At 44.5% G+C, this 288,358-nt stretch overlaps 1 protein-coding gene across 3 annotated transcripts; it reads right to left on the bottom strand.

Moving 5' to 3' along the window:
• Nucleotides 1–28,022: 28,022 nt before the first annotated feature.
• Nucleotides 28,023–159,921, bottom strand: LOC143783062 (CMP-N-acetylneuraminate-beta-galactosamide-alpha-2,3-sialyltransferase 1-like). Of its 3 annotated transcripts, none has more exons than XM_077271266.1 (11): nt 159,648–159,921; nt 136,767–136,829; nt 104,401–104,519; nt 91,122–91,206; nt 57,383–57,952; nt 50,578–50,771; nt 44,586–44,765; nt 36,432–36,477; nt 35,723–35,842; nt 33,066–34,357; nt 28,023–31,724 (listed from the first exon to the last, which is right to left on the bottom strand). In XM_077271266.1, exons 5-10 carry the CDS (start codon nt 57,695–57,697, stop codon nt 34,184–34,186), a joined length of 1,029 nt encoding a protein of 342 aa, XP_077127381.1. In that variant the 5' UTR covers nt 57,698–57,952; nt 91,122–91,206; nt 104,401–104,519; nt 136,767–136,829; nt 159,648–159,921; the 3' UTR covers nt 28,023–31,724; nt 33,066–34,183. The 3 variants fall into 3 exon arrangements, with proteins under 3 accessions (XP_077127381.1, XP_077127380.1, XP_077127382.1); XM_077271265.1 differs by lacking the exon at nt 104,401–104,519 and having other exon boundaries at nt 159,648–159,719; nt 159,765–159,790; XM_077271267.1 differs by lacking the exons at nt 104,401–104,519; nt 136,767–136,829 and having other exon boundaries at nt 159,648–159,719; nt 159,765–159,789.
• Nucleotides 159,922–288,358: the final 128,437 nt, after the last annotated feature.

Here is a 288,358-nt window from a genome sequence, read left to right on the forward strand (position 1 = left end):
TTCTGTCCGGCAAAAAAGCGCACAGCAACGGATCCTGCGAAAAACACATGAAACGTGAGGTGAAATGAGTGTATCCAGCTACCGTTTCCGTTTTTTTACATTCAGCATGCCCCGTAACTGCATTTTCCATTCTGGAGTCTCCCTCTCTCTAAATAAGATTCTCTGGTCTGATGAGACTAAGATAGACCTTTTTGGTGATAATTCTAAGCGGTATGTGTAGAGAAAACCAGGCACTGCTCATCACCTGCCCAATACAATCCCAACAGTGAAACATGGTGGGGGCAGCATCATGCTATGGGGGTGTTTTTCAGCTGCAGGGACAGGATGACTGGTTGCCATTGAAGGAAACATAAATGCGGCCTAGCACAGGGAGGTCCTGGATGACAACCTCTTCCAGAGTGCTCTGGACCTCAGACTTGGCCGAAGGTTCACCTTCCAACAAGACAATGACCCTAAGCACACAGCTAAAAGAACAAAGGAGCGGCTTCAGGACAACTCTGTGACCATTCTTGACTGGCCCAGTCAAAGCCCTGACCTAAATCCAACAGTGCATCTCTGGAGAGACCTGAAAATGGCGTCCACCAACGTTCACCATCCAACCTGAGGGAACTGGAGAGGATCTGCAAAGAAGAATGGCCGAGGATCCCCAAATCCAGGGGTGAAAAACTTGTTACATCATTCCCAAGAAGACTCATGGCTGTACTAGCTCAAAAGGTGCTTCTACTGAATACTGAGGAAAGAGTCTGAATACTTATGACCATGTGATATTTCAGTTTTCTTTCTTTTCATAAATTTGCAAAAAATTCTACATTTCTGTTTTATTCAGTCAAGATGGGGTGCAGAGTGTACATTAATGAGAAAAAAATGAACTTTTTTTGAAATTACCAAATGGCTGCAATGAAACAGAGAGTGAAAAATTTAAAGGGATCTGAATACTTTCCGTACCCACTGTAAGGGGTAAGCGCAACTCCAAATAGTAATTGCCAAAAAGGAAATGGGATCACTTATCAATAGTGTTGAGCGATACCGTCCGATACTTGAAAGTATCGGTATCGGAAAGTATCGGCCGATACCGGCAAAGTATCGGATCTAATCCGATACCGATACCCGATACCAATACAAGTCAATGGGACTCAAGTATCGGACGGTATCCTGATGGTTCCCAGGGTCTGAAGAAGAGGAAACTCTCCTTCAGGCCCTGGGAACCATATTAATGTGTAAAATAAAGAATTAAAATAAAAAATATTGCTACACTCACCTCTCCGACGCAGCCTGGACCTCACCGAGGGAACCGGCAGCGTTCTGTGCTTAAAATGCGCGCGTTTTCTTCCTTCCGTGACGTCACGGCTTCTGATTGGTCACGTGCCGCCCATGTGGCCGCGACGCGACCAATCACAGCAAGCCGTGACGTAATTTTGAGGTCCTGGAAGCCTAATTCTAGGCATTCAGGATTTTAAAATTACGTTCTGGCTTGTGATTGGTCGCGTCGTGGTCACATGGGCGGCACGCGACCAATCAGAAGCCGTGACGTCACGGAAGGAAGGAAACGCGTGCATTTTAAGCACAGAACGCTGCCGGTTCCCTCGGTGAGGTCCAGGCTGCGTCGGAGAGGTGAGTGTAGCAATATTTTTTATTTTAATTCTTTATTTTACACATTAATGTTGTATTTTACACATTAATGTTGTTTCGATACCGATACCCGATACCACAAAAGTATCGGATCTCGGTATCGGAATTCCGATACCTGCAAGTATCGGCCGATACCCGATACTTGCGGTATCGGAATGCTCAACACTACTTATCAAATAAAATGAGAAAACCTTTGATACGAATTAAGTTTTGCTAAGATAACTGGATTTATTGAGCTGATTCATGTTGCCCGTGGATTGAGAATCATGAACCATCTGGCAAATTCTCTTTCAGCAGGTTACACCCCATTTACCACCTCCTTCACGTGTGATTAGACACCTGGCTTCTGCTTGATGATGGAGCATCTCTGCGTTATGCACAGGGATGGAAGCGATCCTTTGCTGGAAGTTTCAGCAGCGCCCAGGAAATGTGTTTACTGTTCCAGGAGTCTGGGCAAATCTACTACCAACATTGGTTATATGGCATTGGCTTTTACGGTCTCTCATTTATTACCTTCATCGCACTGGCAAGTCTTATGGCAAGCTGCCATTGTAGGGTAAGTACAGTGGGGCCCAATAACACCACAATAAGAAGCCCGCCTTCTCATGTGACTGGAATCTTTCTCATTGCCTAGAATCTCTGACCGGTAATGGCAGAGCCGCCATTTGCAGCCGAGCAGCCGAGCCGCGGCAACGGACGATACAATACAAAACTTACATCATTCTAAATCACAGTATTAACAGTAGAGCGTGGGGCGTATAATCACACAATGTGCAACCTCTCATGGGGTAGCAAATGGGGAAACCTTAACTCAAACATTGTAAGTGAGGAGAAGTGAAGCCGACCTGTTACCTTGCCAAGGAGAGTTAGGTTCTCCGGTAAGGCTGCGTGCCCACAATAATAGATTCATGGAGTCCAAAACGCTGCGTTGTACAGTACAAGCACAGTGCATGGGATTAATAGAAATCTCATGCCCACTATGCGTCTTTTTTAAGCTGCATAAAATCACCTGCGGTGCAGATTTCCGAGCGGCAACATGTCAATTTCTCTTGCAGAGACACTTAGGGTATGTCTCCACGATACGGATGGGCGGCGGTATCGCCGCAGCGGCGAAGCCGCTCGGCGCTAAGCCCCGCCCCCTTAATGGGACGCGATCATGCCGGATGTGTTAACTCTTCACATCCGGGATCATCGCTCTCTCCCATAGGGCCCTGTGATATGCCTTGCGGGGACGCTGCGTCCCCGCAAGGTGTACGGACATGCTGCGATCTGAAAAGACGCGCAGCATGTCCGGAGTCGCAGGGCCGCCGCGTGCGGGTTTCCACGCATAGTGGAGACGGGATTTCATCAAATCCCCTCCACTATGCTGGAACATCTGGACGCTGCTTGTTTGACGCTGCAGCGCTGCGCAGCGTCAAACAAGCAGCGTTTCCTTACCGTGGAAACATACCCTTAGGGTATGTTCCCACGGTCAGGAACCAGCAGCGCATGGGACACAGCACATGTCCGCTCTGTCCAAAGCGCTGCCGGCTTTTCAATGCAGGTGTTTCCACATGTGTTCATTGAACCGTGCGGAATCACCACGCGCAATACATTGTACGGGGACATTTATCTTGCGGAAACTGAGCATCTCTGCAAGATAAATTTACATGCTGCGGTCTGGAAAAACGCTCCGCATGTGCGTCTTTGCAGGGAACCCGCGGGTGTCGGTGCACCCATAGTGGACATGGGATTTATTCAAATCCCATCCACTATGCTGTAACATCTGGCCGCTGCGTTTACTGACCGTGCTAACCCTTAGGCTATGTGCACACGTTGCGCATTTTGTTGCGTATCTGCAGCGTTTTTTCCGCGTGGAATTGCACCAAATCCGCAAAGGATAGCTCAAGCAATGTTAATCATTGGGAATCCAGAATTGCTGTGCACATGCTGCAGAAAATTCCACACTGCTTCGCAGCATTTTACTTTCCGCAGCATGTCAATTCTTTTTGCGAATCTGCAGCGTTTCTGCACCCTTTGACTTACATTGAGTCAGTCAAATCCGCATCTAAACCACAGGTGTAAAAAGGTTTGCGGAAACGAAGGAGGAAAAGTGTGTGGGTGGAGACTGTGTGTGGGTGGAGAATATGTGCGTGTCTGTCTGTGGGTGTGTGCGGGTGTCTGTGTGTGTAGCCAGGCATCATCTGATGGGACTACTACACCCATCGGGCTATGTCTGCTGTCACATATAACAGTGATAGCATGAGCTGATGATGGGATAGTAGTCCCATCACCGGCGACTGTGTTAAATTGTAAAACAAACAAAAAAACCCATTCATACTCACCAAACACCTAATAGCCGAAGCCCGCGTCTCCTGCAACAAAAATAAAATAATAAACTACCCTATACTCCCTGTCCGCCGTAGTCCATTTAATAACGAGTGTCCCACAACGATCTCACGTGTAGAACAGTCACATCGGGAGACGTGACCACTCTACCCGGCCTCCGGGGATACACTGACAGGAGGTGATCCATCCTGTAGTGTATCACTGCGCCGCAGTGAGAGTTCACCGGAGTTCGTGCTGTCACTTGCAGCACTGCTGCATGAGAAAATTCTATTAATAATTAGCAGAATTGTGAATGCAGCTCTGGAGGACGATGGAGGCTGTGACTCAGAATTGGTGGAAGGTGTACTGTATTTTCCAAGTTACTGAATTGTTTATGCCAAATATATAAAGTTTAACATGGTGTCCAAAGATGGCCAAGTTTGGTCTCGTTATTGTGCATAACCAAGATGAGCTCAGGATCGTAAATGTGGATTTAAAATATATTTAATGATTACAGGTGACCACAGACCGGCAAAGTAAATGAAAAATTAAGATCTGATTTGCACCTGCGCTACCATAACATAATGGAACAATAGCAGAAGTTGGGCTATATCCCCAAAGTTCATCGCTACTTTACAGAACACGTGGTCAACACAGATTAGCTGCTTCCTCCTCAAAATGGATATTTCTCAGTGCAGTTGTGGTGTAACCAAATAAATTGTACCCTAGGGATATTAAATAGCCATTGTGGTTGACGCAGAGAGTTCTCTACTACTATCCGAGAATGCTGAACTACGCAAACTCGTGGGACTTATGCAGGAGAATGTGGAGCTTCGAATAACTTTAAAAGACCATGGTAAAATCGCTCAAGCCATGATCCCTCCAGGACAAAATAAGAACCACCACAAGGGTAAGACTGAAGTTACACATATTGAATTTTCCCAAATCAAGCTGATATGAGACTTTTCTTAAAGTTATGAGTATAATTTTGGTTAATAATATCTAGACTACAGATTGTTGACCTAACTTTCAAAATTTTAAGGGAAACCTTTAAAATCAAGTTTGTGCAGTCTACTGGTGATGTGATACATTTTTTTCTCTTTTGCAAATTCTAGATAAAAGTGACAAGACACATCCAGAAGAATTGTAATGTAAATTTTATTGTTTTACAACTGTATTTTGCATTTGGTTTGGTACTAGTAACCTTTCTTACATTGTTGGGAGGCAGCGATCAGAAAGCCATGGAGATAAAAAAGGCTTTATAATGTAGACTTTCATATAGAACGTAGATCTTACAAGGTCAGGGTTTATCCCTAAGTTACTGTAACATTGCGCCCACCTTATATCTACCACCAACGGTGTCTTATTTCGTGGCAGAGGAACCTATAGGTGGTAGCTAATCACAGAGTAAGTTGTAGATATAATAGAATACATGAGGAACCAAGTGAGTAAATCTTCTATTGAGGCCAGTTGAGAATGTGGTACTCATTTTTTGTGTGCAAGATTTGTGGATTGTGGAATGTGAAAATCTACACCTATTCCATTTTTATATGATTATTCCAGTCAATAACGTAAGAAAACCAAAGATGGACACCTACCCTTCTTTAGTTGAGTGGTATTGCTACACTTTGTCGTGATCCATCTGTAGAACATCTCTATGTAGTCTTCCACCATATTGCCTTCTCCTCATATTTATATAATTGGTCAAGATAGAACAGTTGGTCTTCAAGAGGCAACGTTCTCAAGTTGCTCAGAAGTCAGTGGTGACAGAAGGCACCATGGTTGCATAAATCGCAGTTAGTGATGAGCGAGTATACTCGTTACTCAAGTTTCTCCGAGCATGCTTGGGTGGTCCCTGAGTATTTTGGCGTGCTTGGAGGTTTAGTTTTCGTCGCCGTAGCTGCATGATTTGCGACTGCTAGACACCATACTGTACGTGTGGTACGTACTCAGCAGTGGACATGCAGAGTGTGATCTCCTCCTCTCCAGCATGGATCTAAGACAGGGGAGTACATGGTAAGACAAACTGGAGCAGTCAGCGGACACACAGTACAATTCACCCTCTCTAGCATGGGTCTCCTAGGTAGAGAAGTAGGTAGCAAGAATCCAGCAGGATCCTAACGAGCAGTGGAAAAGCACCCAACACCACTGTGGCGATCCATGGGTAGGGCCCAGCGAGAGTCCAGTCACAGCCACCACCCGCCTGGACCCCCCTGCCAAACCATGGTCAGCGCCCTCACGGGCAGACTGTGTGAGGTAAATGGGAGGCTGGGGGCAAGCCAGAGGTTGCACAAAGGGAGCAGATGGCGGTATCTAACATGTCAGAAGCGGTTCACCTTGAAGACTTTCTGCATATATGGGTGTAGCCTGGGACGGAAATTTTCAACAATTCACTTGGATTTTCAAGGGCCAGCGATAGCGCACTGGACACTACAAGAACCTTAACAGTTTTCAAGACTAGGGCCACTCTTTTGGGGCCAACCTGTTCCAGGGCACTCTGTTTTTCACAAAGGAAGGAAAGAGGGCCTTCCTTTGTGAAAGGAACTTAAGGGAGATTCTGGTTTGGCTTTTTTCTTAAGTCATGTGACAAGGCTCGTTAAAGGGTCGATTTTGACTGTTAGGATTGCTACTCCAATAGGTGGCACTAGACTTCTAGTCCTCCTCCTCTCTGAACAGACAATTTACAGATTTACGAGAGGAGCATTGCGGCTTTAAGTCTCCTCACCTCGACATGCTTAACATGTCACTCTCCGCAAGGAAAAACGATACTTCTTGGATCCTAGAATTTTGGAGGAATTCTGGTCTATTTTGTTGGCCGCCCCTATACTTTTCAAGTCCCTTGGCAACAAACCCAGCGTCACATATCGAAGATCACCGAATCTGCATGATGAGTTCGTAAGAATTCCCTATATCAATTTATCAATTAACCTACCACATTCCTGACTAGTTCAAAATCAGCATGGGAGTGTAAACCTTGCGGCAATTGCATGACACATCAGAACATTATTCGAGCCAAAACATTTACAAATTCAGATGAGTTAAGGCTGTGTAATATCATGCACACAACAAAATGGTAGTGTATTACCCTGTGCACTCTAATCTACGTTGGCCTCATCACTCGCCAATTAAAAGTGTGTGTAAGAGAGCATGTTAAGGTCATCACCGCTGCAAAAGAGATTGATGATCTTTCTACACTAACAACAATCCCAAAGGATTTAAAATTACATCACAATCGTGATTCATCATTGCTGAAGGATAGACGTGATCATACCCAACATCAGGGCAGGTAACATCAGCACCTCTATGGCCACATTGGAGACCAGCACCTGTTTTGCCAAATGGATCAGGTCACTTAATACTGTCTTTACCCTAGGTCCTCAATAAGAATCTTTATAGTCCCATTTTTGTGAACCATTTTTTCTTGTCCTCTGGATTTTTATTGTTTTTAACTGTTTTTAATTTTTTACTTTATTCCCTTTCCTGACAGCAATAGGAGTTGAAATCGGACTGAGAACCATGTCATCTGGTTTCCTATTTGGTTAGGATGGTCCTGCCTCTGACATCTACAGCTCTGGCAAAAATTAAGAGACCACCACATCAAAACCCTGTCATGGGCAGCCCAATCTCCAGACCTGAACCCCACTGAAAACCTCTGGAATGTAATCAAGAGGATGATGGATAGTCGCAAGCCATCAAACAAAGAAGAACTGCTTACATTTTTGCACCATGAGCAGTGTGAAAGACTGGTGGAAAGCATGCCAAGACGCATGAAAGCTGTGATTAAAGATCATGGTTATTCCACAAAATATTGATTTCTGAACTCTTCCTGAGTAAAACATTAGTATTGTTGTTTCTAAATGACTATGAACTTGTTTTCTTTGCATTATTGAGGTCTGAAAGCACTGTTTGTTTGTTTTTTAATTTTGACCATTTCTCCTTTTCAAAAAAAAAAAATTATTGCTTGGAAATTCGGAGACATGTCAGAAGTTTGTAGACTAAAAGAATAATTTGCATTTTACTCAAAAATATACCTATAAAGAGAAAAATCAGACAAACTGAACGTTTTGTGGTCTCTTAATTTTTGCCAGAGCTGTATATTTCATGTTCATTCCCCACCTGTAAAGCACAGGGAATATATTATACACCTGTATATGTGGGATATGCGTTCAGTTCTCTATTTTCGACATATATTTCATGTTCATTACCCAACTATCAAGCCAAATAGCTTAACAGGAGCATACAGATGCAATTAATGCAAAGAGGCAAGCAGGTGATTTGCGAGGAGGATCTGATTGACAGACGAGGAGTAGAAATAGCTGGGGTTGCCAGGGGAGTGATAACCCTGATGAAGAAGGTAGCAGTTCCTTCGAAATGCGTCGAATGCTCTTTTGGTCCCAGCGCCGCTCCGCAGCCTCTGTGACGTCACACGCCTGGCACCTTCTCCGGCCATATTTCTCCTCGCTCGTGTCCAGAGACGTCACCGGCCGGGGCTTTCCTTGACTCAACGCAGCTCTTTCGCATCTCTGCTGTGCCGCGGCTGAAACAAGCCCACCTCTCTATCTACCACCCGAACGTCAGACCTACCACTACAGGACCTGACAGGCAGCATCCTCCACGCATCCAGACCCTGGTGAGCCTCCAGCCGGCCCTACCGGTGCATGTAATTATATACGCTGCACATTGTACACCCCACAGTTCACAGGGAGTGCTATTTGGGACACCTCCTGGGTGCAGTGCAGTGGACACACACCACCTGTGCACGTTACAGGTCCATTCAGGCACATCCAGTGGGAGCCTCAGTGCACGATTACCTAAAACAGACATCCACTCTTCCTCAGAAGTTGTCTGGCTTAGGGACCCCACTGAAGGGTATCAGTGGGAGGATCATTCTATGCTTGTCTTTTTACGGTTGTCATATCCTAAAGCTCATGCTTATATTGTATGACAGTGTTGGCACTTACCGGTCTTGATTCCAGCTGCTGAGGGTATTACTTATGAGTTAGCGCTTGTGGGTTCCACTTATATATAATATACACTAGTTTATATGGGGTGTGTTCATTTCTCTTTTTGACGTTTATTTCATGTTCATTCCCCACCTATCAAACAATGAATAAAATATACACCTGTTTATATGGGATATGTGTTCATTATATTATCTACATATATTTAATTCTGCATAGTCTAACTTCGTCCTATATTAACATTCCAGCATACCTAGAATGTTAGAGTTGGAAGGGACCTCCTGGGTCATCGTGTCCAACCCCCTGCTCAATGCAGGATTCACTAAATCATCCCAGACAGATGTCTGTCCAGCCTCTGTGTGAAGACTTCCATTGAAGGAGAACTCACCACCTCTCGTGGCAGCCTGTTCCACTCATTGATCACCCTCACTGTCAAAAAGTTTTTCCCTAATATCTAATCTGTGTCTCCTCCCATTCAGTTTCATCCCATTGTTTCTGGTCTCTCCTTGTGCAAATGAGAATAAAGATGATCCTTCTACAATGTGACAGCCCTTCAGATATTTGTAGACAGCTATTAAGTCTCCTCTCAGTCTTCTTTTTTGCAAGTTAAACATTCCCAGATCCTGTAACCGTTCCTCATAGGACATGGTTTACAGACCAGTCAACATTCTGGTCGCTCTTCTCTGAACTTGCTCCAGTTTGTTGATGTCTTTTTTAAAATGTGGTGCCCAGAACTGGACACAGTATTCCAGATGAGGTCTGACCAAAGAGGAGTAGAGGGGGGATAATTACTTCACGTGATCTAGAATCTATGCTTCTGTTAATACATCTCAGAATTGCATTTGCCTTTTTGCTGCTGCATCACACTGTAGACTCCTGTGCAGTGATCTATTAGTATACCCAAGTCTTTTTCACATGTGCTGTTGCTTAGCCCTTTTCCTCCCATTCTGTATATGCTTTTTTCATTTTTATTGCCTAGATGTAGTACTTTGCATTTTCCCTATTAAAAACCATTCTGTTAGCTGTTGCCCACTGCTCCAGTTTATATATTTTTTAATCCTCTCTCTTCTTTAGTATTAGCTATCTCTCCTAGCTTTGAGTCATCAGCAAATTTAATCAGTTCACCCTCAACACCTTCATCTAAATCATTGATAAAGATGTTGAACAATACAGGGCCCAGGACAGAGCCTTGTGGTACCCCACTTAAGACATTCTTCCAACTGGATGTTCAGCCATTTACGACCACTCAGTTATGAATACACCTAACAGATGCCTTGTCCATTCCATACTTAGTCATTTTTCCAATAAGGATTGCGTGAGATACTTTGTCAAATGCTTTGCTGAAGTCAAGATATACTATATCTAAACCATTTTCCTGATCCACCCAGTCAGTGATTCTGTTATAGAAGGAAATTAAGTTAGTCTGACATGACTTCTTAGGTACAAACCCATGCTGACTCTGGTTAATCACTTCATTCTTATCCAGGTACTTACATTCATGTTGTTTAAAAATTTGTTCAAAGATCTTTCCTGGTATAGAGGTCAGATTCCCCGGCCTATAGTTCCCTGGGTCCACCTTCTTCCCATTTTTGAAGATAGGAACAGCATTTGCTCTTCTCCAGTCTTCTGGGACTTCTGCTGTTCTCCAAGAATTTTCAAAGATTATGGAGAGTGGTTCAAAAATTTCTTCTGCTGTCTCCTTCAGTACTCTGGGGTGCAATTCATCTAAGCCTGGAGACTTGAATTCATTTGTGTTAGCTAAGTGTTTCCTCACTATTTTTCTGTTTATAGATATCCTGGATTCTTCTATTCCTTTGATAGGACAGTAAAGATCAGTTGATTTTACATTTCGTTTCAGATGAAAAGTAAGAATTTAAATGTTCGGCCTTCTCAACATCTTTTCTTACAATTTCATCATTTTCATCCTGTAAAAATCCTATAGCATCTTTGACTATTCTTTTACTTTTGACATATCAATATGCAATTCAACATGAACAACATTTCTTTTAAATATGCTTAAAGAGTAGCTGTTTTAATTTTTATTTCATAGATCAATAGTACACATGAAAATAAGCAATACAGTTGTGCTCAAAGGTTTACATACCCGGGCAGAATTTTGGCTTTCTTGGCCTTTTTTCAGAGAATATGAATGATAACACCAAACCTTTTTCTCTACTCATGGTTAGTGGTTGGGTGAAGCCGTTTATTGTCAAACTACTGTGATTTCTCTTTTGAAATCATAATGACAACACAAAACATCCAGATGACCCTGATCAAAAGTTCACATGCCCCATTTCTTAATACCGTGTATTGCCCCCTCTCACATCAAGGACAGCTTGAACTCTTTTGTGGTAGTTGTGGATGAGGTTCTTTATTTTTTCAGATGGTAAAACTGCCCACTCTTCTTGGCAAAAAGCCTCCAGTTTCTGTAAATTCCTGGGCTGTCTAGCATGAACTGTGCGCTTGACATCTCCCTAGAGTGACTCAATGATATTGAGGTCAGGAGACGGAGATGGCCACTCCAGAACCTTCACTTTGTTCTGCTGCAGCCAATGACAGGTTGACTTGGCCTTGTGTTTTGGATCATTGTCATGTTGGAACATCCAAGTACATCCCATGCGCAGCTTCCAGGCTGATGATTGCAAATTTGCCTCCAGAATTTGCTGATAACATGCTGCATTCATCTTTCCTTCAACTTTGACCAAGGTTCCTGTGCCTTTATAGCTCACATATCCCCAAAACATCAGCGCTCAACCTCCGTGCTTTACAGTAGGAATGGTGTTCCTTTCATCATAAGCCTTGTTGACCTCTCTCCAAATGTAACGTTTATGGTTGTGGCCAAAAAGTTAAATTTTGATCTCATCACTCCAAAATACCTAGTTCCAGAAGTTTTGAGGCTTGTCTCTGTGCTGTTTTGCGTATTGTAGGTGAGATACTTTGCGGCTTTTGCGCAGTAATGGCTTTCTTCTGGCAACTCGACCATGCAGCCCATTTTTCTTCAAGTGCCTCCTTATTGTGCATCCTGAAACATCCACACCGCTAGTTTTCAGAGAGTCCTGTGTTATGATCCTTAGTGGCTGAGGATCACAAAACGGACTAGCTAAGTTAATGATCATAGAACCGAGCTCTAGGGAGGTGGTAACTGGACTGACCGCAAACCTGATCCTAACCAAACACACTAAAGGTAGCCGGTGAACGTGCCTAAATTCCTGGACGTCTCGACGCAGCCTGAGAAACTATCTACTCCTAGAGGGAAAGTAAGACCTCACTTGCCTCAGAGAAATCACCCCAAAGATATAGGAAGCCCCCAACAAATAATAACGGTGAGGTAAGGGGAAAATACAAACGTAGAAATGAAAACAGATTCAGCAAATGAGGCCCGCTAATACTAGATAGCAGAAGACAGATAGGGAACTGTGCGGTCAGTAAAAAACCCTATGCAAAATATCCACGCTGAGAATACAAGAACCCCCACACCAACTAACGGTGTGAGGGGAGAAACTCAGCCCCCTAGAGCTACCAGCAAGCAAGGAAATCACATATTAGCAAGCTGGACAAGAAACAAAAATAAACCAAGAAACATATGAACACTGATGATCAAAAAATGAACAAACAAAACTTAGCTTCTCTTGAAGAGACTGATAACGAAGGAATGCAGGAGAGCTCAAAATAGCACTGAAGACATTGCCAGCAGGCAACCACTGAAAGTCCAGGTGAGCTAAATAGGAAACCAACTACCAGATAACGAGACAGCCACAAACCTGCAGAAAAACACAAAGAGCCACCAGAGGGAGTCCAAAGACAGCACTCACACAGTACCACTTGTGACCACCAGAGGGAGCCCAAAAATAGAGTTCACAACAGTCCTGTATTTCAGCTGATGTTATTTGTGGGTTTTTCTTTCCATCCTGAACAATTTTCCAGGGAGTTGTGGACGACATTTTTCTTGGTCTACCTGACCGTGGTTTTATTTTTACAGAGCCCCTGATTTCCATTTGTTAACCACAGTTTGAACGCTGCTGACTGGCATTATCAATTCCTTGGATATCTTTTTGTATTCCTTTCCTGTTTTGTACAGTTCAACTACCTTTTCCCATAGATCCGTTGACAATTCTTTTGCTTTCCCCATGACTTACAGTCCAGAAACATCAGTGGCTGGATGAAAGATGCAAGAGTCTGTCTGGATCCAAGAAACTCACTCAGCTTTTGTGCACACACTGATTACAAGCAAACAGGTCACAGGTGAGGATGTTACCTTTAGTAGGCATTCAAACCCATTTGTTTCAACTTCTGTGCATGTTATCAGGCCAAAATCACGTTCCAACATGACAACGATGCAAAACACAAGGCCAAGTCTACCTGCCATTGGCTACAGCAGAACAAAATGAAGGTTCTGGAGTGACCATCTCAGTCTCCTGACCTCAATATCATTGAGCCACTCTGGGAAGATCTCGAGCACTCAGTTCATGCTAGACAGCCCAGGAATTTACAGAAAATCGAGGCTTTTTGCCAAGAAGAGTGGGCAGCTTTACCATCTGAGAAAATAAAGAACCTCATCCACAACTACCACAAAAGACTTCAAGCTGTCATTGATGTTAGAGGGGGAAATACTAAGAAATGGGATATGTGAATTTTTGATCAGGGTAATTTGGATGTTTTGGGTTGTCATTATGATTTAAAAAGAGAAAACACAGTAGCTTGACAATAAATGGCTTCACCCAACCACTAACCATGAGTGGAGAAAAAGTTATGGTGTGATCATTCATATTCTTTGAAAAAAGGCCAAGAAAGCAACAATTCTGTCGGGGTATGTAAACTTTTGAGCACAATTGTATTCCAGTCAATCAGTCAATTGGAAAGGAATGAATAAATCTGCAGTAATAATGATCGGACTATGATTTGCCTTTACTATATACTGCAGATTAGTTCTCCAAACGAGGAGGAAAATAGTTATACAGTGGGAACATGCTGCCATCAAGTGGTGGAAACACAAACTATACATAAAATGTCTGAAGGAAATGTATTGCCATTAGTGTTGAGCGATACCGTCCGATATTTGAAAGTATCGGTATCGGAAAGTATCGGCCGATACCGGCAAAGTATCGGATCCAATCCGATACCGATACCCGATACCAATACAAGTCAATGGGACTCAAGTATCGGACGGTATCCCTGATGGTTCCCAGGGTCTGAAGGAGAGGAAACTCTCCTTCAGGCCCTGGGAACCATATTAATGTGTAAAATAAAGAATTAAAATAAAAAATATTGCTATACTCACCTCTCCGAGGGAACCGGCAGCGTTGTTTGCTTAAAATGCGCGCTTTTCCTTCCTTCCGTGACGTCACGGGAGGCAGGAGACGCGCGCATTTAAAATGCGCGTGTGTCCAGCCTCCCGTGACGTCACGGCTTGTGATTGGTCGCGTCGCCATGTTGGCCGCGACGCAACCAATCACAGAAAGCCGTGACGTAATTTCAGGTCCTTCAGTATTTTAAAATTACGTTCCGGCTTTGTGATTGGTTGCGTCGCGGCCAACATGGCGACGCGACCAATCACAAGCCGTGACGTCACGGGAGGCTGGACACACGCGCATTTTAAAATGCGCGCGTCTCCTGCCTCCCGTGACGTCACGGCTTGTGATTGGTCGCGTCGCCCATGTGACCGCGACGCGACCAATCACAAAGCCGGAACGTAATTTTAAAATACTGAATGCCTAGAAGGACCTGAAATTACGTCACGGCTTGCTGTGATTGGTCGCGTCGCGGCCACATGGGCGGCATGCGACCAATCAGAAGCCGTGACGTCACGGAAGGAAGGAAAAGCGCGCATTTTAAGCAAACAACGCTGCCGGTTCCCTCGGTGAGGTCCAGGCTGCGTCGGAGAGGTGAGTATAGCAATATTTTTTATTTTAATTCTTTATTTTACACATTAATGTTGTTTCGATACCGATACCCGATACCACAAAAGTATCGGATCTCGGTATCGGAATTCCGATACAGCAAATATCGGCCGATACCCGATACTTGCGGTATCGGAATGCTCAACACTAATTGCCATATTAAAAACAATGCTGAGATTTATCAATAGGGTCATGAAAGGAAACATTTGAATGGATCACACAGTGACTTAGTCTTAAATTACCTACAGTGGGGCACCCTTGGTCAAAATTACTGTTATTGTGAACAGTTGAGCAAGTTGAAGATGAAATTATCTCTAAAAGGTCTAAAGTTGATGATGACACCTATCCTTTGTATTTTAGGGGAAAAAAAAAATCATTTTTTACATTTGAAAAATTACTAAAAGAAAAATGGGCCAATACAAAGGTTTGGGAACCCTGCATGGTTAGTCCCTAGTAGCAACTCCTTTTGCAAGTAGCTCAGCTTGTAAACGCTTTTAGTAGCCAGACAAGAGTCTTTCAATTCTTGTTCGAGGGATTTTCATCCTTTCTTCCTTGGAGAATTCTTTCAGTTCTGTGAGATTCCTGGGGCGTCTTGCATCCTCTGGTATTTTGAGGACTAGCCACATATTTTCAATGACGTTCAGATCAGGGGACTGTGAGGGCCATTGTAAAACCTTCATCTTACACCTTTTGAGGTCGTCTATTGTTTGCATCAAGAATTTGTTGAATCCATTCTTCTCTATACCCATGAAATGTTCCCCGTGCCATTGGCTGCAACACAACCCCAAAGCATGATTGACCCTCCCCCATGCTTAATGGTTGGCAAGATGTTCTTCTCCTGAAATTCTGTGCCATTTTATCTCCCCCGGTACCTTTGATCATTGAGGCCAAAGAGTTCTATTTTAACCTCATTGGTACACAGGACTTGTTTTCCAAAATGCATCTTGTTTAGATGTTCTTTAGCATATTTCTGACGCTGAATTTTATGGTGTGAACGCAGGAGACATTTTCTTCTGATGACTCTTCCATGAAGGCCATATTTGTGCAGTTGTCTCTGAACAGTAGAACAATGTACCACAACTTCCAAGTGTGCTAAATCTTTCTGAAAGTTTTTTGCAGTCTACAGGGGTTCTGATTTACCTTTCTAGCAATCCTACAAGCAGCTCTCACTGGAATTTTGCTTGGTCTTGCAGACCTTATCTTGACCTTGACTGTTCCTTGTAACTGCAATTTCTTAATTACATTTCGAATTGAGGAAAGGACAACTTAAAAACACTTTGCTATCTTCTTATAGCCTTCTCCCACTTTGTGGCCTCCAACATTTTCATTTTCAGAGTGCTAGGCAGCTGCTTAGAAGAACCCACGGCTGCTGTTTTTTGACCCAAGGTTAGATGAGGCTGGGTTTTATAAAGCTGCGAAATTTGCATCACCTGGCCTTTCCTAACGGTGATAGTGAAGAAGCCATAACTCTAACAGGCTAATTAAAGTCTGAAACCTTGGTCAAAGGTATCTGAGCACACAATTCTCCAAGGGTGCCAAAACTTTTGCATCTGTCCATTTGCCTTTTAGTAATTTTAAAATGTAAAAAAAAATTTTTTTTTTGTTTGTTTTGCCTAAAATACAAAGTAAATGTGACACCTGCAACTTTAGGCCTGTTAGAGATCATTTCATCTTCAACTTGCTTCACTGTTCACAATAACAGTAATTTTGACCAGGGGTACCCAGACTTTTACATGCCACTGTATTAGTTGTCTTACTCTCTGCCAAAAAATAGAATTATTCCTACCGTTAATTCGGTTTCTAGGAACCTTCCACGACGGCATATGGAGGTTGTCTCTTTGCCCTAATGGGGAACAGGAAACACAGAGAGGTTAAAAGGACCTCCCACCTCCCACTTGCCAGTGACTTACAACTGAGACCATAGCACCGGTTTACCTTCTGAGTCCCAGAATTAATCCAGGAATATATAGAGGGAGGGAATTAGTGCCGTCGTGGAAGGTTCCTAGAAACCGAATTAACGGTAAGAATAATTCTATTTTCTCTAGTCACCTTCCACGACGGCATATGGAGGAATACCAACTAATTTGGCACTAGGGAGGGACAACGGCCTGAAGAACCTTGCGGCCGAAGACCAGATCCTTATTGGATAATACATCCAATCTATAATGTTTAGAGAAGGTATGGAGTGAGGACCACGTAGCTGCCCTGCAGATCTGCTCCGGAGATGCGCCTGCTCTTTCTGCCCAGGAAACTGACGTAGATCTAGTTGAGTGGGCCTTGATCCCTACCGGAGGTATTTTATTTTGAGCAAGGTAGGATTCTGTTATGGCTTTTTTAATCCATGTAGCAATGGTATTTTTAGCTACCTTCTTCCCTTTATTTTGCCCTGAAGTATGGACAAAAAGGTTATGATCAATTCTAAGATCTTGAGTTTGATCCAGGTAATGAAGCAGGATACGACGAACGTCCAGAGTGTTAAATCTCCTTTCCTCTGAGTTTGCAGGCTTGTTGCAAAAGGTAGGCAGAACGATCTCTTGAGAACGATGGAATTCAGAGACCACTTTTGGAAGGAAAGAAGGATCCAGACGGAGTACTATTGAGTCATCTCTAACCAGTAAATAAGGTTCTCTTATCGATAAGGCCTGTAATTCACCCACTCTTCTGGCTGAAGTTATAGCTACCAAAAAAACGGTTTTGTAAGCAAGATTTTGTGGGGAACAGGAGGACAAAGGTTCAAAGGGTGGACCTGTAAGACCTTGAAGTACGATGTTAAGATCCCATGGAGGAACTATGATTTGTTGCCTAGGGTTTATTCTGATTGCTGAGGTCATGAATCTTTTGATCCAGCGATGGCCTGCTAGATCTTGATCGAACATAGAACTGAGCGCAGAAATTTGGACCTTCAGAGTACTAGGTTTCAGGCCCATTTCCAAGCCTTTCTGTAGGAAATCTAATATCCTAGGTACATCCGGCCTGAGAGGGTCTGGAAGAATAGGTAGGCAAAAAGATGAAAACTTTTTCCAGATTTTATTGTAAATAGCGTTTGTTACTGGCTTCCTGGATTTTTGTAAGGTGGCTATGACAGGGATTGATAACCCTTTTGCTTTCAATACCTGGGCTTCAGAAACCACGCCGCTAAATTCCATTTCTGAGGGTCCGAGTGAAGAACTGGCCCCTGAGAGAGGAGATTGTCTTTTATAGGTAACATAACTGGCCCGTCTACTTGTAGTTGGATGATCAAGTTGAACCAACTTCTTTTGGGCCAAAAAGGAGCAATCAGGATAGTTGGAGTCCCTTCCATCCGAATTTTCCGCAGCACTTTTGCAAGGATTGGGATTGGTGGGAATGCGTAGGCTAGATGAAAATGCCAATCTTGAACTAGAGCATCCACTGCTCTGGGATTGCCTGTTGGATTCAGGGAAAATTTTTTTTCGACTTTTGCATTTTGATGGGAGGCAAAAAGGTCGACATCCGGGAGACCCCACCTGCTTACTAAAAGATTGAACGTTTGAGGATCCAGACTCCATTCGCCCGGGTGGATGTCTCGCCGGCTCAGATAATCTGCCTGAATATTGGCAGTACCTTGCAGGTGAGTTGCCGTCAGAGAAAGCAAGTGATTTTCGGCCCAGGCAAAAATTCGAGCAGAGACCCTCTTTAGGCTGGCGAATTTTGTACTGCCCTGGTGTTTGATGTGAGCCACCGTGGTCATGTTGTCTGAGTGTATCAGAACATGTTGGCCAGAAATCTGACGATCTGCTGCCAAGAGAGCTTCTTCCACCGCTTTGAGTTCCCGGAAATTCGAAGATCTCCCTCTGATTGTTTGGTCCCAAAGACCCTGATAAGGAACCTGATTTATCACGGCTCCCCAGCCCCTCTTGCTGGCATCTGTCTTGATTGTAGTTATCGGGGACTGAACCCAACTCACACCTCTGAGAAGATTTCTCGATCTCATCCACCATGTTAAGGATGCTTTCACCCGCCCTGGTGTGCGAATCCTTTTCGTCAGTGAGCTGGGACGACCATCCCAATTGTCTAAGACATGGGTTTGGAGAACTCTTGAGTGGGCTTGAGCCCAAGCCACCGACTGAATGCATGCTGTCATGGAGCCTAACAGCGACATTCCCTCTCGGAGCGTAGGGGATCTCATCTCCTTGTATTTCCTGATCTTTACTACTAATGGTAGTCTGTGATCGTCTGGAAGAAAGGACATTTGTTTTATCGAGTCCAGAACTACTCCTAAAAACTTCCTGGTTTTTGAGGGTTGAAGCTGAGATTTCTTCATGTTCGGAATCCAACCCAGAGACTTCAATATCTCTAATGTAGCTGACACATGGGATATTAGGGTTGCCTCGGTGGGAGCTACTATCAGCAGATCGTCCAAATAGGGCACCACAGAAACCCCTTGTCTCCGGATAAAGGACACTGCCTCTGCCATCACTTTGGAGAACACCCTCGGGGCTGATGAAATGCCGAATGGGAGGACTCTGAACTGATAGTGCTCCACCTGGTGATTTCCCTGTATCGCAAACCTGAGATATTTTCTGTGTCTCGGGTGGATAGGAATGTGGAAATATGCATCCTTTAGATCTATAGTCGCCATAAAGGAATGTTGACTTATTAAAGGGATGGCTGATTTTACAGACTCCATCTTGAATCTTCGATATTTCACGTATTGATTCAGACCCTTTAAATTTATAATAATCCGAACTTCCCCTGATGGTTTGGGTACCAGAAATAAACGGGAATAATGTCCTAGACCCTGTTCCGACTGAGGAACCGGGAAGATCACGTTTGATCTCAGAAGATTTTTGAGACCCAATGTTAACAAATTGTGATGTCTTGCCGGGAGGGAAGTAATTTTTAGACCCTGAGGGGGGGGGGGGAGAAATTAACTCGATCAAAAGGCCCTGTTTGATAACATTGAGGACCCAGTGGGATTTGGTGATGTTTTCCCACTGATCCACATATTTTGAGAGTCTTCCCCCCACCGGGTCGGAGTCATTGTTTATCCTGTTGGGATGACTGCTGCTGCTGCTGTTGTTGAGGGACGAAAATATTTTTCCCTCTTCCTTTTGCATAGCTCCACCTGCCGGTTTTGCCTTTACCTCTCGGTTGAGAGGGCTGCGACATTGGGGCACGAAAAAAACGTTTTTTCGGTTGTTTTTGCTCCGGGAGTGCTTTTTTCTTGTCTGTTGCTTTGTCAAGAATATCGTCTAATGCTGGGCCAAACACATAGTCTCCTTTAAATGGGATGGCGCACAATTTAGCTTTAGAGGTGATATCACCACTCCATAGCTTGAGCCAGAGAGCCCGTCTGGCAGAGTTGGAGAGTACTAGAGATCTGGCAGCGACTCTAACGGATTCCAGAGAGGCGTCCGCCAGGAACCCAGTAGCTCTAAGCAATATAGGAAGTGAATCCAACATTTCACCTCTAGGGGTACCCTGCGATATGTGAGACTCTAGTTTTTCTAGCCAGCAGGAGAGGGCCCTGGCTACGCAGGTAGAGGCGATATTAGCCTTAAGGACAGATGTAGAGGACTCCCAAGACTTCTTCAGGAGACTCTCAATCTTCCTGTCCATAGGATCTCTCAATTGCGAAGAGTCCTCAAAGGGGAGTGCCGTTTTTTTGGCGACTCTGGCCACTTGCACATCAACTTTGGGAATGTCGAGTTTGACAAATTCACCCTCTAGAGGAAATCTATGTTTCATCTCTGAAGACATGCTAAGGCGCTTTTCGGGGAGTTCCCATTCCTGCTCAATCATGTTAACCACATTAGCATGAACTGGGAACCCTGTCTTTTTCTCCGATCTAAGCCCACCAAACATATGATCTTGTATGGACTGCGGTACAGGTTCCTCTTCAAGTCCCATCGTGTTACGTACAGCAGAGACTAAGTCCTCGATATATTCTGAGGAAAAGAGGTATTTCCTGACCTCAGCCTTAGGGGATGCAGGATCTTCCCAGCCAGCAGATGAAGTTTGAGAGTGGTCTGAATCAGAGTCTGATTCAATGACCTGTATCTTTCTCTTCTTAGCTGGGGAGTGTGGTGGCGGAGGTGGAGGTGGAGGTGTGAAAGCTGCCAAGGAAGATTGTACCTCCTGTTTAACAAGAGAGCGAATCTCATCTAGTAGTGATGGTTGCTCCGCTTTAATTATCTTGTCAGTGCATGGCTGACAGAGCTTTTTATCCCAGTTAGGAGGGAATTTAGCAGCACAGACCGGGCACTTCTTCCTATAGTTAGCTTTGGGGGTAGACCTTTCTCCCTGAAATAAAGAGGGAGAGAGGAGTGAGGAGCTAAACCCCCTAAGGGAACTACCTCCCGGATCCCGTCCCTGCGTACTCACAGTAGCAGGGGCAGCGCTGGGCTCTGCAGACGCAGGGCATGAAGAACCGTCCATACTGAAGGATTTTTTGGTCTTACCTCAGTGGTGGTTCAGCAGGCTTTTATGGAGAGCACTCCCAGCACCTGCCTCCAGCGGCCGAATCTCCCCCTCCCCCTCCGGTATCCATGTGTGGGACGCCATTGCTCCGAACACGCCGGCCGGCGAAACCCAGAAGTACCGGCTTCAGGGAACATACAAAAAAACCGGAAGTGACGCGCGCGATCGCTGACGTCACTTCCGGATGCCGAGCCGAGCCGCATGGAGGGGAAGAAGCCGGGAAGCTCAAGGAGGATCCCGGCTGGGGATCCAGGCCTGCTTTACCCTCACGGGGGCGCAGGAAGGCCTGGAAGGGGTCCCGAGGAACCTGGCATCAGGACGACGGGAGCAGCAAAAAGGGGGAGGCACAGAGCGACACCAGCTGCCCGGCTAAGCAGGTAAAAACCCGCATAAGAAAACACACTGTAGCCGCCGGCCACTACAGCATACGGAAAAAAACTCTCCCTGTCCCAAAGGGGAACAGGAAAGACACTGGCAAGTGGGAGGTCCTTTTAACCTCTCTGTGTTTCCTGTTCCCCATTAGGGCAAAGAGACAACCTCCATATGCCGTCGTGGAAGGTGACTAGAGAAATTTGGACTACATTTTTGCACAGTATGTTGTACCCCTTTTTCTTGAGCCTGAATCCATTTTTCACAATGCAGTGACCCTAGAGTCAGAAATAAAGGTGTAAAACGTGTAATAAATGGGGCGAGAGGTGGCTTTTTGGCACAATTCTGGTGCATTAAATCTGCCCCATTGACTTCTATGGGGGATAATAATTACTGTGCGGTGAGAGGGAGGAGTGAGAAGGGGATGATAGGTTCCCATCTCTTATTGTCAGGAAAAAGCTTAATCCGACATCCAGTTTATTTTACTTTATCAGTGAGTTTTCAGATGTCATTGATTGTAATGATGGATTTAAAAAAAAATTATAAAAAAATCCGTCCATCCTTTTTATTGATTTTAATGTTAGAAATGATGGAAAATGTGGCGTTGCTGCTTTTTTATTCATCTTTTTCCCATTTCAAGGTATTATTTTCTACAAAAACACAGCGTGAAAATGAGACCGGTCCTTTGTTGTTAATTTTTATTACGAGTGAATTAATTAGCATCAATCACTCGCTGTCATAACCAAGAAGCCGTTCCTGTTGTATTTTTCATTATTACCATCTGTTCGGGCAATAAAAATGTCTGATTCATATCTATAAAATAAAATTATCTGCAGGAATAAAACTGATGTATAGCTTATGTGACAAATGGAGGGAGGAAGAAGAGAAAGAAGAAATAAACGTGAAATAAGAGAATTGGAAGAAAAATACATCTGACCTCACTGCACCAATCAGTGACATCAACACAGTTAAATAGACTGTGACATCACTGTGGCAATTAGTGACATCACTATCCAATCACAGACTTAGGTGTAAAGTGTCTACATCTTGCAATCCTCTCTGATAAAGCCCTGTTGGAAAATCAGGAAAAATGATTGTCTGGAGAAGAAAAAGTGATTGCTGCCACGAGTCCTGTGTCTGCCAACATTAAAGCCTCCTGAGATCACTCACGTCTGGGGGATTCTCATCCATGGAGGGGGCTCAGTCACAATTTTGCCTAAGAACATGGCCATGAATAAAGAATGGGATCTACACCTTCTTCAAGTGCAACTTCTCCCACCATGCAGGAGCAATGTGGTATCTTCGGCATGCTCGTGTGCTACCCAAGTTTCTTCAGTGTGCTCGTGTGCTAACCGAGAGTCTTCGGCGTCCTCGAGTGCTAAACGAGTGTCCTTGGCGTGCTCGTGTGTTAACCCAAGAGTCTTCGACATGCTCGTGTGGTACCCAAGTTTCTTCAGCATGCTCGTGTGCTAACCGAGTGTCTTCGGCGTGCTCGTGTGCTAACCGAGTGTCTTCGGCATGCTCGTGTGCTAACCGAGTCTTCGGCGTGCTCGAGTGCTAGAAGAGTGTTCTTGGCATGCTCGTGTGTTAACCAAGAGTCTTCGACATGCTCATGTGCTACCCAAGTTTCTTCAGCGTGCTCGTGTGCTGAGAGTCTTCGGCATGCTCGTGTGCTAACCGAGAGTCTTCGGCATGCTCGAGTGCTAACAGAGTGTCCTTGGCGTGCTTGAGTGTTAACCGAGAGTCTTCGACAGGCTCATGTGCTACCCAAGATTCTTCAGCATGCTCGTGTGCTAACGGAGTGTCTTCGGCATGCTCGTGTGTCTTCGTCATGCTTGTGTGCTAACCGAGTGTCTATGGCGTGCTCGTGTGCTAACCGAGTGTCTATGGCGTGCTCGTGTGCTAACCGAGTGTCTATGGCATGCTCGTGTGCTAACAGAGTGTCTTCGGCGTGCTCATATGCTAACCGAGTATCTTTGGCATGCTCGTGTGCGGAGTGTCTTCGGTATGCTGGAATGTGTTTGACTCCCAGTGGCTGCATGTCTCGCGGCTGTTCGACAGCCTGTTTGTCAGGCAATCCCTGCATGTGTTGCGGCTGCCGAACAGTCCGAGACATGCAGCTGCAGGGACTCATACATAATTTAACACTTTATCTGAGTGTAAGGACGTGGCAGGGACCCTCGTTTGCCTCCTCTCCTATATGCCAGGCATGAGTGCCCCGTGCGGTATCCTGCGGGTTTACCTGTATACTAATGCTATGCATTACTGTTGTATTAATGTAAAGTGCTGTGCACTGTGTATAATGTCTACTGTATGTTTTTAGGTTAGGGACAGAAAGGGTTAAGTAAAGGAAGGGGGTTGGCCCAGCAGGCTGCAAAAATCAGCCATTTCCTAGGCTTGCCCAAGGCAGGACGCCCCTCTCTGCCGGGAGCAGAGCATACACCCGGAGGGGAATAAGTCACTGTAAAAAATGGGCACCAGGACTGTGGAAGTGCCCACCGAAGGACTGTCAGTTCCCAGGAACCAGATGGGAGCTGATGCTGTGACAGAACTTGATAGGGAAAGCATAGGAAGTAATACCTCCTCTATTTCACCTGTATTAAAGTTTTCCACTGTTGGAGCTGAAGCGTGCAGTGTGGTGCATCTGGAGGACGCCGTTCCTGTGTGGAGAATAACCGTGTGCTGAAGGTAATTGACTGCTACAAGACCGGGACTTTATCGGTCTTTCTATGTGCAAGAGGCTGGGGTGCTTATATACTGTTGCTTTAATGGACTCGATCATGACTACTACCTTGTGCCACCTTGTTACATGAGCACATCCGCTCATCACTACTCCCTTCCAATCCAGACAGTGGGATAGTCGTAATTTTGAAGATCTGTCTTTTAAGATAGGAAGTATGTCCTTCAACTGAATCTATATCCTCAAGATGCAGATACAGTTGAGCATAATGGTGGAGCAGGAAGCTGACAGGTTAATGCTCCACCATTCCGTTTATGCAGAGATTGAAGCTTACAAGGACCTTCAGATGTGACTGGCAGCACAGACCAGTTCAGTCAGAGGAGCAATGATGCAGGCACCATAAGGCATGGGGGAAATATACTGTCGTGGCTTCATACTGTGAGCAGTGGGCACTTTGGGGGCATTATACTGTATAGTGAACACTGTGGAGGCCATAAACAGGATATCGTACTGTGTGGGAACATTAATGGGCTTCACTAGTAGAATGTTTCTGTGTGGGACATATAAAGGACCAGCCGAGGTTAGGGAAGTGCCTCTGCATAAAATAAAAACTGCTCTGATGTGCCACAGTATGTGTCCCTTTGCTACCTTTAGGGGGTACGCACCATCGTCTAATCAGTCTTCGGCAATTACATGATCTCATTGCATTATGGTGAAATTATCAATCACACGCCAAGCAGCTACACATGCTCTCATGGTGACATCAGCATCCGATCACATACAAAAGCTTTTCTTCAGGTTACCATCCTCCATATTAAATTATAGCCACCTACTGTACAACCTTCAGTGATTCCATGTCCTAGGAGATACGGAAACATTTTTTTCAGGTTATCATCCTCCTTATTAATTACTGCCCCTTATCGCATAATCTTCAGTAATTCCAATGGAAATACAGGAGATTTTCTTCAGGTTATCATCCTCCTTATTAATTACAGTCACTTAATGTACAAACGTAAGTGATACCAGAAGAGATACTGAAGCTTTTCTTCAGGTCATCATCCTCATTAGTTACTGCCCCCTACTGTATGACCTTCAGTGATGCCAGGGGAGATACAGGAGCGTTTCTTTAGGTAATCATCCTCCATATTAATTGCATTCAACCACTTTACAACCTTCAGTGATTCTAGGGGAGAAACAGAAGCTTTTCTTCAGGTTATCATCCTTATTAATTATTGCCACCTACTGTAGAACCACCAGTAATAATAGGAACTTTTCTTCATGGTATCCTCCCTCTTATGAATAATAGCTTAGTACTGTAATTTCAGTCTGAACACATGCAGGGATTGCCTGTTTTTTTAGGGAATCTCCACATGTATTCAGGCTGTCTAGCAGCCGCAAATCATGCAGCTGTGGGGACACAATCTACGAGCACGCCCAAGATACTCAAGGAGCACCCGAGCATGCTCAGAAATCTCAAGTAACGAGAACACTCGCTCATCACTCTTTTAGTAAAATAAAAAATGCATGTGACAATGAGGTCTCAGAGACTGTCCCATGCATTTTTTATTTTATTTTACTAAGAGTGAAAATATGAGTAGATGTGGCAAATTCATTTAGAGTAGAGATGGGCGAACCTAAACAGTAAAGTTCGTGATCCATACCGCTGACCGTGCACAGACCCCGAACACGGACTTCATTAGGAGTCCGTGTTACTGTTTGGGTTCGACACTCCAAAACACCAGGTGTTTCTCGCTGTGTTATTTGCATGACAGCGCAAGAAACACCGGTGGCTCCGATCGGCAGTAAGATTACCGCCGGTCACAGCACAGCGGCTTCCACGCTGTCAGATGACAGCGTGGGCCCGCAGCTGTGACAGAATGTAAAAAGTTTACCTCTGGTCACAGGAGTCGGCTGATGGGACTACTACTCCCATAAGCTTACGCCTGCTGCCGCTAATACGGGAGTGGGAGTATTCACCAGCTGCCACCGTCGCTATAAATAATTAAAAAAAATGGCGTGGGCTCCTCTGTATTTTTGATAACCAGTCAGGCAAAACTGACAGCTGTGGGCTGCAACTTTCAGCTGTCAGCTTCAGCAAGGTTGGTTATCAAGAAAAAAGGTGTCCCCACGCCATTTTTTAAAATTATTTAAATAAATAATTAAAAAAAAAAGCGTGGGGTCTCCCCTATTTTTGACAACCAGCCAAACTAAAGCAGACAGCTGGAGACTGGTATTCTCGGGCTGGTAAGGGGCCATGGATATTGACCCCCCAGCCTAAAAATAGCAGCCCAGAAATGGCGTATCTATTAGATGCACCAATTCTGGCACTTTGCCCAGCTATTCCCACTTGCCCTGTAGCGGTGGTAGGTGGGATTCATATTTGTGGGGTTGATGTCACCTTTGTATTGTCAGACGACATCGAGCCCATGGCTTAGTAATGGAGTGGCGTCTTCCTAAATGTTAAACTTATCTCAGAAAGAAAAAGGATAACAGAAGAGCGATAACACCCAATCAATTAATAAGTCCACAAAGAAAATCTCTTGCTTTAATTTCAGTCGTGATTTTATTTCAAGTAAAATAAATGTGTATAGTAATTTGGTATATAAAACCATGAAAAGTCAAATTTCACAGGCGACTTTGGTTGTTTTTTTGTACACAAAGAATTCTCAATTTTTATTCATTCATTTTTTTTTTTTAGAAAAACAGTTTAAATTTACAAAAACCTGTAAACCATCAAAAAGTATGAAAACCTTTTTCAACTACAAGCCAGAGATACCTATAAACCAAAAGTTTCATCTCTACTCACTGAATTCCATTTTGGCACCCCACAGTCTAATACTTTCCCATGAGTCAGACAGCCATAATAAAGGGAATCTGTCACCAGGTTTTTGCAACGTAATCGGAGAGCATCAAGATTTAGGGGTACAAACCCTGATTCCAGCGGTGTCACTTACTGGACTGTGCTTTGCTGTTTCAATACAATCAGTGTTTTATCAGCAGGAGAATATCACTACAGGACTAGGTGTCTTGTGCCTCCTGGTCCAACCACGTCCCTACCACTGATTGGCAGTTTGCTGTCAAGATACTTTGTACACAGGAAGCAGCCAATCAGTGGTGTGGGCGGAGTTATACAGAGCTCAGCATTCCGAGCTCTGCTAGATCTTCAACAGAGAAAACAGGGATTCCCCCACAACTGCTGCACCCAGTAATCTGAGTGATACATCGCTGGAATCAGGGTCTCTGTCTCTACATCATGCTGCAGTCAGATCACACAACAAAAACTGCTGACATATTACCTTTAAATCACAAGACTACCATGAAATAGGCCTTACAAATCGAAGATTTTTAGAACAGAATTTCTCATTTTCTTAGGAAACTAAAATTTATTATTTTGTGTTATAAGATAATATTTGAAAATTTTACATTTTTAATACTGATTTAAATGTTTACGCATATTCAAACACTTTGTTTTACAATACTTAGCAGTAATTTTTGATGTTTTACATCCATTCCTTGTCCACCGGCTAGGTGCCCATACTTCAACTTGGGGAATTCATTGTCGGTACGTAATTTTTGATCTTCGCTTACTTATCAGAACCCACAATACAGAGAGCATCACGGATAGTAATCCACCATCCTTGTGAGAACATCTTTGTCAAGAGTCTCATATTTGGAAATTATCACCTCATTACTCCCGACAACGGGACACCACATATACTTCCATGTTTTGTTTTAAAATAAAGGTGCTAGGCGTGATTGTGTCTTATGGGTCAGATTGGACTTTAATATATTTTTGGTGGCTTCCAGCTTCTAGATTCTCCAGCCTTTCTGATAAGAAATCATATTTTGGATTGGTATTCGCCCATCAAGCACTCACTTGAAACCCCAAAAAGGCTCCTCTATCTCTTCCTCATACATTTTGCAGTGTAGGCCTAGGTTGACATCTGTCTGGGATGATTTAGTGAATCCTGCTTTGAGTAGGGGGTTGGAGCAGATGACCCAGGAGGTCCCTTCCAACTCTAACATTCTATGATTTAAAAAAAAAAAAAAAACAGAATGTAGATCCCAAGAAAAATTAAGATTCGGACAATTACTAGAGTTCAACTTCTACATCAATGTGTAGGTATATCTATTGTCTGATCAAGTTCTCTTAGGTTTGGGCACCACAAAGACATTAGCTATCAGCACTTTTAGGACATAGCTACATATTGGGTCCAAGTTCTCAACCTACGGTCAGAGGGCATTGGGGCCCAGCTGTATCGACACCTAATTTTGGACTGGGAGAACCCAAGTGGATAATCCTCAGAGGGCTACAAAAGTATCTCATGATAGTTGTTGGACGTTAAGGGACACCATGTAGACATGGCTTCCATGATCTAAACCAGTTATTGGCCAAGAGTTGTCCAAAACTCACCCTTAAAAATTGCATCAAAAAGTTTGGAGACTCAGACTGTACGTAGCCAAGGAACTTCTTGGTTGGGTCATGGTTACACCTACAGGTTCTATAAAAGAACATCACTGATGACAAGTACAGCAACTTTTAATTTTTTGCTAATGGCCCATTCCAGGTGGCCAAAAGATCTAGATCCCGTGCTGTTCTGTTGGTGCTATCCCAGCCGTTATTTTTTTTGTCTGGACCTTAGATAAACTTTGAACCTCACGGTGATCCAAGCTTTGTCCAGTAGAACCATGCAGCGCTTGTGACTCAATACTGACTTATGGCCTGATTCATTATTGCATTTTGTCCCTTTTTTGTCTCATTTTGAGGTTTTTTTCCCTTGTGCTTTTCCATTTGTGCCCAATTCTTTTTTTGTTTCTATGTTCGACATTTTGGACAGCGTTTAAAGTTCCGAGATATTTTCGGCCGATTCATCAATTGCAACTTTTGAAAAGTCGCAAACTTTTTTACGTAAACGTACTCCACTCCCCAGAATGTTTTTATGTATGCCAGTTAGTTTTGCATCATTTTACAAAATGTTTGACTTTTTACTGCCGAATTGGTAAAGGACAAAAAATAAAGACTATTTTTGACTTCGCGCAAAATTCAGAATAGCCTCAATTTTGAAGAATTTAGCATAAAAAATTTGGCAATGAATACAACACAAAAAAAGAAAAATGGACAAATCATGAATCGGGGCCATAATGAGTCCATATTATGCCCTTTTGACAAGTGGCTTAAATGGTAGGACCACCGGCTCTGCTCTAAATCTACTGCATATTTTTGCCTTCCAGTGGTGGCCACTCTAGCAGCAAATATGTGACTACTTAAAAAAAATGGACATATATTTGGCACAAGTGTGAAACCTATAATTGAAGTAAATACTAAGTCTAAATAAAGTGGTATACGAAGTAAAAATAAATGTCAAAAAAGAAAAACTTAACAGAGGTAGATGATACAATCTAGGATCAATGAATGATCTGTCAGTTTCTGCAATGGAAGGTGCATAGATCTAAGTGAAAATAACAAAAAACAAGCTTTAAAGGGGTATTCCCACCTCCAAAATCCTATCCCCATACGTAGTAGGTGTAATAATAATAACATTAGCAAAGAACTCCAATAAGAAATGTAGTATAGTTTTTCTGATTCACTATGCCCCTTTCCTTATGTGCAGACATTGCAGGACCTTAGGTATCCATGGTTACGACCACTAACAACTAGCTAATGAACTGTCACTATATCAGTGGTCGTAACCATGGATACCTAAGGTCCTGCAATGTCTGCACATGAGGAAAAAAACAGTTTTTCTGATTTGTTATGTCTCTTTCGTCATGTGCAGGCATTCTAGGACCTCAGGTATCCATGGTTACAACCACTTATAAAGTGATAGTTAGTTGTTAGTGGTCGTAACCTTGGATACCTAAGGTCCTGCAATGCATGCACATGACGAAAGAGACATAGCAAATCAGAAAAACTGCCTGTTTCCTCATGTGCAGGCATTGCAGGACCTTAGGTATCCATGGTTACGACCACTGGTATAGTGACAGCTGGTTGTTAGTGGTCGTAACCATGGATACCTAAGGTCCTGCAATGCCTGCACAAGAGGAAAGAGACATAGCGAATCAGAAGAACCTTACTACATTTCTAATTGGAGGTATTTGCTAATAATATTATTATTACACCTACTACATATTGGGATAGGATCTAGAAGATGGGAATATCCCTTTATATATATATTTTATGTGGAAATAACAAATAAAAAGGAAAGAATAAAAAAATAATAAAACAAATAATGTTTAGGATCTAGAAATAGCATTGTCAAGAGTAAAATTTTAGTTTGCTTTAAAGTTATTTAAACGAACAATATAAAAACACATTTTTTTTTGCTTAAAATGGATATAGAAAAGTACGACAATACCATAAGTGTACACTGCATAGAATTTCTGATTTGCACAAAATCACATCAACTTTTGGACAAAATTTACAAAAGATAATATAACTTTCCAAAAACTTTTTAACTTTTGAAAAAAACAACAAACTTTTCAACATTAACTTTAAAAAAAAATCATAGTTTTAACTTTTGCAGATTTTATATTCTAGTTATGATATTGTCAAGAATTTATCTGCATGCAAACTTCTACAAAGATTAAATAAAAAAAAAAAAAAAAAAAAAAAATCACAGCATAAATGAATTATATTATTATTAACAAAAAGAGAATGCTGGAATAATAAGTAAATATTTCACAGAGGAAAATTTATCGAGGGTCAGAAAAAAAAAAAGTTTTCTAACTTTCTAGGCAAAGTTCTTGCAAATGACATGGTCATGTATTACAGGCACAAAAAGCTAAAAGACAGAAATTAGCCCTTGCTGATTAAAAAAAATTATACATTTTTTTTTGTAAATTTTGCCCTTGGACTTGACAAGCCAGATTACGTTTTTGCACCCTATTTGAACAATCTGGACACACAGATACGTAAAACTACAAATATTTCTTAACAACGGCACTAAATTAAATATTAAAAAAAAAAAAAACTTTTCAAACTTTTGAAATTTTAATTTTTTTGCACATTTTTTTTTACACAGGCACCTCTCTCTTGGTAGTAAATATTAGAGATAGCTCTAACCCCCAATCCAAGACAAAAAAAAATTATATTTCAATTTTTTTTATTATTTAAGGAAACAAATTCAAAGCCATAGATCAAGTAAAAAAATAATAAAAAAAAAATTAGATGGGAGGATATAATGTTCTATCCATTTCCCAACTAAAACCCCAATTTAAAATAAGGCCTTAAAAATAAATTATGTGTACCCTTCTCCATCCACCCGTTGGCATTTTGGCAAAAACAAAACAAAACCAAAAAAAAAGCACAAAAATACCTCCATGCTTTCCTTGAAAATTGACTGTAAGCAATAAATAACAATTTCGCTGAGGTATTTACACAAACAGAAAAGTTTTTAAATCAAAAAGACCAATTTCTTTCCCTAAATTTTGGGCAATTGCCTCATGACTAGTGTTGAGCATTCCGATGCTGCAAGTATCGGGTATCGGCCGATACTTGCTGTATCGGAATTCCGATACCGGGATTCCGATACTCTTGTGGTATCGGGTATCGGGTATCGGAACAACATTAATGTTAAAATGTGTAAAATAGAGAATTAAAATAAAAAATATCGCTATACTCACCTGTCCGACGCAGCCGGGACCTCAGCGCAGGAACCGGCAGCGTTGTTTGTTTAAAATTCCCGCTTTTACATGGTTACGCGAAGTCCCGGCTTGTGATTGGTCAGGGCGGCCATGTTGCCGGGCCGCGGACCAATCACAGCAAGCCGTGACGAAAATACGTCACGGCTTGCTGTGATTGGTCCGCGTCCCGGCAACATGGCCGCCATTAACCAATCACAAGCCGTGACGTCACGGGAGGCTGGAAACGCGCTCATTTTAAAAAGGGCGCGTGTCCAGCCTCCCGTGACGTCACGGCTTGTGATTGGTTGCGTCGCGGTCAACCAATCACAAGCCGGGAGGCTGGACACGCGCCCATTTCAAAATGAGCGCGTCCAGCCTCCCGGCTTGTGATTGGTTGATCACGGCGCAACCAATCACAAGCCGTGACGTCACGGGAGGCTGGACACGCGCCCATTTCAAAATGAGCGCGTCCAGCCTCCCGGCTTGTGATTGGTTGATCGCGGCGCAACCAATCACAAGCCGTGACGTCACGGGAGGCTGGACACGCGCCCATTTCAAAATGAGCGCGTCCAGCCTCCCGGCTTGTGATTGGTTGATCGCGGCGCAACCAATCACAAGCCGTGACGTCACGGGAGGCTGGACACGCGCCCATTTTAAAATGAGCGCGTGTCCAGCCTCCCGTGACGTCCCGGCTTGTGATTGGTCAGGGAGGCCATATTGCCGGGACGCGGACCAATCACAGCAAGCCGTGACGTAATTTCGTCACGGCTTGCTGTGATTGGTCCGCGTCCCGGCAACATGGCCGCCCTGACCAATCACAAGCCGGGAATTCACGTAACCAAGTAATAGCGCGATTTTTAAACAAACAACGCTGCCGGTTCCCTCGCTGAAGTCCCGGCTGCGTCGGACAGGTGAGTATAGCGATATTTTTTATTTTAATTCTTTCTTTTACACATTTATATGGTTCCCAGGGCCTGAAGGAGAGTTTCCTCTCCTTCAGACCCTGGGAACCATCAGGGATACCGTCCGATACATGAGTCCCATTGACTTGTATTGGTATCGGGTATCGGTATCGGATTGGATTCCGATACTGTGACGGTATCGGCCGATACTTTCCGATACCGATACTTTCAAGTATCGGACGGTATCGCTCAACACTACTCATGACTGTAAAATATTTTTTTTTAGCAATTTTCAACCTAAAAAAAAAGAAGAATTGAAAAACGTTTCATGATTAAAACATTTTTTTTTCTCAGCCACAACATGAAAAATAAAAGTTTATCAAAAATTAATAATATGAAACCATGTACAAATAGAAAAAAAGTACAAATATTTCAATATGGGAGTCTTTAACTAGACCACTGAAATTCACAGAGTACCCAATTTTAGTTGTAGACTTAAAAAAGAGTGAAGAGAAGATCCAGTTGGTCCTGGTTTTGGACTTAACACATACATTGCATTCGGATGGTCCTGATTTCGAGACCAAAAATGTTGGAAATCTTCTCGAACCTGACATTCTATGTATCTAGAACATGAGTGCCGGCGGCAGTGCCGGGTAGTGATGCGAGACACTCGCATCACACTCACAAGTGTGACGCCGGCCTTATGTGGTCTTCAGAAGAAGAAGGGATCTTTGGACTTTTAAGACCAGCTGTTGTGTCCACGGGACCTCTAATGGATCATTTCTCTCCGGTGGTCTTCAGAAGAGCAATGTGTGCTTGGACTTTTAAGACCAGCCATGATAGTTATAAAACTAGATTTGAATCCACGCAGGTTCCCAACGGATTATCTCCCTCCAGTGGTCTTCAGAAGAACAGTATGTCTTTAGACTTGTAATACCAGCCATGATTGTAACAAAACTAGATGAGTCCAGAGAGTTCCCAATGGATTATCTTGCTCCGGTGGTCTTCAGAAGAACAATGATATGTCCTTGGACTTTTAAGACCAGTCATAATAGTAATAAAACTAGATTTGAGTCCATGGAGTTCCCAATGGATCATCTCGCTATGGTGGTCTTCAGAAGAACAATGTGTCCTTGGACCTTTTGATCACCCGTGATAGGTCCAACTCTTCTAGAATAATCCTCCAACTATTCGGAGAGCCTCCATCCACCTGGTTTGCCCCATTTCCGTGTCCCCATAAGTTTTTATTTTCCATAATGAAAACTTTTCAATTAAAACTCATTGCACAAACACCGAATTCCCCACTGTCTTCAGAACATCATAAATATGGACACTGTATCCAGGCCAATCCGCCGTATATTGTCCTCAGCTGGGTCATCTGCCTCTGTAAACTTTGATTTTGTTAACAGAAGTAAGGTTTCCTATAATTTCGGCTTCGAAGTCTGCGTCATGGACGCCGGTTTGTCTGAAGGCTCCGGCCGATCCGTTGTTCTCCCAGTAATGATGCCAATTTCCTTTACTGTTGGCACCAAATCCGTACAAATCCACCTGCGAAAACAGGTTCAAAAATAAGAAACTAAATTCTAAAAATTACATTATTCTTCATTTAACTAAACCGACTCCCTCCTACTGCACCAATTCTGATTTTTGGTGTATTTTTGGCTTTTAACCCCTTTCTGACCTTGGACGGGATAGTACGTCCGAGGTCAGATCCCCTGCTTTGATGCGGGCTCCGGCGGTGAGCCCGCATCAAAGCCGAGACAGGTCAGCTGTTTTGTACAGCTGACATGTACTCGCAATAGCGGCGAGTGGAGTCGCGATCCACCCGCCGCTATTATCTAGTTAAATGCTGCTGTCAAACGCCGACAGAAGCATTTAACTAGCGCTTCCGGCCATCGAGCAGGAAATGACCTCCGTCACATGATCGGGGGTCAGCGATGTGTCGGCATGACAACCATTTAGTGAACATAGCAAAAAAGCCAAACAAAAAACCAGTGTGGGATTGCACTTTTTTTTGCAATTTCACCGCACTTGGATTTTTTTTTCCCAATTTGCCAGTGCACAACATGGTAAAACCAATGATGTCGTTCAAAAGTACAACTTGTCCCTCAAAAAATAAGCCCTCACATGGCCATATTGACGGAAAAATTAAAAAGTTATGGCTCTGGGGAGGAGGGGAGCGAAAAACGAAAAACCGAGAAAAGTTAGGGTCATGAAGGGGTTAAGAAAGTTACTGAAGTTCCAAAAGACAATCTGTCGACACAAAACGACTGTTCAAACCAAGCCCAGGTGCTCAGTGAACCCCTGACGTGACCGACCAGTTCAGTGCACCTCCCCACGTACTTGTTTTTCATCAACGTCTGCCCTTCTCTTGCTCCATAAAGCCAAAGCTTTCAATCGAGGAGGAGGTTGGAGATAGATGCAAAACAAGTAGGAGGGAGATTTGGCCTCGTGAAAGGTGGAACGAGCATCTGTGCTTGGTTTGAACAGTCATTTTGTGCTGACAGATCACATTTGATTAAAACGAAAATTTTCCAAAAAGATCACTGGGGCTAAATTTTGGTTAGGGTTTCACGATCTCTGGTTCCTAGACCATGTTGACCCAAAATTGCAGAAAGTCCTAGAAGTCCCTAGAGGTCGATCATGCGCAATACCACTCCATTCATTCTTAAAGAGACCGCCGGAGATTGCCAAGAGCTGCTCTCGGCTGATCATCAGGACTCCTACGAGAATGAATGGAGCAGCAACGGGCACGATCAGCCACTGCTCCTTCTCAAGAGCTCGGGGTCTCTCTAGAGGTCGGACCCCCAGTGACCAGGAAATTACCCTCCATCCTATGGATCTGGGAAAACTTCCAAAACTTGAGAATATCCCTTTAAGTTCGGCATAATATGCCAGGTATAAGAGTCCTACCTGATCGCAGACGTGAAGAGCAAATATGACGCTCAGGATTCCGGTAGACGGGTACCGGCCGTGGTGAAATAGCCACCTGTCATATATGTATTTCATAAATTCCGGGTGGTAGACAAGAATCTGTCCAAAAGAAAAAGGAAAAATAAATACACTTTCCATTCCCAGGTTGAACTTACGGTAATTATTGATTTTTTTTTAACTTTTTTTTTAATAAAACTTTATTACAAATAAAGTAACTAAGAATGACAAACTATAACAATTTATAGATAAGTCCCACAACTCAAGTACAAACTATGGGGAAGCTTGTAGGACTGGTCATCCTGGTCTTTCTGGTGCATGAATAGAATGCTAGAACGACAGTGAATACTGACACCGAGATGGAGCACGGGATGTAACTGCAAAACAGTGCAACTTTATATGCGGAGTCTCGCTGGGTACTATTATGCTTAGGGTAGTACCCAGCACTATATAAGTGCACCCCACAAGGAATAACATGTATTTCTTACATCTTTTTATTGCACATTTTATTATCTTTAGCAGGATCCTCGGGCCCTTTAGTGTTTTTGAGGGATAATGAGGATCCTGTCCATAAGGGGTGCACTTAAATAGTGCGCCACTAGAAATCAGGCACCGTGCACTACTAATTAGGGGCGCTCTAACCCCACCCATTCATCGCAATGGTACTCATAAATCCACATTCATGGCTCACCTTGTCTTTGCTGACTTTGATCTTCTGTGGCACTGGAGCATAAGTGCTGGAAAAAAAAAAAAAAAAAAAGAAAAGCAATATTAGTATCAGCCCATTATCAGAGTTCCCATGGAGGAGACGCATGCCGCACACGTGCACAATGACGGCACACACATGACATCCGCGTGAATCCGTCTAAGAATAGCATATACTAGATAAATAATTTTTAAAAACCAGCTGAGGGAAAGCAGACAGCTGAAGTTATTATTCTGGGAAGGGGCCAATATCCATAAAGGTTCCCAGCTTATTAATAACAGCTCACAGCTGTGTACCCTTTACTGATTCTTAAAAAGGAGACTAAACAGACAGCCCATTAGATGTGCCAATTAAGGTGCTTAGCCTCGGCTCTTCCCGACTGCCCTGCTACGTCCGGATGCTGTGGTGTAATTAAGGCTACTGCAGGTCACAGGTGGTGGTTCTTACGGTAACCTCTGTGTGAGCTGGCCTGTCAGTTGCCGTAACCTCGCTGACATCGTTACTAGCATCGTGATAAATATTTCTCAGTGTGTCCCGGATGCCATGGTGAGAAGTGATGACACTGATGTCGCCGCTCACCACAGCATCCGGATGTAGCAGAGTTGGGGGATCGTCGTATTACCTCCTTGTTATGGATTTACGGTGGACAGCTGAGGATTACTTTTATGGTAATAACTGGATAAATTAGAGTAATTATTGGGGAGAGATTTTTACAATAAAAGGCCTTTTCTCTGTGTGTGTCTATTACTTTTGACTACGGCGTTAGTAATGAGGGTGTCTAACAAATACCTCTCCATTACTAACCCCCGAGCTTGACATTATACATTACACAGCTGACATCAACCCCAAAACCATTTCCCTACTTGACAACGCACCAGTGCAATCTGGAAGAGCTGAGGCTAAGAATCAGAACTGGTACATCTAATGGATGCGCTATTTGTAGGGCGCCTGACGGCTGGTGCTTTTAGTCTGGGAGGGGGCCCATATCCATGGCCCTCTCCCAGCCTATTAAGATCAGCCAGCAACTGAAAAATAGGGGTGCCTCACGTCATTTTCTCAGGTCCCCCCTTTTTAAACAGGTAAGTCTAAACAGACAACTGTGAGTAGATATTAGTAGGCTGGGAACCTTTATGGATATTGGCCCCTTCCCAGAATAATAACACCAGCCCCCAGCTGTCTGCTTTCTCTCAGCTGGTTGTTAAAAATAAGCCATTTTTTTCATTTATTTTTGTGCTAAATACAAGTACACTATCTCTATCTTTGAACATCTTTAATACGTAAACACTATTTAATTTCTATGATGCATTTCATTCCATATGTGTCACATGGACAGCACACTGACAGCACACGGACCCACGGCTGGCACCCAGACACCAAACCTTCCCCCCCCCCACCCGGCACATGCAATTTCTTTAAAAAAAAAAAAAAAAAAACTTTACAAAAAAGCAAAGAATAGAACATAAATTATACTATATATTTTTGTCTGAATGGATCCACAAAAAGTCATAGATAAAACAGCAAATTTTCTAAAAATATTTCAAAAAGAATATTAATGTTGTAATGTTTTTATGACCACTAGGGGGAGACAAAACATGTACATTTGGCTATAAGTATAGATGAAGTTGGACAGCGCTCCTCATCCTAAATAAAGGGGAATCATGAAAGGGTTGTACAGCCTTTTGGGAGATCTATAGAGCATAGGGATGTGTCCGTAAGGCACAGGAAAGTGCCCAGCTAAGGGAGTATATATGGTTTCATCCACTCACTCACTGAATTACACAGGGTGCATGACACTGAGAAGCTGCCATTTTTGGTTACAGTCAAGAAGAAGAAATGTGAATCAATGGGAAAGTTGTCCTACCGCAATTAGCATCTGGGACACGGATCACAAAAAAAAGTTTCAAGTTTTTGCGTTCGGGCTTAAAAATCATTTTTTTGCAATTGAGTTTCATATAAAATGTTCCACGGTTTACAGGCTCATTGTTTTCCCAGGAAATTGCTGGCTGCAGAATCAATTAAACAAAAATCTGTCAGTGAGCTCCTTCTGACATTTTCTGAGCCATTGTCCATGGCCGGCATTAGGGGCAGGCAGACCAGGCAGCTGCCTAGGGCCCCCACTCCTCTAGGGGTCACCAGCCAGTAGCTTGCCGCTAAAGGGCTCCTGAGTACGAAGGGCCTGGCGCCACCCTCCTGCATCGCGCATTTAACTTATCGGCATCATAGACAAGAAATCCCATGCCCACTATACGTGCACAGACGAACGCGGTTCACCTATGGAGACGAACATGCGGCGTGTCTTTCCAGACTGCAGCATGTCTATTTATCTTGCGGAGAAGCGAGACTCTGCAACATAAATCTCATCCATACAATGTATTGGGTGCGGTGATTCCACACGGTTTAGTGAACACGTGGATTCACCTGCATAAAATAGAAGCGAATGGACACGTGATGGGACCCCAAGTTATTCCGTCATGTCAGAAAGTACCGGAATCTTCCAATATTGCCCGAATTGTAACACTAAAACGATACCTGCTTGTTCTTAAAAGTTTTGGTTCCAGAACATAAAACAAAAAACTCTAATGTGACAAGTAGCCGCCGATGGGACCTGCAAACGAAAGTCCACCCTTCACGTGGCCGGCCTGAGGGGCACAATGGTTTCCTATTTGAGGACCCCCCATCCCCGGCTGATGCCCGAAGTCACAGGGGGATTTACAAAACTAAATAAAAATCGGATCATTGTGGCAGAATCCGCTAATCCCTCGTGTCACCCAACGGAGGCGGCAGCTGCGTGCCCGGGAACCTGTAACTCAATCATGCAGGAATCCCGGAGCTTCACGTCTCAACGCGGCCACTTCAAGCCAATAAATCCGACCAAACAGAGGCCGTTGTCTCACCTGGAGGGCAGACAATGGGACAATTGAGCCGTCCGTAATGAATCCTAATCCAACCTCTTAATTACATAAAGTATCAATGATGCATGTGAGGGCTGCGCTGCTCCGGGAAACGGGGGCTCTGGAGAGAAGAAAGACGAATATTCTAACTTGATCTTCAATGGCACTCACCCCTCTCCCCACAAAAAAAAAAAAAAGTTGAAGGTCTCATATTGTCAATACTTTGGATATTCACCTCTATATGGGACCTCGAAAAGTCAAGACGAGTGCCCGGATATTAATTATACGAAAGTCTACGAAGAACTACATGACCGGTTATGGATCTGGTTAAGCCTGCTGCTTAAAAAAAAGTTTTGTTTTTTTTATTCTCAGCGCTGATTTGTGACCACATCAAAGTTGAGCTCAACTTTGAAGTGGTCTGCGGTTTAAAATCAGCACAGAGGAGTTCATAAAGTGGTTTATTAGTCAACGCGTTTCAGAGTCCATCTGACTTCTTCATCAGGACGAGCATCTGTGACAGACAGCGGCCAGGGCATCACCGCCTGACCCAGAGCTAGCCGCCTCTGGCGTAAGATATATGAAGTACAAAGGTCCACTGCAGTCTGGAAATGCTTCCGATGTCCATGGAGAGACCACAAAGTGAGGGACAATCAGGACATTTGGACCCCAACTATTCGGCCTTTGTTGGGTTCCCCACCACTAGTCCGCCTCCTCCACAGGAATCTGGTAACTTTCTCTATTTCTGAAGAACAACATGAACAGGATCTATGTAGCAACGAACCTCATTAGTCCCTCTAGGACCACAGAGGTGATAGGGTCAAGGTTCTGCCCCAACTTCCCAAGATGACCTAGTGGGAGCTCCATACAGATCTATGGACAGTAGACAACTATCTGTCCATAGAAATTGACATTGGCCCCACTGGGCAGTTGTCGGTGGCCATTGTTTTGGCTTCTTTTAGGTACTTTTAAATAGAAATGCAACAACCTAGCACAGAACTTATGGTGCCCTTGAGGCAAGAAATGACTTCCAGTGAGATACCACATTGCATTAGACGTCATGGCAGACATAGCTGTCAAAGGTCGGTGGTCTCCAGCCTGCGGCTCCTCAACAATTGTGTAACCATGGACGCACCGAAGCATGGATGCACCGAGGCATGGACGCACCGAGGCGCAGGCCTGGACGCACAAAGGCACAGGCATAGACGCACATAAGCATGGACGCACCGAGGCACAGGCATGCACACACTGAGGCATGGACCTACCGAGGCACAGACGCACTGAGGAACAGACGCACCGAGGCACAGGCATGAACGCACCAAGGCATGGAGGCTCCGAAGCATGGACGCATTGAGGCATGGACGCACTAAGGCATGGACGCACAGAGGCATGGACACACCGAGGCACATGCATGGTAGCACCGAAGCATTGAGGCGCTGAGGCATAAAAGCACCGAGGCACCATCATGTTCACACTGAGGCATGGACGCACCGAACAATGGATGTTCCGAAACATGGATTCAGCTAGGCATGGACGCACCGAGGAATGAACACACCGAGGCATGGACCCCCCAAAGTACAAGCATGGATGCACCGAAGCATGGATGCGCCAAGGCATGGAAGCACTGAGGCACGGGCATGGACGCGCCAAGACAAAAGAGCGGAAGCACTGAGTCACAGGTGCGGTCACACCAAGACATGGGGGGGTCGCACTGATGCAAACACGTGGACGCACAGGCGCAGACGCAACTAGACACAAGCCTGAATACACCAAATCAGAGGCAGGAACCACCAAGTCACAGGTGTGGACACACCGAGGGACAAGATTGGATACACCAAGACAAAAACAGGTACACCAAGACAGGATGCACCAAGACACAGGCACGGATGCACCGAGACACAGGAATGAACACCACGACACCAGATTGATGCACCAAACACTGGCAGGAACGCACCAAGACGCAGGCTTGAATGCACTAATACACCGGCTGAATGTACCAAAACACCGTATCCCTATAACCAACTAGCACCCATAAAAGTAACAACCCAAGTAGGAAAAAGGAGCAGTGAAAAAGAGACACAAACCCAAGAACCCAACTGCTTCGTTCTAGGAAGTATTTTTATCTCACCCCGGAGCTGGATTCACAGCTACACTGCTCAGTACGGCTATATAATGTTTTCTATGCTGTTGGTGCTTCTGAACTTGTGCTACATAGTGACAGGAGAACAGGAATCCCTCATGTCTGTGTGTGCTGTGTATGGGAGACATTGTATCAGCTAGTCTTCACCCACTAACTCAGAGAAAACTGGAAATTAGAGATAGGAGTATGCAGAGGGGAAAATGTTGAAAAATCAAGGATACAAGTCATATAATGGTCAGAAATAGTGGTATTCGTCGTGCACACATGACAGCTTGTCATTGTCAAACGGTCACCAGAAATGAGAGTAAACTGTAAGAAACATGTGCCAAACTGCAATCATGGGCCCCAATGACCGCGTACCATTATCTCATCATCAGATGAATCCTCATTCCACATCCGGACTGATCCAACACGAACACAAGACCCCATTACACAATCATTGCATTTATGTCTACAGTTGACATTTTGTATTAAATCTGAAAACATTCCTTGATCTTATGAGATAAACTACTGCAGCTGATGTCTGGTACAGTTATTCTAAAACCGCTATCAGCAATCCACATTGCACTCGTGGATAATCCCGGGTAATCTGCCCAGCTGCTGGGACTATGAGACTGACCGAGATCAGAAAGGCTGAGGCTGGAGAACAGGGACAAAAAGAGAAATGCCACCTGCTAACAAAACTGCACACCGATACCAGCTCCATCCATCAACTCTGCATGAACCAGATCAGCCAGTTATGGCCCATCCCGATGCCACTGGTAATGCCACAAAGCCGCAGGGACGACGTCTGCACAAGCCGACCATTAGAGAAGATCACAGACACAAAACTAACACGAGGCCAGAGATAATGATACCGATATACTTGTACATAGGAGCAGTATTATAGTAGTTATATTCTTGTACATAGGAGCAGTATTATAGTAGTTATATTCTTGTACATAGGAGCAGTATTATAGTAGTTATATTCTTGTACATAGGGGCAGTATTATAGTAGTTATATTCTTGTACATAGGAGCAGTATTATAGTAGTTATATTCTTGTACATAGGAGCAGTATTATAGTAGTTATATTCCTGTACATAGGAGCAGTATTATAGTAGTTATATTCTTGTACATAGGAGCAGTATTATAGTAGTTATATTCTTGTACATAGGAGCAGTATTATAGTAGTTATATTCTTGTACATAGGAGCAGTATTATAGTAGTTATATTCTTGTACATAGGAGCAGTATTATAGTAGTTATATTCTTGTACATAGGAGCAGTATTATAGTAGTTATATTCTTGTACATAGGAGCAGTATTATAGTAGTTATATTCTTGTACATAGGAGCAGTATTATAGTAGTTATATTCTTGTACATAGGAGCAGTATTATAGTAGTTATATTCTTGTACATAGGGGCAGTATTATAGTAGTTATATTCTTGTATATAGGAGCAGTATTATTGTAGTTATAATCTTGTACATAGGGGCAGTATTATAGTAGTTATGTTCTTGTACATAGGAGCAGTGTTATAGTAGTTATATTCTTGTACATAGGGGTAGTATTATAGTAGTTATATTCTTGTACATAGGGGCAGTATTATAGTAGTTACATTCTTGTACATAGGGGCAGTATTATAGTAGTTATATTCTTGTACATAGGAGCAGTGTTATAGTAGTTATATTCTTGTACATAGGGGTAGTATTATAGTAGTTATATTCTTGTATATAGGAGCAGTATTATAGTAGTTACATTCTTGTACATAGGGGCAGTATTATAGTAGTTATATTCTTGTACATAGGAGCAGTATTATAGTAGTTATATTCCTGTACATAGGAGCAGTATTATAGTAGTTATATTCTTGTACATAGAAGTATTATAGTAGTTATATTCTTGTACATAGGGGCAGTATTATAGTAGTAATATTCTTGTATATAGGAGCAGTATTATTGTAGTTATATTCTTGTACATAGGGGCAGTATTATAGTAGTTATATTCTTGTACATAGGAGCAGTGTTATAGTAGTTATATTCTTGTACATAGGAGCAGTATTATAGTAGTTATATTCTTGTACATAGGGGCAGTATTATTGTAGTTATAATCTTGTATATAGGAGCAGTATTATAGTATTTATATTCTTATACATAGGAGCAGTATTATAGTAGTTATTTTCTTGTACATAGGGGCAGTATTATAGTAGTTATATTCTTGTACATAGGAGCAGTATTATAGTAGTTATATTCTTGTACATAGAGGCAGTATTATAGTAGTTATATTCTTGTACATAGGGGGCTGTATTATAGTAGTTATATTCTTGTACATATGAGCAATATTATAGTAGTTATATTCTTGTACATTGGGGCAGTATTATAGTAGTTATATTCTTATACATAGGAGCAGTATTATAGTAGTTATTTTCTTGTACATAGGGGCAGTATTATAGTAGTTATATTCTTGTACATAGGGGGCAGTATTGTAGTAGTTATATTCTTGTACATAGAGGCAGTATTATAGTAGTTATATTCTTGTACATAGGGGGCAGTATTACAGTAGTTATATTCTTGTACATATGAGCAATATTATAGTAGTTATATTCTTGTACATTGGGGCAGTATTATAGTAGTTATATTCTTGTACATAGGGGCAGTATTATAGTAGTTATATTCTTGTACATGGGGGCAGTATTATAGTAGTTATATTCTTGTACATAGGAGCAGTATTATAGTAGTTATATTCTTGTACATGGTGCAGTATTATATTAGTTATATTCTTGTACATAGGGGCAGTATTATAGTAGTTATATTCTTGTACATAGGAGCAGTATTATAGTAGTTATATTCTTGTACATAGGGAGCAGTATTATAGTAGTTATATTCTTGTACATGGGGGCAGTATTATAGTAGTTATATTCTTGTACATAGGAGCAGTATTATAGTAGTTATATTCTTGTACATAGGGGGCAGTATTATAGTGGTTATATTTCTGTACATAGGGTCAGTATTATAGCATGTTAAATGTTTCGGTTCTAATCTCCCCGTCTCCTGTGTGTCACACTCCCAGACGATCTCACGGCCGTTTGGCGGTAAGACAGCGGCGTGTAGATGCCTGATGACGCAATGTGACTTACAAGCTTATGTTCCCATTGGTCAGAGCGCTGACGATCCACTGTAGATCGAGGGTCTTGAAAGGAATGAGGACCATGCTGATGTCATCCTGCAGGTCTCGCATGCTCTCCGGGTACACAAAGTGGTGAGTGGTCTTATTCCCAACGTCCTTCTCAAATTTTGCAGTGGGAGCACGGTTCATCCTGAAGGAAAAACAGATTTTGGTCAGACTCAGAGACATTGTATTAAAAGAATGAAGCTGGAGGAGTTTTCTATAAATGAAACTTCATTCTGTCAAAACTTTACAAGTTCTTGATTTACTTTGCAGTACAGTATGGATGAGACATTTTGCTGCTGTCAGTAAATGCGAATATTCTTCACCTCCGGAGGCTGAAAATATTACAGACATAATATTTCTCATAACTGAAGGTTTGATTCAGAAGACAAACCATCGGTGAGCAAAACCTGGATACAAAGTGTCAGAGGAGGTAAATTGTGTCCGTCTGCACCTAGTCTGGCCTGAAAATGCTCATATTTAGAAAGGTTGTCAGAAGGAGCACAGCTGGAACATCTGAGTTGTCAGCAATATCAAAGCTGGAACACAGAAGTTGTCAGAAGTAGCAAAGCAGGAACAGATGAGTTGTCAAACGATGTAAAGCTGGAACATTTGAGTTTTCAGAAATATTTACGTTATAACTCTGAGTTGTCAGAAATAATGAACCAGGAACAGATGAGTTGTCAGAAATATAAAAGCTGGAACATAGAAGTTGTCAGAAGTTGGATCTGATTTGTGAACAGTCATAAAGCTGGAACATGAGTTGTCAGAAATAGCAGAAGTAGAACATCTGACTCAAATGTTCCAGTTAGACAATATCTGACAACTTATTTCCCATCGTTGCTATTTCTGACAACTCGTATGATTTGATGTGCAACACTGAAAAATATGAGTTGTCAGAAGCAGCAAAGATTGAATAACCACGAGTTGTCGGATGCAGCGTTTCACATTTAGGTCCTCGTTGGGTCTCTGCAGCTCTGTGAGTTATGCTAAAGAATCGCACGACAAACTCAGCTCTGCTACACCGGTCTATTCACATGAAATTAACAGTCAGAGCTCAGCAATATGTTTCCATCAGAAAGATCAATCCTCAGACCGCCGTCCCTGCAGAACGTGACCTTACTCGCACAGACGCTGCAGACAGTCACCCGTCAGGCTGTTTATTAGTTGTGAGGACGGCAGAGCAGAAGAACCAAAGCGTCGCAGATTCCACCCCGCCATATACTTCATAAGCCAAAACACATCATCTAATGCAATCTGCATCAAGGGCAATTATGGAAAGTGATTTTTATTAAAAGAACATTCGACTCTGAAGAAAACACCTTCATTATAACAGAAGCCGAGAAGAACAAAAACAGCCCTAAAGCCCAGAGAAATAACTGGATTTGGGAAAGGATAGCTCTCAATTGTAAATGACTGTTTGACATTTCATTTCCCATCTGCAGAATGACAATATAATGTAGATAATTCCTGAACAAGATTCTCACCCCAGTGACACGGATTAGGAACACGAGTCACGGGGCTGCGAAAACCGATTACAATGACAAATTATCAATCAATTATATACAGAACCAAACAAACAGAATACGTAAACTGCAATAAACACAAAACAAAGTGTAATACCGCCACCTTGTACAAGAATATAACTACTATAATACTGCCCCTATGTACAAGAATATAACTACTATAATACTGCACCTATGTACAAGAATATAACTACTATAATACTGCTAATATGTACAAGAATATAACTACTATAATACTGCTCCTATGTACAAGAATATAACTAGTATAATACTGCCCCGATGTACAAGGATATAACAACTAATATTCTTGTACATAGGGGCAGTATTATAGTAGTTATATTCTTGTACATAGGAGCAGTATTATAGTAGTTATATTCTTGCACATAGGGAGCAGTATTAAACTACTATAATACTTCCCCTATGTACAAGAATATAGCTACTATAATACTGCCCCTATGTACAAGAATATAACTACTATAATACTTCCCCTATGTACAAGAATATAGCTACTATAATACTGCCCCTATGTAAAAGAATATAACTACTATAATACTGCTCCCTATGTACAAGATTATAACTACTATAATACTGCTCCTATGTACAAGAATATAACTTCTATAATACTGCTCCCAATGTACAAGAATATAACTTCTATAATACTGCTCCTATGTACAAGAATATAACTATTATAATACTGCTCCTATGTACAAGAATATAACTATTATAATACTGCCCCTATGTGCAACAATATAACTACTATAATACTGCCCCCTATGTACAAGAATATAACTACTATAATAGTGATCCTATGTACAAGAATATAACTACTATAATACTGCTCCTATGTACAAGAATATAACTATTATAATACTGCCCCTATATACAAGAATATAACTACTATAATACTGCTCCTATGTACAAGAATATAACTACTATAATACTGCTCCTATGTACAAGAATATAACTATTATAATACTGCCCCTATATACAAGAATATAACTATTATAATACTGCCCCTATATACAAGAATATAACTACTATAATACTGCCCCATGTACAAGAATATAACTACTATAATACTGCTCCTATGTACAAGAATATAACTATTATAATACTGCTCCTATGTACAAGAATATAACTACTATAATAGTGACCCAAGTACAAGAATATAACTACTATAATACTGCTCCCTATGTACAACACAAAACTGTTCAGCACATTTAACTCTCACCTCCGCCCACCACTGTCTCCTCCCCTCATCCCTTCCGAGGACTTTGCCACCTACTTCAAAAACAAGATCGACCAAACAAGGCAAACCTTTACTGTTCCATCACCCCAACCACTCCATATACCAGACCTCTGCCCTTCCGGAATAACCTCCCTCTCCAACATCACCGAAGGAGAGCTTACTCACCTCCTTTCCAAGTCACACCTCACCACCTGTGCACTTGACCCCATCTCTTCTCACCTGCTCCCCAACCTCACAAACACGCTCATTCCAGCCCTAACCCATCTCTTCAACCTATCGCTATCTTCTGGTACCTTCCCCTCTGCCTTCAAACATGCCACCATCACACCCATCCTCAAAAAAAACTAATCTTGACCCAACTGCTATGCCCAGCTATCGGCCCATATCACTGCACCCGTTTGCTTCAAAACTCCTTGAGCAGCATGTCCATGGTCAACTTTCCTCCCACCTCTCATTTAACTCTCTCCTTGACAACTTCCAATCTGGCTTCAGCCTCCACCACTCCACCAAAACTGCCTTGACCAAAATTACTAATGACTTAAGGTACCTTCACACTAAACGATATCGCTAGCGATCAGTGACGTTGCAGCGTCCTGGCTAGCGATATCGTTTAGTTTGACACGCAGCAGCGATCAGGATCCTGCTGTGATGTCGCTGGTCGTTGAACAAAGTTCAGAACTTTATTTGGTCGTCAGATCGGCGTGTATCGTCGTGTTTGACACCAAAAGCAACGATACCAGCGATGTTTTACACTGGTAACCAGGGTAAACATCGGGTTACTAAGCGCAGGGCCGCGCTTAGTAACCCGATGTTTACCCTGATTACCAGTGTAAAATGTAAAAAAACCAAACTACATACTCACCTTCGCGTCCCCCGGCGTCCGCTTCCCACACTGACTGAGCGCCGTAAAGTGAAAGTGAAAGTACAGCACAGCGGTGACGTCACCGCTCTGCTGTTAGGGCCGGCGGTCAGTCAGTGCAGGAAGCGGATGCCGGGGGACGCGAATGTAAGTATGTAGTGTTTGTTTTTTTTACATTTTACGCTGGTAACCAGGGTAAACATCAGGTTACTAAGCGCTTAGTAACCCGATGTTTACCCTGGTTACCCGGGGACCTCGGCATCGTTGGTCGCTGGAGAGTGGTCTGTGTGACAGCTCTCCAGCGATCAAACAGCGACGCTGCAGCGATCTGCATCGTTGTCGCTATCGCTGCAGCGTCGCTTAATGTGAAGGTACCTTTACTCACAGCCAAAACTAACAGACAGTTCTCCATCCTCCTTCTTGACCTGTCCTCTGCCCTCGACACAGTCGAACTCTGCCTACTGCTACAGATTCTTTCTTCCTTTGGCATCAAGGACCTTGCCCTGTCCTGGATTGCCCCATACCTTTCCGACCGCACATTTAGCGTTTCCCACTCCCACACTACCTCCTCATTCCGCCCTCTCTATGTTGGAGTCCCTCAAGGCTCTGTGCTACGGCCCCTACTTATTTCCATCTATACCCTTGGCCTAGGACAACTCAAAGTACTATGGCTTCTAGTACCACCTGTATACGGACAACACTCAGATCTACCTCTCTGGCCCAGATGTGACATTTCTGCTGTCCAGAATCCCAGAGTACTTATAAGCCATATCCTTCTTCACCTCTCGCTTCCTAAAACTCAATGTAGACAAAACCGAGCTCATCATCTTTCCCCCATATCGCGTATCCCCCCTACCTGATCTATCTATTATGGTAAACGTCATCACGCTCTCTCCCGCACCTGTAATCCGCTAAGTAAGGGTACCGTCTCACAGTGGCACTTTGGTCGCTACGACGGCACGATCCGTGACGCTCCAGCGTCGCTCCAATATCGCTCCAGCGTCGTAGACGGCGGTCACACTTTGCAATGCACGACGCTGGAGCGATAATTTCATGACGTATTTGCGATGTAGAAGCCTTGGTTACTGTGCGCATATCGTATACAACCTTTGTTACACGATGCGATCATGCCGCCACAGCGGGACACTTGACGACGAAAGAAAGTTTCAAACGATCTGCTACGACGTACGATTCTCAGCGGGGTCCCTGATCGCAGTAGCGTGTCAGACACAGCGATATCGTATGGATATCGCTGGAACGTCACGGATCGTGCCGTCATAGCGACCAAAGTGCCACTGTGAGACAGTACCCTCTCGACTGTGCCCTGTCCTTTAAACTGCACGTCCAAACTCTTGCCACCTCCTGTTGCCTCCAACTCAAAAATATTGCCAGAATCCGTCCATTCCTCAGCCCACAATCTACTAAAACTCTTGTGCATGCCCTCATCATCTCGCGCCTCGATTACTGCAACACCCTCCTCTGTGGCCTCCCCGCTAATTCTCTTGCACCACTCCAGTCTGTTCTCAACTCTGCTGCTCGGCTAATCCACCTCTCTCCTCGCTACTCCCCTGTTTCTCCCCTCTGCAAATCCCTCCACTGAATCCAGTTCAAACTACAAACACTGATCTGCAAAGCCATCCACAACCTGTCCCCTCCTTATATCTCTGAACTAATCTCCCACTATCTTCCATCACGTAATCTTCGATCCTCCCAAGACCTTCTACTCTCCTCCACACTTATTCATTCTTCACACAACCGCCTCCAAGATTTCTCCCAAATATCCCCCATCCTCTGGAATTCCACGCCTCAACAAGTCCGATTATCCACCACCCTCGGATCCTTCAGACGGAACCTGAAAACCCATCTCTTCAGGAAAGCCTACAGCCTGTAATAACCATTCTGCCGCCTCACCAACCACCCAAGCTGCCGCCTCATCACCACCCGAGCTGCCGCCTCACCACCACCCGAGCTGCCGCCTCACCAACCACCCGAGCTGCCGCACCCCCGACCTTTTGTCTCTTCCCCATTACCCTGTAGAATGTAATTCCGCAAGGATAGAGTCCTCTCCCCTCTGTATCAGTCTGTCATTGTAAACGATATCTACAACTCTGTACGTAACCCCTTCTCATGTACAGCACCATGGAATTAATGGTGCTATATAAATAAATAATAATAATAAATAATAATAATGTACAAGAATATAACTACTATAATACTGCTCCCTATTTTTGTATATAAAATCACTAGACACCCGTTTCCGCTTCTTACATATGAGAAGTTTCGCTCGGGCCTTTTTTCCTTGACAAGCTCTAGTCGCCAGTCTCACCTGAACACAAAGTTGTGGCTGTCAATTTCCTGCCCATATTCGGAGCCTTTGAGGTTTCCGGAGTTGCCCACTACGGCACATGTTCGGCACCGGTCTGGGTTATGATTCTGCAAATTGTTGTGATCTGGGATAACTTTAAACATTTCTTCGATGGCTTTGTTGATTTCCATTGGTTTCTTTTCACCTTGTAACCTCTGTGTGTAAAAAGAAAAAATTGATTGATACTTGAAGGAAAACGTTTGCAGACGTCATCAAGAGACGTCTGGGGATCTAACGTAAGGCGATCTAACTGCTGGGAACTACTGTAACATCCAGAATCAGGGGGTCACAGACTCTATAGCTTGACTTTGCTTGTGAAGCTGGCCATATTTCAGGTCCTTCATGCTGCCAATCTGTCACTGACAACACATCCTATCCATCATTAAAGCCATGGCACACTTGGATGTTTTTTTTTACTTTTTGAATGGGTTTTCAAATAGCCAAATTTCTGACGTAGAATAGACCCCTATTAATGACTCATTCATGACTCCATGCAGAAAGTACTTAGAAGTCTTCACTTTGGAGGACTCAGCATGAATGAGATCTTTGTAATACTTTCTTCCACCTGTGGAGGCACTGTAGGAAAACTAACCACTTACTTACAACTTATTCCGAAGTTTAAAGACAATGTGTTGGGACCTTTTAAAGAGGCAGATGCCGCTTGTAGGTAATTAAAAAAAAAAAAAACTAAGGGGTTTACACGGGGGGCTCTTTTTAATTAATTCAACAGTTCCTTTTATTTTAGGAATTTTGGTTAATACAGGTAAATTCCAATCCGTAGCGATTAATGGTCCAGTGGGCATCTTTCTTTGCTTCTCTAGCCTAGGATGGGATAGACCAGAGGGTCCATCTCGAGTCTGAGTCATCGAGGGCCGATACACAGCAAGTTGGTCTGATTAGTGTAAACAGGCTGCAGTATGAGCCGCGAATCAATCAACCATTGTACTATCTATACATATATAAAGTTGAGTGTGTGTGTATGTATCAGCCATGCCCACTCCGCATAGCAGGCACAGGCCACATCTAGCTCCGTCGTGTCTAGAATGGAGCTGCTCCTGTGAGGCATGACGTCAATGGAAAGGGAGGACCCTCATGGATAGAGATGTGAGGGGAAAATGAGAGATGTCAGGGGGAAATGAGAGACGTGAGGAGCTGCTGCTGTATGAGGCTGTATATAGATAAGGCCGAGGGGTTGCAGGTGGAGGCTGTGTATAAGGCCACATTCACATGTTCAGTATTTGGTCAGTATTTTACCTCAGTATTTATAAGCCAAAACCACGAGTGGGAGAAAAATACAGAAGTGGTGACGTGTTTCTAATAAACTTTCCTGTGATTGTTTTACTTCAAGTTTTAGCTTACAAATACTGAGGTAAAAATACTGACCAAATAACATGTGGACGAGGTCTAATACAGGAGATGACACACAGATATATACTATATACAGGAGGAGATGACACACAGGTATATACTATATACAGGAGGAGATGACACACAGGTATATACTATATACAGAGGAGATGACACACAGGTATATACTATATACAGGAGGAGATGACATACAGGTACATACTATATACAGGGGAGATGACATACAGGTATATACTATATACAGGAGGAGATGACATACAGGTATATACTATATACAGGAGGAGATGACACACAGGTATATACTATATACAGGAGGAGATGACACACACATATACTATATAAAGGGGAGATGACATACAGGTATATACTATATACAGGGAAGATGACACACATGTATATACTATATACAGGAGATGACATACAGGTATATACTATATACAGGAGGAGATGACATACAGGTATATACTATATACAGGAGATGACATACAGGTATATACTATATACAGGAGGAGATGACAAAGGTATATACTATATACAGGGGAGATGACACACGTATATACTATATACAGGAGGAGATGACATACAGGTATATACTATATACAGGAGATGACATACAGGTATATATTATATACAGGGGAAAGGACATACAAGTGTATATAGGAGGAGATGACATACAGGTATATACTATATACAGGAGGAGATGACAAAGGTATATACTATATACAGGGGAGATGACACACGTATATACTATATACAGGAGGAGATGACATACAGGTATATACTATATACAGGGGAGAGGACATACAGGTATATACTATATACAGGGGAGAGGACATACAGGTACATACTATATACAGCAGAGATGACATACAGGTATCTACTATATACAGGTGGAGATAACACAGCTATATACTATATACAGGGGAGATGACAAACAGGTATATACTATATACAGGGGAGATGACAGAGGTATATACTGAGGGGAAAATGACAGGTGTTATGGGGGAAAATGAGAGAAGTGAGGCGCTATAACTAATCACAGTTAGTTACTATGCCAGGGCAACGCCAGGCTCTTCAGCTAGTCTTTACATATTCATCGCCTCGTTTACATATACCTAGACCTAAAAAAACACAATTACTGAGTTTGTGTCTGCTACTTCATTTAGCCTAACAAGCAAAAATCTGCCTCTGCCGGCTCCATATGTTGGCATCAGACGAAATGCTGCAAGAAGTGAAGCTACACCTGCACCTCGTATCCTCCCTCCATGGTGCCATCGATGGCCAATTACCGAAATAAAAAGACATATAGTCTGATTCTGCAGGTGTTAAGGGCAAAGTCACAGCGTAGGGGGAAAACAAGCGTTATACTAGATACATTCATATGCAGAGTGACTACATCTTCTCACATCCTAAATCACAGAGCAGAGGACGCTAAATAACAAACTGAAAAAATAACCTAATAGGGGAAGAGAGAGCGGCCACATAACGGAGGTGTAAAAGTACAGGAAAAAAATGAAAAACAAGAAATGGGCTGTTAAAAAGGTCCATACTAAATGGGCAATATATACAGAGCACAAGTCAAAGAAAGAAACATCTACAATCACAGAAATAACTTGAAATTAACAAGTTATTTGTGATTTAAATTTACCCTTATACAAGAATATAACTACTATAATACTGCTCCTATGTACAAGAATATAACTACTATAATACTGCTCCTATGTACAAGAATATAACTATAATACTGCCCCTATATACAAGAATATAACTACTATAATACTGCTCCTATGTACAAGAATATACCGTATATACTCGAGTATAAGCCGACCCGAGTATAAGCCGACCCCCCTAATTTTGCCACAAAAAACTGGGAAAACTTATTGACTCGAGTATAAGCCTAGGGTGGAAAATGCAACAGCTACCGGTGAATTTCAAAAATAAAAATAGATGCTCCATACTGTTCATTATGGCCCCATAGCTGTGCCATATAGTGCTCTGCACCATTATTGCCCCATAGCTGTGCCATATAGTGCTCTGCACCATTATTGCCCCATAGCTGTGCCATACAGTGCTCTGCACCATTACTGCCCCATAGCTGTGCCATATAGTGCTCTGCACCATTACTGCCCCATAGCTGTGCCATACAGTGCTCTGCACCATTACTGCCCCATAGCTGTGCCATATAGTGCTCTGCACCATTACTGCCCCATAGCTGTGCCATATAGTGCTCTGCACCATTACTGCCCCATAGCTGTGCCATATAGTGCTCTGCACCATTATTGCCCCATAGCTGTGCCATACAGTGCTCTGCACCATTACTGCCCCATAGCTGTGCCATATAGTGCTCTGCACCATTACTGCCCCATAGCTGTGCCATACAGTGCTCTGCACCATTACTGCCCCATAGCTGTGCCATATAGTGCTCTGCACCATTACTGCCCCATAGCTGTGCCATATAGTGCTCTGCACCATTACTGCCCCATAGCTGTGCCATACAGTGCTCTGCACCATTGCCCCATAGCTCTGCCATATAGTGCTCTGCACCGTCCATTATTGCCCCATAGCTGTGCTGCTGCTGCTGCAATAAAAATAATAAAACACATACTCACCTCTCTTGCAGCTCCTCGGCGCCATCTTCCCGGCGTCTCTCCGCACTGACTGATCAGGCAGAGGGCGGCGCGCACACTATATGCGTCATCGCGCCCTCTGACCTGCACAGTCAGTGAGGAGAGAGAGACGCCAGGAAGATGGAGACAGCGCCCGGCGTGTGGAACCAGGACAGGTGAATATGACATACTTACCTGCTCCCGGCGTCCCGCTCCTTCCCCCTGCCTGTGTTCGGTGCCGCAGCCTCTTCCTCTGTCAGCGGTCACCGGCACCGCTTCATTAGAGAAATGAATAGGCGGCTCCGCCCCTATGGGGGGTGGAGCAGCCTATTCATTTCTCTAATGAGCGGTCCCACGTGACCGCTCAGGGGAAGAGGCTGCTGCACCCGGAGACCGTGGGACGGGCAGGGGGAGTGACAGGATCGCCGGGACTAGGTAAGTATGCCTCAGCGCCCTCTCCCCCTCACCCGCCGACCCTGCCACAGACCGTGACTCGAGTATAAGCCGAGGGGGCACTTTCAGCCCAAAAATTTGGGCTGAAAATCTCGGCTTATACTCGAGTATATACGGTAACTACTATAATACTACTCCTATGTACAAGAATATAACTACTATAATACTGCTCCCTATGTACAAGAATATAACTACTATAATACTGCTCCTATGTACAAGAATATAACTACTATAATACTGCTCCTATATACAAGAATATAACTACTATAATACTGTCCCTATGTACAAGAATATAACTACTATAATACTGCTCCTATGTACAAGAATATAACTACTATAATACTGCTCCCTATGTACAAGAATATAACTACTATAATGCTGCTCCTATGTACAAGAATATAACTACTATAATACTGCCCCTATGTACAAGAATATAACTACTATAATACTGCCTCCTATGTACAAGAATATACCTACTATAATACTGCTCCCTATGTACAAGAATATAACTACTATAATACTGCTCCTATGTACAAGAATTTAACTACTATAATACTGCCCCTATGTACAAGAATTTAACTACTATAATACTGCCCCTATGTGCAAGAATATAACTGCTATAATACTGCTCCTATGTACAAGAATATAACTACTATAATACTGTCCCCTATGTACAAGAATACAACTACTATAATACTGCCCCTATGTGCAAGAATATAACTACTATAATACTGCTCCTATGTACAAGAATATAACTACTATAATACTGCACCTATGTACAAGAATATAACTACTATAATACTGCCCCTATGTGCAAGAATATAACTACTATAATACTGCTCCTGTGTACAAGAATATAACTACTATAATACTGCTCCTATGTACAAGAATATAACTACTATAATACTGCCCCTATGTGCAAGAATATAACTACTATAATACTGCTCCTATGTACAAGAATATAACTATTATAATACTGCCCCTATGTGCAAGAATATAACTACTATAATACTGCTCCTATGTACAAGAATATAACTACTATAATACTGCTCCTATGTACAAGAATATAACTGCTATAATACTGCTCCTATGTACAAGAATATAGCTACTATAATACTACCCCTATATACATGAATATCTATTTATATAATTGCCTTGCAATGTTTTCATTTCCTGTTCTGTCCAGATGTCACCGTATCCAAGAATTCCAAGCGGAGTAAGTTCACTGACCGCAATATTGGGAGACCCAAGTGATGGGTGTCTCAATATGGAAACTGTTGCTGATACCAACCTATTGCGCGGTACCAACAGTGGAACACCGTCGCACCACACACACTCTATACGCACCACACTCACACGCGGTACCACCAGCGGAACACCGTCACGAAAATGCCACTAACGGGATCAGCCAAATGATTCACTGACTGCCACCAACTTTGTACAGGAGAAGCGCATGCGCAGTTTTAATGTGATCGCCGCTATCAGTCTGCACAAAGATGGCGGCGGTCTGATTTACTGCGCCTTCACGAATTACGCGCAGGTGCAGTGAACCATTCGGCTGATCCTGGTTGCAGATGCGGACGTGTCTACAGGCAGAGGAAGCCGGTCACATTAAAGGGGTTTTCCCACAAACGAAAGTTCATTTAAAAAATTGTCTGTGTCTGACCTAGTACAGAACATACCACATCTCCTGGGCAGGGGAGGAAGCAAAAGACAATACAGTACTGACACTACAGCAGGAGATCACAGTGGATTAATTTTGTGAGGTAAAATATATTTCACTGACTGTTTTTAAAAAATATTTTACCTCACAAAATGTATCCTCTGCGGTCTCCTGCTGAAATGTCAGTTTTGTCTTTTGCTTCCTCCCCGGCCCAGGAGCTGACGTATGTTCTGTACACGGTCAGACACAGCCAATTTTTAAAATGAACTTTTGTTCGTAGGAAAACCCCTTTATAAAGCAAATATCTACGCCAACATGGCTCCTTCTAATAAGTACGCCAATGACAATGAAAGGAAAGCAGCAAAGGCACAACGTCGAAGACAACAACGGGCAAATGAGACTCTTGAAGAGCAACAGCATCGCTGGGACAAAAACAATGCATATAAGCGTAGGCGTCAAGCACATGAGTCCCCTGATGCAAAAGAGATTAGATTATCACAGGATGCCATTAGGCAACAACATCGCCGCATGCCTGCCCCCATCGTGACATTACCGCCCTCCCAATGCGATGGCATCGGGCCTCCATCTAGTAACTAGTGTAATACTGCCTGCATTGCCAAGTAATGTCATTATACTGCCCCCTAGCTTGCATCTTTATATTAGCACGGTCACTCACCATCCACCACTTGTACGTACTCTCGGACACCATATTGTTCTGTTTCGTCATTACTGGAGGGAACGTGAAATTAAATCTCTCATCAAACCAAATGGAATTGTCTGTTTCGGACACACAGCTCTCACAGCTGCACGGCCTCCGCACGGACGTCATGAATCGAAAAAATGGCCCCGAGAACCTGAAGTATGTTTCTGGGTTCCAGAGGACGAGCCCCGAGTTCTGGGTGTAGTTAAGAAGGAACGACATGATGGTGACTGCAAAAACTGCCAAGGCGATGGTAAACAGCTTCAGATTTCTGTTCCTTAAGGCAACCATGATTTACGCTGGCCAAGATCCAAAGGGGGTTCGGTAACAGGAAGCGTTCCCACAGTCCTTATGTATGTTCCACGCTGTCACAGACTATGGCGCTCGATCATTGGCGACTCTCCAGGTAAGATGTCCTCAATGTCTTCAGCAGCTGGATCAGTTTTGCCTCTTGAAGATTGATAAAGTTGTGTACAACGCCTTGTGTCCAGGATTGTTCTAGGAGGTCCTGGTTATATGTCCTACAGGGTTCCAGGATGGGTTCTCCTGTAGAGATAGAAGATTGTTACTAAATGGACAGGATTAGAAGAAGAAAAATTTCGAAAACAGCGCCCTCCTTTTCATAGGTTGTCTCTGGTATTGCAACTCAACATGTCATGATAGATAGTTTTGACGACACATTCGCACGTCCCATTTTTGCGTACAAGTGCAATCCGTGTTTTTCATGGATAAAACTTGCACCTGTAATAGTGAATGGAGCCGTTCACTTCTCCGTTATTTTTCGCGAACGAACGTTCTGCACAAAATCGCAGAGGCATGTCTGATGTTGATCAAATCGGCAATGCAAGTCAATGAGTGCGTAAAACAAAAAAATGGTAAAGCTAGAATAGGAAAAGGTAGGGAAACTTTTTCAGTTTTGTTTCTCATCTGAGAAAAACTTTAACTAAACCCTGTTAGCACAAACTGAAACTGACCACAGTGATAAAAAAAAATCACACAACTTGGACTGATTTTATAGCACGAGAAAATCACTTACGTCTGAATGAGGCCGAAGACAGATACAGAACTGGCAGGACTTTACTTTTGGCAAAGATTAGTAGTGTGATCTGAGCCAAACTCTCCTTATCAAGTAATTTTGCTATACAAAAAAAAACAAAAAACCTGCAGCTGCATCTCCCTCCTTTGCCCCTACCATTCTTACAGGTTTACAATTGGAGGATTTAAAACCTGCAGCTGCATCCCCCTCCTCTGCCCCTTACCCTCCTTAAAGGTTTACAATTGGAGGATTTTGAGGGCAGAATATTTCCAAACTTTTCCACAGAATCTGCAGACAATGAACCCAGGTTTTTGGAAGGAGAGCAAGGGTTGATAGTCACTGGAAATTATGGATGGGGCTACCCGGTGGAGGACCCTCCGTACACATTTATATCAATTACTGGGTGTTATTAGGAGGGGATGTTATTAAATGCAAAACCCCTTTAATGCTGCTGAGTGACGTGGCACAATGATGTGATGATCTGCACCAAACAAACATTTTCCTACACTTGTAGACGTTTTCCTATGAAACCAATGACCAGAAATAAAATGGGATGGAAGAACTCTTCAGGACCCGGTCATCATTTTTCCATTACTACATGGAAGGAAATCATTAGTGATGTCTGGAGGATAAAACACAACTCATGCTCAGAATTCACAGGCACCTAGAAAACACTCGATGCAGCGGCCGCCCTAAATAAAGCTTAGGAGCAGCCCCACTATACACTACTGTACTTATCCTGAGTTATTACAGCATGTTCTAGTCTCCTCCAGAGCTGCATTCACGACTCTGCGGACACAAAAACTAGTAATTGTTCATCAGTTTCCCTGGTGATTTCTTCTCTAGAACCACCATTTCCTTAAAATGCAGAATAGTACAAAACATTACACTGTGGAGATTAATTTAAGCTTTAAGGGGGTTCTCAGCTGTGGAAGATTTCTAAAAGAGTCCCTTGAGTAGAAGCAGATCACAAAGTGACAGCAAGCGGCTATCATTTACGGAAAACCAAATATCTCTACAGCACTCCCGCAGGCGAAATTAGGCATTACACAGTATCAATGGGTTGTGTGTGTACCGCAGAACAGGACGGGTCCTCCAGAGAGAGACTCTTTATATACCGCTCCTCACTGGGGTCAGGAGATGAGGATCCTGCACATGAGACCCCCTTCTATTATTCCGGGGTACTGTATATTAAAATGGGTTTTCTAAACTGTATGTCCTATGTTGAGTGTTGGTGTATGGAGTGGCTTAGTAGCAGAGCGCCCTCTGTACATGGCCGATATCCAGCTGTTTAATACAGCAGCGACCGATGGCTGCCATGTTGGTCCTCTTGTGAAGTCAGACAACAATAATAAATAAAAATATCTAAAAACTAAATATCACCCCCCTCCCCTTTAAAACTAAATAAATAAAAAAATAAATATAATAAAAAAATATCTGGTATCGCCAAACTTGTAAAAGTCCGATCTATCAAAATAAAATAAAATTCAACCTGCGCGCTAAAGAAAATAAAAAAAAAATTGAAAAGCAATTGGTACCTCTCCAAAATGGAAAAAATAAAAACCATAGTTCACCAGGCATAAAACAAGGACTTCAGAGAAACAAAAATTGAGAATTTGTGATTAATTTTTTTTTCGCCATCATTTCACTGCCGCACATTTTATGGTAAAATGAATGGATCAGTTCAAAACTACAACTCAGCCTGCAGGAAACATTGCTAAAATTTCTTAATCTGGAAAATTGCTAGAACCTCGCAGGTATCCTCAAAAGCAGTTATGAAAACCACAAAACTGGCTCTCATGAGGTCCAGCCCAGGAAAGGAAGACCAAAAATGACCTTTGCTGTGGAGGATAAGTTCATCAGAGTGGAGGATAAGTTCATCAGAGTTGCCAATATAACAAGGTATATATAAATTATAAGCGGAATAAATAAATAATGGGAATACCAACAAATGAGGTAAACAGAGGTGTATGCAGTGTTTAAAATATATAGTGAGCAGAGAAAAAAAAATATATATTAAAAGTAGCATGGTGTTACCTGAGAGTTGCTGTGCCACGTTCTGGCTGGTCACTGTCATCACCCTACCTCCTCAGTTTTGCGTGACTTTTATATTTTACTTTAATAAAGCTTTACTTTTTTACAAATTTATCCATTGGTTCTTTGGTGCTTATTTATTCTCTATATGTTTTTCATGGTTTTTGCATGGAACCTGCTTAACCTATCCTTCTACCCTCCCATAGTGGTGACTAGGCTTGTTCTTATATCTATTGTGGGTTATTGCCTCTATTGGATTTAAGTTATCAACATCAGCTGTCTCTTCAGAAGCAGGTCTTTATGGTCGAATTGCAGCAAAGAAGCCCCTACTGAGGACCACAAACGGGAAGACACTTTTGGGCCAAGACACACAAGAAATAAACATTAGATCGTGCGGTATCTGTACTGAGGTCTGTTGAGTCAAAATTTCAGATTTTTGCCAGCAAGTACCAGGTCTTTGAGGGAAAAAGAAAAAGTGATTGGATACTTTCTACTTATGTGGTGCCCACCATGAAGCCTGGAGGGAGAGGTGTTATGGTGTGGGGGCGCTTTGTTGGTGACTCCGTTAATAATTTATAACAAATTCATGGTACACTTACCACAGCGTTCTGAAGTGACCGCCATCCCATCTGGTCTGCACAGTGTGACCATTATTGGTGTTTGAGCAGGACAATCACCAAAAACACATCTCCATTCTACGTAAGGGCTACGTGACCAAGAAGGTGAGAGGCAGAGGCTGTGCCAGGTGACATGGCCTCCACAATCACTCAACCTCAACCCAATAGATTTGGATTCACAACAAAGGCAAAGCAGCCAAACAAGTGCTCAGCACCTCTGGTAACTCCTCCAAGACAGTTGAAAGCCATTCCTGGTGACGACCTGATGAAGCTGCCGAAGAGAAGGCCAGGAGGGAGTAAAGCTATCATCTCAATAAGTGGGGGAGGGCACCAGGAGAAATCTAAGGTTTAAAACATATTTTGGTTTGGTTCACTAATTTTTCTATATTCCTTGTTTCCATACATGTTACTTTGTGGTTTTGCTGCCTTCAGTCTGAATCTATAATGTGCACATAGCAATAAGAACCAGAAAAACAACTGCCAAACTTTTGCCTGAAACTGTATACCAATGGAAAAAAATGCAGGAAAGTTATGGTCCTTGAAAGGGGAGAAAAAATATTAAAATGGTCTGGTCAAGAATGAAATAAGGACCGCATTAAAGAGTCACATGATGCCTCCAATAAAAAAACAGAACATTGGAACAAAACTTCTCAAATTTAGCCTACAATGGCACATGTCATACCATACAAAGTTCAAGGCTAGCATCATGTGCCCACTGCGGGAAATTGGCACGAATCTGGCCATGTGTATGACCCCCACATTACCAAATAAACTGGAAATGAGCCAATTGTGTGGACCTGCTTCTGCATTCTAGTGAAATAAGAAAAAAAAATTGCAAAGAGAAGAATTATGAAAGCAGCTCCTGAGGTGTCTAGAATACAGGATTCCAGTAAATTCTTATAGAGATGAGTGACATTATCTAATTGGTTTTCAAGTGGGCAGGGTTTTCGGTGGCTATGCTCTAAGGACAGGGGGTGGTGGTATATGTTGGTGCTACATCGGTAATAGTAAATACATGAAATCTAAAATCCACTGTGAAAATTCTTGATTTTCCTTCCTCCTGTGAAACCATTAAACACGATAATTCACCCCCGAGTGACCTTCATTTTTTTTGGCAGCGGCGGCATTTTTCTGATCCAGTTGGAGCTGAGCGGCTGCTTTGTTCTGCGCATATTAATCAGTGCCCTGACAGCGCCGCTGCCTAATTACTGTTTGTGTGTTTTGGTTTGGCGTCAGGCGTGGGATGGATTGTTTTCTACACTGTGGGGACAACAAGATCCTGCGATGTGTTTATGGCCGGGACTATTGTCACATCTAGGGCATGATATGTGGTCCCCACGACGAGCGTCAGCAAGACCACAACTGCTGCGCCAGCGGTAACGGCCGCCATGTCCTTTGCCTTTGCCTTACTGAAGCACAACGATTTTGAAAGTTAGAAAAGTCTTTAAAAAAAATATCTGTAACTTTGTAATGGACTTTGATTTTCTTAACATTTTTCTAAATTGCTGCTTGCTGTCAGTGAATGGCGGCGCTCAGAGGCTAATAACTCAGCACAGACCTCGTCCTGCTTCAAGCCGAGTCGTGGACACAATTGTATCCAGTGTAATTAATCCCCTGCAAGCTGAAACTATCAGCGCAATATTTCTTCTAAACGGAGTTTGTTACAATGTATCAGTGCGGGTAAATAAAAAAAAAAAAGAATCAGCAGCGGTGATTGATTCCAGACTGTTAAGTTCACAGAGGACTGGAAACAACTGTAACAAACTCTCAGCTGTGACACATTAAGTCTCTGCTGGTTCCATTCCTTTACAGTTTGCAGAGATCTTGGAAAATGTGAGGAATAAAAAGTGCAGAGGACCTAGAGGTTTTTACTATACAATCAACACTGGACTAAAAAAAGCAAGTGGTTAACAACTGGCTGTAACTTGTCCTGTTTATTCAGAGGATTCCGGTTGAAAAGATCTCGTCATCCCCCTATAAGTTGTTTTACACGGCTACAAGGCGGCGGCGTTATCCCCATGAAGTCATGTCTGGCTCCGATTAAAGAGGTGCTGGAATCTGCTGATGTCACAAGGGCAGCATTGGACGACACAGGGGAAAGGTCCACAGCCAGAATAATGGCTCATGAATAGAATGCCAGACCTTCAGTAAAGACTGACACATACACACGTGGTCAGAATTGTTGGTATACCTCGTTTAATGACAGAAAAACCCACAATGGTCACAGAAATAACTTGAATCTGACAAAAGTCATAATAAATTAAAAATCTATGAAAATGAACAGATGAAAGTCAGACATTGCTTTTCAGCCATGCTTCCACAGAATTAAAAAAAAAAAATAAAACTTATGAAATCGGCCTGGACAGAAATGATGGGACCCCTGGAAATAATGTGACAAAAGGGCCATGATATATCGCGGTGTGTCCACTAACTAGCGTCACCGTTGTCTACACTCCTGGAATCAGTGTTGGCCGGTATATAGGGCTACAGATCCTCCCTGTGCTGTGTGGTGACATGGTGTATCACACTCAGCATGGACCAGAGGAAGCCAAGGAAAGAGTCGTCTCAGGAGATTAGAGAGAACATTATAGACAAACATGATAAAGGTAAAAGTTATAAGACCATCTCCAAGCAGCGTGATGTTCCTGTGACTACAGCTGCACATATTATTCAGAAATGTAAGATCCATGGGACTGTAGCCGACCTCCCTGGATGTGGCCGCAGGAGGAACATTGATGGCAAATCAGAGAGACGGATAATACGAATGGTAACAAAAGAGCCCAGAAAAACGTCTAAAGAGATTAAAGGTGAACTTCAACCTCAAGGAACATCAGTGTCAGATCGCACCATCCGTCCCTGTATGAGCCAAAGTGGACTTCATGGGAGATGACCAAGGAGGACACCATTGTTGGAAATAAATCATAAAAAAGCCAGACTGGAATTTGCCAAACTACATGTTGAGAAGCCACAAAGTTTCTGGGAGAATGTCCTATGGACAGATGAGACATAAATGGAACTTTTTGGCAAGGCACATCAGCTCTATGTTCACAGACGGAAAAATGAAGCATAACAAGAAAAGAACACTGTCCCTACTGTGAAACATGGAGGAGGCTGTTATGTTCTGGGGCTGCTTTGCTGCATCTGGCACAGGGTGTCTAGAATCTGTGCAGGGTACAATGAAATCTCAAGACTATCAAGGGATTCTAGAGAGAAATGTGCTGCCCAGTGTCAGAAAGATTGGTCTTAGTCCTGTGTCTTGCAACAAGATAATGACCCAAATCACACAGCTAAAAACACCCAAGAATGGCGAAGAGGAAAACACTGGACTATTCTGAAGTGGCCTTCTATGAGCCCTGACCTAAATCCTATTGAACATCTTTGGAAAGAGCTGAAACATGGAAAAGGCGACCTTCATACACGAGACAACTGGAGCAGTTTGCTCTTGAGGAGCGGCCAAAATACCTGTCGAGAGGAGCAGAAGTCTCATTGTCAGATACATTTTTTTGTGCTACAAAATATTAAGTTCAGGGTCCCATCATTTCTGTCCAGGCCGATTTCATGAGTTTTATTTTTTTTTAAATTCTGTGGAACAATGGATAAAAAGCAATGTCTGACTTCCATTTGTTCATTTTCATAGATCTTTTATTTATTATGACTTTTGTCAGATTCAAGTTATTTCTGTGACCATTGTGGGTTTTTCTGTCAATAAACGAGGGGGACCAACAATTCTGACCACGTGTGTATATAGAATGCTCAGAGAGAATAGTGCAGATTTATCTTATTCGGGGTCTAACAAAAGAAAGTTGTAGTGCGCTGCTACGATCACAATGATTGGGTCAGTAGTGTGGTCAGTGCATCTGTTTATTAACTTGCAGGAGGCAATTTTTTCTCGTGCTGACTTCTATGAAGTAAATTTTTAACAAAAACGACATAGTCATGACCAGAGATGAGGCTCAAGGAAGTCGGTAACTCAAGGGGGCAGCAATTTTTTTATACATAACTTTTTCATTTTTTGTTAATGTAACCCATTTGATGGAAATGCCTGTAAATGGTTAGATGCTAGGACGCCATTGACTAAGGCATCTAAGGGGGTGAAACGGCCAGAATCGGAGGTGTCAGATGTGCACCTATAACGGAGGGCGTGCTCAGCTCCCAAAACCCGCTCCATCCCAGTGATGTTCTGATGCGCTTAGTTTGTCTAATTCCTCTTTCCCAAGTATATCCGAATGGCGCCCGTCCGTGGTATGGACAGCTTTCTGGTGCATTGTCAAAAATGATTAACGCCCCCTTTAAGAGCTTTCTGCACAGATCTGGGGTCAGCTGACGCTCCCTCTTCCATCATTCCCTCTTTACGTTAGATGTCTCAGCGCCGCAGGCAAGATGATGTCATTACAAAGCGCCTGCTGTGCCAAGGAGTGCCGAGGAACAGAAGACACCAGGAAGTGATCGGAACAGTGGGAGAACGGGCAGAGGGGAGTATTTTTTTTTTTTTTTTTTTAAGGAGGAGCCCATTATACAGTATGAAGAACTTTTTGTGGCCATCATACTGAATGGAACAGTATGTGGGGCCATTATCCTATGTGTAGCACTATGTGGGGCCCATTATACTGTATGAAGCACTATGTGGGGCTCTTTATACTATGTGAGGCTCATTATACTTTATGGAGCACTATGTGGGGCCCATAATACTGTAAGGAGGACTATGTGGGGCCCCTTATACTGTATGGAGCACTACGTGGGGCCCCTGCATGGATCAGCATGTGGGGCTATTATACTGTATGGAACACTATGTGGGGCCCATTATACTGCATGTATCAGTATGTGGGGCCATTATACTGTATGGAGCATTACATGGGGCCCATTATACTGCATGGAGCACTATGTGAGGTCAATTATACTGTATGGCGCACTATGTGGGGCTCATTATAATGTATAGACCACTATGTGGGGCCATTATATTGTATGGAGCACTATGTTGGGCCCAATATACTGTATGGAGCACAATGTGGGGGACCATTACACTGTAGGGATTATACTGTATGCTATGTGGGGCTTATTATACTGTAGGGAGGACTATGTGGGGTCCATTATAGTGTGTAGAGGGCTGTGTGGGGATTGGGGAAATATACTGTTATGGGGTCACCATACTCTTCTGGGGAGGGGTACAGTAGAGTCATCATACCGAGTGTATAGAAGAATTCCCTGAGGGGGTATCATACTGTGTTTGGGGACACAATTGTTTGCATCATACTTGATTATTTGTGCTATTCAAGGTTTTTATCCGCTGTTATTAAATATTTAAATTGAGTCATTGGGCCATTTGCTTTTTACTGCTATAACATAACATATTATATTATTCCAATATTTTATTCTAAGATCTATTCATTAAAATGCACTTTGTTGGGGGGACAAGCCCTGGAAGATTGTTTCCACATGAAAACGTTCATCGTTATATTAGATAAGAAAACATTTCCTCGATCGTAGACATTTCTTTAATAAATATCAAGGTTTCTGCGACTTTGTCCAAGCTTTTCATTTTGTCCCTTTGTGTATGTGAGTGACATCCCTGGTGTACTTGCTGTGCACAGGTTTCATCTTCAAGGATTTTTTTTTTTTTTTTTTAACTCCTTCAGGTTTCCAAAGACTTTTAAAGAAGTTCACTGACCGTTCTTCAGACGGCTTCAAGTAAATATTGGAAAAGGCGCCAGCCGGAAAGACACAAAACAATAACAAGACAAAATATATCAATAGTGTCTTCGCCCCGAGGTTTTCAAGAGTTTTTTTGAGCACATCCTCACCAAAAATTTTTGCAGTAAGTGCTCACATTGAGTTTTTGGAGCAGAAACTCTGGAAACTTTCCCAAGTATAGCTCAAAAGCTCACTCACTGGCTTGGTGCACAAGGAGTCTCTTCGACGAGATTCCAGAGCGGAGGCTCAAAGTGTTGAGATCAGGAATGTTTTCGTCCAGTTTCTGCTCCAAAAACTCCTTGAAAAACCCTGTGTGCTAATTTCCACTCCAAAAACTCAGCTTTTTTTTAATTTTTTTTATAAAGGTGCAGACTTTTTGGACCAGATCCTCCAAGTTGTTAAAGAGTTTAGGGCTTGTAAAAAAAGGGAAGATTTGGTGACTTTCTGCTCCAGAACAAATAACTCAAATCTCGGTGTATGTGCATGCCGTCTTATTTAATGCGATTCCACATGGCACCCGCCTGATGAAGTGCGGAAAAAAATGCCAGGAACTATGAACATATGCAACGACATATTCAGTCTTTGGAAGCCGTGAAACGCCAAAAGAAGCGATCGGTCCATTCTTCTGGAGGCTTCTGCTTGGAAGAAGACACTTTGTCATATTTGGAGTGTTATATAAATATAAATATATATATATATATATATATATATATATATATATATATATATATATATATATATATATATATATATATATATATATATATATATATATACACTCACTGGCCACTTTATTAGGTACACCTGTCCAACTTCTTGTTAACACTTAATTTCTAATCAGCCAATCACATGGCGGCAACTCAGTGCATTTAGGCATGTAGACATGGTCAAGACAATCTCCTGCAGTTCAAACCGAGCATCAGTATGGGGAAGAAAGGTGATTTGAGTGCCTTTGAACGTGGCATGGTTGTTGGTGCCAGAAGGGCTGGTCTGAGTATTTCAGAAACTGCTGATCTACTGGGATTTTCACGCACAACCATCTCTAGGGTTTACAGAGAATGGTCCGAAAAAGAAAAAAAATCCAGTGAGCGGCAGTTCTGTGGGCGGAAATGCCTTGTTGATGCCAGAGGTCAGAGGAGAATGGGCAGACTGGTTCGAGCTGATAGAAAGGCAACAGTGACTCAAATCGCCACCCGTTACAACCAAGGTAGGCCTAAGAGCATCTCTGAACGCACAGTGCCTCGAACTTTGAGGCAGATGGGCTACAGCAGCAGAAGACCACACCGGGTACCACTCCTTTCAGCTAAGAACAGGAAACTGAGGCTACAATTTGTACAAGCTCATCGAAATTGGACAGTAGAAGATTGGAAAAACGTTGCTTGGTCTGATGAGTCTCGATTTCTGCTGCGACATTCGGATGGTAGGGTCAGAATTTGGCGTAAACAACATGAAAGCATGGATCCATCCTGCCTTGTATGGAGCATCTTTGGGATGTGCAGCCGACAAATCTGCGGCAACTCTGTGTGATGCCATCATGTCAATATGGACCAAAATCTCTGAGGAATGCTTCCAGCACCTTGTTGAATCTATGCCACGAAGAATTGAGGCAGTTCTGAAGGCAAAAAGGGGTCCAACCCGTTACTAGCATGGTGTACCTAATAAAGTGGCCGGTGAGTGTATATATACACACACACACACACATACATATACACACACACACACACACACACACATACATACATACATACATACATATATATATATATATATATATATATATACACACACACACCGTATATACTCGAGTATAAGGCGAGATTTTCAGCCCAAATTTTTGGGCTGAAAGTGCCCCTCTCGGCTTATACTCGAGTCATGATCGGTGGTGGGGTCGGCGGGTGAGGGGGAGAGAGCATACTCACCTAGTCCCGGCGCTCCCCCTGCCCGTCCCACGGTCTTCGGTACCACAGCTCTTCCCCTGTTCAGCGGTCACATGGTACCGCTCATTAAAGTTATGAATATGGACTCCACTCCCATAGGGGTGGAGCCGCATATTCATTTCTCAAATCAGCAGTAACGGTGACCGCTGACAGAGGAAGAGGCTGCGGCACCCGGAGACCAGCTGTCCGGGATAAGGAGCCAGGGACGCCGGGAGCAGGTGAGTATGTCATAGTTACCTGTCCGCGTTCCACACGCCGGGCGCCGCTCTGTCTTCGCGTCCTCTTGCTCTGACTGTTCAGGTCAGAGGGCGCGATGACGTACTAGTGTGCGCGCCGCCCTCTGCCTGATCAGTCAGTGCGGAGAGACGCCGAGACGGGACGCTGAGGAGCTGCGGGCAGCAAGAGAGGTGAGCATGTCGTTTTTTTGTTTTTTTTTTATTGCAGCAGCAGCATTATATATTGCACAGATTTATGTGGAGCATCTATGGGGCAATAATCAATGGTGCAGAGCATTGTATATAGCACAGCTTTCTATGGGGCAATAATCAACGGTGCAGAGCATTATATATGGCACAGCTTTATAAGGAGCATCTATGGGGCTATAATGAACGGTATGGAGCATCTATTTTTAATTTTGAAATTCACCGGTAGCTGCTGCATTTTCCACCCTAGGCTTATACTCGAGTCAATAAGTTTTCCCAGTTTTTTGTTGCAAAATTAGGGGGGTCAGCTTATACTCGAGTATATACGGTATATATATATCTATCTATATATATATATATATATCTCTATATAATATATATATTGTTATATATATATATATATATATATATTATATACACACACACACACACACACACACACACACACACACACACACACACACACACACACACACACACACACACAATCTATCTATCTATCTATCTATCTATACACATACAGTCATGGCCAAAAGTATTGACACCCCTGCAACTCTGTCAGATAATACTCAGTTTCTTCCTGAAAATGATTGCAAACACAAATTCTTTGGTATTATTATCTTCATTTAATTTGTCTTAAATGAAAAAACACAAAAAGAATTGTCCTAAAGCCAAATTGGATATAATTCCACACCAAACATAAAAAGGGGGTGGACAAAAGTATTGGCACCGTCTGAAAAATCATGTGATGCTTCTCTAATTTGTGTAATTAACAGCACCTGTAACTTACCTGTGGCACCTAACAGGTGTTGGCAATAACTAAATCACACTTGCAGCCAGTTGACATGGATTAAAGCTGACTCAACTGTTATGTTGGGCTGGTGGTTAGGAACACTAGAAATGACCAGATGAGCAAACTAGCGACACAGGACGAGCTCTGGGAAGTGGGAGCTCTGCTGACCGCAATTCCTAATCCTATCACAACAACTAGAAATAGCCGTGGAGCGTTCCTGACTCTGCCTAGACGCCTCTTCACAGCCTAAGAGCTAACTACCCCTAAGATAGAAAATACAGCCTAGCTTGCCTCAGAGAAATTCCCCAAAGAAATAGGCAGCCCCCACATATATTGACTGTGAGTTAAGATGGAAGTCACAAACACAGGAATGAAATAGGTTTCAGCATAGGAGGCCAGACTTGACTAAACAGACTGAGGATAGAAAAGGTATCTTTGCGGTCAGCATAAAAAACTAACAAAAAAAACACGCAGAGTGTGCAAAAGAAACCACCGCACCGACTCATGGCGCGGTGGTGTCACTCTGCATCCCAGAGCTTCCAGCTAACAAGATAAATTCATTAAAGCAAGCTGGACAAAAACACAGTGGTAACAAATAAGCTAGCAGGGACTTAGCTTTTGCTGAAGTAGACAGGTCATCTGAAAGATCCAAGTGAACTGAACCAGTACTAGGACACTGACAGCTGGCATCAAGTAACGATCTGAGTGGAGTTAAATAGAGCAGCCAGCCAAGACCTGAATGAGATCAGCTGGAGAAGGAATCTCAGAACCAGCAGCTCCACTCACAGCCACCAGAGGGAGTCCATGAACAGAACTCGCCGAAGTACCATTCATAACCACAGGAGGGAGCTCGAGAACAGAATTCACAACACTCAACCTCTGTCCTGTGTCCTTGTGTGTACTACATTGAGCATGGAGAAAAGAAAGAAGACCAAAGAACTGTCTGAGGACTTGAGAAACCAAATTGTGAGGAAGCATGAGCAATCTCAAGGCTACAAGTCCATCTCCAAAGACCTGAATGTTCCTGTGTCTACCGTGCGCAGTGTCATCAAGAAGTTTAAAGCCCATGGCACTGTGGCTAACCTCCATAGATGTGGACGGAAAAGAAACATTGCCAAGAGATTTCAACGCAAGATTGTGCCGATGTTGGATAAAGAACCTCGACTAACATCCAAACAAGTTCAAGCTGCCCTGCAGTCCGAGGGTACAACAGTGTCAACCCGTACTATCCGTCGGTGTCTGAATGAAAAGGGACTGTATGTTAGGAAACCCAGGAAGACCCCACTTCTTACCCCGAGACATAAAAAAGCCAGGCTGGAGTTTGCCAAAACTTAACTGAAAAAGCCTAAAACGTTTTGGAAGAATGTTCTCTGGTCAGAAGAGACAAAAGTAGAGCTTTTTGGGCAAAGGCATCAACATAGAGTTTACAGGGGAGAAAAAAGAGGCATTCAAAGAAAAGAACACGGTCCCTACAGTCAAACATGGTGGAGGTTCCCTGATGTTTTGTAGTTGCTTTGCTGCTTCTGGCACTGGACTGCTTGACCGTGTGCATGGCATTATGAAGTCTGAAGACTACCAACAAATTTTGCAGCATAATGCAGGGCCCAGTGTGAGAAAGCTGGGTCTCCCTCAGAGGTCATGGGTCTTCCAGCAGGACAAAGACCCAAAACACACTTCAAAAAGCACTAGAAAATGGTTTGAGAGAAAGCACTGGAGACTTCTAAGGTGGCCAGCAATGAGTCCAGACCTGAATCCCATAGAACACCTGTGGAGAGATCTAAAAATGGCAGTTTGGAGAAGGCACCCTTCAAATATCAGGGACCTGGAGCAGTTTGCCAAAGAAGAATGGTCTAAAATTCCAGCAGAGCATTGTAAGAAACTCATTGATGGTTACCGGAAGCGGATGGTCGCAGTTATTTTGGCTAAAGGTCGTGCAACCAAGTATTAGGCTGAGGGTGCCAATACTTTTGTCTGGCCCATTTTTGGAGTTTTGTGTGAAATGATCAATGTTTTGCTTTTTGCTTCATTCTCTTGTGTGGTTTTTCATTTAAGACAAATTAAATGAAGATAATAATACCAAAGAATTTGTGTTTGCAATCATTTTCAGGAAGAAACTGAGCATTATCTGACAGAAATGCAGGGGTGTCAATACTTTTGGCCATGACTGTATATATATATATATATATATATATATATATATATACACACTCACCGGCCACTTTATTAGGTACACCATGCTAGTAACGGGTTGGACCCCTTTTGCCTTCAGAACTGCCTCAATTCTTCGTGGCATAGATTCAACAAGGTGCTGGAAGCATTCCTCAGAGATTTTGGTCCATATTGACATGATGGCATCACACAGTTGCCGCAGATTTGTCGGCTGCACATCCCAAAGATGCTCCATACAAGGCAGGATGGATCCATGCTTTCATGTGGTTTACGCCAAATTCTGACCCTACCATCCGAATGTCGCAGCAGAAATCGAGACTCATCAGACCAAGCAACGTTTTTCCAATCTTCTACTGTCCAATTTCGATGAGCTTGTACAAATTGTAGCCTCAGTTTCCTGTTCTTAGCTGAAAGGAGTGGTACCCGGTGTGGTCTTCTGCTGCTGTAGCCCATCTGCCTCAAAGTTCGACGCACTGTGCGTTCAGAGATGCTCTTAGGCCTACCTTGGTTGTAACGGGTGGCGATTTGAGTCACTGTTGCCTTTCTATCAGCTCGAACCAGTCTGCCCATTCTCCTCTGACCTCTGGCATCAACAAGGCATTTCCGCCCACAGAACTGCCGCTCACTGGATTTTTTTTCTTTTTCGGACCATTCTCTGTAAACCCTAGAGATGGTTGTGCGTGAAAATCCCAGTAGATCAGCAGTTTCTGAAATACTCAGACCAGCCCTTCTGGCACCAACAACCATGCCACGTTCAAAGGCACTCAAATCACCTTTCTTCCCCATACTGATGCTCGGTTTGAACTGCAGGAGATTGTCTTGACCATGTCTACATGCCTAAATGCACTGAGTTGCCGCCATGTGATTGGCTGATTAGAAATTAAGTGTTAACAAGAAGTTGGACAGGTGTACCTAATAAAGTGGCCGGTGAGTGTATATAATGAAGGCAAGGGGGTCTGAGAAGACGTCAGAAAAGAAGCTTCAGGGGAAACAATGATGACATTTTCCTGGAATGTCTTCTGCTTAAAGAAGAGGATGGGTGCACAAAACTTTAAAAGCTTTTCCAATTCATTTCTATGGGAAATCCACTTTGCAGTTCATATGTGGATTTTTTTTTTCCTGGTGGGAAGTGCATGTCCAAACTATGCACTGCTCAATCAAAAGGCTGCAAGAAAAAAAAAAAAGTTCCAAAACTTTTTCAAAAACTTTACAACGCAGCAAAGAAAAAAAAACACAAACCTCCAAAAACAGAAGCATTTCCTAATGCAGTTTCCATTTGCAAAACTCATGGATTTTAAACTTTAAAAAAATAACAAAAACCCGAGTGTGAACACAGGCCGAGGGGAGCAATACTACTTTCTAAAAGGGGCATTATTTGGTTTAAGCTGGCGTTAAAAGGGAAACTTTATAGGGCACAATACTCTCCTGGTCCCTATATATTGGCAGATATACACGGCTGAAGCTTCTAAGGGGTTAAAAGTCATAAGAACGTCAGGCGCAGGTACACACAGCCTCCGGCACAGGCTGACATGAGCAATCCCCTGCAGGCTGATATATCAGGACATAACACCCCCCCATCATCTACGTGTCAGCAGCAAATACCTGGAGCTTTAGAAATCAGAATCTTCCTAGAAAAGGAAAAATATTTCTTATCAGTTCAAAAACATTTCCCGAATTCCTGCTCCCATGTGTCCCATGGAGCAGCCGGGGAGAGGCGAGGATAGTGCTTGGCGTTCACCACGAACAACATCAGACCAAGAGCCCCTGTGGTTTTTTCCCCCTTGAAGGTTATATTCATCTTCACATTTTATTTTCACGTTCGGCTTCTACATTTTGCAATCGTTTTTGTTATATAAATAATGACACAATGCGATCGGTCAGGTATTGCTGTTACTCTGAGGTCGGATTCTGCTAAGGACCTGATATATTTCACAGAATAATTAGATACAAGCGTCCTACTTTAAATTATTCACCGGCAAAAGACACTATTTTTTACAATACAGTAAATGACACAATAAAACTTAACATTTACTTAATATCGCTAAAATTCAAAACAACATACACAACCTAAAAAACATGTATGGCTTCAGACAAAGATACAGGGTGCTCAGTCTCCCTAGAGGGCTTGCTATCTGTTCCCTACCTCGCAGCAGAGGTTGGCACCCTAAAAAATACTTCGCAATGGCGCCCCTGCTCAGCGTAGGCTAGCCCTAACTGTCCCTAATAGGCCCGATCGTGCAGAAGATAGTCAAAACAACATGCGGCAGTCCATACACTACAAACAGATCATTTGATAAGCTGAGCAAGACAGTGCAGTGTGATGTACCTATAATATATTGCACAATTAAACGGTATATTTAGTCTAATGCCACATTGGGGTATATATACTAAAAAGAAGGGCCTGTGCAAACAGTGTCTCTATAGTTAACACAGACTCTGGATGGACACTGTTCCCCACCGCGCTTGAGGGTGGATTACCCTTGTGAATCATCCCCTGATAGCATACAGATACGTTTCTATGTCTTACTATAATATGAGTATGTCTCCTGATGAACCTACATAGGGGAAACGCGTCGAGCTGAACATACTTGTTTATATGAATTGTTTATATATTGGTCTATGAGAGCTGCTACTGAGCATTTTTTTGTGTATTTGTATTGCACTATTTTCTGCACTTTACCTATTTTCTGACTTTACTTAACTTTGATTTTTTTTGCACCTTTCTTACTATTTATAGGGTGTATTAGGGACAGTTGACTGGATCGGGGGCGCCAACTGCGCAGGAATATAGGGTGCCAACCCCCGCAGATAGGCTGTTCGTTTCTAGGTTCAGGGCAGGGATATAGGCTATTTAGCCGCAGAACAGGCCAGAATTAAAGTGCAATTTTTTGAAGTGTTAACTATAGAGACACTGTTTGCACAGGCCCTTCTTTTTAGTATATATACCCCAATGTGGCATTAGACTAAATATACCGTTTAATTGTGCAATATATTATAGGTACATCACACTGCACTGTCTTGCTCAGCTTATCAAATCATCTGTTTGTAGTGTATGGACTGCCGCATGTTGTTTTGACTATCTTCTGCACGATCGGGCCTATTAGGGACAGTTAGGGCTAGCCTACGCTGAGCAGGGGCGCCATTGCGAAGTATTTTTTAGGGTGCCAACCTCTGCTGCGAGGTAGGGAACAGATAGCAAGCCCTCTAGGGAGACTGAGCACCCTGAATCTTTGTCTGAAGCCATACATGTTTTTTAGGTTGTGTATGTTGTTTTGAATTTTATCGATATTAAGTAAATGTTAAGTTTTATTGTGTTATTTACTGTATTGTAAAAAATAGTGTCTTTTGCCGGTGAATAAGGACCTGATATAACAGGATATATAAAACCATAGAATTCAGAGGGTGTACGAAGTATATTCATAACTGTATGTTTGTTGTTACCTTAATATTAATTGCAGAAGGTTTCAGTCTGCAGTCACCATTCCTGCATTCACGTTATTGATGCAGTTTGCAACCTGATTCAAGTTCCAGATGTTTCTTTTGTAGGAGTGTCTCTGTCAGTAATATAGGCTGGATGTGAGGTCTGTATGTCTCTCCCAGTAATATAGGCTGGATGTGAGGTCTGTGTGTCTCTGTCAGTAATATAGGCTGGATGTGAGGTCTGTGTGTCTCTCCCAGTAATACAGGCTGGATGTGAGGTCTGTGTGTCTCTCCCAGTAATACAGGCTGGATGTGAGGTCTGTGTGTCTCTCCCAGTAATACAGGCTGGATGTGAGCTCTGTGTGTCTCTCCCAGTAATATAGCCTGGATGTGAGGTCTGTGTGTCTCTGTCAGTAATATAGGCTGGATGTGAGGTCTGTGTGTCTCTCCCAGTAATATAGGCTGGATGTGAGCTCTGTGTCTCTCCCAGTAATATAGGCTGGATGTGAGCTATGTGTCTCTCCCAGTAATATAGGCTGGATGTGAGCTCTGTGTGTCTCCCAGTAATATAGGCTGGATGTGAGCTCTGTGTGTCTCCCAGTAATATAGGCTGGATGTTAGGTCTGTGTGTCTCTCCCAGTAATGTAGGCTGGATGTGAGGTCTGTGTGTCTCTCCGAGTAATACAGGCTAGATATGGTCTCTGTGTGTCTCTCCCAGTAATACAGGCTGGATGAGAGCTCTGTGTCTCTCCCAGTAATATAGGCTGGATGTGAGCTCTGTGTGTCTCCCAGTAATATAGGCTGGATGTGAGCTCTGTGTGTCTCCCAGTAATATAGGCTGGATGTGAGGCCTGTGTGTCTCTCCCAGTTATATAGGCTGGAGATGAGGTCTGTGTGTCTCTCCCAGTAATACAGTATAGGCTGGATGTGAGCTCTGTGTGTCTCTCCCAGTAATATAGGCTGGATGTGAGGTCTGTGTGTCTCTCCCAGTAATATAGGCTGGATGTGAGGCCTGTGTGTCTCTCCCAGTTATATAGGCTGGAGATGAGGTCTGTGTGTCTCTCCCAGTAATACAGTATAGGCTGGATGTGAGCTCTGTGTGTCTCTCCCAGTAATATAGGCTGGATGTGAGGTCTGTGTGTCTCTCCCAGTAATACAGTATAGGCTGGATGTGAGCGCTGTGTGTATCCAGGGTGCTGCTGTCTTCATTAGCTCATATGTCAGAACAGCTTCTATCCTTATTTCATTTTCTTGTTCTTTCCTTGTTATTTGCAGCCTGTTTCCTCTGCCATCCCTGAGGCTGTACATGCTTTCTCTCATATCCACACTACAGATCTCTGTGCTATCCCCTGATTTCTTCTGCTATCTCTAACACTGAAAGAAGGGAGGGGACAGCAAAGAGATGTCAGAAACAGTGAGCTAGATAAAAGACTTAGACACCAAGCAGCTTCAAATTTGTAGAAAATGTTTAATGAAGACTATTAAGAAAGTTGCTAAATTTAGCATTTAGGAAGCAAATGGACAATATCAAGAGCAGGCATGTTCCCTAGATGAATGCTGCTGACTGTGAACCAGCTGACACCGACCTGTGCTGGTGCCTCGCGTGTGTCAGGTGGTGCACAGATGTCGAAATATATGAAGTCTATATATCAATGAATTCTATACTTGCAAGTTTGTCTCAAGGTCAGCACCATTATTAAGTGATTCCAGCTTAATTGGGGTCAGTGGTAGATTGAAACCAACGTACTGAAATACCACCTACAACCCATGAACAAGGGTGACACTGTTAGTATAAGTAGTAAAATATAAAATATTAAAATATATAATTTTTAATTTGGCACAATCCCTTTAAATTCAGAATGCAACTTTAATAAATAAGTAGCACTCCTATCCTATCAGTGATCTGGGCTGTGCAGATGATGGACAGACATCAGCATAGATAATAGAGATCAAATATATATATATAAAAAAAAAAATCAGAAATCACCACTAGGGGGAGCCAAGCACTTAACGACTTACTGGTAATAGATCTTATCAGTAATAATACAGTATGCAACATACTCCTCAGCTCCCCCTAGTGGTGGCAGTGGGCAGCAGAATATCATCATTTTACACTAAGTTTATTGGGGAATTTCCAGCTCTGTAAGATAAATATGGAACTAAATTCACAGTACAGATAAATAAAGAAAATAATTGACAACTAATTTGGACTATGACATGGTATTTGACAGAAAATGCATTCACTGTCAGCAGGGAGTGTGACACACAGTCTCTAGCCCAAGACTCCTCCATGGCCACAGAAAAGTTAAAAATAAATAGAGCAAAAAAATAAATAAAATAAACCTTTCCATCTGCATAACAACTTGTTAGAATTTTCTCAGAAAATTAGACCATTACAGTTGGGTGGTACTGAAAGACCGGATAGGACGCAATCAGATGTACTCCACCCTTGTACTGGGTGCTGCCCGCCTGATGGCACAACAACTAATAAAAAAGCTACAGAATTAGACTTAAGGTACCGTCACACTAGGCGATATCGCCAGCAATCCGTGACGTTGCAGCGACCTGGATAGCGATATCGCTGTATTTGACACGCAGCAGCGATCTGGATCCCGCTGTGAAATTGCTGGTCGCTGCTAGAAGGTCTGCACATTATTTGGTCGCTAGGTCGCCGTGTATCGCCGTGTTTGACAGCAAAAGCGACGATACCAGCGATATTTTACACTGGTAACCAGGGTAAACATCGGGTTACTAAGCGCAGGGCCGCGCTTAGTAACCCGATGTTTACCCTGGTTACCAGCGTAAAAGTTAAAAAAACAAACAGTACATACTCACCTGCGCGTCCCCCAGCCTCTGCTTCCTGACACTAAAGCGCCGGCCCTAAACTGAAAGTGAAAGCAACAGCGGTGACGTCACCGCTCTGCTGTTAGGGCCGGAGCTCAGTCAGCGTCAGGATGCAGAGGCTGGGGGACGCGCAGGTGAGCATGTACTGTTTGTTTTTTTAACTTTTACGCTGGTAACCAGGGTAAACATCGGGTTACTAAGCGCGGCCCTGCGCTTAGCAACCCGATGTTTACCCTGGTTACCGGGGGCCTCGGCATCGTTGGTCGCTGGAGAGCGGTCTGTGTGACAGCTCTCCAGCGACCAAACAGCGACGCTGCAGCGATCGGCATCGTTGTCGCTATCGCTGCAGCGTCGCTTAGTGTGACGGTACCTTTAGAAACATAAAAAAAAGTTTTACACAAATCCATGTACTGAGGTTCATGGCAGAGATCAAAATGTCCCATCAAACACATGATGCAGAAATATAATAGTTATATTCCTGAACATAGGGGGCAGTATTATAGTAGTTATATTCTTGTACATAGGGGCAGTATTATAGTAGTTATATTCTCGTACATAGGAGCAGTATTATAGTAGTTATATTCTTGTACATAGGAGCAGTATTATAGTAGTTATATTCTTGTACATAGGGGCAGTATTATATTAGTTATATTCCTCTACATAGGAGCAGTATTATAGTAGTTATATTCTTGTACATAGGGGCAGTATTATAGTAGTTATATTCCTCTACATAGGAGCAGTATTATAGTAGTTATATTCTTGTACATAGGAGCAGTATTATAGTAGTTATATTCTTGTACATAGGGAGCAGTATTATAGTAGTTATATTCTTGTACATAGGGGCAGTATTATAGTAGTTATATTCTCGTACATAGGAGCAGTATTATAGTAGTTATATTCATGTACATAGGAGCAGTATTATAGTAGTTATATTCTTGTACATAGGAGCAGTATTATAGTACTTATATTCTTGTACATAGGGAGCGGTATTATAGTAGTTATATTCTTGTACATAGGGGCAGTATTATAGTAGTTATATTCTCGTACATAGGAGCAGTATTATAGTAGTTATATTCTTGTACATAGGAGCGGTATTATAGTAGTTATATTCTTGTACATAGGAGCAGTATTATAGTATTTATATTCTTGTACATAGGGAGCGGTATTATAGTAGTTATATTCTTGTACATAGGAGCAGTATTATAGTAGTTATATTCTTATACATAGGGGCAGTATTATAGTAGTTATATTCTTGTACATAGGAGACAGTATTATAGTAGTTATATTCTTGTACATAGGAGGAGTATTATAGTAGTTATATTCTTGTATATAGGGGCAGTATTATAGTAGTTATATTCTTGTACATAGGGGCAGTATTATAGTAGTTATATTCTTGTACATAGGAGCAGTATTATAGTAGTTATATTCTTGTACATAGGAGCAGTATTATAGTAGTTATATTCTTGTACATAGGAGCAGTATTATAGTAGTTAGATTCTTGTACATAGGAGCAATATTATAGTAGTTATATTCTTGTACATAGGGGGAGTATTATAGTAGTTATATTCTTGTACATAGGAGGAGTATTATAGTAGTTATATTCTTGTACATAGGGGCAGTATTATAGTAGTTATATTCTTGTACATAGGAGCAGTATTATAGTAGTTATAGTCTTGTACATAGGGGCAGTATTATAGTAGTTATATTCTTGTACATAGGGGCAGTATTATAGTAGTTATATTCTTGTACATAGGAGCAGTATTATAGTAGTTATATTCTTGTACATAGGAGCAGTATTATAGTAGTTATATTCTTGTACATAGGAGGAGTATTATAGCAGTTATATTCTTGTACATAGGGGCAGTATTATAGTAGTTATATTCTTGTACATAGGAGCAGTATTATAGTAGTTATAGTCTTGTACATAGGGGCAGTATTATAGTAGTTATATTCTTGTACATAGGGGCAGTATTATAGTAGTTATATTCTTGTACATAGGAGCAGTATTATAGTAGTTATATTCTTGTACATAGGAGCAGTATTATAGTAGTTATATTCTTGTACATAGGAGGAGTATTATAGTAGTTATATTCTTGTACATAGGGGCAGTATTATAGTAGTTATATTCTTGTACATAGGAGCAGTATTATAGCAGTTATATTCTTGTACATAGGAGCAGTATTATAGCAGTTATATTCTTGTACATAGGAGCAGTATTATAGCAGTTAGATTCTTGTACATAGGAGGAGTATTATAGTAGTTAGATTCTTGTACATAGGAGGAGTATTATAGTAGTTATATTCTTGTACATAGGAGGAGTATTATAGTAGTTATATTCTTGTACATAGGGAGCAGTATTATAGTAGTTATATTCTTGTACATAGGAGACAGTATTATAGTAGTTATATTCTTGTACATAGGAGCAGTATTATAGTAGTTATATTCTTGTACATAGGAGCAGTATTATAGTAGTTAGATTCTTGTACATAGGAGGAGTATTATAGTAGTTATATTCTTGTACATAGGAGCAGTAATATAGTAGTTATATTCTTGTACATAGGGGCAGTATTATAGTAGTTATATTCCTGTACATAGGAGGAGTATTACAGTAGTTTTATTCTTGTACATAGGAGGAGTATTATAGTAGTTATATTCTTGTACATAGGAGCAGTAATATAGTAGTTATATTCTTGTACATAGGGGCAGTATTATAGTAGTTATATTCCTGTACATAGGAGGAGTATTATAGTAGTTATATTCTTGTACATAGGAGCAGTAATATAGTAGTTATATTCTTGTACATAGGGGCAGTATTATAGTAGATATATTATTGTACATAGGGGCAGTATTATAGTAGTTATATTCTTGTACATAGGAGCAGTATTATAGTAGTTATATTCTTGTACATATGGGCAGTATTATAGTAGTTATATTATTGTACATATGGGCAGTATTATAGTAGTTATATTCTTGTACATAGGGGCAGTATTATAGTAGTTATATTCTTGTACATAGGAGCAGTATGATAGTAGTTATATTCTTGTACATAGGGGCAGTATTATAGTAGTTATATTCTTGTACATAGGAGCAGTATTATAGTAGTTATATTCTTGTACACAGGGGCAGTATTATAGTAGTTATATTCTTGTACATGGGGGCAGTATTATTGTAGTTATATTCTTGTAAATAGGAGCAGTATTATAGTAGTTATATTCTTGTACATAGGAGCAGTATTATAGTAGTTATATTCTTGTACATAAGAGCAGTATTATAGTAGATATATTATTGTACATAGGAGCAGTATTATAGTAGTTATATTCTTGTACATAGGGGCAGTATTATAGTAGTTATATTCTTGTACATAGGAGCAGTATTATAGTAGTTATATTCTTGTACATAGGAGCAGTATTATAGTAGTTATATTCTTGTACATAGGAGCAGTATTATAGTAGTTATATTCTTGTACATTGGGGCAGTATTATAGTAGTTATAATCTTGTACATAGGGGCAGTATTATAGTAGTTATATTCTTGTACATAGGAGCAGTATTATAGTAGTTATATTCTTGTACATAAGAGCAGTATTATAGTAGATATATTATTGTACATAGGAGCAGTATTATAGTAGTTATATTCTTGTACATAGGGGCAGTATTATAGTAGTTATATTCTTGTACATAGGAGCAGTATTATAGTAGTTATATTCTTGTACACAGGGGCAGTATTATAGTAGTTATATTCTTGTACATGGGGGCAGTATTATTGTAGTTATATTCTTGTAAATAGGAGCAGTATTATAGTAGTTATATTCTTGTACATAAGAGCAGTATTATAGTAGTTATATTTTTGAACATAGGGGCAGTATTATAGTAGTTTTATTCTTATGAAACTGAGAAAAAACAGCTCACCGTCATCTATGTCCCAAGTGTTCCTGAGAACGGCTAGACTTCGTTGCCTTGATGCAATAGATACAATTTAAAGGAGGACTCTGCTTCATGGAATGAAATCTTTATTAATGAGTTGTTTCAGTGTTATATTTAACATCATATGACAATGACGACATAGCGCACTCCATGACTGGGCGATCAGAGACCAACCCAGCTGCCGTTGCGTTTCTGATGTTTCCACCCTGAAGCCATGGTGAGTTTATATAATGGAGTTTAGGGTGTGCACAGCGAGTGCATAATTTAATTATTACTAAATACATGCATAATGGCTTTAAAAGAAGAGAGAGAGTTGTAAGACTATAAGGTAAAGCCTCGCGGTGTGCACAATAAATAAGATATACAATAGAATAATCATTAGAATAAACAGATACTTATTAAGGGAAATTAACTTTTTTTTTCAAACTGTAGAACAAATTTGTTCCTCCAAATTTTGGGGGATAATGGAGGGTACGTCTTACAATCTAAATGTAGTTTTCGGATGGGGACGGCTGTGGTGGGACGGGGTCCCAGGAGGCAGGGTCTCTGCTGCAGCAAGCTGGCGACCGCTGAAGTTGGGCAATGCTGCGGGCCCCGAGCTGGGAGGAGGGGATGATCAGTAGCAGAGGGCCCAGAACTTTCAGAAAATGTTGGCGGAGTCCGCGCACTTCCATCGTTTTAAATGTGGTGGTCTTTGGGAAAATGGCCGCTGGAGGCGGGGCGTGCGAATGTTGAGATTTCAGTTCTCAAGATCTCAATCTGCACATGTGCTGCCTCCGGCGGTCATTTTCCTAAAGTTAACTGCATTGAAAATGATGGTAGTGCGGGGACTTCGCCAACATTTTCTGAAAGATAGGGACCCCCAGCAGCCTCGCACAACAGACCACCCATTCCCCCCAGCCTGGGGTCTGCAGCACTGCCCCACTCCTGCAGCTTCCTGCAGCAGTGACCTTGCTTCCTGGGACCCCGTTTCAGAGCAGCTACTCCACCCAGCAAGCTACCGTAACAGCAGTCTATAAGATGTACCACCATTTTATTAAAAATAAAAAACAAAAAAACATTGTTCCCATTTTCCTCCCAAACATTTGGGGTGCGTCTTATGGTCCAGCGCGTCTTATGGTCCGCAAAGTACCTTACTTATGTTGCGGAACCAACAAACATTCGTGTCATGATTGGCAGGCGAGAAAAGCAAATTACTATAAAATATATTCCTATTTCTTTGGAGCGTCGAAAAAACTATTTTATTAATTAGTGGAAAAAGGAAAACATGAACAAATAAGTACATAGAGATATAAGAATGTATGGAAATATGAAAACAAATATTAAGATATGAAGCAGATATGATGAGAAAATATTTCCAATGTATCAGTGAGGCAGGTTTAGACCTGATGGTGCTGTAGGTTTACGCTTACATGTCCACCGTGCTTCTCTTCTCGGTCTCCGCTTTCTTCTTATGTGATTTTGTCCTATAACATATATTTTACAGATGACCTAGTTCCTTTATGGTGATTGATGAAATGCTTGGAGGCTTTTATTTGCATGTTTATTTTCATTATCATATAGATGTTCTTTATGGCGGATATTTAATTGTAGGGTTGTACAATCTAGATACATTAAATTGCGTATGACACATTCAATAATACGTAATAAATACCTTGAATTACAATAGAAAAAGGATTTCATTCGAGAAGGAAATAAACGGGTGAAATCGCAACAGTTTTCAGGGAGAAATACTTCATGTTCAGTAAGAATTTCCAGGGTGCCAACACTTTCGGCCATGACAGTATATCTTATCCATTGTACACACCGTGGTATCTAATAGTATCACAATTAGCTTTCCTTTCTTAGATCAATTATTCATTTAAATAGTTTTAATTAAATTACGCACCCGCTGTGCACACCCGAACCCAGAGTCTAACCTCCCCATGGCTTAAGGGTGGAAACACCAGAAATGCGTAAACCAAGGAGATGGCATCTGATTCCCCAGTCATGGAATGTGCATATATCGTCATTTTCACATGATTTTAACTTCTCCACCTTCCTGAAAAAAATTCACTAACAAAGGAGATGTTATTCCGTTATATTCTTGTACATAGGGAGCAGTATTATAGCAGTTATATTCTTGTACATTGGGGCAGTATTATAGTAGTTATAATCTTGTACATAGGGGCAGTATTATAGTAGTTATATTCTTGTACATAGGAGCAGTATTATAGTAGTTATATTCTTGTACATAAGAGCAGTATTATAGTAGTTATATTCTTGTACATAAGAGCAGTATTATAGTAGATATATTATTGTACATAGGAGCAGTATTATAGTAGTTATATTCTTGTACATAGGGGCAGTATTATAGTAGTTATATTCTTGTACATAGGAGCAGTATTATAGTAGTTATATTCTTGTACACAGGGGCAGTATTATAGTAGTTATATTCTTGTACATGGGGGCAGTATTATTGTAGTTATATTCTTGTAAATAGGAGCAGTATTATAGTAGTTATATTCTTGTACATAAGAGCAGTATTATAGTAGTTATATTTTTGAACATAGGGGCAGTATTATAGTAGTTTTATTCTTATGAAACTGAGAAAAAACAGCTCACCGTCATCTATGTCCCAAGTGTTCCTGAGAACGGCTAGACTTCGTTGCCTTGATGCAATAGATACAATTTAAAGGAGGACTCTGCTTCATGGAATGAAATCTTTATTAATGAGTTGTTTCAGTGTTATATTTAACATCATATGACAATGACGACATAGCGCACTCCATGACTGGGCGATCAGAGACCAACCCAGCTGCCGTTGCGTTTCTGATGTTTCCACCCTGAAGCCATGGTGAGTTTATATAATGGAGTTTAGGGTGTGCACAGCGAGTGCATAATTTAATTATTACTAAATACATGCATAATGGCTTTAAAAGAAGAGAGAGAGTTGTAAGACTATAAGGTAAAGCCTCGCGGTGTGCACAATAAATAAGATATACAATAGAATAATCATTAGAATAAACAGATACTTATTAAGGGAAATTAACTTTTTTTTTCAAACTGTAGAACAAATTTGTTCCTCCAAATTTTGGGGGATAATGGAGGGTACGTCTTACAATCTAAATGTAGTTTTCGGATGGGGACGGCTGTGGTGGGACGGGGTCCCAGGAGGCAGGGTCTCTGCTGCAGCAAGCTGGCGACCGCTGAAGTTGGGCAATGCTGCGGGCCCCGAGCTGGGAGGAGGGGATGATCAGTAGCAGAGGGCCCAGAACTTTCAGAAAATGTTGGCGGAGTCCGCGCACTTCCATCGTTTTAAATGTGGTGGTCTTTGGGAAAATGGCCGCTGGAGGCGGGGCGTGCGAATGTTGAGATTTCAGTTCTCAAGATCTCAATCTGCACATGTGCTGCCTCCGGCGGTCATTTTCCTAAAGTTAACTGCATTGAAAATGATGGTAGTGCGGGGACTTCGCCAACATTTTCTGAAAGATAGGGACCCCCAGCAGCCTCGCACAACAGACCACCCATTCCCCCCAGCCTGGGGTCTGCAGCACTGCCCCACTCCTGCAGCTTCCTGCAGCAGTGACCTTGCTTCCTGGGACCCCGTTTCAGAGCAGCTACTCCACCCAGCAAGCTACCGTAACAGCAGTCTATAAGATGTACCACCATTTTATTAAAAATAAAAAACAAAAAAACATTGTTCCCATTTTCCTCCCAAACATTTGGGGTGCGTCTTATGGTCCAGCGCGTCTTATGGTCCGCAAAGTACCTTACTTATGTTGCGGAACCAACAAACATTCGTGTCATGATTGGCAGGCGAGAAAAGCAAATTACTATAAAATATATTCCTATTTCTTTGGAGCGTCGAAAAAACTATTTTATTAATTAGTGGAAAAAGGAAAACATGAACAAATAAGTACATAGAGATATAAGAATGTATGGAAATATGAAAACAAATATTAAGATATGAAGCAGATATGATGAGAAAATATTTCCAATGTATCAGTGAGGCAGGTTTAGACCTGATGGTGCTGTAGGTTTACGCTTACATGTCCACCGTGCTTCTCTTCTCGGTCTCCGCTTTCTTCTTATGTGATTTTGTCCTATAACATATATTTTACAGATGACCTAGTTCCTTTATGGTGATTGATGAAATGCTTGGAGGCTTTTATTTGCATGTTTATTTTCATTATCATATAGATGTTCTTTATGGCGGATATTTAATTGTAGGGTTGTACAATCTAGATACATTAAATTGCGTATGACACATTCAATAATACGTAATAAATACCTTGAATTACAATAGAAAAAGGATTTCATTCGAGAAGGAAATAAACGGGTGAAATCGCAACAGTTTTCAGGGAGAAATACTTCATGTTCAGTAAGAATTTCCAGGGTGCCAACACTTTCGGCCATGACAGTATATCTTATCCATTGTACACACCGTGGTATCTAATAGTATCACAATTAGCTTTCCTTTCTTAGATCAATTATTCATTTAAATAGTTTTAATTAAATTACGCACCCGCTGTGCACACCCGAACCCAGAGTCTAACCTCCCCATGGCTTAAGGGTGGAAACACCAGAAATGCGTAAACCAAGGAGATGGCATCTGATTCCCCAGTCATGGAATGTGCATATATCGTCATTTTCACATGATTTTAACTTCTCCACCTTCCTGAAAAAAATTCACTAACAAAGGAGATGTTATTCCGTTATATTCTTGTACATAGGGAGCAGTATTATAGCAGTTATATTCTTGTACATAGGGGCAGTATTATAGTAGTTATATTCTTGTACATAGGAGCAGTATTATACTAGTTATATTCTTGTACATAGGAGCAGTATTATACTAGTTATATTCTTGTACATAGGGACAGTATTATAGTAGTTATATTCTTGTACATAGGGGCAGTATTATACTAGTTATATTCTTGTACATAGGGGCCAGTATTATAGTAGATATATTCTTGTACATAGGGGCAGTATTATACTAGTTATATTCTGGTACATAGGAGCAGTATTATAATAGTTATATTCTTGTACATAGGGGCAGTATTATAGTAGTTATATTCGTGTACATAGGAGCAGTATTATAGTAGTTATATTCTTGTACATAGGGGCAGTATTATACTAGTTATATTCTTGTACATAGGAGCAGTATTATAGTAGTTATATTCTTGTACATAGGAGCAGTATTATACTAGTTATATTCTTGTACATAGGAGCAGTATTATACTAGTTATATTCTTGTACATAGGGACAGTATTATAGTAGTTATATTCTTGTACATAGGGGCAGTATTATACTAGTTATATTCTTGTACATAGGGGCCAGTATTATAGTAGATATATTCTTGTACATAGGGGCAGTATTATACTAGTTATATTCTGGTACATAGGAGCAGTATTATAATAGTTATATTCTTGTACATAGGGGCAGTATTATAGTAGTTATATTCTTGTACATAGGAGCAGTATTATACTAGTTATATTCTTGTACACAGGAGCAGTATTATAGTAGTTATATTCTTGTACACAGGGGCAGTATTATAGTAGTTATATTCTTGTACATAGGGGCAGTATTATACTAGTTATATTCTTGTACATAGGAGCAGTATTATAATAGTTATATTCTTGTACATAGGGGCAGTATTATAGTAGTTATATTCTTGTACATAGGAGCAGTATTATACTAGTTATATTCTTGTACATAGGGACAGTATTATAGTAGTTATATTCTTGTACATAGGGGCAGCATTATAGTAGTTATATTCTTGTAAATAGGGGCAGTATTATAGTAGTTATATTCTTGTATATAGGGGGCAGTATTATAGTAGTTATATTCTTGTACATAGGGGCAGTATTATAGTAGTTATATTCTTGTAAATAGGGGCAGTATTATAGTAGTTATATTCTTGTACATAGGGGCAGTATTATAGTAGTTATATTCTTGTACATAGGAGCAGTATTATAGTAGTTATATTCTTGTACATAGGGGCAGTATTATAGTAGTTATATTCTTGTACATAAGGGCAGTATTATAATAGTTATATTCTGGTACATAGGGGGAGTATTATAGTAGTTATATTCTTGTACATAGGGGCAGTATTATAGTAGTTATATTCTGGTACATAGGGGGAGTATTATAGTAGTTATATTCTTGTACATAGGGGCAGTATTATAGTAGTTATATTCTTGTACATAGGAGCAGTATTATAGTAGTTATATTCTTGTACATAGGGGCAGTATTATAGTAGTTATATTCTTGTACATAGGGGCAGTATTATAGCAGTTATATTCTTGTACATAGAGGCAGTATTATAGTAGTTATATTCTTGTACATAGGGGAAGTTTAATTTTTTCCAGACACTGTATATTGGTGATTTTTTTGTATCTTTATATAGCGGATCGTGCTCCTGTATATTTCACTCCATGATATTAAAACTGTCCATCAAGTATTACTCTGTTTTTTGAGTCAATTAGTCTCCTCGCAGCGGAACATCTTAATCCGCGGTGTTGAACATGTAACTGTACACACGGCTCTGTAGCACCTGACACACAGTATAACATTACACCTTCAATATTTTATAGGGCGGTATTACGGTAAGAGCTCAGTCAGGCATACGCCGACATCCCCGTAAACTGATATTACTGTTCTTTCGAAGAGCCGTGCTTCCCAAACTGTAGCTATAAACCCTTAATGTAATGAGGTTCCGATCCTGGAGATATAATGTTCCGCATCTACGTGGCCTGATTAGATTTATATTCCTTTAAAACCAGCGTTGGATTATCCAGATTTTTAGATTTTGCAGAACAAATATTCTAAAAATTTTAGCAGCAAAAGAGAAGTGAGGGTCTCTCGTTATAAGTAATAGAGTTATATCTTTAATCTTATAACCAAATCACACCGTAAACCAAAGAACTAATGATGACTTCATGTAGACATGAAAGTGATATTGCCCGTGCGTCCGTGCGCAGGTTGCCCGTGCGTCCTGAAGCAGCAGGTTGCCCGTGCGTCCTGAAGCAGCAGGTTGCCTGTGCGCCCTACAGCAGCAGACTGACCGTGCGTCCTACAGCAGCAGAGTGCCCGTGCGTCCTACAGCAGCAGACTGACCGTGCGTCCTACAGCAGCAGACTGACCGTGCGTCCTACAGCAGCAGACTGACCGTGCGTCCTACAGCAGCAGACTGCCCGTGCGTCCTACAGCAGCAGACTGCCCGTGCGTCCTACAGCAGCAGACTGCCCGTGCGACCTACAGCAGCAGACTGCCCGTGCGACCTACAGCAGCAGGTTGCCGTGCGTCCTGAAGCAGCAGCAGGTTGCCGTGCGTCCTGAAGCAGCAGCAGGTTGCCCGTGTGTCCTGAAGCAGCAGCAGGTTGCCCGTGTGTCCTGAAGCAGCAGCAGGTTGCCCGTGTGTCCTGAAGCAGCAGCAGGTTGCCCGTGTGTCCTGAAGCAGCAGCAGGTTGCCCGTGTTTCCTGAAGCAGCAGCAGACTGCCCGTGCGACCTACAGCAGCAGGTTGCCGTGCGTCCTGAAGCAGCAGCAGGTTGCCGTGCGTCCTGAAGCAGCAGCAGGTTGCCCGTGTGTCCTGAAGCAGCAGCAGGTTGCCCGTGTGTCCTGAAGCAGCAGCAGGTTGCCCGTGTGTCCTGAAGCAGCAGCAGGTTGCCCGTGTGTCCTGAAGCAGCAGCAGGTTGCCCGTGTTTCCTGAAGCAGCAGCAGACTGCCCGTGCGACCTACAGCAGCAGGTTGCCGTGCGTCCTGAAGCAGCAGCAGGTTGCCGTGCGTCCTGAAGCAGCAGCAGGTTGCCCGTGTGTCCTGAAGCAGCAGCAGGTTGCCCGTGTGTCCTGAAGCAGCAGCAGGTTGCCCGTGTGTCCTGAAGCAGCAGCAGGTTGCCCGTGTGTCCTGAAGCAGCAGCAGGTTGCCCGTGTTTCCTGAAGCAGCAGCAGACTGCCCGTGCGACCTACAGCAGCAGGTTGCCGTGCGTCCTGAAGCAGCAGCAGGTTGCCCGTGCGTCCTGAAGCAGCAGCAGGTTGCCCGTGCGTCCTGAAGCAGCAGCAGGTTGCCCGTGCGTCCTGAAGCAGCAGGTTGCTCGTGCGTCCTGCAGCACCATCCAAATCTATGAAACTGAACGTACTCAGATAACTGAGTGCGACTTGTGCCGTATACGTGGGTGAGGATTGCCTACTGCACTGGGTCTTGTCCTTCAGTATCTGAAGACGTCTTTGGGCTGATGTGATAACATCAGTCAGTACCTGATGGGCCACATCAGTCCTTTAAGGTCTATACTGTCTTTTCTATATGTGCCTTGCTTTTTGCACGGGAGCTTTCCCCATGGCTCCTAGTTGCATTTTGGTAAAAATTTCTACAACATAATTTTTCGAGATGATTTGAAAAAAATAATCTGACTTGTTTGGAATTCTGGCCCCTTGCTGAAGTTATGGTCACCACCAAAGGGGCAAGAAAATATCAACCACAAAGACTTTATCTTAGGAGTCTATGGAAAGAGGAAACATTCCAAAAACAATGTAAGATGAAGGGAGGAGGTGGGAGGCGGCGATGGGTTTTCATAAGAACTTTTCTCTTTTGGAATTCAGCCACGTGCACAGAAACAGCTGAAGTCTGGATTTCATCAATGCTTCCCCTGGGTCCTGGGCCCCTCCAGCAAAGCAGAGAAACGTGCTAAGAACTGAAGAAGCAAAGACTCGTTCTGAGAGAGCAGGAAAGTCACGGACACGATGCAGATACATCGCCACAAACGCCGATCCTGCCCGACATAACCCGAATATACAATTGTGTGTCCTAAATATTCCTGTCCTCTGCCATGCTCTCAACGACAAAGGCAGTACATACCGGCACGGATTTACAGAAATCTCCAAGGTCGCTCCCAAAATGAGTCCGACTGATAGAAGAACATATTCAAGGCAGAACGTCACATCTGAAATAAAAAATGAGAACATTGGTAAAGACTGACAGATAATCACATCTATATCAGCTCCATAAGGCCTCTGTCCATACACCAAGTACATGTAGTATTAATATAGGAAAAAACAAAATACTCAAAATACTCATCCCGAGTTACATCCTGTATTATACTCCAGAGCTGCACTCACTATTCTGCTGGTGCAGTCACTGTGTACATACATTACATTACTGATCCTGAGTTACATCATGTATTATACTCCAGAGCTGCACTCACTATTCTGCTGGTGCAGTCACTGTGTACATACATTACATTACTGATCCTGAGTTACATCATGTATTATACTCCAGAGCTGCACTCACTATTCTGCTGGTGCAGTCACTGTGTACATACATTACATTACTGATCCTGAGTTACATCATGTATTATACTCCAGAGCTGCACTCACTATTCTGCTGGTGCAGTCACTGTATACATATATTACATTACTGATCCTGAGTTACATCCTGTATTATACCCCAGAGCTGCACTCACTATTCTGCTGGTGCAGTCACTGTGTACATACATTACATTACTGATCCAGAGTTACATCCTGTATTATACCCCAGAGCTGCACTCACTATTCTGCTGGTGCAGTCACTGTGTACATACATTACATTACTGATCCTGAGTTACATCATGTATTATACTCCAGAGCTGCACTCACTATTCTGCTGGTGCAGTCACTGTGTACATACATTACATTACTGATCCTGAGTTACATCCTGTGTTATACTCCAGAGCTGCACTCACTATTCTGCTGGTGCAGTCACTGTGTACATACATTACTGATCCTGAGCTACATCCTGTATTATACTCCAGAGCTGCACTCACTATTCTGCTGGTGCAGTCACTGTGTACATACATTACATTACTGATCCTGAGCTACATCCTGTATTATACCCCAGAGCTGCACTCACTATTCTGCTGGTGCAGTCACTGTGTACATACATTACATTACTGATCCTGAGTTACATCCTGTATTATACCCCAGAGCTGCACTCACTATTCTGCTGGTGCAGTCACTGTGTACATACATTACATTACTGATCCTGAGTTACATCCTGTATTATACCCCAGAGCTGCACTCACTATTCTGCTGGTGCAGTCACTGTGTACATACATTACATTACTGATCCTGAGCTACATCCTGTATTATACTCCAGAGCTGCACTCACTATTCTGCTGGTGGTACAGTCACTGTGTACATACATTACATTACTGATCCTGAGTTACATCCTGTATTATACTCCAGAGCTGCACTCACTATTCTAGACCTCAAACATTATAAACCCGGAGGTGCACACTGTAGAGAACAGTATTCTGATTTGGAGCTAGCAGTTATGTATGGAGTCGCTCCATCTTTCTGTCCAAGGATTTGTACAACTTCCATTGAACTTTATTATTAAGCTCCCCCTAGTGGTGACTTCAGGCAGCCCGGATTTTACGGTTACACTTTTTATAAGTTTCTCCATGTGCCCTCTCCTTCTCCTCCTCCACCTCCTTCTCCTCCTCCTCCTCCTTCTCTTCGCTCCTAGACTTGTTAGCGGAGTAACATCTCTCGCTTCTTAATATAAGTGTGGCTATGAATTTCCCCATCTGATAAATATTCCCCGCACCTGCAGACGTCTTTATGTTGACTTCAGAGATGAGTTGCGAGTCCTTGGCAGTCGCAGCAGATGCTAACTCTCAGACTTTCCACTCACTTGCCAATTAGAAGCACCTAATTAGCCGCTAATTGCAGGGAATAGTGGATATGAATTAGAGATAGGAAATGGTCTGTGCGTTATAATCAGGCGCTTGTACGGATTTTTTGCATTGCCTCTTCTGGCTGTCGCTGCTGATTTTATGCATAAGTATTGGGGACGGCGGTGGGGATTGAATTATGGCTGTAGGATTCTGATTATGGTACAGCTTTTTTATGAAACGGAGGGAGCATCATTATTAGTATTTTTTTTTTTTTTGGACACCGTTTTACGGTTTGTGATTTTCGGTACAGTTAGGGGGTCAGTAATTTCTTGGTTTGCCCATTAAAGGCTATAGGTTGGCGCATGTGTCGGATTTTCCAGGCGCAATTAAAGGAACTCTCCAAAAATTTGTTGGGCATAGTACGCATCCTACAGCCAGTGATCCATAACAAAGACATCCCAAAGTCATGCAGCTCAAACTAAAAATAAAAGGAACATAAAGCAGAAAGTGTTTATTATGCCCCGCCCATTTATTTAGAACACGCCCCCATCTTACAGCATTTCACTCAAATTATAAAAGTTTTATCTTCTTAATTTTTAAATTGAAGGCAGAATTCGTGGGTTGAACTGAGACTTCATGTGCATTCTGGTCCTAATTTCCAAGGGAGAAAGCGGTGGACAAGCGGTGGACACCGCGTCCAGGATTGAGACACGTTAGTGCCGGACTCATGCACAGACCATAGTCACCACTAACAGACGTACAGAGGGGATTGTTTTTCCCCAAAAATCCGCTCACCAGATAGACTCTCTGAGAGAGGTACATTGAAGAAGGTCTATGACCGAAACGTCTGTATGTACTCTCTTTATTAAACCACATAAGCATTTGATCACGTGTGTGCCAAGTTACTTTACAATATTATAAGGTTTGGGCACCTACTTGAGCACCACCCTTAATAGTAGTGCCTACGGTTACTTCTCATATACTATAACCCTAGTTATACCTGCACCCCAGATTACTTCTAAATGTGAAGACGTCGGGGCCACATACTTTGCTGAGCTCCTGAATCCTCCCTAAGGCCTCTTTCACATTTCCGTTTTTTGCCATCCGTTGCAATCCATCATTTTGGCAAAAAAATACGGATCCTGTAAATGTGCCCGCAAGATGCGTTTTTTTGCCATTGACTTTTATTGACGACAGATTACGACGGATGGCCACACGTCGCATCCGTCGTGCAACGGATGCGTCGTGTTTTTGCGGGCCGTCGTGACAAAAAAAGTTCAAGGGAATGTTTTTTTGTCCCGTCAGATCCGCCATTTCCGACCGAGCATGCGCAGCTGGAACTCCGCCCCCTCCTCCCCGGACTACATAATGGGCAGCGGATGCGTCGGGAAACTGCATTCGCTGCCCACGTTGTGCACTATTTTGCACAACGTCCGTCGGTACATCGGGCCGATGGTTTGCGACAGCCCCGTACCGACGGAAATGTGAAAGAGGCTTTAGACTGTTCCCTCCCCCCACTCAGGGAAAAGGAGAGTAGTAGTGTATGGAAACACACCCGACTAATAAAGGAATACAAACAAGGATAAAGGAAAATAGCAATCATACAAAAATGCACACAAACAACAGTGTGAATGAAGGCAAAAAACAAAGTAGGAGAAGAAGAGGATTAGCATACAATCAAAACCAAGCAACAATATTTACATAAATCCACCAAACGCCTCTTCAGGCTCAAACAACAAAACTCCTCCAGCTCCCAAACCATGCAGCATGAAGCTAACTCTGGCAATGCCTGCTTGCCAGAGGCCAGTATATATAGGAGGGGGGAATGGCAAACACTGAACAGCTGAGAACTCACCCAGCTGTGCAGGGGGTGGCCAGGATGCTGAGAAAATTTAGAAAGGGATCCAACAATAGTATCCAACAATAAACCAGCACTGAATTCCTTTTATTCTCAGGTTTGGTGGCGGTCCTAGGTGTCAGACTCCCACTGATCATAAAGTGATAGAATATCCTGCAACCCACCTAAAGGAAATGTGTCATCAGAAAATAACCTATTGCTTAAATCTTTTCTTAAACTTTGCAATGTTTTTTTTTCCCCTCTATATCACAATCTTACTTAAAAATATAAATTTGGAATTCTCATTCCGGCCACTGGGGCGTTTTTAGAATCTAACTTCCTGTTGCTTCATGAAATACACAAGTACATTAGCCGCAATGAACAGACTATTGTGTTGAAGCATCTAATGAGCGTGTGCAAAAGTCACTGAGAAGGGAAGAGGAACAGGGGATGCTCCCGTTTTATTAGCTGCGTATAGCGGCAGGGCTGTGGACTGACTCCTGATTTATATAATAAATTGGGTACGTAGTACAATGCAGGATTTGTTGTACATTTTTTTATAAAAATTTGGGAAATGTTATGAAATGTCCTATAAATGTTTGTTCTTCCTGATCTGAGTACCTCGGCTTTTAGTTTGGATGAATCTGTGCTGCACTTTATGCACATGCTCAGTAGTGACCAGTGCTGTGGAGTCGTAGATGAGATGAATCTGTGCTGCACTTTATGCACATGCTCAGTAGTGACCAGTGCTGTGGAGTCACAGATGAGATGAATCTGTGCTGCACTTTATGCACATGCTCAGTAGTGACCAGTGCTGTGGAGTAGTAGAGGAGATGAATCTGTGCTGCACTTTATGCACATGCTCAGTAGTGACCAGTGCTGTGGAGTAGTAGATGAGATGAATCTGTGCTGCACTTTATGCACATGCTCAGTAGTGACCAGTAGGGTTGAGCGAAACGGATCGGTCATTTTCATAAGTCGCCGACTTTTGGCAAAGTCGGCGTCTCATGAAACCCGACCCGATCCCAGCGTAGGGTCGGCCATGCGGTACGCGATCTTGGCGCCAAAGTCGCGTTTTGAATGACGCCTTCCCCGCCATTTTTTCAGCCAATTAATTGTGGGCAGCGTGATGACATAGGTTCCGGCCCGGTTTCTGCAGCGTCATAGAGCCATATTACCGTTTGGGCTGCAGTGATTTCCGGAGTCAAATACAATATATGCACGGAGAGACAATATATGCACGGAGAGAGGGAGAGGGAGGGAGAGAGAGGGAGAGGGAGAGGGAGAGGGAGAGAGAGAGAGAGAGATGGATGCACATTGACTTGCATTGGGTTTCGTGTTCCGGGACCGGAACCCGACTTTACAGTAGAATCGGCCGATTTCACACGATCCGACTTTTGAGAAGGTCGGGTTTCACAAAACCCAACTCGATCCTAAAAAAGCAAAAGTCGCTCAACCCTAGTGACCAGTGCTGTGGAGTCGTAGATTAGATGAATCTGTGCTGCGCTTTATGCACATGCTCAGTAGTGACCAGTGCTGTGGAGTCAGAGTTGGAAGTCAGGAATATTGAGTAGTCGGAGGTGTGCCTTACCAACTCCACAGCCCTGTATGGAGGTGTCACCTGTCACTATAATCCTGTCTGTGATGATAATGAAACTACTGAAAAAAAGGAGAGTCTTAAAAAAAAAAAAAAAAACCTTTGTGATCACTGTGACAATTACATCATTATTATTACTATTGATTTGTGATTTGAAAGGTGTAAAAAAAATTGGCATTTTTTTAAATACATGCAACACAAAAAAACCCTGATTTAAATTGGTCAGTTTTTGATGAAACATTCCCTTTAACAATTCCTTTTTTTATTGACCACCCCTTTTACCAATTTGATTCTAAAGGCAAAATTTTCAGGTTTTCTTTTTTGCGTGATCTCAAAATCTTGGAAAACAGGGATATTAAACTTCTCGGAGAAATGTACAGAGTTTTTCCCAATTTGCTTGGAATGACCCCCCAAAAGAAATTGTAATGGAAAAAGAAAAAAAACACCCCGTCAAAATTCCCTGCGGTGACCTCATTCGCCGTGGAGTGATTTGCTCCGTACACCATCATGATTAGAAGAGCCGAGGACATGATCTGCACTCACCGCGGCTTTCGACACTGGAGCGTGTGAAGATTGGCAGAACATAGCGGAATATAAAGCTGGGAATTGGGGATTTGTTCTTACGAGGACGGAGGATTTGCTGCGGGTCAGACGGGGAAACTGAGACAAGCGACTGATACAAGAAAGTTAGACAGTCTGTATCTCTCTGGGAACCTAATATGAATCCTCTCTGGACTAAAGGTTATAACTCAATGGAGGGGTAGAATCCTACTGCAATTAACAATGCCTGGGGCTAAGGGGCGGAGTGCTCAGTCAGAACATGAACATTAAAAAACTGACCATCACATCCAAACATAAATCAGTTCTGAACAGGTGCCTAGAGTCGCCAGCTCATATACAATAAAACCAAATGAGAGGAGTGAGGGGAAACAGAGGAGTGAGGGGAAAATGAGAGAAGTGAGGGGAAAATGAGAGGAGTGAGGGGAAAAATGAGAGGAGTGAGGGGAAAAATGAGAGGAGTGAGGGGAAAAATGAGAGGAGTGAGGGGAAAAATGAGAGGAGTGAGGGGAAAAATGAGAGGAGTGAGGGGAAAAATGAGAGGAGTGAGGGGGAAAATGAGAAGAGTGAGGGGGAAAATGAGAAGAGTGAGGGGAAAAAGAGTCAGGGGAAAATGAGAGGAGGGGAAAATGAGAGGAGTGAGGGGAAAATGAGAGGAGTGAGGGGAAAATGAGAGGAGTGAGGGGGAAAATGAGAGATGTGAGGGGGGAAAAGATGTGAGGGGGGAAAAGATGTGAGGGGGAAAATGAGAGGCGTGATGGGAAAATGAGAGAAGTGAGGGGAAAATGAGAGGTGTGAGGGGAAATGAGAGATGTGAGGAGGAAAATGAGAGATGTGAGGAGGAAAATGAGAGATGTGAGGAGGAAAAAGATGTGAGGAGGAAAATGAGAGATGTGAGGAGTAACAGGAGAGGCGACAAGGGAAAATGAGAGGAGTGAGGGATAAAGTGAGAAATATGAGGGGGAAAATGAGAGCAGTGAGGGGCTGTTGCAGTATGAGGCTGTGTATAGAGATGTCATGTCGGACGCTGTTCAGACCAGGTCGTTCGACAGACAGCGGTAATTCCGCTTTTGACCACTATTTGCTCATTGGCGTCGGCTAGTTTTTATCTAGCTGTTCCGGGGTTAATTTACCTGATCCTCGGATTGGAAGCTGGGCCATGCCCATTGCCTTTAAATAGTTCTCCTGATCATTGGGCGTCGACGATTATAGCTTCTGTCTTGTGCGTTGTTATCTCGGTCTGGTGAGGAGAGCTGGTTGTTGGAGATTCGTTGCTGGTGGTGTATTTTCCTTAGTCTTATTTACTCCTTCCTATATTTGTATTTGTTTTGCCCTTCACATTTATAGTGTATTCCTGAGTGACTGCGGCGTGGTGTATATTTTCCGTTATCCTTGTCTGTGCTAAGGCCGGCGTCACACTTGGCGTAAGACAATACGCCACGTATTATACGTCCGTACTACGGCCGTAATACGGAGAAATGTTCCCAAAATATTGATCCGTAGTCAGGGTGTGTCAGCGTATTTTGCGCATGGCATCCTCCGTATGTAATCCGTATGGCATCCGTACTGCGAGATTTTCACGCAGGCTTGCAAAACCGACATCTAATGGATTTATGTGCTCAAATGTTCGGGAAAACATATATACAATATATATATATATATATATATATATATATATATATATATATATATATATCATTGAGACACATATATATATATATTCTGTATTTAGATATCATTCAGCGCGATATCTGTGAACAGCCGGTAATTCAATTGCCGGCTTTTCATTTCTCCTGCACAAACCCGACAGGATATGAGACATGGTTTACATACAGTAAACCATCTCATATCCCCTTTTTTTTTTTGCATATTCCACACTACTAATGTTAGTAGTGTGTATGTGCAAAATTTCAGCGCTGTAGCTGCTAAAATAAAGGGTTAAATGGCGGAAAAAATTGGCGTGGGCTCCCGCGCAATTTTCTCTGCCAGAATGGTAAAGCCAGTGACTGAGGGCAGATATTAATAGCCAGGAGAGGGTCCATGGTTATTGGCCCCCCCGTGGCTACAAACATCTGCCCCCAGCCACCCCAGAAAAGGCACATCTGGAAGATGCGCCAATTCTGGCACTTGGCCACTCTCTTCCCACTCCCTGTAGTGGTGGGATATGGGGTAATGAAGGGTTAATGCCACCTTGCTATTGTAAGGTGACATTAAGCCAGATTAATAATGGAGAGGCGTCAATTATGTCACCTATCCATTATTAATCCAATTGTTTGAAAGGGTTAAAAAACACACACACACATGATTTAAAAGTATTTTAATGAAATAAACACAGCGGTTGTTGTAATAATTTATTGCTCTCTCAATCCATCAGCAACACCCTCGCTTGGAAAAATAATAAACGCACAAGATACATACCTTCTGATGTCAGATCACGTCCCACGAAGTAATCCATCTGAAGGGGTTAACTAATATTACAGGCACGAGCTGCGATAAACCACTCGCTCGTGCCTGTAATCCCCGGGTGCTGAAAGGAAAGCTGGATCTGTACTTACATTGAGTCGCGGTGATGCGCCCCTGCTGGATGTTCTCATGAACTGCAGCCTGGGAACTTTTTCCCACGCTCCAGGTCATATGAGGACATCCACCAGGGGGCGCATCACCGCGACTGTAGGAAATGTAGGTCAATGACCTACATTTCATTCATTCGCCGGGGATTACAGGCACGGAGCACAGCTGCATTTAGCAGGGCTCCTGCCTGTAATATTAGTTAACCCCTTCAGATGCATTACTTCGTGGGACGTGATCTGACATCAGAAGGTATGTATCTTTTGCGTTTATTATTTTGCCAAGCGAGGGCCTGGAAATGGATTGAGAGAGCAATAAATTATTACAACAACCGCTGTGTTTATTTCATTAAAATACTTTTAAATCATGTGTGTTTTTTAACCCTTTCAAACAATTGGATTAATAATGGATAGGTGTCATAATTGACGCCTCTCCATTATTAATCTGGCTTAATGTCACCTTACAATAGCAAGGTGGCATTAACCCTTCATTACCCCATATCCCACCGCTACAGGGAGTGGGAAGAGAGTGGCCAAGTGCCAGAATAGGCGCATCTTCCAGATGTGCCCTTTCTGGGGTGGCTGGGGGCAGATGTTTGTAGCCAGGGGGGGCCAATAACCATGGACCCTCTCCTGGCTACTAATATCTGCCCTCAGTCACTGGCTTTACCATTCTGGCGGAGAAAATTGCGCGGGAGCCCACGCCAATTTTTTCCGCCATTTTACCCTTTATTTCAGCAGCTACAGCGCTGAAATTTTGCACATACACACTACTAACATTAGTAGTGTGGAATATGCAAAAAAAAAGGGGATATGAGATGGTTTACTGTATGTAATCATGTCTCATATCCTGTCGGGTTTGTGCAGGAGAAATGAAAAGCCGGCAATTGAATTACCGACTTTTCACTAACACCGCTGCGTATTTCTCGCAAGTCACACTGCTGGTCCGTGTGGAATCCGTATTTTTCTCGCCCCCATAGACTTTCATTGGCGATTTTTTTGCGCAATACGCTGACAAACGCAGCATGCTGCGATTTTGTACGGCCGTAGAAAGCCGTATAATACTGAACCGTAATATACGGCTAATAGGAGCAGCCCCATTGAGAATAATTGTGCCGTATGTAATGCGAGTTTTACGGACGTATTTTCTGCGCTCTTACGTCCGTAAAACTCGCTAGTGTGACGCTGGCCTAACTGTGGGTATTGGTGTATTACCTCTTCACTGGGTGGTGGGTGAAGGTTTCAGCCTAGGGTTGAAACAGGAGACAGGGTGAGGTTCGAGGCCTGGACGTGCACACCATCAGTGTAAACTCCAGGTAGAGGGTCAGTCAGGATTTCCCTAGTTTGAGGGAAATTGCAGGGGCCCGGGTTATTAGCTCTTGCTCACCTAGTCTCCCCGTGACAAGAGAAGAGTGAGGCGCTGCAGGTGGAGGCTGTGTATGAGGCCACATTCACACGTTCAGTATTTGGTCAGTATTTTACCTCATTATTTATAAGCCAAAACCACGAGTGGGAGAAAAATACAGAAGTGGTGACGTGTTTCTAATAAACTTTTCCTCTGATTGTTTTGCTCCAAGTTTTAGCTTACAAATACTGAGGTAAAAATACTGACCACATACCGTGTGAACGAGGTCAAAGGAAGAAAAGTGCGGTGCTGCAGAAGAAGTAGGCTGTGTGTACGATACGCTTTACTGCAATTAGTGCAATTTCTCTCGGGATCAACTGTTTCCAATTGTATAGGGAAGAGAAGTGTGAGGTGCAGGAGGAGGCTGTGTATAAAGGAGGAGCGTGAGGTGCAGGAGGAGGCTGTGTATAAAGGAGAAAAGCTGTGCTGCAGAAAAATGCTGTGTATAAAGGAGGAGCGTGAGGTGCAGGAGGAATAAGGCCCCATAACTGCCGCCGTTAAAAGTCGTATCGACAGTCATTAAGGGGTTAATATCGTGCCCAAAGAAAACTTTTGCTTCAACAAAATGGCGCCGGTTGTGTTCCGTGTACCAGTGCGGGAGCGTTGCTATGCTCAACAGCGACATGTTCAAGAGTTGGAACTGCCAAAAAATCTGTTCATCTTTGCATATCGTTTACCAAAAGGCATTTCGAGGAGTTGAAAATGAACTACTATCAATACTTGGGCAATCATTTAGCTAATTTGTTTTGCAAATCTGTAGTGTTGAGTATATGATGTGCAATATAATCATTATAATTGCTTAGTTACTATGCCCGGGCAACGCCGGCTCTTCAGCTAGTTTTACTATAAAACTAAACTTTCAATAGTTCGGGAAAAAAAGTGATCCATTTTAGGAAATAACCAAGAATCTCAATTTTCATAATCTCCATCCCACGGCACAGTCGTCCCTTCATCTTAAGACTCTCCTCCTCCTTTTCTTACACTCAGACCTCGCAGATTCCAGATTACCAGACGGCCATTGTCCACGCCGTCCACGTCCTACAGCAGTAAGCACTGTGCTAAATTACAAAGCAGCTCGTGTAATTACCATCCGCACATCCCCGCGGCGGAGGCGTGCTTTGTCTCTGCCTCGTATCGCCAGATGGAATATTTTTCACTTAAAATTAACAGATCAATTAAGTGAGTGCTCCGCTGCATAATCGGAGGAAGTATTAACGGATCAGACAAATATACGGAGAGTGGAAATCCTACAGGAGGCCAGAGGGACACGAACGACCAGGGAGAAAAAAAAAGTATGTGTCTTTCAGGGGACCTATAAAATAGGAGTATAACGAAAGGTGAAGGATAATGAAAAACACAGAAACACGACCCGGAAATAAGGAGACAGATTCTCATGTCAGAAATAAACTCCCATCATGTTCTAGAAAGAGGCAAAGATTTCATATCCTCAGCCATGGTCAGTACTCACTGGTACAAAACCAGTAATAGAGCACTGGGGAAAGCTAAGAGCGGGGGAAGGAAGGAAGGAAGGAAAAGGGGCAACAACAGATACAATTACAAGATCAATTTCCCTTATGTCCACTAAATAACTACTACTATAATACTGCCCCTATGTACAATAATATAACTACTATAATACTGCTCCTATGTACAAGAATATAACTACTATAATACTGCTCCCTATGTACAAGAATATAACTGCTATAATACTGCCCCTATGTACAAGAATATAGCTACTATAATACTGCCCCTATGTACAAGAATATACCTACTATAATACTGCTCCATATGTACAAGAATATAACTACTATAATACTGCCCCTATGTACAAGAATATAACTACTATAATACTGCCCCTATGTACAAGAATATAACTACTATAATACTGCCCCTATGTACAAGAATATAACTACTATAATACTGCCCCTATGTACAAGAATATAACTACTATAATACTGACCCTATGTACAAGAATATAACTACTATAATACTGCCCCTATGTACAAGAATATAACTACTATAATACTGCTCCTATGTACAAGAATATAACTACTATAATACTGCTCCTATGTACAAGAATATAACTACTATAATACTGCTCCTATGTACAAGAATATAACTACTATAATACTGCTCCTATGTACAAGAATATAACTACTATAATACTGCTCATATGTACAAGAATATAACTACTATAATACTGCCCCTCTGTACAAGAATATAACTACTATAATACTGCTCCTCTGTACAAGAATATAACTACTATAATACTGCCCCTATGTACAAGAATATAAATACTATAATACTGCCCCTATGTACAAGAATATAACTACTATAATACTGCCCCTATGTACAAGAATATAACTACTATAATACTGCTCCTATGTACAAGAATATAACTACTATAATACTGCTCCTATGTATAAGAATATAACTACTATAATACTGACCCTATGTACAAGAATATAACTACTATAATACTGCTCCTATGTACAAGAATATAACTACTATAATACTACTCCTATGTATAAGAATATAACTACTATAATACTGACCCTATGTACAAGAATATAACTACTATAATACTGCTCCTATGTACAAGAATATAACTACTATAATACTGCCCCTATGTACAAGAATATAACTACTATAATACTGCTCCTATGTACAAGAATATAACTACTATAATACTGCTCCTATGTATAAGAATATAACTACTATAATACTGCCCCTATGTACAAGAATATAACTACTATAATACTGCTCCTATGTACAAGAATATAACTACTATAATACTGCTCCTATGTATAAGAATATAACTACTATAATACTGACCCTATGTACAAGAATATAACTACTATAATACTGCTCCTATGTACAAGAATATAACTACTATAATACTGCTCCTATGTACAAGAATATAACTACTATAATACTGCTCCTATGTACAAGAATATAACTACTATAATACTGCTCCTATGTACAAGAATATAACTACTATAATACTGCTCCTATGTACAAGAATATAACTACTATAATACTGCTCATATGTACAAGAATATAACTACTATAATACTGCCCCTCTGTACAAGAATATAACTACTATAATACTGCTCCTCTGTACAAGAATATAACTACTATAATACTGCCCCTATGTACAAGAATATAACTACTATAATACTGCCCCTATGTACAAGAATATAACTACTATAATACTGCCCCTATGTACAAGAATATAACTACTATAATACTGCCCCTATGTACAAGAATATAACTACTATAATACTGCCCCTATGTACAAGAATATAACTACTATAATACTGCCCCTATGTACAAGAATATAACTACTATAATACTGCTCCTATGTACAAGAATATAACTACTATAATACTGCTCCCTATGTACAAGAATATAAGTAGTATAATACTGCTTCCATCTAGAATATATCTACAGTACAGCCTCATACTGTATGCACGATGTAGCGATTGCTCTTCTCTATCTTCTTTGATCTACTTACTTTTGTCACTGAAGAAAATATTCATCAAAGCCTTTTACTTTTTCTCTGTAGATGAAGCTCCGATCACCTGTGATTCATTAGCCGGGTGCACAGCGGCAAAACCTTCCTGTTTACAAAGCCTTGTATGGGGGCAGAAGAGGAGTGAACAGTAGCTCGTTAACTTCTCATTTGTCACTTCAAAGAGGAGGATGTTAGATCAGCGGTTAATAAGAATAATTTTTATGAAGCTCAGCAAGAAAATGAAATGAATATGTATTTAATGTTCTAAGAGAGTACTAAAGCCAAGAGAAGAAGGAAGCATAGATCCTAATACACAACACATCTAATAAGAAAGCAATTCCTGCAAAGTATGATAATTTCTGCGTGTTCAGACCTATATACTTTTATATAGGAGCAGTATTATAGTAGTTATATTCTTGTACATAGGGGGCAGTATAATAGTACGGTAGTTATATTCTTGTACATAGGAGCAGTATTATAGTAGTTATATTATTGTACATAGGGGTAGTATAATAGTAGCTATATTCTTGTACATAGGGGCAGTATTATAGTAGTTATATTATTGTACATAGGGGTAGTATTATAGTAGTTATATTCTTGTACATATGGGCAGTATTATAGTAGTTATATTCTTGTACATATGGGCAGTATTATAGTAGTTATATTCTTGTACATAGGAGCAGTATTATAGTAGTTATATTCTTGTACATAGGGGCAGTATTATAGTAGTTATATTCTTGTACATAGGAGCAGTATTATAGTAGTTATATTCTTGTACATAGGGGCAGTATTATAGTAGTTATATTCTTGTACATAGGGGTAGTATTATAGTAGTTATATTCTTGTACATAGGAGCAGTATTATAGTAGTTATATTCTTGTATATAGGAGCAGTATTATAGTAGTTATATTCTTGTACATAGGAGCAGTATTATAGTAGTTATATTCTTGTACATAGGGACAGTATTATAGTAGTTATATTCTTGTACATAGGGGGCAGTATTATAGTAGTTATATTATTGTACATAGGGGCAGTATTATAGTAGTTATATTCTTGTACATAGGGACAGTATTATAGTAGTTATATTCCTGTACATAGGTGGCAGTATTATAGTAGTTATATTCTTGTACATAGGAGCAGTATTATAGTAGTTATATTCTTATAGATAGAAGTATTATAGTATTTCTTATGTAAGTGATGGCCACATTTATCTTTACTGAATACATCATTTACCTCATGAATTGAGAAGGAGCGATCAGTCCAGGAGGAGAAAGAAGCAGATTTCTCTGATGAGATTTATTACAAAGTTGCTTATTTTCATGTTAACTATTGATTTATCCCAGGGATTCCTTGTCTGCATTTACACATCTTTCTACCGGCGGTCTATATTAGTACAGTACATTTACAGCTATATCGAGCACATCTCATGGTAATAATGTGATGTGTTACACTGTATCTACGTGTCAGTACACTGGATGGCAGGTATACACTCATTGTTGTCAGCCATTCATTAGGCATTGCTGAAAAGTGGGCAAACAATCTGCACGTTCTTCCTTTGTATATATGTACACAGGCGCATACGGTTTATTTATCCGCAGATGTGACCCTGGCCCTTATGACTCGCATTATGGGTACGTTTGCCTTTCTTGCCCGCAGCGATGTGCTTTTATGAGCCTTACGTACAGGTTATTAGCGCACAATAGTGTGGGATTACCAGTGCACTTCAGTAAGCGTGCAGAGACAAGCAGCACAACAATGACGAGTTAAGTGACTCACATCCGAGTGCCGCGTGCCCGGCTCGCCCCACCGATACCCTACTGCCATGGAGGCCGCTGCCATAGTCAGGACTCAATCCTAGTAATCCGTCAATCTTCAACCTTTTACTTAGAAGAAAATAAGTTGTTTCTTTGCTATAAACTGGCAGTAAGAAAGTGAGAAAATATCCAGTATGGTCGAGATTGTGGTGCCTACATGCAGCAGGGGGTGGTCGATGGGCAATCTGCGGAAAAGGTGGGGGGAATGTACTGGTGGCCAGATCCGTACCGGAGTCTCGACTTGGTTGTTTTAGATTACGGTGGTCCCATAAGTCGGACCCTTAAGTTACCACTATAAGTGCTATTCATACGGCACAAGCGTACACACTACGTCGGTTTTGACAAAGCATCATGACAATATCATTAATTTAAAAGGTGCTTTGTTAAATGACATTTCCCCTTTAAATCCTACATCAGTAGATGCATATATTAGAAGTGATCTGGCTCCATAAAGCGCCCATCCCCCACACCGACGCCTCAAACACAGGCGGAAAATAATAAGCTAAAGCGTCCTGTACAAAGACATAACAGAAGTCGCCCTCAGGCAAATGTTCCTGCTGGGAAGACTTGGAGTATATCCTGGAGATGAGTCCATTACATGGCACTTCTGGGTTAACCCTTTGTTGTGTCTTACACTTTTTTGTGAACCTTAAAAGTTTCAAGAAAGTTTCTAACTTTTTTTTGTGTAACATGTAAAAATGGATGATACACTACGAGAGCGGCAGAAGAGAAGATAGTTCTGACTCCCGTTAGCTCGCTCCTTTCTTCAGCTAAAAATGGAGTTTTGAGACTCCTGTTTTCAAAAGGAAAAAGTCTGAACATCTTGACCAGGATAGAACGGGGCCCCCACTGCTACAAGATTGGGGGTTCTCTGTGTGTGAAGCAACTTCTCCACTGAATTCTAAAAGAACTGCTGCTAGGAATCAGTGAAAAGAACATAGTTAAGAAGAACCTGTAATTTACCACGAATATCTAAATTTGTTACCTGGTATGGACGCCGCTGTTCTCCTGATTTCGGAGATGTTTTTCTTTTGATCCTGCGACACTCCGTTCCCGAGATATGCTCCATTTTCCCCTGTGTATAAATCTAGTCTTGCTAGCCAAGTGGGTGTGGTACTTAAGAACACTCCCACAAGGAGCAGTTGAGGGTCACGCCCACTCAGTAAAAAAATAAAAATTAGAGGAGGCCATATCTCAGGAATAGAGAGGCGCAGGAACAAACGAAAAACAGCGCCGGATTCAGGAGAACAGCGGCATTTACGTCAGGTTAAAACAAATATATGTATTTAAGGCAGGTTCTTTTTAAAGGGGTTGTGCAGCATCATCAATTTCAGATCACTTGGGATCAAACACCTGGCATCCCCCCAGGTCTGGTGTACTGAGCAGGAGGACCTCATCTTCGTACAGTGTAGTGGTTGTTCTCAGGTACTGCAACTCAGCCCGCATTGAAGTGATTAGGAGCTGAGCTGCAGTACCTGACAACAGCCACTATGCAGTGAACGGAGCTCTGGTCATCAATATCCACTATAGAAAGGTTCCATAGGGAAGTCCTGTGTATATGCCATAGCCAAGGACAATACCATGCATGACAAATCCATCACTGCTCCCTCTAGTCAGACACAGCAGAGACTAATTCATCATGGAACTTTCATTTACGCAATATACAGTATAATTGCAAAAGATACAAAAGCATCTCTTTCTCCTAAAATCCTACCACTGTCCATAATCTTGTAGTCCCTACACCCCATCACACTGTGCTGACTCTAGAGTAAAGCCCTCAGCCACGCCTAACATTAACCCCTCCAACCCCCCTCCCGCATTGTGTCCCCTTAAGGGTCATTTCTATGCATAATTCAGAAGTCTCTTTGCATCTCTATCACTTGGCTCCGAAGCTTCAAAACTAATTAAATTTGTTAGAGCCGTTTACTCTTGGAACTGAACGCGCTTGTGTCGCGGCCATCTGATATCTGACCAAGAACCAGCGGCAAATTATATACGCTGCGGAATAAAAGCTGTCAATCTGTATAACTTACAAATGAACGTCTTATATTGTCCAGATCCACAAAATCGTCCATGACAGATTCTGTTGAAAGATTGGGCATGTCGGATTTCGACATGCCCAATCCCTTCTTCTAACAGATAGAAGGCGGAGGTGTCTAGTAGAGGTTTACGCTCCTCTTCCTATTAAGCTAAGAGCGTATGTGTATGGAAAGGGGAGAAATTTGTTGAACGATGATATCAGCAATCTAATAATGTATGGCCAATTTAAAGGGGTTGTCCAGGATTAAAAACAAAGACATATTTTTTTTTTAGACCCCTTTAAAAAGAGGGAAACAGTTGAGATGTAGCAAGTTTTCAACCAGGGTAAGGGTGTAATATGTATAAAATACAGGACAAGGACATGTTACTTTAATTTTGCTGCTCATCTTCAGGCCCCATGGGTTGACCATCGTAAGTGGACATGGCCGAACAGAGAGTCCTGGGGACCACCGGTGGATGATGGAAGAGGAAGCAGGAGCCATGAAGAGGCTGATTCATAATTCTAATGATTTTCATTAAAGAGCAAAATGGACCCGAGTACCGGAAAGGAAAGGGGCCGAAGATCACAAGAAGAAAAGATGAGAAGATCTTTCTTGTAACTTCAAGGTCGGACAATTAAGAACATTCTTGGTTCTTCCCTCACTTTCCCATATTAAAACGTTCACTCCCAAGGAGTCAGCGATCTGTCACTAAACCACAGGAATGACATCTGTTCCCAAGAAAGTCAGAGGAGATGTCACTGAACCAACCGGTCGAGTCATAATGTCTGCTCTTAAAGGGGCCATACAGCCTGACCACCCTCACCTGATGCGAAAACACCATCCTTGTACCAAAATGGGGCCTTAATCTACTGCCGGTTTGTTCTCAAGACCCACCAAACACAGAGCTTGAGACCCCCAGATAGTAAGATGCATGGACCACTGTGTGTGGGACCAAGGTGGACAATGGGAGAAGCCAAAAGTAGCCCGAGTCCAAGTGACACTGACCAATATTCCCGCAGCTCCGGCTGAAGGAGCCATCGGCAGGTCAGGATCTGGAGTCCGGTGGGTTTATAGACTCCCACCAATGTGATAATGTGACACATGGAGCGTACCTTTAAGATGGTCATGAATTGGGTCATATACACCATAAACCTTTTATCTGGGGACCTTGCAGTCAGCGACATGGCACCAATCAGAAGAATAAAGACTAAGGAGTTTGCCTGGGATTGGGTAGATGTCCAAAATCACCTATTGTGTATGGTGGATCCTGTGTTATCTACTATATATAGAGGAGTTATCAGTCATTGTACAGCAGGAGGAGGTGAGCTGTGACATCACCTATTGTGAATGGTGGATCCTGTGTTATCTACTGTATATAGAGCTGTTATCAGTCATTGTACAGGAGGAGGAGGTGAGCTGTGACATCACCTATTGTGAATGGTGGATCCTGTGTTATCTACTGTATATAGAGCTGTTATCAGTCATTGTACAGGAGAAGGAGGTGAGCTGTGACATCACCTATTGTGAATGGTGGATCCGGTGTTATCTACTGTATATAGAGGTGTTATCAGTCATTGTACAGGAGGAGGAGGTGAGCTGTGACATCACCTATTGTGAATGGTGGATCCGGTGTTATCTACTGTATATAGAGGTGTTATCTGTCATTGTACAAGAGGAGGAGGTGAGCTGTGACATCACCTATTGTGAATGGTGCATCCTGTGTTATCTACTGTATATAGAGGTGTTATCAGTCATTGTACAGGAGGAGGAGGTGAGCTGTGACATCACCTATTGTGAATGGTGGATCCTGTGTTATCTACTGTATATAGAGCTGTTATCAGTCATTGTACAGGAGAAGGAGGTGAGCTGTGACATCACCTATTGTGAATGGTGGATCCGGTGTTATCTACTGTATATAGAGGTGTTATCAGTCATTGTACAGGAGGAGGAGGTGAGCTGTGACATCACCTATTGTGAATGGTGGATCCGGTGTTATCTACTGTATATAGAGGTGTTATCTGTCATTGTACAAGAGGAGGAGGTGAGCTGTGACATCACCTATTGTGAATGGTGCATCCTGTGTTATCTACTGTATATAGAGGTGTTATCAGTCATTGTACAGGAGGAGGAGGTGAGCTGTGACATCACCTATTGTGAATGGTGGATCCGGTGTTATCTACTGTATATAGAGGTGTTATCTGTCATTGTACAAGAGGAGGAGGTGAGCTGTGACATCACCTATTGTGAATGGTGGATCCGGTGTTATCTACTGTATATAGAGGTGTTATCAGTCATTGTACAGGTGGAGGAGGTGAGCTGTGATATCACCTATTGTGAATGGTGGATCCGGTGTTATCTACTGTATATAGAGGTGTTATCAGTCATTGTACAGGAGGAGGAGGTGAGCTGTGACATCACCTATTGTGAATGGTGGATCCGGTGTTATCTACTGTATATAGAGGTGTTATCAGTCATTGTACAGGAGGAGGAGGTGAGCTGTGACATCACCTATTGTGAATGGTGGATCCGGTGTTATCTTCTGTATATAGAGGTGTTATCAGTCATTGTACAGGAGGAGGAGGTGAGCTGTGACATCACCTATTGTGAATGGTGGATCCGGTGTTATCTTCTGTATATAGAGGTGTTATCAGTCATTGTACAGGAGGAGGAGGTGAGCTGTGATATCACCTATTGTGAATGGTGGATCCTGTGTTATCTTCTGTATATAGAGGTGTTATCAGTCATTGTACAGGAGGAGGAGGTGAGCTGTGACAAATGCTGAAAACTCTGAGAACACAGGAACTAGAAGTCTAAAAAAGCCCCAGTGGCTAGTGTGACAATTACAAGTTTAAAATTTTTCTATTTTTTATTTTTATTTTTTAAACTATAGATCGTGATATATGAAAATTGCTAAAAAAAAAAAAAAGTGAAATAAAAAATATAATTTCACACTGGAGGAAGAAGAACAGCAGCTAACATCTGTACTGAGCTTCTCTCACTATGGCGGCGTATATTACAAGATCTAGCTCCTGTTGTTCCAGGAAACCTCGGCCCCGGAACCTTTGGACTATTGATCAATTCTCCGGTAACATTACTGTTGTGTACCGTGGCCTCAGCGTTCCTCTGAATTCTCCTCTCAGTTTAGGCTTCACTGTTATTCTTAGTATTTTACTTCCTTGTAACCAATCGATGACCAAGTAGACGGCAAGGTCCACGTCCTGAGCCGATATCAGCAGATCTGGGTCACGGCCAGAGACTGAGCTCTGCTGCAATCACGGTGTGTTTATGGGCAGAGCTGCCAATGCCATCAAAACAATAAATCCCATAAAAAAGCTGAATTGTCACTTTCACACTGACTTTTGGAGCCAATTTTGCTCCATAAACGACATCAAAAGTTGCCTGAAATACTAATTGAAGTTTCCTACTCATTTCAACGTTTTTTCCCCACAGGTCAATTCTTGAGGCATTTGTGTTGAAAAAAAAAATTCATAAATTGCAGTAAAACTCAAGTTTTGGGCACTTTTTTTTTTTTAAAATTATGGATTGTTTAATTATTTGGAGAGGAAAAGAAAAAATCAGAACCTTTTGGTACAACTCAAAAAAAAAAAAAAAGTACGTTGAAAATTAAACAGTCTAAAACTACATCAAAATACAGTAAAAAAAAAAAAAAGTATGTTCTTCAAAAATGTTTTTTGGCATTGCTTTTGGTGTAGCTTTGGACTTATTTTTTTAGTGGATAGGTTTTTTTTAATTATTTTAGTCTAATTATTAACAATTTTAGTAGAAAATCCTATGAAAATCTGTTCCAAAATCTGCATATAAAAAAACCCATCATACAGGTTAGACAACGCCTAGCATCCTGTCGATGCTGACAGGTTTGGAGGAGAGTATAATGTGTATGGTGGCCCAAGACAGAAGATTGGAATTAAATATCCAGCATGTCAGATTTCGGACTACCGATCCTTTTGCCGCCTCTCGTCTTCCGCCGCCTTAGGCACATGCCATGTCAAAGACGACCTTGCCTGTAATGGGCACTCAGATATGTCCTTCATTTCCTTTCGACACATAGGGAGGTGACTGGCATAAAACAAATTCGCTTTAAAAACAAAATATGATTTTTTGATACTCTGTCATAGGAGGTGTATGCTATATATTCCTATATGTGGCCACCCAGAGGTGGGGATGTGAATTACAGCCGGTCGAGGATTTTGTTTGCGTGTCAGGGTAATTTATATTTTGAGAAATTAAAGTGATTTACTAAAGTTCTTGCAAATATTAGTACAGAAATATCTGTATCAATAATGTGAGGTTGTCTGGAAAATTATAGAAAAAAAAAAAATGAAATCGCCCTTGTTTTGATACATTAATTTTATTTTTATATATTTTTTTCATTTCCAGGATGAGATACTCTGGAAACATGGGGGAAGAAGCCTTCCCAGCCGAGCGATCCCAGTCCAGGAATGTGAGAAGTCATCCACACCACTGCTCGCGGCTGCCAAGTGTAGTGAATAAGGTCTGTTCAGAGCCCCGGAGACCTGAGCCGGGCCGAGAGGGGCCCGGACAATGGGACCAGAATTGGAGTTTGGACAAAAAGTGAAATGAGCTCATGAGAGAAAGGTGGATCGTCACCCTGGCCAAGATGTTCTAGATTACAGCGAGTTATTAGGGGATGGGAAAATCTGCACACAGGTTCTCAGGACACGTCCACGCTCAGCAACTCATCATTTCACTTATTTGTATTCCATTTTTACCTCCCACAGTAGAATATCGCATCATTTCTCTCCTATAGCTCTGTCTGCCCACGTCAGGCTTCACGGCACCTCGGTCATTCTAGTCATAAAGGTCTAGCTTCTCATCAGTAAAGAGAGGTTTTATCCAGCTATGATGGTCTGTTCACGGCATTCCACAACTTTTAGAATATTCTAACAGCTGTTTTCTAGTATTTTATCTAGAGCTGGATTCACAGCTCAGTACTACTGCATAGCGTCATCCACGCTGCTGTTGCTTTCTAACAAGTGTTTTTCTCTCCCAGAGCTGGATTCACAGCTACACAGCTCAGAGTCAACAGTAATGGAGCACATTATATAGCACTGCTGAGCTGTGTAGCTGTGAATCCAGCTCTGGGAGAGAAAAACACTTATTAGAAAGCAACAGTAATGAAGGACATGTAGGATTATGTAGCAGTGCTGAGTATTGTAGATGTGAATGCAGCTGTGGGAGAGATTAACAGTTCTTAGAAAGCAGCAGCAGCAGTATGGTGGACATTATATAACAGTGCCGAGCAGTGTAGCTGTGAATCTAGCTCTGGGAAAGAGAAACGCTTATTAGAATCAACAGTAATGGAGCACATTATATAGCTCTGCTAATAAGTGCTTCTCTTTCCCAGAGCTAGATTCACAGCTATACTGCTCAGCACTGTTATATAATGTTATATAATGTCCACCATACTGCTGCTGCTTTCTAAGAACTGTTAATCTCTCCCACAGCTGGATTCACAGCTACACTACTTAGCACTGCTACATAATCCTACATGTCCTTCATTACTGTTGCTTTCTAATAAGAGTTTCTCTCTCCCAGGACTGGAATCACAGCTACACTGCTCAGCACTGTTATATAATGTCTGCCATACTGCTGCTGCTTTCAATTAAATGTTTATCTCTCCCAGAGCAGGATTCACAGATACACTGATCTGTACTGCTGTATAATGTACTCCATACTGCTGCTGCTTTCTATTAAGTGTTTATCTCAGAGCTGAATTCACAGCTACAATCCTCAGTACTGCTGTATAATGTCTTCCATGCTGTGCTTCTGGATATGTGCTACATAGAGACAGGGTAGCAAGAATCCCTCATGTCTGTGTGCTGTGTATGGAAGACCTCACAACAGCTGGTGTCCACCCACCAGCTCAGAGACAACTGAAATTTTGAGATGGAAAAAACAGTGTAAAAAAAAGAAGCTGGATACAAGTCATAAAATGGCAAAAAAAATAGCGCTATTCCTCATGTACGCACAGGACAGTCACTTAAAGCTACAGACACACCTTAATCTATTAATGCTCACAGTGGAGAGTTTGCTACAATGTTCCAGTCAATGTAAAATATCTGACAAATATATCAGTGGCAGTCCGAGCTCTCTATTCCACGAAGGATCAAGAAGTCTTGATGAAACTGTAGCAACCTGCTGGTTGGGAAAAGTATTAGACTAGGTTAGATTCATTAACAGCAAGCAGAGATCTTGAAAAACTTGACAAATTAACAATGGCAGGAAACTGGGAAATTGTGCAATAGTAATAGTCCTTATATCAGAATAGTATGGGAGATGGCGTCTCCGTGCACAGGACGAGGCGCGAGACGTATAAAGTTTCTCGCCTTTGTCTGCCGTACAGCATTCAAAATCTACCCCCATAAACCACCATTAATGTCCGCCACCTCCAACTTCCTCTAAAATGGATTTTAATTTATTTGATTTACACCAGAACTTTATAAAGGAGACCTCGGGGTAGGATTATATGGCACAGATCGGACGAGATTCCACTAGATAGAAGCCAGGGGACAGGACTGGAAGAGCGGAGGATTCATGGAAGGGATGGGAAAGTCACAAATAAGATATAAAGCAGATAAATTCAATAAGATGTGTGACCGGTCATTATAATCACCAAAAAGAGGACGAGGGGACTAAACGGTTATCACAAAAAAGGACTAATAGTAACAGTCTATATAGTTCTTCCATGGAATGTTTGCCTTGGAAAGGTGTCAGAATGATTACATTCACCGACAGCAAACAGAAATCTTGGAAAAAAGTTGAATTAAAGCACAAAGCAAATTGGGATGTATCCCTTACAGATGTCAAATTCTATGCTATCATATCTGTATAGTGGTTATAGTTCTGCAAATGATACAATTATAGACACCGACATCCACCACTAGAGGGAGCTTCAGCATGTTTATTATTGAGTTCAATGGAAACTGTATAAATGACTTTGTACTGCGCTCCCCCTAGTGGTGGCTGTATCATAGAATAAGTTGAGCTCTTCCAAGTGGTGGCAGCATAAATTCATATGCACCGAGTTCCCCCTAGTGGTGGCTGTATAAATACATATGTACTGAGCTCCTCCTAGTGGTGGCTGTATATATTCATACGCACTGAGCTCCTCCTAGTGGTGACTGTATATATTCATACATACTGAGCTCCTCATAGTGGTGGCTGTATATATTCATACGCACTGAGCTCCTCCTAGTGGTGACTGTATATATTCATACGCACTGAGCTCCTCCTAGTGGTGGCTGTATACATTTATATGTACTGAGCTCCCCCTAGTGGAGGCTGTATACATTTATATGTACTGAGCTCCCCCTAGTGGAGGCTGTATAAATTCATATGTACTGAGCTCCCCCTAGTGGAGGCTGTATAAATTCATATGCACTGAGCTCCTCCTAGTGGTGGCTGTATAAATTCATATGCACTGAGCTCCTCCTAGTGGTGGCTGTATATATTCATATGCACTAAGCTCCTCCTAGTGGTGTCTGTATATAATCATACGCACTAAGCTCCTCCTAGTGGTGGCTGTATATAATCATACGCACTAAGCTCCTCCTAGTGGTGACTGTATACATTCATACGCACTAAGCTCCTCCTAGTGGTGTCTGTATATATTCATATGCACTGAGCTCCTCCTAGTGGTGGCTGTATAAATTCATATGTACTGAGCTCCTCCTAGTGGTGGCTGTATATATTCATACGCACTGAGCTCCTCCTAGTGGTGACTGTATATATTCATATGCACTGAGCTCCTCCTAGTGGTGGCTGTATAAATTCATATGTACTGAGCTCCTCTGTTATGATCTGGTGGCCTAGGAGCAGCATGGACGAGCTCTGGAGTAGGTGGCCTCTATACTGACCGCAGACCCTGAACTTAACACCGCAACTATAAGTAGCCGTGGGATGTTCCTGTCACTCCCTCGACACTTCGTCACAGCCGGAGGACTAATTACCCCTAAAGAAAGAAACAGGAAAACTATCTTGCCTCAGAGAAAATCCCCAAAGACAGCCCCCCACAAATTTTGACTGTGAGAGGAGAGGGAAATTACAAACGCAGACTGAAAACAGAATTTAGCAAAGGAGGCCACGCTACCTAGAAAGAAAAGACAGGACAGAGTACTGTGCGGTCAGTATTAAATTACTACAAAAATCCACCACAGAGATTACAAAAATCTCCACACCTAACTAAAGGCATGGAGGGTAACTCTGCGACACCAGAGCTTCCAACTTGGCTGAATAAATCCTTACACAGACAAAGCTGGACAAGAAAAAACAGCAATTCACTGAACTATAAAGTCCACCGCATGTGGACTGCAAAAACAAAGCCAGGACTTATCTTTGATGATTTGGACAATCCAGCAGGAGAAACCAAGCAGAGATGTGAATCCTCCAGAAAAACAATGGACAACTGGCACTCACTAAAGGGTGAAGCCAGACTAAATAGCCCCGTCCAAAGTGGAAGCACCTGATGACTGCTGTGAAGGACAAACAGCAGCACTACCACTTATAACCACCGGAGGGAGCCCAAGAGCAGAACCCACAACAGAATTCACAACACTCCTCCTAGTGGTGGCTGTATATATTCATACGCACTGAGCTCCTCCTAGTGGTGGCTGTATAAATTCATATGCACTGAGCTCCTCCTAGTGGTGGCTGTATTTATTCATATGCACTGAGCTCCTCCTAGTGGTGACTGTATATATTCATATGCACTGAGCTCCTCCTAGTGGTGGCTGTATAAATTCATATGTACTGAGCTCCTCCTAGTGGTGGCTGTATATATTAATACGCACCGAGTTCCTCCTAGTGGTGGCTGTATAAATTTATACATATTCACTCCCCCTAGTGGTGGCTGCATATTCTAATACTTGTTGCGCTTCTCTTAGTTGGGGCTGTATAAATTTACTAGCTGTTTCCAGCCAGCTAACGCTCGGCATGCTCATTGCTATTTAATTTACGCTGCTAATGATTAAACTAAAGAAAATAATGACAACATTCAATAGCGCTTACGCAGGTGGTAAATTAATTTAAAATGAAGTTAATAACAATAATAATTAAAAATCAGAATACTACTAATACGATTTATTCACAGTGTAAAATCAAAAGCAAACTGGATTCGTGTGGTAATGTGTGGGGACAGAGCCTCGTGTGGTAATGCGGTGGGGGGCGGGATTATGTGTGGTAATGTGGTAGGGGGCGGGATTATGTGTGGTAATGTGGTGGAAGGGAGGGATTGTGTGTGATAATGTGGTGGGGGGCGGGATTATGTGTGGTAATGTGGTGGAAGGCAGGGATTGTGTGTGGTAATGTGGTGGGGGGCGGGATTATGTGTGGTAATGTGGTGGAAGGGAGGGATTGTGTGTGGTAATGTGGTGGGGGGCGGGATTATGTGTGGTAATGTGGTGGGGGCGGGATTATGTGTGGTAATGTGGTGGAAGGCAGGGATTGTGTGTGGTAATGTGGTGGGGGGGCGGGATTGTGTGTGGTAATGTGGTGGGGGGCGGGATTATGTGTGGTAATGTGGTGGGGGGCGGGATCATGTGTGGTAATGTGGTGGAAGGGAGGGATTGTGTGTGGTAATGTGGTGGGGGGGCGGGATTGTGTGTGGTAATGTGGTGGGGGGGCGGGATTATGTGTGGTAATGTGGTGGGGGGCGGGATCATGTGTGGTAATGTGGTGGAAGGCAGGGATTGTGTGTGGTAATGTGGTGGGGGGGCGGGATTGTGTGTGGTAATGTGGTGGGGGGGCGGGATTGTGTGTGGTAATGTGGTGGGGGGGCGGGATTGTGTGTGGTAATGTGGTGGGGGGCGGGATTATGTGTGGTAATGTGGTGGGGGGGCGGGATTGTGTGTGGTAATGTGGTGGCGGGCAGGATTATGTGTGGTGATGTGGTGGGGGGCGGGATTATGTGTGGTAATGTGGTGGGGGCGGGATTATGTGTGGTGATGTGTGGGGGCGGAGCTACTGTGCAGGGGGCGGTATTAGCGAGTATTCACGATACTATTATATATATATACACACACACACACACACACACACACACACACACAGATACATGTTCACTCCCCCTAGTGGTGGCTGCGGGCAGATGGCGTTTTATGATGTAACTATGGCTGTGTGAAGGAAAGCGGTGAATATGTAGCTCTGACTACAACATGGTTGTGAGACGGGCCCAGTACTCAGAATGTGGGAAGTTACTGGAATCATTGGGGGCACAGCGGCTGGCACTGTTATGGGGGCAGAGCCGTAGTGCTGTCAGAAAAACAGTTGCTACACTGCTAAAGAGGCTTGGTGGCGGGCACCTTGGGTGGGGGATGACAATGGCTGGCAGTGTTAAAGGGCTACATTGTGGGGTGTTGTGGAAACATTTGTGTTTGGGTGAGCAGAGTCGCTGGCACTGTTATTGCGCAGACTGGCTGGCACTTTGACGGAGGACATAATGGATGAAACTTTTAAGGGGCCATTGATTGCATTGTTGTGAAAACATCATTATTTTGCTTTTGTGTGGGCACAGTGGTTGGCACTTGTACAGGACGGAGCGGCTGGCACTGATACCGGGCACAGCAGTAAGGATATCATGGGAATACAGTTGCTGCTGTAATATTGAGGTTTAGTGGCCGGTACTGTTAACGGGGCCCATTGGGGTGGTCTACTGGTTTTGTCATTACGTGGGTCCTGTTACTGGGCAGAACAGAGCAGCAGTAGTGCTGTAACGGCTGGCACTGTGCATATGGCACTGTTATAGGGGAACAGCAGTGCTGTAATGGCTATAGAGGTTTGGCGGTGGGACCTTTTAGATCCCGAGAGTTCCATGGTTGGCACGTTTAGTGGGGACACAAATGGCGGGCACTGATACTGGGGCACACTGTGTATTTGGCTCCAGTGTCTGGCACTGTTACAGGGGGTACAGCAGTCATTTAATAGTAATACGACTATTATGGGGGATTTTTAGTTGGCACCTTTCTTGGGCGGAGGGACACACCGTGGCCGGCGGCACTGTTGGGGGGCCATATAGTCTTAGGCATTATTAGAAGGGACATTTCTCGCCCTCGTTAACCCTGGAGGCCACTTCATTCTTGAGTTCTCGCTCAGCCAGCAAGTCTTTATAAACGTCACGTAAAGTTTGTGCCCCCCCCCCCCCATAGGCTCTGCTTCTGCAATGTGTCCAAGTCTCCCGTGACGGCCAGGACTGAGGAGCAGGAATTCAGACCATTTGAGGTTGCAGAAGGATGAAGGATTAAACTTTCCGCTAATATTATAATTCGCTGAGGAATTTTTGTATTTACACCAGGCTGATAAGAAGGAACTAATGAGGAGCTGCCAGGAAGGTCAAAGGACCAAACAAAGGACTACTTCATCGTCCTCTCAGGGGGTCAGGTCTTTTCTATAGGATCACACCTGAGATGTGGCCATCAGAACCCAGAGAAGCCAATGATCTGCCACTTACTAAAGATGGTGAAGAACTGGAAGACAAAAAATACTCTCGGGGACGGGAACTTGTGTGGCCAGAAATCGTGAACGTCTCCAGTACACAGGGACGCGAGTCTGCTACATCATCATGTAGATGATCCGCTGCCGCAAAGCCTCAGCCCGGACTCCAGAGAGATACAGGCCCCTGCACTGATACAACGGAGCAAACTACGTCATAACAAAAGCCGGGAGCACATCCGGGGCAAAAGATCCATCTCAGATCCCACAAAAAAATACAGGAAAAATAGACCAAGATTGAAAACCCCGGAAAGGAACCCATGACAGAAAACAGGATCCATCAGGTGCAGTTGATGGATGGATGTGCCATCATCACTGACCAAACACAGAAGAACAACGTGAATTAGGAATGCGGGTGTGAACAGAGATCTGTCTCCTCTACAACTGACTGTCTAGTAGGGATCTAATAATCTAAAAAATAAAAAAGGTTTGGCAAAGGCTCAACTCACCATCAAAAGTTGCTCATGGGCAAACTTTTTTTTTTCCTGGATCGATCGATCATCCATCCATCCGCCCACCTATCCATCCATCTTCTTCCCTCCTTACTCTCAAGTATCTCGTTATCCATCCATCCTCCTCTCTCCTTACTCTCCGGTATCTCTTCATCCATCCTCCTCCTTCCTTACTCTCCGGTATCTCTTGATCCATCCTCCTCCCTCCTTACTCTCCGGTATCTCTTCATCCATCCTCCTCCCTCCTTACTCTCCGGTATCTCTTCATCCATCCTCCTCCCTCCTTACTCTCCGGTATCTCTTCATCTATCCTCCTCCCTCCTTACTCTCCGGTATCTCTTTATCCATCCTCCTCCTTCCTTACTCTCCGGTATCTCTTCATCTATCCTCCTCCCTCCTTACTCTCCGGTATCTCTTCATCCATCCTCCTCCCTCCTTACTCTCCGGTATCTCTTCATCCATCCTCCTCCTCTCTCCTTACTCTCCGGTATCTCTTCATCTATCCTCCTCCCTCCTTACTCTCCGGTATCTCTTTATCCATCCTCCTCCTTCCTTACTCTCCGGTATCTCTTCATCTATCCTCCTCCCTCCTTACTCTCCGGTATCTCTTCATCTATCCTCCTCCCTCCTTACTCTCCGGTATCTCTTCATCCATCCTCCTCCCTCCTTACTCTCCGGTATCTCTTCATCCATCCTCCTCCTTCCTTACTCTCCGGTATCTCTTCATCTATCCTCCTCCCTCCTTAATCTCCGGTATCTCTTTATCCATCCTCCTCCTTCCTTACTCTCCGGTATCTCTTCATCCATCCTCCTCCTTCCTTACTCTCCGGTATCTCTTCATCCATCCTCCTCCTTCCTTACTCTCCGGTATCTCTTCATCCATCCTCCTCCTTCCTTACTCTCCGGTATCTCTTCATCTATCCTCCTCCCTCCTTACTCTCCGGTATCTCTTTATCCATCCTCCTCCTTCCTTACTCTCCGGTATCTCTTCATCCATCCTCCTCCTTCCTTACTCTCCGGTATCTCTTCATCCATCCTCCTCCTTCCTTACTCTCCGGTATCTCTTCATCCATCCTCCTCCTTCCTTACTCTCCGGTATCTCTTCATCCATCCTCCTCCTTCCTTACTCTCCGGTATCTCTTTATCCATCCTCCTCTCTCCTTTCTCTCCGGTATCTCTTCATCCATCCTCCTCCTTCCTTACTCTCCGGTATCTCTTCATCTATCCTCCTCTCTCCTTTCTCTCCGGTATCTCTTCATCCATCCTCCTCCTTCCTTACTCTCCGGTATCTCTTCATCCATCCTCCTCCTTCCTTACTCTCCGGTATTTCATTATCCATCCTCCTCCTCCTTCCTTACTCTCCGGTATCTCATTATCCATCCTCCTCCTCCCTCCTTACTCTCCGGTATCTCTTCATCCATCCTCCTCCTTCCTTACTCTCCGGTATCTCTTCATCTATCCTCCTCCCTCCTTACTCTCCGGTATCTCTTCATCTATCCTCCTCTCTCCTTTCTCTCCGGTATCTCTTCATCCATCCTCCTCCTTCCTTACTCACCGGTATCTCTTCATCCATCCTCCTCCTTCCTTACTCTCCGGTATTTCATTATCCATCCTCCTCCTCCTTCCTTTCTCTCTGGTATCTCTTCATCCATCCTCCTCCTTCCTTTCTCTCTGGTATCTCTTTATCCATCCTCCTCCTCCTTCCTTTCTCTCTGGTATCTCTTTATCCATCCTCCTCCTTCCTTACTCTCCGGTATCTCATTATCCATCCTCCTCCTCCTTCCTTTCTCTCCGGTATCTCTTCATCCATCCTCCTCCTTCCTTACTCTCTGGTATCTCTTTATCCATCCTCCTCCTTCCTTACTCTCTGGTATCTCTTTATCCATCCTCCTCCTCCTTCCTTACTCTCTGGTATCTCTTTATCCATCCTCCTCCTCCTTCCTTTCTCTCTGGTATCTCTTTATCCATCCTCCTCCTTCCTTACTCTCCGGTATCTCATTATCCATCCTCCTCCTCCTTCCTTACTCTCCGGTATCTCATTATCCATCCTCCTCCTCCTTCCTTACTCTCTGGTATCTCTTTATCCATCCTCCTCCTTCCTTACTCTCCGGTATCTCTTTATCCATCCTCCTCCCTCCTTTCTCTCTGGTATCTCTTTATCCATCCTCCTCCTCCTTCCTTTCTCTCTGGTATCTCTTTATCCATCCTCCTCCTCCTTCCTTTCTCTCTGGTATCTCTTTATCCATCCTCCTCTCTCCTTTCTCTCCGGTATCTCATTATCCATCCTCCTCCTCCTTCCTTTCTCTCCGGTATCTCTTCATCCATCCTCCTCCTTCCTTACTCTCCGGTATCTCTTCATCCATCCTCCTCCTTCCTTACTCTCTGGTATCTCTTTATCCATCCTCCTCCTCCTTCCTTTCTCTCTGGTATCTCTTTATCCATCCTCCTCCTTCCTTACTCTCTGGTATTTCTTTATCCATCCTCCTACTTCCTTACTCTCTGGTATCTCTTTATCCATCCTCCCCCTCCTTCCTTTCTCTCTGGTATCTCTTTATCCATCCTCCCCCTCCTTCCTTTCTCTCTGGTATCTCTTTATCCATCCTCCCCCTCCTTCCTTACTCTCCGGTATCTCTTTATCCATCCTCCTCCTTCCTTACTCTCCGGTATCTCTTTATCCATCCTCCCCCTCCTTCCTTACTCTCCGGTATCTCTTTATCCATCCTCCTCCTTCCTTACTCTCCGGTATCTCTTTATCCATCCTCCTCCTTCCTTTCTCTCCGGTATCTCATTATCCATCCTCCTTACTCTCTGGTATCTCTTTATCCATCCTCCTCCTCCTTCCTTTCTCTCTGGTATCTCTTTATCCATCCTCCTCCTTCCTTTCTCTCCGGTATCTCATTATCCATCCTCCTTACTCTCCGGTATCTCATTATCCATCCTCCTTACTCTCCGGTATCTCATTATCCATCCTCCTCCTTCCTTACTCTCCGGTATCTCATTATCCATCCTCCTTACTCTCTGGTATCTCTTTATCCATCCTCCTCCTCCTTCCTTTCTCTCTGGTATCTCTTCATCCATCCTCCTCCCTCCTTACTCTCCGGTATCTCATTATCCATCCTCCTCCTCCTTCCTTTCTCTCTGGTATCTCTTTATCCATCCTCCTCCTCCTTCCTTTCTCTCTGGTATCTCTTTATCCATCCTCCTCCTTCCTTTCTCTCCGGTATCTCATTATCCATCCTCCTTACTCTCCGGTATCTCATTATCCATCCTCCTTACTCTCCGGTATCTCTTTATCCATCCTCCTCCTCCTTCCTTTCTCTCTGGTATCTCTTTATCCATCCTCCTCCTCCTTCCTTTCTCTCTGGTATCTCTTTATCCATCCTCCTCTCTCCTTTCTCTCTGGTATCTCATTATCCATCCTCCTTACTCTCCGGTATCTCATTATCCATCCTCCTTACTCTCCGGTATCTCTTTATCCATCCATCCTCCTCCATTTTTCTTTTGGGGCTTTCATACCAGCGCACGGCGAGACTTTCCTTCTCAGTGTCCACATCTCTCACTATGGGGTTAATACTCATCATGGCCTCCAGCCCTTTAGCCTTGCAGCCCGATGACGTTTAACCCCGTTGGCCCTGAGGCTTGCAGGGAGCCTTCGTTAATCACAAGGTATTTATAATTAGCAGATGTCGGGGGAGGGGGGAGCATTACATTGTATTATGCCATTTTAATCCGCTAACTCTATAGTTTTTTTACTTTTTCTCGCTAGGACGTCAGGTCACCGGAGCGCACAGCTGGCACCGCAGATAAACACACAAAGAATTCTTTAGCTCTTATTAGGGACATCATCCGACGCGTTTTTGCCATTTTCATTCTGCGTTTCCATTTATCGGACAGGACACATCAGTCTCTTTATACTTGGTGACATTTGAAAACCATTTTGACGCAAAGAAAATAAATAAATAAATAAGCTTTACGTATCGGCACCTGCCCAGCGCCTGGATCACAATTTCACTGCAGAAAACCAGGACGACACGGACAACAGGATCAGAAAAATTACTTCACACAACCAATGGTGAAATGAGCGAAGAACCCGCATCCCAAATATAGGCTGTACCCCCAGAATCCCCCGCACTAGAGATATCATATGACAAGGGAGGACTTAGGAGGTACCTGTGATGTCAGAACCAGCTGAGAAATAATACTATGATGGCCAGAAATAGAATTTTTCACTCTTTATCTCTAACTTTCAGCTGTTGCTGAGCTGGTGGGTGGACACTAGCTGTTGTGATGTCTGTCAGGCACAGCACACACAGACGAGGGATTCCTGCTCGGTACTGAGCAGTGTAGCTGTGAATCCAGCTCTGGGAGAAACAAACACTTATTAGAAAGCAGCAGCATGGAATACATTAGAAGTATAAGGAAGGAAACATCCAGCTACCACCAAAGGATTGAATTATTTCTAAAAAAAAACAAAAAAAACAATTGTCTCTGGGAGCGAAAAAGCAGCATTAGTATGGAGGACATCATACAGCAATACTGAGCAGTGTGGCTGTGAATCCAACTTTGGAAGAGATAAACACTTATTAGAAAGCAGGAGAAAAGGACCTGATCCATGGAACAAAGTTTCGACAGGATTCCATTGTAAGTTTCAAAAAAAATTTGGCACAGTTCTCGTCCTTTTCCGTCAGTTTCTCCCATCTTTGCCAGGGAGAGTCGGCAAAGGAGTGACACCGTAGCTTGTCCAATTCATGACAAGCTGTGGCAGTCCCTGAGCTAGATTCATAAACCAGGAGCGTCTGACTCCAACACGACCCTGCTGGTTTTGATGAATTGGGGGCCACCGTATTTGTGCATGTCTGTGCTTCAGTCTCCTCCTCCTCAGCTGTAATGTGACCCCTCAGTGCGCTAGCAGCCAGTCTAGGCTTAGGCAAAAGATTTTTTTTTCCCATTTTTTCCAAAAGTGAACAGAAAGGCAGAGGAGAAAGTGGCTCCTAAGTGGAGAAAGAAACATTGATTTGATAAGATACACAAATTAGTGTCTTCTATTCACTAGTACAATTGATTTATGCAAATATTGATGAATCGACAATGACATTCACAACGATCTACTAATGAATGAAGGTAATGCAACTGTGACAGTGAAGACTGACACGCAGGCAGAACGGTGTGAAAAAAGGAGAAGGTGCAATCAGTGGAGACGGAGGGTCTCCTGGAGTCGGTTTTGCTTAATTTTCGTCCATTCTCGTCAGGTATTTTTAAACTGAATGCGACCGTTCCAGAAATGAGTCATTATTGGGGGGCAGGGAGAGAATTAATGCATCTCAGGGCTGAAAAACTGAGATGACGGAAGCGCCAAACACTTTCTCGTTCTGGCTCACATTCCTGCACAAGTGGTTTTTTTTTCCCTTCCAGAAAGTAATTGCTTGCCTGTGGGATGAATGCGGGGGGCTCGTTAGTCTAGCTCTGAAACTGCTAAGTGTTTATGCCAAGGCTTATGGCCGATCGATGATCGCAGTCACATGGCGGACTGTAGGTTTTTTCTCATTTAAATGGGGCAGCTGATGTGAAATTCGACAGCGGCCTCATCGCTGGAGATAAAGTGAAATGGCTGATAACAGAGAACAAGAGTTTTGGTTCCAGGAGTGTCAGGCAAATAAATAGACAACTTGCAAATCAGTTTATCACATTATCTATTATTATTTATTTTACTCACTTATATAGCGCCATTAATTCTGCAGCACTTTACAGACATTATCACTGTCCCCATCGGGGCTCACAATCTAGATTCCCTATCAGTATGTCTTTGGAGTCTAGGAGGAAACCGGAGTACCCGGAGGAAACCCACACAAACAAACACTTTGCAGATGTTGTCCTTCAGGGAATTTGAACTCAAGACCCCAGCGTTGCAAGGCTGCAGCGCTAACCACAGAGCCACCGTGTGCTGCCTGCTAGGTGTAATGCCTCAGTAGCAGCAGTGAGGGATTACAGGAAGGGGGAGCGGGTATTTGTTTAAATGAGAAGGTGTGTCCAAACTTTTGGTCTGTACTGTGTATAAAGATTTTTCTGTATTTTCATGACTATGAGAATTGTACATTCACACTGAAGGCATCAAAACTATGAATTATCACATGTGGAATTATATACTTAACAAAAAAGTGTGAAACAACTGAAATTATGTCTTATATTCTAGGTTCTTCAAAGTAGCCACCTTTTGCTTTGATGACTGCTTTGCACACTCTTGGGATTCTCTTGATGACCCTCAAGAGGTAGTCACTGGGAATGGTCTTCACTTCACAGGTGTGCCCTGTCAGGTTTAATAAGTGGGATTTCTTGCCTTATAAATGGGGTTGGGACCATCAGTTGTGTTGAGCAGAAGTCTGGTGAATACACATCTGATAGTCCTACTGAATAGACTGTTAAAATTTGTATTATGGCAAGAAAAAAGCAGCTTCGTAAAGAAAAACGAGTGGCCATCATTACTTTAAGAAATGAAGATCAGTCAGTCCGAAAAATTGGGAAAAGTTTGAAAGTGTCCCCAAGTGCAGTTGCAAGAACTATCAAACCCTACAAAGAAACTGGCTCACATGAGGACCGCCCCAGGAAAGGAAGACCAAGAGTCACCTCTGCTTCTGAGGATAAGGTTATCCGAGTCACCAGCCTCAGAAATCGCAGGTTAACAGCAGCTCAGATTAGAGACCAGGTCAATGCCACACAGAGTTCTAGCAGCAGACTCATCTCTACAACAACTGTTAAGAGGAGACTTTGTGCAGCAGGCCTTCATGGTAAAATAGCTGCTAGGAAACCACTGCTAAGGACAGGCAACAAGCAGAAGAGACTTGTTTGGGCTAAAGAACACAAGGAATGGACATTAGACCAGTGGAAATCTGTGCTTTGGTCTGAGTCCAAATTTGAGATCTTTGGTTCCAACCACCGTGTCTTTGTGCGACGCAGAAAAGGTGAACGAATGGACTCTACATGCCTGGTTCCCACTGTGAAGCATGGAGGAGGAGGTGTGATGGTGTGGGGGGGCTTTGCTGGTGACACTGTTGGGGATTTATTCAAAATAGAAAGAAGGCATACTGAACCAGCATGGCTACCACAGTATCTTGCAGCGGCATGCTATTCCATCCGGTTTGCGTTTAGTTGGACCATCATTTATTTTTCAACAGGACAATGACCCCAAACACACCTCCAGGCTGTGTAAGGGCTATTTGACCAAGAAGGAGAGTGATGGGGTGCTATGCCAGATGACCTGGCCTCCACAGTCACCAGATCTGAACCCAATCGAGATGGTTTGGGGTGAGCTGGACAGCAGAGTGAAGACAAAAGGGCCAACAAGTGCTAAGCATCTCTGGGAACTCCTTCAAGATTGTTGGAAGACCATTCCCGGTGACTACCTCTTGAAGCTCATCAAGAGAATGCCAAGAGTGAGCAAAGCAGTCATCAAAGCAAAACGTGGCTACTTTGAAGAACCCAGAATATAAGACATAATTTCAGTTGTTTCACACTTTTTTGTTAAGTATATAATTCCACATGTGTTAATTCATAGTTTTGATGCCTTCAGTGTGAATGTACAATTTTCATAGTCATGAAATTACAGAAAAATCTTTAAATGAGAAGGTGTGTCCAAACTTTTGGTCTGCACTGTACAGGAAGTGGGAGAGGGTATTCGTCTGTCTACAGGAAGTGGGATCGGTTCTTTGTTTCTCCAAACGAATTGGAGTCAGGGCTTTTCCTCCTCTAAAGTAAGTGGGATTGGGGTTTTTTCTCTCTACAGAAGTGGGGTTGGGTCTTTGTCCCGCTATAGGAAGTGGAGTTGCTTTTTTTTTCCTCCACAGGAAGTGGGGTCTGGTTTTTGTTCCTACACAGAAAAGGGAGACAGGGCTTTGTCCTGTTACAGGAAGTGGAGAAGGACTTTGTCCCTCTAGGGCAAGTGGGGGCAGTTTGTTTTCTCTCTACAGGAAGTCAGGAGTTGGGTTTTTGCTTCTCTACAGGAAGTGGCGTGCATCACTGTGTCTCAAACAGGAAGTTGGGTCAGTTGTCTCCCCGCAGGAAGTTGGGTTAGGGCTTTTTCCCCTATAAAGGAAGTGTGTTTGGGTTTTTACTCTCTACAGGAAGTAGGGTTGAGTCATTGTCCCTCTACAGGAAGTTTGTTCAGAGAGTTTTCTATCCACAGGAAGTGAGGTGTGTCTTTGTCTCTGTACAGGAAGTTAACTTGGGGTTTTGTCTTGCTACAGGAAGTGGAGTCAGATTATTGTCTTCCCACAGGAAGTTGGGTTAGGACTTTTCCAAATCTAAAAGAAGTGTGGTTGGGTTGTGTCTCTCTATAGGCAGAAGGCTTCAGTCTTTGTTCATCTACAGGAAACTGGTTCAGAGTTTTTTCTCTCCACAGGAAGTGAGCTTGGATTTTTGTCTTTCTACAGGAAGTGAGGTCATAGCTTATCTCCATACAGGAGTTAGGGTCCAGCCTTTTTTTCTCTCCCTGCTCCCGCTTTCTGATGCATCAAACAATAAACAGGCAGAACAGTTCGGTGAATGCAAGTCAGAGGACAGCTGGAGCAGTGCATGCTGGGATGTGAGAAAAAGAAAGTTTCAGCACTTGTAGTGCTGGCAGAATGCTGATGAAAATAACTATCAACTAAAAAGGAGGGTGTGGCAAGTTACAGAAGAGGAGAATTGTGGGAAATGAGGGCAGTAAGTCCATGCTTTTTAACAGGTTTTGGTCAAATGATAAGTACATGTATATAATTACTATAAATATATTAAATATAAAAAAAATAATCCGCCATAAGGACACAAGTAAAACTCCTGCACCTCGTACAGCATATTCTCAACAGAAAATTTCTAAAAAAAATATATATATATTTAATTGTATGTAGATTTAACAGCGCAATTTGAGGTCAGATCTGACAAAACAGTAACTGTCAGCGCAAGACGGCGGCGCTCGCCTGTTACCTGGAGGAACGAGGTACAAAGGATCAGAAAACAGAAGAGCTGCTGAAAAGCAAAGGTAACAGCGGCCGGGAGACAAGTGTCAGACAATGCCGGGACACAACTGACAAAAGGCAAAAAGGAAAACTAAAATGCTCCATTATTAATTGGTGGAAGGTTAAAATGATGAGACGGGGCGACGTAGAATGGGATTTAGAAATCCGAAAAAGGAAACAAAAAAATTGTGAATTTTTATTTTGAATTCTGCTATTAAATATTGTTATAAATCCGTCAGCAGCAGAAGGGAGGTGAGATCCTGAGAGGAGCCGAGAGCAAACAGTCCAGAATAAGAAGGAGCAGGAACAGCCGCCGCCATCTCTGCACCCCGAGCATCATTCTGCGGAAGGGAACTATTAACCTCAAAAGATTCTCTGCTGATCTACGGAAAATGGGGGCGCTCCAGAGTCACTACTATGTAGGAAAATAGTCCTATATATGTCCAATCTGTGCGACAATCTGTGGGGACCTTGCAGTCAGTAACATGGCACCAATCAGAATAAAGACTAAGGAGATTGCCTGGGATTGGGTAGATGTCCAAAATCACCTATTGTGAATGGTGGATCCTGTGTTATCTACTGTATATAGAAGTATTATCAGTCATTGTACAGGAGGAGGAGGTGAGCTGTGACATCACCTATTGTGAATGGTGGATCCTGTGTTATCTATTGTATATAGAGGTGTTATCAGTCATTGTACAGGAGGGGGAGGTGAGCTGTGACATCACCTATTGTGAATGGTGGATCCTGTGTTATCTACTGTATATAGAAGTGTTATCAGTCATTGTACAGGAGGAGGAGGTGAGCTGTGACATCACCTATTGTGAATGGTGGATCCTGTGTTATCTATTGTATATAGAGGTGTTATCAGTCATTGTACAGGAGGGGGAGGTGAGCTGTGACATCACCTATTGTGAATGGAGGGTTCTGTGTTATCTACTGTATATAGAGGTGTTATCAGTCATTGTACAGGAGGAGGAGGTGAGCTGTGACATCACCTATTGTGAATGGAGGGTTCTGTGTTATCTACTGTATATAGAGGTGTTATCAGTCATTGTACAGGAGGAGGAGGTGAGCTGTGACATCACCTATTGTGAATGGTGGATCCTGTGTTATCTACTGTATATAGAGGTGTTATCAGTCATTGTACAAGAGGAGGAGGTGAGCTGTGACATCACCTATTGTGAATGGTGGATCCTGTGTTATCTACTGTATATAGAGGAATTATCAGTCACTGTACAGGAGGAGGAGGTGAGCTGTGACATCATCTATTGTGAATGGTGGATCCTGTGTTATCTACTGTATATAGAGGTATTATCAGTCATTGTACAGGAGGAGGAGGTGAGCTGTGACATCACCTATTGTGAATGGTGGATCCTGTGTTATCTACTGTATATAGAGGAATTATCAGTCACTGTACAGGAGGAGGAGGTGAGCTGTGACATCATCTATTGTGAATGGTGGATCCTGTGTTATCTACTGTATATAGAGGTATTATCAGTCATTGTACAGGAGGAGGAGGTGAGCTGTGACATCACCTATTGTGAATGGTGGATCCTGTGTTATCTACTGTATATAGAGGTGTTATCAGTCATTGTACAGGAGGAGGAGGTGAGCTGTGACATCACCTATAGTGAATGGTGGATCCTGTGTTATCTACTGTATATAGAGGTATTATCAGTCATTGTACAGGAGGAGGAGGTGAGCTGTGACATCACCTATTGTGAATGGTGGATCCTGTGTTATCTACTGTATATAGAGGTATTATCAGTCATTGTATTCCTTTCTGAGATGATAATGAGACTGCAGTAAAGTGATCTGCACCTGACGGGAAGTAAGAGTCTTGTTATTACAATAAGGCTATTTTCATACTCAGAAGTTTCGTGCTGTGGTTTTGTTTTATGCAAATTAAAATCTGCTTTTTACAGCACCAGTAAAAGCTCTGAGTTTTCAGACATCTCCCGCACACACTTCTTTGAGCACTGCAGCATTTTTTTTTTCACCCATAGAAAGCAGTGAAAGACTGCAAAAAACCCACAAGTGTTTTCACTGAATTTTTTAACCTTTATAGGTGAATAAATCTAACATTACTAACTGTATACTATACATAGGGCACACATAATCCGCTGCAAAAAACAGCAGGAAAAAAAAAGATGAAAAACCGGCGTTATTAAGGCTACATATTTACTGCTAAGACAGCAGGATTTGGCTGCAGAATAAAAACGCTGCGTGTGAACACAGCCCTATACTTTCTCTACCAATACGGAGTCTCCACTGCTTTCTTTCGGATTGTTCTTTACTTCGCCATCGTCTTCTCCAGAGACATAAAACAGACGATGATTGAGTACAAAATACAGTAAAAATATCATTGCTTCACTGGCTGTTACACTCGGATCGGGGACAGAGATTTATTTATACCCACAGAATCGTCCTTTATCCTTTGTGTCAGTTTATAGGACATCAGGAATGAACTCCGGCAACAAATGGCGGCAACTAAGAACAGCAGCAAAGAAACCCGCGCATTCTAGGAGAAGAATCCGACCATCTGCTAAACACTGGAGGGTAATAACATATCACACAGATATTAGAATAAATGAATAAACCATTGTCCTACCCCAAACATTGCTCCACAGTCCAAGAACAAGTCACAGACCATATTCTGTAAATTACCGAGAGGCAGCAGTGACTACTCATCTCACCGAACGCAAAACACATGGTCAGGGTAAAAAAAAAAACAGAACTACTATAATACTGCTCCCTATGTACAAGAATATAACTACTATACTACTGCTCCTATATACAAGGATACTGCCCCTATGTACAAGAATACTGCCCCTATGTACAAGAATATAACTACTATAATACTGCCCCTATGTACAGGAATATAACTACTATAATACTGCCCCTATGTACAAGAATATAACTACTATAATACTGCTCCTATGTACAAGAATATAACTACTATAATACTGCCCCTATGTACAAGAATATAACTACTATAATACTGCTCCTATGTACAAGAATATAACTACTATAATACTGCTCCTATGTACAAGAATATAACTACTATAATACTGCTCCCTATGTACAAGAATGTAACTACTATAATACTGCCCCTATGTATAAGAATATAACTACTATACTACTGCTCCTATATACAAGGATACTGCCCCTATGTACAAGAATACTGCCCCTATGTACAAGAATATAACTACTATAATACTGTCCCTATGTACAAGAATATAACTACTATAATACTGCCCTTATGTACAAGAATATAACTACTATAATACTGCTCCCTATGTACAAGAATATAACTACTATAATACTGCTCCTATGTACAAGAATATAACTACTATAATACTGCCCCTATATACAGGAATATAACTACTATAATACTGCTCCTATGTACAAGAATATAACTACTATAATACTGCCTCTATGTACAAGAATATAACTACTATAATACTGCCCTTATGTACAAGAATATAACTACTATAATACTGCTCCTATGTACAAGAATATAACTACTATAATACTGTCCCTATGTACAGGAATATAACTACTATAATACTGCCCCTATGTATAAGAATATAACTACTATAATACTGCTCCTATGTACAAGAATATAACTACTATAATACTGCCCCTATGTACAAGAATATAACTACTATAATACTGCTCCTATGTACAAGAATATAACTACTATAATACTGCTCCTATGTACAAGAATATAACTACTATAATACTGCCCCTATGTACAAGAATATAACTACTATAATACTGCTCCTCTGTACAAGAATATAACTACTATAATACTGCCCCTATGTACAAGAATATAACTACTATAATACTGCCGCTATGTACAAGAATATAACTACTATAACACTGCCCCCTATGTACAAGAATATAACTACTATAATACTGCTCCTATGTACAAGAATATAACTACTATAATACTGCTCCTATGTACAAGAATATAACTACTATAATACTGCCCCTATGTACAAGAATATAACTACTATAATACTGCCGCTATGTACAAGAATATAACTACTATAACACTGCCCCCTATGTACAAGAATATAACTACTATAATACTGCTCCTATGTACAAGAATATAACTACTATAATACTGCTCCTATGTACAAGAATATAACTACTATAATACTGCTCCTATGTACAAGAATATAACTACTATAATACTGCCCCTATGTACAAGAATATAACTACTATAATACTGCCAATATATACAAGAATATACCTACTATAATACTGCTCACTATATACAAGAATATAACTACTATAATACTGCCCCTATGTACAAGAATATAACTACTATAATACTGCCGCTATGTACAAGAATATAACTACTATAACACTGCCCCCTATGTACAAGAATATAACTACTATAATACTGCTCCTATGTACAAGAATATAACTACTATAATACTGCCCCTATGTACAAGAATATAACTACTATAATACTGCCAATATATACAAGAATATACCTACTATAATACTGCTCACTATATACAAGAATATAACTACTATAATACTGCCCCTATGTACAAGAATATAACTACTATAATACTGCCTCTATGTACAAGAATATAACTACTATAATACTGCTCCTATGTACAAGAATATAACTACTATAATACTGCTCCCTAAGTACAAGAATATAACTACTATAATACTGCTCCTATGTACAAGAATATAACTACTATAATACTGCCCCTATGTACAAGAATATAACTACTATAATACTGCCCTTATGTACAAGAATATAACTACTATAATACTGTCCCTATGTATAAGAATATAACTACTATAATACTGCTCCTATGTACAAGAATATAACTACTATAATACTGCTCCTATGTACAAGAATATAACTACTATAATACTGCCCCTATGTACAAGAATATAACTACTATAACACTGCCCCCTATGTACAAGAATATAACTACTATAATACTGCTCCTATGTACAAGAATATAACTACTATAATACTGCCCCTATGTACAAGAATATAACTACTATAATACTGCCAATATATACAAGAATATACCTACTATAATACTGCTCACTATATACAAGAATATAACTACTATAATACTGCCCCTATGTACAAGAATATAACTACTATAATACTGCCTCTATGTACAAGAATATAACTACTATAATACTGCTCCTATGTACAAGAATATAACTACTATAATACTGCTCCCTAAGTACAAGAATATAACTACTATAATACTGCTCCTATGTACAAGAATATAACTACTATAATACTGCCCCTATGTACAAGAATATAACTACTATAATACTGCCCTTATGTACAAGAATATAACTACTATAATACTGCCCCTATGTATAAGAATATAACTACTATAATACTGCTCCTATGTACAAGAATATAACTACTATAATACTGCCGCTATGTACAAGAATATAACTACTATAACACTGCCCCCTATGTACAAGAATATAACTACTATAACACTGCCCCCTATGTACAAGAATATAACTACTATAATACTGCTCCTATGTACAAGAATATAACTACTATAATACTGCTCCTATGTACAAGAATATAACTACTATAATACTGCCCCTATGTACAAGAATATAACTACTATAATACTGCCAATATATACAAGAATATAACTACTTTAAGAAACAGAGATAACTTTTTCTAATTTTAAAAAGTAATAATAATCCCCTGACTCTTTTCTTCTCCATTGGTATTAGATATTTTTATGGGCGAGAACAGGAAATTAAACAGATAATATCACGGTGAAGATAAATTACTGCGTTATTATTACCAGGAGTTGAAGTCACTGACAATATAGACAGATTTATTAATTCCTGAGATAGATAGATAATTGATAGATAATAGATAGATAGATATTGCAGCTTGTGACATGTGGCCTATTAATATCAGCGCATTTGTTGCCCCCGCCGCCATATATCCGCACACACCACTGACACCAGTGCGGTATATAGAGAATTCCTCACATTCTCTTGGCCAGAAATAGATCTGCTTGGTCATTCGAGGTAAATGGAAAAAAAGTCACAGCGAGGTGCGAAATGCGTCCTGAAAGCCGAGAAATGTAGCAGAAGGACAATAATTGCATTTTAAATGACGGGAATCCCAAGAAAAAAAAAAGAAAGGCTTTTCCAGCAGAAATAATAATATCCGGATAATTCCGACAATATGATACAATTGTAGCAACGTTCACATTGGCTGAGAACAAGCAGAGATCCCGAAAATCGTGCAATTGTCCGTTCAGATCTCTGGGGCCCCAAGGAAAGATCTAACAGAGATTTCTGGAAAGTGGATACTTGCGCCCAGGTTTTTGGGGAGGACTATGGCGGATATATGGGACTTTGTAGGACGGCGTCAGATTTGCTTCTCGCATGTAACAACCTCCATTTTCCCTATGATAAAGCCGAGCAAAAGCTTAAGAGATTGAGCAGCCAATTATAGAAGGACGCGGCGCCTCCTAATCCCCCCGAAACGAGCTAATATGGTCTTTAGGCCTAATCGCCAATCACTGATTTTCGAGGCTTTTAATTATCATCCAATTTATCATTAGCGCTGATGATTTTTAGACTTGGATTTCAGCTTCAAAATCAACGTCAATAAATTCTGCAATGAAATAAGATTAAATCACGCACGGTTTTTTTTTTATATATTATTATTATTATTTTTACATGGATTTTTCTTTTTGAAAATTCCATGTAGAAGAAAATACTACTGAAAAAAAAAAAAAAAGTGTTCACAATCAAATCTGCTTCAAAATCCCCACAAAAAAAATTCTGAACATGCCCAATGTTTTTTTTTTTTCCGGCTTCATTTGATTCAGATGTCAAAAATGTGGAGCCTTTTTTTGAAGCAGAAAAACTTCAAGAATTTAAATTTTGATTCTATTTTTATCCCAGTGGTGAAATAACAGCATCGTGAGCACAACTGGCGGGTTTTTTTTATTGAATCGAGACACTAGAAAGAGTCTTTGAAGCAGTTTTTCCATGTGGATTTTGGAGCAGAATTTGCTGCAAAATCCATATAAAAAAAAAAGTTCAGTGTGAACATATTGTTGGGTCTTGAACCTCCAGCATTAAACACAAAGGTCCATATTGTTGGGTCAAGAACCTCGAAAAAGGTCCTTAATCATCAAATTTGGCATTTTTTCATGACAGTCTTCATCCAGGAAGCCCCAAATTTATGAAGACGCTTCCAGCTATAGTGCACCACCACCAATAAAGTCATCAGCTGACAGTTTGGTCACAATTTTCACCACCAAGTTCAGGTCATACCCTATCTTGACCATTTTTCAAAACCTTGGCCAAAAGTGGCATTGAGAAAAAAAAAAAAAAAGCACACACACCTGCAACATTTTAAACAATTTTACACCAGAAAACTGATGAAAATTGAGTAAGGAATTGGGACCCGCAATGAACCATCACCGGAATCATTTCGTAAGTGGCTCGTTCTGTTCGGATCTCGGTACTGGATTATCAGGTGTATTGAGAGATACAACAGGGAGGTGTACTCACATTCGGAGGTTTGACATGTCCCGTCCGTGTGGCTGCGTTACATCTGCGCTCGCCCACTGGATCCTACAAGGAGGAGAAGGGAATTAGTGGATGATGCTAGAACCTTACGAATGTGAACAGTGAAAGTACCAAAACATTCCGCTCGACGTGTTGTTAAGTACTGCAGGGTTCAGCGACAACCCACGTGGTAGAGAGGTGTAATGTCACACTGGTTGTCACCCACCTCTGATGTAACAATACAAGTCATGACTGGTACAGGAGGAGAGAGGACCCTGCCCGCGAGGGCTCACAATCTACAAGGGATGGGTGAGAATACAGTAGGTGAGGGCAGAGCTGGTCGTGCAGTGGTTTGGTCGATCGGTGGTTACTGCAGGTTGTAGGCTTGTAGAGTTGTACACAGATCTAAAGAGTGCAGAAGGGAAAAAGCATGTACAGTCTCAGGAAGGGCAGAGAAAACCAGCTGGAGATAAGGTAAGCATATAGGAACAAAACAAGTGAAGGATAGAAGATGTGTTGATATATCAGCTAATAGATATCGCAGAGTCCTGGATAACTGGATACAACAGACCTCACAACCAGTCTATATTACTGACAGAGACACACAGACCTCACATCCAGCCTATATTACTGACAGAGACACACAGACCTCACATCCCGCCTATATTACTGAGAGAGACACACAGTCCTCACATCCAGCCTATATTACTGTGAGAGACACACAGAACTCACATCCAGCCTATATTACTAGGAGAGACACACAGAGCTCACATCCAGCCTATATTACTGGGAGACACACAGAGCTCACATCCAGCCTATATTACTGGGAGAGACACACAGAGCTCACATCCAGCCTATATTTCTGGGAGAGACACACAGACCTCACATCCAGCCTATGTTACTGAGAGAGGCACACAGACCTCACATCCAGCCTATGTTACTGAGAGAGGCACACAGACCTCACATCCAGCCTGTATTACTGGGAGAGACACAGAGCTCACATCCAGCCTATATTACTGGGAGAGACACACAGAGCTCACATCCAGCCTATATTACTGGGAGAGACACACAGACCTCACATCCAACCTATATTACTGGGAGAGACACACAGAGCTCACATCCAGCCTATATTACTGGGAGAGACACACAGAGCTCACATCCAGCCTATATTACTGGGAGAGACACACAGACCTCACATCCAACCTATATTACTGGGAGAGACACACAGAGCTCACATCCAGCCTATATTACTAGGAGAGAAACACAGACCTCACATCCAGCCTATATTACTGGGAGAGACACACAGACCTCACATCCAGCCTATATTACTGAGAGAGACACACAGTCCTCACATCCAGCCTATATTACTGGGAGAGACACACAGACCTCTCATCCAGCCTATATTACTGGGAGAGGCACTCACACATCATACACAGCCTACATTACTAGGAGAGATAAATAGGGTGCAAACTCAGCCTATATTACTGAAAAAGGTACTCCGAGCTCACATCCAGCCTATATTACTGAGAGAGACAAGTAGATCTTACACCCAGCCAAGGGGGGTATGGACCTCAAGTCTTCTCTGTGGACGTCTTCTTGAGAACCACACCCATTTGGCAAAAAATTACTAGATTTATATACAGGGAAGAGGGAGGGCATATCTCAGGATTGGAGAGGAGCAGGAAGAAAAGTAAATCAGCGTCCGATTCAGGAGTACAGCGGCATTCACACCGGGTTAAAAAATAAATTATGAAAAGTAAAATTTACGGTAATTATAGGAGTGGAGGGTTAATCTCTGTACATTAAGCCATTCAAAACCTGTAATAGTGGCCAAATTGGCTAGGTCAGTGACCATAAAGGCAATGATTACAATCACCTTCCACAGTGGGGGGCCGCTGATATTTTCTAGGGTCCCGATCGCATTAGCAATTGTGTCATTCAGGAGTGTGGGAATACAGAGGGATTCTCAATATATATATATATATTTTTATTATGGCGAGGGGATCCTTTGGTACATGGATGGTTTATTGTGAAGCCCCCCTAAAGTGTCACCATAAGCGGCGCCCTGCGGCGGTGACAGCTCTATTTCACAGGAGCAGAAATTGCCTCATTGTTCTTCATTTCCAGAGCAGAGGACTGTAATGACAGGAGGATGGCGGGAGGGAAGCGACAAGCGCATGCATTACGCCGTGGCCTGATTTATGACTATTGCTCTATAAATGGAGCTGATGGATTGGCTTTTTCTGGATGTAAATTCATTTCCAGACTGGACGACAAGAAACTGGGAACAAGTACACGACGCAGAAGACGGAGCCGCCACGTGAGAGCGACATTACAGAGTGCACATGGCTCATTGCGAGTCCGGATCGCTTTAGGATAAAAGATAAACCAGCAGTCCTAGGTTAAAAAATAAAATAAAAAAAAAAAAAAAATATATATATATATATATATATATATATATATATATATATATCACAGATAGTACTGTACAATATCATCAATTCGACTCCGCTCTGGGATTAGGAGTTCTGTTTTTCCAGCGATCGGACCCCCAGCAATCATCAATCCTAGGGATACAATTTTGGGAATAAAAATTTACAATTTTTCTCTCCCACCTTTTCCCCATCATTGGAAACCTCAATGAAAACCCTTCGACCATAAAAAAGGGGGGGGGGGGTCAATGAAGGAAAACCCTTCGACCATAAAAAAAAAAAAAAAAAAAAAAAAAAAGGGGATCACAAGTCTGTTAAATGCTGGTTATCCTACAAAGTGCAGCCAATCTAGTGCCAGTAATCCATCACACCCCTACAACAAATGTCTCCACCAGGATGAATTTAGGGGGTGACAAACTGGGCAATTGCCCAGTGCCCTATTTCCTCTCTGCCAGCCCCTGAGGAACGGTACATTGCAGCATTCAAAAGCTGTATATGTTTTGGGCTTTATTGCACTTTTTCCATCGCCCTCGACAATTTTCTAGAAAAAAAACAAAGTGCCTGATGGATTGAGGATTTACTATAATGTAAGCCAGAAACTTGTAGTGTAAGTCTGCAGAAACTCATGGCTGGAAAAGATTTTGCCTTGCGGCGGACGGGCGATCCAAGATATGACAAATTTTTTTGGCTCCAGCACATTTTTTTTTTTTTAAAGCTCAGAAAATAAAGTGACAGTTTAAGGGGTTTGTTCACATGTTGCATTTTTTGCCGAGTGTTTTTGACATGCACACGGTTTTGGCAGGGTAAATGCTGCATAAAATAAGAGCTTTTTTAGTGCATTTTTTCCCCCATTCACGCCAAAACAATTGACGCTGCAGATTAAAAAAAGGGTTTTTTCAAAAATGCAGCATGTGAACAAGACTTAATTTTGGTGACTTAATTCGCACTAACTCAGGAAAATAGCGGGCGAGCTGTTACCGATGGCTGTTGCCCTCTGAAACGACCGCGTGGGCCTCGAAATTAAAAAGGCCCTTGGAGCTGTGGAAGGAGCGGTGTAAGAAGAGGCCTGGGACAGGTGAGCGCAATGGGCTAGTTTTCTCAGTTTTTTAACCCCTTCTCTACCCTCGGGGGTCGAACCTCTTAGCACTTTTTCGATCGCTTTAGAACGTGACGGATAATTAATTTTGGGAGATTCGTTTATCTCTAATCCCCGGCGCTTTTTTTCTCCAGATGTTGCATGCTCAATGTTTGGCGCGGGGTTTTTTTTCTGCATTTTTCCCCCATAGACTTCTCTACAGAAAAAAAATAAATAAAACACAATAAAACCCCAATCTCAGACATATTTCTCGCCGAGCGTTTTCAGCTTTATAAATAGCGGCGGCCGCGTGCGTAAAATCTGGAACAAATGTCGACAAGAAAATACCGGATTATTAGCCCTCCTAGCGATCCGTCCGCAGGAGCCGTGTCGCAGAGTGGCGCTCAAGTGTCTTCTACACCCAAGTCAGATGTCAAAGCAGCCAGTCCTAAAATAGGACGAGAGGAGGAAGTCATGTGCACGGCGGCCCCCCATGCTCCGGAGCATAACCCCCACCCTCCATCTATGTACACACATTGTATGCAGCAGGGTTTATAGAATGGGGGTGGGGGGCACCACAACAAAAACAGCTGCTGAGGTCAGAGGTAGCAGAGCTGCCAGAGCTCACACAGCATTATCTGGGATTAGCAGAGCTGGATTTGCTCCCTGCAACCACATCACTGGTATCCATCCTAAAATAACAAAGTCCTGATCTGTTACACTGTGACAAAGGACAAAGCTCAGCGCCGACCACCCCCAACAAAGCGGGATTACAGAGCCGACAACCTCGACTGCTTGCCTCTTCTATTCCTAGCAAAGTCAGCTCTGCTACAGCTGGACAAGACGAGCTCTGCTACCTCAGACAGATCAAGCCTATAACCTTCTATAAAATCATCCTGACAAATTCAGCTCTGCTACCCCCTCCAGTAAGCTACACAACTAAATCTGCTCCAAACAACAAGCTCAGCTCTGCCCCGTCCGACAAGCTCAGCTCTGCCCCGTCCGACAAGCTCAGCTCTGCCCCGTCCGACAAGCTCAGCTCTGCCCCGTCCGACAAGCTCAGCTCTGCCCCGTCCGACAAGCTCAGCTCTGCCCCGTCCGACAAGCTCAGCTCTGCCCCGTCCGACAAGCTCAGCTCTGCCCCGTCCGACAAGCTCAGCTCTGCCCCGTCCGACAAGCTCAGCTCTGCCCCGTCCGACAAGCTCAGCTCTGCCCCATCCGACAAGCTCAGCTCTGCCCCATCCGACAAGCTCAGCTCTGCCCCATCCGACAAGCTCAGCTCTGCCCCATCCGACAAGCTCAGCTCTGCTAAGAAAACTGTCTCATAATATACTACTAACAAATTCAACTCCATTACCACCGACCTCTCCAGTAGCAAACTAAGTCAACTACACCCAACATGATCCGCTACATCTGAAAAGCTTGGCTCAGCTACACCTCAGGGGCCTGGCTCGGCTACAACTCACGGGCCTGACTCGGCTACAACTCACGGGCCTGACTCGGCTACACCTCAGGGGCCCGGCTCGGCTACACCTCAGGGGCCCGACTCGGCTACAACTCACGGGCCTGACTCGGCTACAACTCACGGGCCCGACTCGGCTACAACTCAGGGGCCCGGCTCGGCTACACCTCAGGGGCCCGGCTCGGCTACACCTCAGGGGCCCGGCTCGGCTACACCTCAGGGGCCCGGCTCGGCTACACCTCAGGGGCCCGGCTACACCTCAGGGGCCCGGCTCGGCTACACCTCAGGGGCCTGGCTCGGCTACAACTCAGGGGTCTGGCTCAGCTACACCTCGCGGGCCCGGCTCTGCTGCATGGGTGTATTATAAAATTGTAACTGTAGTTAAAGATTCCATATTCCGCTTCCATACTAACAGCGTCATCTGGAGTAACGGGGGCTACAAATAAGAGTTCCGATAGTCTGGAAAATTAAAGGATGGCTCCAGGGTTAATAGACTGCAGCTCCTGATGCAGGAAACCCCTGGACTCTTCCATTCTAGGCAGTATATCCAGCACTGCAGGACGTGCAACAGTTGGTAAAAATGCTCCAATGTGTCACTGGTGGCGGCAGCTAGGGAATGTTCAACCAATGATACAATGCAGCAAGTTTCAGAAGTTGCAGGAATAGATTAGGGAGACCCTCAGAGATGGAGCCGCCGCATATCCATCATATGTTCCTTATAAAGCGGACTTCTCGCTTCCTGGAGGATGTCGCGTACGACCATAGGAAGGGGAATATTCCTACACACAAAGCTAGCTCAGCAAAATGACAATAAATGCCAGAAGAAGCTGACTCCGGAACTAGAACATGTTCAGACGCAGCAGAAACTCACTACCCGGTGAACACCCCATAAAAACAGTAATCACAAGGTACAATACACAAGGTGATTAAAAAGTGCACCGCTATACAGTATTCAGAGGTTAAAGGGATATTCTCATGTTATGAAATTGCTTTAGTTACATAAACAACATGAAAATAACCAAGTTTGTAAATAGATTGCTTTTTGTATCTTCTGTCATTCTCAGCTGTGAGATCTTTTATCTTACATAGTGTACAGCTGGTTTCCATGGAACCACCAGAGGAAGTGGGCACAGTAGTTACATTCCAAGAGAGGAGTTAACTCTCAACATACCAGTCAGCTCTCTGCAGCCCATTGATTTTTATACATCAGTTAGCGGCTTGTCATGAGCTGAGAAGGAAGAAGGGGTAGGGAGAGGAACAGCTGATATAAATCTTGAAAAATCACCAACCTCCCTGCCCCACCATGGGCTACTTCCAGAGCAGTTTTCTTAATGAATGATCTCACTGTCCGGAGAAGTGTGCTTCTTTAAATGGCCTTTTGAGACAGTATTGAGACTGCAGAGCTGCTCAAGATAAAACTTAAGTATACCCCTTTAAACAATAAGCACAGTGGAGATATCGGTATAATGTCACTGCAAACGTTAACATACACTGTAAATAACAACATTGGGCAGAAATAATACTGCCATACAGTGCAAATAACAGTATCCCACAATGGAAAAGTAGTAGTACAATATAGTGGCCAAATAATGTCAGTGCAGTGCACAAATAATACCACAATACAGTGTCAAAATAATAACAAACTTGTGTCCTATTAATACTAAATAACAGTGCACACAAAAAATGGCAAAATACAGTGCCCAAACACCACAAAACATTACACAAAAAAACCCTCAATAAAATGTCCAAATAATATCAATCACGGTACTCAGTATCTGATTAATACTGCATAAAAGTGCACAAAAATAAAGAATAGCACAGTACAGTGTCCAAATAATACCGTATCATAGTACACACAATGTCTGTTTTTTGTGCATTTTATGCGGTTTTAATCAAACACATTACACAAAAACCACAATACAGTGCCCAAATATAATCAAAATAGAGTACATGAATAATAGCACAATACGGTGTCCAAATAATACCGTATTACAGTGCACAAATAATAAGTGTCTGATTAATACCGCATAACGGTGCACAAAAACAATGAATAATAGCACAGTACAGTGTCCAAATAATACCGTATTACAGTACACACAATGTCTGATTAATACCGTATAACAGTGTGCAAGTGATGTCACTACAGCGGCTGATGATTTGTCTCCGCCAGAGGCGTCTGGTAGCAGTTTACTCCCCCGTCCCCATTCAGAATACATGCACGCTCACCCAGGCCGAGCGCTCATCTCTATGGAGGATGGAGAGACGGTTTTATACAGTTTTGATAAGTGAGGACAGTATAGAGGGGATTTACACATCATGAAGGAGGTTCTCTTTAAACCCCTCTACTACAATCATTTCCTTAACCCCAAGACCATGGAGTCCATACACCGTGAATAAAGCGCAGAATCCTCCGCAGGACGCAGTGTCTGATGAGAGTTGTCGTTTCTGCCGCCTGCCGGTAACTCGCTGAGCATTTCCCCGCCAGATCAAATCCCTTGTGATCCTTCGCTCACACATTTCGGAAGGAATCTCCAGGGAATAAAACGCGCTAATCTCGTTTTGCAGATTTTAAAGAGTCTCCGCGATGCGATCTCTCATCTTCCTCTACACCGACAGATGGTCGTCATAAAAACGTGCCGCAGGACAGATCCACGAGGAATATGGACACAAAGCCAGCGGAGAGAAAAAAAACCCTTCTACTGCTCTGGGCATGTGCACTTCAATGATCCAGCAACAGAGAACATAGAGGATGATGGACCAGTACCATTTGTTTCACTTTTTTTTTTTTTATTAAAAAGCAGGAGAAAAAAAAAGTTGTGCAGCCTATGTTGATTCGTTAACAATTATGGAACCGAAAATATAAAATAAGGTGTTATCTGAGCATGCTCCTGTGCTAACCGAGTGACTTCGGCATGCTCAAATAGGTTCATGTCTCGCGGCTGTTTGACATCATGCAGGGATTGCCTAACAAACAGGCTGTGCAACAGTCGCCAGACATGGAGCCGCGGGGACTCAAACCTATTCTTCCAGCACACCGCAGACACTCTGTTAACACCAGAGCATGCTCAGATAACACCTTATCCCAGCACACTTGCTCATCACTAGTTAAAACCTTATATCTGGGCAATATCAGCCTCCTGACCTCGAACGCATCACTCATCATACCGGCCCCATCACATCTGCCCTATCACATCTGCCCTCACTTTAGAAAAGTCATGCACCCCAACAGGAGGTAATATTTGTCCAGCAGACTGTAATTTGTACTCGGCTCAAAAGTCAATGTCCAACAATGATCAGGGACAGTGTGCAAATACATCCAGCGATCCACGGACACTAATAAATACACTTACTGACACTGGGGGTAGAGGATAACGCACCGACACTGGGGCTACAAGATAGTAATACCACAACCAAGCCTTCTCCCGTGCTTCCCCCATACTCTGGAACCCTCTACCCCAACACATCAGACTCTCGCCTACCACAGAAACCTTCAAAAGGAACCTGAAGACTCACCTCTTCCGACAAGCCTGCAGTGATCCTCAACCTACTGAACCGCCGCACAACCAGCTCTACCCTCTCCTAGTGTATCCTCACCCATCCCCTGCAGACTGTGAGCCCTCGCGGGCAGGGTCCTCCCTCCTTCTGTACCTGTGTGCCATGGAATAAATGGCGCTATAAAAATGTATAATAATAAGTTTTATACAAGTCATTACTAAGAATATTAATGGTCCAAAAGATCGATGGGTCTGGAAATTCAGTTTTTCTATTGGAGGTTAAACAGTAAAGAATTACTGCGATTGTGCAGTCATGTGGAGAGTACTCCTGTAGAGGGGCCTCGCGCCCCCATGTCTCCTGTAGAGGGGCCTCGCGCCCCCATGTCTCCTGTAGAGGGGCCTCGTGCCCCCATGTCTCCTGTAGAGGGGCCTCGCGCCCCCATGTCTCCTGTAGAGGGGCCTCGCGCCCCCATGTCTCCTGTAGAGGGGCCTCGCGCCCCCATGTCTCCTGTAGAGGGGCCTCGCGCCCCCATGTCTCCTGTAGAGGGGCCTCGCGCCCAGATGTCTCCTGTAGAGGGGCCTCGTGCCCCCATGTCTCCTGTAGAGGGGCCTCGCGCCCCCATGTCTCCTGTAGAGGGGCCTCGCGCCCCCATGTCTCCTGTAGAGGGGCCTCGCGCCCCCATGTCTCCTGTAGAGGGGCCTCGCGCCCCCATGTCTCCTGTAGAGGGGCCTCGCGCCCCCATGTCTCCTGTAGAGGGGCCTCGCGCCCCCATGTCTCCTGTAGAGGGGCCTCGCGCCCCCATGTCTCCTGTAGAGGGGCCTCGCGCCCACATGTCTCCTGTAGAGGGGCCTCGCGCCCACATGTCTCCTGTAGAGGGGCCTCGCGCCCCCATGTCTCCTGTAGAGGGGCCTCGCGCCCCCATGTCTCCTGTAGAGGGGCCTCGCGCCCCCATGTTTCCTGTAGAGGGGCCTCGCGCCCCCATGTCTCCTGTAGAGGGGCCTCGCGCCCCCATGTCTCCTGTAGAGGGGCCTCACGCCCCCATGTCTCCTGTAGAGGGGCCTCGCGCCCCCATGTCTCCTGTAGAGGGGCCTCGCGCCCCCATGTTTCCTGTAGAGGGGCCTCGCGCCCCCATGTCTCCTGTAGAGGGGCCTCGCGCCCCCATGTCTCCTGTAGAGGGGCCTCGCGCCCCCATGTCTCCTGTAGAGGGGCCTCGCGCCCCCATGTCTCCTGTAGAGGGGCCTCGCGCCCCCATGTCTCCTGTAGAGGGGCCTCGCGCCCCCATGTCTCCTGTAGAGGGGCCTCGCGCCCCCATGTCTCCTGTAGAGGGGCCTCGCGCCCCCATGTCTCCTGTAGAGGGGCCTCGCGCCCCCATGTTTCCTGTAGAGGGGCCTCGCGCCCCCATGTCTCCTGTAGAGGGGCCTCGCGCCCCCATGTCTCCTGTAGAGGGGCCTCGCGCCCACATGTCTCCTGTAGAGGGGCCTCGCGCCCACATGTCTCCTGTAGAGGGGCCTCGCGCCCACATGTCTCCTGTAGAGGGGCCTCGCGCCCCCATGTCTCCTGTAGAGGGGCCTCGCGCCCCCGTGTCTCCTGTAGAGGGGCCTCGCGCCCACATGTCTCCTGTAGAGGGGCCTCGCGCCCACATGTCTCCTGTAGAGGGGCCTCGCGCCCCCATGTCTCCTGTAGAGGGGCCTCGCGCCCCCATGTCTCCTGTAGAGGGGCCTCGCGCCCCCATGTTTCCTGTAGAGGGGCCTCGCGCCCCCATGTCTCCTGTAGAGGGGCCTCGCGCCCCCATGTCTCCTGTAGAGGGGCCTCTCGCACCCAGATGTCTCCTGTAGAGGGGTCTCGCACCCAGATGTCTCCTGTAGAGGGGTCTCGTGCCCAGATGTTTTTGCACAACACTGTCTCTTGGACCATTGTCTCATGGACTGATGTGTTGTGCCCTGATGGCTCACGGTCTGATGTCTCATGTAGTGGTGCCTCAGACCCTGGTACATTGGACCCTTGTGCCTCGAACCCTGGTGCCTCGTGCTCCAGTCCTCACCAGTCATGGACGGACCTTCCAGCTCTGCACCTTTGAGCGCTGTGTGATCTCCTTTGTCCACGCTGCGCTATCTGCACAGGGGCACATGGACCCGGACCCACATTGATCCTTTCTGTAGACTCGTCAGCGCCGGTGCCCTCTCTCCGCAGACATTTCTCCTGTCCATGCTGCTTCCTGACACCAGAGCTTACAATTACCTCCGGACACCTTTAGAACATGCAGTCGAATTGTTATAGTTTGTACCAAAAAAAAAAAAAAAAAAAAGCAGCAGTTTCGCAAAACTATCAAAAACCGTTATTTGCATGGATACATGGTTGTCTAGTTTGGAAAATCCAATTGAAATACCCAATTAAGTCAATTAATAGAAAGAAAATCCTTTATTTCGGGACCATCAAGTATCTATAGAAGAACTCACCCCATTCTCTGGAGGATCCGTCCATGCATTACTCCGACAACCTATTAGCATAAATGGTGCAATACCCTGCTTCTCCTGTGGGGGAGCTGTGGGAAACCTGGTTCCCAGCTGATTGCCAAGTGGATCTGATTATTTCCAGGATTCTTGAGTCCTGACCTCTAACCTCTCCATGTCGTTACCTGGCTTCACCCGTGAAGGAGAAAAATGATAAATAATTTGTGTCCTTTAAATTATTTTATGCGGAACGATAAGAGAACGTTTCGCCCCCTCCCGACGCTCCCGGGCCATTTATGTTCAGAACGTCGCCCGAGGTGCAGCCACAAGACGCAGGAGTTTGGCTTAGAAGACGCAGCAGAGATAAAGGGATCCTTCACATCACAGGGGGTCACATGGCGGCTTCAAACACGCGGCTCCCGTCGTCCGCCAATCACGGCCGCGCTTTGAAGCCGGATCCACAGACACTTCGTATGTTCCCTGCAGTCATAATAAAGAGACGGCCGACATGGTTATTCCTCATAACGGCAAGGACATCAGCCAGGAAGACAAATCGCACACAGCCAGCTCTGCTACATCCACAGCCAGAACAGGGGAGACTCCAGAAGCCTCCGATTCCTGAATAATCGGTTATCAGAAGTGGCTAGAAAAGGTTTTCGCCACTCCTGACACCTGACAGGTGTCTCTACAGCACCCATGAAATTTGAAAACTTTTCTCAGGATCCACAAGATCACCCCTTTTCCCGGGAGCCTGCCAAGCATTCAGTATATCTGGATGACATCTTCAGCACCAGGAAAATCAATAAGGATTTTTCAAGACTGGAGGAAATTCAGAAGTCATTGTGTGCAAATTATAAGAAAATAATTTTAACCATTTCCTGGCAGGATTTCCTGATAACACCCCCACCCCAAACCACCCTGCAGAATGTGCCAGTCACATCAGAGCTCTGGAATGTTTACACTCACTGATACAATGTTGCAAGCACAATCTCTAATCATTAAAGGGACAGTACACTTTTTTTTTTTCCACTGCATTTTTCTCCAATTTTCAGGGCAAATAAACATCCCTTTTGGCTCCCTGTTATCAGCCATTTCAGAATAGGGAATAGGGTGACTGTAATGTACTACAGGATACAGTTTTCAGAATTTCGGAATTAGTATATCCATTATTAGCATTTACTAAGATCCCCAAGTGAGAGGTGCTGAAAAGAAAATGTGCAGCCGGACGCATCATTTTTACTTTTTCATACTTTTAATGCATTTTCTTACAGAAAGGTCAGTATCCAACCATCTGAGGGTTATCCCATAAATCACATATAAATGGTCAGCTAAAGAACAGACGTATTTATGGCCTCAAGGAAGAAGATTAACATCCTACAGGATTCCAGAAATGCCTCCAATATCCACTATTTTACAATAAAATAAACATAACAGCGCCCCCTTCAGGCACCCGCTAAAACTATGTTTCCAATTACCCCAAAGAATGGTAAAAAAAACATCCTTTCTGCCCCCACTGGAGACCCCTTAGAGGTTATTACAGCCTCATTCCATGGGACATCTTCAAAAAGCACAAAGATCTGAGCTAAGAACCAAAGGGCCATAATACACGAAAGCCCGCGGGGGTCTTATCCCTTCCCAGCAGCAGGAACGTAAAAGACCCTCTAATATCAATGATTCACCTTTTCTCCCCCAGAAACACAAATATATGTTGTTGTTTTTTGTTCGTTTTTTTTTTTTTTTTTTTACAAACTTGTGATTAGCTGTCAGACAACTGTCTGCAGCAGGAGCCTCTCCCACTGATCCTTCTGTAGCAGAATGTTAGAAAAGTTAAGTTTCAATGCCAACACTTTATTGTGTGCAGTTTTCCTGTAAATTGTCTGTTTACTTCGATTGTTTCCTCTTTGTGTACCGTCCCTTTAACACCTGGTCCTCCTTTTCAGGGTCATCCTTTGATCTGATCTGTGGGACCACCTGGAGGATGATGGTTTTACATCAGTGTCATCATCTTTTCAAGAGCTGCAGTTCCCCCAAACCAGGACACTAATGAATCTGAACACAGACCCCCCCCAAGGGTCCTCTAGGTTTCCTCATCCCAAGAACATCTCAGCATTTACTGCAGGAAATTCCTAGAAAACACAAGGTCAATACAGAGAAATAAGAAGAAATCATCTGCGCTATCTACTGTACCGCACATCACCCCAACAACAGGAAAAGCTGAGTGTTACTAAGACACATTGTAAAATCTGCCAAGTATAATCTTGTAAATGGGGGCAGTATTATAGTAGTTATATTCTTGTACATAAGAGCAGTATTATAGTAGTTATATTCTTGTACATAGAGGAAGTATTATAGTAGTTATATTCTTGCACATAGGAGCAGTATTATAGTAGTTATATTCTTGCACATAGGAGCAGTATTATAGTAGTTATATTCTTGTACATAGAGGAAGTATTATAGTAGTTATATTCTTGTACATAGGAGCAGTATTATAGTAGTTATATTCTTGTACATAGGGGCAGTATTATAGTAGTTATATTCTTGCACATAGGAGCAGTATTATAGTAGTTATATTCTTGTACATAGAGGAAGTATTATAGTAGTTATATTCTTGTACATAGGAGCAGTATTATAGTAGTTATATTCTTGTACATAGGGGCAGTATTATAGTAGTTATATTCTTGCACATAGGAGCAGTATTATAGTAGTTATATTCTTGTACATAGAGGAAGTATTATAGTAGTTATATTCTTGTACATAGGAGCAGTATTATAGTAGTTATATTCTTGTACATAGGAGCAGTATTATAGTAGTTATATTCTGGTACATAGGGGCAGTATTATAGTAGTTATATTCTTGTACATAGGAGCAGTATTATAGTAGTTATATTCTGGTACATAGGGGCAGTATTATAGTAGTTATATTCTTGTACATAGGAGCAGTATTATAGTAGTTATGTTCTTGTACATAGGGAGCAGTATTATAGTAGTTATATTCTTGTACATAGGAGCAGTATTATAGTAGTTATATTCTTGTACATAGGAGCAGTATTATAGTAGTTATGTTCTTGTACATAGGAGGCAGTATTATAGTAGTTATATTCTTGTATATAGGTGTGGCGCCCCCACTGCCGCAGGGCCGAGGGGTACCCGGTACCGGGCCTGTGTGAGTCTCTGCTCTGGGATTGTCACGGCGGCTAGGCCCCGGTCCGTGACCCTGCCGTGGGGCGCACAATGAATAACAGGTGTGGATGGTAATGGTGATGCTGTGGTGGTGCGGTGCAGTAAATAACGAGGACACCAGGTTGCAGTCTCTTTACCTCTTTACTGAAGATCTCTGGGTCCTCAGTCCGGAACACGGTTCACCAGGCTGCGCAAGTCCGGCCGGTCCAATGGCACCTCCAGAGTTCTCTTCACAGGTGGAAATCTGTGCCTTCCCTCTAGCGCTATATGTTGCGGTCCTCCCCTGCTGTGCTTACGGAAAGTCCCCACAACTGTTGTGTCTGTTTCTTAAGTTCCCTCACAACTCGATTAGATGATGTTCTGCTAATCCTCCGTCCCTCCCTGGTGTTCTGGTTGGGACGGCACCCGTTTGACGGGTAGGCTCGGAGCTCTTCCGGGACTCTAGAGTCGCCCCTCTCCACAAGTTGCCCCCCAAGACTGCATAGGTGATTTGAGTTAGACAGCCCGCCTTAGACTGACTGTCCTGCCGCTGTTTGGAGTATTGCTTGAAGCTGAATGTTATTCTACTCCCTCGGCGTTCCGGCCACCGGTAGTGCGCCTCAGTAGGATGTTGCTTCGGTCTTACAGCACGACTCCTACTGGTATTTCTCCTTTGCGTGATCTCGTTTCTCACTCAGCACAATCTATCTCGCTTCTAATCCTTTCTTGGGGTCTGCCGCTACCCGGAGCAGGCACGGTCCCGTTACGTTCGTTCTCGTTGCCAAGCCTCTGTCAGGATCCCACCCCTGACAGAGACCCTACTGTATCTTCCCCCACAACACCCTCTGCCACAAGGTGTTGCCTGGTTCCAACCCAGTCAGCTTTCTGATCTAACTTCCTGCCTGACCCCCAGTTTACCCACTATGGTGGGGAGTGGCCTAATGAATAGCACCCTTAGCTCCCCCCGGAGGCCCAGCTGTGAAATGTATTGGTGTCTGTGATACCTGATCAGATGAACTCCTTCAGTGCCATCAGACGCACCATAGCTCCCCATAGTGGCGGAGCCACAGTACTGCAACGACCAGGACTCTGGGGCGCTGCATAGGGGCAGTATTATAGTAGTTATATTCTTGTACATAGGAGCAGTATTATAGTAGTTATATTCTTGTACATAGGAGCAGTATTATAGTAGTTATATTCTGGTACATAGGAGCAGTATTATAGTAGTTATATTCTTGTATATAGTTGCAGTATTATAGTAGTTGTATTCTTGTACATAGGAGCAGTATTATAGTAGTAATATTCTTGTACATAGGTGCAGTATTATAGTAGTTATATTCTTGTACATAGGGGCAGTATTATGGTAGTTATATTCTTGTACATAGGGGCAGTATTATAGTCGTTATATTCTTGTACATGGGAGCAGTATTATAGCAGTTATATTCTTGTATATAGGAGCAGTATTATAGTAGTAATATTCTTGTACATAGGTGCAGTATTATACATTTTTTCATCATTCTGTTCTGCTTTCTCCCATGTAGAAGGCATATTTCCTGGCTGATGGTTACATGTGCAGTGATTGGGGTTGTTCGGTGTCTTTTGGCTTTGGACATGAGCCTGGAGCAGCGTCTTCAGATCCATTGCACAAGTTGAGACGAGCAGTGAAGTTATTATCTCCTGGAATCTGGGGCTCATTTTGGCTTTAGGTTCCTCAGTATATACCGCAGTCCTCGCCAATGTATTACGCATCTCTTAATGGCAGATGTTCCCACTCCTGTGTAGTAAAAGTAAGGGGGGGGGGGGTCTCCAGTACAGAACGCCTGTAGACTTCTTCTCTGATACTGTTTGCTTCTTTTTGCTCATCTTTTTACAACCCCACACCCAGTCTAATTTCTTTATGACCCTGCACCACACTAACAATAAAAAAAAATAAATAAATTTATACTACATAATAAAAATTCTAATGGCTGTGTAACCGCTGCAACCATTTATTATTTTATGGTCCCAATACATGTAAAATGAAGAAACTTTATAAAACGTCATAATTAAAAAGTTCTTCAGCCGAACATGCAGCGAACATGTGTCGTGCCTTACCCCAGTCAGGCATTCCCGCAGTCGCACATTCTCGCAGTCGGGCATTCCCGCAGTCGCACAGGCTCTTTTTTCCCTACATTTGTTCTCTGCTGGATGATAGCACACGTTTGGAAGGATGTGAAGAAGTAAAGGAAAGATAAAAGTGTCTGTGGCAGCAGGATCAGACTACACATAGTGTTTCTTGTAGTCTGTTTCCATGGAGATGCATTACTTGCATAGAAGCTGCAGGCATCAAACGGATGGACATTTTTAATAAAAAAACAAAACAAAAAACTATAGCAGAGTGGTTTCATTCTTCATTTTAGAGGCATGAAGAGAGTAAAAATCGGTAGACGAGGCCATGAAAGAGGAGCCATCATCAGAAAATTACCTATTGTTTGAATCGGGTTGTTCTGTTACATATATATTTTATTAATTTTGGCAATGTTTTATTCCGGACGTCTTCAAGCCCCAGATGCTTTCGAGCCCTGGCGCTAGCTATTTTTACTGACTGGTAGTAGAAGCTTAAGAAAAATCAGGTCGGTCTGAATAAGCCCTAACATTAGGAAATCCATTCATGGGAATCACACAACTCCCAAGTATCTGATTTCACTGGCATATACAGAGTTAATAGAGACCACCAGACCAGCCCCCACACAGATTCCATTGTGCCAGCCCCCAGACCCCCACCCCAGGATGTTTGAGCTACAATCCATGTCCTGTGCCAAGGACCTCAACAAGGGGAAGTTCCACCTAAAAGTTACACTTCCTGGCAGACTTTTTACAGCTCCAGGGATGACATCACCCTCCCTCATAAAATTCCATTATTAACCTCTTCATTGCTCAGGGCTAATTTCAGCCCCCTGGATGGAGGCAGCAGATGTGCTGTAATAGGATCCTATGTGACAGGGGAAAAAGTGGTTGTTGGTGGAGGGGGAGAAGAAGTGAACTCCTGACACAGATGAACATCCAGATTACGCTCAGAGGAGACTGTCAGCGAGCGATAAGCCGGTTACTACAAGGAGTTTATCCCAGAGGTCACAGCCAGACTGAGCAGAAGGCAAACTGTCAGGGCATGCTGGGAGATGTAGTGTCCCCACAGCTGGAGATATATGGAAGCCAATAAGAAACTTTCGGGGGTCACACTGACTCCCAGGACATTGGCATGTTGACATACAGTAGCGTGGGGTCTACAAAAGTCACCCTGCACTTTCCGGGGGTCTCGTGTCCACAACACACACATTCCCTGGACGATGGCAGACAAACGCGTTCTGGGGGTCCAACATACGACAAATTACACACCGCTCCTTTGGCCCTAAATCAATGAGGCTCCTCGTACACGGAGACATCGTGCTACAAATGACACCAATATTTATACTTTACTGGGATCAGGAAACAAAGACATTATGGGGGGCTCAGAAGACCACTGATCCATAGGATTAATATCGGGGGCCCGCAGGACAATGATGCATTGACCCTTGGAGTCCCAGTGACTATAGTATACTAAGATTTTTTTCAGGGGGGGGGGCAGATTATCAGGGATTCACATGGAACAATCCCGGGGTCCGAATAATGAGGGGTCCACAGATTACTGAGATTCGGGGTTCCAGTACTGAGACCTGGAGACCCTGAGCCATCAGACAAGTATCTGTACAGCTCAGACCCCGTGCACACAGCTGTCCTCCGTCTACTCACACATCACTCACAGCTAAGAGGTCACATAAGTTTGGAAACGGAGATTTTCCTTGGAGCCAAAATTTGTCTCATACAGTGGAGAACCGAGCCAGAGAAATCCTCGCTGCTGTGAGGGATGTATCCCATTACATGGCCTCCAGATCCAGCCACAGAGCTGCCCGTCCTGCAGCCACAGACCTGCCCGTCCCAGCATCCCGCAGCCACAGACCTGCCCGTCCCAGCATCCCGCAGCCACAGACCTGCCCGTCCCAGCATCCCGCAGCCACAGACCTGCCCGTCCCAGCATCCCGCAGCCACAGACCTGCCCGTCCCAGCATCCCGCAGCCACAGACCTACCCGTCCCGGCATCCCGCAGCCACAGACCTACCCGTCCCGGCATCCCGCAGCAACAGACCTGCCCATCCCAGCATTCCGCAGCCACAAACCTGCCCATCCCAGCATCCCACAGCAACAGACCTGCCCGTCCCAGCATCCCGCAGCCACAGACCTGCCCGTCCCAGCATCCCGCAGCAACAGACCTGCCCGTCCCAGCATCCCGCAGCAACAGACCTGCCCGTCCCAGCATCCCACAGCAACAGACCTGCCCGTCCTGACATCCCGCAGCAACAGACCTGCCCGTCCTGGCGTCCCGCAGCCACAAACCTGCCCGTCTCAGCATCCCGCAGCAACAGACCTGCCCGTCCCAGCATCCCGCAGCCACAGACCTGCCCATCCCAGCATCCCGCAGCAACAGACCTGCCCATCCCAGCATCCCGCAGCAACAGACCTGCCCGTCCCAGCATCCCGCAGCAACAGACCTGCCCGTCCCAGCATCCTGCAGCAACAGACCTGCCCGTCCCAGCATCCCGCAGCAACAGACCTGCCCGTCCCAGCATCCCGCAGCAACAGACCTGCCCGTCCCAGCATCCCGCAGCCACAGACCTGCCCGTCCTGGCATCCCGCAGCAACAGACATGCCCGTCCCAGCATCCCGAAGCCACAAACCAGCCCGTCCCAGCATCCCGCAGCCACAGACCTGCCCGTCCTGGACTCCTGCACCCATAGACCTGCCCGTCCTGACATCCCACAGCAACAGACCTGCCCGTCCTGGCATCCCGCAGCAACAGACCTGCCCGTCCTGGACTCCTGCACCCATAGACCTGCTTGTCCCGCAGCCACAGACCTGCCCGTCCCAGCATCCCGCAGCCACAGACCTGCCCGTCCCAGCATCCCGCAGCCACAGACCTGCCCATCCTGGACTCCTGCACCCATAGACCTGCCCGTCCTGGACTCCTGCACCCATAGACCTGCTTGTCCCGCGCCCACAGACCTGCCCATCCCGGATCACGCATATTTTATACATAAGATATTATTTAGGAATTTGCTAAACAAGACAAAACAAATGACAAAGAAATGAGACCACAGCGCTCTGCAGCAACAATGAATCCACAATGAATACAATGTATCCCAGCACTATGCACTGCACCCCGGCACTATGAAATGGATCCAGGTACAATACACCGTATCCCAGCAGGATACACCGTATCACCATTGTTTCCATCCACTGCACACACGGCTTGTTCTCTTACCAAGCCCCTTTCCTGCCTATAGGACACTTTCTGGATCCTACCAACATGCAGGACCCCAGCAGTTACCCCGACAGCTGTGAGCGATGCCCACTTGTATCCCCTCCCCGCTGCTGACCTCCTGTCTGCACAAGCGGCTACAGAAGACGACCACAATAGATCATTTATGGATGGAAAATTGGGAGAAAGGACCAGAAGGGAGAGAAGGCTGCGACCAAATCCCTAGAAAGTACAACTGATCCCAGGAAGAGACTGCAGACTGATGGCCGGAGAAGAGGCTGCAACCTCAGTCCTGTCTGCACAACCACAATAAGACAAGTGTGAACAGGGGCAAGACATCAGGACTATTCATTATAACCAAGAACACGCCGCTGCTCTCTGACATGCTGCAATATGAGAACACTGAATACATCGGAGCCGCATTACTGCTATAGACTCCATGTGAGCCCACCAGCCACGACAAGGCGTACCCCTATGATGGGACCCCAACAGTGTCTGCCTCAAGGGGGCTGGAAGCCAGAGTAAGAGCAGGAGCAAGGTCTAATGAAAAACCACCATACGCTGGGAGAGAAGAGGAGGAGGATACCCCCTGTATCCAAGCGCTGCATCCACTACTACCCCCTGTATCCAAGCGCAGCATCCACTACTACCCCCTGTATCAGAGCACTGCATCCACTACTACCCCCTGTATCCAAGAACTGCATCCACTACTACCCCCTGTATCCAAGAACTGCATCCACTACTACCCCCTGTATCCAAGCACTGCATCCACTAATACCCCCTTTATCCAAGCGCTGCATCCACTACTCCCCTTGTATCCGAGCGCTGCATCCACTACTCCCCCTGTATCCGAGCACTGCATCCACTACTCCCCCCTCTATCCGAGCACTGCATCCACTACTACCCCCTGTATCCGAGCACTGCATCCACTACTACCCCTGTATCCAAGAACTGCATCCACTACTACCCCCTGTATCCAAGAACTGCATCCACTACTACCCCCTGTAACATCCAAGCGCTGCATCCACTACTACCCCCTGTATCCGAGCACTGCATCCACTACTACCCCTTGTATCCAAGAACTGCATCCACTACTCCCCCTGTATCCAAGCGCTGCATCCACTACCACCCCTTGTATCCGAACTACAGCCCTATGGAGCTCCCAGCTAACATTAGAACATAGAAACCACCAGTAGATAAATTCATTAACAAGGTTTTGTTAATGACAAACTAGTTGATAATAAACGATACAAAACATCGCAAACATGATCATCAATAACAGAGAAGGTCAAAGTGGCACGAACAAATGTGGTGTCCCCCCCACAGGCAGGAATAGGGGGAAACAAGAGAACCGCCACATCCGATATCTATAGAAAGTGACCAAATTGTTTATAGTAAAGATAATTAACAGACGAGCGACTCATCACCTAACGAGGAGCATGTGAGATCACACACGGGTCAGTGACCATCCAGCTATTAGAGGTGGAACAAGCTGTGTCATTGCTGGCTCATACTCATGGCAGAACACGCGCGTTTCGCATCAGCTTCCTCAGGGGGCCAAGAGGAAAGACGACGATTACCCCCAATACCCCCTCTGCACTGGATACTGCACCCCCCCCCGGACTCTTATCTATCCTCTATATCCGGGCTACAAAAACTTCTCTCGTGGACAGCCAACATCCATTCTGCACCAACCCCTTCGCCGCGCATCCCCTACTACCTACCCAGCTCCTCTACTACGTGCCCATGCCTGCCCGGCTCCTCCAGTAGGCACTCTCCCTGCCCGGCTCCCCCAGTAGGCGCTCTCTCTGCCCGGCTCCTCCAGTAGGCGCTCACCCTGCCCGACTCCTCTACTACGTGCCCATGCCTGCCCGGCTCCTCCAGTAGGTGCTCTCCCTGCCCAGCTCCTCTAGTAGGCGCTCTCCCTGCCCGGCTCCCCCAGTAGGCGTTCCCCCTGCCCGGCTCCCCCAGTAAGCTCTCACCCTGCCCGGCTCCCCCACTAGGTGCTCACCCTGCCCGGCTCCTCCAGTAGGCGCTCTCCCTGCCCGGGTCCCCAGTAGGCGCTCTCCCTGCCCGGCTCCTCTACTACGTGCCTATGCCTGCCCAGCTCCCCCACTAGGCGCTCTCCCTGCCCGACTCCCCCAGTAGGCGCTCTCCCTGCCCAGCTCCCCCACTAGGCGCTCTCCCTGCCCGGCTCCCCCAGTAGGGGCTCTCCCTGCCCGGCTCCCCCAGTAGGGGCTCTCCCTGCCCGGCTCCCCCAGTAGGGGCTCTCCCTGCCCGGCTCCCCCAGTAGGGGCTCTCCCTGCCCGGCTCCCCCACTAGGGGCTCTCCCTGCCCGGCTCCCCCACTAGGGGCTCTCCCTGCCCGGCTCCCCCACTAGGGGCTCTCCCTGCCCGGCTCCCCCACTAGGGGCTCTCCCTGCCCGGCTCCCCCACTAGGGGCTCTCCCTGCCCGGCTCCCCCACTAGGGGCTCTCCCTGCCCGGCTCCCCCACTAGGGGCTCTCCCTGCCCGGCTCCCCCAGTAGGTGCTCACCCTGCCCGGCTCCCCCACTAGGGGCTCACCCTGCCCGGCTCCCCCAGTAGGTGCTCTCCCTGCCCGGCTCCCCCACTAGGGGCTCTCCCTGCCCGGCTCCCCCACTAGGGGCTCTCCCTGCCCGGCTCCCCCAGTAGGGGCTCACCCTGCCCGGCTCCCCCAGTAGGCGCTCTCCCTGCCCGGCTCCCCCACTAGGCGCTCTCCCTGCCCGGCTCCCCCACTAGGCGCTCTCCCTGCCCGGCTCCCCCAGTAGGCGCTCTCCCTGCCCGGCTCCCCCAGTAGGCGCTCTCCCTGCCCGGCTCCTCCACCAGGCGCTCTCCCTGCCCGGCTCCCCCCAGTAGGGGCTCTCCCTGCCCGGCTCCTCCACTAGGCGCTCTCCCTGCCCGGCTCCTCCACCAGGCGCTCTCCCTGCCCGGCTCCTCCACTAGGCGCTCTCCCTGCCCGGCTCCCCCCAGTAGGGGCTCTCCCTGCCCGGCTCCTCCACTAGGCGCTCTCCCTGCCCGGCTCCTCCACCAGGCGCTCTCCCTGCCCGGCTCCTCCACTAGGCGCTCTCCCTGCCCGGCTCCTCCACCAGGCGCTCTCCCTGCCCGGCTCCCCCCAGTAGGGGCTCTCCCTGCCCGGCTCCTCCACTAGGCGCTCTCCCTGCCCGGCTCCTCCACCAGGCGCTCTCCCTGCCCGGCTCCCCCAGTAGGGGCTCTCCCTGCCCGGCTCCCCCAGTAGGGGCTCTCCCTGCCTGGCTCCCCCACTAGGGGCTCTCCCTGCCCGGCTTCCCCAGTAGGCGCTCTCCCTGCCCGGCTCCCCCACTAGGGGCTCTCCCTGCCCGGCTCCCATCCTGTCCGCACACGTCTGGCCGGCTGTGCCCCCTCTCCCCTCTGTCTGATCCAGCAGGAACAATAATCCGATACAATACAGCAAACAAAGGAGGGGAATCCACGGGCGCCGCTTACCCCACGCACGGTCCCCAGTGCGGTGTCCCCAGTGCTGCGCCTCCTCCCCGCTGCTCCTCTCCGTCCTCCCGGCTGCTCCTCTCCGTCCTCCCGGCTGCTCCTCTCCGTCCTCCCCGCTGCTCCTCTCCGTCCTCCCGCAGCGCCTTCTCCCACCGTCTCCTCACACTCTGATATTATAGTAACTCAGGAGCCACGTGGATTGGAGAAAAAAGCCAAACACGGAGCCCAGACCCCGCCCCGACTCCGGAGCACAGCGGCCGAATGCTGCAGGCGGAGCCCGGGCTGCGGAGCTGGAGCCTGTGTGCTCCGGGTCCCCGGGTCAGACGTGTGGGGGCGACCCCCGGAGACGGCGCTGCCCCCCGGCACAGCATCCTGCAGAGCAGCGGCCTCACTGCGACCACATCCAGGAAGGAAGAGACAGAAGGGATGAGCAGAGGAAGAAGAGCAGAGGAAGAAGAACAGAGGAAGAAGAACAGAGGAGGAAGAGAGACAAAGGCAGAAACCGAGGACCCCGGTCATAAGAGGAGCAGAGGAGAGGACGACACGGAGAGAACACTGATAATAAGCAGAATGTAACAACACTGTTCACACTCACATAAACGCGTTAGTAAATCACCTCACAAAGCCAAATGTCTCAGGATAGTGCCCCATAATTCACAAAGAGGAAAAAGCATCAAAAAAACAGAATAGCTGCAATTCTCAACTGTTCCAAACTTTAGTGATGAGCGAATATACTTGTTACTCGAGATTTCTCGAGCACGCTCGGGTGACCTCTGAGTATTTTTTAGTGCTCGGAGATTTAGTTTTTCTTGCCGCAGCTGAATGATGATACATCCTGTATTATACCCCAGAGCTGCACTCACTATTCTGCTGGTGCAGTCACTGTGTACATACATTACATTACTGATCCTGAGTTACATCCTGTATTATACCCCAGAGCTGCACTCACTATTCTGCCTGTGCAGTCACTGTGTACATACATTACATTACTGATCCTGAGTTACATCCTGTATTATACTCCAGAGCTGCCCTCACTATTCTGCTGGTGCAGTCACTGTGTACATACATTACATTACTGATCCTGAGTTACATCCAGTATTATACCCCAGAGCTGCACTCACTATTCTGCTGGTGCAGTCACTGTGTACATACATTACATTACTGATCCTGAGTTACATCCTGTATTATACCCCAGAGCTGCACTCACTATTCTGCTGGTGCAGTCACTGTGTACATAACATTACATTACTGATCCTGAGTTACATCCAGTATTATACCCCAGAGCTGCACTCACTATTCTGCTGGTGCAGTCACTGTGTACATACATTACATTACTGATCCTGAGTTGCATCCTGTATTATACCCCAGAGCTGCACTCACTATTCTGCTGGTGCAGTCACTGTGTACATACATTACATTACTGATCCTGAGTTACATCCAGTATTATACCCCAGAGCTGCACTCACTATTCTGCTGGTGCAGTCACTGTGTACATACATTACATTACTGATCCTGAGTTACATCCTGTATTATACCCCAGAGCTGCACTCACTATTCTGCTGGTGCAGTCACTGTGTACATACATTACATTACTGATCCTGAGTTGCATCCTGTATTATACCCCAGAGCTGCACTCACTATTCTGCTGGTGCAGTCACTGTGTACATACATTACATTACTGATCCTGAGTTGCATCCTGTATTATACCCCAGAGCTGCACTCACTATTCTGCTGGTGCAGTCACTGTGTACATACATTACATTACTGATCCTGAGTTGCATCCTGTATTATACTCCAGAGCTGCACTCACTATTCTGCTGGTGCAGTCACTGTGTACATACATTACATTACTGATCCTGAGTTACATCCAGTATTATACCCCAGAGCTGCACTCACTATTCTGCTGGTGCAGTCACTGTGTACATACATTACATTACTGATCCTGAGTTACATCCAGTATTATACCCCAGAGCTGCACTCACTATTCTGCTGGTGCAGTCACTGTGTACATACATTACATTACTGATCCTGAGTTACATCCTGTATTATACCCCAGAGCTGCACTCACTATTCTGCTGGTGCAGTCACTGTGTACATACATTACATTACTGATCCTGAGTTGCATCCTGTATTATACCCCAGAGCTGCACTCACTATTCTGCTGGTGCAGTCACTGTGTACATACATTACATTACTGATCCTGAGTTGCATCCTGTATTATACCCCAGAGCTGCACTCACTATTCTGCTGGTGCAGTCACTGTGTACATACATTACATTACTGATCCTGAGTTACATCCAGTATTATACCCCAGAGCTGCACTCACTATTCTGCTGGTGCAGTCACTGTGTACATACATTACATTACTGATCCTGAGTTACATCCAGTATTATACCCCAGAGCTGCACTCACTATTCTGCTGGTGCAGTCACTGTGTACATACATTACATTACTGATCCTGAGTTGCATCCTGTATTATACTCCAGAGCTGCACTCACTATTCTGCTGGTGCAGTCACTGTGTACATACATTACATTACTGATCCTGAGTTACATCCAGTATTATACCCCAGAGCTGCACTCACTATTCTGCTGGTGCAGTCACTGTGTACATACATTACATTACTGATCCTGAGTTACATCCAGTATTATACCCCAGAGCTGCACTCACTATTCTGCTAGTGCAGTCACTGTGTACATACATTACATTACTGATCCTGAGTTGCATCCTGTATTATACTCCAGAGCTGCACTCACTATTCTGCTGGTGCAGTCACTGTGTACATACATTACATTACTGATCCTGAGTTACATCCAGTATTATACCCCAGAGCTGCACTCACTATTCTGCTGGTGCAGTCACTGTGTACATACATTACATTACTGATCCTGAGTTACATCCAGTATTATACCCCAGAGCTGCACTCACTATTCTGCTGGTGCAGTCACTGTGTACATACATTACATTACTGATCCTGAGTTACATCCAGTATTATACCCCAGAGCTGCACTCACTATTCTGCTGGTGCAGTCACTGTGTACATACATTACATTACTGATCCTGAGTTGCATCCTGTATTATACTCCAGAGCTGCACTCACTATTCTGCTGGTGCAGTCACTGTGTACATACATTACATTACTGATCCTGAGTTACATCCTGTATTATACTCCAGAGCTGCACTCACTATTCTGCGGGTGCAGTCACTGTGTACATACATTACATTACTGATCCTGAGTTACATCCTGTATTATACTCCAGAGCTGCACTCACTATTCTGCTGGTGCAGTCACTGTGTACTTACATTACTGATCCTGAGTTACATCCTGTATTATACTCCAGAGCTGCACTCACTATTCTGCTGGTGCAATCACTGTGTACATACATTACATTACTGATCCTGAGTTACATCCTGTATTATACTCCAGAGCTGCACTCACTATTCTGCTGGTGCAGTCACTGTGTACTTACATTACTGATCCTGAGTTACATCCTGTATTATACTCCAGAGCTGCACTCACTATTCTGCTGGTGCAATCACTGTGTACATACATTACATTACTGATCCTGAGTTACATCCTGTATTATACTCCAGAGCTGCACTCACTATTCTGCTGGTGCAGTCACTGTGTACATACATTACATTACTGATCCTGAGTTACATCCTGTATTATACTCCAGAGCTGCACTCACTATTCTGCTGGAGCAGTCACTGTGTACATACATTACATTACTCATCCTGAGTTACATCCTGTATTATACCCCAGAGCTGCACTCACTATTCGGCTGGTGCAGTCACTGTGTACATACATTACATTACTCATCCTGAGTTACATCCTGTATTATACCCCAGAGCTGCACTCACTATTCGGCTGGTGCAGTCACTGTGTACATACATTACATTACTGATCCTGAGTTACCTCCTGTATTATACCCAGAGCTGCACTCACTATTCTGCTGGTGCAGTCACTGTGTACATACATTACATTACTGATCCTGAGTTACATCCTGTATTATACCCCAGAGCTGCACTCACTATTCTGCTGGTGCAGTCACTGTGTACATACATTACATTACTGATCCTGAGTTGCATCCTGTATTATACCCCAGAGCTGCACTCACTATTCTGCTGGTGCAGTCACTGTGTACATACATTACATTACTGATCCTGAGTTACATCCAGTATTATACCCCAGAGCTGCACTCACTATTCTGCTGGTGCAGTCACTGTGTACATACATTACATTACTGATCCTGAGTTACATCCTGTATTATACCCCAGAGCTGCACTCACTATTCTGCTGGTGCAGTCACTGTGTACATACATTACATTACTGATCCTGAGTTACATCCTGTATTATACTCCAGAGCTGCCCTCACTATTCTGCTGGTGCAGTCACTGTGTACATACATTACATTACTGATCCTGAGTTACATCCAGTATTATACCCCAGAGCTGCACTCACTATTCTGCTGGTGCAGTCACTGTGTACATACATTACTGATCCTGAGTTGCATCCTGTATTATACCCCAGAGCTGCACTCACTATTCTGCTGGTGCAGTCACTGTGTACATACATTACATTACTGATCCTGAGTTACATCCAGTATTATACCCCAGAGCTGCACTCACTATTCTGCTGGTGCAGTCACTGTGTACATACATTACATTACTGATCCTGAGTTACATCCTGTATTATACCCCAGAGCTGCACTCACTATTCTGCTGGTGCAGTCACTGTGTACATACATTACATTACTGATCCTGAGTTGCATCCTGTATTATACCCCAGAGCTGCACTCACTATTCTGCTGGTGCAGTCACTGTGTACATACATTACATTACTGATCCTGAGTTGCATCCTGTATTATACCCCAGAGCTGCACTCACTATTCTGCTGGTGCAGTCACTGTGTACATACATTACATTACTGATCCTGAGTTGCATCCTGTATTATACTCCAGAGCTGCACTCACTATTCTGCTGGTGCAGTCACTGTGTACATACATTACATTACTGATCCTGAGTTACATCCAGTATTATACCCCAGAGCTGCACTCACTATTCTGCTGGTGCAGTCACTGTGTACATACATTACATTACTGATCCTGAGTTACATCCAGTATTATACCCCAGAGCTGCACTCACTATTCTGCTGGTGCAGTCACTGTGTACATACATTACATTACTGATCCTGAGTTACATCCTGTATTATACCCCAGAGCTGCACTCACTATTCTGCTGGTGCAGTCACTGTGTACATACATTACATTACTGATCCTGAGTTGCATCCTGTATTATACCCCAGAGCTGCACTCACTATTCTGCTGGTGCAGTCACTGTGTACATACATTACATTATTGATCCTGAGTTGCATCCTGTATTATACCCCAGAGCTGCACTCACTATTCTGCTGGTGCAGTCACTGTGTACATACATTACATTACTGATCCTGAGTTACATCCAGTATTATACCCCAGAGCTGCACTCACTATTCTGCTGGTGCAGTCACTGTGTACATACATTACATTACTGATCCTGAGTTACATCCAGTATTATACCCCAGAACTGCACTCACTATTCTGCTGGTGCAGTCACTGTGTACATACATTACATTACTGATCCTGAGTTGCATCCTGTATTATACTCCAGAGCTGCACTCACTATTCTGCTGGTGCAGTCACTGTGTACATACATTACATTACTGATCCTGAGTTACATCCAGTATTATACCCCAGAGCTGCACTCACTATTCTGCTGGTGCAGTCACTGTGTACATACATTACATTACTGATCCTGAGTTACATCCAGTATTATACCCCAGAGCTGCACTCACTATTCTGCTAGTGCAGTCACTGTGTACATACATTACATTACTGATCCTGAGTTGCATCCTGTATTATACTCCGAGCTGCACTCACTATTCTGCTGGTGCAGTCACTGTGTACATACATTACATTACTGATCCTGAGTTACATCCAGTATTATACCCCAGAGCTGCACTCACTATTCTGCTGGTGCAGTCACTGTGTACATACATTACATTACTGATCCTGAGTTACATCCAGTATTATACCCCAGAGCTGCACTCACTATTCTGCTGGTGCAGTCACTGTGTACATACATTACATTACTGATCCTGAGTTACATCCAGTATTATACCCCAGAGCTGCACTCACTATTCTGCTGGTGCAGTCACTGTGTACATACATTACATTACTGATCCTGAGTTGCATCCTGTATTATACTCCAGAGCTGCACTCACTATTCTGCTGGTGCAGTCACTGTGTACATACATTACATTACTGATCCTGAGTTACATCCTGTATTATACTCCAGAGCTGCACTCACTATTCTGCGGGTGCAGTCACTGTGTACATACATTACATTACTGATCCTGAGTTACATCCTGTATTATACTCCAGAGCTGCACTCACTATTCTGCTGGTGCAGTCACTGTGTACTTACATTACTGATCCTGAGTTACATCCTGTATTATACTCCAGAGCTGCACTCACTATTCTGCTGGTGCAATCACTGTGTACATACATTACATTACTGATCCTGAGTTACATCCTGTATTATACTCCAGAGCTGCACTCACTATTCTGCTGGTGCAGTCACTGTGTACTTACATTACTGATCCTGAGTTACATCCTGTATTATACTCCAGAGCTGCACTCACTATTCTGCTGGTGCAATCACTGTGTACATACATTACATTACTGATCCTGAGTTACATCCTGTATTATACTCCAGAGCTGCACTCACTATTCTGCTGGTGCAGTCACTGTGTACATACATTACATTACTGATCCTGAGTTACATCCTGTATTATACTCCAGAGCTGCACTCACTATTCTGCTGGAGCAGTCACTGTGTACATACATTACATTACTCATCCTGAGTTACATCCTGTATCTCTTTTTTATTATAAAAGTACAAAACAAAACTTACAGGCAAAGCTTACAGACAAACTCAATAACAAAACAAATTATTCACAGTCCCCAAAAGTCCAATGTCCAGCATATTTATACAAACAAAATGTTCCTCCATTTCATTAATACCCCCAGCAAGGGAAGAGACCTCAACCTATATCCTTTTTCCTCTCCCCTTGTACCTTTTTCCCTCATACACACATACCCATGCATTCATCCCTAGAAAAATAAACAAAAGTCGGCCAACTGCCCTAAAGAAAGCAAATAGGCCACCTGGCCAAAACTTAATCATATATTATTTTTTTTTATTATTTTTTTTTATTTTTTTTTTATTTTTATTTTTTTTAATTTTTTTTTTTTACCTCCTAAACTAAACCACCACCATTCCCCCAAAGGTCCCACGAAAGTTTGTGGCCTATCACACCAGGTCCCACGAGAGTTTGTGGCCTATCACACAAGGTCCCACGAGAGTTTGTGGCCTATCACACAAGGTCCCACGAAAGTTTGTGGCCTTCACTATACAACAAGGTCCACAGAAGTTTATGGCCCTTTTTTCCTCTTCTTGGCATCCCGCCGGACGTCCATTCTCCAAAACCCATCCCCCCACCCCCCAAGAAACCCCCCACCCCACCTAAACTAAATCCCCCCTACACGCATCATAGTACACATGTAACATATATACAACCTTATAATAACATATAATCAATAATAACATAATAATAACCAATACACACCTTAACCATGACCAAAGAACAGGCCCAAGTTCAATGCTTGCAAGCCCTATACCCGGGTTACCAATTACAAAACAAAAATCTATAAGTGAGGGTTACAGCCCACCACCAGGAACTGGAGACCATAGAGGCTCTCACCCTAATCTACCGCACATCACCCTGACCCTCCCTAACAACACAAAAGAAAAAATCCTGTCCCTATAGCCCTACTAATCTCTCCCTACCTGCCCCTACCTGTCCCTCACTGACCCTCACTACCAACCTAATACTAACTACCTGTCCCTAAAGACTGTCCCTATCTGTCCCTCCCTGTCCCTACACATCTATCTGACCCTACAAAATAAAGATAAAAAGATAAAAAAGACTAACTCAACCCTATCACAGGCACACAGAACCTAACTCTCCCTAGGGCACATTAAAGGAGAAACCCCTCCAAAGAAGAGAGGCCCTCCCTGCACCCAGCCTCTCAAACTCCAGCAAGCGCACTTTTGCCAGGTCACCCAGGATGTTCCTAATCACCTCTTCCCTGGGGAGGACTTTCCGCTGAGTAGACACTAGACACCGTGCATTCCACGTGTGGAACCTAGTTACTAAACTAACTAAGAAAACAGTGCCCCGATCTCGGCCACCAAGGGACCTGAATGCCCCATAGGCCCACTCCGCATAGGAAAGGCCTGCCAGCCTAGGCCAGCCAATGGAAGCACCCACCCTGCTGTAGACCTCTGTATTAAAGGGACACCGAAGCAGGAAATGCTCCATGCTTTCAAGCATACCGCCACACTCTTCGCGGGGACAATCCCGGTCATCAGAGCATCTGCACTTCAGGTTGTCCCTCACATACAGCTTCCCATGGAAGCAGCGCCAAGCCAAGTCCCAAAACTTCAAGGGGATCCGCTTAGAGTTCAATAACCCGAGCCCTACCTCCAGATCCCAGCTTGGGCAATCCCTGAGCGCCAGGGGCTTCTGAAAGTGGGTCAACAGGACCCTATTGTCAAGTAACCTTCTCGACATGGTCCTGATCTCCCACACTCCCAGACCCCACCGACGGATCACCTTCAGAACCGGGGTAGCATAAGCCGGAAGATGCCCATGAGGTGTTCGAAGGTCCTTTACCTGCCCTCCTGTCTCCCATTCCTGGAAGAAAGGCCGAAACCACCCCCTACAGGAGAATACCCACAGAGGAGCCCTCTCTGACCAGAGGTTGGCGATGTTTGCCTTAAGAAAGGTGTTTACTAGAAACACCACTGGGTTGACCATACCCAACCCTCCTAGTCTCCTCGTGCGGTACGTGACCTCCCTCTTGATTAGGTTCAGCCTATTTCCCCATAACAATTGGAAAAACAGGCTGTAGACCCGTGTCCAAAGAGGCTCTGGCAAGATGCAGACGCTGCCCAAATATATTAGCAAAGGAAGCAAATAGCCCTTGGCAAGACTAACCCTTTCCCTTAGGGTCAAAGACCAACCCTTCCACTGATCCACCTTCTGGGCGGCAATCTTAAGTCTGCCCTCCCAGTTTTGCTGGGGATAGTCCCCCGGGCCGAAACTGATGCCTAATATTTTTGCTGTGGCCTGAGGCCCTGGAAGGGTGTCCGGGAGATCAAAACTTGGATCTCCCCCTCCCAGCCAGAGACTCTCACACTTGTCCCGGTTGATCATGGAACCGGATGCCACCGAGTAGCGTTCAACCTCAGACATCACCCAATCTGCCTCCTCTCTCGAGGATACAAAAAGGGAAACATCATCAGCGTACGCCACTACCCTCAAGGCGGCCTCTGGCTCCGCCTGGTCCATCCTGACTCCCACCAACGGTCCACGCTCCACCCTCCTTAAAAGGGGGTCGATCGCAAACACGTATAACAGCGGGCTCAGAGGACAGCCCTGGCGGACACCAGACCTCACCTCAAAAGGGTGTCCGACCCAACCGTTCACGAGCGGAAAAGTCTCTGCCCCATTGTATAAAACTCTCAACCAATCAACAAACCTCCCAGGCAGACCATACCTCAGAAGGACGGACCAGAGGTACTCATGGTTAACCCGGTCAAAGGCCTTCGCCTGGTCTAAGGACAGCAAGTACCCCTTCCAGTGACCTGCCCTGCCCTGCTCCACTGCCTCCCGGACACCGAGCACAGCACTAAATGTACTGCGGCCTGGAACAGAGCAGTGCTGGGCCCCCGAAAGGAGCCGGGGCGCAAACTGCACCAGCCGATTAAAAAGCACCTTTGCCAGAACCTTTCGGTCCGTATTGAGAAGCGCTATGGGACGCCAATTCTCAATACGGGACGAGTCTTTACCCTTTGACAGGATAATCAGGGCTGACTTCCTCATTGAACTGGGTAGAATGCCCGAGGAGAGGCACTCATTAAAAACCTCAGTCAAGAGGGGGACCAAAGAGTCCCTAAAAGTCTTGTAGAACTCGGATGTTAAGCCATCCGGACCGGGCGACTTTTTGGGCCGGAGCCCATCAATCGCCCGTCTCACTTCCTCTTCCCTGATTGCTTCTGCCAAAGCATGAAGAGAGGGGTCATCCCCTGGCTCAGGGATGGTTTCAGTCAGGAAAGCCGACATCTCATCCCGATCAGGATCCCTCCTCCCCAAGAGGTGCAAGTAGAAGGATCTGACCACCTCCAGGATCCCTGATTTGGATCTGTTCAGGGACCCCGTACTGTCAATCAGTCCTCTCACCATCTTACAATTCACTGACAACCTGCAGTTTCTGTAAGGGTCGGGCGAGCGGTACCTCCCGAAATCCCTCTCAAAAACCAAGGATGTGTGCCTATCATACTGGCACCCCTTGAGCAAGGTCTTCACCCTGGAGATTTCCTCTCGGTCCCCTCCAGTCGAGACGAGCTGCTCGAGTTTCCTCCCCAGCTCCCGATACAGGCGGTACCTGTTCAGGCCTCTGAGGCTCGAGAGCTGACGGAAGAACCCTGCGACCCTTCTTTTGAAGATCTCCCACCACTCAGACTTACTGCTACAAAGACCCAAGAGAGGTACCTGGCTCTGAAGAAATTCCTCAAAGGACTGTCTTACTTCCGCCTCTTCCAGAAGGGACGAATTCAGCTTCCATAGGCCTCTCCCCATCCGGGGGGTCTCTGTAACATTCAAAGTAAAGAAAATGAAACAGTGATCGGAGAACTCCACCTCAACAGCGGACACTGCAGAAGAGACGGCTTCCTCCTTTAAAAAAAACCTATCTATCCTAGACCTACTGCTTCCCCTAAAAAAGGTGAAACCCTCGTGACCTGGGGTGTGCCGGATGTGGACATCCACCAGGCGAGCTTCGCTTACTATGCTATTCAAGGCTACGCTATCATAAGCCAGCCGGTCTCCGGGGCCTCCCCTATCACGGAGTCTGGTTACAGTATTAAAATCCCCACCGAAGACCACCTGCCGGCTCGTAAAAAGATAGGGCTTGATCCTCAGGAAGAGACATTTACGGTCCCACTTGGATTGTGGGCCATAGATATTGATGAGCCGAAGCTCCTGTCCCCTCATGAAGACGTCAAGGACCAAACATCTCCCCATTTCTACCTCGATCACCCGTCTGCATTCCACCTCCACGGTCTTAAAAAGGACCGCTACCCCGCTATACGGCTCGGCCGCAAGAGACCAGTATGAGGGCCCACTCCTCCATTCCCTCTTTGCTTTGTAGATGGACCCCAGGTCCGTTAGTCTGGTCTCCTGCAAAAATAAAATATCAGCCTCAACCCGGGTGAAAAAATCAAAGGCCGTAAATCTAGCCGTATCTGACTTTATGCTGGCGACATTAATCGACGCCAGAGTCAACGGGGTAGGTTCCGCCATCATGGGTGATTGAGTTAGATGGCCTGTTTTTTAACCGTACCCCCTGTTTTCCTCTCCCCTTCTGAGGAAGAGCCCGACTCACCCCTCCTCTTTAAAGATACCGAGGTGTCCATATCCTCCTTTATAGCACTGGATTTCCCAGAAATAGATTCCTTGCCCCTGGACCCCGAGGTAGTCCCCCCTCCAGAGGAGTGTGAATCCCCCGGAGGACAGACCTCACCACTCCCCGAAGGCACCCCAGATGTTGCGACCGGCCCCTCACCCCCGACCTCCGACACAGCAGAGTCATCGAGGGCTTGGAACCGATTGGAGAGGGGGATCAGAGGGGAGTCAGCGAGCCCTTCCGTAGGCACCCCAGTGGCCAGGGGGGGGGGGCTTAGATTTTTTAGCCTTGTTCTTCCTCTTCTTCCGACTCTTACTGGTACGATTGTCACCCGTTTTTTTAGGCTGCTCCACCACCTCTTCATCCAGACTTTCATACTGGGAAGAGTTATCAGAAGCAGCCAACTCCTCCCTCTCCATCCTCCGGATCTCCTCGCTCACCGCCTTCTCCCCCAGGGCCTCAGAGGCTTCGGCTGCCGTCTCCAGGGTGGGGGCAGTCATCACCCCAGTTGCCTGAGGCTTATCCTGCCCCCTGCCCTTACGGCTCCTCACCTGTTGCCACTGGTGGGCAGATGTACCAGCCTCGCCTTTCCTCACCGACCCCTCAGCTCCCCTCATGCCTCCACCCTCAGCCACAACAGAAGTTGCACCACCGGGGACCCCCCCTTGGCTCCCCCCTGCCGGGCCAGAGATGGTGCTGGAAAAGGAACGGGGGCAGCGGCTATACGGGTGACCAAGGTCACCACACAGGTGACACCTAATGTCACCACAGGCCGCGGCAAGATGGCCTACCCCGCCACACAAGGCACATTTCTGTACCTTGCAGCCTGCGCTGAAGTGGCGGGGATCACCGCACCTGTGGCAGACCTTCGGTTGCCCCTGGTAGAAGATCTGGATTCTGTCCCTCCCCAGAAATGCTGAGGAAGGGATGTGGGTGACCGTACCTCCTGAAACCTTCAACTTTACCATGAAGGTCCAGCCCCCTGACCAAATGCCAAACTCGTCCCTATTTTTTTTAGGGACCTCGGTGACTTCCCCATAACGGGAAAGCCACGTCATTATGTCGACCCCAGAGAGTGACTCGTTACTTGTCAGAACGGTCACCCTCTTTACACTATTTTGGCGAGACACCGCCTGCACGGCAAAGTCTCGCCAGCCGGGCTCCCCCTTTGCCAGTTCGAAATTCGACCAGAAAAGCTCCAAGCCCTCTGGCCGAACAAAACTGACATCGAAGAAGGAGGTGCCAAACGGATGAATCAGGGCAAAGATGTCCGTCGCCCTGAAGTCCATCTTCAGAAGGAGCTCCACAACCCTCGCCCTTGGCGGGCACGCTTCACTGCCCCTCCACCGAAGACGGACCACATTCCGCCTGGCCACCCCCTGCCCGGCTGTCGGGAGGGACCAAACCGTTTCCCCTTCCCTTTTATCTTGGAAGGCAGCCTGGCCGTGTCTATCCAGCCAAAAGGCCAAGTCCACCACTCTTCCCTCTACTTCGATCGTCCGTTCTCCCTTTTTGAGGGCCTCCAGGAAGCGGCGCCGCAAAACGCTATCCCTGAGATCCAGAGGCGAGGAAACCCCCTGACTAGACCCCGGGGCTCCAGCTACCACCCCCGAATAACTCCGAGAACCTGTGGCTGGGGGGGCAGATGGACCGGCCCCCTCCCCCCTTCTCCCACTACCATCAGACACCGTACTCACACTTGCCACCTTAGACGCACTGCCACTCGCATCCTCAACCATAGACACTTCCATACCCGCACCCTCCTCATCCACTCCATCAGTCACCCCACTCTCACTCACATGCACACTGGGGTCAGTTTTATTTTGCCTCACCTTTTGGGTATTTCCAGGTTCACTGCTACCGCCACCTACTGGTGGCATCTTCCCTGCTGGGGGGTTTGGCACACACAGCGCTGCTGTCCCTTTAAGAGTCCTGCTGCCATGGGACTTAAGCAGCACAGCCTGACTGTCCACCATAGCAGGCACAGAGTCTCCTCCCTCACTGGCAGGTAGGAAGCCAGGTGCAGACCCACCTCCAGCTCCATCCTGCCTTGTCACCGGAGCCCCCACCACAGGTAAGCCCCCAGACTCAGGGGACCCCGCCAGGCAGGCGCCCTTGCTGCTGTCTGCTGCAGTCCCTGCTCCATTGCTGGCTAAGACCATTTTTTTTTCTTTTCCTTGGGAAGCCACGCCCCCAGCCTTCAGCCGCACAGCAGAGCTTTCCAAAGCTGCTCCTACATGGGCAGCGGGTGCCGAGGAGGCCACGCCCCCTGAGACCGGCCGCAGCGGGACCCCCAGAGCCGACCCAGAGCTGGATCCACCCCCAGGAATCCCCCCAGCGGTACCAGTCCCCTGAGGCACAGCACCCCCCACCACCACACCCTGGGCCACAAACAGCCTGGCCACAGCAACTCCAGCGGCTGGCCCCAGGCTAGGCCACTCCCCCTCATCATCCACCAGCGGCGGTGCCCCCAATGCAGGAGACCCCGACTTCACCGCAGACCCCGCCAGGGGAGGCCCCACCATTTTCTTTTTATGAGCCTGTAATGCCGAAGCCACAGGCCCCTCCCCCTTTACTTTACTAGGTGCCTGGGTCCCCAGAAGCGATCCAGATTTAGCGGATCCGTAAGTGGGGGACCCGGACACCCCAGCGCTCACCGCCGGAGATGCGGTCCCGGCTGCCACTCTCTTGCCCACCTCTGGGCCACCTTCCACACCATGCTCCATATCAGACACATCACTACCCCCTCCGTTACCACAAACAGAGGCAGCGCCCTGCGTGTCATGGCCTGTAATCTCCCCGCTCCCTCGCTGCGGACCCACAACAGAGTCCGAGCCGGGGTGGGTAGCGGGTGCCGCACAGCGGGATCGGGGGGCCCCAGAGAGGGGGACATACACATATTTCTCCACAGTAGATGTTTTCTTCTTACTTTTCTTTGCCTTTCTCTTCATCCCCCTCCTGGTTGCCTCGTCCTCACAGATCTCATCCCCAAACCTCAGCTGGTTAAAACGGACCGGGGACTCGATCTGCCGGATCTGCTGCATGACGAGGCAGCCCCCCTCGCTGCTACTACCACCATCCTCATCCTCCCCCTCGCTCCCGCTGTCCCCTGAAGGGCCAGAATCTGACGGGAGAGCCACCTGCTCGGGGGCTATCCCGCTATGCGACGCCTGGAGATCTCTTACCAGGCCACCAGGCGGTGGGTAGGGCGCGACCTCCTCCTCGCATTCCTCATCATCCTCCTCCACCACCTGGCCGGAGCTCCGTGACCCCTCCGGAGCCCCACCGGTCATGGCTCTGAACCGGTCGTCGTTCTCCAGCTTTTCACGGAAGGGCCCGCTGCCATCCAGGATCTCACACCTCCGGCTTTCCAGGTCTTGTATGGATTGTTTGATCTTCTTGACCGCGGCGGATAGCTCGGCCTTCCTATTGCCGGAGGCCCTGTCAGACCTGTCCTTAGCTACCCTCAACTCCCCCCAGAGGGATTTTAGCTTCCTTGAGGCGTCCTCATACTCGCAGAGGTGCGCATGGATGCGTGAACCATAGCCCACGGCGGATTCTCTAGCCGCCTTAGTACCCCAACCAAGGGGCACCGCTGCAGCACCCCTGCTCGTACTCGGCCTACCTCCGGGGGAAGGAGCCGCCGCGGCCTCAGGGGTCCTACGGGTCTTCATGCTGGATCCCTTGCCTGATCCTTGGCCAGATCTTGTGGCCCTAGCCGGAGTTGGAGTCCTCCCACCCCCCGCCGGCTTGGACCGGGAGGCGGGAGCCGGGGGCCCAGCCCCGGAGGCCAGTCCCAAAATGAGCCTTCTTTCCTGGGAAGGGGGCAGACAAAAAGTCCTGGATGAAAAAGTTTACCTCCCTTCCCAGGAGCTCTCTCTATGCAGCACACAGAGCACACGGCAAGCAGGCTCCACCTCTTCCTGCTGGTGCAGTCACTGTGTACATACATTACATTACTGATCCTGAGTTACATCCAGTATTATACCCCAGAGCTGCACTCACTATTCTGCTGGTGCAGTCACTGTGTACATACATTACATTACTGATCCTGAGTTACATCCTGTATTATACCCCAGAGCTGCACTCACTATTCTGCTGGTGCAGTCACTGTGTACATACATTACATTACTGATCCTGAGTTACATCCTGTATTATACTCCAGAGCTGCCCTCACTATTCTGCTGGTGCAGTCACTGTGTACATACATTACATTACTGATCCTGAGTTACATCCAGTATTATACCCCAGAGCTGCACTCACTATTCTGCTGGTGCAGTCACTGTGTACATACATTACTGATCCTGAGTTGCATCCTGTATTATACCCCAGAGCTGCACTCACTATTCTGCTGGTGCAGTCACTGTGTACATACATTACATTACTGATCCTGAGTTACATCCAGTATTATACCCCAGAGCTGCACTCACTATTCTGCTGGTGCAGTCACTGTGTACATACATTACATTACTGATCCTGAGTTACATCCTGTATTATACCCCAGAGCTGCACTCACTATTCTGCTGGTGCAGTCACTGTGTACATACATTACATTACTGATCCTGAGTTGCATCCTGTATTATACCCCAGAGCTGCACTCACTATTCTGCTGGTGCAGTCACTGTGTACATACATTACATTACTGATCCTGAGTTGCATCCTGTATTATACCCCAGAGCTGCACTCACTATTCTGCTGGTGCAGTCACTGTGTACATACATTACATTACTGATCCTGAGTTGCATCCTGTATTATACTCCAGAGCTGCACTCACTATTCTGCTGGTGCAGTCACTGTGTACATACATTACATTACTGATCCTGAGTTACATCCAGTATTATACCCCAGAGCTGCACTCACTATTCTGCTGGTGCAGTCACTGTGTACATACATTACATTACTGATCCTGAGTTACATCCAGTATTATACCCCAGAGCTGCACTCACTATTCTGCTGGTGCAGTCACTGTGTACATACATTACATTACTGATCCTGAGTTACATCCTGTATTATACCCCAGAGCTGCACTCACTATTCTGCTGGTGCAGTCACTGTGTACATACATTACATTACTGATCCTGAGTTGCATCCTGTATTATACCCCAGAGCTGCACTCACTATTCTGCTGGTGCAGTCACTGTGTACATACATTACATTATTGATCCTGAGTTGCATCCTGTATTATACCCCAGAGCTGCACTCACTATTCTGCTGGTGCAGTCACTGTGTACATACATTACATTACTGATCCTGAGTTACATCCAGTATTATACCCCAGAGCTGCACTCACTATTCTGCTGGTGCAGTCACTGTGTACATACATTACATTACTGATCCTGAGTTACATCCAGTATTATACCCCAGAACTGCACTCACTATTCTGCTGGTGCAGTCACTGTGTACATACATTACATTACTGATCCTGAGTTGCATCCTGTATTATACTCCAGAGCTGCACTCACTATTCTGCTGGTGCAGTCACTGTGTACATACATTACATTACTGATCCTGAGTTACATCCAGTATTATACCCCAGAGCTGCACTCACTATTCTGCTGGTGCAGTCACTGTGTACATACATTACATTACTGATCCTGAGTTACATCCAGTATTATACCCCAGAGCTGCACTCACTATTCTGCTAGTGCAGTCACTGTGTACATACATTACATTACTGATCCTGAGTTGCATCCTGTATTATACTCCGAGCTGCACTCACTATTCTGCTGGTGCAGTCACTGTGTACATACATTACATTACTGATCCTGAGTTACATCCAGTATTATACCCCAGAGCTGCACTCACTATTCTGCTGGTGCAGTCACTGTGTACATACATTACATTACTGATCCTGAGTTACATCCAGTATTATACCCCAGAGCTGCACTCACTATTCTGCTGGTGCAGTCACTGTGTACATACATTACATTACTGATCCTGAGTTACATCCAGTATTATACCCCAGAGCTGCACTCACTATTCTGCTGGTGCAGTCACTGTGTACATACATTACATTACTGATCCTGAGTTGCATCCTGTATTATACTCCAGAGCTGCACTCACTATTCTGCTGGTGCAGTCACTGTGTACATACATTACATTACTGATCCTGAGTTACATCCTGTATTATACTCCAGAGCTGCACTCACTATTCTGCGGGTGCAGTCACTGTGTACATACATTACATTACTGATCCTGAGTTACATCCTGTATTATACTCCAGAGCTGCACTCACTATTCTGCTGGTGCAGTCACTGTGTACTTACATTACTGATCCTGAGTTACATCCTGTATTATACTCCAGAGCTGCACTCACTATTCTGCTGGTGCAATCACTGTGTACATACATTACATTACTGATCCTGAGTTACATCCTGTATTATACTCCAGAGCTGCACTCACTATTCTGCTGGTGCAGTCACTGTGTACTTACATTACTGATCCTGAGTTACATCCTGTATTATACTCCAGAGCTGCACTCACTATTCTGCTGGTGCAATCACTGTGTACATACATTACATTACTGATCCTGAGTTACATCCTGTATTATACTCCAGAGCTGCACTCACTATTCTGCTGGTGCAGTCACTGTGTACATACATTACATTACTGATCCTGAGTTACATCCTGTATTATACTCCAGAGCTGCACTCACTATTCTGCTGGAGCAGTCACTGTGTACATACATTACATTACTCATCCTGAGTTACATCCTGTATTATACCCCAGAGCTGCACTCACTATTCGGCTGGTGCAGTCACTGTGTACATACATTACATTACTCATCCTGAGTTACATCCTGTATTATACCCCAGAGCTGCACTCACTATTCGGCTGGTGCAGTCACTGTGTACATACATTACATTACTGATCCTGAGTTACCTCCTGTATTATACCCAGAGCTGCACTCACTATTCTGCTGGTGCAGTCACTGTGTACATACATTACATTACTGATCCTGAGTTACATCCTGTATTATACCCCAGAGCTGCGCTCACTATTCTGCTGGTGCAGTCACTGTGTACATACATTACATTACTGATCCTGAGTTACATCGTGTATTATACCCCAGAGCTGCACTCACTATTCGGCTGGTGCAGTCACTGTGTACATACATTACATTACTCATCCTGAGTTACATCCTGTATTATACCCCAGAGCTGCACTCACTATTCGGCTGGTGCAGTCACTGTGTACATACATTACATTACTGATCCTGAGTTACATCCTGTATTATACCCCAGAGCTGCACTCACTATTCGGCTGGTGCAGTCACTGTGTACATACATTACATTACTCATCCTGAGTTGCATCCTGTATTATACTCCAGAGCTGCACTCACTATTCTGCTGGTGCAGTCACTGTGTACATACATTACATTACTGATCCTGAGTTACATCCAGTATTATACCCCAGAGCTGCACTCACTATTCTGCTGGTGCAGTCACTGTGTACATACATTACATTACTGATCCTGAGTTACATCCAGTATTATACCCCAGAGCTGCACTCACTATTCTGCTGGTGCAGTCACTGTGTACATACATTACATTACTGATCCTGAGTTACATCCAGTATTATACCCCAGAGCTGCACTCACTATTCTGCTGGTGCAGTCACTGTGTACATACATTACATTACTGATCCTGAGTTACATCCTGTATTATACCCCAGAGCTGCACTCACTATTCTGCTAGTGCAGTCACTGTGTACATACATTACATTACTGATCCTGAGTTGCATCCTGTATTATACTCCAGAGCTGCACTCACTATTCTGCTGGTGCAGTCACTGTGTACATACATTACATTACTGATCCTGAGTTACATCCTGTATTATACTCCAGAGCTGCACTCACTATTCTGCGGGTGCAGTCACTGTGTACATACATTACATTACTGATCCTGAGTTACATCCTGTATTATACTCCAGAGCTGCACTCACTATTCTGCTGGTGCAGTCACTGTGTACTTACATTACTGATCCTGAGTTACATCCTGTATTATACTCCAGAGCTGCACTCACTATTCTGCTGGTGCAATCACTGTGTACATACATTACATTACTGATCCTGAGTTACATCCTGTATTATACTCCAGAGCTGCACTCACTATTCTGCTGGTGCAGTCACTGTGTACTTACATTACTGATCCTGAGTTACATCCTGTATTATACTCCAGAGCTGCACTCACTATTCTGCTGGTGCAATCACTGTGTACATACATTACATTACTGATCCTGAGTTACATCCTGTATTATACTCCAGAGCTGCACTCACTATTCTGCTGGTGCAGTCACTGTGTACATACATTACATTACTGATCCTGAGTTACATCCTGTATTATACTCCAGAGCTGCACTCACTATTCTGCTGGAGCAGTCACTGTGTACATACATTACATTACTCATCCTGAGTTACATCCTGTATTATACCCCAGAGCTGCACTCACTATTCGGCTGGTGCAGTCACTGTGTACATACATTACATTACTCATCCTGAGTTACATCCTGTATTATACCCCAGAGCTGCACTCACTATTCGGCTGGTGCAGTCACTGTGTACATACATTACATTACTCATCCTGAGTTACATCCTATATTATACCCCAGAGCTGCACTCACTATTCGGCTGGTGCAGTCACTGTGTACATACATTACATTACTGATCCTGAGTTACATCCTGTATTATACCCCAGAGCTGCACTCACTATTCGGCTGGTGCAGTCACTGTGTACATACATTACATTACTCATCCTGAGTTACATCCTGTATTATACCCCAGAGCTGCACTCACTATTCGGCTGGTGCAGTCACTGTGTACATACATTACATTACTGATCCTGAGTTACCTCCTGTATTATACCCAGAGCTGCACTCACTATTCTGCTGGTGCAGTCACTGTGTACATACATTACATTACTGATCCTGAGTTACATCCTGTATTATACTCCAGAGCTGCGCTCACTATTCTGCTGGTGCAGTCACTGTGTACATACATTACATTACTGATCCTGAGTTACCTCCTGTATTATACTCCAGAGCGGCACTCACTATTCGGCTGGTGCAGTCACTGTGTACATACATTACATTACTGATCCTGAGTTACCTCCTGTATTATACCCAGAGCTGCACTCACTATTCTGCTGGTGCAGTCACTGTGTACATACATTATATTACTGATCCTGAGTTACATCCTGTATTATACCCCAGAGCTGCGCTCACTAGTCTGCTGGTGCAGTCACTGTGTACATACATTACATTACTGATCCTGAGTTACATCCTGTATTATACCCCAGAGCTGCACTCACTATTCTGCTGGTGCAGTCACTGTGTACATACATTACATTACTGATCCTGAGTTACATCCTGTATTATCCTCCAGAGCTGCACTCACTATTCGGCTGGTGCAGTCACTGTGTACATACATTACATTACTGATCCTGAGTTACATCCTGTATTATACCCCAGAGCTGCACTCACTATTCTGCTGGTGTAGTCACTGTGTACATACATTACATTACTGATCCTGAGTTACATCCTGTATTATACTCCAGAGCTGCACTCACTATTCTGCTGGTGCAGTCACTGTGTACATACATTACATTACTGATCCTGAGTTACATCCTGTATTATACCCCAGAGCTGCACTCACTATTCTGCTGGTGCAGTTACTGTGTACATACATTACATTACTGATCCTGAGTTACATCCTGTATTATACTCCAGAGCTGCACTCACTATTCTGCTGGTGCAGTCACTGTGTTAATAGGAGGGGTGAACGTTTTATTTGACACCTGGATATTATATAAATTGATCCTAACTCGAATTCCTTTGTGTATTTGAAACTTTTATTTGCAGAATGATTACGGCTGAGTTCACACGTTGTGGTCGCGGTGCAGTTTTTGTGTAATGCAATACCTGCTAATGAGAGTTTATGCCTCAATAATCTTAGTGATTTGTTGCTGTGTAAGAAAACAAACAATATTCATCACTTGATTGATACTTTCTCTTTTTTTAGTAATGAGCAATATTTTTTTCTAAGCTATCAGGCCTAGAGAGGACAGGGGCTGCCGCTGCCATGAGGGATCTGCACCAACAATGTTGTTCACGACTTTTATTCTGGATGCAGAAGTGGAAGAGAGAACAAAGATGATTATTTTGAGAAAGGAAGGTAATCTTAAAACCTCAGCTCGACCCATTCTGGATGGAATAGAAGATTCTTAATAACCCAAAGCAGGAAGCTTGTTCTTCAAAGGTTTCTCTATGGAGATTTCCCTCAAGGGCTCAGTGAGGACCAGGCACTTGCAGAATTGTAGGCCTCAGAAATTAACTCTTGTTTGTGGAGGTAACTTTATATTAGTGCGATGCCTACAAAATTTTAGTAATGTATTAGGATGGGACAGTTCCTTGGACATCAGTTGAGTAGTAGGAACTTTCCCAGGAGGTTGATGAGTTTGGCTCCCTTGAGAGAGTAGAGTTTTACATAATTTATGTGCATGAAAATTTTACAAAATACCCACTTTACTCCGAAAGTACAGAATTATCACTATGAGAGATGTGACCACATCACATCCATCAGAAGGTTCAGGAGCAGATGTTGATATTCAACTCCTTCAAGCCCAAGTCCGAAATCAATGGGATAAGAAGGTGGAAAGTTTGGCAAAATTCCTTTATGATATTCTGGCTGAATGACATTGCATGTTCTTCGGATGACCTTAGAACACTAATGGGGTCCAGATGTGCTCTTCTGTTGAGCTCGGAGTTATCTTTTGGGACATACTTCCATGTAATCATAGGAATGAGATCCTTTTGGGTGGATGTCTCCTCCAAGTGACCAACTTGCCCATTTATGCTTTTAGTGGTCTTATTGAACTTATATATGATTCTATCGTAATGTGGGCCAGGAATTTTTCTTCTGGCAAAACTGATAAGCCCCTGTATCCAGCATTCTGAGCTTAGGGACGCTATGCTGGAGGACTTCTGGATATGAATCACTCTGAATGTAGAGTTTATCCCCGATATAAGATACTTGTGGATAACATATAAGCCAGCCTGGTTCTCTGAGGAGATTGGTGTAAGAGATTTTGGAGGACAATTTCTGACTTGCCTAACACCTTCTCTGAAGCCCCTACAGTTGGAATATCTTTTGGCCGGTAGGTATCTCACCTGACTCTCCCATAGACAGGAGCGCGCACTCTTCCATGCACTTATGTATTCTCTGTGAGAAACTCGCCAACAGACATCACTGGTGGTGGTCTATCTCCGGGAAAACAAATGGATCGGGAGTCAAACATTGCACTTGCCAGATCTTTATCTCCCCATAGATGTTAGACTGTTGGACAAACTTGTCGATATTGGTTGGATTGGTCGACTCTACTCTAAAGTATAGGAAGGCAAATTGGACAATTATATATAATTTATAGTGGACCTCTGAATAGAACAAAGACCCCCAATAAACTCTGACATTGCTCACACTGTGGTTCACGTGTGTGTGAGCCAATCCAAAAGTCAAATCCCTCATCAGTCTACACTGGAGAATGATACGTCTACGATAATTTGATTGAATTTTTGCATAGCCAAGCTCATCCCATCCTGTCCTCTCTTGGGAGACAGGCATTAACCTGCCCCGGGAACATGTTCGCAGAGCTTTAGTGGTAGGTGGTCACAAACCAAGCTAAATGCAATGTTTGGGTCAACGATGTTGCCAAATTAAATGTGAGGCCACACTCTACAGGAGACTAAAGATGTGTTTGCACTGGCCGATAATCCTTTCGATTCTAATGTTTTCATTTCTAATGTTAGTTGTTCATGTCTTGAAGGTCCTTGACCCCATTTACAATGTTCTTGACCCATCGTTCACACAGTTGTATAATGAGAATGGACTTAGTGACTGAACAATATATCCAAAATATCGCTCTTCCATTGTGCATGACATTCTTTTCTTTAGGGGTAAGGACAAATTCTCGCTCATCTTTCAAAAATTGTGTAGTGTAAATGGAGATTGCTCGCTTGTTCTACGAGTAGACCAACAAAAAGCAGGAGTGGAGAATGAAGTCCTAAATATGTACATCTCACTGACTGATTGACCGTGTTCCGAGATGATTGTTCAGTAGCTGTTGGAAGGTTGGAACGAGCACATGTTTGTGTCATAATATTCATCATCAATATTGTAAAGGCTTATGTTCATATAAAACCGTGAAATTGATTATTGGACATTTTAATCGATAATTCGATTGCATTTTCTCTGTACTGTATCAAGGGACATGTTTGTACAATACTTTACGAATTCCTGTATTTGAAGTAAATATGGGATTTGAGCATTGTACACACCTACTCCATTATGACAATTCTCTAATGGTACAAAGATGTTTATCAAACTATAACAATAGCCACATTCAAGATGGGAGCACCAGCCGAAAAAATCCCTGTTACCTCAGGGTACTTTATTTTACATTATCAGTGTTACCCACGTTGAACGCCCTTGGCCCATTCAGTGGTGTTTCTACTGACCTTCTGAGTTGTTTTCAACTCCTATGACAGAATTAGTGGACAAAAGAGCTGATAATGTATCATCCATATTGAAGGCCCTTGGCCCATTCAGTGGTGATTCTATTGACCTTCTGAGTTGTCTTCAACTCCTCTGACAGAATTAGTGGACAAAAGAGATCATAATGTTTCAACCACATTGAAGGCACTTGGCCCCTATGGTGAGATCTATTCACCCTCTGGATAGTGTTCAAGTCCTCTGACTTAATTAGTACATTTTAGAGCATCTGATCCACGTTGAAGGCCCCTGACCCCATTGGTGGTGTTTCTATTGATCCACTATGTTGTCTTCAAGTCCACTGACAGAATTGGTGGACATCAGGGCTCATGAGTTACTATCCATATTGAAGACCGTCGGCCTCTACAGTCATGTCTCAATTCATCCTCTGGCTTGTCTTTAAGTCCTCTGTCTGGATTTATCACACATCAGAGTTGAGAAGATACCATTCACATTGAAGGCCCCTTGGTCCCTACGGTGGTGGCTTTTTCACCTTATGGACTGATTCCAAGTCCTTAGAACAGATATAGCAGACATCAGAGGTGAGAAGGTAACATCCTTTTTGCAGACTCTTGGCCATGAAAGTGATGTCTCTCCCTCACCCTCCAGGTGGCCACATGATCATACTCCACTGGCCAAATTAAGTGGTCATCAAAGCTGAGAGGGTCTCATCAACATTGGAGGCTTTGACTCTTAAGTGGTAACGTTAGTGACCTAGTCTGTTTCAAGGTATTTCTGACTAGATTTACTAGACATCAGAACTAAAGGCCCTAGGCCGTGTAGTGATGCTATTGTGGAATATTGTGGGCTGTCTACTGACCTTCTGACCTGATGGCCCAAACCAGTTCTCTGTTATCTCTGTAGAGAAGAGATTTAGCTTTTGACCATCATCTTCTTCTGAAAAATGGATGTTCTTTAACAATAATCCAGAAATTCAACTCTGGGATATATTTTCCTGGAGGCCTTTTTGAAGGCCCTTGACCCCATAAAGCAGCAATCGCTATCATCTCTCGGGGCAGGGTCCTGTCTCTAAACAAGTTTAGCCATTTTACCATTGAAGACAAATGTGAGCGCTCAAATCCAACAGTACAATTACTGCAACCCTAATTTCTTTTAGAGGGCATATACCCAAACTAGGCTGACAGTCCCTCACCTAACCAGTTAGTACAGGGACATCACAACGCTTGCATGGTAAACCTCCTACTGCGATCCTGTCAGTGCTCTGGTTATGTGAAATCTCATCTGCGTCCGACTCTTACACACCTGTGACCAATGATAATTTACCATTCATGTACATGAAAGAACACGCCGTAGACATGTTATCTGAGATCCACAGAGCAGTAATATATGGGATCCATCATTCTGTATTACATAGGATCCAATATGCTATGATCCACAATGCTCATGCTGTAGTATCTGGGATTCAACCTGCTATATTGTCTGGAATCCACAATGTTATTATTAACATTATTATCTTTGATACCCATTACAGTATTATCTGGGATCTACCATGCTGTTTTATCTGGGATCCATACTTCAGTATTATATGTTATCCACCTTGCTGTATTACCTGGGATCCGCAATCCTGTGTGATCTGGGTTGCATCATGCTGTATTACCTAGGATACACCATGTTGTATTATCTGAAATCAACCATGCTTTATTACTTGAGATCCATCATGCTGTAATATCTAAGATCCACCATGCTGTATTTCCTGTGATATACCACGCTGTATTACATAGGGGCCACTACACTGTTTTATCTGGGATCAACCACATGCTTTTATCTGGGATCCACCCTGCTATATTATCTGGGATCCACCATGCTGCATTATCTGGGATGTACCATGCTATATTACGCTGGATTGACCATGCCTCCTTATCTGGGATCCACCATGCTGTATTATCTGGGATCTGTCTGAGAAACAAATGGCAGAATGCTGCGATTTCATTCCAAAATCGGATGGTTGCGAGAAGGGACGTCGTATGGAGCCACAGTCTGGCATCCGATTTTTACGGACATATTACAATATTGTAACAGGAACCTGTAAATGGCCTTGTCAATCATTAATAACTTCTGAGTTAAATTACGAATTGTACACGGGTGACATGTGAGAAAAAAATCATACCACTTTTCTGGATGAAAATCACACCAATTTTTTATACAGTCATGTGAACTTAACCTGAAGGATATAATTAGATACACATTTACTCATCTTGTGAATTACTGACATTAACATGCACAGTTGTAGTTTGAATACTGGCCACAAGGGGGCCACAGCTGAAGGATCCACATCCTTCATATTGGAATGTAACCAGGTGATAACAGAGAATAATAGCTCAACTCAGATTTAAAAATCAAGTAGGCACTGTTTAAACAAATGTTTAGTATATCGCTAAAGTGAGAAAAGCGGTGTATGCACCCCTAGTATAAATTATATATACAAACACCGGGCCTACTAATAAGAGGATGCCGGCAAGTAAAAGGCAGTAGGCAGGGCTTCCATCCATGGAATACTAATGTGGCCGCTGGTCTAGGGTCTTGAGACGTAAATTGCTCATCTCTACTGCCAAGCAGCGGCCTAAATATGTATTGCTACTTTTTATGGTTCTTTGCCAAAGGGGTGTGGCAGACTGTAATTATGCAAATCAACCTAAAGACATGCCTCCAAATAATCCTGTGAGCCACGCCCCATTAGTAAAGACCGTAAATATTAGAAATAAATAAAATATCCCTGGAACCATATGGTGGAATTTAAGAAAAAGAACGAGTTCGAGTAAAACTTTTGACCTAGTGAACGGTATTTAATGAAAACTTCAGAAAACATGAAGTTATGCCCTTTCTGTGGGATAAATAATAACATGCTGATCATTGGGACCTCCAGCGATCTCAATACTGGAGCTCTGGAACTGATGAACCAGGCTATGGAGCGTAGGTGCACATGGTTGACCTCCACTTCTTTCGTTGCTTATGCCACTGCCAGAAGTAGAAGAGAGGTCTGCCGAATTAAGCGTTCTCTTTGCACGGTGCTGAGATTTGCGGACCCCTAACAATCAACATTAAAGGACTGAGCCCCCCCCCCCCCCATAAAAATGGCCAGGGTGAGCACTCCTGTGTCCTGTGCAGGATTTGTGTCTGGACCCGTCCTCCATCACGTGCCACATACATATATATATACACTGTGCGCATACACCTAAACATAAAAAAAGAGTGAAAGAGTGACAGCTGCAAACAGGCTCGGACTGGCCCACAGGGGAAAAGCAAAATCTTCTGGTAGGCCGCCCCTGTGATGGAGTATGATGCAAACAGGCTCGAACTGGTCCACAGAGGAATAGGAGAATCCTCTGGTAGGCCGCCCCTGTGAAGGAGTATGCTGCAAACAGGTTCGAACTGGTCCACAGAGGAATAGGAGAATCCTCTGGTAGGCCGCCCCTGTGAAGGAGTATGCTGCAAATAGGCTCAGACTGGCCTAAGGGGAATAGGAGAATCCTCTGGTAGGCCGCCCCTGTAAAGGAGTGCTGATGATGAGTAGTGCTATTACACATGATTCACAATTTGCAGAAAAAGGTATAATCTAATCAATCATTAAACAAGGTAGTCAAATTAATATTACATAGAAGCAAAAGTAAATGTGTACTAGGGTCAGGTTATTTTTGCATGTTGTAGAACAGTGGACCCCAAGAATCAGTGTTACAGTTTGTCCTTTGTCAACCCAGTCCGACACTAGCTGCAAATGCGGATTGTAATTTAATCCTATTACTTATGGATATTTTGTTGGTGCGTTTGAGACGACCACAACACTTTTTTTTCACCTTGTTAAATTAAGATCCAAAACAGACAAATAACTTTTATTTTAATTTTTTTAATCAAACATCACTGATCGAGGTTGTGTTTTTGTATTGGGTTGTAAAACGCGTTAAATATAGAAAAAAACTGTTTTGAGGTTTTTATTTGCGCCATTTACCAATAAATTTAACATGAACAGGAAAATCAAATATGTCCATGTTAGTTTCTGTTTTGTGACATTTATTTTTAAAAAGTGTGTTATAAAGTGTTATTAGTGTAATTGTTTTTGCATCGTTATTTTTTTTTTTTTTTAACTATGGGAGCAAATGCATCTTTATTTCTTTAGCTCTATGTATCGGATTATACATGTATGTAAATGTACAATATCACAATAAAAAGAAGAGTTTGGATCTTTAGGCAGAAAAAATCCCTCATGAGCAGTGTAGCCTTGGGCTCACTTTTGGAGCTCCTGCCTTCAACACTGCAGGTCTGGTGTTTGAGAACTGTCAAAGACAAGTTACAAAAATAAAATTGCTAGGTGTAGCATAAGGCCGGTGTCACACTTGCGAGTGCAATGCGAGAGACTCTATGAGAAATTTCTATGCAGCCGCACACTCTGGTCTCGAGTGTCGGCGGCAGTGTCGGGTATTAATGCGAGAGACTCGCGTGAGTTTCTCGCCTTACACTCGCAAGTGTGACACCGGCCTAAGAGTAAATGCCTGGCCTTTGTTCTGGGTCTGCTACCCTTTAATTACTCAGTGGGTACCTCTTCACATTGAAAAGCTCCACTTGAGTCTACCATGAGCAGAGATCAGCCCTGCTCAGACTCCTCCAAGTTTCCCCTGCAGAGGATCCAAAGGGGCAATACATAATGGTAGGTGCCCTTTCCCCCTTCCCCTGATTGTGTCTTATCACTGCTGTTTCAGCTCTACCCTTACTGGAGGTGTCTGTCTGTCCTGAAGAAGAACATTCTGACTTTCCAGTGCTCTCATGGTTTTGTTTGCTGTCCCGGGACACCTTTCAGTGCCCCTACTACTACTGCGATTGCCCCAGGAGCATTATTGGCATGTCAGCCTTTGGTTTCCATAAATCACCCCCCTTAGTTTTGGTATATAATTCCAGATTTGCACTGAGCGACATCCTCAATGGATACAGCAGCAAATTATCTACACTCTACCGTACCTAACCTGCAATGGGAGAAAAGAAAACCTCCAAGTCAGCAGGACCAAGAAAACTCACAACATAGATCCCCGTCACTTAGATGGAACATGAGGATAATACGGGCATAATTGAAGATGCATCGGAAGTAGGCGCAACCTCTCCTAGCTCTACTTCAGTGGTGGGTCCTCGCTCACCACCAGAACACTCACCATCCAATCAACCAGGAGATTACGTGAACATAGACGAGGCCAAACTACCACCAAGTTTTATTCTCTCGGCCTCCCCACAAAGTAAAAGGTCTGCCATCGAAAATGGGGCAATTTTTCAACATTTTCAAAATGATTTTGATTTCATGGACCCCCGTAGATCAAAAGGCTTCAACTTATCACATTTTTCAGTCTCTTCCACTCCCATAACAGAGGATACTCTTAAAAATATAATAGTTTTGCTTCAAAACAACATATCAAGGTGGAGGTCCACATGTGCAAACACAATCGGAGCGCAGGATGACAACATTTTTAAGTAGGTTATGGCTCAAATCTAAATTTGTAAATGTGAATGTCGGCTCGGGGTGTAAAAATATTAAGGTTAGAGGGGTCAGAGGGAAACTGCCCAGACCTGAAGTATACGAATACCAACAGCTCCATTTCAAAGTATTGCTCCCATGTCTCCCTGATCTGAATATGCTTTTAGGCTGTGGAACTGGAACAGATAAGATTAATATGATGGATGGAGCGTCCAACAGCATGAATCAGCAGGGCTTGATAGGCTGGATGGTACATGGAACAGCAGAGCTGTAGATAGTGAATGGCATGTGCAACAGCGAGCAACAGTGAAGCTGGATATGTTGGACGGCATGTGAAATAGGATGGAACATCAGAGCTGTATATATTGGACTGCACAAGGAACAGCAGAGCTGGATATGGCAGAGCTAACAGCACTGTGGCTCAGTGGTTAGCACTGTTGCACCTGCCTGCACTTGCACAAGCCGTGCCAGTCTGTATATCAGTCGTACTCTCATATCAGTCGTACTCTCCTGCTCTCCTGTTAGACCGTTTCAGCTACCTGTCCCATTGGGGTCAGGTGCCGTGCGTTCATGGTCTGTCCTGGAGTAGCATCTGGCATCAATCGGGAGCCAAGCCTAACCCCACCATCAGGGACTCTAGTGAAGAGTCAGGTGTTCACCTAGTCACACCCTCCAGGCTCTCCTCGCACTGCTATTGTCCCACATTGCTCTTCCTGTTCACCTCCAAACTCATCGATCAGCACATCCATGCTGAACTTTCCTCCCACCTCTCATCTAACTCACTCGTTGTCAACTTACCATCCAGCTTCCATCCCCACCACTCCATTTTAACTCCCATGACCAAAATAATCAACGACTTAAGGCCCCGTCTCACATAGCGAGATCGCTAGCGAGATCGCTGCTGAGTCACAAGTTTTGTGACGCAACAGCGACCTCCATAGCGATCTCGCTATGTGTGACACGTACCAGCGATCAGGCCCCTGCTGCGAGATCGCTGGTCGTGTCGGAATGGCCTGGACCTTTTTTTGGTCGTTGAGGCCCTGCTGACATCGCTGAATCGGTGTGTGTGACACCGATCCAGCGATGTCTTCACTGGTAACCAGGGTAAACATCGGGTTACTAAGCGCAGGGCCGCGCTTAGTAACCCGATGTTTACCCTGGTTACCAGCGTAAATGTAAAAAAAAACAAACACTACATACTCGCCTTTCGGTGTCCAGGTCCCTTGCCGTCTGCTTCCTGCTCTCACTGACTGCCGGCCGTACAGCGAGAAGTGAGAGCACAGCAGTGACGTCACCGCTGCGCTCTGCTCTCAGTGTACGGCGGCTCAGTCAGAGCAGGAAGCAGACGGCAAGGGACCTGGACACCGAAAGGCGAGTATGTAGTGTTTGTTTTTTTTGGTAACCAGGGTAAACATCGGGTTACTAAGCGCGGCCCTGCGCTTAGTAACCCGATGTTTACCCTGGTTACCCGGGTGCTGCAGGGGGACTTCGGCATCGTTGAAGACAGTTTCAACGATGCCGAAGTCGTTCCCCTGATCGTTGGTCGCTGGAGAGAGCTGTCTGTGTGACAGCTCCCCAGCGACCACACAGCGACTTACCAACGATCACGGCCAGGTCGTATCGCTGGTCGTGATCGTTGGTAAATCGCTTAGTGAGACGGGGCCTTTACTATGAAAGCTAACAAACAATTCTCTGTACTCCTCCTTCCAGATCTGTCCTCTGCCTTTAACACAGGCGACCACTCCCTCCTATTACAAATCTATTCCCTTGGTGTCAAAGACCTTGCCCTCTCCTGGATCTCCTCAAACCTAACCGCACATTTAGCATCTCCCACTCTACCTCCTCATCTTTCCCTCTCTCTGTTGGTGTCCCTCAAGGCTCTGTCCTGGGACCCCTACTCTTCTCCATCTACACTTTTGGCCTGGGACAACTCATAAAGTCCCGTGTCTTCCAGTACCACCTAAACACTGATGACACTCAGATCTACCTCTCAGGACAAGACGTCACCTCTCTGCTGTACAGAATTCAAGAGTGTCCATCAGCTATATCCTTCTATTCATCACGCTTCCTAAAGCTCAATGTAGACAAAACTAAACTCATCATCTTTCATCAAACTCATCTAACTCACTACCCAATCTATCACAATAAATTATGCAACGCCCCAGAGTCCTGGTCGTTGCAGTAATGTCGCTCTTCCATCAGGGGGAGTGATATTACGTCTGATGGTACTAAAGGAGTTCACCTGACCAGGTATCGCAAGTCACACACTACACTTCACACTCCAGTCCACCAGGGGGAGCCTTGCTTCTATCTATTAGGGCACTCCTCACACACGGGTAAAACTGGTGGGTTGGATAGGAAGTTAGTTAGAAGCTACCTGGGTTTGACCCAGAGAGGACCTGTCAGGCAGACAGGGGGGGAAGGAGGAACATCTGAGCTGCAGACAGAGGGGCCCTGCCAGGGGTGGGATCCTGACAGAGGCCAAGCACGAGATAGAGCGTTACGGAGCTGCGCCTGCATCCATTGCGGCAGCATCCTAAGAAAGGACAAGAAAGGAATTGTATTGTGGAGAGTGAGAAAAGAAGTCGCAGCACAAGGAGATAATACCGGGAAGAGTTCTGCCCCAAGATCGGCAGCCTCCTTCTGAGGCGCGTAGCTGGTGGCCGGAACACCGAGGGAGTAATTGTCTCTACGTATTACTTCAGAGACCGGCAGGACAGTCAATTCCAAGTTGGTTGCCCGACCTTAATACCTAAGAAGACACGGAGGCAAATTGTGGGAGAGGGGCGTCACTAGGGTCCCTACAAATAAGCTCCAGGCCTACCCCGTCATACGGGTTGTCCTATCCATACCATCTGGGGGACAGAGAGAGAACATCAGAAACATCCACGAAAGTTGTGAGGACTATCCCGTGGTGCTCAGCAGGGAGGTACTACAACACACAGGCGCTAGTAGGAAGGCTACTGATTTCCACCTGGATAAGGGAACTCTGGATGTGCCTTCGGACCGGCTGGATTCTGCCTGCCCTGTGAACGATAATCTGGACTGTGGACGCTGAAGTCTTCAGTAAAAGGTAAAGAGACTGCAACCTTTGTGTCCTCATTATTCACTGCGCCTTACATCGCCCACCATCACACCTACACATCTGGGAAGCCCTGGGGACATACTTCTCCTGTGGGAAGGTATACCATCTAGCTGCCATTCCATCACCCCAGCGGACCCCCAAGCAGCGTCGGTCACCCTGACCAAGTACCACAGGTGGCGTCACGAACACCAGACAAACTACACCTTTAATTGGACGCCCCTCAAAAGGGCCACGGACCGGGTCGGGCCACCGTGACATCCCCAGAATCAAGACGGACCCGGTACCGAGTACCCCATTGCCCTTATGCGTGGGGGGTGCTCCAATTACATCAAGCTTTCCCCTGTACTGAACGTCTGCTGACTCGGAGAAACCCTCGACACTGCCTTGTACCTCAAACCACACACCCACACACTTGCCACCTCATGCTGCCTCAAATGCAAACATACTTCCATAATCCTTCCTTTCCTCAACCCAGAATCTACTAAAATGTTAGTGCATGCCCCCATCATCTCCCGCCTCAACTACTGCAATATCCTCCTCTATGGCCTACCTTCTAACCCTCTTTCACCTCTCCAGTCCGTCTTTCACTCTGCTGCCCGACTAGTCCACTTCTCGACAGTCTATTCTTCGGCTTCTTCCATGTGCAAATCTCTTCATTGGCTCCCAATTTCCCAACATATCCAGTTCATGCTACCGGCATTGACCTACAAGGCTGTTCATAATCTGGGTCCTCCATATATATATCTCCGAACTATTCTCCCGATATTTTCCAACACATAATCTATGGTCCTCCCAGGACCTCATTCTCTCCTTCACACTTATATGCTCCTCACCCTATTGGAAGGTAGCAATCCTACAAGTCAATGTTGACCCTTTAACGAGCCTTGTCACATGACTTAAGATAATAACCAAACCAGAATCTCAGTTTGCAGACACTGTGTTTCAGGGTACTGCCCCTCGTCAGTGCAAAGCGGAGATCTGGTTTGGCTGTGTGAGAGGCGACCATTATCCAAGAAGTATTGTTTCTCCTTGCGGAGATCGACATGCATGTGACAAGGCTCGTTAAAGTGTCAACATTGACTTGTAGGATTGTTACCTTCCAATAGGTGGCACTAGAGTTCTAGTTCTCTTCCTCTCTGAAGAGACAAGTTGCATAATTAGCATATTTTCCAGAGGAGCATTGTGGCTTTAAGTCTCCTCATCTCGGCATGCTTAGCATGTCGATCTCTGCAAGGAGAAACAATACTTCTTGGATAATGGTCGGATGCCTCTCACACAGCCAAACCAGATCTCCACTTTGCACTGACGAGGGGCAGTACCCCGAAACACAGTGTCTGCAAACTGAGATTCTGGTTTGGTTATTATCTTAAGTCATGTGACAAGGCTCGTAAAAAGGGTCAACATTGACTTGTAGGATTGCTACCTTCCAATAGGTGGCACTAGAGTTCTAGTTCTCTTCCTCTCTGAAGAAACAATTTGCATAATTAGCATATTTCCCAGAGGAGCATTGCGGCTTTAAGTCTCCTCATCTTGGCATGCTTAGCATGTCGATCTCCGCAAGGAGAAACAATACTTCTTGGATAATCCTAGGGTACTGAAAGAGTTAGCAAAGGAAACTGCAGAAGCACTAGCCAGAATCTTTGGAAAATCCTGAAGAACAGGAGAACTCCCAGAAGATCGGGGAAGGGCAAATGTTGTCCATATCTTCAAAAAAGGAAAGGAGATGAAACCAGGAAATTAAAGGCAAGTGAGTCTTAAGGTACCTTCACACTGAACAACTTAACAACGATAACGATAGCGATCCGTGACGTTGCAGCGTCCTGGATAGCGATATCGTTGTGTTTGACACGCAGCAGCGATCAGGATCCTGCTGTGACATCGTTGGTCAGAGCTAGAAGGCCAGAACTTTATTTCGTCGCTGGATCACCCGCTGTCATCGCTGGATCGGTGTGTGTGACACCGATCCAGCGATGTGTTCGCTTGTAACCAGGGTAAACATCGGGTTACTAAGCGCAGGGCCGCGCTTAGTAACCCGATATTTACCCTGGTTACCATTGTAAATGTAAAAAAACCCAAACACTACATACTTATATTCCGGTGTCTGTCGCTGCACTGTGTCAGCACCGGCCGGCCGTAAAGCAGAGCACAGCGGTGACGTCACCGCTCTGCTTTTGGGCCAGCGCTTACACAGTGCAGGGAAGCGGACGCCGGGGGACGCGACAGACAGCGGAATGTAAGTATGTAGTGTTTGGTTTTTTTACATTTACACTGGTAACCAGGGTAAACATCGGGTTACTAAGCGCGGCCCTGCGCTTAGTGACCAGATGTTTACCCTGGTTACCCGGGGACTTCGGCATCGTTGGTCGCTGGAGAGCTGTCTGTGTGACAGCTCTCCAGCGACCACACAACGACGAAACAGCGACGCTGCAGCGATCGGCATCGTTGTCTATATCGCTGCAGCATCGCTTAATGTGATGGTACCTTAACTTCTATACCAGGAAAGATCTTTGAACAAATTATTTAACAGCATGTATGTAAGTACTTGGATAAGAACACAGTAATTAACCAGAGCCAGTATGGGTTTCTAGCAAACAAGACATGCCAGACTAATCTAATTTCCTTTTATGATGGAAAAACTGACTGGGCGGATCAGTGAAATGCGGTAGATGCACCTAGAAAGATGAAAAGCAATAGAATGAAACTAAAAGGGAGAAGATAAAGATTAGATATCAGAAAAAAACTTTTTGACAGTGAGGGTAATCAATGAGTGGAACAGGCTGCCACGAGAGGTGGTGAGTTCTTCTTCAATGAAAGTCTTCAAACAGAGGCTGGACGGACATCTGTCTGAGATGGTTTAGTGAATCCCCCATTGAGCAGGGGGTTGGACACGATGATCCTGGAGGTCCCATCCAACTCTAACAATCTTGGATTCTATGATTCTGGGATGTAGACCAATTTGATGCAGGGTACGGCGGCGTATGGTCTGAACACTGACAGGCGGACCCCCCACCTCTGTAACATCTGAAGCAATGTTGGCAGCATTCATACGTCGATTTTGAAAAGACAACCTCTGGATTTGATGCTAAGCATGTACACTCAACTTCTTTGGTTGTCCATGGCAAGGCCAGCTTTGAGTGGAACTGGTCTTGTTAAACCGCTGTATAGTCTTGGCCACCATTCTGCAGCTTAGTTTCAGGGAGTTGGCAATCTTCTTATAGTCTCGGCAATCCTTATGAAGAGCAACAATTCTTTTTTTCAGATCCTCAGAGTTCTTTGCCATGAGGTGACATGTCGAACTTTCAGTGCCCAGTATGAGAGAGTGTGAGAGCGATAGCACCAAATTTATCACATCTGCTCCCCATTCACACCGGAGACCTTGTAACAGTATGAGTTTTATGACAGCGGGGAGAGAAAATGGCTAATTTGGCCATTTTCATTTAGGGGTGTACTCACTTTTAATTGTGCACTAGCGCTTTCACTATATGACTGTGTCTAAAGGTGCATATACTAAAGGCCCCGTCACACATAGCGAGATCGCTAGCGAGATCGCTGCTGAGTCACAAGTTTTGTGACGCAACAGCAACCTCAGTAGCGATCTCGCTATGTGTGACACGTACCAGCGATCAGGCCCCTGCTGCGAGATCGCTGGTCGTGTCGGAATGGCCTGGACCTTTTTTCGGTCGTTGAGGTCCCGCTGACATCGCTGAATCGGTGTGTGTGACACCGATCCAGCGATGTCTTCACTGGTAACCAGGGTAAACATCGGGTTACTAAGCGCAGGGCCGCGCTTAGTAACCCGATGTTTACCCTGGTTACCAGCGTAAATGTAAAAAAAAACAAACAGTACATACTCACCATCTGATGTCCGTCAGGTCCCTTGCCGTCTGCTTCCTGCTCTGACTGAGTGCCGCCGTACAGTGAGAGCACAGCAGTGACGTCACCGCTGCGCTCTGCTCTCACTGTACGGCGGCAGTCAGTCAGAGCAGGAAGCAGACGGCAAGGGACCTGACGGACATCAGATGGTGAGTATGTACTGTTTGTTTTTTTTGGTAACCAGGGTAAACATCGGGTTACTAAGCGCGGCCCTGCGCTTAGTAACCCGATGTTTACCCTGGTTAACCGGGTGCTGCAGGGGGACTTCGGCATCGTTGAAGACAGTTTCAACGATGCCGGAGTCGTTCCCCTGATCGTTGGTCGCTGGAGAGAGCTGTCTGTGTGACAGCTCCCCAGCGACCACACAACGACTTACCAACGATCACGGCCAGGTCGTATCGCTGGTCGTGATCGTTGGTAAATCGCTATGTGTGACGGGGCCTTAACACACCTTCTTACCTTGCATAGGCTACTGGATGCCTACCTGGAATGTTGGGTAGGCTCTGTGAGACGTACATGTGTAGTTCTCCGTGCTGGGTAGGGATATGCTAGGACGGTCGATGAAAATGTGGTCGTATCTGCACATTAGATCCGCACTGTGCTGAATGAGCAGTGTCGGCGTACTTCAGAAACGCGTTGGATAATCATAAGTCTTCTTTTTTGCCACTGAGAGCCCACAGTCAAGTGATGTCACGCAGACACAGGGTTGCAGTTTTTTTATCTTTTTCAAGCAGGTGTCGCAGCGAACGTGACCGGTTGGACCTCTGCCAACACTGCTCATTCAACATTCCAGGTAGGCGTCCAGTAGCCTATGTATATTGATGTCTTTAAGGTGTAGTTAGTGCATTTCGTTTGCACCCATTGTACCCACTTTTGTTGCTAGCGGTTTAGAACACCAAGATACACAAATCCATCTACTATATAATTGTCTAAGGGTCACTTCCGTCTGTCCTTCTGTCTGTCTGTCTGTCACGGATATTCATTGGTCGTGGCCTCTGTCTGTCATGGAAATCCAAGTCGCTGATTGGTCGTGGCTGTTTTGCCGCGACCAATCAGCGACGGGCACAGTCCGGCGGCAAAATAGCCACTCATTCCTCCCCGCAGTCAGTGCCCGGTGCCCGCTCCATAATCCTCTCCAGTCAGCGCTCACACACGGTTATTGGCAGCGCTAACGGACCGCGTTATGCCGCGGTGTAACGCACTCCGTTAATGCTGCTATTAACCCTGTGTGATAATAGATTAAACCCAAATTGAAAGATAACCATATACAGTTCTTCCACATGCTCACAACCACAGTGGGGGAGTCTAGCAGAAAGACATTTTTAATCTAGCAAGGACACTCCTAAGGTCAATATTAATAGGACAGAAAAAAACGGAGTTCATGTCCAAAGAATTACATAATAATTTATTAGTTTACACAAAGTACCAATAATTTACCAACAACATATAAACAGTATATTTAAGTAAAAATCAAGACAGTTAAGGATGGGAAATAGCACAGACAAAAAGAACGGTGCAGCACTCAGGCTGATGCCATATACGAAAAAATCACCTGCATAGTGCAGAATATGTAGCACAGGTAATGAAAAAGGGGGGGGGGGGGCGTATGGAACACTATATAACAATGTAATGAGCCCTGTACACTGACTCCTATCTCACTCGTAAGACCATAGGTCCCCGCCCCAGATTCTTACCCACGCACTGGCACCAGGACCGGACCGCACCGTTGCCCCAACGCGCGTTTCGCGTCGGCTTGCTTCGTCAGGGGGCGGTCAAGCCGAAGCAAGCTGACGCGAAACGCGCGTTGGGGCAACGGTGCGGTCCGGTCCGGAATCTGGGGTGGGGACTTATGGTCTTACGAGTGAGATAGGAGTCAGTGTACAGGGCTCATTACATTGTTATATAGTGTTCCATACGCCCCTTCCTTTTTTCATTACCTGTGCTACATATTCTGCACTATGCAGGTGATTTTTTCGTATATGGCATCAGCCTGAGTGCTGCACCGTTCTTTTTGTCTGTGCTATTTCCCATCCTTAACTGTCTTGATTTTTACTTAAATGTACTGTTTATATGCTGTTGGTAAATTATTGGTACTTTGTGTAAACTAATAAATTATTATGTAATTCTTTGGACATGAACTCCGTTTTTTTCTGTCCTATTAATATTAACCCTGTGTGACCAACTTTTTACTATTGATGCTGCCTATGCAGCATCAATAGTAAAAAGATCTAATGTTAAAAATAATTAAAAAATAAAAAATCGTTATATACTCACCGTCCGTCGGCCCCTTGGATCCAGAACAAGCCTTCCCCGCTGCTCGCGACGCTTCGGTGACCGCTCCATGCATTGCGATCTCGCGAGATGATGACGTAGCGGTCTCGCGAGACCGCTACCTCATCATGTCGCGAGACCGCAATGCACTCTTGAGACCGGAGCGCGCGAGGAGCGTCGGTAACCGCTTCACCTGGATCCGGGGGCCAACGGAAGGTGAGTATATAACTATTTTTAAATTTAATTCTTTTAACAGGGATATGATGCCCACATTGCTATATACTACGTGGGCTGTGCAATATACTACATGGGCTGTGCAATATACTACGTGGCTGTGCAATATACTACGTGGGCTGGGCAATATACTACGTGGGCTGGGCAATATACTACGTGGGCTGTGCTATATACTACGTGGGCTGTGCAATATACTACATGGGCTGGGCAATATACTACGTGGGCTGTGCAATATACTACATGGGCTGTGCAATATACTGCGTGGGCTGTGCAATATACTGCATGGGCTGTGCACTATACTGCGTGGGCTTTGCAATATACTGCTTGGGCTGTGCTATATACTACATAGGCTGTGCAATATACTACGTGGGCTGTGCAATATACTACGTGGGCTGTGCAATATACTGCACGGGCTGTGCTATATACTGCGTGGGCTGTGCGATATACTGCGTGGGCTGTGCGATATACTGCGTGGGCTGTGCGATATACTGCGTGGGCTGTGCGATATACTGCGTGGGCTGTGCTATATACTGCATGGGCTGTGCAATATACTGCATGGGCTGTGCAATATACTGCGTGGGCTGTGCAATATACTATGTGGGCTGTGTAATATACTACGTGGCTGTGCAATATACTACGTGGGCTGGGCAATATACTACATGGGCTGGGCAATATACTACGTGGGCTGTGCAATATACTACATGGGCTGTGCAATATACTGCGTGGGCTGTGCAATATACTGCATGGGCTGTGCACTATACTGCGTGGGCTTTGCAATATACTGCTTGGGCTGTGCTATATGCTACATAGGCTGTGCAATATACTACGTGAGCTGTGCAATATACTACGTGGGCTGTGCAATATACTGCACGGGCTGTGCTATATACTGCGTGGGCTGTGCGATATACTGCGTGGGCTGTGCGATATACTGCGTGGGCTGTGCGATATACTGCGTGGGCTGTGCGATATACTGCGTGGGCTGTGCGATATACTGCGTGGGCTGTGCTATATACTGCATGGGCTGTGCAATATACTGCATGGGCTGTGCAATATACTGCGTGGGCTGTGCAATATACTATGTGGGCTGTGTAATATACTACGTGGGCTGTGCAATATACTACGTGAGCTGTGAAATGTACTACGTGGGCTGTGCACTGTACTATGTGGCCTGTGCAATATACTACATGGTGTTGTGAATTTGGATTCTGGGCTCCCCCGGTGGCCGCTTGTGGAATTGGACTTGTCATCCTCTTTCCTGTTTCACCTGATTCCATCAGTAGTGGGTGTCGCTATTTAAGCTCATTTCTCTGGTGGTTTCTTGCCGGTCAACAATGTTATCTGATGCCTCTCAGTGCTTGTTCCTGCTTCTAGACTACTACTAGATAAGTTGGACTTTTGTCCATGTTTTGTTTTGCCTATTTGTTCCAGTTCACAGCTGAAGTTTTGTTACTGTGTCTGGAAAGCTCTCGTTGATCAGGGATTGCTACTCTGGCGTTATGAGTTAATGCCAGAGTTTAAGGTAATCTCTGGATGGTGTTTTGTTAGTATTTTTCTGCTGACCATGAAAGTATACTATCTGTCTTCTGCTATCTAGTAAGCGGACCTCAAATTTGCTAAGACTAATTTCCTGCTGCGTTTGTTGTTTCATCTGAACTCACCGTCATTATATGTGGGGGGCTACTGTCTTCTTTGGAATATTTCTCTAGAGGTGAGCCAGGTCTTATATTTCCCTCTGCTAGCTATTTAGGTCTTAGGCCAGAGCTGGGCATCTAGCGATAAATAGGAAATGCTACCTGGCTATTTCTAGTTGCGCGGCAGGCTTAGTTCATGGTCAGTATAGTTCCATCTTCCGAGAGCTTGTCCCTCTATAGGCTTGCTATGATCTCTGCCTGCAGAGATCATGACAGTTTGACCGGACACCATAAAGTGTTAAAGACCCAGGTTGAGAAAGGAGAGTTATAAGAAGTCTGCTGAAAATTTTTTTTTTTTTTTTTTTTCCCTCCAGTCTGCCTTGCTGCAGTCTTTCCTCTCTCTCTCCTCCTAATCTCTGTATGCTCTGTGTGCACCTGACAATAATGGATCTCCAGAGTGTAACTGCGGGTTTGAAAAATCTCATCACGAAAGTACAAAATTTACAAGATTTTGTGGTACATGCTCCGGTATCTGAGCCGAGAATTCCTTTGCCGGAGTTCTTCACAGGGAATAGAGCTAGCTTCCAGAATTTCCGAAATAATTGTAAGCTTTATTTGTCCCTGAAGTCTCGTTCAGCTGGAGACCCTGCTCAGCAGGTTAGGATTGTGATTTCCTTGCTCAGGGGTGACCCTCAAGATTGGGCCTTCTCATTGCCAGCAGGGGATCCTGCGTTACGCGATGTGGATGCGTTTTTTCTGGCCTTGGGCTTGCTTTATGAGGAACCTCATTTGGAACTTCAGGCAGAAAAAACTTTGATGGCACTATCTCAGGGGCAAGACGAAGCTGAAGTTTTCTGCCAAAAATTCCGTAAATGGTCTGTGCTTACTCAGTGGAATGAGTGCGCCTTGGCGGCAACTTTCAGAGAAGGTCTCTCTGATGCCGTTAAGGATGTTATGGTGGGGTTCCCTTTGCCTGCAGGTCTGAATGAGTCCATGACAATGGCTATTCAGATTGATAGGCGTCTGCGGGAGCGCAAACCGGTGCACCATCTGGCGGTGTCTATGGAAAAGACGCCAGAAAGTATGCAGTGTGATAGAATTCTGTCCAGGAGCGAGCGACAGAATTTTAGACGGAAGAATGGATTGTGTTTCTATTGTGGGGATTCTACTCATGTTATATCAGCATGCTCTAGGCGTACAAAGAAGCTTGATAAGTCTGTTTCCATTAGCACCATTCAGTCTAAGTTTATTTTGTCTGTAACCCTGATTTGCTCTTTGTCATCCATTGCCACGGACGCCTATGTTGACTCTGGCGCCGCTCTGAGTCTTATGGATTGGTCCTTTGCCAATCGTTGTGGTTTTGATTTAGAGCCTTTGGAGACTCTTATTCCTCTGAAGGGGATTGACTCCACCCCATTGGCTAATAATAAACCACAATACTGGACACAAGTAACCATGCGTATCAATCCGGATCACCAGGAGATTATTCGTTTCCTGGTGCTGTATAATTTACATGACGATTTGGTACTGGGATTGCCATGGTTGCAGTCTCACAACCCAGTCTTGGACTGGAGAGCAATGTCTGTGTTGAGCTGGGGATGTAAGGGTATTCATGGGGACGTACCTTTGGTTTCTATTTCGTCGTCCATTCCCTCTGAAGTCCCTGAGTTCCTCTCTGATTATCAAGACGTCTTTGACGAACCCAAGCTTGGGTCGTTACCTCCGCACCGTGAGTGCGATTGTGCCATAGATTTGATACCGGGTTGTAAATATCCAAAGGGTCGTTTGTTTAATTTGTCTGTGCCGGAACATGCTGCTATGCGGGAATATATAAAGGAGTCTTTGGAAAAGGGACATATTCGTCCATCTTCTTCTCCCTTGGGAGCTGGGTTTTTCTTTGTCTCAAAAAAAGACGGCTCTTTGAGACCATGTATTGATTATCGGCTTCTGAATAAGATCACTGTTAAGTATCAATACCCATTGCCATTGCTTACTGATTTGTTTGCTCGTATAGAGGGTGCTAAGTGGTTCTCTAAAATTGATCTTCGTGGGGCGTATAATTTGGTGCGGATCAGGCAGGGGGATGAGTGGAAGACCGCATTTAATACGCCCGAGGGCCACTTTGAGTATTTGGTCATGCCTTTTGGTCTTTCTAATGCCCCTTCAGTTTTCCAGTCTTTTATGCATGATATTTTCCGCGATTTTCTGGATAAATTTATGATAATATATCTGGATGATATTCTGATTTTTTCTGATGACTGGGACTCTCATGTCCAGCAGGTCAGGAGAGTTTTTCAGGTTCTGCGGTCTAATTCTTTATGTGTGAAGGGGTCTAAGTGCGTTTTTGGGGTCCAGAAAATTTCCTTTTTGGGGTATATTTTTTCTCCCTCTTCCATTGAGATGGATCCCGTCAAGGTGCAAGCTATTTGTGACTGGACTCAGCCCTCCTCTCTTAAGGGTCTTCAGAGATTTTTGGGCTTTGCCAACTTTTACCGCCGATTTATTGCTGGTTTTTCGGATGTCGTTAAACCACTGACTGATTTGACCAGACAAGGCGCTGATGTTGCTAATTGGTCCCCTCATGCTGTAGAGGCCTTTCAGGAGCTTAAGCGCCGTTTTGCCTCTGCCCCTGTGTTGCGTCAGCCTGATGTGAATCTGCCTTTTCAGGTTGAGGTTGACGCTTCGGAGATCGGAGCTGGGGCAGTGTTGTCGCAGAAAGGTTCCGACTGCTCCGTCATTAGGCCTTGTGCCTTCTTTTCTCGCAAATTTTCGCCCGCAGAGCGGAATTATGATGTTGGGAATCGGGAGCTTTTGGCCATGAAGTGGGCGTTTGAGGAGTGGCGCCATTGGCTCGAGGGGGCTAGACATCAGGTGGTGGTATTGACTGACCACAAAAATTTGATTTATCTTGAGACTGCCAGACGCCTGAATCCTAGACAGGCGCGCTGGTCTTTATTTTTTTCTCGCTTTAATTTTGTGGTGTCATACCTACCGGGTTCTAAGAATGTTAAGGCAGATGCCCTTTCTAGGAGTTTTGACCCGGACTCTCCTGGTAATTCTGAACCCACAGGTATCCTTAGGGAGGGAGTAATTTTGTCGGCCGTTTCTCCTGATCTGCGGCGGTCCTTGCAAGAGTTTCAGGCGGATAGACCGGATCGTTGTCCGCCTGATAGACTGTTTGTTCCGGATGATTGGACCAGCAGAGTCATCTCTGAGGTACATTCTTCTGCATTGGCAGGTCATCCCGGAATTTTTGGTACCAGGGATTTGGTGGCAAGATCCTTCTGGTGGCCTTCTCTGTCACGAGATGTGCGAGTCTTTGTGCAGTCATGTGACGTTTGTGCTCGGGCCAAGTCTTGTAGTTCTCGGGCTAGCGGACTGCTGTTGCCCTTGCCTATTCCTAAGAGGCCTTGGACACACATCTCGATGGATTTTATTTCAGATCTGCCTGTTTCCCAGAAGATGTCTGTCATCTGGGTGGTCTGTGACCGTTTCTCTAAAATGGTCCATTTGGTTCCTCTGCCCAAGTTGCCTTCTTCTTCTGAGTTGGTTCCTCTGTTTTTTCAGAATGTTGTCCGATTGCACGGTATTCCTGAGAATATTGTTTCTGACAGAGGTACCCAATTTGTGTCTAGATTTTGGCGGGCATTCTGTGCTAGGATGGGCATAGATTTGTCTTTTTCGTCTGCTTTTCACCCTCAGACTAATGGCCAGACCGAGCGGACTAATCAGACCCTTGAGACATATCTGAGGTGTTTTGTCTCTGCTGACCAGGATGATTGGGTTGCTTTTTTGCCATTGGCAGAGTTCGCCCTCAATAATCGGGCCAGTTCTTCCACCTTGGTGTCCCCGTTTTTCTGTAATTCGGGGTTTCACCCTCGATTTTCCTCCGGTCAGGTGGAATCCTCGGATTGTCCTGGAGTGGATGCGGTGGTAGAGAGATTGCATCACATTTGGGGGCAGGTTATGGACAATTTGAAGTTGTCCCAGGAGAAGACTCAGCGTTTTGCCAACCGTCATCGTCGTGTTGGTTCTCGGCTTTGTGTTGGAGATTTAGTGTGGTTGTCTTCTCGTTTTGTCCCTATGAGGGTCTCTTCTCCTAAGTTTAAACCTCGGTTCATCGGCCCTTATAGAATATTGGAGATTCTTAATCCTGTTTCTTTCCGTTTGGACCTCCCTGCGTCCTTTTCCATTCATAACGTTTTTCATCGGTCGTTATTGCGCAGGTATGAGGTACCTGTTGTACCTTCAGTTGAGCCTCCTGCTCCGGTGTTGGTTGAGGGTGAGTTGGAGTACGTTGTGGAGAAAATTTTGGACTCTCGTGTTTCCAGACGGAAACTCCAGTATCTGGTCAACTGGAAGGGTTACGGCCAGGAGGATAATTCTTGGGTCAATGCATCTGATGTTCATGCTTCTGATCTTGTTCGTGCCTTCCATAGGGCTCATCCTGGTCGCCCTGGTGGATCTGGTGAGGGTTCGGTGCCCCCTCCTTGAGGGGGGGGTACTGTTGTGAATTTGGATTCTGGGCTCCCCCGGTGGCCGCTTGTGGAATTGGACTTGTCATCCTCTTTCCTGTTTCACCTGATTCCATCAGTAGTGGGTGTCGCTATTTAAGCTCATTTCTCTGGTGGTTTCTTGCCGGTCAACAATGTTATCTGATGCCTCTCAGTGCTTGTTCCTGCTTCTAGACTACTACTAGATAAGTTGGACTTTTGTCCATGTTTTGTTTTGCCTATTTGTTCCAGTTCACAGCTGAAGTTTTGTTACTGTGTCTGGAAAGCTCTCGTTGATCAGGGATTGCTACTCTGGCGTTATGAGTTAATGCCAGAGTTTAAGGTAATCTCTGGATGGTGTTTTGTTAGTGTTTTTCTGCTGACCATGAAAGTATACTATCTGTCTTCTGCTATCTAGTAAGCGGACCTCAAATTTGCTAAGACTAATTTCCTGCTGCGTTTGTTGTTTCATCTGAACTCACCGTCATTATATGTGGGGGGCTACTGTCTTCTTTGGAATATTTCTCTAGAGGTGAGCCAGGTCTTATATTTCCCTCTGCTAGCTATTTAGGTCTTAGGCCAGAGCTGGGCATCTAGCGATAAATAGGAAATGCTACCTGGCTATTTCTAGTTGCGCGGCAGGCTTAGTTCATGGTCAGTATAGTTCCATCTTCCGAGAGCTTGTCCCTCTATAGGCTTGCTATGATCTCTGCCTGCAGAGATCATGACAACATGGCCTGTGCAATATACTACATGGGCTGTGCAATATACTACGTGGGCTGTGCAATATACTGTACTACATGGCTGTGCTATATACTGCGTGGCCTGTGTTATACACTACGTGGGCTGTGTTATACACTACATGGCCTGTGTTATACACTACGTGGCCTGTGCTATATACTGCATGCGTGGGCTGTTAAATACTATGTGGCTGTGTAATATGCTATGTGGGCTGTTATTCACTCCGTGGGCTGTGCTATATACTATGTGGCTGTGCTATATACTCCATGGGGTGTGCTATATACTCCGTGGGCTGTGCTATATACTATGTGGCTGTGCTATATACTATGTGGCTGTGCAATATACTACGTGGCTGTGCTATTTACTACGTGGGCTGTTATATACTGTGCTATATACTACGTGGCCGGCTGCGAACAATCAGCGACAGGCGCAGTCCAGCCGAATTGGCGCAGGATTTGAACCACGCTTCGCTAATTGGTCGCGGCCGGCCGAATCCTGTGTATTCAATGTATTATTCTAAAATCTTCATAAATAAACTACATACATATTCTGTTGAGGGAGGATCTAAATTGATCCTTCACGGTTGACTCAGTGATTTCCAAATTAATCTACAGGGCGTTGCCGGCAACTGAAAATGACCAGACGGAGACGTGTGCCTCTGTATGGGGGATCGAGCAGATCTCTGGCCCCCGTTTTATTGTGTATCGCTTTTCATAATCATAGAAATTATACTTCAACCAATCAGCATAAGAACACGCTCACAGTTCTTAACCTATAAGAATGCAGGAAAAACTTAACCCATGAGAATACAGAAAAACCGGAAACTACATATATTGTCATATCTTCTTGGCATAGTATGTGTTTTTCTAACAGGTGCCTCAGTCTTGTATAGCGATACACCCCAGAATCTATTATCTGGCTCGAGTCAGAAGACTCAAGGTCTTTATACCAATTATGAACCATAGCCTAGTTGCATACCAGGCTTGTGAACAACAAGATACAGTTACTTCATGGCAGCTGTAACCTTTTACCTAATTAAATAACAGAATTTATCTTTAAGCAACAAGAAAATGGAGTCAAAAACACAAAATGGAGAACCTTTCTTAATTTGTCCCTTCACATTCCCCCCTAGATAAATTTTGTTAATGTCCAGCATCAGAGGTACTATCCCAAGCTCTAAGCTCGAGGGGTACTGGTCTTCACATGGCTGGTGCCATGTTACCAGCCATGGCTGTTGCGGCGTACCCGTCCCCCCTGTATACTAGAATTTACGAATAACAATTATTGATAACAGTAGTGGGGATCTTTTGAAGATAGCCATGCGCTTGGCTTCAACATCTTCATCAGGTAACTTTGTGAAATCGGTGTAGAGAAGAGCAGGGGTGGCAACGCTTTTGGTTTCATCATTAGTTGTCTTAGTGCAGAGTTTCCTAATACATACAGAAATACACCAAAGAACAAGTTTTAGTATTACATGACAAGGATAAAGGCAGCGATGTGTAACAAACTTTGAAAGATTTCAGCTATCCAGCCCCCAAGTCCCTTAAACCAATTGGCTAGATTAAAAAAAAGGAGAAGGTGTCTGCCCACCAACTGTCCTTATTACGGTCATTGTCTTTACTATATTAATCTCTGAGTCTTTAAATGTCCTCTAACTTTAACTTCATAGTGCTATTGGGATCTATATAATGACAGCATGCGGGTCCAATAACCTGACACATACCACCCTGTGCTGCTGTTAAGTAATCCAGTACTACAGTGTGTTGATTAGTGACTATGATAAGTTGGTTTTGGACAACAACCGTAGTATTAAGTATATCCAATATATCCCAAATTTGATCATCTAGATAATCTGTTGCCCTAACCAATGTATCCTACATTTGTGTAATCATAGGGTAAATGAAAATAGAACTGACAATTTTATTGGCTATACCCATCTGTACTACTAATCTTTCATGATATTGTACAAACTTATTATTCAAGGATATTGGGGAATTTCGGCTGTCCCATGCGGTTACCAATATTATTATATGGCAATACAAAAAACCAAAACATTATGTCCCCTTATTTGCCACTAGTCTGTTTGACCAGCATGCATTGCGATACATAGATCCACGTCGGCCTTTCTTCCAGCTTTACTGACATAGGAGTGATACTGAGGACTTGGTAGGGACCGTCATACAAGGGTTCTAGTCCGTGTTTTCTGACATGCCTTTTCACGACCACAAAACCACCAGACTTTAAATTGTGACAAGTGTCAGTTTCTGCTGAATCTGGAAGGGAAGAAAAAACTAAAACATAGATGTTGGCAAGACTTTTACTAAGCTGAATAACATATTAAACAGCACGGTCAGTTTCCTCTGATAACTACTGAGGCTGGAAATTTGTAACTGGGGGCCTAGCACCAAATAATATCTCATATGGGGACAGGCCATGTTTTGCCTTAGGGATAGTACGAATGTGGTACAGTACAATGGGTAGGAGCTCTGGCCATGGAGCCGTAGTCTCCTGCATCATTTTGGTCAATTGTCCCTTCAGTGTGCCGTTCAGCCTCTCAACTTTCCCACTGGATTGTGGATAGTACGGAGTATGGAGGGCTACAGTGGATCCAAGCATTAGCATTGTCAGAACCTCCTGATACACATAAGAAGAAAAGGCCGGGCCTTGGTCACTTTCGACGACTTTTGGAACACCATATCTGCATATGACTTCCATCACCAGTTTCTTCGCTGTGGTTTTTTGCAGTCATGTTGGTAACGGGGAATGCTTCCGGCCAACTGGAGAACATGTCGACAACCACCAGACAATATTCATACCTTCCAGAATTAGGCAACGTGATGTGGTCCACTTGGAGCCTTTGGAAAGGATAGTCGGGCTTAGCAAGGTGCTTTGGGGGTACACGTTGAAGTTGACCGGGATTGCAGGTCTGACATATATTACATGCACGGTTGTGTGCTGTCAGGACTGTAGAAATACCTGGAGCCCAGTAGGATTTTTGTACCAGGGCTAGGGCCTGTTTTTTTTTCTTCCACTGTGTGGGCCCATGTGCCCACGTGGCAATAGCAGGGTACATCCGCTTAGGGAGACACACAAATTGGTCCTTTTTCCAGAGACTATTGTCCATACATACTCCATCAGCCTTCCACCGCTTCACTTCTTCCTTTTGAGACATTCTCTGAATCGTCATTAAGCGGTCTCGCGGGGTCCGACAGAAAACCTCAGTCTGTCGTCGATCATCAGGTTCCTGTAGAGTCAGTGTTTCTTGTAACTGTTTACGCTGAGAGCGTGTGGTCACCATAGTTGGTATGGTCGGTTCAACGGGTAGGAGAGCAGCAGCTTTTGCTTGCATATCCACAAAGACGTTACCAACAGTGTGTGGACTTTTCCTAGGACCGTGCGCCTTGACCTTGATAATGGCCACCTGGGTAGGTAATTTGATTGAGTCCATGAGGGTTTTAACAGCTTCAGCATTCTCCACTGGGGTTCCGGCAGTAGTAATAAACCCTCGATTGACCCATAGGGCTCTGAAATCATGAGCAATACCAAATGCATACTGTGAGTCCGTGTATATATTAGCCCGCCTGTCCTTGGCCAGAACACATGCAGTAGACAGAGCCTGAAGTTCTACTTCTTGTGCTGACAGTGAGGAAGGGAGTGCAGCACCGTGCACTACAGTGTCTTCCGTAGTAACAGCGTATCCGGGGTGGAATCTGCCAAAATCATCAGCATATCTTAAACCGTCTTTCAGGGCATTGTAGAGAGGTTGCATTATGCGGGATGCGTCCGGTATCCACTGATGACAATAAGTACATAGTCCAAGAAAACGCTGGAGTTCAGTCTCATCTTTTGGAAAAGGAAGGGAGCTGACGGCTATTTTTCTTTCTTTTGAGAGGTCTCTGACACCCTGAAGGAGACAGTGACCCAAAAATATCACTTGACCAAGGCAGAACTCAAGTTTCGAGGCCGAAACCTGACAGTTCAGATCTGCCAGATACTTGAGGAGGCTAAGGGTACCGTCACACAGTGAAATTTCCATCGCTACGACGGTACGATTCGTGACGTTCTATGTTGTGATTTTGCTTTTTGCTCCCTCTAGTGGTCATTAGTGATTTGACTCTGGAGCGTCTGTCTTTTTCTATATCCTCACCTGGGCCATTAGTTCAGGGGCGTTGCTATATAAGCTCCCTGGACCTTCAGTTCAATGCCTGGCATCGTTGAAATCAGAGCTAATCTGTTGTGCTCTTGTCCTCTGATCCTGGTTCCTGTTTTTCAAGCTAAGAATGCTTCCTTGCTTTTTGCTTTTGTTTTGTTTGGTATTTTTGTCCAGCTTGTTCCAATCTGTATCCTGACCTTTGCTGGAAGCTCTAGGGGGCTGGTGTTCTCCCCCCGGACCGTTAGACGGTTCGGGGGTTCTTGAATCTCCAGCGTGGATTTTTATAGGGTTTTTGTTGACCAGATAAGTTATCTTGCTATATTCTGCTATTAGTAAGCTGGCCTCTCTTTGCTGAACCTGGTTCATTTCTGTGTTTGTCATTTCCTCTTACCTCACCGTTATTATTTGTGGGGGCTTGTATCTTGCTTTGGGGTCCCTTTCTCTGGAGGCAAGAGAGGTCTTTGTTTTCTTCTCCTAGGGGTAGTTAGATTCTCTGGCTGGCGCGAGTCATCTAGCGATCACCATAGGCATGATCCCCGGCTACTTCTAGTGTTGGCGTTAGGAGTAGCTATTTGGTCAACCCAGTTACCACAGCCCTATGAGCTGGATTTTTGTATCTTGCAGACTTACACGTTCCTCTGAGACCCTGTCCACTGGGGTCATAACAGTATGCCAGGCCAGTATTAAATGTTTAATGCATTGCAGAAGTGGGATTATAAGAAAGAAAATTTTGAGTTTTTTTTTCCCTCTCTCATTTTTTTTTTTTCTTTTCCCCTTTACCTCAGAGTGGCTTAAGCTTGCTGCAGACATGAATGTCCAGACCTTGATTACAAGTGTGGACCAGCTTGCCGCTCGTGTGCAGGGTATACAAGATTATGTTACCAGAAATCCTAGGTCTGAACCCAAGATTCCGATTCCTGAACTGTTTTCAGGAGACCGATTTAAGTTTAGGAATTTCAGGAATAATTGTAAATTATTTTTGTCCCTGAAACCTTGTTCGTCTGGAGACTCTGCTCAACAAGTAAAAATTGTTATTTCATTCTTACGGGGTGACCCTCAGGATTGGGCTTTCTCGTTGGCGCCAGGAGATCCGGCATTGGCTGATATTGATGCGTTTTTTCTGGCGCTCGGTTTACTTTATGAGGAACCCAATCTTGAGATTCAGGCAGAGAAAGCCTTGCTGGCTATGTCTCAGGGCCAGGACGAGGCTGAGGTGTATTGCCAAAAATTTCGGAAATGGTCCGTGCTGACACATTGGAACGAGTGTGCACTGGCCGCTAATTTTAGAAATGGCCTTTCTGAGGCCATTAAGAATGTTATGGTGGGTTTTCCCATTCCCACAGGTCTGAATGATACCATGTCCCTGGCTATTCAAATTGACCGGCGGTTGCGGGAGCGCAAAACCGCAAATTCCCTCATGTTGTTGTCTGAACAGACACCTGATGTGATGCAATGTGATAGAAAAACCGCAAATTCCCTCATGGTGTTGTCTGAACGGACACCTGATTTGATGCAATGTGATAGAATCCTGACTAGAAATGAGAGGAAAATTCATAGACGCCGGAATGGCTTGTGCTACTACTGTGGTGATTCTACACATGTTATCTCAGCATGCTCTAAACGTATATCTAAGGTTGTTAGTCCTGTCACCGTTGGTAATTTGCATCCTAAGTTTATTCTGTCTGTAACTTTGATTTGCTCACTGTCATCTTATCCTGTCATGGCGTTTGTAGATTCAGGTGCTGCCCTGAGTCTTATGGATCTCTCATTTGCTAAGCGCTGTGGTTTTATTCTTGAACCATTAGAAAATCCTATCCCTCTTAGGGGTATTGATGCTACGCCATTGGCAGAAAATAAGCCGCAGTATTGGACACAGGTTACCATGTGCATGACTCCTGAACACCGCGAGGTGATACGTTTTCTCGTTCTACATAAAATGCATGATTTGGTTGTTTTGGGGCTGCCATGGTTACAGACCCATAATCCAGTCCTTGACTGGAAGGCTATGTCAGTGTCTAGTTGGGGCTGTCGTGGTATTCATGAGGATTCCCTGCCTGTGTCTATTGCTTCTTCTACGCCTTCGGAAGTTCCGGAGTACTTGTCTTTAGCGAGTCCAGGTCCAGTGCATTGCCTCCTCATAGGGAATGTGACTGTGCAATAGATTTGATTCCAGGCAGTAAATTTCCTAAGGGAAGACTGTTTAATCTGTCGATACCTGAACATACCGCTATGCGTTCATATATCAAGGAGTCTCTGGAGAAAGGACACATCCGTCCGTCTTCTTCAGTATCCTTTGCCGCTGTTGTCTGACTTGTTTGCCCGGATTAAAGGTGCCAAGTGGTTTACCAAGATAGACCTTCGTGGTGCGTACAACCTTGTGCGCATTAAGCAAGGGGAGGAATGGAAAACCGCATTCAATACGCCCGAAGGTCATTTTGAGTACTTGGTGATGCCTTTTGGGCTCTCTAATGCCCCTTCAGTTTTTCAGTCCTTTATGCATGACATTTTCCGGAACTATCTGGATAAATTTCTGATCGTTTATCTGGATGATATTCTGTTTTTTTCTGATAATTGGGACTCGCATGTGGAGCAGGTCAGGATGGTCTTTAAAATTTTGCGTGAAAATTCTTTGTTTGTCAAGGGCTCAAAGTGTCTTTTTGGTGTACAGAAGGTTCCCTTTTTGGGGTTCATTTTTTCCCCTTCTGCTGTGGAGATGGACCCAGTCAAGGTCCGAGCTATTCTTGATTGGACTCAGCCCTCGTCAGTTAAGAGTCTTCAGAAGTTCTTGGGTTTCGCTAACTTCTACCGTCGTTTTATCGCTAACTTTTCTAGCATTGTGAAACCTTTGACGGATATGACCAAGAAGGGCTCCGATGTGGTTAATTGGGCTCCTGCTGCCGTGGAGGCTTTCCAGGAGTTGAAACGTCGGTTTACTTCGGCGCCTGTTTTGTGCCAGCCTGATGTCTCGCTTCCCTTTCAAGTTGAGGTGGATGCTTCAGAGATTGGAGCAGGGGCCGTTTTGTCGCAGAGAGGCCCTGGTTGCTCTGTTATGAGACCTTGCGCCTTTCTCTCTAGGAAGTTTTCGCCTGCGGAGCGAAATTATGATGTGGGCAATCGGGAGTTGTTGGCCATGAAATGGGCATTTGAGGAGTGGCGTCATTGGCTCGAGGGTGCTAAGCATCGTGTGGTGGTCTTGACTGATCACAAAAATCTGATGTATCTCGAGTCTGCTAAACGCCTGAATCCTAGACAGGCCCGCTGGTCATTGTTTTTCTCCCGTTTTGACTTTGTTGTCTCGTATTTACCAGGTTCAAAGAATGTGAAGGCCGATGCTCTTTCCAGGAGCTTTGTGCCTGATGCTCCTGGAGTCGCTGAACCTGTTGGTATTCTTAAGGATGGTATTATCTTGTCAGCTATTTCTCCAGATCTGCGACGTGTGTTGCAGAGATTTCAGGCTGATAGGCCTGATTCTTGTCCACCTGACAGACTGTTTGTGCCTGATAAGTGGACCAGCAGAGTCATTTCCGAGGTTCATTCCTCGGTGTTGGCAGGTCACCCAGGAATTTTTGGCACCAGAGATCTGGTGGCCAGATCCTTTTGGTGGCCTTCCTTGTCTAGGGATGTGCGGTCATTTGTACAGTCCTGTGGGACTTGTGCTTGAGCTAAGCCTTGCTGTTCTCGTGCCAGCGGGTTGCTCTTGCCCTTGCCTGTCCCTAAGAGACCTTGGACACATATCTCCATGGATTTCATTTCTGATCTTCCGGTGTCTCAGGGCATGTCTGTTATCTGGGTGATATGTGATCGCTTCTCCAAGATGGTCCATTTGGTTCCTTTGCCTAAGCTGCCTTCCTCTTCCGATCTGGTTCCTGTGTTTTTCCAAAACGTGGTTCGTTTGCACGGCATCCCTGAGAATATTGTGTCAGACAGAGGATCCCAGTTCGTTTCCAGATTCTGGCGATCCTTTTGTAGTAGGATGGGCATTGACTTGTCGTTTTCGTCTGCTTTCCATCCTCAGACTAATGGACAGACGGAGCGAACTAATCAGACTTTGGAGGCTTATTTGAGGTGTTTTGTCTCTGCTGATCAGGACGATTGGGTGACCTTCTTGCCGTTAGCTGAGTTTGCCCTTAATAATCGGGCTAGTTCCGCCACCTTGGTTTCGCCGTTTTTCTGCAACTCTGGTTTCCACCCTCGTTTTTCTTCGAGTCATGTGGAACCTTCTGACTGCCCTGGGGTGGATTCTGTGGTGGATAGGTTGCAGCGGATCTGGAATCTTGTGGTGGACAACTTGAAGTTGTCACAGGAGAGGGCTCAGCGCTTTGCCAACCGCCGCCGCGGTGTGGGTCCCCGACTACGTGTTGGGGATTTGGTGTGGCTTTCTTCCCGCTTTGTTCCTATGAAGGTTTCCTCTCCCAAATTTAAACCTCGTTTTATTGGTCCTTACAAGATATTGGAAATTCTTAATCCTGTATCCTTTCGCCTGGATCTTCCTGTGTCATTTGCTATCCACAACGTGTTTCATAGGTCCTTGTTGCGGCGGTACGTTGTGCCTGTGGTTCCTTCTGCTGAGCCTCCTGCTCCGGTGTTGGTTGAGGGCGAGTTGGAGTACGTGGTGGAGAAGATCTTGGATTCTCGTCTCTCCAGGCGGAGGCTTCAGTACCTGGTCAAGTGGAAGGGCTATGGTCAGGAAGATAATTCCTGGGTGGTCGCCTCTGATGTTCATGCGGCCGATTTAGTTCGTGCCTTTCACGCCGCTCATCCTGATCGCCCTGGTGGTCGTGGTGAGGGTTCGGTGACCCCTCACTAAGGGGGGGGGTACTGTTGTGATTTTGCTTTTTGCTCCCTCTAGTGGTCATTAGTGATTTGACTCTGGAGCGTCTGTCTTTTTCTATATCCTCACCTGGGCCGTTAGTTCAGGGGCGTTGCTATATAAGCTCCCTGGACCTTCAGTTCAATGCCTGGCATCGTTGAAATCAGAGCTAATCTGTTGTGCTCTTGTCCTCTGATCCTGGTTCCTGTTTTTCAAGCTAAGTCTGCTTCTTTGCTTTTTGCTTTTGTTTTGTTTGGTATTTTTGTCCAGCTTGTTCCTATCTGTATCCTGACCTTTGCTGGAAGCTCTAGGGGGCTGGTGTTCTCCCCCCGGACCGTTAGACGGTTCGGGGGTTCTTGAATCTCCAGCGTGGATTTTTATAGGGTTTTTGTTGACCAGATAAGTTATCTTGCTATATTCTGCTATTAGTAAGCTGGCCTCTCTTTGCTGAACCTGGTTCATTTCTGTGTTTGTCATTTCCTCTTACCTCACCGTTATTATTTGTGGGGGGCTTGTATCTTGCTTTGGGGTCCCTTTCTCTGGAGGCAAGAGAGGTCTTTGTTTTCTTCTCCTAGGGGTAGTTAGATTCTCCAGCTGGCGCGAGTCATCTAGCGATCACCGTAGGCATGATCCCCGGCTACTTCTAGTGTTGGCGTTAGGAGTAGCTATTTGGTCAACCCAGTTACCACAGCCCTATGAGCTGGATTTTTGTATCTTGCAGACTTACACGTTCCTCTGAGACCCTGTCCACTGGGGTCATAACAGTTCTAGCGATATCGTTACGATATCGCAGTGTCTGACACGCAGCAGCGATCAGGGACCCTGCTGAGAATCGTACGTCGTAGCACATCGTTTGGAACTTTCTTTAGTCGCTTGATCACCCGCTGACATCGCTGGATCGTTGTGTGTGACAGCGATCCAGCGATGTGTTCGCTTGTAACCAGGGTAAACATCGGGTAACTAAGCGCAGGGCCGCGCTTAGTAACCCGATGTTTACCCTGGTTACCAGCGTAAACGTAAAAAAAACAAACAGTACATACTTACATTCCGGTGTCAGTCCTCCGGCGTCTCAGCTTCTCTGCACTGTGTGAGCGCCTGCCGGCCGGAAAGCGAGCACAGCGGTGACGCGGTGACGTCACCGCTCTGCTTTCCGGCTATGGCGCTTACACAGTGGAGAGAAGCAGAACGCCGGGGACAGACACCGGAATGTGAGTATGTACTGTTTTTTTTTTTTTACGTTAACGCTGGTAACCAGGGTAAACATTGGGTTACTAAGCGCGGCCCTGCGCTTAGTAACCCGATGTTTACCCTGGTTACCCGGGGACTTCGGCATCGCTCCAGCGCCGTGATTGCAAAGTGTGACCGCAGTCTACGACGCTGGAGCGATATTCATACGACGCTGCGACGTCACGAATCGTGCCGTCGCAGCGATGGAAATTTCACTGTGTGACGGTACCCTAACAGTGGCAACAATGGCTTCCTGCTCTGTTCATGCACACAACAAAAGATCATCCACATACTGAAGCAGCGCGACATAGGGGTGTTCTAACTGCCAGGGCAAAAGACACTCACCCATATTTTTTGCAAACTGATTGGGACTATTTTGGGCCCCTTGTGGCATAACTGTCCACGTCAATTGTCATCCCTGATAAGTGAATGCAAACAGAACTGGCAATCTGGGTGTAATGGAATGCTGAAGAAGACATTGGCAAGGTCGATGACTGTGAACCAAGCAGCATCCTGAGATATCTGGGACAAAAGAATATGTGGCTTAGGCACCTCCGGAGTTTCCAGAACAGTAGCTGCATTAACTGCCCGTAGATCTTGTACCAGCCGATACACAGGGGGTTGGCCGGGTGGGGTCTTTTTCTTAACGGGAAACAAGGGCGTGTTACATGGGGAAACACAGGGTTCCAGGGCACCATTATCAAGTAACATTTGTATTTGCCCCTTGAGGCCCCGCTCCTGATCATGTTTCAATGGGTATAGATGGACTTTGGGAAAAGGGGCACCAGATTTGAGAAACACTTTTACTGGTTCTACAGGCATTATTGGGGGTGGATCTGAGCCTATCAGGGCCATCATAACCGTGGGAAGGGCATGTAGGATACAGATCTCATTGTGTTCATCTGCATAGGGGTTATATAATGTGAGGACCATCTGACCATCATCTTGGAATTGTATTCTGAAGCAGAACTGTGATAATAAATCTGCCCCCAGTAAATTTACCGGACATATAGGAGAGATTACGAACTGAGCCGTGACTTCAGGGAAGGGTCCCAATGGGATGGGTTTTGTAAGAGTATATTTATTGGGTCTGCCATCAACACCAATTAAAACAAGCTCTTGATCTGAGAATTGACATAGCGGGGCTGGGGAGGGAGATTCCCAGACATAGGGTTAAAAGTAATATTGGATTTGTGTAAGGTGGGGAGAGCAGGAGCTGAAGTCTGTTACATGGGCCACTGATAAGGAACGGAGCTGCGTCCTTGCAGCTGTGGGGGGGCTAAGATTGGAGCAGGAGTCACTGCGGCCACTGATTTAACCTTTAATTTCCCTGCTGATGCAGAGCGGGGTAAGTTCTTTTGAAAACTCTTTACTACTTTCAATGCATCATCCGGAGTGGAAGTCTCAATATCGGGTCTGACTGTCATTATTGCCTCTTTCAATTCAGTTTTAAGGCCGGACATCAAAGCTGCCACAAAAATGTGTGAATGGGCTTTACTTTACAATGAGAATCCCTGATCTTTAAATACTACCATAAGACGCCCATAGAACTTCTCGGCAGTCCAGGATATATTGGTGCCTTGGGGTTAAGGGGCATAGGGCTTACAGTCGGGAGTAGAGGCTTAATTTCCTGGGGAGGGACCATATTATCTAGCAGAGAGACCCCCTGTCCCAAATTTTTGATTGTTTGCTTTCCCGACACATTAATCTCAGTCACTTTCTCAGTTCCTTCTTGCACCACAAAACATCCAGTTTTTTGTCATAGTAATAGACAACTTTCCTTTTTCAACGTAATTCACTTCCTCTGTTGATCCTCAATTTGCTATATATCAACCACTCAACTTGAAGCAGATGAATCTTTTACCAATCTTTAAATTACACTGATAATCAAACAATCTCTTACAAGTTTCCTTCTAAAACTAGGTACCATATTTCAACTAATGTTTAAACACAAATCTCCCAGCGCGACAGAAAATATAGAGAAACTTAGAACGCATCTACGCGCCCCCTCCATACGAGAGACACAGCACAGATAAGAAAATCACAGCATTCCTCAGCACAGAGAAAGCAATAACGCAGCTGTTTGACTCCCCCCCCCCATCGGGTATCTTAGAGATAAACACAGAAACGTAATACAGCAGTTCTCAGACTTAATTTCTATGAAACCTTCATCACACAATTCACATACCAGAACACCTTAGAAAAACCCATGATTGAGAATATTGTTCCTGCATTCCTGACAGATTTATTTCCCCATCTTTGGGCTAACAATATCAGATTCATCACACAAATTCAAAGTCTTCTTCTTCCACGAAACTGATTCTCCTTTAGAGCTAAATATCCTTACTTTGTCGTGCACAATACCGACGGCCTTACGGTTTTGTTCCACTGGGTCTCTCTGTCCCCCGCTGGGACAACCCAAAAACGCAGTACTCAGTGAAAGGAGGAGGGCCTCTTAGACTTTCCCTCCGGACACCTCTTGACATATATAAATATATAATTCCTGAGTTACGCATCCTACCCAATCTTTGATCACCTCACCACGCCTGATTCTAACAGTGATCAGGAATTCAGGATATTTTGACTGTAGAGAGAATTACATCACTGGTCAATCCGGGGTGTCCGTCCCTTATGAGGTACGATTCGAGCACTGGGCTTCCAACGGAACTACACCTCTATATGATTCCACCCAAGAATCACCCCACCATCGGGGACAAACCTCAGATTCTCTTTGCAGCAACAAACACAGGAAAACCACACCAAACGGTCAGTCTGGACAGTATAACTGTCAACTTACTGTGGTTGTTGTGGGGGATGATCAGTCCCAATTTTCCAGTGCCTGTGTCCGGTCCGAGGGTCCTTTGTCTTGTTGTCCTCCGGGGGGGCAGAGGCGTTCCTGTTTGGGGCCCCACGTTGGGCACCAACTGTTGAGGGAGGATCTAAATTGATCCTTCACGGTTGACTCAGTGATTTCCAAATTAATCTACAGGGCGTTTCCAGCAACTGAAAATGACCAGACGGAGACGTGTGCCTCTGTATGGGGGATCGAGCAGATCTCTGGCCCCCGTTTTATTGTGTATCGCTTTTCATAATCATAGAAATTATACTTCAACCAATCAGCATAAGAACACGCTCACAGTTCTTAACCTATAAGAATGCAGGAAACACTTAACCCATGAGAATACAGAAAAACCGGAAACTACATATATTGTCATATCTTCTTGGCATAGTATGTGTTTTTCTAACAGGTGCCTCAGTCTTGTATAGCGATACACCCCCGAATCTATTATCTGGCTCGAGTCAGAAGACTCAAGGTCTTTATACCAATTATGAACCATAGCCTAGTTGCATACCAGGCTTGTGAACAACAAGATAAAGTTACTTCATGGCAGCTGTAACCTTTTACCTAATTAAATAACAGAATTTATCTTTAAGCAACAAGAAAATGGAGTCAAAAACACAAAATGGAGAACCTTTCTTAATTTGTCCCTTCACAATTCTAGAATACCCGATGCGTTAGAATCGGGCTACCATCTAGTATATAATAAGGCTCTAATGCATGCACATACATGAATCACCAAAATAGAAAAATTACAAACCTGTAAAATCAATCCAATCTTTATTATTAATAATAATAATAATAATAAATAAATAAATATATATATATAAATATATATATATATATATATATATATATATATATATATATAAAAGCAACCCAAACTACATAAAATACACAGAATGGAAAACACAGGTAATGAATCACCAGGGAACATCACTGTAGTAATAATAATAAATAATATTAATAATAAATACCGTACATGGTATGCACCTAGCTAAGTAATAATAAATTGCTACAGCTATAGGGGTATAAAGTTTGGTAAAACATTTGTCATATGATCTGAATTGACAGTACTACTTAACTAATATCCCCAGATAAGAGATTAACAAGTGTTCTACATAGATGAACAATATATTGTAAAGGTCCCATTTGACTAATAAATAGCTGTAATAACATATACTTAAGCACACACTAAGGGACAGTCATAGAAACTGAGTGGCTTGAACAGTCGAAAAAAAGGGGGTAGAAATGACCACCCCTGTAGGGCCATAGTGATTTGCTATAGAGATTCAATGAGAGGTAATAATGAAGTACAGCAGCTAGAATAGCTGCAACAATTAAGTAAAGACCACCCGAATGAGCTAGAAGTGACAAATTAAGTAATAAATCTAAAAAACTTACATAGCTTCCGATACAGCCTAGGTGAAAGGTGATGTCCAACCACACCGACGCGCGTTTTGTTGAAAACCGCTTCGTCCAAGGGTTATTTGATGCAGTTGCGCAAAGTATTTAAAAGAACACTGACCAATAGGATTACACAATTCATTGTTGGGCACCTGTATAGCAACACTCCCAACCTGTGATCAATAAGTCCATGCTGCGGCACACGATGCACCGACTTTCATAAAAGATGGCACGGGACACACCATCCGCATGTCACAGGTCACATGCCCACTCTCCGATCAAGCGACGGCTAACACCACGCGAAATAATGCGTAACCAAATGTACGTGATACATTGGTACAAAGCTATAATAAGAGTGATAATCCAACAGGTATTTTCAATTCTCAAGGCCCCAAATGGGGATGTGCGCCTTGTGGGAAATGTGTTGCGAGTACCAATGTGATAAAGTGCAAGGCGTTTACAGATTCCAGTGGCAACAAGACATACTCTATTACGCACCACATCAACAGTACCACACGCGCTGTGGTTTATTGTGCCACATGTCCATATGGCATGTTTTACATTGGTATGACATCAAGAGATCTTCGAAGGAGGGTGCGCAAACATGTCTTGGACATTGAAAACGCAAAACAGGAAATAGACATCTCTACTTTGAGACCAATCCCTCATCATTATAAATCCATACATAACTGTGATTCATCAGGAATCAAGATTGCATGTTAAGAGGGTTGACAGAATTTTGATTGCACAGAGGGGGCAATTGCAAGCGCCTCCTCACACAAAGAGAGTCTATGTGGATATACAAACTGAATAGATGAATTCCATTTGGCTTCAATGACCACAATAGTTTTGTACCATTCTTCCCAAAATAGGAGGGTTTGGTTTTAGATATCTTCTGTCAAGCTGTGACGGTCTTTAGTATGGGAGAGGGGCTTCAAACTGTCCCTGGAACTGGGAACCTAACTATCCCTGTCCCAGGGGTACTCTTGAAGGTAAAGAGGCCCGGGTCTCTGACTTTACTATGCTCCTGTGAATCCCTGATCTGTCCCCTTCCCCACCCCCATGAGGCATGGGACAGAAATGTAAGGTAAACAAAACACAAACAGGGATAACAGAAAACCATTATCAGAAAAAAGCACTCACTAAAAATAGGGAGGAGGATAGGGACAGGGAGGAATAAACTAAATAGGAATAGGGACAAGGAGATAAACTCTCACTTACAACAGCAAACAGCAGATCATTAAAATACAACTCCACTCTTGACTAATCAACTTTAGCACTAACACAGGAAGACGAATATTTCACTTGCAAGGACCAAACATCCAGAGCCAGTAAAGGATAAGCAATTGCAGCTGAGATCAACCAGGCTGTATGGTGTCAGCCAGCGTGGAAAGAGTCCTTAACCCTCTCAGCACTGAAGGAAAGGAAATCCATTTATAATAGGACATGAATTACACCATCTCTAACGAGGATTGCGATTCATTACCCGACATGGCCTTCTAACACCATGTTGTCTAGGGGGACGTGACACTCTTGTGACATCTTCCTTGTGATTATATGCTAACATGACCTTCTGAGCTGCATCATATTATGTTTTTACTGTTTTAATTTTTTGTTTTTAATCCTGTATGTTTTTAATTATGTTTCCTGTCTTTTCATTTTTAGATTTCTACTTTTGAGAACTGTACTGTTGGTGCCTTCTGCTATGGGAAATGGATTCTTCAACAACACGCTTTTGGGACACTTACCCTAGTATAGAACACTGAAGTATAGGGGATTGTTGCTCTCCTTTCCAGGATTCTTCCTCTCTGCCAATGACGTGTATTGGGTCAGAGATGCCATTTTGTTTTATATACCTTTCACTCATGAAAACTTCTGTAATTATATGGTTTTTGGTATTTGTGTCGGCTTTACGACATACTTATTTTATGTCATGTACCCACTTCTCCTTATTACTTCCTTTTTTGACTTGGGTATGTTCTTATCAATAAATTTACTTTTTGACATTTATATATCTTTGTCACTGTGTCATCTTTGTCATTTTATATTCTGACGTTTTGTCGGTTCCTCTTTTTTTGCACAAGGACACTTTTCTTCATCCTCCATTTTATGTGGGGGTCTTATTGTTCAGTGCCTCACTTTTTCTTGTTATTTGCTTTATGCGAACCTTTATTATTACTTGAACACACCCATCACACTGATTCTGAATGTGCTATTTTCCTTTTTCATTCCTATAAGGTTTTATTTTTCAATCTTTTTCTTTCATATTTTTTATGATTTATCTTTTATTATTTATCTTTTATTTTGTATTTTTACTTTTTATTCTCTTAAGAATGTGCATGGTGGGTATCTATCTCAAATATTGCAACATAATTTTTTGCATGATCGGGTTGTGCATACAGTTGCGACCAAAATGTTTTTTTCAAAAGTGTGATTACTTCTGTCTGGTTGTTATTATTATTATTATTATTATTATTATTAAAAAACAAGCCACTAACAGGTACAGAAGGGAGGACCCTGCCCGCGAGGGCTCACAGTCTGCAGGGGATGGGTGAGGCTACACTAGGAGACGGTAGAGCTGGTTGTGCTGTGGTTCAGTAGGTTGAGGATCACAGCAGGCTGTAGGCTTATCTGAAGAGGTGAGTCTTCAGATTCTTTTTGAAGGTTTCTATGGTAGGAGAGAGTCTGATGTGTTGGGGTAGAGAGTTCCAGAGTATGGGGGAAGCACTGGAGAAGTCTTGGATGCGGTTGAGGGAAGAAGAGATAAGAGGGGAGTAGAGAAGGAGATCTTCTGAGGATCGAAGGTTGCGAGACCATGTCACAGATGTATGGAGGAGACAGGTTGTGGATGGCTTTGTATGTCATAGTAAGGGTTTTGAACTGGAGTCTCTGGACGATAGGAAGCCAGTGAAGGGTTTGGCAGAGAGGGGAGGCTGGGGAATAGCGGGGAGACAGGTGGATTAATCGGGCAGCAAAGTGTAGGATGGATTGGATTGGTGCCAGAGTGCTAGAGGGGAGGCCAGAGAGAAGGAGGTTGCAGTAGTCAAGGCGGGAGATGATAAGGGCGTGCACTAGTGTTTCTGTGGTTTCGTTATCGAGGAATGCGCAGATACGAGAAATATTTTTGAGTTTGAGATGGCAGGAGGAGGAAAGGGCTTGGACATGTGGCTTGAAAGAGAGGGCAGAGTCAAGGATCACCCCGAGGCACCAAGCATGCGGGACTGGGGAAAGTGAGCAGCCATTGACCTTGATGGATAGGTCTGGTGGAGGGGTAGAGTTTGATGGGGGAAAGATGATGAATTCTGTTTTACCCATGTTCAGTTTTAGAAAACGAGCAGAAAAGAAAGCTGAGATAGCAGACAGACAGTGTGAGATTTTGGTGAGCAAGGAGGTGAGGTCAGGTCCGGATAGGTAGATCTGCATGTCATCGGCGTAGAGATGATACTGCAAACCGTGGGATTCTATGAGCTGTCCCAGGCTGAAGGTGTAGATGGAGAAGGGTAGGCGTCCCAGAACTGAGCCTTGAGGGACACTGACAGACAAGGGGTGAGGTGAGGAGGTGGTGTGGGAAAGGGAGACACTGAAAGTTCTGTCTGTTAGATATGACGAGATCCAGGATAGGGCCAAGTCTGTGATGCCAAGAGATGATGGAATCTGTAGCAGGAGGGAATGGTCCACAGTGTTAAAGGCAGAAGACAGGTCCACTAGAAGGAGGACAGAGTAGTATTGCTTGCTCTTGGCAGTTAGTTGGTCATTGTTGACTTTAGTTAGGGCAGTTTCAGTTGAGTGATGGGATCGGAAGCCAGATTGTAACCGGTCAAAGAGGGAACAGAAGGAGAGGTGGGAGGACAGTTCAAGATAAACATGCTGTTCCAGTAGTTTTGAGGCATAAGGGAGAAGACCTATTGGGCGATAGCTAGACACAGAGGATGGGTTGAGGGAGGGCTTTTTGAGGATGGGTGTGATCTTGGCATGTTTGAAGTATGAGGAAAGACACCAGTTGTGAATGAGAGGTGTGTTAGGGTTGGGATAAAGACTGTGGTGAGGCTAGGGATGAGGTTGGACGGGAGCGGATCAAGCACGCAAGCAGATGTGCTCTAGACAGGAGGGTGGAGAGCTTGATCTGATATGAGAGATGTGAAATAAGTTTGTTTTGCGGCAGTGAGCGTGGATTTGAAGCTGGCAAGGGACTGCTTGTATGCAGTGAAGTGGTCAGCAGAGCGGAATCTCTTCCATCTCCACTCAGCGACCCTGGAAGCCCGTCTCAGTTCTTTGGTCAGGCTGGTCAGCCAGGGCTGTCTGTTGATTGTACGAGTTTTGCTATGCATGAGCGGGGCGGCCGAATCGAGTGTTGCTGTTATTGTGTTATAAAAAGTGGCAGCAGCATCTGTGTCATGAAGGGAAGCTATGTCTGTAAGAGGGAGAAGGGACTCAGAGAGTCATTGTAAATTGTGGTGTTTGAGATTTCTGCGAGGGTGAGTGAGTTTGTGGAGTGGGGGTTGCACACTAGGAGAGGAGAGGGAAGAGAATGTCAGTCGGTTATGGTCAGACAGGGGAGGGGTGAGTTAGTGAGATTAGTAAGGGAACAGAATCAGGTAAAGATAAGGTCTAGTGTGTGACCATCTTTGTGAGTGGCCTCGGAGGACCATTGAGTGAGGCCAAAGGAGGCAGTAAGCGATAAAAGTTTAGAGGCAGCTGTGGTGGAAGTGTCAATTGGGATTTTGAAGTCACCCATAATGATAGTGGGGATGTCAGCAGAAAGGAAATGAAGCAGCCAGGTGGTGAAGTGTTATGATGCCATTTTACTGGTGTTGAATTGCAAGTGCATGAAGTTGTCATCATGAAGAATTTTAATTTTAACCAAAATGCTTTAGAATATAAGCATGGTCATTTAATTAACCCCTTCCTGACATCGGACGTACTATCCCGTCGAGGTGGGGTGGGCCCATATGACCACCGACGGGATAGTACGTCCAGCGCGATCGGCGGCGCTCACGGGGGGAGCGCGGCCAATCGCGGCCGGGTGTCAGCTGCCTATCGCAGCTGACATCCGGCACTATGTGCCAGGAGCAGTCACGGACCGCTCCCGGCACATTAACCCCCGGCACACCGCGATCAAACATGATCGCGATGTGCCGGCGGTGCAGGGAAGCATCGCGCAGGGAGGGGGCTCCCTGCAGGCTTCCCTGAGCCCCCCGCAGCAACGCGATGTGATCGCGTTGCTGCGAGGGTCTTACCTCCCTCCCTGCCTGCTCCAGACCCGGATCCAAGATGGCCGCGGATCCGGGTCCTGCAGGGAGGGAGGTGGCTTCACAGAAGCCTGCTCAGAGCAGGCACTGTGAAGCAGCCTGCACTTCTCTCAGATTGGTGATCTGTCAGAGTGCTATGCAAACTGGCAGATCACCGATCTGTATTGTCCCCCCCTGGGGCAAAGTAAAAAAGTTAAAAAAAATTTTTCCAAATGTGTAAAAAAAAATAAAAAAAATATTCCAAAATAATGAAAAAAAAAAAAAAATTATTCCCATAAATACATTTCTTTATCTAAATAAAAAAAACAAACAATAAAAGTACACATATTTAGTATCGCCGCGTCCGTAACGACCCGACCTATAAAACTGGCCCACTAGTTAACCCCTTCAGTAAACACCGTAAGAAAAAAAAAACGAGGCAAAAAACAATGCTTTATTATCATACCGCCGAACAAAAAGTGGAATAACGCGATCAAAAAGACAGATATAAATAACCATGGTACCGCTGAAAGCGTCATCTTGTCCCGCAAATAACGAGCTGCCATACAGCATGATCAGCAAAAAAATAAAAAAGTTATAGTCCTGAGAATAAAGCGATGCAAAAATAATTTTTTTTTCCATAAAATAGTTTTTATCGTATAAAAGCGCCAAAACATAAAAAAATTATATAAATGAGGTATCGCTGTAATCGTACTGACCCGAAGAATAAAACTGCTTTATCAATTTTACCAAACGCGGAACAGTATAAACGCCTCTCCCAAAAGAAATTCATGAATAGCTGGTTTTTGGTCATTCTGCCTCACAAAAATCGGAATAAAAAGCGATCAAAAAATGTCATATGCCCGAAAAGTTACCAATAAAAATGTCAACTCGTCCCGCAAAAAACAAGACCTCACATGACTCTGTGGACCAAAATATGGAAAATTTATAGCTCTCAAAATGTGGTAACGCAAAAAATATTTTTTGCAATAAAAAGCGTCTTTCAGTGTGTGACGGCTGCCAATCATAAAAATCCGCTAAAAAACTCGCTATAAAAGTAAATCAAACCCCCCTTCATCACCCCCTTAGTTAGGGAAAAATAAAAAAAATGTATTTATTTCCATTTTCCCATTAGGGTTAGGGTTAGGGCTAGGGTTGGGGCTAGGGTTAAGGCTACAGTTAGGGTTGGGGCTAAAGTTAGGGTTAGGGTTGGGGCTAAAGTTACGGTTAGGGTTTAGATTACATTTACGGTTGGGAATAGGGTTGGGATTAGGGTTAGGGGTGTGTCAGGGTTAGAGGTGTGGTTAGGGTTACTGTTGGGATTAGGGTTAGGGGTGTGTTTGGATTAGGGTTTCAGTTATAATTGGGGGGTTTCCACTGTTTCGGCACATCAGGGGCTCTCCAAACGCGACATGGCGTCCGATCTCAATTCCAGCCAATTCTGCGTTGAAAAAGTAAAACAGTGCTCCTTCCCTTCCGAGCTCTCCCGTGTGCCCAAACAGGGGTTTACCCCAACATATGGGGTATCAGCGTACTCAGGACAAATAGGACAACAACCTTTGGGGTCCAATTTCTCCTGTTACCCCTGGGAAAATACAAAACTGGGGGCTAAAAAATAATTTTTGTGGGAAAAAAAAAGATTTTTTATTTTCACGGCTCTGCGTTATAAACTGTAGTGAAACACTTGGGGGTTCAAAGTTCTTACAACACATCTAGATAAGTTCCTTGGGGGGTCTAGTTTCCAAAATGGGGTCACTTGTGCGGGGCTTCTACTGTTTAGGTACATTAGGGGCTCTGCAAACGCAATGTGATGCCTGCAGACCATTCCATCTAAGTCTGCATTCCAAATGGCGCTCCTTCCCTTCCGAGCCCTCCCATGCATCCAAACGGTGGTTCCCCCCACATATGGGGTATCAGCGCACTCAGGACAAATTGGACAACAACTTTTGGGGTCCAATTTCTCCTGTTACCCTCGGGAAAATACAAAACTGGGGGCTGAAAAATAATTTTTGTGGGAAAAAATTTTTGTTTTATTTTTACGGCTCTGCATTATAAACTTCTGTGAAGCCCTTGGTGGGTCAAAGCACTCACCACACATCTAGATAAGTTCCTTAGGGGGTCTACTTTCCAAAATGGTGTCACTTGTGGGGGGTTTCTACTGTTTAGGTACATTAGGGGCTCTGCAAACGCAATGTGACGCCTGCAGACCATTCCATCTAAGTCTGCATTCCAAATGGCGCTCCTTCCCTTCCGAGCCCTCCCATGCATCCAAACGGTGGTTCCCCCCACATATGGGGTATCAGCGCACTCAGGACAATTTGGACAACAACTTTTGGGGTCCAATTTCTCCTGTTACCCTCGGGAAAATACAAAACTGGGGGCTGAAAAATAATTTTTGTGGGAAAAAATTTTTGTTTTATTTTTACGGCTCTGCATTATAAACTTCTGTGAAGCCCTTGGTGGGTCAAAGCACTCACCACACATCTAGATAAGTTCCTTAGGGGGTCTACTTTCCAACATGGTGTCACTTGTGGGGGGTTTCTACTGTTTAGGTACATTAGGGGCTCTGCAAACGCAATGTGACGCCTGCAGACCATTCCATCTAAGTCTGCATTCCAAATGGCGCTCCTTCACTTCCGAGCACTTCCATGCGTCCAAATGGTGGTTCCCCCCCACATATGGGGTATCAGCGCACTCAGGACAAATTGGACAAAAAATTTTGGGGTCCAATTTCTCCTGCTACCCTCGGGAAAATACAAAACTGGGGGCTAAAAAAATAATTTTTGTGGGAAAAAATTTTTGTTTTATTTTTACGGCTCTGCATTATTAACTTCTGTGAAGCCCTTGGTGGGTCAAAGCGCTCAAAACACATCTAGATAAGTTCATTAGGGGGTCTACTTTCCAAAATGGTGTCACTTGTGGGGGGTTTCAATGTTTAGGCACATCAGTGGCTCTCCAAACGCAACATGGCGTCCCATCTCAATTCCTGTCAATTTTGCATTGAAAAGTCAAACGGTGCTACTTCCCTTCCGAGCTCTCCCATGCGCCCAAACAGTGGTTTACCCCCACATATGGGGTATCAGCGTACTCAGGACAAATTGTACAACAACTTTTGGGGTCCAATTTCTTCTCTTACCCTTGGGAAAATATAAAATTGGGGGTGAAAAGATAATTTTTGTGAAAAAATATGATTTTTTATTTTTACGGTTCTGCATTATAAACTTCTGTGAAGCACTTGGTGGGTCAAAGTGCTCACCACACCTCTAGATAAGTTCCTTAGGGGGTCTACTTTCCAAAATGGTGTCACTTGTGGGGGGTTTCAATGTTTACGCACATCAGGGGCTCTCCAAACGCAACATGACGTCCCATCTCAATTCCTGTCAATTTTGCATTGAAAAGTCAAACGGCGCTCCTTCCCTTCCGAGGTCTCCCATGCGCCCAAACAGTGGTTTTTCCCCACATATGGGGTATCGGCGTACTCAGGACAAATTGTACAACAACTTTTGGGGTCCATTTTCTCCTGTTACCCTTGGTAAAATAAAACAAATTGGAGCTGAAGTAAATTTTTTGTAAAAAAAAGTTAAATGTTCATTTTTATTTAAACATTCCAAAAATTCCTGTGAAGCACCAGAAGGGTTAATAAACTTCTTGAATATGGTTTTGAGCACCTTGAGGGGTGCAGTTTTTAGAATGGTGTCACACTTGGGTATTTTCTATCATATAGACCCCTCAAAATGACTTCAAATGAGATGTGGTCCCTAAAAAAAAATGGAGTTGTAAAAATGAGAAATTGCTGGTCAACTTTTAACCCTTATAACTCCCTAACAAAAAAAAATTTTGGTTCCAAAATTGTGCTGATGTAAAGTAGACGTGGGAAATGTTACTTATTAAGTATTTTGTGTGACATATCTCTGTGATTTAAGGGCATAAAAATTCAAAGTTGGAAAATTGCAAAATTTTCAAAATTTTCGCCAAATTTCCATTTTTTTTGCAAATAAATGCAGGTAATATCAAAGAAATTTTACCACTATCATGAAGTACAATATGTCACGAGAAAACAATGTCAGAATCGCCAAGATCCGTTGAAGCGTTCCAGAGTTATAACCTCATAAAGGGACAGTGGTCAGAATTGTAAAAATTGGCCCGGTCATTAACGTGCAAACCACCCTTGGGGGTGAAGGGGTTAAAGGGAACCTGTCACCCCCCAGGGCATTTTTAAGTAAAAGAGCCACCATCAGCAGCACTAAGGCTGCATTCTACAAAGGAAGGTAGCTCTTATGCTTAGGTATCCCTAGGAATGCTGAAATAATCACTTTTATAAATTGCCCGCCATACCTCTATTGTGTCCCAGAGGTATGTCTTCTCCCCCGGTGTCAACCGCCTCCGAGACGTCAATCATCTCCCTCTTGCATCTGTGCACCACCTCCTGTGTTCCTGTTACATGCCCGGCACCTGCACTCTGCCAACATTTCTCGCCTGATGTAAGATCCCGGGCAGCGCACACGGCGCATGCCCGGGAAATGTTGGCAGAATGCAGGCGCCAGGCATGTAACATCATTATCTTGCTGGAACTTCTAGCCCCTGGATACTTTTTTTTTACCATGTAGCAGAATTACATTTTCCATATTCTTGTACATGGTAGCATTCATATTTCCATCAATTCTATGCAGAGGGCCAAGGGCAGATGCAGGGAAGCAGCCCCGAACAATGACATTGCCTCCACCATGTTTCACTGTAGGTGTTTGGTACCTTACAACATTCCGTTTTCCAATTGGGCGGTATATGTAGTAATTGCCATCACTACCAAACAGATTGAACTTGGATTCATCCGACCACAACATCTTACTCCATCTGTCTCTTTCCATTGACTGTGTTCTGTGGCAAAAGTTGGACCTCCTGGTTCTTAGCAGAGATGAAAGGCTTCTCAACTGGAGCTCGTGCATTCAACACTACTGCCCTTAGGTGACTCACTTTGACCCCATATTCTTCGTTCATTTTGTGCAAAATCTGTACAGCACTTTTATGGACATCGGATACTGACTTTTTCTTAATAATGTGATCAACCTTGGAGGAAGTTTTTTGTGTTTGTCCACTTCTAGGTTTGTCAGCTGTTTTATTACCTTATTTTTCCCTATTTATTTTACGTGTCGCTTGACTCTGAGAACAATTGAATTCCATGACTTCACTCTCAGAATAATAAGCTTCCTGACATCTGGTGATACATTGGGCTTTGTCTTTGCCATGTATTAATTGAAAAACACACAAAAAAAGGCAAAATTTGACTACACATGACAAAATATGCAAAACATTTTGCCCAGAAAAAAACAATAACTAAAAGGATAAAACAATGTCAAACACAATTTTCATCCTTATAGCTGACGACCATTTGCTTCCAGTTTACTGAAATCACCAGGAAAATGGCAACAACCAAACAAAAGTAATCACACTTAAAAAAAAAAAAACAGCAAAACTTTTGGTCACCATTGTACATAGTTATATGAGGTATTTTTTATCAGTGTGTTTCCTTTATCTCTATTAAGGTCATATATTTATAATATAGTAACATTGCATGATTGCACATGTATTAAAGGTAACCTGTCACCAGGATTGGCCGATACGGGTTACGGCCACTGCCTTTCAGGACTGATATACAGCATCCTATAATGCTGTACATAAGCCCCCGATCCGACCTGCAGGAGAAGAAAAATAACTTTTATTATACTCACCTGCGGGGCGGTCCGGTCCGATAGATGTCTCAGGTCCGGGTCATGGGTGTGGCGCTTCCTGGGTCATGGGGCCTGTCCGGTTCCCTGTTCCTTCCCCCAGGAAACAAGAGACGCAGCCTGGGCAGTTCCAGACCCGGCTCAATACAGTTACTTGCAGCCTGGTCTTCCTCCTTACAGTGGCGCTAGCTGTCGCGTGATCAGATGGTGGTCATGTGACTTATGAGGTGCGAATGGTGTGTTATGCCCCTTCCTTTGCGACTGGCGTGGTAGCTCCTGCTTCCTGCTGCTTCGTTCTGTAGAGGTGCCAGAACTTACTAGTCTGTATGGAGTCCTAGCCTAATCAGGGTCAGCAACTGCAATATGGGGTTCTACTCAGGAGTGGTACCTGGTGGCTACCATCAGGAGCACCTTGTGAACACATGGTAGTGGTTTAGCTACGCCCCTTCCTGGTCATGCCCGACCCTGTAACACAGTGGGTCCATCAATCATGTATGCCACCATTGGGCCTAACACTTATGTACATACATTTATGTGTATGCACATATACTGTACATTCTCTAAATGGAAAGCAGGACAGGAGAAGGTAACCAGACCTAGTCCAGGTATGCTGCCCACAAGAAATCACATATATATATAGTGACAGGGTCACTGGCACTGTATGTGAGGGGAAACATGTGTCACAAAGATTGTTTTCTTCCATGATCTGAAACCCCTAAGTTTCTCTCCATCATGCTATGTGCTGAAGGAGTAAACCAGCTATGATAAGGGACTGGGTTTTTGGTGAGTAGGTGAGAGATGGACAGAGGCCTACTCACCATATCTCCACCTCAAAATGGTATGGCTGGGGAGTTAAGTGTTCGCCACTGTTTGTTTTCTCTGTGTTGTGTTCGGAGAAGAAGGCCTTCAGATGTGGCTCCAGGAGGAGCTAAAGACTTATGATGGACTGAGCGGGCAAACCCCTTACATATAAGGACGTGCTGCAATTTATCTTTTGTTTTGCCGTTATGCCAGAAAGGCCATGCTTATTTAGCTGAACCCTGCTCTGGTTTATGCTGTTCCATAATAGACCTTACCTTAGAAGAGTTCCTGTGTCTACTTCTGAAAGCAGCTGAGTGAGTCAACCCCTCACAACATATATAAACCATAATTTTTGGAATGTCACAAGTACCCGGGTATGTAGACAGATGTCCATCAGGGACAAGATAAACAACCAGGGCCCACTACACACGATGCACGTTTTGCATAAAAATGCTTCGTCCAGTAGTTTATGCAAAACGCGGGTCAGGTGTGGTGGCCCCCTCGGGTTTTATCTTGTACCTGACTGACATCTGCCTACATACCCAGGTACTTGTGGCATTCCAACAATTATGGCATATATATATGTGGTCTCTTGTGGACGGCATACTTGTACTAGGTCTGATTATCTTCTCCTCCATTACTTTTCATTTAGAGAACGGGTATCTGCATTTATAGCAGACAAATATATAGACATATAGTCATGGCCGAAAGTGTTGACACCCTTGAAATTATTCCAGAAAATGAAGTATTTCTCCCGGAAAATTATTGCAATTTCACAGGTTTCCTTATACACATGTTTATTTCCTTTCTGTGTATTGGAACAACACAAAACAAACAGAGAAAAAAAGGCAAATTGGACATCACTTAACAGAAAACCCGAAAAATGGGCTGGACAGAATTGTTGACGCCTTTCCAAAATTGAGGGTAAACAACTTTGTTTCAAGCATGTGATGCTCGCTCACACTCACCTGTGGCAAGTAACAGGTGTGGGCAATATGAAAATCACACCCGAAACCGGATAATAAGGGGAGAAGTTGACTCAATCTTTGCATTGTGTGTCTGTGTGTGCCATGGAGAACAGAAAGAGGAGATGAGAACTGAGGACTTGAGAACCAAAATTGTTGAAAAATATCAGCAATCTCAAGTTTACAAGTCCATCTCCAAATATCTTGATGTAATAATCAAGATGTTTACAGCCCATACCACTGTAGCTAATCTACCTGGACATGGACAGCAGAAGCATACAACAAAGAGGACAAAATAACTGAAAACTTCAGTGTGCATAAGTATTCACCCCCCTAAAGTCATTACTTTGTAGAGCCTCCTGTTACAACAATTACAGCTGCAATTCTTTTTGGAAAGTCTCTAAGAGCTTTCCACATCTTGCCACTTGGATTTTTGCCCATTCCTCAAGGTAAAACTGTTCCAGCTCCTTCAAGTTAGATGTTTTCCTCTGGTCAACCACAATCTTCAAGTTTGACCACAGATTCTCAATTGGATTAAGGTCTGGAATTTGACTAGGCCACTCCAAAACATTTGCATGTTTCCCCTCAAACCACTTGAGTGTTGCTTTAGCAGAATACTTTGGGTCATTGTCTTGTTGGAGGGTGAACCTCCGTCCCAGTCTCAGATCACTGACAGACTGAAACAGGTTTTCCTCAAGAATATTCCTGTACTTTGCGTAATCCATTTTACTCTAGACCATTTTTCCTACCCCTGCTGCTGAAAAACATTCCCACAGATTGTTGCTGCCACCACCATGTTTCACTGTGGGGATGGTGTTCTTGGGGTGATGAGATGAATTGGTTTGGTGCCAGACATAGCATTTACCTTGGTGGCCAAAAAGTTCTATTTTGGTCTCATCTGACCACAGCATCTTCCTACTTACAGTTAGGGAGTCTCCCACATGTCTTTTGGCATTCTAAAAATGAGCCTTACAATTTTTGTGTGTAAGTAAAGGCTTTTTCTGCCCACTCTTCCATAAAGGCCACCTCTATGGAGTGTACGGCTTATTGTGGTCGTATGGACAGATACTCCAGTCTCTGCTTGGGAACTCTGCAGCTCCTTCATGGTTACCTTTGGTCTCTGTGCTGCCTCTCTGATTTATGCCTTCCTTGCTGGGGCATCGACTTTTGGTGGGTGGCTCTCTCTTAGCAGGTTTGTTGCTCTTTCCATTTGATGATAATGGATTTGATGGTGCTCTGGGGATCGTCAGAGATTGGGATAGTTTTTTATAGCCCAACCCTGACTTGGTCTTCTCAACAACTTTGTCCCTGACTTGTTTGGAGATCTCATTGGTCTTCATGGTGTTTTTTGGTTAGTGGTGCCTCTCGTTAATGAAGTTGCAGCCTCTGTCGCCCTTCAGAAAAGGTGAAGTATATACTGAAAGATATGTGACACTTAGATTGCACACAGAGGAACGTCCTGTCACTAAGCATGGGACTTATGAAGGGAATTGCTTCCACCAGAAATTTTTAGGGGCTTCATCGCAAAAGGGTGAATACATATGCACATGCAAATGTTTAAATTTAATTTATGCTTATATTTTTATAACTTCACCAACTTAGACTATTTAGTGCTGATGCATCACACTAAATCAGATTAAAAAATATTTAAACAGAGATTGTAATGTAAGAAAATTGGTAAAAAACCAAGGGGGTGAACACTTTCACAAGCCACTATATATACATGCATTATAAGTCAATGGAGAGTGAAGAAGGAGTGATGAGCAAAGTGAAAGATAGAGGCAGAGATACATAGATAGCTGTACTCCTGTTTTCTAGTAAGTGTTTATCTCTCAATAGAGCTGGATTCACAGCAATATTGCTCAGTGCTGGTGTATAATGCTTTTCATGCTGCAGAACTTGTTCTACATAGGAGACAGGAGAGAAGGAATCCCTAATGTCTGTGTGTGCTGTGTATGGGAGATCACATAGCTGCTAATTTTCCCACACCAGCTCAGAGACAACTGAAAAATAGAGAGAAGGTCTGCATAGGGAAAAACTAATGAAAAATGCCGTATCTATGTCATACAATGGCCAGAAATGGTCTAATTCCTCATGTACACATGACCGCTTATTCTCAAAAGTCACCTGACATGACTGATATGTTTTAAGCTGAATGCATAAACAGTAAGCTCATGAGCTCCCCCTAGTGGTGGCAGCATGAAAAATGCTATAATTTTGTTTTATGCCTATGCAGAGGATTTGGAGCTCTGTAAATTGATATGGTAAGAATATATTAGAAATATTAGCATAGAGGGTCGACGTTCATAATAACTGTGTCACGGGTGTGTCAGAGGCTGCAGACAGTCTCACAGCATCTGGCTACAGAAGGTCTGCGGTTGGCTTTGCAGACATCTTCTTAGTCCTTCTGACTCTTGGAACCCAGTGGCAACCTCCCAGAGCTATAATTGACACACCTGGACCTGGGTGTTTATAACTCCCATCTGCTTCAGGGAGTCGCCGGGTGATATTTCCATTTCCCCCTCTTGAGGCTTGGAGCTATAGCAGTCGGCTATCATCCTCATTGGTGCTGTTGAAGGACCTCTGTGTTACCTGAGTCTACTCAAGATAAGTGTTCTCCCTTGTTTCTCTATCCCATCTGTCTTTAGTCGTAGTGGGGACTGACTAGTGGCACTCCGTCATTCCCTAAGCAGGGCTTATTGCCAGGGTCAGGCAGGGATTAGCTTCCTGCTCGGCGATAGGTGCAGAACCTATATAGGGATGTTTAGGGCAGACAGGGTGACTTTCGTTCTGCCTATGGATCCTCTCTTCCCTAATGTTGGGCTGCATTCCCCTCATCTCTTCGTGTTGCACTTAGTCTTTCCCACACTGTGCGTGACAAAATGCTGGTTCCGACTTTGCAGTGCGGGATTTTGATTGATCCTGAGGAGGTTAGAGGCACCTTAGTTTGGCTCCCTGCTTGGTTTTGTGGCTCTCAGTCATAGATTACATTTTTTCTGAGGACTAATTCTCATCACGGACAAAGCTGATGTCCAGTCAAGTCGCCACCGCAGAGGAAAAGTAGCTGAGTCGGCAGCACGGGACAGAGGACTTCTGATTAAATTGCAATGTGTTCAAAGAAATAAAACTTCTCTCTTCATCATGAAATCACTCGGCAAGGGATACGATTAATTAGGGACGTGCTGTAACGAGCAATTAATTATCAGATGGTACTCGTGCATTATATATGACATTTATGAAATAGTCTCATCTTTTATGGCACCTTCTGGCAGGACTATCGTAAAGAGTCCATCGTCGCGCTCTCTGCCCGTGCCTGGCACTCGCCCTTATACTAGATGACTGAGCCCGGTGTAATAGGCAATAATACGCAAACATGGGACCCATTAATTTTACAGGTCCCAATTAGGACTGTTCCACTAGGAACTTCTTTAGGTTTTAGAAGTCAGCATAAAAAAAATTTGGTGTGTCTTTATAAAGCAATTGTTCTGTTATATGCTCTGGAACACAACATTTTGACAGATACTGTCAAGTTTTAGGGCCATTATTCGTTTTTCTTGGATGAGTATTTTGTGGGGGGGGGGGGGTTGTCTGAGCTAAGTAATAAAATTGTAATTACTTGCAGCCACCACTAGAGGGAGCTTCTGAGCCTACTGCATACAATGTGGCTGCAGAGTTTAATGGGGTTGTCAATAAGTTTGCAGTCACTCTGTGTCTGAATCCTGAGACCAGAGGGTCTGTATGAGTTATACATACGACATACTCCCGTCCAGTGAACAATTGTATGGGGCGAGGCCGCACCTTACCGGCCAGCAGGGTCACTAGTCGGTGCACGGGCTCAGCTCAGTACACGTATATGTAGGGCGAGGCTGCGCCCACTGGCCAGGAGTATGAATAACTCATACGTACCCTCTGGTCGGAAACCGCCAAATCCCCAGTGCGCTGGGTGGATTCATAAGTCTGCAGTCACATAGACTGCAGACTTATTGATTTGTACTGGCCAACCCCTTTAATGTATAAACAGATATGCAGTGGGCGCCCTCTAGTGGTGGCTGCAGACGGTAATCACAAAGTAATTGTACTACTCTACATCTTATTATACCTTATGTACTATAGGTCATTAGATCAGTCTTTATTGTATTATATACTATGGTATATATTATATCATACTATGCTGTATTCCAGCACACTACACTATACTATATCATATTTTACAACTTATAGGCAATGCTATCCATTAGGGCAGAAAATTGATTTTTTTTTCCTGTAGTCATGCCACTTTGTCAAGCCCCACCCCTGCACAACATCTCCAAGTCCCTTCCTCCGCAGATCCTCCATGGCAAAAAACAGAAGTGGGAAGAGGAAATACACTTTTTTTTACATAGGAACAATAAACTGCATTTACTGTTGACAACTTATATATGTATATACAGTATATATATATATATATATATATATATATATATATATATACAGCTCTGCAAAAATTAAGAGACCACCACATCCAAATCCTGTTATGGCCAGCCCAATCTCCAGACCTGAACCCCGTTGACAACCTCTGGAATGTAATCAAGAGGATGATGGATAGTCCCAAGCCATCAGACAAGAAGAACTGCTTACATTATTGTGCCAGGAGCAGCGTGAAAGACTGGTGGAAAGCATGCCAAGACGCATGAAAGCTGTGATTAAAATCATGGTTATTCCACAAAAAATTGATTTCTGAACTCTTCCTGAGCTACAACATTAGTATTGTTGCTTCTAAATGATTATGAACTTGTTTTCTTTACATTATTTGAGATCTGAAAGCACTGTTTTGCTTTGTTTTATTTTGACCATTTCTCCTTTTCAGAAAAAAAATACAAAATTTATTGCTTGGAAATTCGGAGACATGTTGTCAGAAGTTTATAGAATAAAAGAACAATTTACATTTTACTCAAAAATATGCCTATAAAGAGAAAAATCAGACAAACTGGACATTTTGCAGTGGTCTCTTACTTTTTGCCAGAGCTGTATATATATATACTGTATATACTAGCTATTGAACACGTTCTACGCCGAGGTGGCGAGCATTTATATCGGTATATGGTCTCTATCCTGGTATGTGCTGCTTCCATCCTGCGCCCTAATCTTGTCATGTGCTGCTCCCATGCTGTGCCCCCATTCTGTAATGTGGTGCACCCATCCTGCGCCCTCATCCTGTTTTGTACGCCTCCATCTTGTCATGTGCTACTCTATTCCTGTGCCCCAATCTTATCATGTGCTGCTCTTCAGTCGCCTACCAGGGCCGTGGGGTCCCCGGTACCGGGTCCGGTGTTCACAGGGGGATGTCACAGTGGCGACCCGGTCCGTGGCCCTGGGTGCCCATGTAACAGGGAAATTGAATAAAGTTTATGTTCGTGATGCCACCTGTGGTATTCGGTCAGTGGGGACCGACACTGCCTTAAGGGGTCCTCTGGGGTGATGTTATGGCAGCTAGATGGTATCCCCAGGGCTCCCGGTGTGTAGATAGAAGATGGTGAATGGTGCTGTAAAGGACGAGGACACAGGTTTGCAGTCTCTTTACCTGGTTTACTGAAGACTTCAGGCAGCCACAGTCCAGGGCACCAGATCACAGGGCAGGCAGGGTCCGGTCCAGCTTGGAAGCGAATCCAGAGTTCCCCTTTACCAGGTGGAGTTAAAAGCCTTCCTCTAGTGTGGTGGTGTTGTAATCCCTTACTGCCTATGGCTTTAGATAAGGTCCTCACAGTTCTTCTCTCTGTCCCCCATATAGGATAGGACAATACTTGTATGACAGGTAACTCAAGCCTTTTTACAGGGACTCTATCAAGCCCCAGGCTCTATGTGTTACTTTGTCTTCAGGTGTGTGTGGCGGACAGGTAACTTGCAGTTTAACTGTCCTGCCGGTCTCTGCTGTAAGTCGTAGAGTCCCTTACAACCTTGGTATTCCGGCTACCGGTTATCTGCGCTTCAGAGGGAGGCAGCTCGTTTGCAGCTGGTCTCCCCTGATGTCACTCTCCTGTGCTTCGCTCTCCTGGACGCTCACTGAATTATGTTCTTCCCTTTTGTATATCTCTTTCTCCAGGGGGTGTAGTACCTCGGACTACAGGACCCCTTCAGATCTTCTGACACTCTATGTCGGTCTGCCCTCTCCTCTGTCTCTCTGACAGGAACTAAATCCTCTTTCCCTCCAAACCACAATATATATAGGGGAGTCACCTAGGAATAGGATCAAAAGCTCCCCCTTGTGGCCTGGAGTGTGAACATGTTGTGTGCATTGTGATTACCTGATAAAGAGATATCCTTCATTGCTTCTAAGCATAACATCACTCTCCCCATGAGGAAAGCAATGTTACTGTGACGACCAGGACCCTGGGGCGCCACACTCCCCCCCATTAAATCCAGTACTCCCAGACTGGGAAAAGAAGAACAACAATACATACTGTATTAGCAAAAAGACATACAAATTTTTAAATGCTTGTAAACAGGTATAGCAAGTTAATTAATGTAAGGAATTAATGCTTGAACGTTGCTGGAACATATTTACATACCGTAAATATATATACTTTCAAAAATAGAAAACAGTACTATAACAGACTATAAAATGCAATTACCCTCTAAGGGTATACTATCTTTAAGGCTTCAAAGTGCAAAACAAGCATCATCTTTATTTTCTTCAAAGTGCAGAGCTTTTCCTACAAACGGCGACTACCCCTACGGGTATACTGCACCAGATTTGCTTAATTCAAAAGTGCAACATTAGGCATACTATAATCTTCAACACTTTCTGCACATAACACTATCTGACATATAAAATACAGTTCTAACTAACTACTCTGACACCATCAAACATCACTTTAATAAAGTGCAGCAAATCAACATTCCTTTTCAGGGTGCAAACGTTTTTCAAGTCATTAGTATTTTTCCACTTTCTCTAAATAGAGTAAACATTACCGCTACCCTGAGGTGCAACATATTTAACTTTTTATACTAAGGTAGCATATTTAAAGGTGCAATTTATATTCAAAGTAATATTCAAGTCCATTAATAACTTTCTACAGCAGCAACGAAGCGAGGAAACCATCATGAACCCCCAATGTAGGGCTTAGGAGGGCTACAAGGCGTGTATCCAGACCCAGAATCCTGCCGCGCCAAATGGGTTTTTCTACAGGTCTCTTAAAACAAGGCAACTTTCACAGCAGCATTAGAAACAGTTTCTTTAAAGCTTCTTTGTAAAACCATTAGGAAGCATCCAAATAGGTGCCAACTATGTACAACGGAAAGTTCTTGGATCACTCACTGTCCATGATCTCACTGTCTTTAAACAAATGACCCCTTCAAACAATTGAACTCCTTAGTGCAAAAACCCTGGTCAGATAAAACAAAACTTTTAAACAGTTAACTTTTAACTATTTGCAGTCATATTCTTCTTATTTACTTTGGCTGTCTCCAAGGCAATATTTGGCGTTGATGGCTTCCTGGCCTAGGAAGATCTTGAGTAAATGTTACACCTGCTGCCAAGTAAACATCATGTGTTTGATCCTCATGTACAGTCAAGTCATGTCCTGCGATAAGGGTTTGCTTAGCCTGGGTACGCGTAATGATTGGTGAGGTTGCCACGGCTATTTCAGTGGTGGTTATTGTACACACAGTGGTCTTTGTAATAGCATTAGGGGTAGTGTTGAGCATTCCGATACCGCAAGTATCGGGTATCGGCCGATATTTGCGGTATCGGAATTCCGATACCGAGATCCGATACTTTTGTTGTATCGGGAATCGGTATCGGGATCGATATAATGTGTAAAATAAAGAATTAAAATAAAAAATATTGATATACTCACCTCTCCGACGCAGCCTGCACTTTACCGAGGGAACCGGCAGCCTTCTTTGCTTAAAATGCGCGCGTTTACTGCCTTCCGTGACGTCACGGCTTCTGATTGGTCGCGTGTCGCCCATGTGACCGCGACGCGACCAATCACACAAGCCGTGACGTAATTTTCAGGTCCTGAATGCCTAATTCTAGGCATTCAGGACCTGAAAATTACCTCACGGCTTCTGATTGGTCGCGTGCCGCCCATGTGACCGCGACGCGACCAATCACACAAGCCGTGACGTAATTTTCAGGTCCTGAATGCCTAATTCTAGGCATTCAGGACCTGAAAATTACGTCACGGCTTGTGTGATTGGTCGCGTCGCGGTCACATGGGCGGCACGCGACCAATCAGAAGCCGTGACGTCACGGAAGACAGTAAACGCGCGCATTTTAAGCAAAGAAGGCTGCCGGTTCCATCGGTAAGGTGCAGGCTGCGTCGGAGAAGTGAGTATATCAATATTTTTTATTTTAATTCTTTATTTTACACATTAATATGGATCCCAAGGCCTGAAGGAGAGTTTCCTCTCCTTCAGACCCTGGGAACCATCAGGGATACCTTCCGATACTTGAGTCCCATTGACTTGTATTGGTATCGGGTATCGGTATCGGATCAGATCCGATACTTTGCCGGTATCGGCCGATACTTTCCGATACCGATACTTTCAAGTATCGGACGGTATCGCTCAACACTATTTAGGGGATGTTGCTGCAATTGGAGTGGCAGTGGTGACCAATTTACACTAGGTGGTGCTTCTGGTGTCTTTGGTCTGGTTTCCTTTACTTTTGGAACAGTGTCTCTGAGTTTCCTGACGTTTAAGGCGTACCAACCTTTGTCACCAAAATGCCTGGTGTAAGTCACAGTAACCAGTGGATACAAGGCATTGTCCGGGTGTCCTACTCTGTCTCTCCTATTGACGAATACCTCAGCGTACAGGCCTGGCTCCTTAATAAACCCCCAGCCTCTCTTCAGCTTGAAGGATACTACAATGCCCTGCCTCAGCAGGGCCTGGTTTGTTTGTCCTTGCGGGCCTGAGCCTGGGCCTCTCGTCAAACACTTTGCGCCCGGCCTGGTATTCCTTGTCTCTCTCCTTCCATTTATAAGCGAGCTGCTGCTGATACTCCTCCCAGCTAAGGACCTCCATTACCTCTCCTTCTTGTCTTTCTGTCCCGGGGAACCCCATCAGATCTGTCCCAGGGTTCACCCAGCGATACAGTTTTTTTCGGCGTATATTTTGCCTGGCATATTGGTGAGCTGGATCGGGGCTCTCATGTGTTCCTCCTTCCCCGTGGCCTGGTCCCATTCCTCCAGGATCTGAATCCGGATCCATAATGTGGTGGTGCAGCTAGTGGGCCCACTAGGAGTTCCTTGGCTACTGGGGCAGGGTCAGTCTCCTTACCTGCTTGAAGGAACTCCGGGACTCCTGCTGATGGCTCGCCGCGGCTTCCATCCTGGTGGCAGGGGGAGTCCTTGGCTTCAACCCCACACTCCGGGTCCGGGCTGCTCGCCATGTCGTCCTCCACGTTCCTTGCTCCGTCCTCCTCTCTTTTCCACTCTCTCCTGCGGGGGCGGAGCTTCTTCTTTCTCTTTCTCCCACCATTCAGGATCAGGAGGCGGATCTCAGTTGCTGACGGGCATGTCCTCATGGTGCAAAAGTATTTGAAGTGCTCCTCGTGGCTCTATAATGGTGGCAGTTTTGGCGGCAATTCACAAGTAACAGTCTCTCAGCACAACACAGTCTTTTAAGCGTACATGACCCAATTCTCAGGGTCGGTCGATCCTGTTTGTGACGCCAAGATGAGTCGCCCGCCAGGGCCGTGGGGTACCCGGTACCGGGTCCGGTGTTCACAGGGGATGTCACGGTGGCGACCTGGTCCGTGGCCCTGGGCACCCATGTAAAAGGGAAATTGAATAAATTTTATGCTGTTGACGCCACCTGTGGTATTCGGTCCGTGGGGACAGACGCTGCTTTAAGGGGTCCTCTGGGGTGATGTTATGGCAGCTAGATGGTATAACTTCCCACAGGTGAAGTATATCCCCAGGGCTCCAGGTGTGTAGACAGAAGATGGTTAATGGGGCAGTAAAGGACGAGGACACAGATTTGCAGTCTTTTTACCTGGTTTACGGAAAACTTCAGGCAGCCACAGTCCAGAGTACCAGATCACAGGGCAGGCAGGGTCCGGCCAGCTTGGAAGCGAATCCAGAGTTCCCCTTTACCAGGTGGAGTTAAAAGCCTCCCTCTAGCGCAGTGGTGTTGTAGTCCCTTACTGCCTATGGGTTCAGATAAGGTCCTCACAGTTCTTCTCTCTCTGTCCCCCATATAGGATAGGACAATACCTGTATGACAGGTAACTTGAGCCTTTTTACAGGGACTCTATCATGCACCGGGCTCTATGTGTTACTGTGTCTTCAGGTGTGTGTGGCGGACAGGTAACTTGCAGTTTAGCTGTCCTGCTGGTCTCTGCTGTAAGTCGTAGAGTCCCTTACAACCTCGGTATTCCGGCTACCGGTTATCTGTGCTTCAGAGGGAGGCAGCTCGTTCGCTGCTGGTCTTTCCTGATATCACTCTTCTGTGCTTCGCTCTCCTGCACGCTCACTGAATGATGTTCTTCCCTTCTGTATATCTCTTTCTCCAGGGGCTATAGTCCCTCGGACTACAGGACCCCTTCAGATCTTCTGACACTATGTCGGTCTGCCCTCTCCTCTGTCTCTCTGACAGGAACTAACTCCTCTTTCCCTCCAAACCACAATATATATAGGGGAGTCACCTAGGAATAGGATCAAATCTCCCCCTTGTGGCCTGGAGTGCGAACATGGTGATTACCTGATAAAGAGATATCCTTCATCGCTTCCAAGCATAACATCACTCTCCCCGTGAGGAAAACAATGTTACTGTGATGACCAGGACCCTGGGGTGCCACACTCTCTCATCCTGCGCCCCCATCCTGTCATGTGCTGCTCGCATCCTATCATGTGCTGCTCCCATCCTGCGCCCCATCCTATCATGTGGTGCTCCCATCCTGCACCCCCATCCTGTCATGTGCTGCTCTCATCCTGCACCCCATAATCGTTATGTGCTGCTCCTATCCTGCACCCCCATCCTGTCATGTGCTGCTCCCATCCTGCGCCCCCATCCTGTCATGTGCTGCTCCCATCCTGCTCCCCCATCCTGTGGTGTGCTGCTCCCATCCTGAGGCCCCATTCTGTAATGTGCTGCCCCCTTTCTGTTATGTGCTGCTCCGATCCTGCGCCCCCATCCTGTCATGTGCTGCTCCAATCCTGCGCCCCCATTTTATTCATGTGCTGCTCCCTGTTATGGACTGGTGATTTAGGAGCGACATGTGACTAGCTCTGAGCAGGTGGCAACTATACAGACCGCAGTTCCTGATCTTAACACAACACTAGCAGTAGCCGTGGGATGTTCCTGTCACTCCCTGGACACCTCGTCACCGCCGGAGAACTAGGTACCCCTAAAGGTAGAAACAGGAAAGCTATCTTGCCTCAGAGAGAATCCCCAAAGGAAAGACAGCCCCCCACAAATAATGACTGTGAGAGGAGAAGGAAATGACATACGTAGTATGAAACAAGATTTAGCAAAGGAGGCCACTTCTAGCTTGATAGATAGTACAGGAAAGAACACTGTGCGGTCAGTAATAAAAACTAGAAAAAGTCCACCGCAGAGAAATGCAAAAATCTCCACACCTGACTAAAGGTGTGGAGGGCATAATCTGCTGCCCAGAGCTTCCAGCTTAGCTGAATAGATCCATACTGATAAGCTGGACAAATGAGCAAAACATAGAATGTGCTGAACAATAAAGTCCACAACAAGTGGACTGCAAAAGGACAAGCAAGGGCTTATCTTTGCTGAACTGGTCAGAGTGTCAAGGAAATCCAAAAGAGCAGTGACTCCAAGCAGGAACAATTGACAACTGGCATTGATTGAGGGATAAGGCCAGACTAAAATAGCCGAGCCAGAAAGACGATCAGTGGAAGCAGCTGCTGATGCTAAATCCAAGAAGCAGCTATACCACTCAAAACCACAGGAGGGAGCCCAAGAGCAGAATTCACAAAAGTGCTACTTACAACCACCGGAGGGAGCCCAAGAGCGGAATTCACAACAGCTCCCATCCTGCTCCCCATTATGTCATCTGCTGCTCCCATCCTGCGTCCCCTTCCTGTCATGTGCAGCCCCATCCTGTTTTGTGCACCTCCATCTTGTCATGAGCTACTCTCTTCCTGTGTCCTCATCCTGTCATGTGCTCCTATCCTGCGCTCCAATCCTGTTATGTGCTCCCATCCTGCGCCACAATCCTGTCATGTGCTCCCATCCTGAGCCCCAATCCTGCCATGTGCTGCTCCCATCCTGCACCCCCATGCTGTCATGTGCTGCTCCCATCCATATGCCCCATATGCTGCTCCATAAAGGTTGATGGCCCCATAAGATGCTCCATAGCATACTATGCCCCGTATGCTGCTGTGATTAAAAAAAAAAGACATGCTCACCTCTCGTGCTGGGGGCCTGAGCAAGCAGGGACACCAGCATGCTATGGGGGTCAGGTGTTGGTATCGCCGCTGGCTCAGGCCCCCAGCACTTGAGATATTCACCTCTCCCCGTTCCACTGCTGCACGCTGCTCTGTCTTCCGGGTCCTCTGGCTGTGACAGTTCAGTCAGAGGGCGGGCACTAAACACGTCATCGCGCCCTCTGACCTGAATGTCACACACAGCCAGAGGATGTGGAAGACAGAGCGGTGCGCAGCGGTGGAACAGGGACAGGTGAATATAGCATACTCACCCTCCTGGCGCAGTCCCTGGTTCCCTCGTCGGAGATCGCGGTATGCGTTCAGTGCTTACGCATACCGTGATCTCCTGGGCTGCGTCACTCTGTGGGTTCCAGACTGCACAGGCGCTTGCGCTAGCGCAGTCTATAAAGGTTTCGGAGTGACGCTCCCAGTGTTATATTATAGATATGTTATACAGGGTGGGCCATTTATATGGATACACCTAAATAAAATGGGAATGGTTGTTGATATCAAATTCCTGTTTGTGGCACATTAGTATATGGGAGGGGAAAACTTTTCAAGATGAGCGGTGACCATGGCGGCCATTTCGAAGTCAGCCCTTTTGGATCCAACTTTATTTTTTTTAACGTGACACATCAAACTTATTGAGAATTTCACAAGAAAAACAATGGTGTGTTTGGTTTTAATGTAACTTTATTCTTTCATGAGTTATTTAAAAGTTTCTCTTTGTTTACAGCCATTGACATGTCACAGAGGTTAAAACGTGAGGAGCGGATAGAAATTGTGTTGATGTCTGGTGAATGCAGTGCCCGGGTCATTGCAGCAGATTTCAATGCAAGACACCCTACGCAAGAAAACTGTCACCATTCCCATATTATTTAGGTGTATCCATATAAATGGCCCACCCAAAAAAGTTTGCCTTATCACTGAACATAATGTTCTGTGTAAACTGAGGGTCCTGTTCCAATTTTGGTTTTGCCCATTCTGCAAATTCAGAGCGCCGATCTGGGTCATCCTCGTTGAGATGCTGCAGCAGATGGATTTTGTAAGGGTGCCATTTGTGAGTAGCTAATATCTGCCGAAGGGATGTTCGACTGTTGCCAGATCGGCGTGCTGAATTTGCAGAATCAATAACTTTGATGTATCACATGACCCTCTTCCCATTGGAAAAAATACAGCTGGATCCAAAATGGCCGACTTCAAAATGGCCGCCATGGTTACCACCCATCTTGAAAAGTTTTCCTCCTCTCATATACTATATATAGTATATAATAATGTGCCACAAACAGGAAGTTGATATCACCAACCATTCCCATTATATTTAGGTGTATCCATATACATGGCCCACCATGTGTGTGTATATATATATATATATATATATATATATATATATATATATATATGTATATATATATATATATATATATATATATATATATATATATATATATATATATATATATAGTACAGACCAAAAGTGTGGACACACCTTCTCATTTAAAGATTTTTCTGTATTTTCATGACTATTAAAATTGTACATTCACACTGAAGGTATCAAAACTATGAATTAACACATGTGGAATTATATACTTAACAAAAAAGTGTGAAACAACTGAAATTATGTCTTATATTCTAGGTTCTTCAAAGTAGCCACAATTTGCTTTGATGACTTCTTTGCTCGCTCTTGGCATTCTCTTGATGAGTTTCAAGAGGTAGTCACCGGGAATGGTTTTCACTTCACAGGTGTGCCCTGTCAGGTTTAATAAGTGGGATTTCTTGCCTTATAAATGGTGTTGGGACCATCAGTTGTGTTGAGCAGAAGTCTGGTGGATACACAGCTGATAGTCCTACTGAATAGACTGTTAGAATTTGTATTATGACAAGAAAAAAGCAGCTAAGTAAAGAAAAACGAGTGGCCATCATTACTTTAAGAAATGAAGGTCAGTCAGTCCGAAAATATGGGAAAACATTGAAAGTGTCCCCAAGTTCAGTGGCAAAAACCATCAAGCGCTACAAAGAAACTGGCTCACATGAGGACCGCCCCAGGAAAGGAAGACCAAGAGTCACCTCTGCTTCTGAGGATAAGTTTATCCGAGTCACCAGCCTCAGAAATCGCAGATTAACAGCAGCTCACATTAGAGACCAGGTCAATGCCACACAGAGTTCTAGCAGCAGACACATCTCTACAACAACTGTTAAGAGGAGACTTTGTGCAGCAGGCCTTCATGGTAAAATAGCTGCTAGGAAACCACTGCTAAGGACAGGCAACAAGCAGAAGAGACTTGTTTGGGCTAAAGAACACAAGGAATGGACATTAGACCAGTGGAAATCTGTGCTTTGGTCTGAGTCCAAATTTGAGATCTTTGGTTCCAACCACCGTGTCTTTGTGCGACGCAGAAAAGGTGAACGAATGGACTCTACATGCCTGGTTCCCACCGTGAAGCATGGAGGAGGAGGTGTGATGGTGTGGGGGTGCATTGCTGGTGACACTGTTGGGGATTTATTCAAAATTGAAGGCATACTGAACCAGCATGGCTACCACAGCATCCTGCAGCGGCATGCTATTCCATCCGGTTAGCGTTTAGTTGGACCATCATTTATTTTTCAACAGGACAATGACCCCAAACACACCTCCAGGCTGTGTAAGGGCTATTTGACCAAGAAGGAGAGTGATGGGGTGCTACGCCAGATGACCTGGCCTCCACGGTCACCAGACCTGAACCCAATCGAGATGGCTTGGGGGGAGCTGGACCGCAGAGTGAAGGCAAAAGGGCCAACAAGTTCATCAAAGCAAAAGGTGGCTACTTTGAAGAACCTAGAATATAAGACATAATTTCAGTTGTTTCACACTTTTTTGTTAAGTATATAATTCCACATGTGTTAATTCATAGTTTTGATGCCTTCAGTGTGAATGTACAATATTCATAGTCATGAAAATACAGAAAAATCTTTAAATGAGAAGGTGTGTCCAAACTTTTGGTCTGTACTGTATATATATATATATATATATATATATATAATTCTAGAATAAAGCTTCTTGTTTGCCCAACAGTCTATTCAATTATCTTTTGGCATTTCCAGAAGAAGACGATACATAGGAGCAGTATTATAGCAGTTATATTCCTGTGCATAGGGGCAGTATTACAGTAAAGAAAAAGCAACGAAGATCAGCTCACCTCCTCTCAGTCCCAGCGCACGGATCATGCAGTGCTGCAAGTAGTACGAAGAAAAAGCAGAAGTCCAGCGTGGGTGATGTCCATAAAAAATACCTTTTATTCCATCTTTGTTAAAAGCACATAAATCCAAAGTCCATCTTCATATCCATAGACACAAAAACGGGTGATTCATACCAGTGACAGTCACAGGCTTAAAGTGCATTAAAATCAAACGCGTTTCAACGGTCTTGCCGCCTTACTCATTGTGATACATTGTGATATCACAATGAGTAAGGCGGCAAGACCGTTGAAACGCGTTTGATTTTAATGCACTTTAAGCCTGTGACTGTCACTGGTATGAATCACCCGTTTTTGTGTCTATGGATATGAAGATGGACTTTGGATTTATGTGCTTTTAACAAAGATGGAATAAAAGGTATTTTTTATGGACATCACCCACGCTGGACTTCTGCTTTTTCTCAGTATTACAGTAGTTATATTCTTGTACATAGGGGCAGTATTATAGTAGTTATATTCTTGTACATAGTGGGCAGTATTATAGAAGTTATATTCTTGTATATAGGAGCAGTATTATAGCAGTTATATTCTCGTACATAGGGGCAGTATTATAGTAGTTATATTCTTGTACATAGTGGGCAGTATTATAGTAGTTATATTCTTGTACATAGTGGGCAGTATTATAGTAGTTATATTCTTGTACATAGTGGGCAGTATTATAGTAGTTATATTCTTGTACATAGGGGGCAGTATTATAGTAGTTATATTCTTGTACATAGTGGGCAGTATTATAGAAGTTATATTCTTGTATATAGGAGCAGTATTATAGCAGTTATATTCTCGTACATAAGGGCAGTATTATAGTAGTTATATTCTTGTACATAGTGGGCAGTATTATAGTAGTTATATTCTTGTACATAGTGGGCAGTATTATAGTAGTTATATTCTTGTACATAGTGGGCAGTATTATAGTAGTTATATTCTTGTACATAGGGGGCAGTATTATAGTAGTTATAGTCTTGAACATAGGAGCAGTATTATAGTAGTTATATTCTTGTACATAGTGGGCAGTATTATAGTAGTTATATTCCTGTACATAGAAGCAGTATTATAGTAGTTATATTCTTGTACATTGGGAGCAGTATTATAGTAGTTATATTCTTGTACATAGGAGCAGTATTATAGTAGTTACATTCTTGTACATAGGAACAGTATTATAGTAGTTATATTCTTGTACATAGGGGCAGTATTATTGTAGTTATGTTCTTGTACAAAGGGGCAGTATTATAATAGTTATATTTTTGCACATAAGAACAGCATTATAGTAGTTATATTCTTGTACATAGGGGCAGTATTATAATAGTTATATTCTTGCACATAGGAGCAGTATTATAGTAGTTATATTCTTGTACATAGGATCAGTATTACAGTAGTTATATTCTTGTACATAGGGGCAGTATTATAGTAGTTATATTCTTGAACATAGGAGCAGTATTATAGTTGTTATATTCTTGTACATAGGGGCAGTATTATAGTAGTTATATTCTTGTACATAGGAGCAGTATTATAGCAGTTATATTCCTGTACATAGGGGCAGTATTATAGTAGTTATATTCTTGTACATAGGGGAAGTATTATTGTAGTTATGTTCTTGTACAATGGGGCAGTATTATAATAGTTATATTTTTGCACATAAGAACAGCATTATAGTAGTTATATTCTTGTACATAGGGGCAGTATTATAATAGTTATATTCTTGCACATAGGAGCAGTATTATAGTAGTTATATTCTTGTACATAGGATCAGTATTACAGTAGTTATATTCTTGTACATAGGGGCAGTATTATAGTAGTTATATTCTTGAACATAGGAGCAGTATTATAGTAGTTATATTCTTGTACATAGGGGCAGTATTATAGTAGTTATATTCTTGTACATAGTGGGCAGTATTATAGTAGTTATATTCTTGTACATAGTGGGCAGTATTATAGTAGTTATATTCTTGTACATAGTGGGCAGTATTATAGTAGTTATATTCTTGTACATAGGGGGCAGTATTATAGTAGTTATAGTCTTGAACATAGGAGCAGTATTATAGTAGTTATATTCTTGTACATAGTGGGCAGTATTATAGTAGTTATATTCCTGTACATAGAAGCAGTATTATAGTAGTTATATTCTTGTACATTGGGAGCAGTATTATAGTAGTTATATTCTTGTACATAGGAGCAGTATTATAGTAGTTACATTCTTGTACATAGGAACAGTATTATAGTAGTTATATTCTTGTACATAGGGGCAGTATTATTGTAGTTATGTTCTTGTACAAAGGGGCAGTATTATAATAGTTATATTTTTGCACATAAGAACAGCATTATAGTAGTTATATTCTTGTACATAGGAGCAGTATTATAGTAGTTATATTCATGTACATAGGGGGCAGTATTATAGTAGTTATATTCTTGTATATTGAGGCAGTATTATAGTAGCTATATTCTTGTACATAAGAGCAGTATTATAGTAGTTATATTGTAGTGCAAAGGGGCAGTATTATAATAGTTATATTCTTGAACATAGGGGCAGTATTATAATAGTTATATCCTTGCACAGAAGAGCAGTATTATAGTAGTTATATTCTTGTATATGGGGCAGTATTATAGTAGTTATATTCTTGTACATAGGGTCAATATCATAGCAGTTATATTCTGGTACGCTACATAGGGTACAGTATTATAGTAGTTATATTCTTGTACATAGGGGACAGTATTATAGTAGTTATATTCTTTTACATGGGGGCAGTATTATAGTAGTTATCTTCTTGTACATGGTGGCAGTATTATAGTAGTTATATTCTTGTACAGAGAGGCAGTATTATAGTAGTTATATTCTTGTACATACTGGCAGTATTATAGTAGTTATATTCTTGTATATGGAGGCAGTATTATAGTAGTTATATTCTTGTACATAGGAGCAGTATTATAGTAGTTATATTCTTGTACATAGGGGCGGTATTATAGTAGTTATATTCTTGCACATAGGTGCAGTATTATAGTAGCTATATTCCTGTACATAGGAGCAGTATTATAGTAGTTATATTCGTGTACAAAGGGTTAGTATTATAGTCGTTATATTCTTGTATGTAGGAGCAGTGTTATAGTAGTTATATTCTTGTACATAAGGGCAGTATTATGTTAGTTATTTTCTTGTACATAGAGAGAAGTATAGTAGTTTTATTTGTTTACAAAGGGCAGTTTTATAGTAGTTATATTCCTTATTGGGGAGGCAGTATTATGCAGATATATTCTTGTACATAGGGGCAGTATTATAGTAGTTATATTCTTGTACATAGGGGCAGTATTATAGTAGTTATATTCTTGTACGTAGGAGCAGTATTATAGTAGTTATATTCTTGTACATAGGAGCAGTATTATAGTAGTTATATTCTTGTACATAGGAGCAGTATTATAGTAGTTATATTCTTGTACATAGGAGCAGTATTATAGTTGTTATATTCTTGTACATAAGGGGCAGTTTTATAGTAGTTATATTCTTGTTCATAGGGGCAGTATTATAGCTGTTATATTCTTGTACATAGGGGCAGTATTATAGTACTGTATGTACTCGAGTATACGTCGACCTGAGTATAAGCGGAGGCACTTAACTTTGCCACAAAAAACTGGGAAAAACTTATTGACTCGAGTATAAGCCTAGGGTGGGAAATGCAGCAGCTACTGATAAATTTCAAAAATAAAAATAGATACCAATAAAAGTAACCTAGTGAGACATCAGTAGGTGAAATGTTTTTGAATATCCAAATGAAATCAGGAGCCCCATAAGATGCTCCATACAAAAATATGCCCCATATAATGCTGCTGCTGCAATTAAAAAAAAAATGACAAACCTCTCGTCGCTATCCGCTGTTCTTCAGCGTCGCCGGCTCTCTGCAGTGACTGTTCAGGCAGAGAGCACACACTAACCACGTCATCGCTCCTGACCTGAACATCACAGCCAGAAGACGCTGGAAGATGGAGGGCGGTGATGGAACAGGGACAGGTGAATATCACATGGCTCACCCTCCCCCGTCATACTCACCCTCCTGGCGCTGCATATCAGTCCCTGCATCTCGGGCGCTGGCTGTTATGACCCCAATGGCAGAGGGTCTCAGAAATAAATTCTAAGTCTGCAAACACAAAAAACCAGCTCATAGGGCAGTGGTAACTGGGCTGACCGTATATCTAATCCTAGCACCACAAATAGCAGCAGCCGGGGAACGTGCCTACGTTGGTTCTAGACGTCTCGTTCCAGCCGGAGAACTAACTAACCCTAGAAGGGAAAAGAAAGACCTTTCTTGCCTCCAGAGAAAATACCCCAAAAGTTGGATACAAGCCCCCAACAAATAATAACGGTGAGGTAAGAAGAAAAGACAAACGTAAGAATGAACTAGGTATTTAGCAAAGAGAGGCCCACTGACTAATAGCAGAATATAGTAAGATGACTTACACGGTCAGCAAAAACCCTATCAAAATTTCCACGCTGGATATTCAAGTACCCCCGAACCGTCTAACGGCCCGGTGGGAGAATACCAGCCCCCTAGAGCTTCCAGCAAAATCAGGAATCACATTTAGTACAAGCTGGACAAAAAATAATAGCAATACAAATAACCAAAAAACAAGGAAGCAGGACTTAGCTTAATTATGCACGAACCAGGACCAGCAGACAGGAGCAAACAGAAAGAACTGATTACAACGATGCCAGGCACCAGACTGAGAATTCAGGAAGTTCATATAGCAACACCCCTGGACTAACGACCCAGGTGGGTGCCAAACTGAGGAAAGACAATCCCAGAGTCATATCACTAGTGACCACAAGAGGGAGCCAAAAAGGTCTAATTCACAACAGTACCCCCCCTTTAAGGAGGGGTCACCGAACCCTCACCAAGACCACCAGGGCGATCAGGATGAGCAGCGTGAAAGGCGCGAACTAAATCGGCCGCATGCACATCAGAGGCAACCACCCAGGAATTATCCTCCTGACCATAGCCCTTCCACTTGACCAGATACTGAAGCCTCCGCCTGGAGAGACGAGAATCCAAGATCTTCTCCACCACGTACTCCAACTCGCCCTCAACCAACACCGGAGCAGGAGGCTCAACAGAAGGGACCACAGGTACAACGTACCGCCGCAACAAAGACCTATGGAACACGTTGTAAATGGCAAACGACACCGGAAGATCCAAGCGAAAGGACACAGGATTAAGGATTTCCAATATCTTGTAAGGACCGATGAAGCGAGGCTTAAATTTAGGAGAGGAGACCTTCATAGGAACAAATCGAGAAGACAGCCATACCAAATCCCCAACATGAAGTCGGGGACCCACACCGCGGCGGCGGTTGGCAAAACGCTGAGCCTTCTCCTGTGACAACTTTAAGTTGTCCACCACATGATTCCAAATCTGCTGCAACCTATCCACCACAGAATCTACCCCAGGACAGTCAGAAGGCTCCACATGTCCTGAGGAAAAACGAGGATGGAAACCAGAGTTGCAGAAAAATGGCGAAACCAAAGTAGCGGAACTAGCCCGATTATTAAGGGCAAACTCAGCCAACGGCAAGAAGGTCACCCAATCATCCTGATCTGCAGAAACAAAACACCTCAAATAAGCCTCCAGAGTCTGATTAGTTCGCTCCGTTTGTCCATTAGTCTGAGGATGAAAGGCAGACGAAAACGACAAATCAATGCCCATCTTAGCACAAAAGGATCGCCAGAACCTGGAAACAAACTGGGATCCTCTGTCAGACACGATATTCTCAGGAATGCCGTGTAAACGAACCACATTCTGAAAGAACAGAGGAACCAGATCGGAAGAGGAAGGCAGCTTAGGCAAAGATACCAAATGGACCATCTTGGAAAAGCGATCACATACCACCCAGATGACAGACATGCCCTGAGACACCAGAAGATCTGAAATGAAATCCATGGAAATGTGTGTCCAAGGCCTCTTCGGGACAGGCAAGGGCAAGAGCAACCCGCTGGCACGAGAACAGCAAGGCTTAGCTCGAGCACAAGTCCCACAGGACTGCACAAATGACCGCACATCCCGTGACAAGGAAGGCAACCAAAAGGACCTAGCCACCAAATCTCTGGTGCCAAAAATTCCTGGATGCCCTGCCAACACCGAGGAATGAACCTCGGAAATGACTCTGCTGGTCCACTTATCAGGAACAAACAGTCTGTCAGGTGGACAAGAGTCAGGTCTACCAGCCTGAAATCTCTGCAACACACGTCGCAAATCCGGAGAAATAGCTGACAAGATTACTCCCTCTTTAAGAATACCAACTGGTTCAGCGACTCCAGGAGAGTCAGGCACAAAGCTCCTTGAAAGAGCATCAGCCTTCACATTCTTTGAACCTGGTAAATACGAGACCACAAAGTCAAAACGGGAGAAAAACAATGACCAACGGGCCTGTCTAGGATTCAGGCGTTTAGCAGACTCGAGATACATTAGATTTTTGTGATCAGTCAAGACCACCACACGATGCTTAGTACCCTCGAGCCAATGACGCCACTCCTCAAATGCCCACTTCATGGCCAGCAACTCCCGATTGCCAACATCATAATTCCGCTCAGCAGGCGAAAACTTCCTAGAGAAAAAAGCACATGGTCTCATTACAGAGCAACCAGGGCCTCTCTGCGACAAAACGGCCCCTGCCCCAATCTCAGAAGCATCCACTTCAACCTGAAAGGGAAGTGAGACATCAGGCTGGCACAAAACAGGCGCTGAAGTAAACCGGCGCTTCAACTCTTGGAAAGCTTCCACGGCTGCAGGAGCCCAGTTAGCAACATCAGAACCTTTCTTGGTCATATCCGTCAAAGGTTTAACAACGCTAGAAAAATTAGCGATAAAACGACGGTAGAAGTTAGCAAAACCCAAGAACTTCTGAAGACTCTTAACTAACGTGGGTTGAGTCCAATCATGAATAGCTCGGACCTTGACTGGGTCCATCTCCACCGCAGAGGGGGAAAAAATAAAACCCAAAAAGGGAACCTTCTGTACTCCAAAGAGACACTTTGAGCCCTTAACAAACAAAGCATTCTCACGCAAAACCTGAAACACCATCCTGACCTGCTCTACATGCGAGTCCCAATCATCAGAAAAAAACAGAATATCATCCAGATAAACAATCATAAATTTATCCAGATACTTCCGGAAAATATCGTGCATAAAGGACTGAAACACTGAAGGAGCATTAGAGAGCCCAAAAGGCATCACCAAGTACTCAAAATGACCTTCGGGCGTATTAAATGCAGTTTTCCATTCATCTCCTTGCTTAATGCGCACAAGGTTGTACGCACCACGAAGATCTATTTTGGTGAACCACTTGGCACCTTTAATCCGGGCAAACAAGTCCGACAACAGAGGCAAAGGATACTGAAATTTAACAGTGATTTTATTCAGAAGCCGATAGTCAATACAAGGTCTCAAAGATCCGTCTTTCTTGGCCACAAAAAAGAATCCAGCACCAAGAGGGGAAGAGGATGGACGGATATGCCCCTTCTCCAGAGATTCCTTGATATACGAACGCATTGCGGTATGCTCAGGTACAGACAGATTAAATAGTCTTCCCTTAGGAAATTTACTGCCTGGAATCAAATCTATAGCGCAGTCACAGTCCCTATGAGGAGGCAGAGCACTGGACCTGGACTCGCTGAATACATCCTGAAAATCAGACAAATACTCAGGAACTTCCGAAGGAGTAGAGGAAGCAATAGACACCGGCGGGGAATCACCATGAATTCCCTGACAGCCCCAACTTGACACTGACATAGCCTTCCAATCCAAGACTGGATTATGGGTCTGTAACCATGGCAGCCCCAAAACGACCAAATCATGCATTTTATGCAGAACAAGAAAACGAATCACCTCCCGATGTTCAGGAGTCATGCACATGGTTACCTGTGTCCAAAACTGCGGTTTATTTTCCGCCAATGGCGTAGCATCAATACCTCTAAGAGGGATAGGATTTACCAACGGCTCAAGAACAAAACCACAGCGCTTGGCAAATGACAGATCCATAAGACTCAGGGCAGCACCTGAATCCACAAACGCCATAACAGGGTAGGAAGACAATGAGCAAATTAAAGTCACAGACAAAATAAATTTAGGTTGCAAATTACCAATGGCGACAGGACTAACAACCCTTGTTAGGCATTTAGAGCATGCTGATATAACATGTGTAGAATCACCACAGTAAAAACACAACCCATTCTGACGTCTATGATTTTTCGTTCATTTCTAGTCTGAATTCTACCACATTGCATTAAATCAGGTGTTTGTTCAGACAACACCACAAGAGGATTAGCGGCTTTGCGCTCCCGCAAACGCCGGTCAATTTGAATAGCCAGCGCCATGGAATCATTCAGACTTGTAGGAATGGAGAAACCCACCATCACATTCTTAATGGCTTCAGAAAGGCCATTTCTGAAATTTGCGGCCAGAGCACACTCATTCCACTGAGTAAGCACGGACCATTTCCGAAATTTTTGGCAATACACTTCAGCTTCATCCTGGCCCTGAGAAATAGCCAGCAAGGCTTTTTCTGCCTGAATTTCAAGATTGGGTTCCTCGTAAAGCAATCCGAGCGCCAGAAAAAACGCATCAATATTTGCCAATGCCGGATCTCCTGGCGCTAGCGAGAAGGCCCAATCCTGAGGGTCGCCCCGTAAGAAAGAGATAACAATTTTTACTTGCTGAGCTGAGTCTCCAGATGAACGGGGTCTCAGAGATAGAAACAATTTACAATTATTCCTGAAATTCCTAAACTTAAATCGGTCTCCAGAGAACAGTTCAGGAATAGGTATTTTAGGTTCAGACATTGGACTACTGGTAACAAAATCTTGTATGCCCTGCACACGAGCAGCAAGCTGGTCTACACTTGTAATCAAGGTCTGGACATTCATGTCTGCAGCAAGCTCAAGCCACTCAAAGGTAAAGGGGAGGAAGAAAGGAAAAAACAAAAACAAAAAAAAACCTCAGAATTTCCTTTCTTATAATCCCACTTCTGCAATGCATTAAACATTCAACTTTGGCCTGGCATACTGTTATGACCCCAATGGCAGAGGGTCTCAGAAATAAATTCTAAGTCTGTAAACACAAAAAAACAGCTCATAGGGCAGTGGTAACTGGGCTGACCGTATATCTAATCCTAGCACCACAAATAGCAGCAGCCGGGGAACGTGCCTACGTTGGCTCAAGACGTCTCGCGCCAGCCGGAGAACTAACTAACCCTAGAAGGGAAAAGATAGACCTTTCTTGCCTCCAGAGAAAAGACCCCAAAAGTTGGATACAAGCCCCCAACAAATAATAACGGTGAGGTAAGAAGAAAAGACAAACGTAAGAATGAACTAGGTATTTAGCAAAGAGAGGCCCACTGACTAATAGCAGAATATAGTAAGATGACTTATACGGTCAGCAAAAACCCTATCAAAATTTCCACGCTGGATATTCAAGTACCCCCGAACCGTCTAACGGCCCGGTGGGAGAATACCAGCCCCCTAGAGCTTCCAGCAAAATCAGGAATCACATTTAGTACAAGCTGGACAAAAAATAATAGCAATACAAATAACCAAAAAACAAGGAAGCAGGACTTAGCTTAATTATGCACGAACCAGGACCAGCAGACAGGAGCAAACAGAAAGAACTGATTACAACGATGCCAGGCACCAGACTGAGAATTCAGGAAGTTCATATAGCAACACCCCTGGACTAACGACCCAGGTGGGTGCCAAACTGAGGAAAGACAATCCCAGAGTCATATCACTAGTGACCACAAGAGGGAGCCAAAAAGGTCTAATTCACAACAGCCGGCATCTCTCTTCCTGTCTTCCTTCCTATGCTGCAATGGATTATATACGGCACTCAAAGTCATTGGTATAGGTGCTCAAGTAGGGTATCCATCCCAAATTCAATATAAGTAAAAAACTTTGCACTCAAAATGCATCGTGCTGAAAAAAAAGGGTTCCAATTTATTTTGCATACAGTGATCAATTAAACGTATAGACCTTAATCAGAAACTGTATGCTGCTTGTATAGGGAACCACGTGTCCAGTGCCGTGGGTCTGTTAAAAAGACCGGGTAAATGTAGTCCGGTGTAGCGGTTAGGGTAAATAGGATAACTCGTTGTATATTCTGTTTTCCGCTTGATGAATAAATCATGTCGCTTATCACATATAAGATACGGCCACCGCCTTTCAGGGCTGATATACAGTATTCTATAATGCTGTAGAAAAGCCCCCGGTCCAACCTGCAAGATAAGAAAAATAAGTTTTATTATACTCACTCGGGGGACGGTCCGGTCAGATGGGGGTCGCAGTTCCGGGTCCGGCGCCTCCCATCTTCTTGCATTACCGCCCTCCTGCTTGCGTCATGGCTCCCGGCATCTTGCTCCGGCGCAGGCGTACTTTATCTGTCCTGTTGAGGGCAGAGCACAGTACTGCAGTGCGCAGGCGCTGGGCCTCTCTGACCTTTCCCGACGCCTGCGCACTGCAGTACTGTGCTCTGTCCTCAACAGGACAAAGTACGCCTGCGCCGGAGCGCGATGTCAGGAGCCATGACGCAAGCCGGAGGGCGGAGGCAAGAAGATGGGAGGCGCCGGACCCGGACCTGTACACCCATCGGACCAGACCGCCCCGCTCTTCGTTTTTTTTTTCCTGCTTTCCAGTACATCACATTATAAAATAAATGGTGTAATTGAAAAGTACAACTAAAGAAAGGCCTCATACGGCTATGGTGGCGGAAAAATAAAAAAAAGTGATGACTATTGGATTAAGGGGAGGTAAAAACGAAATCGCAAAAAATGGAAAATCGCAAGGTGGAGAAGGGGTTAAATACAGCCTCCCACCTGCCGGTTTTCCCTCTATCTCCACCCCCCACTTCTTTGATTGACAGCTCTGGTTTAATAGACCCAGAGAAGGGTGGAGATAGATGGGAAACAACATTCTAACTTTTGATTTTTTTTTCAAATATGTTGTTCTTTAATTTTTTTTCAGGCCCACTAGTGGACTACAACTTCACAACTGCAGTTTGTTTGAAGTCAAACCATGGAATGGGCGTCACAGGAAGACTAAGATGGCAGCGACCCATCAGACACTGACAGTGACATTTCAGTGGTCACACAGGGCTGCTGTTAGAGGCAGGTGCTGGCTGTGTAACACAGATGATACTTGACCTTTATGAACTTTGATCATGTCTGGAGCCTGCTCCGTACACCCTCTTCGTCCCAATCACTTCTTATTACGTCCCAGAAAGGTTAAGTGTGAAAGAGGTTTTCCAGAACTTAAATATTCATGACTATCTTTAGGATAAGTCATCAAAATCAGTTCAGTGATGGTCCAACGCCAGATCACCCACCACCAGCGGATTCAACATGTGACAGGAGACCAAATGTGGAAGTGCGCTTCACAATGTATAGTGGCCGTGAGTGGTACTGCAAGCTCCATCTTACACGGATGAGTGTCATTATTTTACTTTTTATTTTCTACATTTATGAAGTTCCAGCATGTTCTGCACTGTGTCTGCAATGTGTTTGTTTGTTTTTTAAGTAATAAAATTGTGGAGACAATAAAAGTTAATAATCTTTAGACTTTAGCCCTCGGCCATAGGAAATGAGGGAGACAGATTGTGAATCATTGTTCCTGTTAAATGACTGAGACAAAACTTATTATACTATCATAATCACAACACAAAACATCCAAATGACCCTGATCAAAAGTTCACATACCCTGGTGATTTTGGCCTGATAACAATCACAGACGTTGACACAAATGGGTGTGAATGGCAACTAAGGGTACCGTCACACAGTGCAATTTTGATCGCTACGACGGTACGATTCGTGACGTTCTAGCGATATCGTTACGATATCGCAGTGTCTGACACGCAGCAGCGATCAGGGATCCTGCTGAGAATCGTACGTCGTAGCAGATCGTTTGGAACTTTCTTTCGTCGCTTGATCACCCGCTGACATCGCTGGATCGTTGTGTGTGACAGCGATCCAGCGATGCGTTCGCTGGTAACCAGGGTAAACATCGGGTAACTAAGCGCAGGGCCGCGCTTAGTAACCCGATGTTTACCGTGGTTACCAGCGTAAAAGTAAAAAAAAACAAACCGTACATGCTCACCATCTGATGTCCGTCCGGTCCCTTGCCGTCTGCTTCCCGCTCTGACTGTCTGCCGGCCGGAAAGTGAGAGCAGATAACAGCGGTGACGTCACCGCTGCACTCTGCTCTCACTGTACGGCCGGATCTGTCAGAGCAGGAAGCAGACGGCAGGGGACCGGACGGACATCAGATGGTGAGCATGTATGGTTTGTTTTTTTTTACTTTTACGCTGGTAACCACGGTAAACATCGGGTTACTAAGTGCGGCCCTGCGCTTAGTTACCCGATGTTTACCCTGGTTACCCGGGGACTTCGGCATCGCTCCAGCGCCGTGATTGCAACGTGTGACCGCAGTCTACGACGCTGGAGCGATAATCATACGATCGCTGCGACGTCACGGATCGTGCCGTCGTAGCGATCAAAATTGCACTGTGTGACGGTACCCTAAAGGTAACATCCTCACCTGTGACCTGTTTGCTTGTAATCAGTGCGTGTGCATAACAGCTGAGAGAGTTTATGGGATCCAGACAGACTCTTGCATCTTTCATCCAGCCACTGATGTTTCTGGATTGTGAGTAATGGGGAAAGCAAAAGAATTGTCAACGGAGCTAAGGGAAAAGGTAGCTGAATTGTATAAAACAGGAAAGGAATACAAAAGATATCCAAGGAATTGATAATGCCAGTCAGCAGTGTTCAAACTGTGATTAACAAATGGAAAATCAGAGGCTCTGTAAAAATAAAACCACGGTTAGGTAGACCAACAAAAATGTTGTTCATAACTGCCGGGAAAATAGTTCGGTATGCAAAGAAAAACTCACAAATAACATCAGCTGAAATACAGGACTTTCTGAAAAATGGGCTGCATAATCGAGTCGCCAGAAGAAAGCCATTGCTGCGCAAACACCACAAAGTATCTCGCCTACAAAACACAGAACAGCACAGAGACAAGCCTCACAACTTCTGGAACAAGGTAATTTGGAGAGATGAGATCAAAATTTACCTTTTTGGCCACAACCATAAACGTTACATTTGGAGAGAGGTCAACAAGACCTATGATGAAAGGAACACCATTCCTACTGTAAAGCACGGTGGTGGATCGTTAATGTTTTGGTGTTTTGGGGATGTGTGAGCTACAAAGGCACAGGAAACTTGGTCAAAGTTGAAGGAAAGATGAATTCAGCACGTTATCAGCAAATACTGGAGGCAAATTTGCACTCATCAGCCCAGAAGCTGCGCGTGGGACGTTCTATTATCTATCTATCTATCTATCTATCTATCTATCTATCTATCTATCTATCTATCTATCTATCTATCTATCTATCCATCCATTATCTATCACCTATCTATCTAATATCTATATATCTATCTATTATCTATCTATCTATTATCTATCATCTATCTATCATCTATCTATCTATTATCTATCACCTATCTATTATCTGTCTATCTATCTATCACCTATCTATCTATCTATCTATCTATAGAATAAAAAAAGGAAAACATCACAAAATAAGTTTGAAAAAAAGTGGACTTTATTGCCCAAATGGCGTGGCAACGATATCCTTTCTCTATCTATCTATCTATCTATCTATCTATCTATCTATCTATCTATCTATCTATCTATTATCAATCTATCACTCTATCTATCTATTATCAATCTATCTATCTATCTATCTATCTATCTATCTATCTTTCTATCTATTATCAATCTATCTATCTTTCTATCTATCTATCTATCTATCTATCTATCTATCTATTTGTCTATCTATCTAATTCTGCCTTTTTGCCATATGTTATTGCTAGTTGCAGTAAAGTAATGTGTATGATTATAGAGAGGCACATAGGCTATCTGCGGTGAAAGGTCACATGTTCTTGGTGGGTATGCAGGCTGGTATAGATCACAATTCACATGTCCTAGGTGGGAATGTAACTTTGGACTTTCAAGACACTGTACATAACAGTGAGGATCTGTGGCACTGTTAAGTAGTGTAACCTCTACGCTTTGAGCCACTGTCAAATAATGTAATTTCCAAGCATTGCCACTGTCAAGTAATGTAACCTACAAATTCTGTGCCACTGTCAAGTAATGTAACCACCAACCTCTGTGCCATTGTCAAGTAATGTAACCACCAACGTCTGTGCCATTGTCAAGTAATGTAACCACCAACCTCCGTACCACTGTCAAATAGTGTAACCACCAACCTCTGTGCCATTGTCAAATAGTATAACCACCAACCTCTGTGCCGCTGTCAAATAGTTTAACCACCAACCTCTGTGCCGCTGTCGAGTATCGTAACCACCAAACTCTGTACCACTGTCAAGTAATGTAACCACCAACCTCTGTGCCACTGTCAAGTAGTGTAACCACCAATCTCTGTGACATTGTCAAATAGTGTAACCACCAACCTCTCTGCACCTATCAAGTAATGTAACCACCAACCTCTGTGACATTGTCAAATAGTGTAACCACCAACCTCTGTGCCACTGTCAAGTAGTGTAATTATCAACTTCTGTGCCACTGTCAAGTAGTGTAACCACCAACCTCTGTGCCTCTGTCAAGTAGTGTAATCACCAACCTCTGTGCCATATTCAAGTAGTGTAACCACCAACCTCTCTGCACCTATCAAGTAATGTAACCACCAACCTCTGTGCCACTGTGAAGAAGTGTAACCACCAAACTCTCTACCACTGTCAAGTAGTGTAACTATCAAGCTCTGAGCCACTGTCCAGTAGTGTAACCACCAACCTCTGTGCCACTGTCAAGTAACGTAGCCACCAACCTCTGTGCCACTGTCAAATAGTGTAACCACCAACCTCTGTGCCACTGTCAAGTAGTATAGCCACCAACCTTTGTACCATTGTCAAGTAGTGTAACCAACAACTTCTGTTCCGTTGACAAGTAATGTAACCATCAACCTCTGCTCTACTGTGAAATAGTGTAACCACCAACCTCTCTACCACTGTCAAGTAGTGTGACCATCGAGCTCTGTGCCACTGTCAAGTAGTGTAACCACCAACCTCTGTGCCACGGTCAAGTAGGGTAACTGTTATGATCCGGTGACCTTGGAGCTGCATGAGACTTTCTCAGGAGTAGGTGGAACCTATACTGACCGCAATCCCTAAACTGACACCGCAACTAGAAGTAGCCATGGGATGTATCTAACAATCCTAGACACCTCGACACAGCCGGAGGACTAAATACCCCTATAGATGGAAATGGGAATCCTATCTTGCCTCAGAGCAGAACCCCAAAGGATAGACAGCCCCCCACAAATATTGACTGTGAGTATTAGAGGAAAGACACACATAGGCAGAAAACAGGGTTTAGCAAAAGAGGCCACTCTAGCTAAACAGGAAAGGATAGGACAGAATGCTAAGCGGTCAGTAATAAAACCCTGAAAATATCCACAGCAGATAATACAAAAATTCCACCATCTAACTAAAGACATGGAACGTATATCTGCATCTCCTGAGAATCCAACTTTACTGGAAAAATCCTGGCACAGTCTAAGCTGGACAAGAAAAAACAATGAATAACACTGATCTGTAAAGCACACATAATGTGTGCTGCAGAAACAAAAACCAGACACTTATCTTTGCTGAATTGGCAGCAGGGCAGGAGGAACCAGACTGAGATCCAAACCTTCCAAGAACAATGGACAACTGGCAAGGACTAATGAATCCTGCAACCTTAAATACCCCAGTCAGCACTGCAATCAGCAGCGACACCTGCCCAGGATTGCAACCCAGGGACAACTGTATTACCACCAACAACCACCGGAGGGAACCCAAGAGCAGAATTCACAACAGTACCCCCCCTTGAGGAGGGGTCACCGAACCCTCAGCAGAGCCCCCAGGCCGATCAGGACAAGTCAGAAGAAAGGCACAAACCAAATCAGCAGCATGGACATCAGAGGCAAAAACCCAAGAATTATCCTCCTGACCATAACCCTTCCATTTGACAAGGTACTGAAGCCTCCGCCTCGAAAAGCGAGAATCCAAAAGCTTCTCAACCACATACTCCAACTCCCCATCAACCAACACCGGGGCCGGAGGATCAACAGAGGGAACAACGGGCACCACATATTTCCGCAATAAAGATCTATGGAAGACATTATGGATAGCAAAAGAGGCCGGAAGCGCCAATCGAAAAGACACCGGATTAATAATCTCAGAAATCCTATAAGGACCAATAAACCGAGGCTTAAACTTAGGGGAAGAAACCTTCATAGGAACATGACGGGAAGACAACCAAACCAGATCCCCAACCCGAAGCCGGGAACCAACACACCGATGACGGTTAGCAAAACGTTGAGCCTCCTCCTGAGACAACACCAAATTGTCCACCACATGAGCCCAAATCTGCTGCAACCTGTCAACCACAGAATCCACACCGGGACAGTCAGAAGGCTCAACCTGCCTTGAAGAAAAACGAGGATGAAAACCAACATTACAAAAGAAGGGCGAAACCAAAGCAGCCGAACTAGCCCGATTATTAAGGGCAAACTCGGCCAATGGCAAGAAAGCCACCCAATCATCCTGATCAGCAGACACAAAGCATCTCAAATGAGTCTCCAGGGTCTGATTAGTTCGCTTGGTTTGGCCATTTGTCTGAGGATGAAATGCGGAAGAAAAAGACAAATCAATGCCCAGCCTAGCACAAAAGGCCCGCCAAAACCTAGAAACAAACTGGGAACCTCTGTCAGACACAATATTCTCCGGAATACCATGCAAATGAACCACATGCTGAAAAAACAACGGAACCAAATCTGAAGAGGAAGGCAATTTAGGCAAAGGCACCAAATGAACCATCTTAGAGAACCGGTCACAAACCACCCAAATAATCGACATCCTCTGGGAAACCGGAAGATCAGGAATAAAATCCATAGAAATATGCATCCAGGGCCTCTCAGGGACCGGCAATGGCAAAAGCAACCCACTAGCACGGGAACAACAAGGCTTGGCCCGCGCACACGTCCCACAGGACTGCACAAAAGAACGCACATCACGTGACAAAGAAGGCCACCAAAATGACCTACCAACCAAATCTCTGGTACCAAAAATACCAGGATGGCCAGCCAACACAGAACAATGAACCTCAGAAATCACTCTATTAGTCCATCTGTCAGGAACAAACAGTTTCCCCACCGGACAGCTGTCAGGTTTGTCAGCCTGAAAATCCTGAAGAACCCGTCGTAAATCAGGGGAAATGGCAGAGAGGACCACCCCTTCTTTCAGAATGCCGACCAGTTCAAGGACCTTAAGAGAATCAGGCAAAAAACTCCTAGAGAGGGCATCAGCCTTAATATTCTTAGAACCCGGAAGATACGAGACCACAAAATCAAAACGGGAAAAAAACAAGGACCATCGAGCCTGTATAGGATTCAGCCGTCTGGCAGACTCGAGGTAAATCAGATTCTTATGATCGGTCAAGACCACAATACGGTGCTTAGCTCCCTCAAGCCAATGTCGCCACTCCTCAAACGCCCACTTCATAGCCAACAATTCCCGATTGCTGACATCATAATTGCGTTCGGCAGGCGAAAACTCACGGGAAAAGAAGGCACATGGTTTCATCAAGGAACCAACAGGATCCCTCTGGAACAAAACGGCCCCTGCGCCAATCTCAGAAGCGTCAACCTCAACCTGAAACGGAAGAGAAACATCCACTTGACGCAACACCGGGGCAGAAGTAAATCGGCGTTTAAGCTCCTGAAAGGCAGAGACAGCTGCAGAGGACCAATTTGCCACATCAGTGCCTTTCTTCGTCAAATCGGTCAAGGGTTTAACCACGCTGGAGAAGTTAGCAATGAACCGGCTATAAAAATTAGCAAAGCCCAAAAATTTCTGAAGGCTCTTCACGGATGTGGGTTGAATCCAATCATGAATGGCCTGAACCTTAACCGGATCCATCTCGATAGATGAGGGAGAAAAAATGAAGCCCAAAAAAGAAACCTTCTGCACTCCAAAGAGACACTTAGACCCCTTCACAAACAAAGCATTATCACGAAGGATCTGAAATACCATCCTGACCTGCTTCACATGAGACTCCCAATCATCAGAAAAAATCAAAATGTCATCCAAATATATAATCAAGAATTTATCAAGATAAGTCCGGAAGATATCATGCATGAAGGACTGAAAAACAGATGGAGCATTAGAGAGCCCGAATGTCATCACAAGGTATTCAAAATGGCCTTCGGGCGTATTGAACGCAGTTTTCCATTCATCACCCTGCTTAATACGAACAAGATTATATGCCCCCCGAAGGTCAATTTTAGTAAACCAACTAGCCCCCCTAATCCTAGCAAACAAATCGGAAAGCAGAGGTAAAGGGTATTGAAACTTGACCGTGATCTTATTCAAGAGGCGATAATCAATACAGGGTCTCAAGGAGCCATCCTTCTTAGCAACAAAAAAAAATCCCGCTCCCAACGGTGAAGAAGATGGCCGAATAAGCCCTCTCTCCAAAGACTCCTTAACATAACTCCGCATAGCGGTATGTTCAGGCACAGACAGGTTGAAAAGTCGGCCCTTAGGAAACTTACAGCCTGGAATCAAGTCAATAGCACAATCACAGTCCCTATGCGGTGGAAGGGAACTGGACTTGGGCTCATCGAATACATCCTGAAAATCAGACAAAAACTCTGGAATTTCAGAAGAGGAAGAAGAGGAGATTGACATCAAAGGAACGTCATTGTGAACCCCCTGACAACCCCAACTAGTCACAGACATAGACTTCCAATCCAACACCGGATTATGTACCTGCAACCACGGAAAACCCAGCACGATAACATCATGCAAATTATGCAACACCAGGAATCGACAATCTTCCTGATGGGCTGGCGCCATGTGCATGGTCACCTGTGTCCAAAACTGAGGCTTATTTTTAGCCAAAGGTGTAGCATCAATCCCCCTTAAAGGAATAGGATTCTGCAAAGGCTGCAAGGGAAAACCACAACGCCTGGCAAACTCAAAGTCCATTAAGTTCAAGGCAGCCCCTGAATCCACAAACGCCATGACAGAAAATGAAGACAATGAGCAAATCAAGGACACCGATAACAGAAATTTAGGTTGTACAGTACTGATGGTAAATGAACTAGTGATCCTCTTGGTACGCTTAGGGCAGACTGAAATGACATGAGAAGCATCGCCACAATAAAAACACAACCTATTCTGACGTCTGAATCCCCGTTGTTCCGTTCTAGACAGAATCCTATCACATTGCATTGGCTCAGGCATCTGCTCTGAGGACAACGCCACAGCGCGCACAGTTCTGCGCTCTCGCAAACGCCGGTCAATCTGAATGGCCAGAGACATAGAATCACTCAGACCGGAAGGCGTGGGAAACCCCACCATAACATCTTTAATGGATTCAGAAAGACCCTTTCTGAAAATTGCCGCCAAAGCATCATCATTCCATTTTGTCAACACAGACCATTTTCTAGATTTCTGACAATACAATTCTGCCGCTTCTTGACCCTGAGACAGGGCCAACAAGGTCTTCTCTGCTTGATCCACAGAGTTTGGTTCATCATATAATAATCCTAAAGCCTGAAAGAAGGCGTCTACATTAAGCAAGGCCGGATTCCCAGATTCCAGGAAAAATGCCCAATCCTGAGGATCGCCACGCAGCAGGGAGATGACAATTTTAACCTGCTGAATGGAATCACCAGAGGATCGAGGTCTCAGAGCAAAAAACAGTTTACAGTTATTTTTAAAACTCAGAAATTTGGACCTGTCACCAAAAAACAAATCAGGAATAGGAATCTTAGGCTCTAAAACCGGAGTCTGAACAATATAATCAGAAATACCCTGTACCCTAGCAGCAAGCTGGTCTACACGAGAAGCTAATCCCTGAATATCCATGCTAGCACCAGACTCCTCAGCCACCCAGAGAAAAAGAGGGAAGAAAAGACAAAGCAGGCTACAGAAAAAAAAATGGCTCAACACCTTTCTTCCCTTCTTCTGAGATGCATTTAACTCATTGTTGGCCAGTTGTACTGTTATGATCCAGTGACCTTGGAGCCGCATGAGACTTTCTCAGGAGTAGGTGGAACCTATACTGACAGCAATCCCTAAACTGACACCGCAACTAGAAGTAGCCGTGGGATGTACCTAACAATCCTAGACACCTCGACACAGCCGGAGGACTAAATACCCCTATAGATGGAAATGGGAATCCTATCTTGCCTCAGAGCAGAACCCCAAAGGATAGACAGCCCCCCACAAATATTGACTGTGAATATTAGAGGAAAGACACACGTAGGCAGAAAACAGGGTTTAGCAAAAGAGGCCACTCTAGCTAAACAGGAAAGGATAGGACAGAATGCTAAGCGGTCAGTAATAAAACCCTGAAAATATCCACAGCAGATAATACAAAAATTCCACCATCTAACTAAAGACATGGAACATATATCTGTATCTCCTGAGAATCCAACTTGACTGGAAAAATCCCGGCACAGTCTAAGGCTGGACAAGAAAAAACAATGAATAGCACTGATCTGTAAAGCACACAGAATGTGTGCTGCAGAAACAAAAACCAGACACTTATCTTTGCTGAATTGGCAGCAGGGCAGGAGGAACCAGACTGAGATCCAAACCTTCCAAGAACAATGGACAACTGGCAAGGACTAATGAATCCTGCAACCTTAAATACCCCAGTCAGCACTGCAATCAGCAGGGACACCTGCCCAGGATTGCAACCCAGGGACAACTGTATTACCACCAACAACCACCGGAGGGAACCCAAGAGCAGAATTCACAACAGGTAACCACCAACCTCTGTGCAACTATCCAGTAGTATAACCTCCAACCTCTGTGCCACTGTCAAATAGCGTATCCACCAACCTCTGTGCCACTGTCAAGTAGGGTAACCACCAACCTCTGTGCCACTGTCAAGTAGTGTAACCACCAACTTCTGTGCCACTGTCAACTAGTGCAACCACCAATCTCTGTGCCCCTGTCAAGTAGGGTAACCACCAACCTCTGTGCCACTGTCAAGTAGTGTAACCAGCAACCTCTGTGCTACTGCCAAGTAGTGTAACCAGCAACCTCTGCCACTGTCAGCTAGTGTAACCACCAATCTCTGTGCTACTGTCAAGTAGGGTAACCGCCAACGTCTGTGCCACTGTCAACTAGTGTAACCAGCAACCTCTGTGCTACTGTCAAGTAGTGTAACCAGCAACCTCTGCCACTGTCAGCTAGTGTAACCACCAATCTCTGTGCCATTGTCAAGTAGGGTAACCACCAACCTCTGTGCCACTGTCAAGTAGTGTAACCACCAATTTCTGTGCCACTTTCAAGTAATAATAATAATGTTATTTATATAGTGCCAACATATTCCGCAGCGCTTTACAAATTAGTATAACCACCAATCTCTGTGCCGCTGTCAAGTAGTATAACCACCAACCTCTGTGCCATTGACAAGTATTATAACCACCAATCTCTGTGCCGCTGTCAAATAGTGTAACCAACAACCTCTGTGCCACTGTCAAGTAGTGTAACCACCAATCTCTGTGCCACTGTCAAGTAGTGTAACCACCAACCACTGTGCCACTGTCAAGTAGTGTAACCATCAACCTCTGTGCCACTGACCAGTAACATAACCACCAACCTCTGTGCCACTGTCAAGTAGTATAACCACCAATCTCTGTGCCCCTGTCAAGTAGCATAAAAACCAACCTCTGTGCCACTGTGAAGTAGTGTAACTGCAGCGCCCCAGAGTCCTGGTCGTTGCAGTACTGTGGCTCCGCCACTATGGGGAGCTATGGTGCGTCCGATGGCACTGAAGGAGTTCATCTGATCAGGTATCACAGACACCAATACATTTCACAGCCGGGCCTCCGGGGGGAGCTAAGGGTGCTATTCATTAGGCCACTCCCCACCATAGTGGGTAAACTGGGGGTCAGGCAGGAAGTTAGATCAGAAAGCTGACTGGGTTGGAACCAGGCAACACCTTGTGGCAGAGGGTGTTGTAGGGGAAGATACAGTAGGGTCTCTGTCAGGGGTGGGATCCTGACAGAGGCTTGGCAACGAGAACGAACGTAACGGGACCGTGCCTGCTCCGGGTAGCGGCGGTGCCCAAGAAAGGATTAGAAGAGAGATAGATTGTGCTGAGTGAGAAACGGGATCACGCAAAGGAGAAATACCAGTAGGAGTCGTGCTGTAAGACCGAAGCAACATCCTACTGAGGCGCAATACCGGTGGCCGGAACGCCGAGGGAGTAGAACAACATTCAGCTTCAAGCAATACTCCAAACAGCGGCAGGACAGTCAGTCTCAGGCGGGCTGTCTAACTCAAATCACCTATGAAGTCTTGGGAGGCAATTGTGGGAGAGGGGTGTCTCTAGGGTCCCGGAAGAACTCCAGGCCTACCCGTCAAACGGGTGCCGTTCCTACCCGAACCTCAGGGAGGGACGGAGGATTAGCAGAACATCATCTAGTCGAGTTGTGAGGGAACATCAGAAACAGACACAACAGTTGTGGGGTACTTTCCGTAAGCACAGCAGGGAAGGACTACAACACATAGCGCTAGGGGGAAGGCACAGATTTCCTCCTGTGAAGAGAACTCTGGAAGTGTCATTGGACCGGCCGGACTTGCGCAGCCTGGTGAGCCGTATTCTGGATTGAGGACCCAGAGATCTTCAGTAAAGAGGTAAAGAGACTGCAACCTGGTGTCCTCATTATTTATCGCGACCTGCACCCCACAACTGCACCGTTACAACACCACTTATTGCACCGGACGTCCCCCACTGACAGACAGGGCCACGGACCGGGTCTAGCCACCGTGTCAACCCCAGAACTGAGACTCAGAGGCCCGGCTCCGGGTACCCCTCGGCCCTGCGGCGGTGTGGGGGCGCTCCAACTTGGTGTCACGAACAGGATCTACTTAAGCCTGAAGAATCAGGTCATGTGTGCCTTGGAACTGTGATTTGTTGTGCTTGGACTGTACTTTATTGCAAAGACTGTGCTGCGCCATTTACCGCCAAAAGTTCCCGCCAAAAACTGCCGCCATTGCTACGCCAGAGAAGCAGGAGGGCGTGCCATGGGAGGGGACTACCAAAGTGGCGCCAGAAGCGGTGATCGCCCCCTGCGCCTCTTGTTGCAAAGCGATGACCTGCCTCAAAGCAGAGAACCGCCCCCTGACTTGCGATGGCGGGAACGAGGTGAAGGAGGACCTCGACCTTGGAGAAATGGCAGAGTCAGATGCATGCATTGCCGCCGAATGCCGGACAGCGACGATGAACAGCAGGTGCCCGAACAACGGCGAGGTGATCCCGGTTTGTCCTCACCCATCGGAAGAGGACTCGCGTCCACCGCCGGTGAGGGACCTGGACTCCTTGGAGACACCAGTGGAGGAGCCGAGCCTGCCTATCCTAGTCACGGAATCATGGAGGGCGGGGTTATGTCCAGAGATGACTCCGGAGGAGCCGCGGTCCGGGCTGCAGCCGATTCCAGTGTCCTTGTCAACGGACCTGAGCGACATCGGTGGAATCACATCAGACGCAGGTATGGACGACATCCCTACTCCCCTGGCCGATTCTGCTCTCCCGACCGATCCAGCTCCCCTGATCGATCCCACTCCCGTGACCGCTCCCCACCCCGGCAATGATCGTTCCTTCTTGGTGGAGCGGGTTATCCTCACCTCCAACGCGATGGGGAAGCTAGTGCCGCCGCTACCAACCAAGATGGGAGAACCCATAGGTGTGGGCCTAGACGGGGTGATCCTTCGGTGGGACACCCCCTGGACAGGGCCGGATGGGACCCGGGAGGATGGCCTCACCCTTGAGGTACTTACCTGGGAGCAGTATAAACAATGTCTGATCCAACACTGGAAAGATCGGGACGAGACCGAACCACCTGACACGCAACGTAAGAAGTCTGCTCCCGGCAGGAAAGACGTGGTAACGCGGGGAACTGTACTGGCCTACCACCCGAAGAGGGGATGGGGCTCCATACAGGAACCGGGGCTACCAACTGATGTCTTTGTCACTAGCTATAATGTGAAGACCCCCTGCTGCAGTCGAAATGGTAAACCGTTACAAAGGGGGGATCAGGTGACTTACAACCGCCATCGGAGTGCACAAGGATGGTGTGCCCGGAACGTTCGACGGTGTGAGCCTGAGAGAGCGCCCCCTGTTGTCCCGATCATGACTGATCCCGATTTGCCGGACCTCGTTCCCATCACCACGGTACGTCTTGTAGCGGCTACCGAACTCGCAAGCAGGATTAGCCTCCAAATCCAGGCACCGGCTGATCTGATGGCATCTGAGAGACCAACTACCAGTACGGGTGCCACGTTGGCTGGGGGACCAAGATTACCCCCAGACTTATAAGAATAAACCTCGATACCATGAGTATGTATATAGTTACTGTTTACTGTTGCTGCTAAACCCGTTCAGGGTTAATTCCTTATGGATCCCTATTGTTTTTGGTTATTTTCTATTTTTTCTATGTTATTTAAAAACTGCTGAAATCATGAACAGTGCATGATCCGAACTTCTTGTACATAGTTTGCACCTTATTAAAGGCGCTCCCTACTGGTTTTACTTAAAGAAGGACTCTTTGCGAAGATACCGCACTGGAACCTTTGCTGAGTATGGACTGGTAGCTTGAGAAAATACGCTACCTCACAGAGACTTGGTCCTCTCTTAAAGGGGATGTTCATTTGCCGCATTTCGATAGAAATATTGCTTAAGACAAGTAGCAATAATGTTGATGAGAGAAAAGTGATGATAATGTTGTACGAGAAAGTTATATGTGTTTAAATAGTTAAATGTGAAGAAATACTGATGATGTGCTCTGAGAAGTAAAAAGGTGAAAGGTAGAAGAAGGATGCAGTGGACCCGTAGGGATAGACGTGGAGTCCAGCATGCATGATAGAAAGAAAGATAATGAGAAGGCTTAATGTTCAGAAGAAAATGCTTGATAATGTTGATAGATAGTTAGGATAGAAGGTAAACCCTGAGTCCTCATAGGAGTCATGTAGAGATGGCTCAGTGCTCTTAAACTGAAAGTAATGTTATGTTCTATACTGTGTATAGCAGTTGAAAAGGCAGTAGGCCCTGGCTGAACGGGGCGGTCCTGTAACAGAAAGGAGAGGCAGTAGGTCTGGTGCCGATAGGACAGGCGGTCCTGCAGATTTAAAGAAGGAGAATGAAAAAGTTAAAATACCTTATAATGTGATTATAGGAAGGTCTTTAGTGGACTAAGAGTGTATGTCCTTAAAGGCAAGGTTAAATTATTGTTCAACAATTTTTGCACTTAGTAGAATACCCGGTTGGGTAAGGAAAGTTAATTATAGCATGTTGCTATGATATTTAACCATGTTTTGTAACGTTCAAGTGTCCTCACCTCCCATAAAGGGAAGCTTGTTCAAGTATACTTATTGTTATTGCACTCAACCAAACTGTATGTCTTTTTGCTAAACTTGTATTGTTGTTTTCTTCCCAGTCCCGGAGTACTGTGTTTAACCAGGGGGGAGTGCAGCGCCCCAGAGTCCTGGTCGTTGCAGTACTGTGGCTCCGCCACTATGGGGAGCTATGGTGCGTCCGATGGCACTGAAGGAGTTCATCTGATCAGGTATCACAGACACCAATACATTTCACAGCCGGGCCTCCGGGGGGAGCTAAGGGTGCTATTCATTAGGCCACTCCCCACCATAGTGGGTAAACTGGGGGTCAGGCAGGAAGTTAGATCAGAAAGCTGACTGGGTTGGAACCAGGCAACACCTTGTGGCAGAGGGTGTTGTAGGGGAAGATACAGTAGGGTCTCTGTCAGGGGTGGGATCCTGACAGAGGCTTGGCAACGAGAACGAACGTAACGGGACCGTGCCTGCTCCGGGTAGCGGCGGTGCCCAAGAAAGGATTAGAAGAGAGATAGATTGTGCTGAGTGAGAAACGGGATCACGCAAAGGAGAAATACCAGTAGGAGTCGTGCTGTAAGACCGAAGCAACATCCTACTGAGGCGCAATACCGGTGGCCGGAACGCCGAGGGAGTAGAACAACATTCAGCTTCAAGCAATACTCCAAACAGCGGCAGGACAGTCAGTCTCAGGCGGGCTGTCTAACTCAAATCACCTATGAAGTCTTGGGAGGCAATTGTGGGAGAGGGGCGTCTCTAGGGTCCCGGAAGAACTCCAGGCCTACCCGTCAAACGGGTGCCGTTCCTACCCGAACCTCAGGGAGGGACGGAGGATTAGCAGAACATCATCTAGTCGAGTTGTGAGGGAACATCAGAAACAGACACAACAGTTGTGGGGTACTTTCCGTAAGCACAGCAGGGAAGGACTACAACACATAGCGCTAGGGGGAAGGCACAGATTTCCTCCTGTGAAGAGAACTCTGGAAGTGTCATTGGACCGGCCGGACTTGCGCAGCCTGGTGAGCCGTATTCTGGATTGAAGACCCAGAGATCTTCAGTAAAGAGGTAAAGAGACTGCAACCTGGTGTCCTCATTATTTATCGCGACCTGCACCCCACAACTGCACCGTTACAACACCACTTATTGCACCGGACGTCCCCCACTGACAGACAGGGCCACGGACCGGGTCTAGCCACCGTGTCAACCCCAGAACTGAGACTCAGAGGCCCGGCTCCGGGTACCCCTCGGCCCTGCGGCGGTGTGGGGGCGCTCCATAACCACAACCTCTGTGGCACTGTCAAGTAGTATAACCACCAACCTCTCTGCCACTGTCAAGTAGTGTAACCACCAACCTCTTCTGTGCCACTGTCAAGTAGTGTAACCACCAACCTCTGTGCCACTGTCAAGTAGTATAACCACCAATCTCTGTGCCGCTGTCAGGTAGTGTAACCACCAATCTCTGTGCCGCTGTCAAGTAGTGTAACCAGCAATCTTTATGCCACTGTCAAGTAGTGTAACTAACAACCTCTGTGCCACTGTCAAGTAGTGTAACCAACACCCTCTGTGCCACTGTCAAGTAGTGTAACCAACATCTGTGCCACTGTCAAATAGTGTAACCAACAACCTCTGTGCCACTGTCAAGTATTATAACCACCAACCTGTTGTGAATTCCGTTCTCGGGCTCCCTCCTGTGGTCATGAGCGGTACTGTGTGAGTTTGTTCTAGGGCTCCCTCTGGTGGCCTTTAGCGATATGGCTGGTCTTGGCTGGGCTCTGCTGATTCATTTCCTGCTATGCTGGGCCTATTTAATTCACCTGGCCCTTCATTTGTTGCCTGCTGTCGGTGTATTCAGTCCTGTTTCTGAGAGCTCCTGAATATTCCTTGTGACCAGTCTCCTGCTGGAGAAGTTAAGTTTGTTTGTTCATTTTGCTCATTATTTCCTTGAAAACGTTTCTCTGTATATGAGTTCAGTCCAGCTTGCTTATATGTGATTTTTCGCTTGCTGGTTAGTTCTAGGGTGCAGAGTGCGCCCCTCACATCGTGAGTCGGTGTGGGGGTTCTTGTATTCTCTGCGTGGTTTATTTTTGATAGTTTTTTGTACTGACCGCACAGACTCCTATCTATTTTCAGTCTATCTAGTGTTAGCGGGCCTCATTTGCTGAACCTGTTTCATTTCTACGTTTGTCTTTTCCCCTTAACTCACCGTTATTATTTGTGGGGGGCTGACTATAACTTTGGGGTTATTTCTCTGAGGCAAGTGAGGTCTTTGCTTTCTCTCTAGGGGTAGTCAGTTTCTCAGGCTGTGAATGAGGCGTCTAGGATTTTAGGAACGCTCCACAGCTACCTTTAGTGTTTGTGGATAGGATCAGGATTGCGGTCAGTATAGCTTCCACATCCCCAGAACTTGTCCTATATTCTTGTCATATGTGTCAGGTCAGTTTTGAGATCCTACCACCGGATCATAACAGTACAGCAGGCCATAAAGTGTTAATGCAGCAGAAGAGGGAGAAGAGAAATCCTGAAGTCATTTTTTTTTTCTCCTCTGCACTGTGTTTAGTTTCTCTCCTCCCCTTAATCTCTGGGTGGTTCTGAACTCAGCTGCAGATATGGACATTCAGAGTCTGTCTTCTAGTGTGGATCATCTCACTGCAAGGGTGCAGGGCATTCAGGATTATGTAGTCCGCAGTCCTATGTCAGAGCCTAAAATACCAATTCCTGAACTGTTCTCCGGAGACAGATCTAGGTTTTTGAACTTTAAGAATAATTGTAAGTTATTCCTTTCTCTGAGACCTCGCTCCTCTGGTGATTCTGTACAGCAAGTTAAAATTATTATCTCTTTGTTACGTGGTGACCCTCAAGATTGGGCATTCTCTCTGGCGCCAGGAGATCCTGCATTGCTAAATGTGGATGCGTTTTTTTCTGGCGCTTGGAGTGCTTTATGAGGAACCAAATCTGGTAGACCAAGCAGAGAAGGTTTTGCTGGCTCTCTCTCAGGGTCAAGATGAAGCAGAGGTTTACTGTCAGAAGTTTAAGAAGTGGTCTGTGCTCACTCAATGGAATGAGTGCGCCCTGGCGGCGATTTTCAGAAAGGGTCTGTCTGAAGCCCTTAAAGATGTTATGGTGGGGTTCCCCACGCCTGCGGGTCTGAATGAGTCAATGTCTTTGGCCATTCAGATTGATCGGCGTTTGCGGGAACGCAAACCTGTGCACCATCTGGCGGAATTTTCTGAGCAGAAAAATGAGCCTATGCAATGCGACAGGATTCTGACCAGAGTGGAACGGCAAAACCACAGACGTCAGAATGGGTTGTGCTTTTACTGTGGTGATTCTGCTCATGTTATCTCAGAGTGTTCTAAGTGCACAAAAAGGTTCACCAAGTCTGTCACCATTGGTACTGTACAACCTAAATTCATTTTGTCTGTTACTTTGATTTGCTCTCTGTCATCCTACTCAGTTATGGCTTTTGTGGATTCAGGTGCCGCCCTGAATTTGATGGATTTGTCATTTGCCAGGCGCTGTGGTTTTATCTTGGAGCCTTTACAATTTCCTATTCCACTAAAGGGAATTGATGCTACACCATTGGCCAAGAATAAACCTCAATACTGGACTCAAGTGACCATGTGCATGGCTCCTGCACATCAGGAGGTGATTCGCTTTCTTGTGCTACATAATTTGCATGATGTTGTCGTGTTGGGTCTGCCATGGCTGCAGGCTCATAATCCAGTCCTGGATTGGAAAGCAATGTCTGTGTCAAGTTGGGGTTGCCAGGGAATTCATGGCGATGCCCCTTTGGTGTCAATTGCTTCTTCTACTCCTTCTGAAGTGAATTTTTGTCGGACTACCAGGATGTATTTGATGAGCCCAAATCCAGTGCCCTACCTCCTCATAGGGATTGTGATTGTGCCATAAATCTGATTCCTGGTAGTAAGTTCCCTAAGGGACGACTTTTTAATTTATCTGTACCTGAACATGCCGCTATGCGGAGTTATATAAAGGAGTCCTTGGAGAAGGGGCACATTCGCCCGTCCTCGTCCCCTTTGGGTGCAGGGTTCTTTTTTGTGGCCAAGAAGGATGGTTCTCTGAGACCCTGTATAGATTATCGCCTTCTAAATAACATCACGGTCAAATTTCAGTACCCCTTGCCACTGTTGTCCGATCTGTTTGCCCGGATTAGGGGGGCCAGTTGGTTCACCAAGATAGATCTTCGTGGAGCGTATAATCTTGTGCGCATAAAGCAGGGCGATGAATGGAAAACCGCATTTAATATGCCCGAAGGCCATTTTGAGTACCTGGTGATGCCTTTTGGGCTTTCTAATGCCCCCTCTGTGTTTCAGTCCTTCATGCACGACATCTTCCGAAAGTATCTGGATAGATTTATGATTGTGTACCTGGATGATATTTTGTCTTTTCTGATGATTGGGAGTCTCATGTGAAGCAGGTCAGGATGGTATTTCAGGTCCTGCGTGCCAATGCCTTGTTTGTGAAGGGCTCTAAATGTCTCTTCGGAGTCCAGAAGATTTCCTTTTTGGGCTTTATTTTTTCTCCTTCTACTATTGAGATGGATCCAGTCAAGGTCCAGGCTATTCATGACTGGACTCAACCTACATCTGTGAAGAGTCTTCAGAAGTTCTTGGGTTTTGCTAATTTTTACCGTCGCTTCATCACTAATTTTTCTAGCGTGGTTAAGCCTTTGACGGATTTGACCAAGAAGGGTTCTGATGTGACGAATTGGTCTCCTGCGGCCGTGGAGGCCTTTCAGGAGATGAAACGTCGGTTTTCTTCGGCTCCTGTCTTGCGCCAGCCCGATGTCTCTCTTCCCTTTCAGGTCGAGGTTGATGCTTCTGAGATTGGAGCAGGGGCTGTCTTGTCGCAGAGAAGTTCTGATGGCTCTGTGATGAGACCATGTGCTTTCTTTTTAAGAAAGTTTTTGCCTGCCGAGCGGAATTATGATGTTGGTAATCGTGAGTTGTTGGCAATGAAGTGGGCATTTGAGGAGTGGCGACATTGGCTTGAAGGAGCCAAGCATCGTGTGGTGGTCTTGACTGATCACAAGAATTTGACTTATCTCGAGTCTGCCAAACGGTTGAATCCGAGACAGGCTCGATGGTCGCTGTTTTTCTCTCGTTTCGATTTTGTGGTTTCTTATCTTCCGTGTTCGAAAAACGTGAAGGCTGATGCCCTTTCTAGGAGTTTTGTGCCTGACTCCCCGGAAGTTTCTGAACCTACTGGTGTCCTCAAAGAGGGGGTGATTTTGTCTGCCATCTCTCCTGATCTGCGACGGGTGTTGCAGGAGTTTCAGGCCAATAGACCTGACCCTTGTCCACCGGAGAGATTGTTTGTCCCGGACAGATGGACCAGTAGAGTTATTTCCGAGGTTCATTCTTCGGTGTTGGCAGGTCATCCTGGGATTTTTGGTACCAGGGATTTGGTGGCGAGGTCCTTTTGGTGGCCTTCCTTGTCGCGGGATGGGCGTTCCTTTGTGCAATCCTGTGGGATTTGTGCTCAGGCCAAGCCTTGCTGTTCTCGTGCCAGTGGATTGCTTTTGCCCTTGCCTGTCCCGAAAAGGCCTTGGACGCATATTTCCATGGATTTTATTTTGGATCTCCCTGTCTCTCAGAGGATGTCTGTCATCTGGGTGGTTTGTGATCGTTTTTCTAAAATGGTCCATTTGGTACCCTTGCCTAAGCTGCCTTCCTCTTCCGATTTGGTGCCACTGTTTTTTCAGAATGTGGTTCGTTTACATGGTATTCCGGAGAACATTGTGTCTGACAGAGGATCCCAGTTTGTGTCCAGATTTTGGCGGTCCTTTTGTGCTAAGATGGGCATTGAATTGTCTTTTTCGTCGGCCTTCCATCCTCAGACGAATGGCCAAACCGAACGAACTAATCAGACCTTGGAAACTTTGAGATGTTTTGTTTCTGCTGATCAGGATGATTGGGTGACTTTTTTGCCATTGGCTGAGTTCGCCCTCAATAATCGGGCTAGTTCTGCTACTTTGGTTTCTCCGTTCTTTTGCAATTCTGGTTTTCATCCTCATTTTTCCTCGGGTCAGGTTGAGCCCTCTGACTGTCCTGGGGTGGATTCTGTGGTGGATAGGTTGCAGCAGATTTGGAACCACGTAGTGGCCAATTTGACGTTATCACAGGAGAAGGCTCAGCGCTTTGCTAACCGTCGTCGCTGTGTGGGTCCCCGACTTCGCGTGGGGGATTTGGTATGGTTGTCTTCTCGTTTTGTTCCGATGAAGGTTTCCTCTCCTAAGTTCAAGCCTCGTTTCATCGGTCCTTATAAGATTTTGGAAATCCTCAACCCTGTGTCATTTCGGTTGGACCTCCCTACATCGTTTGCCATTCATAATGTGTTCCATAGGTCATTGTTGCGGAGATACGTGGTGCCTGTGGTCCCTTCTGTTGATCCTCCTGCTCCGGTCTTGGTTGAGGGGGAGTTGGAGTACATGGTGGAGAAGATCTTGGATTCTCGTGTTTCGAGACGGAAGCTTCAGTACTTGGTTAAATGGAAGGGCTATGGTCAGGAGGATAATTCCTGGGTTGTCGCCTCCGATGTCCATGCGGCCGATTTGGTTCGTGCCTTTCATTCGGCTCGTCCTGATCGGCCTGGGAGCTCTGGTGAGGGTTCGGTGACCCCTTCTCAAGGGGGGGGGTACGGTTGTGAATTCCGTTCTCGGGCTCCCTCCTGTGGTCATGAGCGGTACTGTGTGAGTTTGTTCTAGGGCTCCCTCTGGTGGCATTTAGCGATATGGCTGGTCTTGGCTGGGCTCTGCTGATTCATTTCCTGCTATGCTGGGCCTATTTAATTCACCTGGCCCTTCATTTGTTGCCTGCTGTCGGTGTATTCAGTCCTGTTTCTGAGAGCTCCTGAATATTCCTTGTGACCAGTCTCCTGCTGGAGAAGTTAAGTTTGTTTGTTCATTTTGCTCATTATTTCCTTGAAAACGTTTCTCTGTATATGAGTTCAGTCCAGCTTGCTTATATGTGATTTTTCGCTTGCTGGTTAGTTCTGGGGTGCAGAGTGCGCCCCTCACATCGTGAGTCGGTGTGGGGGTTCTTGTATTCTCTGCGTGGTTTATTTTTGATAGTTTTTTGTACTGACCGCACAGACTCCTATCTATTTTCAGTCTATCTAGTGTTAGCGGGCCTCATCTGCTGAACCTGTTTCATTTCTACGTTTGTCTTTTCCCCTTAACTCACTCACTCACTATTTGTGGGGGGCTGACTATAACTTTGGGGTTATTTCTCTGAGGCAAGTGAGGTCTTTGCTTTCTCTCTAGGGGTAGTCAGTTTCTCAGGCTGTGAACGAGGCGTCTAGGATTTTAGGAACGCTCCACAGCTACCTTTAGTGTTTGTGGATAGGATCAGGATTGCGGTCAGTATAGCTTCCACATCCCCAGAACTTGTCCTATATTCTTGTCATATGTGTCAGGTCAGTTTTGAGATCCTACCACCGGATCATAACACCAACCTCTGTGCCACTGTCAAGTAGTGTAACCACCAATCTCTATGCCGCTGTCAAGTAGTGTAACCAACGCCCTCTGTGTCACTGTCAAGTAGTGTAACCAACAACCTCTGTGCCACTGTCAAGTAGTATAACCAACAACCTCTGTGCCACTGTCAAGTAGTATAACGACCAACCTCTGTGCCACTCAAGTAGTGTAACCACCAACCTCTGTGCCACTGTCAAGTAGTGTAACCACCAACCTCTGTGCCGCTCTCAAGTAGTGTAGCCACCAATCTCTGTGCCACTGTCAAGTAGTGTAACTAACAACCTCTGTGCCATTGTCAAGTAGTGTAACCACCAACCTCTGTGCCGCTCTCAAGTAGTGTAACCACCAACCTCTGTGCCACTGTCAAGTAGTATAACCACCAATCTCTGTGCCGCTGTCAAGTAGTGTAACCACCAATCTCTGTGCCGCTGTCAAGTAGTGTAACTAACAACCTCTGTGCCATTGTCAAGTAGTGTAACCAACAACCTCTGTGCCGCTGTCAAGTAGTGTAACCACCAACCTCTGTGCCACTGTCAAGTAGTGTAACCAACAACCTCTGTGCCACTGTCAGGTAGTGTAGCCACCAATCTCTGTGCCACTGTCAAGTAGTGTAACTAACAACCTCTGTGCCATTGTCAAGTAGTGTAACCAACAACCTCTGTGCCACTGTCAAGTAGTGTAACCACCAGCCTCTGTGACACTGTCAAGTAGTGTAACCACATGCCTCTGGGCCATTGTGAAGTAGTGTAACCACCAATCTCTGTGCCACTCTCAAGTAGCATAACCACCCACCTCTGGGCCACTGTGATGTAGTGTAACCACCAACCTCTGTGCCGCTGTCAAGTAGTGTAACCACCAACCTCTGTGCCACTATCAAGTAGTGTAACCACCAACCTCTGTGCCACTGTCAAGTAGCATAACCACCCACCTCTGGGCCACTGTGAAGTAGTGTAACCACCAACCTCTGTGCCGCTGTCAAGTAGTGTAACCACCAACCTCTGTGCCACTATCAAGTAGTGTAACCACCAACCTCTGTGCCACTGTCAAGTAGTATAACTAACAACCTCTGTGCCACTGTCAAGTAGTGTAACCACCAATCTCTGTGCCGCTGTTAAGTAGTGTAACCACCAACCTCTGTGCCACTGTCAAGTAGTATAACCACCAATCTCTGTGCCGCTGTTAAGTAGTGTAACCACCAACCTCTGTGCCACTGTCAAGTAGTGTAACCACCAATCTCTGTGCCACTGTTAAGTAGTGTAACCACCAATCTCTGTGTCGCTGTTAAGTAGTGTAACCACCAATCTCTGGGCCACTGTGAAGTAGTGTAACCACCAACCTCTGTGCCACTGTCAAGTAGTGAAACCACCAACCTCTGTGCCACTGTCAAGTAGTGTAACCACCAATCTCTGTGCCGCTGTTAAGTAGTGTAACCACCAATCTCTGTGCTGCTGTCAAGTAGTGTAACCAACAACCTCTGTGCCACTGTCAAGTAGTGTAACCAACAACCTCTGTGCCACTGTCAAGTAGTATAACCACCAATCTCTGTGCCGCTGTTAAGTAGTGTAACCACCAACCTCTGTGCCCCTGTCAAGTAGTGTAACTACCAAGCATTGTGCCATTATCAAGCCGTGCAACTGTCAGGCTCTAGGCTCTCAGCCATAATACTTTAGTGTAACCACCAAGTTAAGAGACTCTTCCTGTTAATATGTAATCGCCAAGCCCACTGCCACAATTGTGAAGTGTAACCACCAAGATTTGTTCCTTAGTATTGATGTATAGCCACTAAACTTGTAACCTCTGTGTACCTATTTGAATTCTGCCCTCCGTCTCTGCCCTTCTCTATCTGGAAACCAAGTCTGTGGTCCAGGGCCCACACGTAAGATTCAAGGGGTAAGCAATGGCTAGTTCTTAATTTTACAGCATTCCCTACTCTTTGGAAAATGTTATAAAACACTCTGGCTATATTCGCAAGGGTTATCACAATGTTTACCAGTTTTTTGTTGCTGATATTTTTTTTTCGAATATGCAAAGAATTTTTATTTTTAGTCATTTCAAGCAAAAATAAAGCTGCAAGAAAAGTTTCAAAAAGTTCTCAGGCTCCAACCAAATATAAGACACAGATGATTTTTTGAGCAACCTCCACTGTAACCTTTACATATCAGTGTTCGGCTGTGAGCCGCAGCAGATAATTGCTTCACGCACGGCAGTGATGATAAACGCGGCTCCAGTTTTATTAATTCAGATTTCATCGTGACCCCTCCCCCTCCTCATCCTCCCTTTTTTAGTAACATCTTTAATGATTTTGACAGAATGTAATTTCTTCTAATTGTTTTGCCCGGATTGATATGCTTGAGAGGTAATTATTCACACTCCTCGCTTGTCATGCAATCAAACAAATTTATAGGCCAGCGCGCATTTAATTAGGTGATTTTTCAAACAAATATCTGAAGGCCGGACATAAAAATAAAGTGTTCATTTGTGTTATGCAGATTTCTAAATAATAGAGGTAATGGAAAATCGAAATGATCTGTAAAAATATATATGTATATCTTATTAATTGACAAAGGGAAGCTGGTAAGTAGCAAAAAAAAAGTTTTAAAACAATTCCTTAAACAAAACTAAGTTGCGCAGAATTAGAAAAACATGGCGTCACCTCTGTTCATAAGTTGTGTGCCGTAATAAGGGTCTGCTTCCTTTATCATGATGGATCCGAGCTGCAATACATAACCTTGGGAGAGGTCTGGAGCCGTTTTTGGAAGAAAGCAACCATTTTTCTTTTCATACTGGACAAATCCTTTCATAGGAGGTTGCATCACTTACAATGTCATAAGTGTTTCATATCATTCATTATTATATTAAGGTCCTTTTTCACAGGCTGATAATCATTGAATGAGTATTGACTGGGCCGTGTGAATATGTTGCCGATCAGCCGATGAATGTGCAAAACAATCGGCTGATAGGATTGTTCATGTGAGTCATTAAAGGGAATCTGTCAGCAGGTTTTTGCTGTGTAATCATGTATGCCAGCAGAATAGGATTTCATACAATCACAGTTTTTCTGCTGCAGAACAACAGCAGAACTCAGAATGCTGTTTATAATCCTGCCCACATCACTGATTGGCAGATTTATATGTATAACCCGGCACGTAAAAAAAAACCTTAGCAAATATCCTGAAATAAAAAAAATGGCAATATTGCATGAAAATAATATAACATACTTTGCTATCATAATTTTGATTAAAAAAAAAACAACCAAAAAGCAAAAGTCATCGAACCACATCACGGTGACCGTACTCAGGAAGGTCCTAACCTCTAGTATTAAAACCTTATGTTGAGACAAGGGCGGTCAACAGTTACTCTAGTCTGTTGGCTTGAGACCTCACCCCACTGAGCACCCGCTCTCCTTTTTACTGTGGGCATAATACTACTCAGGCAACACAGGATGAGGGCAAAACAGTATGGCAATACTTTATTGAACCACAAGCAGACATAAACATATAGAACTGTACCAGCAAAATACCCAAAATGATGCAGAGTTTCAGTCTCACCATTCCAGGGCCAACTACACCCACCTGTGGCACGCACAGAGCAGGTAATGACAAGCTTAGGAAGCTGACAGTCCATTGAAGTATGAGGCCAGGGGAATGGAGGGTCACAACCTGACTTCTCCAAACATCTCCAAGGAGCCAGGTGACCAGTGGGTCTCAATCCTGGCTTTCCCAAATGTATCCATGGCTCTCTGGTGGCTGGTGGGTTTAAATCTGGGCTTCCCCAAAAGTATCCATGGGTTCAGTGATGGTCAGTTGAGTACATCTATATTTTTTCAGCTGGTGCCGTGGTCCTCTAAGCTCTCTGTAGAATGTCAAATCTGTGTCCCTCGTGGTGGAGCCATGATGTCCTGGCTGCTGCTGTAGAGTGTTCCTGGCTGTGGTTTAGTAATTTTTACAAGGATTTCTCTTATCCCCCTTTATATAGATCACAGCTGTTGTCCTTCAAGCCATTATCCAGAGGTCAAGAGAAACAACAGTCTAAGTGTGGCGCCCCAAGGTCCTGGTCATCACAGTAGCATTGCTTCCCTCACGGGGGAGGTGATGTTACATTTTGAGGCAAGAAAGGATAACTGTCACCAGGTAAACACAAGCATGCAACATGTTCACACTCCAGGCCACCAGGGGGAGCTTTTGATCCTATTTACTAGGTGACTCCCCACATATATATGGTAGTTTGGAGGGAAAGACTGAACAGTTCTTGCCAGGAAGCAGACTGGAGCAATCTGTGGCAGAGGAAGGTGTATGGAGCTGTGTAGCCGCAGTGCTGCAGCTCCTGGGAAGAGATCATACGGAAGCCGAATATATTGCAGTGAGCGTGTAAGAGAGCGAAGCACAGGAGAGGAACACCAGTGGGAAACCAGCCACGAGCAGGCTGCCTTTTGAGGAAAAGGCACCAGTAGCTGGAACACAGAGGTTGTAAGGGACTCCATGACTTACATCAGAGACCGGCAGGACAGCTGAACTGCAAGTTACCTGTCCACCTTAATAGCCAGGAGGCACGGTGACACCTATAGAGCCCGGGGTGTGCTAGAGTCCCTGTAAAAAGGCTCAAGTCACCAGTCACATGGGTTATGTCCTATCCTACATGTGGGACAGAGAGAGAACATCTGTGAGGACCTTATATGAAGCCATAGGCAGTAAGGAACTACAACACCACCGCGCTAGAGGAAGGCTTTAATCATCACCTGGATAAGGGGACTCCCAACTTGCCTCGAAGCCTGCCAGACCCTGCCTGCCCTGTGATCTGGTGCCCTGGACTGTGGCTGCCTGAAGTCTTCAGTAAACAAGGCAAAGAGACTGCAAACCTGTGTCCTCGTTCTTTACTGCACCTTCCACCATCTTCCATCTACACATCTGGAGCCCTGGGGATATACTTCACCTGTGGGAAGTTATACCATCTTGCTGCCATAATATCACCCCAGATGACACCTTAAAGCAGTGTCACAATCATAAACTTTATTCCCTTTAAAGACCTTTCCCCTTTTACAAGGGCGCCCAGGGCCACGGACCAAGTCCCCGCCACCAAGACATCCCTGTCATGATCTCTGCAGGCAGAGATCATAGCAAGCCTATAGAGGGACAAGCTCTCGGAAGATGGAACTATACTGACCATGAACTAAGCCTGCCGCGCAACTAGAAATAGCCAGGTAGCATTTCCTATTTATTGCTAGATGCCCAGCTCTGGCCTAAGACCTAAATAGCTAGCAGAGGGAAATATAAGACCTGGCTCACCTCTAGAGAAATATTCCAAAGAAGACAGTAGCCCCCCACATATAATGACGGTGAGTTCAGATGAAACAACAAACGCAGCAGGAAAATAGTCTTTAGCAAATTTGAGGTCCGCTTACTAGATAGCAGAAGACAGATAGTATACTTTCATGGTCAGCAGAAAAACACTAACAAAACACCATCCAGAGATTACCTTAAACTCTGGCATTAACTCATAACACCAGAGTAGCAATCCCTGATCAACGAGAGCTTTCCAGACACAGTAACAAAACTTCAGCTGTGAACTGGAACAAATAGGCAAAACGAAACATGGACAGAAGTCCAACTTATCTAGTAGTTGTCAGAAGCAGGAACAAGCACTGAGAGGCATCAGATAACATTGTTGACCGGCAAGAAACCACCAGAGAAATGAGCTTAAATAGCGACACCCACTACTGATGGAAACAGGTGAAACAGGAAAGAGGATGACAAGTCCAATTCCACAAGCGGCCACCGGGGGAGCCCAGAATCCAAATTCACAACAGTACCCCCCCCTCAAGGAGGGGGCACCGAACCCTCACCAGATCCACCAGGGCGACCAGGATGAGCCCTATGGAAGGCACGAACAAGATCAGAAGCATGAACATCAGATGCATTGACCCAAGAATTATCCTCCTGGCCGTAACCCTTCCAATTGACCAGATACTGGAGTCTCCGTCTGGAAACACGAGAATCCAAAATTTTCTCCACAACGTACTCCAACTCACCCTCCACCAACACCGGAGCAGGAGGCTCAACCGAAGGTACAACAGGTACCTCATACCTGCGCAATAACGACCGATGAAAAACGTTATGAATGGAAAAGGACGCAGGGAGGTCCAAACGGAAAGAAACAGGATTAAGAATCTCCAATATTCTATAAGGGCCGATGAACCGAGGTTTAAACTTAGGAGAAGAGACCCTCATAGGGACAAAACGAGAAGACAACCACACCAAATCTCCAACACAAAGCCGAGAACCAACACGACGATGACGGTTGGCAAAACGCTGAGTCTTCTCCTGGGACAACTTCAAATTGTCCATAACCTGCCCCCAGATGTGATGCAATCTCTCCACCACCGCATCCACTCCAGGACAATCCGAGGATTCCACCTGACCGGAGGAAAATCGAGGGTGAAACCCCGAATTACAGAAAAACGGGGACACCAAGGTGGAAGAGCTGGCCCGATTATTGAGGGCGAACTCTGCCAATGGCAAAAAAGCAACCCAATCATCCTGGTCAGCAGAGACAAAACACCTCAGATATGTCTCCAGGGTCTGATTAGTCCGCTCGGTCTGGCCATTAGTCTGAGGGTGAAAAGCAGATGAAAAAGACAAATCTATGCCCATCCTAGCACAGAATGCCCGCCAAAATCTAGACACAAATTGGGTACCTCTGTCAGAAACAATATTCTCAGGAATACCGTGCAATCGGACAACATTCTGAAAAAACAGAGGAACCAACTCAGAAGAAGAAGGCAACTTGGGCAGAGGAACCAAATGGACCATTTTAGAGAAACGGTCACAGACCACCCAGATGACAGACATCTTCTGGGAAACAGGCAGATCTGAAATAAAATCCATCGAGATGTGTGTCCAAGGCCTCTTAGGAATAGGCAAGGGCAACAGCAGTCCGCTAGCCCGAGAACTACAAGACTTGGCCCGAGCACAAATGTCACATGACTGCACAAAGACTCGCACATCTCGTGACAGGGAAGGCCACCAGAAGGATCTTGCCACCAAATCCCTGGTACCAAAAATTCCG

This window comes from Ranitomeya variabilis, chromosome 6 (assembly GCF_051348905.1).
Source record: "Ranitomeya variabilis isolate aRanVar5 chromosome 6, aRanVar5.hap1, whole genome shotgun sequence".
NCBI classification, from domain to species: domain Eukaryota; kingdom Metazoa; phylum Chordata; class Amphibia; order Anura; family Dendrobatidae; genus Ranitomeya; species Ranitomeya variabilis.

Coding starts and splice junctions, on each gene's coding strand:
- LOC143783062 (XM_077271266.1), bottom strand. CDS start 57,697: ATGGTTGCCTTAAGGAACAGAAATCTGAAGCTGTTTACCATCGCCTTG. Junction 50,772..57,382: donor GTACGTACAAGTGGTGGATG/GTGAGTGACCGT, acceptor TTTTACACACAG/AGGTTACAAGGTGAAAAGAA. Junction 34,358..35,722: donor CTCTTCACGTCTGCGATCAG/GTAGGACTCTTA, acceptor CTGTTTTCGCAG/GTGGATTTGTACGGATTTGG.